The sequence below is a fragment of the Lepus europaeus genome, chromosome 1 (assembly GCF_033115175.1).
Source record: "Lepus europaeus isolate LE1 chromosome 1, mLepTim1.pri, whole genome shotgun sequence".
Classification (NCBI taxonomy): Eukaryota; Metazoa; Chordata; class Mammalia; order Lagomorpha; family Leporidae; genus Lepus; species Lepus europaeus.
In genome coordinates this window covers 39851193-40139550 of record NC_084827.1, presented here as the reverse complement: position 1 = coordinate 40139550, position 288358 = coordinate 39851193, and the positions used below count along the sequence as shown (strand labels likewise).

Genomic DNA, 288358 nt, shown 5'->3' with positions numbered 1-288358 from the left:
AGTACAGAGTCACACTTCTATATTAACTTGAAATGATAAATTCCATGATATTAATTTTTCAATGTTTATTGCCATAAAATCAGATTTATGTCTTTTTAACTAGAAGACAGTTACTTCCCTTAGCTTATCATTGCTTATATACTGCATCACATACTATGTAAACTAATAGTCTTCAGTTAGGAGATAATAGAGTTTCATACTTCATGTTTATCCAAAAAAAAAAAAAAATCCCGAAAACAACTAAGTAACATAGAAATTTAGGAACAATTTTGAAATAATATTAATAGCTCATATTTTTAGGTCTATTTAGTTCAACAAATTCACTCAATCGGGCATTTCTAATATATATCCCCTTATCTTCAGGATATTGAAAATATGAAGTGATTTTTACAAAGACTGAGTTAGCATGAAGCAGAAAAATATATACTCTGAAGTTAAAACTCAAGTTCTTAATCACTCATTATTCTGCTTCTGCTATTAATATTTATCACATTAATCAGGATAGCATATCTGCTGAGCCAATACTTTCATTTCAGCTTAAGACAGTTACAGCTTACTCTGCACTCTCATGGTTGGCTGGGACCGAGAAGAGCCCTTCCCTTGAGTTCTTCCCAAGCATTCTTCCCAGAATTCTGCCATAAAACGTCACCATCATCTTCAACATGGGGCTTCCAGGTTTGTTATGGAAGAAGATTAAAGAATTTCCACGGGATATTTTTGCTGCCAAGTCTAGAACTCATACATAATTTCATGCCCACAAAGCATCTGGCTGAGTTTGGTAACACATTTCCTAACCAGAGGGACTTAGGAATACAGTTGAGCTGATTCCATAGGAAGAAAATGAAATGGGCTTCTTAAACTTACATCTTTTCTCTGCCACAACTCTGCTGAAAAATTTATAGGTGATTCAAAATTAATCCACGTCCACTGTTAAGTTTACTTTCACATTACCTAATTCACCTAGAATAATCTAATTTGCTTCAAATTATGTTTACTATGTTACTTAGTTCATTTTCAATTAATTTTACTATTTTAATAAATTATCATGCTGCACCTGTCTAAACCTATCAACCTATAAAATTCTGAGTGCTTTTTTTGAGTGCATACAATTTGATATCAGTAAAGTCACTTTTAAAAGTAGAAACAAAGCAATAAATAATAAAAGCACAAAAATTTCTTCTAATATTTAGCAAGCAAGCAATGATACTGATATGGGCAAATAGGCAGTGTTAGCAGCAGGAGCTGAACCCTGACAGCCCTAGCTGACCCATGGTGTATAGCTGCTGTTGACTTGCCTTGTGATAGCTCTAGCTGCCTTACCTGGCCCTTTGGCCCCTCGTGGGATGGCTCTGGCCAGCCTGCACAGAAGCCCTGGCCACCTGACACAGCATCTATGGTCAACTCAGGCATAACAACCTAGCCTGGCTTGCATGACAGCTCAGATGGTACCATTCAAACTTGTTCCCATGCACCACCCAACATCCCTTTCTGTACACCCATCCTCTCATCCATGCACTGCCAAGCCCTTCACTCCCCAGACTGTTTTCTGTGTATTGGAAGCAAAAGGAGAGACAGGACATGGGAACACTTCGTCTGAAGAATGCAGCTGGACAATCCCAACATGACTCTTTTATTGACAAGGATTACATCAGCCATTTGTATAGCATATGCATGTGCTCACAGAACTGTAAGATTACTTGTAACATTACTTGAAAATCTTCAGAGCATGCCTGTCAAGACATTGGCGGGGCACCTTGTTACTTGGTTTACTAGACAAGCAAGTCTGGGCAAGTAGCTGCGTGTCCTCATGGGACCCAATGCTCTTCTTGATAATAGGTCATTTACCATCCTGAATCAGTTTCTGTGGCCACACCCTGTGTCCAGGAGGATGTGTCTTCACTGAGAGTGCTTTAGCAGAAGCCACGTTCCCTACGCTGCAAGATGTGTGTCCCTGTGATGAAATTTAGGTTATAATAAAATCACCATGCTCCCATTAGGCACCCACTCCCAACATGCAACTGACACCATGACATTTCTGATATTTGTATGGAAATGGTGTCCCTCAAGCTGTTATCCAAACTCCACCCATTTTGAATATTCAGTTAAGCCCCACCCCTATGCCTCCTAATAGTGAAAAAGAATGACTCGAACCTTGTTGAGGTTTTTTTGTTGCTGTTGTTATTGCTTTGTTGTAGGGCATTTCTTGTGTTTTGGCTTGCTTGTTCCTTGTGTGTCTTGTTCAATCTCCCAACAACACCCCACCACTTTCCTGCACTTAGTTCTTGAATGTGCACTCTTGCTTTGCTTTAAATAAATCCTGCTTCCCTGCACACCTTTATGACTCCACCTTGACATCTTTTACATGTGGAGGGAAGAGCCCTGAAACAAGCCCAGTCACAATGGCACCGAATGAGTAGACACAATAATGAATAAGTGAACTTATATTAACTTCTGAAACAAATGAGAATCAACAGTATAAAGCTTATATTCAGAAACACTTCACGACAGGAAAATACCCCTTTCAGAATGTGTGGCATTGGTGAAATTTCTCTTCAAAGCTTTGTGTAGGGCAGGTGTTTGGCTCAGAGGTTAAGACACAACTTTGGATGTCAGCATCTCATATCCAAGAACCTTGTCTGAGTACTGTTTCCACTATTGATTCAGCTTCCTGCCAATACACACCCTGGGAAGGCAGAAAATGATGGCTCATGGACTTGAGGTCCTACCACCCATGCTAGAAACAGTCTAAATTCCTGGCCCAGTCCTGGCTATTCTGGGCTTTTGGAGAGAGAACAGTAAATGAAAGATCTCTCTCTCTCTCTCTCTCTCTCTCTCTCTCTCTCTCTCTCTACCATCCCCCCATTCAATTAAAGTGAAAATAAGTAAAAAAATATTTAATGTTTTCTCCAAACCCACAAATTTTACTTTGCAAATCCTGGTAAAAAGAACTGGTTGGGGAAAATGTAGAGAAATTGAGAGGTAAAGAAATTTTAATACAAATGTTCAATAGACTTATGTGTCACAGTTTGGAAATATTCAATTGAAAAATGGATTAAAATGGAATTAAAATTACAAAGATGTAACTATATAATGTGACCAGGTATTCTCATAGTCCCTAAAGAATAAAAAAATTAGGGAAGAAAATAAGAAAATAAAGCACATTACATCTTTAAAACATTGGCAGTGCTTTAACATACAAAGAAAATCACTGGAAAAAGATGAGCTTATCTATAGTAAAAAAATTTAAATTTTAAAAAAATTTTTGAGAGGTGGAGAGAAAAAAAGAAAGAGAGATCTTATCCATAGGTTCACTCCCAAAGGCAACCACAAAGATTTAGGCAGGGCCAAGGATGGAGCAAGGAACTTATTGCAGTTCTCCCACTTGGAGGTAGGAACCTAACTACTTGAGCTATCATCACTGTCTTACAGAGTTTTCTTTGAGGGCAAGCTGGAGTCAGAGCTGGGAATTGAACCCAGACACATCAACATGGGATGTGGGCATCTTAACCACTAAGCTGAATACCTGCTCCAAAAATTTCAAAGCACAACCACCGAAGGTTATACATAAGCCATTTACAAAGGAATTTGTGTAAATGAGTGAACCCACTCAGTTATTCCAACAATAAACATTGTGTGAGAGATATAAGCCAGTAGTATGCACCTAACTTTGGAGTAAGAATCAGAGATAAAAAAGAGGATAGGGGCCAGGGCTGTGGTGTAGCGGGTAAAGCCGCCACCTGAGGCTCCTCTTCCAATCCAGCTCTCTGCTGTGGCCTGGGAAAGCAGTAGAAGATGGCCCAAGTCCTTGGGCCCCTGCATTCGCATGGGAGACCTGGAAGAAGCTCCTGGCTCCTGGCTTTGGATTGGCACAGCTCTGGCCATTGTAGCCAACTGGGGAGTGAACCAACAGATGGAAGACTTTCTCTCTCTCACTCTTCCTCTCTCTCTCTGCTGCTCCTTCTCTCTCTGTGTAACACTGACTTTCAAGTAAATAAATAAACCTTAGAAAGAGAAAGAAAGAAAGAAAGAAAGAAAGAAAGAAAGAAAGAAAGAAAGAAAGAAAGAAAGGAAGGAAGGAAGGAAGGAAGGAAGGAAGGAAGGAAGGAAGGAAGGAAGGAAGAAGTAGATGTGGTGCCTGCTCTAGCAGAAGGACTCGGGCAGCTAAGGAAATCATTATTATACTGCACTGTAACTGCTGGTACTGAAGAAAAAACAAAACAACAACAACAACAAAAACTTTAAACACAAAGGATTGTACCTGGGAGTTCAGGAAAGGCCACCTAGAGGTGAGGTGGTGGATTACTTTGCTTAGGATTTAGATTAGAAACCACTTCATTGGAATAGTTTTTAAAATAAGATTAGGTACAAAAAGGAAATAGTGCATTCCTGAGAGATTTTAATTCCAATGAGTTTAGAAACACCACTTTAAAAATTATAATCCTAATAGTCTAATATTCAAATTTTTGTTTTTTCTATATCTGAAGTTTCTAAATGCACTGGAAATTATTGATATTTAATTACTGTATTAGTTGTGATTAGAACAGGTCATTTATTATTTCAGCACCAAGCAATGATCTCTCCCATGATTAAGGGACATGTGCTTCTGATCCGAACTTTATTTCATCGTGTGAAGACCAGCTAACAATGATGTACTGAACACAGTTAACTTTGATTCATTGAGCCCAGGGATGATATCTGCTGAGTTGCACACGCATGCTCTATTTTTCTTTTCCTTGCTTTATGCTTATGAGATTTGTAATTTCCATTTCAAATGCAACTTTGAGTTATTTTGGTTATTTTGTATTTTTAGGAAACTATACTATCCTTGGTATGCTTTTTAATTTCGGGACATATTTAAATTGTGGGGCTGTTGTGTGTATGCGTTTTTTACAAGTCTGGAGGCAGTAGAATGTTATATTCAGGATTTTTCAGTTCATCTCCTCTACCTGTGAATATGAGAAACTACAGTAAATAACAAGAGTAGATTTTCACCAACTTTGAGCTAAAACTGGATGTATTTCAATCTTCTCCAAAAATGTTATGCAGTTTTTAGAAAACTGACCTTGTAATGTAAACCAGTTTCCTGAAAGTTCACTTTAAACTAGCTTTGGGATATTACAAATACAAATGTGTACATATCCATTTTTTAAAATTAAATTTTTGCTTTGGAGATATCCTAGGCTGATTAAGGAAACAATCTATTGGAAAATAGGGCAGTACAAACAATATTGTCAGTTTTGCATTCCACAGGTTTTAGGGCAAATGCCTTCAAAACAGTACACATACAAATAACATAACCATTCTTCAACCTGTTTTCTCTGCAAAAAACAAATAGTGTATCTGCCTGAAAGTTAAGGAAGCATATTAATATGAAACCTGAGATAAGTAACATTGGCATGGGCATATAGCATAAAGTAGATCAGATAATGATACTTTTTGGATTGTATAATGATACTTTTTGGATTTTGAAATTCCACAGTCACATTAACTTGTAAGATGAAAGAAATGGTATCTCTGGGCACTGGTTCAAGTCCTGGCTGCTCCTCTTCCAATCCAGCTCTTTGCTAATGGCCTGGGAAAGGAGTGGAAGACAGCCCAAGATCTTGGGCCCCTGCACCTATGTGGAAAACCCAGAAGCTCCTGGCTCCTGGCTTCAGATCTACCCAGCTCCAGCCGTTGTATTTGGGAAGTGACCCAGTGGATGGAAGAGCTCTCTACCTCTTCCTCTGTCTCTGCCTCTCTCTAACTCTGTCTTTCAAATAAATAATCAAATCTTTAAAAAATAAAAATAAAAATAGTGTCTATTCATTGTGTTTGTGACAGAGATCTACGTTTTTTTGCAAAGCTACTAGCTTAAATATTGTATAGCTTAAAATATATAGAAAATAAATGCAACAATTAAATGACTATTAAAATGAGTAAAATAATGAAGAGAATCAAAGTTGTATCAGGATAATAGTAACTTGTTATCATAATGAAAGCAGATGAACACAGCTGAACTTTAATGATAAGCATCTTATATAATTTCCTTGAATTCTACTAACAAATCTCTGGAGTATTCAGTGTTATTAATCAATCCTATCTATTTAGCAGATACAGAGATTAAGGGTCAGAAAGTTACACTTGTATAATTTTTATAGCTGAGTAGATTATGTCTATAATTTATATTGTATTTTAACTGAGAAAGCATTGACTCCATACACTTTCAATATACAATATATGTAGAAGATTCATGTCAAAGATAGGTGGTACTGAGACAGATAGATACATGTATATAGATAGATGGTTTAAAAATTGATAAAACCAAAACTGCATTGTAAAGTGAATAGGCAATTTAAAGAAAAGCAAATCAGAATTGTCAATGAGTATATTTTTAAAAGAATCTGATCAATGATTAGGGAAATAAAAGTGAAAAATAAAAACAGGGTGAGCGATTATTTCTCATATTTTAAAAGAATAATAACCAGGAATGTACAAGAATGGTAATCATACACATTGTGAATAGAAAGTAAATTGTTTCAGATTTTTAAGAATATAAACAGACAATAGAAATCAAACGTCAAGTTGTACAGATTCTGTGACCCTGAAATCCCAGCAGAGTATAAGGATATATGAGGATACTTCAAAACCATTGTAGATGTGCGGATGTTTGGCTCAGGACTTAAATGAATTGGGACACCCACACCCCACATCATTGTGCCTGGACTGGATTACTACCTCCAGCTCCTGATTCCAGCTTCCTGCTAAGTCAGACCCTGGGGGGCAGCAGATGATATAGCTCAGGTACTTGGATCCCTGCCACCCATAAAAGAGACCTGGATTGAGTTCCCAACTACAGACTTCAGCCTCCATCAGGGCCCATTGTGGGCTTTTGTAAAATGCTCCCAGCTGTGTAAGACTGTGTGTACTTGTATGTATGTGCATATATATTTAAAGAGATGTTTGAAAGTCTGGTGACCATAATATTGGGAGAGATAATTTTCTGTGTGGTTTGAAATTTTATAATTAACCTATATTAATTGCACAAAAATAAAACCTGTTTTCCGCTTATAAAACAAATCAAATTCATCCATTATTCACCCTTTTAGGCAACTATGACAGCTATTTTACAAATGTGAAAGGAAGAATCAATAACTCAGGATCCAGGCATGGGCATCATTTTCTGAAAACCCTAAACTTGGGCAAAATCCTCATAATCACACCCAAAAACTTTGATTGGGATATCACATTTAAATCACTTACCTTGCAATATGCAATTACACTTTGATCTACATATAAAGTAGAAATAGTCCTGATTTCAGATTCTGTTTTCAATCAAGATCATCAAATCATGTTTGTGTTTTCATAAAATATCTCGTTAGAATTTGTTATTTAAAATTAACCAAGTTGGATCAGACCTGTCCAGGCAGGGTTCTGGTGCAGGGGCCTGTGTTGAGAAGGCTGAGCTGCATTTGGAAGTGTAACCCCAGAGCTGATACATGGACTCTTAAATGTGTTAAGGCAGGAGCAGGAGATGTGTTAAGTTCTTTTGCCTCCCGTGCCAACACAAAAGCTGTCGCATAGATGAGCTCTGCAGCACTGGGCATGTGTTTCATTAAGTACTGCTCAGTGATCAGATGTTCTCATCACTCATCCTTTATGCTTGTGTCAGCCCAAGTAATCATGCTTAGTATTAATTTACAGACAGTAATTTTTCAAAATGTTTTGGTCGAATATTTTTCTCTATACAGTATTTTAATGAGGAAACCACATAATTCATTCTTTTAAAGTGAGCTCCTAGTAAAACACATGCTCTTTGGGAATTGTATCTTACCATGAACTTTGAATTTATGAAAATTGCAAGACCATGTGGTGTCATTCTCCAAAAATAAAACGAACAGTTTTCATATATACAATTCTCCTAGGTACATAAAATCTTCTTATATTGTTCACTGCTTCTACCAAAATATTATGCAAGCACAAATTGTTAAAAGTTAGCCAAAGCTTATGTTGCCCACTTCATGTTCCTTTCCTCTTTATTACTCCCCAGTCTGAGAACAGCACCATAAATGTATGCCCTTCTGTGGGCACAGAGGAAATAGTGCATGCACTTACCTGACACCTGTGACACCTGTTTCCTAAGGCAAATAGGCAGAGTATTATATTAGGCCTTTAGAGCTATTATGCTTGTTCCTTTTCTAATAAAGTTAAGAACAATTTGGAGGTATTTAAAAACTGTAAAAGCAGATTAAGATCGAACCTTATATACCTTTAACCACCCTTTAGACAAAAAGATTTGCCCAGATGCACAATTATGTTTCAAATGATAAGGGCCCTGAACCAAGGACACATTATGGATTAAGACTCTTTGATAACTACTTTTAACTAGCTGCAGCACAGCTGTGTATAAGGATGATGATGGGGTTGGGATGTCAGGCACAGTGCCGTGAACCAGGTATCCCCACTGAACTATGGCCAGTCTTTTTAGCCTTTAGTTTCCAAATAGAGACAGGGGTCAGTTCATGAGCTCAGTCATATTTCCACACACTTCTAAATTACACATCTTTAACATCTAACTATAAATGTTAATTTTGCAGTTACTTAACCTATTTGTAACTTGATTTTGTATATTTATAAGGCAAGCATTCAATTGCTTCTTTCTTTCTGGTGGGTGTCAGCCAATTGCACCAGCTTAACTTATTGTGATATTTTCTTTCCACTCAGCTTAAACACGAGCTTTCACACACACTAAATATCTGCAAATGGTGTGAGCTGCTGCTGCTGCTCCACTGACAATTGGCCCACTTAAGTTACATTACTAAACTGTCTGATTACAGCACTTTTGAGCTGGGTTTTAATAGCTAGTTAGACAAGATTCCTCACAAATAAGAAAAAACAGTGATCAGCATTGTTGTAAGACTTAAAGCCAAAGAACTCTACAGACACTTTACCCAGACTTGGGAAAATGTAAAACCTTTCTTGACTATCACAGGCTACTCTGCATGTTTCCAAAGATAATAGAAGCAAAAAATGTCAACAGTGCCTCTGAGTCAGGTTCTGCAGGTGCAGAGTCTATGGAAGAAATGTATTTATACCTGCTAAATATTATTACAAAAAAGTATGTATCTGAAGGAATGGGCTTTCAATGCTAATGAGACTTGGTTTTTTGCTGTAAATACAGTTTTGTAAAATTTTGTTTTGGGTCTGGCGCTGTGAAATAGCAGGAAAAGCCTTTGCCTGCAATGCTGGCATTCCACATGTGCACCAGTTCAAGTCTTGGCTGCTGCACTTCCAGTCCAGCTCTCTGCTATGGCCTAGGAAAGCAGTGGAAGATGGCCCAAGCCCTTGGCCCCTACGCTCTTGAGGGAGACCTGGAAGAAGCTCTAGGCTCCTTGCTTCAGATAAGCCCAGTTCTGGTCATTGCGGCCATTTGGGAAGTGAACCAGCTGATAGAAGACCTATTCCCACCACCACCTCTCTGTAACTCTGCCTTTCAAACAAAATTAATAAAACTTTAAAAAAAATTTTCTATACCTTTGTCAAATGAATGGTTAACACTGTTATGCTCATATAGTTTTGACAATCTGTGATTATTTTAAAATTTATCGTATATGGGTGAAATGGTCATTTTTACATTCAATTACTGTTTATTGCTGATGACTACATTCCTACTACACTACGGTCTTTTTGCTTTTTACTTAATAAACTTCTTATCTGGAAAAGTATTAAGCCTCTTTATGGTAATGTAAATTTAAAATACTATCTCAAAAACTAAAAGAAAGAGGGAGAAGGAGAGAGGTGGGAAGGAGAGAGGGAGAGGGAGGAAGGAATGGAATACCATTATGTCCTTAAAACTGTATATACGACACACACCACATCTGTTAAAAACTAATTAAAAAGGGGCTGGTGCTGTGGTGCAGTGAGCCAGCAGATGCTAGATCTCTCTCTCTCTCTCAATCTCTCTCTCTCTTTCTCTCTCTTTCTTTCTACCTTTCAAATAAATACATAAATCATTTGAAAAATTAACAAAACAACAACAACAAAAGAATGTTGGCAAATTAATTGTATATAACACAATTGGCCACCAAAGCTTATAATTTTAAATCCTTTTAAAACCATTCAGTTAACTCTTAAATAAGTTTTTATATATTTACTTATTTATAATAGGGCAACTTATTGTGACCAAAGGCTTGCAGGAAACTCCCATGTGTTTCCCCTAGGAAGCACTGTTCCTATTTGCTAATTCAGTATTCACAGCAACTTTATAAAACTCCAGATAATAAACTTATAATAAATAAAATGAATAGTAATTCGTCTTCATTTCTGATTGGATATAAAGTGTTTTTTTTTTTCTTATTCTGTAGATTCACTAGATACGTATAGGCATAGAATTTTGTTTATTCAACTTGAGATTCAATGTGTCCCTTAATCTAAGAATTCTCATCTTTAATTAATTCTGGAAAACTCTTAGGCATGATATCATAAAGTAGTCCCTTTCTGTTCCTCTGTTTCTAAGATCCCAGTTAGATGTATCTTGGACTCTCTAATTCTATGTCTCTTCTTTTAACTTTCTTTTCACATTTTTTCTCTTTTCCCCTTCCTGTTACAATCTGGGTAATTTCTATTAGGCAGTTTTCTAATTCATCTCTCCTTCTTTATCTGTGTCTAATCTGTTATTTTTCCAAGTTACTGAGTTTTCCCCTTGGTTCATATATGTATAATGACTGGACTGTAGTTTAATTTATATTTTTAACTTTCCTATGCTTTTATTTCATTATTTACATAGTTAATAGGTTTAAGAATATTTATGGTACATATTTGATCTGTCTGAAACACTACTGGCACATTCAGTCTAGTCATCACTTTTAATATGTCTAGTCCGAATTGCAATGAATTAAAGTGCAAAATACAAATTAATATCAAAGACTTACTATGAAGAAATAATAAGATAATATCATTCTGATCGTATTTTAAAATAATATTCTGAATATTTGGAAGTAAAATATATTAATACAATTAATATTTTTAAATTTTAGTTTTTGCATACAAAGCCACTAACAAAATTAAACAAATGTAGAGACATAAGATGGCAATGAACAGAAAACCTTCTACATAGCAAAAGAAACAGTAGAGTGAAGAGACAGCCCACAGACTAGAAAAAAAAGTTATAACCCATACATCAGGTAAGTAATTAGTATCCAAAATATATATGGAACACAAACAACTCAACAAGAATAAAATAAACAGTCAAATTTAAAAATGGGCAAAGAATATGACACACATTTTCCAAAGAAAAGAGGTGATTACCAACAGATATATGGAAAAATATCCAGGATTTCTGATCATCAAAAAAATAGAAATTAAAACCATAGTGAAACATCACCTCACACCTGTTAGAACAACTATTATCAAAAAGATGAACGATCAAAAAGTACTGGCCAGAATGTGGAGAAAAGGAATTATTTGCACAATGTTGGTAGGAATGCAAATTCATCGAGCCATTGTAGAAAACAGTACAAAATTTGCTCAGAAAACTAAAAATAAAATTACCATATGATCCAACAATGTCAGTTTAGTGTTTATTCAGCCAAAGGAACTGATATCTACTCTCTCATATTCATTTCAGCATCATTCACAATAGCCAAGATATAGGATAGAAGTGTCTATCAATAAAGTCTGTAATATGTGTACACAATGGAATGTTACGACCATTAGGATAAAACTGGAGAATGACATTATGCCAGATGAAATAAGCCAGGCATAGAAAGACAAAATTCCATGTGATCTCACTTATAAGTAGAATCTAGGAAAGTCATCTCATAGAAACAGAGTAGAACTGTGGTCAGCAGAGGCTGAGGTGAGAAGAAGGATGAGGAAAGGGGAACTATTAATCATAAGTTACACAATTTCAGTTAGGAGGAATAAGGTTTAGTGGCCATTAGCATTGGGACCACAGGCAATAAAAATAGGTTGCACGCTTCAGAATTGTTGAAAGAATAGACTTTAACATCCTCACCAGAAAAACATGATAGTTGGCAAGGTAATAGGAGTGTTATTTAGCTTGAGTGGACTTTTCAACAAAGCAAAAAATAGATTAAAACATCAATTTGTGTGGCAATTAAGTTAATTTTTTAAAGTTAAAGATATGACTTTCATGATATTTTTATTGGACAGTGCTGGCCTCCAGGATTCCATTAGCTTGAATGCTTATGGTACTTACTCTGTAATCATTTCTGCTAATACCTACTAATAATGACTTCTTTGGTAAGATCTTTTGTACTTTCATGCTTTGTATTCTTAGGCTGTTTTTATATTGCCTGCACCTAAGTGTGTTACCTATAACATTTAATGCTGATTTCTCAGTTTGGGACATTATAGCCAGTGTAGATAATGCAAATTTTTTCCTAATCCTTGTAATGACAAAATTGTGTTTAAAACTCTCACAGATGGTATTTATTCCACTTATATGGTAGGTTTAGGCAAGTAAGTTCCCTTTTAGGCTCTCATTTCTTCTAGTTACTTTTTCTTTTTTTTTTTTTTCTTTTTTCTTTTATTTTTGACAGGCAGAGTGGACAGTGAGAGAGAGACAGAGAGAAAGGTCTTCCTTTTGCCGTTGGTTCACCCTCTAATGGCCGCCGCGGTAGGCGCACTGCGGCCGGCGCACCGTGATGATCCGATGGCAGGAGCCAGGTGCTTATCCTGGTCTCCCATGGGGTGCAGGGCCCAAGGACTTGGGCCATCCTCCACTGCACTCCCTGGCCACAGCAGAGAGCTGGCCTGGAAGAGGGGGAACCGGGACAGGATCGGTGCCCCGACCGGGACTAGAACCTGGTGTGCCAGTGCTGCAAGGTGGAGGATTAGCCTAGTGAGCCGCGGCGCCGGCTCTAGTTACTTTTTCTTAATCCAAACTTTCATTCTGTAGTTCTTGGTGGGTCCCTACTTCATCCAGGATTTTCCATACAAACAGCAGAATCCATTGTAAGCCACATGTTTTGACTCTTCCCTCCTCCTGGACATCAAACCAAAACTCTTTCTCACCCAAGATGAGCAAATGCGTACCGAGCAGGAAGATCACTGGTTTACCATTCTGGTCTTCAGTTTTCTCTTTGGATCTGACTCCCAGATAGTTTTGTTTCTTCCCTTTCAAGCGTCTATTCATTGACAATGATATTTTATAATTTATCCAGCATTTTAAGTGCTTTCCACTGGAAATGTTTTCATATAACCTCAAGTATGACATTACTAGAAGTAGAAGACCTTGTCATTATTTATCTGTCATATACTTTTTATTTTGCTCCATTAGATTCAAATTTGATAGAAATATATTAAAATCACCCATGTAAATTTGCTTGTTATGAGTTCTTTCATTTATTATGGATTTGCTGTGTGTGTGTTGTATTATGCACAAAAGATTAATGCTCCTAACTTCTCCAAACCTTGTGCTTTTTGTCATTATCTATCTTGAAATCTTAAATTCTAGCATGTTTATGTTGTCTTGGTAATCATTCCTTATTTTGTGTATATTTTCGTTGTTTCATTATCTTGTTTCTCTTTTCCCATATTACATGACTTTAAATGTGATTCTTACAAATTATGCTTTGGTATGTAGAGTTTTCATGAAACAGAAAACTTTGAAGCCATTTAGATGGAGATTTGAATCATATTCAATGCAAAAGAATCACCACTTCAGTGGTGAGATACAGTTATAAATGCCTCATTATTATTATTTAGATGATACAGTTAAGATTAAGCACAGCATCTAAGGAATAAGTGACTAAAACAAAATGAATCACCATTACCTTCAACTAAAACAGTATCACATCATCTCCTTCAAGCTGAGAAATATTTCTACTTAGGATGAAAATTCAGGGACATAATCTGGATCCATAATCAATGGGTTGGGTCAAGTGTTTACTTGATGGATTATTGAATTCAGGATGTACTCTTTTTTTTTTGACAGATAGAGTTAGACAGTGAGAGAGAGAGAGAGACAGAGAGAAAGGTCTTCCTTCCTTTGGTTCACCCCCCGGTGGCTGCTACGGTCAGCATGCTGCGCCGATCAAAGCCAGGAGCCAGGTGCTTCTCCTGGTTTCCCATGCAGGTGCAGGGCCCAAGCACTTGGGCCATCCTCCACTGCACTCCCGGGCCGCAGCAGAGAGCTGGCCTGGAAGAGGAGCAACTGGGACAGAATCCAGCGCCCTGACCAGGACCAGACCCGGGGTGCCGGCGCCGCAGGCTGAGGATTAGCCAAGTGAGCGGTGCCAGCCAGGATGCACTCTTATAGATGACTAACAGACACATACCCTCCTTTCATCCAAAATAGTATGTAATTTTGTTATGGAAACTTAGCTTCTTTTTTCATTCATGCTTGGAAACCTTTAAAAGAGAGTGAGCTGGATGGAAAATCTTTCTCATTGTCTCTCCCTCTCTCTCTGTCACTTTGCCTTTCAAATAAAAATATATAACTAAACAAATATTCTTTTAAGAAGTGTCACTGGTCATCTTAATTTGATTTGGAATCTTCTTTCCTTAGGGTCTACTGTTTAATGTTTGGTTTCCCAATATCTTTATTTTTGTTTTTAATTTTTATTTATTTTACTTTCAATTGTTTAAAAGGCAGAGAGACAGAGATAGATACACAGAGAGATCTTCCGTCTTTGGTTCCTTCCCCAGACGCCTGCAACAGCCATGGCTGTGTAGGGCTGAAACCAGGAGCTGGGAAGATGTCCCACTTGGCTTCCAGGGACTCAAGTATTTGATCTGTCATCTGTCACCAGCTGCCTCCCAGAGTGTGCACTAGCAAGAAGCTGGAATCTGAAGGAAGCCAAGACTGGAGCTCAGACACTGCCCTAGGGGATGCACGTGTCCCCAGGGATATCTTAGTCACTGTGTCAAATGCTCACCCCTCCTGCTTTGATTTGTTGTGTTCCCTCCAGCAAGTGTTTTGATTGGGTGCTTTCTTGAGTGGGAGACCTTATCACATTAATCTAATGTCTGACATATTTATCATTTATATATATATATGTATATATATATATATATATATATATATATACACACACAAACTTATTAGAGTCCTTTAACATTCAGATATTGGACATCTTCCTTTTTTTTTTCCTATGTTCTACTACCCCTTGCTCCTCAAGCAAATGCGAAAGATTAAAGAAGGAAAAATTACACGTTCTGATTAGAGTCCAAGAGGGTCCAAGCTAAGTTGGTTCCTTACTCAGATTGGACATTCCTGCAATGACTTCCATGCAGAATTGATATGCACTGCACCCTCATATTTTACCTCTGCTGTAACTATCAATGCTGTAACTACCAATTGTCATGTGTCCAACATTCAACCAAATGGAAATATTTGTCAAGGTAGTGTTGTGAGTGGTTTTCACCTAAAAGTGAAGACAGACATATCAAGTAAAAAAAAAAAAATTCCATACAATTAGTTCTGAATCAAAGCACCAAGTCTTTCTTAGGATTAGGCTGAAAAAAATTATAAGAAAAGAATGACATTAAAATTCAGCAACACTAACCTAAAGGCTCAGAGAGTCATGGTTAAACCTTCTCCCCAGGCATTGTGGCAAACATGCATTAATTTATGCAGAAATTGAGTAAAAATGTATCAATTTTATTCTCTGCATATTGGAAATAATCTTTTCTACATCAGAGTTCCTAAGATTTATAGCAGACTTTTAAAGGTGTAAATGAATGTGCTTCATTCATGAATAATCCCCCAAATGCCAAGCATGGAGCCTGAAATATGAGGCATTGCATAAAATTTTGAAATTAGTAGAGACATGAATATTTTTAAGTTCCTCTTTTATCACCAAAGGGAAATGGCTTCTAGGACAGCTGGTCTGCATAGCAGTAAAGTCCCTGGTAAAAGGAATTGTTTCTCTGCAGAGTAATAACTTCCTTGCATGGTTATTTATATACACTTAGGACTAGGAGTGATGACTCCTGGAGTAAGTATCCTGTTCTGTCCCACAAAGTATTATATTCTGTTCAACTTTTTGTTTTAACCTCCAAATCTAACATAACATTACATTTGGCATTCTGCACCCAAATCAATGTTTTTAAATAAGTGAAAAATTAATTTGAGTGTAAGAAAGACAATGATCAAATCAGCTAGTACTTAGAATATCTATGACCAAAGTCAGTGCCTGTTAATGAAAAAAATGTAGGCATAGCTTGAATGATTTTAAGGAAGGTGTCAAAAAATGGTGATGCCTCATAACTACTACACATGCCAAGACAGCCCTTGTTTGGGAATGGACCTTTCTAAGGAAGGTCTGAATGTGCACCAGGGTCACAACCATGTTATAAAATTTATCAGAAACCAACAGACAGGTGTCTATTGGCAAAGAAGTAGCAAGAATGATGATAAAAATACTAGGAAGACAATAAGAGAGCTACACCCATTTTCTGGCTTCCTTCTCTTCTTTGTTCCTTCCTATTTTTTTCCCCACTGACTTTTATAGACTCTCTACAAAGAGCTTAGTACAGTGTTAGGTTATGAAAAGGAAAAGATTAATCTCATTTATTCCTTCACCTCAAGGAGGTCCCAGCCAGAAGAGTTTTATATGAAACCTATTTATTGCCAAGGGATGATTTTGAGACTTTTGCATTGCTTCCCACTCCCACAAATGATATTATAATTAGCAAGGTCATTCATCCTGGAGGAATGATCTATGAAGAAGAATAGTCCTTGTGTCTATGTGTGTGCATTTCAGAAAACCCAGAAACCAGGAGCTAGCCAGCTGTGATCTTCAGAAGTGTTCACACTTTCTTTTTTTTTTCTTTTTTTTTTTTAGTGTCTTTTTTTTTTCTTTTTTTTTTAACTTTTATTTAATGAATATAAATTTCCAGTGTACACCTTATGGATTACAATGGCTTCCCCCTCCCATAACTTCCCTCCCACCCGCAGCCCTCCCCTCTCCCGCTCCCTCTCCCCTTCCTTTCACATCAAGATTCATTTTCAATTCTCTTTATATACAGAAGATCAATTTAGTATAAAGATTTCAACAGTTTGCACCCACATAGAAACACAAAGTGAAACATACTGTTTGAGTACTAGTTATAGCATTAAATCACAATGTACAGCACATTAAGGACAGAGATCCCACATGAGGAGCAAGTGCACAGTGGCTCCTGTTGTTGACCCAACAAATGGACACTCTAGTTTATGGCGCCAGTAACCATCCTAGGCTGTCGTCATGAGTTGCCAAGGCTATGGAAGCCTTCCAAGTTTGCCGACTCTGATCATATTTAGATAAGGTCATAAAAGATAGAGTGAGGATAGTAACCAATGATCCTAAGAGTGGCATTTACCAGGTTTGAACAATTATACAGCATTAAGTGGGGAAGAGGACCATCAGTACACACAGGTTGGGGGTAGAGCCATTGGTGGTAGTGTTCACACTTTCTAAGGACCAACCTCACCCTCGCAGAAACAGATGTGCAGGATTGCCCTTCTGAGTCAGCCTCCACTGAGAGTTTCTCTGAGTATCAAAAATTTTGATTCACATCGAAAGTAAAGTATTGGCTCCGCAAGGATGCCAGTATCAATTCTATTTATCTCTATGTCTTTACTTGGATACTATTTCCAAGCTTACCACGTCTCACCTCTACTGGTTTATGGCCTCAGTATGTAGGACAGAGACAATAACAATTTTAAGAAACTAAAAAATGCAAGTTAGAATATGAAAATATGGCTAGAAAGTGTGTTTTGCATATGTGATCTCATTAAAGTAGTTTTATCTTTTTATCCTTTTTTTCTTTTCTGTACAAAGAATCTTAAGAATGGGGTACACAGGATTGATCATAAGTCTGTATGACTGGCACATAAACTTCCTGCAATCTCATTTATTCCTGCTCTCCAGTTTGTTCTCCTCCACAACCACTGTCTTATATTCAATGTGTCCTTCCAATAAGGACTTCACACTTGTCCTTTGAATATGGTTTTGAGTTTATGTTTATAAAGGTGCACAAATGATTGTAAGTCTATAAATAGCTTTTTCAATCAGTATTATGCTTTTGTGAGAGATAATAGTCATAATATTGCTTACATTTTCCATTTATAATTGGATAATAGCTTGTACACCCATTCATTTTCCAATGTTCATGAAGGTTACTTTGAAATGCTTTCATTTTTTGACTAATCCATCAGTGGATATTACAGCATTTCTTTGTTCTCCTTTAAAGGAGTAAAAATATTCTCTAAGATTTATATCTAGAACAGAATAGTTAGGTCATAAAGCATAAGCCATTTTAACATTTTACTACCAAAATTCTCTCCATAATCACTGTGCTAGTTATTGTTTCATACTCCATTCAAAAGAAATCATATTTAATCTCATTCTTGCCAAGCTGTGATGATATCTGAGTTTTTAATGTTTAGCAATCTGGCAGATGAGGAGCTTTATTTCAATGTGTTTATTTTTCTAGGTTTGGACATTAACTCCATTTTTATCTAGTTTTCTATTCATATCACTTATGATATTTAAAGACTTAAGATTGATTTGTGGATTATATTAATATAGTTAAATGATATTCCTTTGTCTTCTATGTATTATACAAACATTTTTCTAATGCACTGCTTGACTTCAAACTACCATATTTCATTATCTAATTTAATCAAAATGTACTTCTTTTTCTAATATGATTAGTGTGGTTCTTCATTTATATTTTATTAAACCCCTACCAATTCTAGATCATAAAGCTGTTCTTCTATATTTTCTTCTAATAGTTTTTGTAGTTTCCTTTGCTTCCTTTGCTTCCTTTACTATAAACACAGTACTCTAAGATGAATGCTATTATTGTGCTAGTACCCAGATAAGCTGAAATACAGGACAACATTAAAATTATAATTGCACTGGGTAAGTGTGTGCATTTCAAGATTCTAATTAACATAGGCTGGCACTGCAGCTTAATAGGCTAATCCTCCACCTGCGGCGCTGGAACCCCGGGTTCTAGTCCCTGTCGGGGTGCCGGATTCTGTCCCGGTTGCTCCTCTTCCAGGCCAGCTCTCTGCTGTGGCCCCTGGAGTGCAGTGGAGGATGACCCAAGTGCTTGGGCCCTGCACCTGCATGGGAGCCCAGGAGAAGCACCTGGCTCCTGGCTTCGGATCAGTGCTGTGCGCCAGCTGCAGCGCACTGGCTGCAGCGGCCATTGTGGGGTGAACCAACGAAAAGGAAGACCTTTCTCTCTGTCTCTCTCTCACTGTCCTCTCTGCCTGTCAAAAAAAAAAGATTCTAATTAACATAGACAGGAATGTGTTTTAGGGAACCACACACCAGAGCTATGTGATATATAATTGGCTAGTATTGTCTTCAAAATCCATATATTTACAAAGCAATAAAAACAAATAACACGTTCCTGCAGGTACATACACCAGAGTTTGCAGTTTAATTGTATGCCTTTAATCACTAGGTGCAGCTCCACAGCGCAGAGCTCCTTGGTGCCTGGGCTGGGTCATGGCAGTGGGAACTGTGCTCAGAGTGATGACTATGCAGATCATTTGTGTGGTTCATATGGCAGCATGGATGAATGTTGAACGCACTGGGGGCTAACACCCGGGCATCGCTCAGCTTGGAGGAGAGGAAGTGAAGGGGTGATCACAACAAAAGTGAACATGCCCCACTACTGTTAACGAGACCAGCCATGCCCAACTTGGGTGTTACCCTGGATACTCACCACACACTGCAACACTGACCAGAGCTCTCTGACCATACCCACCACACACCTCTTGGTAGTCACTGAAAGTGCATGCAATCCACTAAGCCACAGAGACATAGTTCAAAGATAAAAGCCAACAGAAGGAAAAATTAACAAGTAACTCCACAAATGCCTAAAAATAAATCAAGAAATTCAACAAACAAGAATAAAGAAGGCACCATAACTCCTCCAAAAGGAGAGAGATTGATGAATTTCCAGAAATGGAATTCAAAAGACTAATAATAAGAATACCAAGAAGCAAATCCATGAACTAAAGAAAACCATATATAATATAACATTAATTAAAATTTTCCCATGAAATTAAGATTTTAAAGAGAAATCAAAATGAAATATTGGAAATGAAGGATTCATTAGATCAAATGAAAAATGTGCTGGAAAGCCTTACTAACAGACTTGGTAAGGCAGAAGAAAGAATATCCAAGTTATATTTATGGGATAATATCCAATGACCCAACATATGGATCTTAGGAATGCCTGAAGGTGCAGGAAGAGAAAATGAACTAGAATGCCTATTTAGTGAAATAATTAAAAAAAATGAACCCAATATGGAGAAAGAAAAGCCTTTCCATAGAACATAGAACTCCTAACCGACATGACCAGAAAAGATCTTCAACACTACACATTGTAGTCAAACTCATCACAGTCAAAAATAAAGAAAATATTCTAAAATGTGCAGGAGAGAAATGACAGATTACTTTGAGAGTATCTCCAATTAGAATCATAGATGTCTTCTCATCATAAACCCTATAGGCTAGGAGAGAATGATGACATATATTCCCAGTTTTTTTGTCTGTTTGTTTGTTTTTGTTTTCTAAGATTTTATTTATTTGTTTGAGGGGTAAAAAGGAGAGACAGAGAGAAAGGTCTTCTATCCACTGTTTCACTCCCCAAATTGCTGCAACAGCCAGAGCTGGGAGGATCTGAAGCCAGGAGCCAGGAGTTTCTTCCAGGTCTCCCATGTGGGTACAGGGGCCCAAGTGTTTGGGCCATCTTCCACTGCTTTCCCAAGCCACAGCAGTGAGCTTATTGGAAGAGGAACAGCTGGGACTAGAATGGGTGTTCATATAGGATGTCAGTGCTGCAGGCAGAGGATTAACCTACTGCACCAATGCGCTGGCCCCTATTCCAAGTTTTAAGAGAAAAAAACAGTCGTCCCAGAATACTGTACCCTGCAAAGCTCTCATTTATGACTGAAGGTGAAACAAAGACCTTCCATAACAAACAGAAATTGAAAGAATTTGTCACCACTTGCCTAGCCTTACCAAAGTTGCTTAAGGATGTGCTACACACAGAGACACATTATGAAAGAATGAGAAGGCAAAATATCCTCCAGTAAAAGTACAAAGGAAATCCAAAGTAAACAATCAAAATATTTATGAAAAAATGGTAGGGTCAAGTTGTTACTTATTAATAGTCATCTTGAATGTAAATGGCCACAACTCTCCAGTTAAAAGATGTAGACTGGCTGAATAGATTAAAAAACAAGACCATCTATTTGCTGCCTACAAGAAACATATCTCACTAACAAAGATGCATGCAGACTGAAATTGAAAGGCTAAGAAAAGATTTTCCATCATAATTAAAAGCAAAAGAGGGCAGGTATAGCAATCTTAATATCAGACAAAATAGACTTTAACACAAAAACTGTTAAAAGAGATGAAGAAGGGCACTATGTAATGACTAAGGTATCAAATCAACAGAAATACGTGACTTAAGAAATGTATATACATCTAATTATAGGATACATGGTTATTTAAAAGAAATGCTAATGAATTTAAAGGAAGACATAGATTCTAATACAATGGTAACAGGGGCCTTCAATACCCCACTTCCATCAATGGACAGATTAACTAGAGAGAAAATCAACAAAGAAACAACAGAGCTAATCAACACTATGTACAAAATGGACCTGATATCTACACAACTTTTCATTCCCACAGTTGCAGAAAACATTCTTCTCATCAGTGCATAGAACTTTCTCTAGGAAAGACCATATGCTAGGCCATAAAGCAAGTCTCAGCAAATTAACAAAAAAAATTGAAATCATACCATACATTTTCTCTGACCTCAATAGAATGAAGCTGGAAATCAACAAATCAAGAATCTCTACATCATATGCAAGCACATGGAGACTGAACAACATGTTCCTTTATGGAAAATGAGTCATAGAAGAAATCAAAAGAGAAATCAAAAAATTTCTGGAAATGATTGAAGACAATACATCATTTAACACATATGGGATACAAAAAAAGCAGTGTTAAGAGGGAAGTTTATAGCAGTTGGTGCTTACATCAAGAAATTGGAAAAGTACCAAATAAATGAATTATCACTGCATCCAGACCTAGAAAAACAACAACAAATCAAAATTAGTAGGAGGAAAGAAATAATTAAATTAGGGAAGAAATAAAGAAGATTGAAACAAAAACAATACAAAAGAGTGAAATTAAAAGCTACTTTTTTTGAAAAAATAAACAAAAATGATACCTTTTTTTATCCAACTAACCAAAAAAAGAAGAAGAACCAAATTAATAAAATCAAAGATGAAAAAGGAAATGTAACAAATGATACCACAGAAATAAAAAAGAGTCATCAGGAATTACTACAAAGAGCTGCATGCCAACAAATTGGGAAACCTAGAAGAAATGGATAGATTCCTGGACACATACAAGCTCCAAAAATTGAGTCATGATGACATAGAAAACCTCAACAAACCAATAACCAAGACAGAAATTCAATCAGCAATAAAGACCCTCCCAAGAAAGAAAAGCCCAAGTCCCCACGGCTTCACTGCTGAATTCTGCCAGATATTTAAAGAAGTCTTTCCAATTTTCACTCTATTCAAAACAATTGAAATGGAGGGAGTCCTCTCAAATTACTTCTATGAAGTCTGCATCACCTTAATATCTAAACCAGGAAAATATATAGCACAGAAGAGAACTATAGACTAGTATCCCTGTTGAACATAGATGCAGAAATCCTCAACAAAATATTAGCTAATGAAATCCAATAACACATGAGAAAGATCATTCTCCTGGATCAAGTGGGATTTATTTCTGGCATGCAAATGTTTCAACATTCACAAATCAATAAATGTTGATATATGACATTAAAAGCTGAAGAAAGAGCCATATGGTTATCTCCATAGACCCAGAGAAAACATTTGATAAAATATAATATCCTTTCCTGATTTAAAAAAAAAACCCTTTAGCACATTTAGAAGGTATAAATGGAACATATCTCAACACAAGCAAGGCAATATACATGACCAGTATCATACTAAATGGAGAAAAGCTGGAAGAATATCCACTAAGAAAAAAAAGCAGATATCATATGTTTTCCCTCATCTGAGATAACTAATAGAGTACCTAAAATGTAATTCATTGGGATGAAATGGACATTTTTAGATTCAGTGATTTTTTTTAGCATTTTACTTATTTATTTGAAGTCACAATTATATAAAGAAAGGAAGATAGAGAGTGAGTTTGTTCTTCCATCCACTGGTTCACTACCGAGCAGGCTGCAAAGGCCTGGATTGGGCACACCAAAGCCAGGAGCCAGGAGCTTCATCTGGTCTCCCACACAGAATGGCAAGGGCCCAAACATCTGTGCCATCTTCTGCTTTTTTCCAGGTGATTATCAGGGAGCAGGATTGGAAATGTAACAGCCAGGACACAATCGGTTACCCATATGGGTTGCAGGCCACAGGGATACTCACTGTATCACAACGCTAGCCCCAAAGCACTACTTTTTTTTCTTAAAGATCAGAAAACTAATTTATAGAGATACAGTATAATTTTCTCAAAGTCAAGCAGCTGGGACACAGTGAAGACAAGCACTGGGCCCAAAGTAGCAACCAGCCTTATTTTTTTCCTGACTCATCAGTTAAATGCTCTAAGCAGAGGGGCCTGCATTGTGGCACAGTAAGTTAATCTTCCGCCTGCAGCACCAGCATCTCATATGGGCACCGGTTTTAGTCCCAGCTGCTCCTCTTCCAATCCAGCTCTCTGCTATGGCCGGGGAAAGCAGTAGAAGATGGCTCATGTCCTTAGGCCCCTGCACCCACGTAGGAGACCTGGAGGAGGCTCCTAGCTCCTGGCTTCAGATCGGTGCAGCTCTAGGCTTTGTGGTCATCTGGGGAGTGAACCAGTGGATGGAAGACTTCTCTCTTTGTCTCTGCCTCTGCCTCTCTGTAACTCTACCTTTCAAATAAATAAATAAATCTTTTTAAAAAATACTCTAAGCAGAGAAGCAAATGAAGAGTTCAATTTTTATGGTTAAGGTGTGCCATTCTACAAAATAAGACTAAAAAGTATCCAAAGAGGCAAAATAATTAAGTTTCTCTTAGAATACAGCGACTAACACAAGGAAGATTAAGAAGAAAATTTGTGATAGGATTTAATAATGAACTGAAAAACAAGAAAACAACATTTTTGTCTTGAAGTGTATAAATGTGCATGCATTGTTGCAATTTATATATGGGGATGCTGAGTTTTGGGGAATAGAGTTTTTCTATTTAGCTTTGTTTTCTATTTAGTTTTCCATTTATTCTATAAATAGGAAAGAATGTTCAGGGCATATATTTAACATTTAAGGAGAGAAGAATGCCAATTACTTCATTCTTTCTTAATGTCACTTGAAGGAGCCAAATTAGAGGCTGGGATAGTCTGAGACTAAGTGGTGTATCTAAATCACAATGTTGCCTGCTGCTTACCTCATTCATTATGGTTCCTTTGTTCATTCGTTGGGACCATACACGTTTCTTCCCCCCATGGTGGAGAGTGGGTGGCACTCTTTACGTGAACTAGCTTGTCTGTAACCAAATACTATTTAGGTATTAGTTGATAAAATACAGTAACAAGGATTTTTTTTCCCAACTGTCTTGATTCAGGCCATCACCTTCTTCATATCTGCTGAAAACAATTTCTGCTATATTCATTTATTATTTCCAAATATATATATATATATATATATATATATATAACTAAAAAGATGCTAGTTGATTTTAATGTGTGTCCATTCATTACTTTGAATCATTTTACCTGTAATCAGAACAACACAAGCTACATTTTGGGAACCCTATAGTTACGGATGGGGAAAGGGCAAGACAGAAAGAAAAGAGAAACTGCAGGTTCTCGTTGAATCATCACATTTCTTTCAGCTCTGTCCATTACTCACAGGCAAACCTCTACCCCAGCAGCAGCAAGACTTGGTGAAGTTTTTATATCTAGTCCTTCAATATTCAGTACTGATATTTAATAATGAAAACAAGATGAGTTATTCCTTGTTGCATTCGACAGGCGTGGTGAACTAGAAATTATCACGGCTATTTACTACTTTTAAAAGAAGAAATGTGATGGGAAATGAAATCGCTCAATGTGGTACTTTGAAACTTTGATCAACAGTTTCCCATAAAAGTGTCCATTGGAAATGACTAAAATAATTCTTCCCAAACACATTTACTTTAATGTTTCTTGTAGGATATAAAACTTTTATTCTTTCACTGTGTGCAAAATTTCGCAGTATTTTATTGAAAGTGATGCTACAATCTACTGGACTTTGTAACAGAAGTCATATTCTGTTGACTTTCCTGAAGCTGGCATGCATAATCAATAAGGGTTGAGAAAAGTGGTAATCAATGACCTAATTTGTGAAGTCTCACAAATTCAACTTTCATAGGAAATGCAATTATCTTATTGAAAGTGTATAATAAAAGCAATATTCAGCTAATTTGTACATTTTTAGAAAGGAGACCAAAAGCAATGAACAGAATAAAAATGTTTGAAAATTTACTTTGTAAAAAAAGTACCTAACAGCCTAATAAGGATAGTTTTTTAAAACATTATTTTCCATATGTTTATTCATTCAGGAAATATTAACTGAAAACTTACTATAGGTTAGGCAATATTCTAGACTGTGAAGACAGAACAGTGAACAACAAAATCAGAAAACAAAAAACTTACTCCAGTGGAGGTTACAGTCTAACTCATGGAAACATATAACAAAGTAAATAAATAAAAATAAAGCAAGGGAAAAAGAGATAGGGGTGCAGAGATGAGGTAAGTGCTGTGTTTTTCAACAAGATGGTCAGGAAAGACTGTGTTAAACACAGATTTGAATGGAGTGAGACAATGAGCCTTGACTATCTGGAAGAAGAAATCCCTAGCAATGGGAACAGCCCAGGCAGACTTTCTGAAGTAAGCATGTCTGAGGAACACCAAGAGATCTCCGATGACTAAAACACAGTGAGCAGTAGAGAGAGCAGAAGGAGGTCAAATCAGAGCATGAAGGGAGGAAGATGGCATAGACCTCAGAAAGTTTCACAAGGGTTTTGCTTTTGTACTGGGTGTGATGGGCACACATGGAGAGAGCAGAGGAACAATCCAACACTGCTGTGTCTGTAGTACTCTGGCTGCTCTGTTGAGGTGACTATTGGATAGCAGTGGCAGCAGGAAAGTCAGGCATATTTTGGCAACCTAGACATGAGACCCTTTGATTTAGACTACAGTGGGAGCAACCAAGTAGCCAGATTGTGGATGTACTTTGAAGATAAACCCAAGAGAATCTGCTAATTGGCATACAGCAGAAAAATGACAAAAGTTAATTATTACTTCAAGGCCTTTGGCCTGAGAAATTGAAGTTGCCGTTGACTGAAATGACAACTCTGAGAGAAGCATCTTTGGTTGGGGAAGAGGAGCAGGACAGCTTTGAATGTCCTAAACTTAAGATGCCTGTTGGATATCAAGTAAGAAGGTCCAGCCAGCAGTTAGATGGGGGAATCTGGAGCATGGAGAAGGTACCAGCTGATGACATAAATTTGGTAATCGTCAATTTCAGATGACATTTAGAGCCATGAACCCTGACAAGATCATCAGACATTCAGATGTCCTGTCCAGGGATAGGAAAAACAGACAGAAAAAGCATCCAGGAAAGAAGGGAGGAAATCAGGAGGATGTGTTGCCCTGCAAGATAAATTTAAAATACATTTCCAAGAGTGGGAGAGAATGCAACTGGCTGATAAAGTGAAGGTTAAACATAAAACCCTGGGTTTGACAACACGAAGAAGTTTAGCAGTGCTGAATTTAAGAATGCAATTGGAGAGTGTTTAAGAAAGAATAAGGGGCTGGCACTGTGGCGTAGCAGGTGCTCCACTTCCCATCCAGCTCTTTACTGTGGCCTGTGAAAGCAGTAGAAGATTTCCGAAGTCCTTGGGCCCCTGCACCCACATGCGAGACCAGGAGGACACTCCTGGCTCCTGGTTTTGGATCAGTGCAACTCTGGCCGTCGGGCCTTCTGGGGAGTGAGCCAGCAGATGGAAGAGCTCTCTCTCTGCCACTGCATCTGCCTCTCTCTAACTCTGCCTTTCAAATAAAATAAATAAATATTCAAAACAAAGAGAAGAGCTTTACTATAGTGATTTGGAAAGTTCATTATGAAGAAAGTGCAGAAGAAAGCCTTATAAAGCCTTTTTTTTTTCTTTATAGTAAGTGACATCACACAGTCCTTAAATTTTGAGAATGAAATTCATGGATGATTGTTTACCTTAGCTGGTTTTGGAAATACCTGGTTGCCAGAGCATTTTTAATTTTTTAAATTATTTGTGAGCATTCATATAAAAGAGCAATGTTCTTCACTGCTGACAAAGGCTCAGTTTAATGGTATGGGACAACCGATCATTAAAAATCCCAACAAGAGAATGTTGGATAATAATACTTCTCTCCCTTCTATCCACTTTGTCTTAAATCTTGATCTATACTAAGTTTTGTTTGGTTTATAAGACACTTTCCATGTTTAAAATACAGTCCCTAGTATTTAAATTAACAGTAAATTCAGATATGCTCCAAATGTTGAAGTGAAGTTTGAAACTGGGAACATCTATCTTCTCCTGTAAAATGAAGATACTCTTGCCAGGAATGTGCATAGTATCTAAAGAGCCGACAGTTTGCCTCACCCACTTGTTCTCTCTATGATAGTTCTGTCCTAAAATGCAGTGAGCTCTGCTTCAATAATTTTCACTCTGCAAAGGAAATGAAAGTTCTCAGTGCAATGGGCAGGGATCTTGCCACCAATCACCTATTTGTATTAATTGGATTTGTGGAACTAAATGCCTTCATTGTCTAATGAGAATAATATGCTAAAACCTCCATTGAACTCTTTTCCAACAGACAGCCTTGGCCAAAAAACCTTTATAACATCTCTGCTTAAGATTTTAAGAATATTATAGCAAAAGTTAAAGCATACATTTCTAAAACATTAATACAGCTGAGGGATAAGTGAATTTGTACCTATCTGTTATACATTGTTTTAGTAGCCATATTGTATCACTTATTGAAATCACTGAAATTAACCATATCAGGCAAGTGTGTAGCCCAGTGGTTAAAACACAAGATGCTCATGTCTCACATCAGAGTACCTGTGTCCAGTTTCTGCTTAGCTCCTAACATTGGTTTCCAACTAATGCAGACAGTGGGAGCAGTAGTAATGGCTCAGGTAATCAGGTTCCTCTCACCCACATGGGAGACCTGGATTCAGTTCTAGACTGCTGGCTTAAGCCCCTACCTAGTCCTGGCCATGGCAGACACTGGGAATGGACCAGCAAAATGTAGCCCCCAATCTGTCTGTCTCTCAAATAAATAAATGTTTAATAAGTTACAGAAATTATCCACTATGGAGTCCTGAGGAAAACTTCTCAGAACACTTACTTTGAAATTACTAAACTAAATAAGCAAGGAAGAAACTTAGTGTCTAGTATTAACTGCCCAAAGTTTGTTGAGTGATGTAGACACGTGAAGCAAACATTCACAATGTAATAAAGCACTTACAAAGTTGTATTGTAAGAGGGGATCGGGGACTGCTTTCATGAATGAAATTCTAGATGCTTTATACTGTACAGAGGGGAACATCCAATCACAAATGGAAAAAAAAGCATGCATCATAAAGACAGTAAAGACATTTTAACATTGAGTGATAGACATGGGTCACCTCCATCATGTCTTAGCAGTTTGTGAAACTCTTTCCTGGCAATAGAAGCAGTGTTTCCAGATTAGTTAAGCCAATGGGATAAATACTGTATCATTTGAAGATAATAAATTTAGAAAGTCAATATTTTTTGGCACACAGTAGCAGATATTAGCAATCCATAAATATTTGTTGAATAAATGCATAAATATTTTACATATTTTTTCACATAAAATGGATCATTTGATATTAGGAAGCAGCCTACAAAACAGGCACTGTAGGATTTATGACCCCCCATTTCAGTTAATGAAATCTCAACTAAGAGACTTTAAAGGCATCACCAAGGTCAGCCAGGTGGTAAGTGACTCAGTTTAGTCTCAAACATGTCGTAATTTCAAAAGTAGGCACTTTCTGCCACATTGCTCTTCATCTAGGCATACCTTTCTTGTGCACTCTGATTTCAAGATATCTGGAGAAGGAAGAAATGTGCTTATGGCAAAGATGGATGAGGAGTGGAAACCCTACTTGCTGTGAAATTCATTGCAAAACCACTCTTAAAATCAAGGATGAGTGTGAATGGAGATGATATGGGAGCGTATATGGACTGTGACTCAAGATCAACATGAGTCCCTGAAGTTGGCCATGGAATAACCTATTATATTACTTCTTTCTAAGCAATGAACTGTTAAGTTAGAAACTCATGATGATAAAACTGAGAAAGTAAATCCTTGGATGTCTTTCTCCAGTGAACAAATTTACTTATCAAGTTAGTATTGCTAACATTCTCTTAGCAGAGTCAGAAAGGCTGGCAATGGCAGAAAGCAGACATACAAGGTGTTGGGTTCATTCAGGATCTCACTGAGTGTGAACTAGGGATGAGTGCTGGGAGACCTATTCGTTGGCCTAGACTGGAGGGGGACAATTAAGCAGAGCACTGTATGTATCCAGGGCATTGTCAGTAACAGGAGCAGGTGAAAGGCAGGTTAGATAGAACAGGAAAAAGGGTCAAGATGAAGAAACATTTCACTTACACTCAGTCATAGTAAGCCATGGAAGCGCAGTTCAGGCAGCAGATTATTATGTTCTGTGATAGCTGCCTCATTTGCTCTGTAAGGAAGATATAACATAGTGAGATAATAGCTTAAATCACACAGTTAATTGTGAAATTTCCCCACTGTCATGGCCACAGTTCCTCACGTCAGACCAGAACCAAAGTTAGCAAGAGTCAACCAATGAATTTTTAAATATACTGCAAAAGTTGTATTAAAAATGAAATAATGATAAACTCCTAAATGATAGCCAAGAGAAGGTTGCATTCAGAAGCAAGAACCAATGAAGACGACTTCCAGAATGATGGATTGCAGGAAGTGTAGACCCATGTGAGAGACTGGAGTTGATTTTCCATAGCCTTCCATGTCAGTTTCTCAATTGAGACACCAGGGTAGGTGGAAAAGCTGTCTAAGGGCTTCAACTTGCTGAGAAAAAGCAAATGCTTTCATCCACTTATTCATTCATTTACAAAACCAATATTTATGGACTCTTTACTAAGTAACCAACCACGTGCCAGGTTCTGTGAATATGTAGACAAATAAAACACTGTTTTTGTCTTCAGTGAGTTCACAGTGCAGTGAGAAAACAAGCACATTCACCATCATGAAGCTACCCAGGTAGGTATGATAATGGAGTCTCCACTAATCTTTATAATTATATGACGTTCAAGAGCACAGGCGAGGGCACCTTATCCAACCTGATTGGTCAGAGTAGGCTTCCCAAGCAATATACTGAAATTAAGCCCTGTGGAATAAGCAGATATTTCTACAATGGAGAGGAAGGAGCTGGAAGTTTTTGTCACACAGATGCCACATAGGAGTAAATACTTCCAGCAGGCAATGGTCCTGACCATTAATGTCTGTTACTGGTTCACTAAAGGGTTTCTGAATTTGCAAAGGATGGACCATAGCCCACAGTTGAAACTGTTGCTTTGAGAACAAGATGCAAACAAGAAAATGTTGACCATAATCATCTATATCCACCTTTCAACGATTATTCTGATTTTAGGCTAACTTAAAATGGACATCACTGAAAAAATGACTTTGGAATTTGTGGCAGAAGGGAATTTCAATTAAATGGTCATTATGCTTATTATGCTTTTTTGTTCAAATGCAGTGTATCCGGGAAACCAAAATCTAAAATCATTGTTAGCTAAAAATTAAAATCAAAGGTTAAAATATTCTTGTAAGAGGGGCCAGCATTGTGGCGCAACTGCTGCTTGTATACCACCATCCCTTATCTGAGTCCCAGTTGTATATAATCCAGCTCCCTGTTAATGCTCCAGAGAAAGCGGTGGATGATGGCCCAAGTATTTGGGCCTCTGCCACTCACAAAGGTGACCAGGATGGAGTTCCTGGATCCTGTCTTTGGCCTGACCCAGCACCATACATTGTGGACATCTGGGGAGTAAACTAGCCCATGAAAGATTTCTCCCTTTCCCTCTGCATCTCTCCTTCTCTTCTCTGCTTTTAAAGTAAATAAATATTTTTAAAAATAACCTTGTAATATAATTTGACAGTAAAATAATTATGAAAGATTATTTTATTTTCTACTCAATTCATTTAATGTATGTTTTTGAGATAGTGTACTTCTAATAAGTATACATTCTACACTTCCCCTTGGAGTAACAAGCCTTCTCAAAATAAAGAGAATTATGTGGCAAAATGCCCAGAGCAAAAGCTAACAAGTACTTTAAAAATTAATGCAACCCTCATCACCACTTCATCTCCTGCCATTGCCACTGAACATCACATATGGGGACCTGGATCTGTTATATCCCACATGTGATCCACAGTGCCTACCTCCCAAACCTGCACATGCCTCTGCACCTGTTAAGCGACCTGACCTTTTCCCACTCCCTCAGACACCCAGTATAAATGTAGTGAAACCTTAGTTTATTTTTTTCACATGTGATCCTGTATATCACCATCACTAGTTTATTTAAATGCTTTTGGGGTTGAAATATTGAGTTGTTACATTTGTATTAAAGCTGGAAATTCCAAAAGCATTAATATTCAAACAACTTGGCTGCCACTTTAAAAATAATTTTGCAACTTTAATGAACCTTTAAAATCCAGCACATCAGAAATCATTAAATTATGGTTTCTCCTCAGGGTTATTGAGATTCTGTGAAATCATGGGACTCTCTTAAGAAGGTATTTCAGGGCGAATGTTTGCAACAGCAGTTATGACACCACTTGGGATTCCAGCATCGCATATGGGAGTGCCTAGGTTTGAGTCCCAGATCCACTCTGATTTCAGCTTCATGGACGCAGGGAGGCAGCAGATGTTGGCTCGAGTGCTTATGTCCCTACCATCATGTGGAAGACTTGGACTGAGCCTGTGGCTCCTGGCTTTGACCTGGTCCAGCCCTAGCAGGTACGACATTTGGGGAGTGAACCAGTGAATGGAAGGTCTACCTCTCTTTGTCTCTTTCTGTTTGCTTTTCATATCAATAGACAAGTAAAATAGGCCGGAGCCACGGCTCAATAGGCTAATTCTCCACCTGCAGCGCCAGCACCCCGTGTTCTAGTCCCTGTCGGGGCACCAGATTCTGTCCCGGTTGCTCCTCTTCCAATCCAGCTCTCTGCTGTGGCCCGGGGAGGCAGTGGAGGATGGCCCAAGTGCTTGGGCCCTGCACCTGCATGGGAGACCAGGAGAAGCACCTGACTCCTGGCTTCAGATCAGCGCGGTGCGCCGGCCACAGCGGCCATTGGAGGCTGAACCAATGAAAAAGGAAGACCTTTCTCTCTGTCTCTCTCTCTCACTGTCCACTCTGCCCATAAAAAAAAAAAAAAAAGAAAAAGAAAAAGAAAGAAAGAGAGAAAAAAAGTAAAATAAACAAATAAGAAAACATCTCTTTGGCAACTTGTGGAAAATTGAATGGACTAACTTGTCCAAGTGTAAAGTTATAAACACATTACCAGCCATATAACAGCAAACATTTTCATCTGTCCGACAATCTCTTGGCTAGTAATAATACAAGTCTATTGTATTATTGTATGTAGGGCATTAAGCACATCTGAGATAATGTGACGCTACACTAAAATGTTTAAACAGATTAGTTCCACAATCATTTAAAGCAATATGAAGAACAATGACCATAAAACATCAACCCAACTTATAGTTTCCCACCTTCATTTTTCTTTATGAATGCTCTAAATTTTCCCCTACTACATTATGCCTGGGAAAATCGAGCTGTATCCTAAATATTCAAAAGCCATTGTTCAAACAAGCTAGAAGCCAAAAAGTCAAGAAGGCCTAATCATGCAGCAGGAGCACAGGCAAAGGGGGAAAAGAGAAGTGGACATGGAGTTCCACCAAAAGGATGCTGCTGACCACTGGAATCAGAAAAAATGACTGTGGCATCTGGCTAATTTCACGTTTGGTTGTATACAGGATGTTATAGCTTCTTCCTTCCTTCCTTTTTTCTATTCCTTTCTTTTTTCTTTTCCCTTTCCTTCCTTCCTTCCTTCCTTTCTCTTGCCTTCTCTCTCTCTCTCTCTCTCCTGAAAACTGAATTTTCATAACAGAAGTTATTAAAAACTCAAGTTATCTTAAGATTAAGCTAACCTTGCTTTAAAACAACACTAAGGTTTTCTTCTGCTGCATAATTATAGATTGCAAGCTTAATTTTTACTTGATACAGTATGTCTGCATAGATTAAAATGATTTTTGATACTTTATCAGGATATATGAAAGTACTTATAGAAATTCTAGTCTTAAAGGGTATTAGAGTGAGTGTTCAGCCTACCATTAAAATGCTTGCATTCCACATCAGAGTGCATGGGTTCAGCTGGCTCCTGATGTCAGCTTCCTATTCAAGGCAGGTCTTGGAGGGCAGCAGTGATGGCTCAAGTAATTGAGTCCCTAATATCCACATGGGAGACCTGTATTGGGCCATTGTAGACATCTAGGAAATAAACAAGCAGATGGAAGTCCTTCTCACTCTCCATTCCACATCTCAAATAAATAAATAATTTTTAAAAAAACTAAGAATGAAATAAAAGGATATTGTTCTGTAGTAGTGTGTAAATTCTATCAAATGCCATCCTTGTCTTCCATAGTTCAATATCATTACCTGATAGTATTTATTTTACTTGAAATTTAGAGTTACACAGAGAGAGAAGGAGAGGCAGAGAGAGAGAGAGAGAGAGAGAGAGATCTTCCATCTGCTGGTTTACTCCCCAGATGGCTGCAATAGCCAGAGCTGCGCCGATCTGGAGCCAGGAGACAGGAGTTTCTTTCAGGTCTCCCACAGGGGTACAGGGGCCCCAAGACTTGGGCCATTTTCCACTACTTTCCCAGACCACAGCAGAGAGCTGGATCGGAAGTGGAGCAGCCAGGTCTTGAACCGGCGCCCATATGGGATGCCGGCACTTCAGGCCACAGCGTTAACCTGCTGCGTCACAGCGTCAGCTCCTCAAGTCTTTAATTTTCATTAAAGAATTTAGCAACTCAGAATTCTTTGTAACAGAAAATGATAATTGTTCTAAATAAACACTTTAATTCATATGTGTGATCAAATTGACTTGCAAGTTCCCAGATGCACATATTGATGACATAGATGTAACATGATAAGTTTCTGTGTTATTGTTAAAGGCCCATATAATCCAATGGATTTGAAATTTTCATATCCTGCCTGTTTTTAATAGTCCCTTCAAATTTAAAAAGGGGAAAATAAATAAAACATAACTACAGATGACAGAAGCATCTAGATGTCACTTTTTGAACATTAATCATTTATACAACTTGCTGAATCAAAATAAGCATTAAAATTATTTCCATTTTTAGGCCGGCACCGTGGCTTAACAGGCTAATCCTCCACCTTGCGGCGCCGGCACACCGGGTTCTCGTCCCGGTTGGGGCGCCGGATTCTATCCCGGTTGCTCCTCTTCCAATCCAGCTCTCTGCTGTGGCCCGGGGAGGCAGTGGAGGATGGCCCAAGTCCTTGGGCCCTGCACCTGCATGGGAGACCAGGAGAAGCACCTGGCTCCTGGCTTCGGATCAGCGAGATGCGCCGGCCGCAGTGGCCATTGGAGGGTGAACCAACGGCAAAGGAAGACCTTTCTCTCTCTCTCTCTCTCTCTCACTATCCACTCTGCCTGTCAAAAAAAAAAAAAAAGAACTTACAAAAAAAAATTATTTCCATTTTTATATCTTCTTGGTTCCCCCTTTGATACAAATTCTACTAATCATGATAAACAGTAAAACAGTAATTCATATTCCACATATGCCACAGAGAGAGGGAGAGGGAGAGAAATGTTCCTCAAAAGAATTCATGGAAAATGCACATACATACAACTTACAGAAGTTGTACATACAACCTACAGAAGTTATTGTTAAGCAAAGCAGATGGTAGACATCACATTGAGAAGTTGATTTCCTAAGTTTGTTGCCTCTTCTAGTTGAGACAGCACTTCATTAATACTGCATTTATTTAATTTACATCGTGTATACTCTTTAAATGATTCTATCCTGGGAACTTAACCAACCAAAATACAAAAACAGAAACTGTAAGAAATTCAATACATAAAGATGCAATTAGAGGATCTTTATACCACACTGTTTTCATTAATAATAACATGAAATTAAGCTATCAAAAAGTATCAATAAGAGAACTTTTATAAATTATGGAGTAGGCATTGTGTTGGTCTGGTTCTTCTGACACACAGATGGCCAGACAGAATCACATATGCAAAGATCGGCAGAAATGCATGCTGGGGAGAAAATCAGGAGGGAGCCAGTGGTGGTGAATATCGTGAGTCAGCACAGAAAGACCGGCATTAGCAAGGAGAGAGAGTATCAGCACAGCCCACAGCGCACAGCACACAGTGACACGGTGCAAGGAAATGTGGCTCAGCAAAGCCATCAGGGAATCCCAAACCAAAACCAACCTACAGAGAAGCTCACAGCTGTCAGAAACAGGCACTGTCCCTAGCACACTCAACCACTGGCTGTAAGTAGCTTATGGGAGACATGACATCGTTGCAAATGGCAAGCCATGGTGACGAATATTGGAGTAGCTAGAGCCCTTACCACCTAGCTGCATCTGTAGCTGGTAAATGGTGCCAGGACATGACCTGGACACCACCTCACACATACTTTGGACTTATACGGCAAATGAATTTATTTAAAAGGGGTTTTGCAATATACTGTTAAATAAAAGTACCTTTACAGAGCAGTATGTTATGACTTTATTACACATGGAATCAAAGCCTGTACTTTGGCAAAAAAAAAAAAAAAAAACCACACCTAAATGAAAGATCTCTGCAAGTGAGATCCCAGTAGAAAGAACGGGCCATCGGGCCGGCACCGTGGCTTAACAGGCTAATCCTCCACCTTGCGGCGCCGGCACACCAGGTTCTAGTCCCGGTTGGGGCGCTGGATTCTATCCCGGTTGCCCCTCTTCCAGGCCAGCTCTCTGCTATGGCCCAAGAAGGCAGTGGAGGATGGCCCAAGTGCTTGGGTCCTGCACCCGCATGGGAGACCAGGAGAAACACCTGGCTCCTGGCTTTGGATCAGCACGATGCGCAGGCCGCAGTGGCCATTGGAGGGTGAACCAACCGCAAAAAAGGAAGACCTTTCTCTCTGTCTCTCTCTCTCACTATCCACTCTGCCTGTCAAAAAAAAAAAAAAAAAAAAAAAAGAACGGGCCATCAAAGAAGGAGGTACCTTTCTCTGAAGGGAGGAGAGAACTTCCACTTTGACTATGACCTAGTCTAAATAAGATCGGAGTTGGCAAACTCAAAAGACTTCCATAGCCTTGGCAACTCATGACAAGAGCCTAGGGAGATTACTGACACCATAAACAAGAGTGTCAAATTGTTAAGTCAACAACAGGAGTCACTGTGTACTTACGCCTCATGTGGGATCTCTGTCCTTAATGTGTTGTCCAATGTGAATTAATGCTATAACTAGTACTGAAACAATATTTTACACTTTATGTTCTGTGTGGGTGCAAACTGATGATATCTTTATTTAATATATACTAAATTGATCTTCTGTATATAAAGAGAATTGAAAATGAATCTTGATGTGAATGGGATGGGAGAAGGAGTGGGAGATGGGAGGGTTGCAGGTGGGTAGGAAGTTATGGGGGGAAAAATCCATTGTAATCCATAAGCTGTACTTTGGAAATTTATATTTATTAAATAAAAGTTAAAAAAAACAAAGCCTGTAATAGAGTAGAAATATGTAAGAATTTGAAATAATTACTAAATGTCTGTTTTAACTAAAATGTGAAATAGTACTAAAATTAATTCTGAAGGTGAGTATTTGGTGTGGCAGGTAAGCCAGCAATAAGGATACCCACATCCCATGTTGAGTTGTCTAGGCCTGAGTCCTGGCTCCCCTCCCAATTCCAGCTTCTTGCTAATGTGCACTCTGGGAGGCAGCAGTGATGGCTCAAATAGTTGGGTACCCGTCACCCACATGGGAGACCAGTTCTAGTTCCTGGTTCCTGACTTCAGCCTAGCCCATACCTGGCTATTACAGGCATTTGGAGAAAGAACCAGTGAATGGAAGCATTCTCTCTCTCTCTCTCTCTTCCTGCTTCCATCCCTCCCTCCCCTCTTTCTTTCACGTGTGTGTGTGTGCTGTGCTTCTGTCTATTTTTCTGCCTCTCAAATAAATACATTTTAAGAAATGCTAGTAGAAAAGATTTTGAATGCTTTCACCATAAAGAAATGTGACATGTTTTAAGCAATAGATATGTATACCCTAATTTGGCATTACACAATTATACATGTATTGGAACATCACATAGTACCCTATAAATGTGTACAAACTTTATGTGTCAGTAAAAAATAAATTTTAGGAAAATCAGGCCTACACTTGTAAATGAGGGGAATTCTCATCTCAAGTTGGACTGTAGATTTCTCTAGAGAAGTAGGACTGCCCAGGAACCTGGAGAAAGTAGTGGTCTGGGGACAGACCCCAGTAGCCAGGCTTGTGGTTTCCACTGTACCACAGTCTATACCACAGCATGCACCCTTCTTGGTTGGCTGCCTCACTCGTTCCTATTCCTGTCTGCAGCTACTACATTGAAGTAGACTTGGAAAAGCATGTGCTTGTCATGTTTGATGTCTTTGTTACAGCAAATATTCAGTAAAGCTCCCCCAACCTTAAATCAGTATTACTGTTATGTGGACATTTTTAAAGGTGAGATGAAATAGCACCTGACCACAAGAAATGTACAGCTTGGTTGTGATTCTAATACAATATTTGATACCATATGCTGGTAAGAATACAGAGAATCTGGTTCCTCATACATTGATGGTGGAACTATAAAAGGATTGACCATTTGAAAATAATTTAGCAGTTTTTCCAATATTTGAAAAGAAGAGTTACAGAGAAAGAAGGAGACACAGAAAGAGTTCTTCCATCTTCTGGTTCACTACCCAAATGGCTGCAACAGCCAAAGTTGAGCCAAGCTGGATCCAGGATCCCAGAACTCCATTAGGTCTCCCTTGTGGTGGCAGATGTCCAAGTACTTTGTCCATCTTTTGTTGCTTTCCCAGGTGCCTTAGCAGGAATATGGATTGTAAGTGGAGCAGCCAGGACTTGGACTGATGCCCATGTGGGATGCCAGCACTGTAGGTGGTAGCTTAACCTGCTATGCCACAGCTCCAGCCTCATAATTTGGCAGTTTCATGGAAAACCAAGCACACACCAGTACTATGCTGCTGAGAAATTGCACTGTTGTGCATTTATCCCCCAAGGATGAAAACTTAAATTTACATAAAAGCTATATTCACAAGAGCCTCAACCTAGAAACAACTCAAATGTTCTTCATCTGATGAACAGATAAACAAGCTGTGGAATAGCCACACCATAAAGTACCCTGTAAAAATAAAAATTAACAATATATTGACTTTTGTAGCAACTTGGAAAACCATCAAGAGAATTACACAGTGTGAGGGAAAAAAAAAACAGTCATAAAAAGTGACATAGTGTGATTCCATTTATATGCTATTCTTGAATTAGCAACTTTATAGGGATGGAGAACAGATTAGTGATTGTCAGGGGCCAGGGACAGGGAAGGTACAGTTATAAAGAGATAGCACAATGGATCCTTGTGCTGATGGAAATGATGGAATTGTTTTTGGGTTTTTTTTTTTTGGGGGGGGGGAGGTTCTTTAGATTGATTTATTTGGACGGCACAATGACAAACAGGGAAAGACAAAGACAGAGATCTTCCATCCACTGATTCACTTCCCAAATGCCCACAACAGCCAAGACAGGTCCAGGGCTAAGCCAGTAGCCAGGAACTCCATCCTTGTGTCTCACATGGGCAGCAGAGGCCCGCATCCTTGGACCATCATCTGCGGCCTTCCAGAGCACATTAGCGGAGCAGCCAGAACTCTAACCAGTGCTCATATAGGATTCTGGGATCCTGTGAAGAGGCTTCATTGGCGGCACCACAACACCCTCCCATTGTTCTGTATCCTGACTGTGATAGTGGCAACATTAATCTACACACAGGATAAAATTGCACACAACTACATACATATACTAACGACTTGCCATGGAAACCTGATGAAATCTAAACAAACTGAGATTCACTAAAGCAAGTTTCCGGGTTTTACTGTTATATTAGAGATAGCATTAGGGAAAACTGCACAAAATATACATAGGATTGTCCTGTACATTTGTACCTCAACCTCCTATGAATTTATGTTTACTTAAATACAAAATTATTTACAAAATTATTTGCAGATAAAAAAACTACATTAGGGTTGGGCTTTTGGTGCATTGGTTAAAATGCTGGTTGTGATGCCTGTAGGCCACCTTTAGTGCCTGGATTGGAGTTCCAGCTCTGCCCCAAATTCCAGCTTCCTGCTAATGTAGACACTAGGATGCAGCAATGCTGGCTCCAGTCCTTGGGTCTCTGCTACCCATGGTGGAGACCTGGATCCATAACCTGACCCACTTCTGGCTGTTGCAGGCATTTGGGGAGTGAATCATCAGATGACAGTTTGCTCTCTCTGTCTCTTCAATCAGTAATCAATCAATAAATAAATGAGGGAAAAAAACCCGCATTGGAGAACATGAAAATTTGAGGTGACTTTTTAAAAAATCAGTTTCTCTTCTTGCTACAGAAAGTAAACACTGAGAAAGTTATATTTAGTTTTTAAATGGTGGCCTGATAATCCAAAGAATGTAAGAAAAATAATAAAAAAAAATTCCTACATGCTTGTGTATCTAGCCTGTGACATTTATGTATCCAGTTATTAAGACTTACACTGGACTTTGATAAATTACTACAGAAGTAGCAATGGTTTCTGGGAAGTGCCCTCTGGGTCAATTGCAGCCAGATGTTTATTAGCACATATGAACATCACCTGTGATTCCTGTGATTTGAGAACTGTTGAGGCAACCCAGCTTTCTCAGGTGAGGCAAAACAATGTGGTTTAATTACATCCTACATATTAGCTGGTAACAAAGTCAACACAAGGGGTAGTTTACTGTGTTTCATTTCTCTTTTCCTAGCCAATGCACTGTGATTGGCTTATTATAAGTGTGTGCTTAGCCAGACAGTTTATAGCTATAATAGCAGCACAGTGTATAAAGTAGTGTGCAAGAGATCCTTATGACTGAATTTTTTCTGTTTACAAAAATAAAAGCATAAAAACTCTAGAGACCTGCCTCTGGCTGAAACAGAAAAGAGAGTTTACTACAATATAAATCTCAGCTCCACAACAGAGTCATGTGATGAGTGCTTGAGCATCTCTCTGAGGTATGGCTGTCTTTCACCATGATTGCTTCTTGAGCATTCACACTCAGAAACAAAACAGGGGGGAAAGAGCATTAAACTGAGAATCCAAATATTAATATTTGTTTATCTTGTGGATGGAAGAAGAAAATTAAGCATATGCAGACAAAAGCACAAAAGGCAACGTTCATGCTGGTAACAGAATCAGATATTCAGATGTTTACAGCCAGTTTTATTATCTTTATTTTTTAGTCATTTGTAAGTCTCTCTACCTCCTTTGTCCTCTATGTTCTTCTAGCAATTTAAACTCACTTTGCAATGTTATTTTAGCACAGACATCTTCTCCTCTATTATCATTTCCTGTATCAAGTCACCATGACCTTGGCCGGGAGCATTTCAGTAGTTTCTCAACTTTCCTACCTATTATTGCTTCAGCTTGTAGGAGCATGGAAGGGCTTTTTTTTTTTAATTTGAAAGGCACAGAGAGAGAGGCGGTGCTGTTTCACTCCCCCAAATGCCTGCAACAGCCAGAATTGTGCCAGACTGATGTGGGGAGTCTGGCACTGAAAGCAGGTCTTTCACCTGTGTGGCAGGGACATAAGCAGTTAAGCTATCACTACTGCCTTCTATGTTGCACATTAACAGGAAGCTGTCATGAGGAGTAAAACCTGGACTCGAACCCAAGCACTCTGAAATAGGATGCATTGTGTCTCAAGTGACATCTTCACTTCTGTGCCACACCTCTGCTGTAGGAGCTTCTTGAAATGTACATCTTAAATAGTTTCTACACCAAAGCATCTTTCCCTTACCGCTACCTTCATTTCAAAGTCTTTAATGTACCTCACATGGTCACTTCTCATCTTTCCAGACTGCTCTCTGTCCTATCAGCATCCTGGATTGAAGGCACTGTGGACTGACTTTTCAGTAACTCAAGTCTCTCTCCCATCACCCTACCGAATTATGACTGCATAACTCAGACTTTCTAGGCTAGTTCGGTACCATTGCATCTTTAACATTCTATATCATCCATGTAAAGATTGGATCCAACATGCCAGAATAGAGAGGGAGCTTACTACTCTAGTTTTAGGAGAAGATAGTTCTAAAAAAGTGGAGAGAATATAGTCTAAGGGAAAAAGCACAGAGGAAATGCCACACAAATTAGAGGGACACTGTGGACCTATGTGGAAGGTATGGACACACACAACTCAGGACTCCAGCAGCCAAGAACCTCAGCACCCCCTCTGGAGAATGAGGTGAGACCAGACTGCAGCAGCCCAAGCCACTGGTGATAAAGCTGCAGGAAGTGCCTGAGGGGAATCTGGCTTGGAGCCCTGTGGGGGACAATGTACCTGCCAACCTAGAGGAGAAAAAAAAAGGGGGGGGGCATGTTTCTATCTCTCCAACCACCCTGTGCCAGTGTCCTGTAAGAAGCCAAGAGAGGGCAGGTGCCATTTTGGACATAAGTAACAGCTGGGCCAGTTCATGTCCAAGTGCCAGCAGCTAGCCAAGTAGAGATGCCTGATTCTGGCTGGGAGAACGGACAGGGGGCTGGGGACTCATGACTGTGGGAAGCTTGTGTGCCAGGACTGTGAAAACACTGTGGCTGCATGGGAGGGCTCAGGGTGTGGGTAGGACTTTGGGCAGTCACTGTGGAAGGCTATACATGCTCAGGGCTCCCTGATTGTCTGGTGAGGGTCATTGCTGCAGAATCCATGCTTACACCGAGAACTGTACAGAATCTTTGTGTGGTTCTTGTGGTAGCATGGACAAATATTGTACCTGATGGGACTAACACCCAGGAATTGGTCTCCTTTGAGGAGAGGAGGAGAGCTTGAGACTATAGCAGCAGAAAAGAATAAACCTACTATCTGATTGACAAAAAAAAAAAGAAGAGATTTACCATGCCCAAACTGGGTGTCAACTTGGACACTGATCAGAGCCCTGGCCACACCCACCACATGCTTCTGGGTATTCACTGAGAGAGCAGACCCTCCAATAATCCACAGAGGGATAATCCAAAGACAAAAACCATCACAGGGAAAAGAACAAAACAAAAAAGAAACCAATGAGTATCTCTGCAAATGCCAAATACTAAATGCAACAAATCAAGAAACAAGAATAAAGAAGATAACATGATAACCACAAAAAATTGATTGCAGGATTAATTAGAAGTAGTTAGAAGCAAATCCATGAACTAATGAAATCTGTACATGACATGAAAGGAAATTTTTCCTCTCCCATGAAATTCAGATCTTAAAGAGAAATCAAAATGAAATAGTAGAAATGAAGAATTCAATAGAACAAATTAAAAATTTGAAAAAAAGACAAAATAAAGGAAAGCCTTAAGAACAGATGCACTGAAGTAGAAGAAAGAATATCTGTGTTAGAAGAAAAATTTCTGGAATTTTACAGTCCAACCAAAGAAAAGAAGAAAAAATTAGAAAACTAAAAAACACTGTTGGAGATCTATGAGATACTATCAAATGACCCAATATATAGGTCTTAGGAGTTCCTGAAGGTGTAGAAAGATAATAGATTAGAAGGCCTTTTTAGTGAAATAATTACAGAAAACTGCCCTAATTTAGAGAAAGAAAGGGACATACAAGTACAGGAAGCACATAGAACTCTAAATAGACATGGCCAGAGTAAATCTTCACCATGACACATTGTAGTCAAACTCTCCACAGTAAAATATAAGAAAAGATCCTAAAATGTGCATGACAGAAATGCCAGATTACTTTCAAAAGATCTCAAATTAAACTCACAGGTAACTTCTCATCAGAAACCCTATAGGTTAGGAGAGGATGGCAAAGATATATTCCAAGTCTTAAGAAAAAAAACTGTCAACCCAGAATACTGTACCCTGTAAAGCAGTCATTTATGAGCTAAGGTGAAATAAGGGTCTTCCATAACAAAAAGAAATTGAAAGAATTTGTCACTACCCATCCAGACTTAAAAAGTTGCTTAAGGATGTGCTACACACAGAAACACAGAAACATGGTCTTCACTATGAAAGAAAATGAAGGCAGAAAATCTCCCAGTAAAAGTACAAAGGAAATCTTAAGTAAAGAATAGGAATATTTATGGAAAAATGGCAGGACAAAGCCGTTACTTATCAAAAGTCACATTAAATGTAAATGGCCTCAACTCTCCAGTTAAAAGATCCAGACTGGCTGAATGGATTAAAAAACAAAAAACATTTATTTGCTGCATACAAGAAACATATCTCATCAACAAAGAAACACCAACAGAAAATGGAAGAATGGCAAAAGATATTCCATGCTAACTGAAACCAAAAAAGAGGTGGTGTAGTTATCCTAATAGCAGAAAAAATAGATTTTAACACAAAAACTGTTAAAAGAGACAAAGAATGGAACTATGTAATGATTAAGGGACGAGGGCCAGCGCTGTGGCACAGCTGATAAAGCCACCACCTGCATTGCCAGCATCCCACATAAGTGCCAGTTTGAGACCCAACTACTCTACTTCTGATCCAGCTCTCTGCTATGGCCTGGGAAAACAGTGGAAGATTGCCCAAGTCCTTGGGTCCCTACAGCTACATCAGAGACCCAGAAGAAGCTCCTGTTTCCTGATTCGGATCAGTGCAGCTCCGGACATTGCAGCCATCTGGGGAGTGAACTCACAGATGGAAGACTTCTCTCTCTGTCTCTCTGCCTCTGCCTCTCTGTAACTCTGTCTTTCAAATAAATAAATAAACCTTAAAAAATGATTAAGGGATCAATTCAATAGGAATATGTGATATGTGACTACAATAAATGTATACACACCTAATTACAGGGAACCTGGCTATTGAAAAGAAATGTTAATGAATCTAAATGGAGACATAGACTCCAATACAATAGTAATGGGGGAGTGAATACCCCACTTTCAGCAAAGGACAGATCAACCAGACAGCATAGCAGCAAGGAAACAACAGAGTTAATCAACACTATAGACCAAATGGACCTAAGAGATATCTAGGGAGATGTCCATCCTACAGTCGCACATAACATTCTCACCAGTGCATGAAACTTTCTCTAGGATTTATCACATGCTAGGCCATAAAGCAAGTCTAAAAAAATTCAAAAATATCAAAATAATACCATTCATCTTCTCTGACAACACTGGAATGAAGCTGGAAACCAACAACTCAGGAATCTCTAGGACATATGCAAACACATGGAGACTAAACAACATGCTCCTGAAGGAACAGTGGGTCACTGAAGGAATCAAAAGAGAAATCAAAAAATTTTTGGAAACAAATTAAGACAATACAACATATCCAAACTTCTGGAATACAGCAAAGGGAGTGTTAAGAGGAAGTTTATAGCAATGGGTGCCTACATCAAGAAATTGGAAAGGCACCAAATAAATGCATCTCAATGACCTAGAAAAACAACAACAAACCAAACCCAAAACTAGTGGGAGAAAATGAAGAGCTGACATTTTGGAAAATAAATAAATAAAATAAAATTGACCATCTGCCAAACTGATAAATAAAAAAGGAGGGAGAAGATTCAGATCAATAAAATTAGAGATAAAAAGGGAAATGTAATAAGAGATACCACAGAAATAAAGACTCATCAGAAATTATTACAAAGAGCTACATGCCATGTGAAAACTAGAAGAAATAGATAGATTCCTGGTTATATACAGCCTACCTAAATTGAGCCATGAAGACATAGAAAACCTAAACGGACCCATAACCGAGTCAGAAACTGAATCAGCATTAAAGCCCTCCCAACAAAGAAAAGCCCAGGACCAGATGGCTTCACTGCTGAATTCTATTAGACATTTAAAGAACTAACTCCAATTCCTCTCAACTATTCAAAACAGTTGAAAGGAAAGGAATCCTCCCAAATTCTTTCTATCAAGCAAGCATCACCTTATTTCCTAAATCTGAAAAAAAAATACAACAGAGAAAGAGAACCTCAGACCAATTTGCCTGATGAACATTGATGCAAAAATCCTCAACAAATTACTCACCAATCAAATCCAACAGCACATCAGAAAGATCATTCACCTGGACCAAGTGGGATTTATCCCTGGTATGCAGGGATGATTCAACATTCACATCACATTAATTTGAAAAACAAAAACCATATGATTATCTCAATAGATGCAGAGAAAGCATTTGATAAATAAAAATATCCTTTCATGACAAAAACCTTAAGGAAAATGGGGATAGAGGGAACATTCCTCAATACAATAAAAATAATATATGACAAACCCACAGCCAGCATCCATTTGAATGGAGAAAATATGGAAGCATTCTCACTGAGACCTGGAACCAGACAAAGATGCTCAGTCTCACCATTGCTATTCAATATGGTCCTGGAAGTTCTAGCCAGAGCCATTAGGCTAGAAAAATAAATCAAAGGGATACAATTTGGGAAGGAGGAAGTCAAATTATCCATGCTTGCAGATGACATGATTCTATATGTAAATGATCCAAAATACTCCACTGAGAGACTATTGAAACTCAAAGAAGAGTTTAGTAAAGTGGCAGGATATAAAATCAACATTGAAAAATCAATAGCCTTTGTATACACAGACAATTCCATGGCTGAGAAAGAACTTCTAAGATCAATCCCATTCACAACAGCTAAAAAAAAAATCAAATACCTTGGAATAAATTTAACCAAGGATGGCAAAATCTCTATGATGAGAATTACAAAACATTAAAGAAAGAAATAGAAAAAGACAGAAAAAATGAAAAATTCTACCATGCTCATGGATTGGAAGAATCAGTATCATCAAAATATCCATACTATCAAAAGCAATTAAAGACTCAGTACGATACTGAAGACATTCTTCTCGGATTTAGAAAAAAAAAATGATGCTGAAATTCTTGTGGAAACACAGGAGAGCTTGAATAGCTAAAGCAACTTTATACAACAAAAAACAAACCCAGAGGCATCACAATACCAGATTTTAAAACATTCTACAGGGCAGTTATAATCAAAACATCCTGGTATTGGTACAAAAACAAATGGATAGACCAATGGAACAGAACAGAAACACCAGAAATCAATCCAAGCATCTACAATCAACTTATCTTTGACAAAGGAGCTAAAATCAATCCCTTGAGCAAGGACAGTCTTTTCAACAAACAGTGCTGGGGAAACTGGATCCCCACATGCAAAAATCAAGAGCCCTGCTTTACAACTTACACAAAAATCCATTCAAAATGCCATAAAGACCTAAATCTATGACCCTATACCATCAAATTATTACAGGACATTGGGGAAACCCTGCAATACACTGGAATAGACAAAGGCTTCTTGGAAAAGACCTCAGAGGCACAGGCAATCAAACCCAAAATTCACAAATTGGATGACATCAAATTGAGAAGTTTCTATACTACAGAAGAAACACTCAGCATGGTGAAGAGGCAACCAACAGAATGGGTAAAATTATTTGCAAACTATGTAACTGATAAATAAATAATCAGAATACACAAAGAGATCAAATAATTCAACAACAACAACAACAAAATGAACAATCCAGTTTGAAATGAGTACAGGAATTAAACAGATATTTTTCAAAAGAGGAAATCAAATGGCCAACAGACACATTAAAAAAACATGCTTAGGGAAATGCAACTCAAAATCACAAAGAGGTTTCACCTCACCCCTGCCAGAATGGCTTTCATACAGAAATCAACAAGCAAACAACAAATGCTGATGATAATGTAAGGGGGAAGGTACCCCAATCCACATGTAAACTAGTGTAGCCACTATGGAAGACAGTATGGAGATACCTTGGATATCTTAATATAGACCCTCCACATGACCCAGCCATCCCAATCTTGGGATTTTACCCAAAAGAAATGAAATCAACAAATGAAAGAGTTACCTGTACCCCAGTGTTTATTGCAGCTCAATTCACCATAGCTAAGACATGAAATTAACCCTAATACCCATCAAAAGGAGACTGGTTAAAAAAAATTATGGGATATGTACACCATGGAATACTACACAGCAGTAAAAAAAAAAATGAAATCCTGCTGTTTGCAACAAAATGGATGATACTGTAAGACATAATTCTTAGTGAAATAAGCCAGTCCCAAAGAGACAAATGTCACATGTTCTTCCTGACCTGTGATAACTAATAGAGCATCTAAAAGGCAATCTGTAGAAGTGGAACTGACACTTCGAGGAAGAAGGACTTTGAACAGCCCTTGTCCCAACTGTTGAGGAATTAATTTTCTTTTAAAAAAAAAACTATTTGTTGAACTCTTTACTTAGCATAGTTAATTATTTGTGTATAAAGTTAATTGAAAATAGTTCTTAGTGAAAAGTAAGAGTGGGAATAGGAGAGAGAGGAGGAAGAAGGATGGAAGAGTTGGTGGTGGGAGGGTGGGTACAGTGGGAAGAATCACCATGTTCCTAAAGTTGTAATTATGAAATGTATGAAGTTTGTATTCCTTAAATAAAAGTTTTCTAGGGAAAAAACATTCTATATCCTCCTTCAAAAGAAATACATATGTATTGGTATAGACTTTATCTCTTCAACCTGACCATTTCTATTCTATTTTGTGTCTGTTTATTGTGTCTTACCTGGTGTGTATGCCAATATATTTAAGTAATAAGTGTACCAATTAATAATTGTTTAAGAATTTTCTGCCTATATGGCATTTAGGGCCTGAATTGAGTAATTCTAGTTTTCAACAGCATGTACAAGATAGGAGGTTCAATAAATACCCCATCCCAGACCCCAGAATCCTGAACTGCATGTTAACAAGGTACTCAGGTGATTCACAAGCACATGGAAACATTGAGAAGCCCTGATCTACAGTATCTTCCTGTTTATGCTGTTAACATTTTTAAATCACTATTTATCCTTTTCAATATAATGGGTGTAATGGAGCAAGCAATCGCGGTAGAAAATAAACAGCACAGCTGATGCTGGCTTTCTATCACACTTCAATGAATGTTCCTTACAAGGAAATGCCCAGACCAGCTTTGGGTACCCTAATGAGGAGAGAAGTTTACTTGACCAAAAAGCAAACAAACAAACAAAAATCTTCAAAGTCAAATCAACAGTGAAAGCAGGTGGCAAATAATCCCGCTGTTTAAGATTCAGTCTGGAAGCCCACTGTGCATGAAGATGTATAATACAAAGAGCAAGTTTGCAGACTATCATTTGGTATACACCTGCAAAACACGCATTTCTGCAAACCATTCCTTTTCAGTGGTGGAGTAGCTATGTGCAACTCTCGTTATTGAGACTGATTTCTAATTATTGTGGCTTCCTTCTGGTACATTACCAGAGAGAAGTCTAATTTACCATATGGTTTGCCGATATGCTAATATTCACAAGCCATCATTAGGTGCAGTTAATCCACCGTCAGGTGCTCCATTTGTTCAAGCGTAGTGAAACAACCGCTGATTATATCACAGAGGAGAGTTGTGGCTTTCTATTAGCCACTAACAATTCTGTGTGGCTTGTGTGAAGATTCATCCCAGAATGTGTGTCACTGCAAAATCCATACAACACTGGCAATGGAGTTTCTCTAACAGGAATGGGGCTTTGTTCAGAATTGTTGAGCTCATATTGAAGGGTTATATTTCCCATGTTCTTACTGCTGTTTTATTAAGTGTTGTAGTGTTTTCTGTCAGTCTCACATGGAAAGACATCAATCCCTTTCCCCACAGAGCTTAGCATCTAAGCCAGTCTGACAACACCACTCAGACGTGTTTCTAATAAGCATTTAGGAGCTCTGTGACAGAATTCTTCTTCCATTTGTCAAGAACTATACACAGGTATTTGGATCATTGTCACAGTTTAGAGAGTAAATAACAAGGAATGTGCTGAGAATACCCCTCTTAGAGTCACAGGTAGATTCTGTCTGAGGTGTAGCATCTAATGAAAACAGAAGATTTTGAACACGGAATGCATTTTTCCCCTTCCCTTGCTCACCTATTAGCATCACTCACCCATTACTCTCCCATCCCTGTGATCCTTGTTGGCATCTATTTTTCATTTTCCCAAAAGGAATAGCACAGATTTGCCCAAACAGAATTTGAATATGTTTTGGAGTAGATAACCTTCCAAACAACTGCTCTGTTTCTCTAGAAATATCTTCACTTTCAAGAGTGCAATCAGGTTTTTTTCCCCCACAATGTTATTACAATGTGAACTGATTTTAGAAGAAAAGAGATTGCATGATTTGGGGGGAGAGTTGAGTACTTTTCCAATCCCCAATTATCCCAAGTTTCACCCCATCTTCCATGTTTCTTGTTATCATAAAAATTCTTTGAGCTCTTTGAAAATATTCCCAATAGATGTCATGGATTTGAGAGATTTCATATACGTCTATCGCAAGTATACAACATGTCACTATAAAATAATGGGGATGGTTTCAAAAACCTACAAAAATAATTCTGTCTTTCAATATGGCCTGCCTGGGCTTATGCCTGGAGATAGTACTTTTATGTGTCCACTGCATTGGCAGTAGGTTTGTAATAAGATACAAATGCCAAAGAACATGTGCCTTGGAGTCTCCCAGGAAGGAAAATGAATTCTATTCTCTTGCCACTGTGACCTTGGACAAATCATTTAATCTTTAGAAACCCCAATTTCCCTGTATTCTGCAGGGGTTAGATCTCCCTTACAAAGCTTTTCCCAGCATTAAATTACAAAATGGATCTATAAAACTGTTAATGCCATGTCTGCTTGGAAACATAAATACTCAATAAAATGTATGATTTGGTATGATTTGTCTAGATATGTTTTGAAATAGAGATTAGCTTATATACTGATATTCAAAAGAGCTGAGCCCATCTCTCTGGGTGTTTATTAGTCATTGGATTCATTTGGTGATGTTGGGGTTGGGAAGACAAGTTCTTTATGAAAATAACAAAATCACCCACAGGTATAATCTTGAGGTTCTATGATCCACACAAAACCATTTCATGTTTCAGTTGAATCACACAAAGGGAATATAAAAAGAGCTAATAACAAGTTGCACTGTGCCTTTGTATATACAGGTTTTATTCCTGATAATAAAAGAATAGTAAGTTGAATAAGTAGCTTTTTAATATTTTGTAATTTTTTCTATAAAAATGAAAAAAATGAATAGAAGTCAACAGGACAAAAGACTAAAAACTGAATCATTTTATCATTTTTATTTGGAAAGGAGTTTTCTGCCAGAAGACAAACTGCTACAAACTTTGATAAAATGCACATTCACTGTCATGTGTAACAATGCTGGAGAGAGAAATAACTGCAGCCCCTCTGTCTTCATATTATCTTGTATCCATTTCTGAAATGTGCATCTTTTTCCATCACTATTTGCATGCTACTAGTCTTTTTTAAATGATGGCAAAAGCAATTTTTTAAAAATAAATGTTAAAACTATTTAAATCATTAAACATGTGTTTTTATTATTTATTTATTTAATTGAAGGGGAGGAGAAAGAGAGAATCTTCCATTTGCTATTTCACTCCCCAAATGGTCAATAACAGCTGGGGCTGGGACAAGCCAAAGCCAGGAGCCAGGAACTCCACTCAGGTCCCCTACAAGGACTGCAGAAATCTAAGCATCTGAGCCATCACTGCCTGTTTTCCCAGGCACCTTAGCAGGAGACTGGATCAGAAGAAAAGCCAAGACTCTAACTAGTACTCCAATATGAGATGTTGGTGTTGCAAGGGGTCAAGGGATTCCATAAAATGCTGGGCCACACACTAACTTCACGAATTAGTTTTTTACATCACATAACAAAATTTAATGTTATTCCTGATGTTTGCATGAGAGAGATTCCCAAATGTAGCGACTCTAAAAGAATATGAAAGTTTCTGATTTCTGTGTGTGTATTCTTGTGGCCATTCAAAGGTAACATAAATATGAAACATTAATACTCACCACCTGCAAAAATTACCATGAAGGCTTGGCTTATCATTCTGGTAATTACTGAAAGCTACAAAATAAAACTACAATTGTGTGTGCCTGCTAGGAAATTTGAGTAGTGTTTGCTGCATAAAATGGACTCTTGAGTGACAATGGCAGGGATGGATACAATTCTCATGAAAAGAAATATTTAGGGACTAGGAGACCAGATTCGTGTGTTAATTTTTTTCATTTTCAATCTTATCAGATTGAATAATTTAAATTTTCTTGTATCACAGCTTTACTGAAAACCATGTACTTAAAATAATTTCCATTATGGCTGGCGCCACGGCTCAGCAGGCTAATCCTCCGCCTTGCGGCGCTGGCACACCGGGTTCTAGTCCCGGTCGGGGCGCCGGATTCTGTCCCGGTTGCCCCTCTTCCAGGCCAGCTCTCTGCTGTGGCCAGGGAGTGCAGTGGAGGGTAGCCCAAGTGCTTGGGCTCTGCACCCCATGGGAGACCAGGAGAAGCACCTGGCTCCTGCCATCGGATCAGCGCGGTGCGCTGGCCCCAGCGCGCCAGCCACGGCAGCCATTGGAGGGTGAACCAACGGCAAAAAGGCAGACCTTTCTCTCTGTCTCTCTCTCTCACTGTCCACTCTGCCTGTCAAAAAAATTTTAAAAAAAATAATAATTTCCATTATTTATATTTAGTTAAATTTGCTAAGGTACAACAGGATAAAAGAAGTGACAATAGTTGAGACAATTACAGAGTTCAACCAATAGTACTAGAACAAAAAAAAATACTAAAATGGATAAAGTATTACATTTTATATCAACAGTCAGGACAAGGGCTGATCAAGTCACTGTTTTTCATAGTGTCCATTTCACTTCAACAGGTTTCCCCTTTGGTGCTCAGTTAGTTGTTGCCGATCAGGGAGAACATATGATATTTGTCCCTCTGGGACTGGCTTAATTCACTCAGCATAATGTTTTCCAGATTCCTCCATCTTGTTGCAAATGACCGGATTTCATTGCTTTTGACTGCTGTATAGTATTCTATAGAATGTAAGAGTGGGAATAATAGAGGGAGGAGATATACAATTTGGGACATGCTTAATAGGACTTGCCCCAAATGGTGGAGTTAGAAACGTGCCAGGAGATTCCAATACAATCCCATCAAGGTGGCATGTACCAATGCCATCTCACTAGTCCAAGTGATCAATTTCAGTTCACAATTGATCACACTGATAGGTCTAAGAGTCAAAGGGATCACACAAACAAGACTAGTGTCTGCTAATACTAACTGATAGAATCAAAAAGGGAGAGAATGATCCATCATCATGGGAAGCGGGATACACAGCAGACTCATAGAATGGCAGATGTCCTAAACAGCACTCTGGCCTCAGAATCAGCTCTTAAGGCATTCAGATATGGCTTAAGAGCCCATGAGAGTATTTTAGGCATGGAAAGCCAAGACACTCTGGCAAAAAAAAAAAAAAGACCTAAATGAAAGATCTCTGCGAGTGAGATCCCAGTGGAAAGAACGGGGCCATCAAGGTAAGAGGTACCTTTCTCTGAAGGGAGGAGAGAACTTCCACTTTGACTATGACCGTCAGAATAAGATCGAAGTCAGAGAACTCAAAAGGCTTCCATAGCCTTGGCAACTCATGACTAGAGCCTAGGGAGAATACTGACACCATAAACAAGAGTGTCAAATTGTTAAATCAACAACAGGAGTCACTGTGTACTTACTTCTCATGTGGGATCTGTCCTTAATGTGTTGTCCAATGTGAAGTAATGCTATAACTAGTACTGAAACAGTATTTTACACTTTGTGTTTCTGTGTGGGTGCAAAATGATGAAATCTTTACTTAATATATACTAAATCAATCTTCTGAATATAAAGATAATTGAAAATGAATCTTGATGTGAATGGAATGGGAGAGAGAGCGAGAGATGGGAGGGGTGCGAGTGGGAGGGAAATTATGGGGGGCAGGAAGCCATTGTAATCCATAAACTGTACTTTGGAAATTTATATTTACTAAATAAAAAATTAAAAAAAAATAAGTTGAGACAAGTAAAATGGATCTATTTTCACTGTAGTTAAATAAGCTATAATTTAAATTATGCTTGTTGTGAATAAAATAGTGTTCAGTTATATTTGGGGGGAGTTTGAATTTAGTAGGTTTGTGGGTTTTGTGTTGTTATTTCTGAGGTCAAGCTATTTAGCTGTACCTTGGCAAAGACACCGACCATATGTCACTCAGTAGGAATAGGGGAGGGAGATGACTGAAGTTTGGTCACAGCACTCTGGCTGGCAAAGTGACAAATGTCTGTGCTTTGAAATGTGTTCAGGTCCATAGAACCTGCAACTTCTATGTACTGATTGAGCTGAACATTTTAATTTTCGTTTGGTCAGCATACATGTTAGCTATTAGAATGCCGAAATAAAAACTGCACTTGCAAACTGTCATATTCCTACACTAAAGTTATTCCACCTGTCAATCTTTTCTTAAAAAAGATGTATTTATTTATTTGAAAGACATAGTAACAAAGAAGCAAAGGGAGAGAGAGAGAGAGAGAGAGAGAGAGGTCTTCCATCCACTGGTTCATGCACCAAATGGTCGCAATGGCTGGAAATGTGACAATCTGAAGCCGGGAGCCTGGAGTTTCTTCCAGGTCTCCCCTGTGGATGTAGGGTCCAAAGGACTTGGGCCATCTTCTATAGCTTCCCCAGGCCATAGCAGAGAGCTGGATCTGAAGTAGAGCAGCCAGGACTCGAACCAGTGCCCATCTGGGATGCCAGCACTTCAGGCGGCAGTCTTACTCACTACATCACAGTGCTGGCCCCTCCATCTGTCAATCTTGATACTTAAATGGCAATGGCTATAAGGATGTTTCAAGTGGAATATTCTGAGGTCAGCGTTGTGGTGTAGTGGGTTAAGCCACAGCTTCCAACACTAGCATCCCATATCAGAATGCTGGGTCCACACCCAGGTGCTCCACTTCTGATCCAGCTTCCTGCTAATATGCCTGGGAAGGCAGCAGCTGATGGATCAAGTACTTGGGCCCTCGACCCAAAGAGGGAGGCTTGGCTCCTGGCTTTGGTCTGGTCCAGATCTGGTTGTTTCAGGTATCTGGGGAGTGAACCAGTGGATGGAAGATCAATCTCTGTCTCTCCCTCTCACTCTTTACTCTGTCTTTCAAATAAATAAATATATTTTTTTTAAATAATAGAGACAGAGGTTGGTTGTCTTCCAAAAGATTCAAAGGATCACATATTCTTTGGTCTTTGGTTTGCTCTTCCATTTTGCAGAGTCAAAAGTAATTTTTCTCATCACTGGACAGGTGATTCCAAGAAATTGTTAGAAATCCACTCACAGGCAATTAACTATAACTTCATTAATTTAACATTTATGAATACATCTGCCAGCAGGACAGAAGCTGAAGATGTGCATCCTCTAGCCAGAACAGGCTCTCTCTAACAGAAATGTTGTAGGAAGCCAAATCATAATCAAAATATCACTTTATGATGATGTAATCAGAACAAGAAAAGTTATGTGTATGATTTGCATGTTTATGAGCATGAAACTATAACTAGAGATAGTCATCTCACCGATGTCCTTGATATCTGTTCCTGAGAGGGATTCTCTCACTGATCCAGTCATCCTTTTGCTTTAGTCTCTGGCTATGTTCAGGTGAATCTCTGCATCTTACTTCCATAGCTTTTTATATCTCAAATCAGGCTCATGACATAATTCTAGAGTGCAAGGCTCTTCCCTTTCCCTTTCCTCAGGTTCCTGGGAGAAATGTACTTACACACGGCAAGAGATTTCTTGAATAGACTAAAAATCTGCACCATGGCCTCAAATTAGTCTGTCTGCAAAGTGATAAAATTACAAATTTCAGCAGCCCTGGACATTAAATTCATTCTTTTCAGTGTGTTATTTCATATAGCAATACTAGTTTCTCAACTAAGGGGAGTCTAGAGAGAACAAAAAATGCATGAATTGTAGTCAATGTAATGGCAAAACTTAAGGAAGGAAATCAGATTGGTTTTGCTGTTTCTGTATTAGCTGTACACTCACAGGAACTAAATTTAAGCAAAGGTACATTGTAAGTCAATGTAAAAACTCTTAGATACATTCTTTTTAGCATAAAAATATGGGTATATTCATTTCAGGTTTTTGCCTTAGAACTTAATTTTATTTTTTATTATTTTTCAATGCAGTCACCATGGACAAAGCAATCACTTGATAAAGGATATTAACATCAGAATTCTCTGCGAGGCAATTACAGTGCCAGGCAGGAGACATAGCACTGTGAAGAATTATTATGTAAGATGTGCCATCCATATAAGGGGCAGTTTTCCTTAGTTTGGAGAAATTATGGCAGCACTGCTAGGGAGCATGTGAGGAAAAGCCTTGCTTGCAGAATCAGTAACAGCAGAGATAGGTGTGAGCAGAAATGAAACCATTCCCACACAACACTGCAAGGCAAAGTGGACTGATGACCACTCAATGTACCATGGGGTTGCTGTCTTCCCTGCAAAAACACAATTAAGAAAGATGGTGTTAAAGTTCCCAACTGGGATCTTCCTGATTGTCATTTTTCTCACACAGGTAGAAGTTAGGATCTTCAGGGGTCCTCTTATTTTTTAAGATTTATTTATTTATCTGAAAGTCAGAGTTACACAGAGAGAGGAGAGTCAGAGAGAGAGAGAGATCTTCCATCCAATGGTTCACTCCTCAATTGGCTGCAATGGCCAGAGTTGCGCCAATCTGAAGCCAGGAGCCAGGGGTTTCTTCCAGGTCTCCCACACAGGTGCAGGGGCCCACATCAGAAAGCTGGATCGGAAGTGGAACAGCCAGGTCTTGAACCGGCACCCATATGGGATGCCGGCACTTCAGGCCAGGGCATTAACCTGCTGCGCTACAGCGCCGGCCCCCAGGGTTCCTCTTATGTTGCTCCATAACATCTCTTTGGGTGTCAGCTTGTGGTTTTGTACCTGTGGACTCTGTTGATGGCACTTCCCCAAAAAAACTGTATTTCGTGCGCTATGCTAAGCTGCAGGTATGTGGCTTCGTTTTTTCACTGGGCATTTCCAATCAGATGTCCTGCAGAAACCACTGACTTCCTGAAAATGGTTTGAACAGGATTCGTCCACAACTCATGTGGGAGGTGATCCTCACTATGAAGAAAGCAGAAGAGGGTGGTGAGAAGTGGGGTATTTGGATAAGGTCAGCAAGCGGGACTCTCAGGACTGAATGTTGGTAGCTTCAAATGAAGAGAGCAAGAGACTGAAGACACACACATGAGCCTCCTGTTTCTGGGCATGTGATGCCCTCTGTAGCTCAGGACTCTACCATGCAGGAGGCCATCACTAGATGCACTCCTTGACTTTAGCCAAAGTAAACTTCTTTTCTTCCCAGTCTTCTTTGTCTGTGAATTTTGGACTCTTAGCACCAGTAAATGGACTAAGATATCTGTCAATTCCAGAACTGCACTTCTCTTTTACATTGATTTGACATTCTTGATTTAAGTCAATGGTAGCCCCATCAACACATTCTGTCCCTTAAATGCGCATTGTTTTCCACTCTTTTCTATACCCCAGCTCAGCATGCAGCCACTCACCAAATCTATATCAGAAACTTGTTCTACCCTATTCTCCAATGAGGCTGCCACTGCCTTTGTATTCTAACACCAGCTCCTGGGAGATAGCTTCCCCTCAGTAGTCTTAGCCCACACTAGGATACCCTTTATGCTGTATCCAAATGGTCATTTCATCATTGGAAAGTCATCAGTCTCCATTATAATAGCATGTCAGGCCTGTGGCACAGATAGGCCTGCTGTTTTTCATTTTTCTTCCCTCACAGCGAGACTACTATGCCTAGTCTTCCTTACAATTAGAACTGGTCACAGGAGTGAATGAATTTTAGTTAACATGTTGTGAGAATAAGTAATGCAGACTAATTCTAGTCTATAATGCCAGCTGTATTTGGAGGCTTGGGGCTACCTGAGAAGTTCTAGCTTAAAAATGAGTGAGGGTTGGTCAGCAAGGATCTCTGTAAAATAAGGTTTAGCAACCCCCCAGCAAATCACAACTAGGAACATGCATTTTGGACTACAACTAAAAGAGAAGTCACCTTGTGTTTATTCAGCTATTGAGATCCTGGAGTGTGTCCATGGCAGCCATTATTGTTGATGGATACAAAGCTCAATAATCCTTCCTAACCCCACAATTATGTGCACCCTTGTGCTCCACACCGATACCTCAGTGAACCCATTGTTCATGATACTGTGCATCTTCTCTCCCTTTACCTTAAAACGCTTAGGGAATTACAAATAATGCTTCAGATCTAAGCTGCAATATTGCCATTGTGGTGATTTCTCAATACTATAAGCTTCTATTAATACACACATCTCAGCCTTCATCATATGAATTGTAACAATGTGTGTGATCTTTGAAGGGAAAGACCATGTGATAAATCAACACATAACCGAAGTCCCACACTTGTCTTCCAGTGAAGTTTGTTAACTGTATAAATTAGGTTGTATATTTTAGAAGTTTATGTCAAAGTAAAAACAACTGGGAATTAGAGTTTCTGTATGGAAATCATTCTTTATTTGCATAGGAATGATTGATGAATTACCTTTTGCAAATCTACTCCAGCATCCTATGTAAAGGCTATCTTTTGTTTGTTTTGTTTTCTAGAGATGACTGAGGTTAGAATACATTTTCTTTGCCTGTTTCTACCATTTTCAAATTTTCAAAACTATTGAGATTTATCTTTAACAAAAAGCTCTGCAATGCACTGTTAAGCAGAAAGATGAAGAAAGTAGGTCAGCTTTCTGACCTGATAGTCTTGCTTTCCTTATGTTCTTACACAAAGGCACTGGCAGGCATTTTAAATGCAGATATATGAACAGGAAGCATGACACCAAGAGCAAAAGCTCTCTCTCCATTTATATCTTTTCATTGTTCTCACAGCAGGATGATTTTGGCAATGTGTTGTACACAAGAGAAAATAGTTTAAAACGCTGCTACTGGCTAGAGTTTCATATAAAATAGACACATGACTCCAGTCTAAGATATTTCAGTTTTCTTTCCCATTGAGCATTGATTAAATGGTCACATGAAGTACCATTTCTATTCAGAAGCCGTGATTCTTTTATTCTAAGTAATAGGAAATATGTAGGAAGCATAACATAATTAATCTTTTTTTTTTCAGTCCCTTTATGAACTATCTGTGGAACTAAACCATTAAACCTTAAATTGCTGATTCTACCAGGACAGAAAGTATTTATCACTCAATGAATCAATATAACTTCTTATACACAGTCAAATATTTACACAGCAGCAGCTTACTAACTACCTTTAATGATGATACTTGTCTGAGAATCTAATGATACAAATTTGACTCAGAATAAAAAGTATATAGTATATGAATTTTTTGCCTGAGTTATTCTATACTTAAATATGTATCAGATGCCTTAAAATACTGAATCATCTTTATTTCTTTTATTCAACTTCTCAAGAATAACATTACGGGGGTTAAAACATCTGCTTGTAGAGAGTTCTTGCTTACAGTATTCTTCGAAAAAAAAAAGAGGGGTGGAGAGGGGATCACAACTTTACAATATTTTGTCCACATTCAACTTGTCTAACTCCTTTCATTACTGTTCCCCGAAATCTTTATATATTCTTCCAAGGTTTGTTACCCATTCCCTAGTAAATGTCTTCTACTTCTTTCTTAAGAATCTAATTAGATTTTTAAATATTTAACCAGCTACTTCATCTAAGTCTACTGTCTAACATGAGCAAGGCTGTTCCATTGGAACTTAGTTATCCTTTGAATATCATACCCCAAACATAACACATGTATTCTCTAAATACTGCTGAGTCAGAGACAATGCCCTCTAAAGCTCCACTGAGATCACTGGGTAAGATCAAGATGTTGGCAGAAGACACTGTGGCCAAAAAAATGTCCTACATGAAGGATCTCTGTGAGATCCCAGTGGAAAGGAGGGGCCATCAAAGAAGGATGTACTTTTCTCTGAAGGGAAGAAGTAAATTCCACCTTGCTTATGGCCTTGTCTAAATACTGATGGAAATTGTGGATTCAAACGGCTTGCATAGCCCTAGCAGCGCATGTCAAGAGCCTCAGGTGTTAATTGTTAACATACATAAGCATTAATTGTTAACAACAGGAATCACTGTGCACTTATTCCTCATGCAGAACCTCTGTCCTTAATGCATTGTACTATGAGAATGAACTATAAAACTTGTTCTCAAACAGTATTTTTATATTGTGTGTGTGTGTGCAAATTGTTGCAATCTTTACTAGTATAGAATTGGTCTTCTGTGTATAAAGTTAATTGAAAATGATCTTAATGGAGAATGGGACTGGGAAAGGGATAGGGAGGAGGAGGGAGGGTGGGAATGGGGGTGGGAGGGCGGGTATGGTGAGAAGAATCACTATATTCCTAAAGTTGAACTTGTGAAATTTTTACTCACTAAATAAAAGGTTTCTTTGAAAAAAAACAAAAAAAAGGTGTTGGCAGGACTGTGTTCTCTCTCTGGAGACTCTGTTTCTGTGCCTCTTCCAACTTCTACAGGTCTCCCATATTCCTTGGCTCTTGGCCCCTTCCTCTGCCTTCAAAGCCAGAAATAATGGGAAGAGACTTTCCAATGCTACCACCTCTCTGGTTCCTCTCTTTCCCTCTTTTTAAGGAGCCCTCTAATTACATTGAGCTCACATGGAATGTCCAAGATACTCTCTTTTAAAGTCAGTTAATCAGTAACCTTAATCCCATCTGCTATCTTAATTTCTCTTTGCCCTGTAATGGGATACAGTCATGGGTTCAGAGAACTAGCACATAGATGGGGAGAGGATATTCTGTCTACCAAAAATAACACACCCATGGATTGGGATATTGACATGGCTGGATTAAAAATCTGCATGAATGTTTGCCTTTTAATGTAGACTTCTTACGAAGATAGTAATGCCTACATCATTGCTACTCTCCTCCCAGAACTCAAAGTATTTGACAAAGTGATTGAGCAAACATCTTTCTCGTAATAGTGAGCACTTAAGCTAGTAACTCAAAGTCTGAAACATTTTTGGCAAAAAGGAAGGATTCAATTGTATATTTTTAATAATAAATCTATTTTAAAATATAACAGTTTTAATGAAGAATATTCTTTTGCTGAATATTATAATATTATTAAGAACTTACTTTCACTTAATTCCATTGAACTTTTAAGGAAACTCATGTCCGTATAGTATTGTCACACATATAAGTACAAACCTCAGTGTTAAATTCTGGCATTTTTCCTTCCTACTACAAAAATAATTTCATTTCATAAACACTTTGTGGTAGTCTCAAAATGCTTTATAGTCAGTCTCTTTCATGCCCCAGTACCCAAGTAAGGTCTTTGAAAGTATATGATGCACTTAATGTCAAGAGCATTTTTGCCATCATTTTTCCATCTCTGGTCTGGAAATAAATACTGCACACAGCTGTTCTCACTATACAAAGCTGTGCATCAATACAGGAACTGTGTTCCATGAGTAGTCATATTACCCATTGCTGCTCCCAAACCCAACTTTCTCTAGCATTGTTGGGAAAAATGGCCAAATCACTTTCTGCAGCCCTGCTTCTTTGCCTATGTTGGACCTCTCAGAGCTCTCTTTTGTTCTGCTTTCAATTGTTTTCCATTGAAATCCATCTCCTTTCTATTCCTGAATAGTAACAAATGCTTCTATCACACTAATTACATATTTTTATGTGGAATGATGTGATCCATTCTTATTTTTGTTTCTTTTAGACTCTATGAGATTTGAAGAAGTGGGTCAAAAGCCTAAACCACTACATTTATTTTCTATATTTGCATAAGTCAGAAGTTTATTTGCAACATGCATACGTGTTTAAATTAGCAATGCATTTTCATTGCCATAACAACAGCATTGAAAATACAATGCATATTAATTAAACAATGACATCAACTGTTATTAACATTATAGTTGAATATCACACTTAGTAACAAATACATACTGTTTTATATTTAATGAGTAATAAAGTCAATATAGGTAATTATCAATAGTTAAAATTTACTTCCAGACTATTATTTAAATAGGAGAGGAAAATACAAAACCAAAGTAGGATGTGATACAGAAATATGTTATATTAGTACAACAACGTTTTGCTTCAGATTTTCCCTTTTGGTAAAGCTTAGTGAAAGCTATTATCAAACATATACTTTTAAAATTATTTAGGTTGTTTTTCATATTAGAGTCCAAAGACTTACACTGCTATCTAGTGGCCACATGGTGTCACTTAAAATTATTAACCAGTCAATGCTCACTCAAAATGCATACTACTACAGCACTGTCAGTGTACTATTTTTAATATTACTAGAATTGTCTTACTGTAGATCTCCTAGGAACACCATTTCTAAAAACTATGCTCTATTTGCTTATAGAGCACACAGAAGGGATTGCTTTATTGTGAATGCGATATACTTCATGAATAAGCTATATGTTATTTTAACAATTAGTAGAATAATGTTTAATAATAGGACACTGAAAAATTATCCTTGATTTCAGATGACATAATTCTATACGTGGGGAAAACAAAAGAAGACACTAAGAGACTATTGGAAATTATAGGAGAGTTTGGTAAAGTTGCAGGATATAAAATCAACACACAAAAATCAGTAGGCTTTGTATACAAAATGTCATGTCTGAAAAAGAACCTGCAAGGTCATTCACAACAGCTACAAATATATTAAATGCCTTGGAGTAATTGTAATTAAGGAGGTGAAAGACCTCTACAGTGGAATTTATAAAACTTAAAGAACGGTCCAGCGCTGTGGCGCAGTAGGTTAATCTTCCACCTGCCATGCTGGTATCCCAAATGGACACTGGTTCGAGTCCCAGCTGCTCTTCTTCTGATCCAGCTCTCTGGTATGGCCTGGGATAGCAGTAGAAGATGGCCCAAGTCCTTGGGCCCCTGCACCGCGTGGGAGACCCAGAAGAAGCTCCTGGCTCCTGGCTTTGGATTGGCATAGCTCTGGCTGTTGTGGCCATTTGGAGAGTGAATCAGCAGATGGAAGACCTTTCTCTCTGTCTCTCCCTCTCACTGTCTGTAACTCTACCTCTCAAATAAATAAATAAAATCTTAAAAAAAAAAAAACCTAAAGAAATAGAAGACACACAAAAATGGAAAAATCCTCCATGTTTGTGGATTGGAAAAATTAACACAATCAAAATGTCCCTACTACCCAAAGCAATATACAAATTCAATGTGACCCAAATCAAAACACCAAGACATTCTTCTCAGATCTAGGAAAAATGATGTGAAAATTCATATGGAAACATAAGAGACCCCAAATAGCTAAAGCAATGTTCAGCAACAAAATCAAAGCTGGAGGCATCACAATATCAGATTTCAAGACATACTATAGTTATAATCAAAACAGCCTGGTACCAGTACAAAAATATACACGTGGAACAATGGAACAGATTAGAAACCCAGAAATTAATCCTCCCATCTACAACCAATTAATCTTTGACAAACGAGCTAAAATCAGTCCCTGGAGCAAGGAGAGTCTCTTCAACAAATAGTGCTGGGAAAATTAGATCTTCATATGCAGAAGTATGAAACAAGACCCCCACCTTACACCTTACACAAAAATCAACTCTAGGGACCAGCACTGTGGCGCAACTGGTTAAAGTCCTGGCCTGAAGCACCGGCATCCCATATGGGCGCCGGTTCGAGTCCTGGCTGCTCCTCTTCCCATCCAGCTCTCTGCTATGGCCTGGGAAAGCAGTAGTAGATGGCCCAAGTCCTTGGGCCCCTGCACCCACATGGGAGACCTGGAAGAAGCTCATGGCTCCTGCTTTTGGATCAGCACAGCTCTGGCCATTGCTGCCATCTAGGGAGTGAACCAGTGGATTCATTATTTGTCTCTATTTATTTGAAAGACAGAGTTACACAAAGAGAGGAAAGGCAATGGGGGGGGGGTCTTCCATCCACTGGTTCACTCCCCAGATGGCCGCGACAGCTGGAGCTGCGCTGATCTGAAGCCAGGAGCCAGGAGCTTCTTCCATGTCTCCCACGTGGGTGCAGGGGCCCAAGGACTTGGGCCGTCTTCTACTGCTATCCCAGGCCATAGCAGACAGCTGGGTCGGAAGAAGAGCAGCCGGGACTCAAACTGGCGCCCATATGGGATGCCGGTGCTTCAGGTCAGGGCATTAACCCGCTGCACCACAGTACTGACCCTGATGTTTATATATATATATATATATATATATATATATATATATATATAGACAGGCAGAGTGGACAGTGAGAGAGAGAGACAGAGAGAAAGGTCTTCCTTTACCGTTGGTTCATCTCCCAATGGCCGCCGCGGCCGGCACACCACGCTGATCCGAAGTCAGGAGCCAGGTGCTTCTCCTGGGCTCCCATGCTTGTGCAGGACCCAAGGACTTGGGCCATCCTCCACTGCATTCCCGGGCCACAGCAGAGAGCTGGCCTGGAAGAGGGGCAACCAGGACAGAATCTGGTGCCCCGACAGGGACTAGAACCTGGTGTGCTGGCGCCACAGGCGGAGGATTAGCCTATTGAGCCGTGGCACCAGCCTGATGTTTATATTTTAAATGGTATATAAATTACAAATTGCTCTACAAATATTAGAGTCTGTATTTTAATAATAATTTTAAATCTAAATGCTAAAATGTGTAATACTGAATATAGTCTTTATCTTAGAGTCCAAAAATTCAGTCAACAAATTTAAATAAAATTATGATGTGAACTTTGTATATTTTTATGCCTCCAAAGCATTAAGGCATTATGGCTTAGCATTCTTCAACTGTAAGGCAATGGCACAGTACCACAAATTATTCTTCTAAAATTGTCAGTAGGACCAAAATCATGCTGGTGTGGCAAAGAGTATCATGATGCTGTTAACTCAATTGCTGTAAAGAGACCGGAAAACATCCCAAGTCATATGCCATCAATGACATATATGTCATATATGAGAATAAGTATTCCAAACCACTGAATTATGATGGAAAAACTACTTAAATTGCTAAGTAAAGCCTTGTCAAAAAAAGATTTGCTGGACCACTTGATGTAAATTTTGACAGACTGTGTGCTAATAAGATATGTTAGCATGTGGCTGCATCAGTTAAAGGCTCACTGCCTTGGCCACATTCTTCGTGACCATCTAACCAACACACAGAATAAGTGTGAATACCACACAGCATGAGGAGGCAGAGGCAGGCTTCCAATCATTTCCTACATGCATGTTGTTTTACACTGATACGAATTAATAAATTACCTTAAAGTGGGTAAAAATACATATATACATATGTATATATGTGTGTATGTGTATACTCCAAATAATATGTATCACCTGGCAATAATTGTCCTCTACAGCTCAATACAATTTTTCAACAATGTATACATAGATCAAAACATCACATATCCCATAAATATGCATAATTGTAGTCTGTAAATATATGGAATGATTGTCCATTAAAAATAAAAATTCCTGGGGCCAGCGCTGTGGCACAGCGGGTTAATGCCCTAGCCTAAAGCTCTGGCATCCCATATGGGCGCCAGTTCGAGTCCCAGCTGCTCCACTTCCAATCCAACTCTCTGTTATGGCCTGGGAAAGCAGTAAGATGTCCCAAGTACTTGGTCCCCTGTACCCTCATGGGAGACCTGGAAGAAGCTCCTGGCTCCTGGCTTCGGATTGGCACAGCTCCAGCCATTGCGGCCAATTGGGGAGTGAACCATTAGTTAGAAGACTTCTCTCTCTCTCTCTCTCTCTCTCTCTCTCTCTCTCTCTCTCTCCCCTTCTCCTCTCTCTGTGTAACTCTGACTTTCAAATAAATAAATAAATCTTAAAAAATAATTCCTTTAAAACAATGTCCAAAGTCAATACATAAGAATTTCAGGATTAATATTAGTATCTTCATTTTCCTATTCACCTATTTCAAATATTTTTAAGTCACAAATGAATTGAAAAACAGTAAGAACTGAATTACATTCAGAGGAAACTTTAGATGCTTCAGAAACTAATGAACATATATGTTTATAGATTTATACATCATAGATATGACCTAATACACTAATCACCATACTTTAACACAGTTGGCTTATAAAGAAGACACATTGTCCAGCTGTCTTCTAATGTGAATTGAAGTAGTGATCTATGTGAGATCTGATTCTGATTGTAAAGATGATTTCTGCTCTTATCTCCCACTGCAGCTTCCATCCACCAAGCTTCAGAGGATTGTGTGAAAAAAGGAAGTCAAAAAGTCCCCATTGATATCAGAAATACAAAGTGAAAGTGCAAAACCATGCATGTGGATGAGAAAGCATAATTATCATATTAAAATTCATGCCCTTCTGCATGTTCTAATCTCTTCCCTTTGGGAATGAGAGGCTGGTCTTTGAACCTCACCTTCTCCAACAGAACATGAAGCAATTACACATGGGCATTGTGTCTGCAGAAATTCTATTCCTCCCATCAGTTAATGCAACAGAAAATATTTATCATAATATTTTTGTTTTTAAATCTTTGAGGTACAAGTTACAAATTTTTATACATCCATGTGAAGCTTAACCTTTTTAGTTCATGCTAATGTTATAAAAATTTTGTCATTCAACTGCCATTACTACGAAACAAAATCCATGTTCAGATTAAAGGCTGATTAGAATTTTTCAAGTGAAAAGCAACATATAAAATTTATGTTGTGTTTGTTATGTTTTATTGATAAGTCTCACTTGGTAATTGTGGGAGACAGGATTGACTACCAACTTTTGAGATTGGTTGGCAGCAAATGAGCAAACAGCCAATTTGGTTTTAGTCAATGTCATTCTCCTTTATCTACCAGTAGTCTGACTATCATAATATGGTAATAATGTCAAAGTGATTGTGTTAATTTTCTTTATTAAGCTAATATTTTAAATTTATTTTCATTGATTAAATATTATAAATAAATCTTAATATGCATTTTGAAAATTGAGGCTGCTTATCTGGTAAAATTATGATTTCTTTGCTATCTTTTCAGAAAATAATTTTTTTTTTATTTTTTATTTTTCTTTACATCCTAAGAGTGGTGTGAACCTCCTTGGGGAAGGCACCCTGTTGACTTCCATTACCTACCTGGCCTGGGAGGAGAGCTGACTAGGTAAAGGCAGGTGTCATCTCTAACAGGAAATACAGTTCTGCCTGCAGTGTTGCTGGCCCTACTTGGCCGTCTCCTCTCAGCGGTGGTGGTCATTATGGAAACTGGACTGAGTGAGGGGCTCTTCAGCTTAGAGCCAGTAAGATCTGTGGCTCTGACCTGAAGTCCTTCGACTCCAGGGCAGGTCCATTTCCAGTGATCCAACTCTTGGCTGGCAGAGCTGCCAGGGCTCTTCACAAGCTGATTTCTGCTGAAGCCCAGGCTTACCACACTGAAAGCCACTGCAGTGGACTGGCCTGTTTGGTCTCCTTGAGGGCAGATCGCTGTACAGAACAGCCATTAATATTCTTACATAGTAAGCAATGGGCTTGTTTAGAATGTACTTCCCAAAGCAAGAATCTTGTGTGTTAAGTGCTGTTTTGAACTTTATATTTAAAAATCATTTTATAAAAAAAAAAAGAGGGAGGTGCCTCTCTCTGAAGGGAGGAGAGAACTTTCTCTTTGACTATGACCTTGTCTAAATAAGATCAGAGTCGGCGAACTTGGAAGGCTTCCATAGCCTTGGCAACTCATGACAAGAGCCTAGGGTGGTTACTGGCGCCATAAACTAGAGTGTCAATTTGTTGGGTCAACAACAGGAGTCACTGCACACTTGCTCCTCATGTGGGATCTCTGTCCTTAATGTGCTATACATTGTGATTTGCTGCTATAACTAGTACTCCAACAGTATTTTTTCACTTTGTGTTGCTATGTGGGTGCAAACTGTTGAAATCTTTACTTAATTATATGCTAAACTGATCTTCTGTATATAAAGAGAATTGAAAATGAATCTTGATGTGAATGGAAGGGGAGAGGGAGTGGGAAAGGGGAGGGTTGTGGGTGGGAGGGAAGTTATGGGGGGGGAGCCATTGTAATCCATAAGCTGTACATTGGAAATTTATATTCATTAAATAAAAGTTTAAAAAATAATTTTATAAATACAAAATAATTACAGCAGTTTCTCTCTTCAATTAATATTTTTAAAATAACTGCAAGTCAATATTTACAATTATTTGGAAAAACAAAAACAGAACAAGATATGTGTGTTATTTTTAGATATCTTTCTTTAAAAAGATTTATTTGTAAGGCAGTTACAGAGAAGCAGAGGTAGAGAGAGAAAGAGAGAGAGAGAGAGAGAGAGAGAGAGAGAGAGAATCAGTCTTCCATCCGCTGGTTCACTCCCCCAATGGCGGCAACAGCTGAAGCTGTGTCAATCCGAAGCCAGGAGCCAGGAGCTTCTTCCAGGTCTCCTACATTGGTGCAGTGGCCGTCCCACTTGAGCCATCTTCTGCTGCTTTCTCAGGCATATTAGCAGAGAGCTGGATGGGAAGTAGAGCAGCCAGGACTCCAACCCATGCCCAGATGGGACGCCAGCACTGCAGGCTGCAGCTTTACCCATCACAGCGCCTACCCCTATTTTTAGATATCTTAATCCAGGTAAAGAAAAGAATTATTTTGAAGCAAAGTACCTGATACATGCTCACACTAAAATTGATTAATTAATTCTGGGAAACAGAAATTACACGTTTTAGTCCTTTTCCCTGTGATCACCTCACACCACATTTGGGATCATTTTCCTCAGACCCTGCTCTACTCACTCCATGAATTTCATGAAAACTTGATACTCCACACCAGCCTGTTCACAGAAACCCAATAAAGTTCACACCAAACCCTATGTTCAGCTCTCAAAAAAACAAACAAACAAACAAACAAAAAAAAAAAAACTCAACACACCAGCAAGTCAGCCATGAAGGCCACCTCACTGTCTCTGCCTCACCAGCACCCTGAGCCTCCAGGAGCACAGTAGAGCAGAGGGTGGTTGTTAGGGAGGAAAAGCAGCTGGCTGCCCTTAATGTTCTCTGACTCTGCCCGAGAGCAAGGTTCAACCAGGAAAATATTTTCTGAAGAGAAAGAAAATATATAAGATACAGTCTTCCTTTTCCTTTGTATTCCAAACTGCTATGTTAGTGTTTCTTATGTGAATGACCAAACTGATGTAATATATTCAGGTATAGGTGTGTGTGAATATACATCTGTTTGTTCCTTATAGATCCTATCATGCAGAGTCTGTAATAATGTGACAAATGAAGAAAGTGAAAATTATTCTCAGTGTTGACCTGCCTACCACTAGGCTAGAGATTTTCATGAATGTGACTTACTAAATATTCACAAAAATCATTTTTTTATTTTATATGTTGGGAAGTTCCAGAGATGTTAAGAAAATGTATCAGAATTTCTTCAGCTAAAAAGAACAGAGTGGAATTTTGAACTAAGTTCTATCAAATAGTGTGCCTTAGACAACTAGTAGTCAAAGTTCTATCCACACAGATTTGCCTGTTCTACATGTTTCATGTAAATAAAACCAAACAATATATGGTACTTTGTGGCTGGCTTCTTTCACGTAGCATGATACTTTTAAGTTTTTTCTATTCTGCTGCATGAATCAATGCTTCTAATAAGTGCCTGGGAAAGCATCAGAAAAAGGCCCAGGTGCTTCGGTCCCTGCACCCATTTGGGAGACCTGGAAGAGACTCCTGGCTCCTGGCTTTGGTCTGCTCCAGCCTTAGCTTTTGCAGCCATTTGAGAAGTGAACCAGCAGATGGAAGATCTCTATACATCTCTTCCTTTCACTCAAGTGGTGACCCTGGAGTGCAGCAACGACATTCATAAACACATCCTTGCGGTGGGCTTCAAGAAATGTGTCCCACGGGCACTCAGAGAGATCTGAGAACTTGCAATGGAGGAGATGGGGACTTGAGATGTGTGCATTGACACAAGATTTGACAAAGCTGTCTGGGCAAAAGGAATAAGGAGTGTCCCACACTGCATCCATGTGTGATTGTCGGTAATACTGACTCACCAAACAAGCTCTGTACTTTGGATACCTCTGTACCTGTCAGCACCTTCAAAAATCTACCACCAGGGGCCAGTGTTGTTGCGCAGAAGGTTAAGCTGCCACCTGCAATACCAGCCCCATCCCATATGATAGCAATAGTTTGAGTTCCGGCTGCTCCACTTGCAGGCCACCTCCCCGTTAATGCTCCTGGGAAAGCAGCAGATGATGGCGTGAATCCTTGGTCCCCTTTCACCCATATGGGAGATGTGGATGGTGTTCTAGACTTCTGGATTCAGTCTGGCCCACCCCTGGCCATTGCAGCCATTTGAGGAGTGAAAGGAGTGAACCAGCACATCTCTCCCTCTTTGTCTCTAACTCTGCCTTTGAAATAAATAAACCTTAAACAGAAAAAAAAAATCTAAAATCAATGTGGACTAGAACCAACTGCTGGTGGTCAAATAAAGTTATAAAACTGTGAAATGGGGCCTGTGCTGTGGCACAGTGGGTAAAACTCCCACCTGTAACATTAGCATCCCATATGGGCACCAGTTCGATTCCTAGCTGCTCCACTTCCAATTCAGCTCCCTGCTAATGTCCTGGGAAAAGCAGAAGATGGCCAAAGTATTTGGGCCCCTGCCACCCACATTAACAACCTGGATGAACAACCATCTCCTCGTTTCTGATTTTCAAATAAATACATCAATCAAAAGAAAATAAAAATAAAAAAACTGAGGAAAGAAGGAAGGAAGAGAAGGAGGGAAGAGACCATTTAACCACAGGTTATTCAACCAGCTAGTTAATACATTACAGCTTAATTAGTTAATTGCTTACAACAAACAACAATCAAAGCTCTCTTTCTGTGATTAAACTTTACAATAGTTAGGTCTGCTGGGTCTAGGGCAAGTGCCTAATCTAGATTTGTTGCCACCCACAGATTTTATTTAATGCCAGAAAGATGGATTTAACCAGTAATAATGTTATTGACTCTAACTTGCTTAGCATAACAAGTTTTTACACCCATTAACATTCTTAGGAAAGCTCATTGAAAAGATAAGTAGACTCATTTGTGCTAAGATTTGTCTCCTTGTGGTTCATTGGGTGCAAATTCCCAGATATTTTCTCTATTTTAGCAAAACATTTTCGAAAAATAACATCCCACTGTCTTGTGTTCTCAAGTTATCTATAGTTTTTAATATTAGAAAAGATTTATAAAAAATTTGTAACTTATTTTTATATTTAGAAAAGAATATACCTGCACATACAAATATATGCATTTGTTCCTCTGGGAAGAATCAAAGAATCTGGTAAGTTCTATGCTATATGTAGCTCACCACACTTTTTTTAAGATGTATTTATTTAATTGAAAGGTGGAGTTACAGAGGGGCAGAGGCAGAGAGAGAGAGAGGTCTTCCATCTGCTGGTTCACTCCCCAAATGGCTGCAATAGCAGGAGCTGGACCCATCCAAAGACAGGAGCCAAAAGCTTCTTCCGGGTCTACCATGCTGGTACAGGAGCCCAAAGACTTGAGCCATCTTCTACTGCTTTCCAAAGCCATAGCAGAGAGCTGGATTGGAAGTGGCGCAGCTGGGTCATGAACCAGCACCAATATGGGATTCTGGCACTCCAGGCAACGGTTTTACCTGCTACAACACAGCACTAGCCCCTCACCACACTTTTTAAAAAGTAATTTTAGCTTGCTTGAAAGCTCAAAGAAATAGGTTGTAGAAGGAAAGTCAAAGAAGACACTAGCAATGTAGGGATCACTAGTTCTCAGAGTAGGGTTCCTGGGCCAGCAACAAGCAAGCAACAGCATTATTACAGAGAACCTGGTAAAATTGCATTTTCAGCAAGTTGTGTTCCATTGAGTCCTTTGGGTGTTTCTGTTGCAGGCTATGAGAATTTCTGATCTAATACCAGGCCATGGTTGAGAACTTGCATCCCTATGACACACGGATATCACCTGGAGAAATTTTAACAAATGCTGACATCTGGGGCCTACCACAAATAAACTCACTCAGAGTCTCCAGAGGTAGAATCCGGTTATCAGTGCTTTTTAAAAATTCCCCAGGTAAAATGCAAATCAGAACCATATGTGATATAACCTTGCACCTGTTAAGATGGCTATTACTTTTAAAAAAAAATAGTGTTTTGTCAAGAATATAGGAAAACTGGGGCTGGCACTGTGGCATAGTGGGTTAAGCATCTGCCTGTGGCACTGGCACCTCATTTGAGTCCTGGCTGCTCCTCTTCTGATCCAGCTCCCTGCTAATGTGCCTGGGAAAGCAGCAGAGGATGGCCCAAGTCCTTCGGCCCCTATACCCTAGTGGAAGACCTGAAAGAAGCTCCTGGCTTCTGGCTCCTGGCTTCGGGTCAGCTCAGCTCCGGCCATTGTGACCATTTGGGGAGTGGACCAGCGGATGGAAGACCTCTCTCTCTGTCTCTCCCTCTCTGTCTGTAACTCTACCCTTCAAGTAAGTAAATAAATCTTTTAAAAAGAAGAATATAAGAAAATTGAAACTTACCCACTCTTGCTAGGAATACAAAATGGCACACCTGCTTTGGAAAAGAGTATGGAAGCTCTTGAAAATATCAAAAATAGAATGAACTCATGACCCAGAAATCACACTTCTTAGAAAAATGCATTGGGACTGGTGCTGTAGTATAGGGGATAAAGCTATCACCTGCAGTGCCAGCATCCCATATGGGTGCTGGTTTGAATCTCAGCTGCTCCACTCCCAATCCAGCTCTCTGCTGTGGCCTGGGAAAGCATAGAAGATGGCCCAAGTCCTTGGGCCCTTACACCTGTGTGGGAGACCTGGCGAAAGCTCCAGGCTCAGTCCAGCTCTGGCCATTGCAGCTATTTGGGGAGTGAATCTCATATGGAAAACCTCTCTCTCTCTCTGCCTCTGCCTCTCAGTAATGCATCTTTCAAATAAATGAACCTTTAAAAATTATTTAAGAGGCAAAGAAAGATAAACCAACATAGTGTTTCCATTCCAAAGGCCTATAACTGCCAGGGCCAGCTCAAGTCGAAGCCAGACTAAAATTCAATCCAGATTTTTCATATGGGTAACACAGACTCAAATACTTGAGCCATCACCTGCTGTCCCCTAGTGTATGCAATAACAGAAAGTCAGAATTAGGAGTGGAGTCAGGATTCAAACCCGGGCACTCCAATGTGGGATGCAGGTATCCCTAGTGGTATCTTAACTGCCAGCCCAAACACCCACTCCCCTACTTTAAGAATATTTAGCTGAAAGAACTGAAATTGGAATTTTGAGATATCTGCACTCTGTTACTTATTGCAGTATTACTATCAACAGCTAAAACATGAAAGCAACCCAAGTATTGTCTCAATAATATCAACAAACAAGCAAAAGCAAAAATAACTCCCTAGATGACTTTAACATTCAACCAGGTTTGAGAAACACTGCCCTGGTGGCCATTGATGATATAGCCATAGCCCTTAAGGACCTTAAGCCCTGGAAATACCTTGGCTGTTTAGAACAGTGAAGTTCAAGCCATTAGCAAATTACCATTATTGGGATATGTGACTTGATATTAAATGTTCAATTAACCTGAGTCTGTATTCTTTAAGGAAACCACTGATTATCATTGATTTCTTAGGTACCATGTCTGGAGTTAAGAAAATACTTTGATCATGCTGTATGAAAGCAAATCTAATCCTCTTGGGAAAACATTCCATCTTAGACAATAAATTGTCTGGGGGGGGGGAGGGTGGCTGACACTATGGTGTAGTGTGTAAAGCCACTTCCTGCAGGGCTGACATTCCATACAGGCTCTGGTTCGAGTCTCTGCTATTTCACTTCCAATCCAGCACCCTGCTAATGTGCCTGGGAAAGCAGCAGAAGATGGCCCAAGCACCTGGGCCACTGCATCGATGTGGGAGACCAGGATGAAGTGGTAGCTCTTGGCTTCAGCCTGGCCCAGCACTGTCCATTGTGGCCATTTGGGGAATGAACCAGAGGATGGAAGATCTCTCTTTGTCTCACTTTCTCTCTCTCTCTCTGTCACTCTGCTTTTCAAATAAATAAATACATTTTTAAAGTTTTTTTTTAAAGATGCATTTATTTATTTGAAAGGCATAATGACAGAGAGGCAGAGGCAGAAAGAGAGAGAGATCTTCCATTTGCTGGTTCACTCCCCAAATGGTCGCACTGGCCAGAGCTGAGCCGATCCAAAGCCAGGAGAGGAGCCAGGAACTTCCTCCAGGTCTCCCACGTGGGTGCAGAGGCCCAAGGACTTGGGCCATCTTCCACTGATTTCTCAGACCTTAGCAGAGAGCTGGATCAGAAGTGGAGCAGCTGGGACTTGAACTGGTGCCCATATGGGATGTCGGCACTGCAGGTGGCAGCTTTACCCACTATGCCAAGTACCGGCCCAAAGTAAATCTTTTTAAATAGCTGGCTTTGGGTTTATTTTATATCAGTTTCATGAACTTGATTAATATGAATATGACTAGAGATGGAGCCCAAAAGTCCTATATCCCTAGAGATGATGCCCTACATGACCCTGTGCATGCATATTTTGTCGTCTAAGCCTACTATTTGTGGTTTGATGATGATAGAGAAACAAAATCTTTCCCAAGTGCACACAAACAGTCGATATATTTTAATTGCTGCTTGGGAAATGGTGTTACTATTTTCCCTGTTCCTTCCTCCAAACAAGTTCTTTCACTGGAGGGCTCCCATTTAGTTCAAGTGTTTCCAATTTAGTGTTGTCAATCCTCCAGGCCCTACCCTGCGGCACCACACCCAACTGAGCTCTGCCAGGCAATGCCCCACAATCTAAGCTTTGCTTGTCTGCTGCTTCTTTCATGCGCTAAGCTTCTGACATTTATTTTATTTTCCACCTGCTATGAGAAGCAGAGCTAACTCTAAAGATCTGTGTCTATTAATCCATCTATAGACTGGGTAGTGTTATAGGCAAGTGATCTTCAAAAAGTCCATGGAGATGCATATTATGAAGATAAGCAAGGATTTCAAAAATTTTACAACAAAATAAACATTTTTCTGATGTTTTTAAATGTATTTGTTTGAGAGACAGAGAATGAGTTAGAGCTCTCATCCGCTGATTCACTCCTGAAATGCTCATGATGGCCAGGCCAGGACGAAGCCAAAACCCAGAGCCAGAAACTCAATTCAAGTCCCCCATGTGAATGGTAAGAACCCAGTTGCTTGAGCCATCACTGCTGCCTTCCAGGGTCTATGTGAGCAGGAAGCTTGATTCAGGAGCCAGACGTGGGTACTGAACCCAGGGACTCTGATGCCACACGCAGATGCCTTCACCACTAAACGAAACGTTTGCCCTGATATGAACTTTCTGAAGAGCTGTCATATATGCCTTGTGGCGTATTCTCTTAAGTATATTTTAAAGGTTTCCTTTTAAACTCAGACATCTCTCTTTTTGGTTTAGTTTTGAGAAGCAAAGAACCAAAAGCCTTTTGAAAAGAAGCAATGTCAAGTCCAGTTGACATCATCATTTATTAAAGATGTCTCCAGATGATTCTATCACCTCTCAGGGTCTATGGTTCTCTGGCTGTATGTGAGAAGTATTTAGGACAGCTCCCCACTGATCAAATTCCACTGAGTTCAGCTGTGTAGGTGATTTCAGTGCACGATGGGGATGGGTAGTCACTGCTGTAGACACTGGGGGTATCTTTAACACATAGGCATTGTGTAGGGAGAAACTGGCTGTAGACTTGCATGTTCCTGGTTGCAGACTCTAGATTGGAATAAGATGAAAAATACATTGTCCTATAGCCTCATAAATGAGGAGATTTGCAAAATAGAAAGAAGACTTAGAAGGGTGGGTATAATTTAGTGGCTAACATTCCTGGATCCTACACCAGAGTACCTGTGTTCAATTCCTGGCTCCAACTTCTGACTCCAGCTTCCCAGTAGTGCAGGTCCTGGAGGCAGAGGTAATGGCTCAAGTGGTTGGGTTCCTTTACCCTTGGCTGCTGCAGCCATTAGAAAAGTGAAACAGTGTGTGTGAGCTCTCTCTTTCTCTCTTTCCCTCTCCCTCCGTGTGTGTGTGTATGTATGTGTGTGTGTCTATGCTTTTCAAGTAAACAAACAGAATGTAGTACAAAGGAACTTGTGCGAGGTAGAGTGAAGAGTTTGTTTTTCAGTGGAAAACCATGCATGTCTATAGTTCATCCTTCTGAGTATTGTGGAAACTATTCTATGGAAATGATTTTATAACTGTAAATAGAACACCACTGGTAGCAATGCAAAATTATTAACTGCAAACATGCAAATTCTGTCTATCTGAAAGATTCTATTGACCTCTTTCCTCTACTGTTCCTGTACTGTAGACACTAATTTCCCCTCCATTTACACATTCATTTAACTGTAATATGTCTGTTTCTTTGTTCCTCCCATTGAATCAGTTTTGACCTCACCAGTTTCATCATCAATAAGTTAAGTAAAATAAACATGTTTGTTTTTGTATCTCTATGGGAGATATGATTTTACTCCTTTTGTAAATTTTTAAATGCTATTACAGTTTCAAGTGTTTTAATCCTTTAAGTAAGGATTGGCTGATATGTTTTTCAAAATAACAGTTGAGCTAAGAATTCTAAATTTCACCAATCTGATTATGTTGAATAAAACTAATATTGTATATATCATGTTCTTACTTAGATACAGCAAAAAAAGTGTAAACTGAATTATTCACCATATTATTTCATCCAAAGCATGACTATAGTAAAATACCAGGGTACTACTAAAATGTCATGGAAAAATGGAATTAAAAGATGAGTTTATTTTACTGTGAAATTTTTTGAAAATCTATGCATAGTTTTTTCATAATACACATTTTCCATAAACTTTTTAATATTCCTCACTTTATCATTTTAATAGTGTCTAATTCATACATTGCACAAAGAAAAATATTAATTTTATTTTCCTAAGCAACTTATCAGGATAAACCACTAGGTGGCAAAATAACATTTCTGATGTCAAATTTGAAGCAAGGCCTAAACTATGTTCAATATTATAATTAAAATAGAGATAATCATTGGATTCTAACTTGATAACATTTTCTAAGGAAATCCAATTTTTATAATAAACTTTTTAAAACACCAGAATTCAAATATATGGAATTAAGCCATCTATCCTGAAGTCAGAGATAAACTTGAATTAAAAATTATTCTGGGAAGACAGTTGCCTGGTTCAGTGGTTGTGACACTGCTTGGGCATCCCATTTGGATCCAAGTCCCAGATCCACTTCAGATTTCAGCTTCCTAGTAACGTACACCTGGGGGCAGCAGGTGATGACTCAAGTTGCTGGGTCCTTGCCAAACATGTGGGAGACCTGAGTTAAGTTCTGGGCTCCCAGCGTGGGCTCCCAGGTGGCACCAGGGGAGTGAACCAGTGGATCTCTCTCTCTCCCTCCCTCTCTCTCTTTCTCTCAAATAGAATGAAAATAAATAAAACTAAAATTAAAAGAAAATAAAAGTAAAATTATTTTGTACTGTGTAATAGAGCAAAATACTCCAGTATGAAGAGACTTATGATATCATCTAAACTAGGTTTCTCCTTTATGCTGACACTGGCTTTATGATATTTTCCCCAGAGATTTATTTATTAATTTGAAAGGAAGAGCAACAGGGAGAGGGAAGAGACACACAGAGAGAGAAGTGTTCCATCTGCTGGATAACTTCCCAAATGGCCACAATGGAAAGGGCTGGGCCTAGCCAAGGCCAGGAGTCTGGAATTCCATCCACATCTCCAATGTGTGTGAGAGGGGATCAGCGTTGTGGCATAGCAGGTAAAGCCTCTACTTGAGAGGCCAGAATTCCATATGGGAGCTGGTTCATGTCCTGGCTGCTCCACTTCTGAGCCAGCTCCCTTCTAGTGGCCTGGGAAAGCAGCAGAAGATGGTCCAAGTGCTATGACTCCTACAACTCACACAGGAGACCTGGAAGAAGCTCCTGGCCCCTGGCTTTGGCCTGGCCCAGACCCAACCATTGTGACCATCTGGGGAGTAAACCAACAGATGAAAGCTCACTCTCCCATCTCTCTCCCCACCCCTCCACTGTATAACTCTGACTTTCAAATACAAATAAATCTTAAAAAAAAATTTTCCACATGGGTGACAGAGGCTCAAACACTTGGACCATCTTCTGCTACTTTTCCCAGACCATTAACAGGGAGAGTGATTCGAAGTGGAGCAGCTGGGACATGAACCACCACATGGGATGCCAGTGTTGCAGGCATTTGCTTTGCTTACTATACCACAATGCTAGCCCCATTATATGTTCACTTATTTGAAAAGCAGAGAGACAGAGACAGACAGAGGGAAGTCTTTCATCCCATTGGTTCACTCCCCAAATGCCTGCAACATCTGGGACTGTGACGGGCTAAAGTTGGAAGCCAAGAAGTTAATCTGGGCTCAGGTACTTTAGCCAGCACCAGTTGTCTCCCACAGTATGTGTGGGCAGGAAACTGAATTGGAAGCTGATCCAGGACTTGAACCCAGGCCATCAGATGTTGGATGCAAGCATCCTAAGCAGTATTTTAACTGCTGTGCCAATCACCCACTCCTCTTTTACTTTAAACAGATAGGGGAATTGTTTCAGGGAAGATGGAACAAAAAGTTGACAATATGAAAATAAAAACAGAGCCGGCGCCGTGGCTCAACAGGCTAATCCTCCACCTTGCGGTGCCGGCACACCGGGTTCTAGTCCCGGTCGGGGCACTGATCCTGTCCCAGTTGCCCCTCTTCCAGGCCAGCTCTCTGCTGTGGCCAGGGAGTGCAGTGGAGGATGGCCCAGGTGCTTGGGCCCTGCACCCCATGGGAGACCAGGAGAAGCACCTGGCTCCTGCCATCGGATCAGCGCGGTGCTCCGGCCGCAGCGCGCTACCGCGGCGGCCATTGGAGGGTGAACCAACGGCAAAGGAAGACCTTTCTCTCTGTCTCTCTCTCTCACTGTCCACTCTGCCTGTCAAAAATAAAAAAATAAAAAAAAAAGAAAATAAAAACAGAATTCTTCTTAGCATATACATTAAAATACAAGTGGACAAAATTGGTTATATTGTACCACAATTTTCCAAAAAGATAGTACTCTCCTAAAAGTTTTGGTAATTAAAATTTTACATTAACGGGTGAGAATTGTCATACAGAAGATAAGCCACCAATTGGGATGCCCGTGTCCCATATCAGAATGCTGGAGTTTAAGTCTCACTTCTACTTCTTTCATATATATATATATATATATATAGAGAGAGAGAGAGAGAGAGAGAGAGAGAGAGAGAGAGCTTTTATTTAATAAATATAAATATTGTAACTACAACTTTTGGATTATACCTGTTCTTCCCCCCATACTCGCCCTCCCACCCCCAAACCATCCCATCTCCTACTCCCTCTCCCATCTCATTCTTCATTAAGATTTGTTATTAATTATATTTATGTACAGAAGATCAACTCTATACTAAGTAAAGATTTTAACAGTTTGCACCCACACAGACATACAAAGTATAAAGTGTTGTTTGAAGACTAGCTCTACTGTTAATTCTCATAGTACAATACATTAAGGACTTCTGATCCTTTTGTTTGTTGCTAATATGTAGCCGGGGAGGCAGCAGGTCATAGCTCAAGTACTCAGGTCCCTGCTTCTCACTTGGGAGACCCGGATGGAGTCCTCACTTCGACTTGGCTCAGCCTTTGCTGTCACGGCCATTTGGGGAGTGAACTAGTAGATGGAAAATCTCTTTTTCTCTTTCTCTCCCTCTGTCACTCTGCCTTTTTAATAAATTAAAATTAGTAACTTTTTAAAAATTTTAAATCAAGGAATTTATAGCAAGGAAAAGCGGGAATTCTGGTAGTGACAGCATGAAGGAATCTGATGATTTTTTTCTCGCACAGGGAACTAAACACTGGACAAAACTGTGACAAGCAAGTCTTCGAAGGCACTGAAAAAGACCAAAGACAGGCAAAAATTGAAAGGGTTTACTCACTGAAAACAGCCATTGGATGATTTTCTTTCTAGAGCATTCTTCTGTCACTACCATACCCTAGATCAGGAAGCAGAAAACAATAGTCCTGCACCCCTAATGGCAGATGATGGATTTCTGATAAATGGAGTAGCTAGAAATTTAACAGAAAACGTTTGAAAGTGATATTACTGCAAAATATGACTACAAACCAAGTCCTAGTCTGTGGTTGTATATATATTATATATACACATATATTGTATATATATTGTATATAATATGTATATATTGTATATAATATGTATATATAATATGTATATATGTATAAGTTATATATATAGGGAAGATCCTGGGAGCTTGGTGAAAAGGCAGGCAGAAACCAGAGAGGAAAGACTTCTCTGAAAAGCAGAATTAATCCTAACGAGATCCAAGCTTCTTGTGCCTCCAACTAAACATACCCCTCAGCCTGTACACAGCTTAGAAAGTGGACACCTTTTAACATGTCAGGGAACAGAAGCTGGAACAGGCAGAGTAATTTCTAGTAACTCAGGGAGACATGCTAGAAGCAAAGGAACCCACAAAAGGATAGGCCCCCAAACCTAAATCTTTGATGCATCATTAAACTGCACAGATCCAGGGGAGATATCTGAAAAAACAGAATCTAGAAAGTGAAAGAACAGAGTAGAGATCCTGGCTGCCGTCTGATTCTAAGAAAGATAACTCCTGTTTTAATAAACAAGCAAAAGTCCTCACAAGAACAAAAGAGATTTCATAACCTCTACAAAGTAATACCTAAAAATGTTATTGGTTCAACAAAAATCTGATGCACAAAAACACAGAAATAGAAATTTCTGAAAGATTCCATTTGTTGGATTTAAAACACAAAGATTTCAAAGTAGCTGCTATGCATATGTTCAAGTAATTAAATGAAAATGTAATTTTATGGTTGAACAAATAAGAAATTTTAAGAGAAACAAAAGCTGTATACCAGAAGTTAAGAAATGCAGTAACTGAAATGAAAGATTAACTAGATGTACAGAGCAGCAGATTTCAGGTAGCAGAAGAAAGAATCTAAACGTGAAGGTAACTCATTAAAAAGATTCAAGTCAAAGAACTGAAAGATTGGAGAAAACAAAGCATCAAAGATTCATAGTTCAATATCAAGCAGTCCACCATATGGGAATTTCAAATCTTAAAAAAAGAGAAGATGAACAAAAAAGGGGAAAGCAATTTTAGAATATATAACAGATGAAAACTCTCCAAATTTCACAGAAAACGTGTAGTTCCCCAAACCTCAATAAGCCCCAAGTAGTATAGACACAACAGAAACCTCACCTAAACACACCTAGATGAAAGCCAAGCATGCAGGAAAAATTTTCAAAGTAAAATGTGTTTGTAGCAGCACTATTTATAATAGCCAAAAACTAGAAAGAATCTACATGCCTGTTATCTATCTCAGACCTGGATACATGAATTATGATGTTTACATTATGGATCGGTTGCTACTGAAAAAAATAACATTGACTGAACTACTAACGTGCACAACATAAAGGAATTACAAAAATGCCATGACAGCTGACATAATTACATACTGAGTGATCTATTTACTAAAAGTTACAGAAAAGGAAAACTCACACAAAATATAAAAACAGTGATTGACTGGGAATAGGGGTCATAGGAGGGTCTGATTATAAAAGAGGCTGGGAGGGGCTGACATTGTTTCACAGCAGGTTAAGCCTCCATCCCATATGCCTGCTTCCCATATGAGCACCGGCTCCAGTTCTGACTGCTCCACTTCTGATCCAACTCCCTGCTAATGTGCCTGGGAAAGCAGTGGATTGTGGCTCAGCTACTGGGCCACTGCCATCCACGTAGGAGAGTAGGAGACACGGATGGAGTTCCCGGTGCCTGGTTTTAGCCTGGCCCTGCCCTAACCATTGTGGCCATTTGGGAAGTGAACCAGTGGATGGAAGAACTTTCTCTCTCCACTCTCTCTCTCTCCCTCTCTGTAACTTTTTTTAAAAGTGAAAGGGAGGCCCGCGCTGCGGCTCACTTGGCTAATCCTCCGCCTGCGGCGCCTGCACCCCGAGTTCTAGTCCCGGTTGGGGTGCCAGATTCTGTCGCGGTTGCTCCTCTTCCAGGCCAGCTCTCTGCTGTGGCCCAGGAAGGCAGTGGAGGATGGCCCAAGTTCCTGGGCCCTGCACCCGCATGGGAGACCAGGAGAAGCACCTAGCTCCTGGCTTTGGATCGGTGTAGTACCGGCCGTAGTGGCCATTTTGGGGGGTGAACCAACGGAAGGAAGACCTTTCTCTCTGTCTCTCTCTCTCTCACTAACTCTTCCTGTCAAAAAAAAAAAAAAGTGAAAGGGAAATTTGGGGACGATTAAAGTATTTTATGATTTGATTTTATGGGTAGTGATAATACAGTATTCATTCATGTAAGTGTAATAAAGTTAATATTTAAAGTAGCTGAGGGCAGCAGCACTGTGGCAAAGTGGGTAAAGCTGCCACCAGTGCTGGCATCCCATGTGGGCGCCAGTTCTAGTCGCGGCTGCTCCTCTTCCAATCCAGCTCTCTGCTATGGCCTGGGAAAGCAGTAGAAGATGGCCCAAGTCCTTGGGCCCCTATACCCACAAGGGAGACCCAGAAGACACTCCTGGCTCTTGGCTGCGGATCAGCCCAAGTCTGATCATTGTGGCCATCTGGGGAGGATGGATGACCTCTCTCTCTCTCTGTCTCTGCCTCTCTCTTTCTGCACCTCTACCTGTCAAGTAAATAAATTTTAAAAAATCTTAAAAAAAAGAAAAAAACAGCTGAATTTTCTTGTTTGTAAATTCTACCTCAATTCATTTGTTTAAAAGAAAGTAACAGCTACACAAAGATACACAGAGGCCTTGAAAACAAAAGGACTTGAACTTAACAGTAGATTTCAGCAGGTCAAGAAGGTGAAAGTAAGCAAGGATGTAGAGCAAGAGTTGGAAAATCATGCACTGTGAGTTACCATCTGGCCTGTGGCGTGTTTCAGTTGTTTTTGTTTTGAGACACAGCTATGTTGATTTACTTCCATGACTATGGACACTTTTGCACTGCAATAGCAGAGTTCAGTGGTAGTGAACTGAAAAAACCTAACTTCAATTCTCTGCCTCTGTAGAAAAGACTTCCCTATCCTGATAGAAAAGACCAAAATAATATAATACATAAGATTGATTTAATTAGTGATATCAGAATGAGTAGGCTATCAACAACAAAAAAGACTACGTCTATTTAACCAAAACTCTTCTTATATTTATTTAAAATAATTATGTGTAGCATACATAAACACACACACACACTTGAATTATGACAAGTTCTTTATAGACCACATTCTTTAACTCACAGTACAAATACACTGGAAAGAAATAAACTTCAAACAAAACCCTAAAGAACAGCTGAAGTTTTTTAAACTTTATTTATTTTCAATTTATTTGAAAGGCAGAGGAAGAGACAGAGATCAATCAATCTCCCATCTGTTGGTTCACTACTCAAATGCCTCCAAGTTGGGCCAAGCTGAAGCAAGAAGTCAGGAAATCCATCTGGATCTCCCAGAATAGCTGGGCTCGAATAGGCTCTGCGATAGTGATTTGCACAGCCCAAGCAGTGGCTTAACCCACTGTGCTACAATACACCACTGCCCCCAGGAGTGCTAACACTTAAACAATCTTCTGCATAACACCTGAATCAAAACTGAAGTTATAAGCAGGTTTCATTAGATGAGCCAGTAGCCAAAACTTCACATAGGATCAATATGTATGTGTGTCTTGATTGTCTTTTTTTTTTTTTAATGGTCTTTTTGTTAAACAACACTAACAGTGACATAACCAAATGGGGCATTTACTTCAAGAAATTAGAAATGTGGCAGGCATGGCCCAGCAGTTAACTCACTGCATGGGACACCCCCATCCCATATCAGAGCAACAATTCAAGTCCTGGTGACTCCACTGCCAATGAAGCTCCCTGCTAATGTGCATAGGAAGCAGCAGATGATGGCTTGAGTACATGTATATCTCATCCTCTGGATCTCTATCAAATCTCTTCTCCTGTTTTTCATCTTTTTATTCTTTTCCTTTGAGTTCTATGCACATTTCTCATTATTCCTTATTTTTTTATTTATTTATTTTTATTTTTTAACAGGCAGAGTGGACAGTGAGAGAGAGACAGAGAGAAAGGTCTTCCTTTGCCGTTGGTTCACCCTCCAATGGCTGCTGCAACCAGTGCGCTGTGGCTGGCACACCACACTGATCTGAAGGCAGGAGCCAGGTGCTTCTCCTGGTCTCCCATGGGGTGCAGGGCCCAAGCACTTGGGCCATCCTCCACTGCATTCCCTGACCACAGCAGAGAGCTGGCCTGGAAGAGGGGCAGCCAGGACAGAATTTGGGACCCCGACCTGGACTAGAACCTGGTGTGCTGGCGCCGCAAGGTGGAGGATTAGCCTGTTAAGCCACGGCGCCGGCCCTTATATACTTCTATAATATTCAACATGGTGTGAATTATCTCCTTTGCACTTCCAAAATGTTCTGCAGCATTCTGATCCATTCACACAACCTACCTTTGGGTTAACTTCATTTTAGACTGACAAATTCACTGTTAATTCATTACCTAATTCTGTCATGAATGATAATAACCTTTTTGGTGTCTGTCAACAGGGTTTACTTTTTGTCAATCAATAGCAAGAAATCTACCCTTGCTTTGTCTTAGGACTGGAGTTCCACAAGAGACTGGACTGGCTCCATTCAAATCTTCGAGAACCCTCTATGGGAAAATGCGAAGAAGTCTTTAACTATCCCTATTAAAGGAAAATATTTGATATAATCAGAAACGATGAATTTTTTTATGTTTCTTCCACGAGTCTAGTAAAAGAGGCTAAAATTAGTCAGCGAGATGATTTCAGTATTTTTCTGACACAATCATCCTTATTCACAACCACAGTCACCATCCTCCCACTTTTGCCTGCCATATGGTGTCCTGCATCAGAGAAAGTGTCCCCTGGATTGACATGTCTGCTATACTGCTGGTCAAGAGTATCTTACCTCAAGAACAAAGGTGGCGAGGAAAGGAAGACGAAAGTCCCTTCTTATGTCCTATTTGACCAGAGCACCACAAATAAATAGGTGCCTCAGTTTTAGACCAAGCGTTCAGAATGCTTAAGTGAGATGCCTATCCTACAGTTAAAGAAACACCATGTAAGTTCTCCTTTATATTGGGAGGGTTAGGCCCTCTGTTTCACTTCATAAGGACATGGGTTGAAGTTATGAATAAATGTTTGAGAAAAATCAGAGCAAAAGAATGTTGGAGGCCAGCCAAAAGCCAATGGCTACACAGACAGCCTAACGTCCTGACACCTGAAGAACCAGGCTTGGGTTAGAGCACATCTGTAGCCTGTGCACATGGACTTCATGTGGCTTCTCAGTGGTCCTCTGGAGGAGTCTCCCTTATTATTGTAAACCAAGTACAGCAGGAGTTATTCTCTTAATGTTTATGTTCATCTACTTGAAAAGCAGAATGACATGGACAAACACGCACACATACACACACAGAAGAGAGAGACAGAGAGAATCTTCCTTCCACTGAATCACTCCTCCAAATGGCTGCAATAACCAGAGTTGGGCTATGATGAAGCCAGGAACCAGGAACTTCTGCATCTCCCACATGTATGGTCAGGGCCAAGTACTTGGGCCATCTTCTGCTGCCTTCCCAGGTGCATTAGCAGGGAGCTGGATCAGAAGCAGAGAGGCTGGAACTCACACTGGCACTTCCATATGGGATGTGGGCCTATTGCATTACAGGGCCCACCCCAGTAGAAATCATAATGAAAAATTGAAAGGTGGAATCAGATAGATAACTGTGTCCCTGAAACAAATAAGGTTGTACAGATAATAAGTGGCTTTGTATGCTTGAAAGCCTTTGGAACAATGTTAATGTTGTATCGATGAAGAATCAAATTCATCATGATACCAATGACTAAATGATTCTGTATACTTAGGAAAAAATAAATGGGTGAGCTAGATCACCTGCATCACTCCAACATCAATGTACTTCCAGTCTCCAGTTCTGTTTTTCTTTTCATTGTTATTATTGTTTTGGTCCTAGGATAGGCATCTCAGTTTTAGGGACTGTCTTGGTCATTATCCTCTTTAAAAAAAACTGTGCCATTTACAGCCAAGACCCATGTAAACCAGCAACATCCCCTCTGGCCACAGATGGGTGTGGGAGTGATAGGGCACTTCCTCTGATGGCTGAGGCGATTGTGTTCTCTGTCAGATGTGAATTGGAGAGCTGGGGGTAAAATGAAGTGATTATTAGTGGGAACCAGAGGTGAACTGGTGCCAGGAAGTAGGTCCAGGGTCTTAAGAGGCATGCTATATTGAGTACATTAAGTAGAACAAGAAATTGAGACTATGGATTAGGAGGAGCTAAGACGTGGAGAAATATAGTCAGAGGGGAGTTTTGTTTCCAGCATTTCTCTAATCCAGCACACTTGAAGTCACAAAAAAACTTTAAATGGGAATCTCTAAGTCCCTCAAGGAAGAAGCCTTGGGGAGATCTATACATTATGTATTTCTGGGTGGCCCATATCCTACAAAAGCTTTCTCAAAGTGCATTTGATATTTGGTCCCACTTTCATCATCATTGCCATTTTCAACTATTTCCCCTAACGTGACAGCATTTTCAGTCAATGTATTATGTTCATTAAACTGAAACAGCATTTTCCTTATTTGATTGCTATTTTTAAACATCATTTGCACCCTACATTGCCACCAAGTCATTAACTCGCTAATCAAGATTTGAAAAACTCTCATTGCATACGAGGCACACTGTTACTTGTGGTCATAGAAGCTGAACACTGCGAGGATCCCCAGGAGGGCACTCAGTGAGAGACTGACTCTCAGAGAACGAGATCACTTTGCCAGCTAATTTGAGGCGCCACACACCAAACACAGACAGGAAGTAAGGCAAATTTCCTATTTAAATACCGACTCTTCAGAGAATTGAGACTTGAACAACCAGAGGACACACATGCAACAACCTGGAACAGGGTGAAGCAGGTAGAAGGAACAAACCAGCATCAAATCCCTCATGAGAAAGTAAATTCAACATCCTCATTTCAAGAGGAGAATCCAAAGTCTTAGGATGGAAGAGCAGACAATAAAATTGTGATTCAAACTAAAATATCTTCATTCAAAGTACATTTCTCTTTTTGAAGGAATTAAAAAAAAATGACCGTTAAATGCATGGGTTACATGGCCTACATAAAATCAAAATTTTTATACTCAAATAACCTTAATTACCCCCATCACCTCAAAACCCACACTGTCCTATACAAATACGAGCATGGATAAAATGGAATAGCCAAAGAGTCATGCAGTAGACAGTTGTGTAAAGGTGTAGGAGATGATAATGATATCTGATAAATAATTACAAAGAGTAGGTAATTTGGGTCTCTACTACCATTCTGGCCAAAAGCTACTGGATAAGTCTGATCTATGTAGCTTTTGGCAGAGAGGAAGTGGGAGCCCCAGTGACTTGTAGAGGTCACATGTCAAGTGGGCATGTAAACCAGTGAGAGGCACCCTAACCCTAAAGGAGAGAGCCTGGCAGGGAGAGTGGGAGGTGGCCTGACACTGGGTATGGGACCATGAGCAGAGTGAGGAGGGCTCTAGAATAGGATGGTGATCTGGCTCCAAGTAGCAGGAGTAAGAATCAGGAGGGTTCCCACGTAGAAATCCACCAGTGAAGAGAATCATATCCAGAGTAGGGAAAGAAAGTCATTTGTACAAGGGAAAATGGTGACAGTGGAACAAAATTTGTTGCACCGGGGATATTGATATTAAATTAACCAGTATATTAAGAACAATGATAGCCAGGGCTGGATGTTGTGGCACAGAGTTAAGCCACAGCTTGAGATGCCCACATCCCATATCAGAGTGCCTAGTTTGAGTCCCGACTATTGTGTTTCTGAGCCAGCTTCCTGTTAATGCACTTGGGAATGGTCCAGGTACTTGAGTTCCTGCCACCCACATGGGAGGCTTGGAAGAAGTTCTTTAAAAAAAAAAAAAAAAAAAAAAGATGTATTTATTGTATTTGAAAGGCAGAGATACAGAGAGATAAGGAGAGAGAGATAAAGAGACACAGAGAGAGAGAGAGAGAGACAGAGAGCACATGCCTCCATCCACTGATTGACTCTATGAATGGCCTCAATGGCCATGGCTGGGTCAGGCCGAAGCCAGGATCCAGGAGCGTCCTCCAGGTCTCTCACATGGGTTCAGGGGCCCAAGCACCTGGGCCATCCTCTGTTGCTTTTCCCAGGACATTAGCAGGGAACTGAATAGGAAGTGGAATAGCTGGGACTCAAACTGATGCCATATGTTATGCCAGCACTGCAAGTGGAGGCTCAACCTTCTACACCACAGTGCTAGCCCCATTGGATGGAGTTCTTGACTCCTGGCTTCAGTCTGTCCCAGCCGCAGTCGTTGTGCCCATTTGGGATGTGAACAAGCAAATGGAAGATATCTCCTTCTCTCTCTCTCTCGCTCTCACTCTCGCTCTCACACTCGCTCTCTCTGTCACTTTGTCTTTCAATGAAGTATTTTTTTCTTTTTTAAAAAATAAAGAATCATGGTTAAGAGTTAGATGATAGACAGATAGATGATAGAAAAATACAAATGTAGGGCTGACACCATGGCTCAACAGGCTAACCCTCCACCTAGCGGCGCCGGCCACCGGGTTCTAGTCCGGCTCGGGGCACTGGATTCTGTCCTGGCTGCCCCTCTTTCAGGCCAGCTCTCTGCTGTGGTCTGGGAGTGCAGTGGGGGATGGCCCAAGTGCTTGGGCCCTGCACCCCATGGGAGACCAGGAGAAGCACCTGGCTCCTGCCTTCGGATCAGCGCGGTGCGCTGGCCACCACACGCTGCCGCGGCGGCCATTGGAGGGTGAACCAACGGCAAAGGAAGACCTTTCTCTCTCTGTCTCTCTCTCTCACTGTCCACTCTGCCTGTCAAAAATTAAAAAAAAAAAAAAAAAGAAAGAAAAATACAACTTGGAAGGCTTCCATAGCCTTGGCAACTCATGACGAGAGCCTAGGGTGGTTACTGGTACCATAAACTAGAGTGTCAATTTGTTGGGTCAACAACAGGAGTCACTGTGCACTTGCTCCTCATGTGGGATCTCTGTCCTTAATGTGCTGTACATTTTGATTTAATGCTATAACTAGTACTCAAACAGTATGTTTCACTTTGTGTTTCTATGTGGGTGCAAACTGTTGAAATCTTTACTTAATATATACTAAATTGATCTTCTGTATATAAAGAGAATTGAAAACGAATCTTGATGTGAATGGAAGGAGAGAGGGAGCGGGAGAGGGGAGGGTTGCGGGTGGGAGGGAAGTTATGGGAGGGGGAAGCCATTGTAATCCATAAGCTGTACTTTGGAAATTTATATTCATTAAATAAAAGTTTTAAAAAAAAGAAAAATATAAATGTAAATGTATGTATACATATACACAATACTAGACCTTTATCTAGGTTTAGCCTTCTGGGGTTTTAGTTATCCTCAGTCAACAGTGATTCAAAAATAAGAGTACAGTACAATGCAATAGATATTTTGATCTAAAGAGAGCTCACATTTACATAATTTTTATTATAATTATTGTTACAATTAGTATTTTATATTAGTTATTATTGTTAATAGCTTACTGTGCCTAATTTGTCAATTGAGCTTTTTCATAGGCATATATGAGTAAGAAAAAACAGTATATATAGGATTTGGTATTATCCATGGTTTCACACATCCACTAAGGTTTTGGAACAAAGACTGGGTGCCTAAAACAATAGAAGTTTATTGCTCACAGCTCTGAGGTTGGCAAGCCCAAGATTTAAGTGTCTGCAGATTCAGTCTGGTTAGGACTCTCTTCCCGGCTTGTAGACAGCTGCCTTCTTGTTGTGTCATCATTCAGCCTTTTCTCAGTATGCTTACAGGGAGATTACATAGAGACATTCTCTTTCTTCCTTTTCATTTTAGGCCACCAATTCAATCAGATTAGTATCCCCACACTTAATGACCTCAGTTAACCTTTATTACCTCCTAAAAGCCCTAGCCGGCACCCTGGGTTCTAGTCCCGGTTGGGGTGCTGGATTCTGTCCCGGTTGCTCCTCTTCCAGTCCAGCTCTCTGCTGTGACCCGGGAGTGCAGTGGAGGATGGCCCAAGTGCTTGGGCCCTGCACCCGCATGGGAGACCAGGAGGAAGCACCTGGCTCCTGGCTTCTGATCGGCGCAGCGTGCCAGCCGCAATGCGCTGGCCGTAGTGGCCACTTTGGGGGTGAACCAACGGAAAAAGAAAGACCTTTCTCTCTGTCTCTCTCTCACTGTCTAACTCTGCCTGTCAAAAAAAATTTAAAAAAAAAAAGTCCTTCTCCAAATACAGGCACACTGGAGCTTACGGCTTCAGCATGTGACATTGGGTGAGGGGGTGAGGTACAATGCAGGACACATATTGTATACAAGGGTATTTCAAACAATTCATGTAAAATTAGATTAAATTATAAGTTCATTTTGCTACAACAAATTATTATTAAAGTTCTTGTATAAGAGAGGTCTTCAAAAAAGTTCATGGAAAGTGCGCAGTATAAAAAACGTTTATGGATGAATTTCAAAAAATGTTTGCACCAGACTTTCCATTTACTCTTTTCTTAAAAAAAAAAAAATGTATTTATTTATTTGAAAGTCAGAGTTACACAGAGAGAGGAGAGGCAGAGAAAGAGAAAGAGATCTTCCATCCACTGGTTCACTCCCCAGTTGGCTGCAACGGCCAGACCTACGCCAATCCTAAGCCATGAGCTAAGAGCTTCTTCTGGGTCTCCCACGTGGGTGCAGGGGCCCAAGGACTTGGGCCATCCTCCACTGCCTTTCCAGGCCATAACAGAGAGCTGGATTGGAAGTGGAGCAGCCGGGACTCGAACCAGCGCCCATATGGGATGCCAGCGCTTCAGGCCAGGGTGTTAATCCACTGTGCCACAGTGCCCGCCCCTCCATTTACTCTTATTTCACACTAATTCTTTGAAGTGTCCTCCCATGTGCCTATAGATTAGGAGATCTTGGGTTATCTAAAATTAATATGATCAAGTATTTTAAGTCCGATGACTATAAACTTTGTCAGAGCTTTCGATTCTCTCAGTCAGGCTGGTCCACTATGATGCTTGTGTGAGTATACATACACCCAGTGCCCAGATCATCATTTCTAATATCATCCTATATTACAGGAAAAGCCAGAACTTTCATGTTTAAAAACAAGTGGCTGATTTCAAGGCTAGAATAAAAAAATGTATAAGGTATAAGCTGAGCCTTAAATATATTTGTGGTCAGGAGTAACGAAATGCTCAGTGATGGGCACATGACAAAAGGTCACTGAAGCTGGATTGAAAGGGCTCCCTCGGGCCAAATTCTGGATCATTTGAGCCTCAAAATATATAATGACATTCATCCATGATAACCATTGACTAAAATCAAGCTCCATGAATCCATAACAACTAGTTTACCAATTACATAGATTGGAATTTAAAAAAATATTATATTTGTGAAAGAAAGAGAAAGCTCATCTACTGGTTTTCTCTCCAAATGCTGTGGACTCAGGAACTCAGTCTAGATTTCCCACGAGGGTGACAGGAATGTAACTACTTGAGCCATCACCTGCTGCATTCCAAGGTGTGCATCAGCAGGAAGGTAGAATTCAGAATAGAGACAGTCCTGAAGTGTAGGCACTTTGATATGTGACACAGGCATCCCAAGTGGCATGTTTGCTGCTGGGCCAAACACCCACCCCTACACTGGAATTTTTATAAGGAGTAGTATATTTTTATCATTTACTACAAAAACTTTCATTTCTCCCAGGCTTTTCTTATTGATTCTCCTCTGCTGCTGCCCCAAATCGCTCTGTGTTGCTATTCCTTAATCTATAGTCTTAGCTTTGAGCATTTCTCACACTAAATAGCCAGTGAACAAACTCAGCTAATGTTTAAACTTGGGGGGTCCTCCTGGATTCTCATCTTCCCTAAGACACCTACAGCCAAACAGTAAATGTGTTTTATCAATTTTATTTTCTTACCATATCTCAAAATTTTCCCATCTATTTTGACCTAACTACTTCTGTGCTACTACAAGCTTAGATTACTGATGCCTTTCCAACCTTCCTGCTTCCATTTCATTTATTAAGGTATTCTGCCATTCATATAGCAAATAGATATTTACGTTCAATTAAGCATTGGCACAAGACAGAGAATTCCTGCCCTCAGCTAATTCATGAGCTAATTTAATGAATGATTACAAAATTGACCCTGTAAGTACAATTGGGATGACTGATATGAACACTATAGGACTTATGAGAAGATATAACTAATAAAAAAGATCTAATGGGGAGGATTATCAAACTCATTACCAATCACAGCATTTGAGCTGTGATCTGAAAATAGGTATGGGATAGAAAATCCAAAATGATGTATATTGTGCACTCAAACTCACCAAGGCAGGGAAGAGCAGGGTACATTCTAGAAACCAAAACAAGCAAATATAGCTGAAGAACATTGAGGAAGGCAGAGAGATTCTTGGGAAGAAAAATTTACTTGAGTTTTGATGTACTAGACCTGGTGTTGTCAGGGAGCAGGGTGGGGGAATATCCAGGATGACCTCTGAAGTTCTGGTTTTAGCTACTAGTTAGAGGAACGCACTGTTTGCTTTGAAAAGGAACATCAGAGAGATCCCAGCCATACATTGCAGTAGAATGCATAACAAAGAACATCAGTTTACTTTCATTTGCCTATAGAGAGCCTGGCAGTGGTGACATATGGAGCTCAGAGAATGCATGTGATAGAAAAAGGAATTGGAGAGCAGTTACGAAAATAAGAATGTGCAGAGACTGGGAAGTCAAAGAAGCTAAAGGAAGGAAGCTTTTCTGAATGCAGGAAATGATGAATAATCCCAATTTCCACTGACATATCAGAGAATAGTAACTGAAATATGTCCATTGGAATTAACCACATGAAGGTCATTGGGCTTGTACAATAAATTATTTCAAACTCTCAGACGATAGTAGGTGACACACCTGACTATCTCACCTCCACCCCAAGGTACTTCATCACATCACTTTCTCACTGCACTGCTACCAAGGCCCCTTCAGAAAGAGTGTCCTTTATTTAAGCCCCAGCTCAAATTTCTTCCATTGATGATCCATTCAACTTTGTGTTTTGATTTACATGCATTGTGATTTTTGCACATCCTCATCTCTCCCTGTTAAAAATATTAGCTCTTTGGGGGCGAGGATTATATTTTGTTCATCTTTGCTTCAGTAGTGGCTTGCACATGGGAAGTAAACATGTGTTTAGCTGTATTTTTCATATTTTCTGTTACTCATGAGATGCTTTGCAATGGATTTTTCATTATCCTGTTTCTCTTTTCATGTGCATTTCTGAAAGAGGCTGACAAGATGTTTCCGAGTGAGCTTTGCCAGGTGTCAGCACATTCGTGGAGTCACCATGGATACACATTCTGCTTTTCAATTTTGTAAATCAAGAATTTTAATCTCACCAGTTAATCTAGTGATGGACAGGTTCTGTAAAGAATTCACTAAAATTAAGTTACCAAAATATATACATACATAAACACACACACACACACACATTCATGCTTTGAAGATGACATACGTCCACATGTTAAATATTCTGAATTAAAGAGTGGTCTGGGGGCCAGCGCTGTGGCACAGCGTGTTAAAGCCCTGACCTGAAGTGCCGGCATTCCATATGGGTGCCGGTTCTAGTCCTGGCTGCTCCTCTTCCAATCCAGCTCTCTGTTATGGCAGAGAGGATATGGCAGTGGAATACGGACCAAGTCCTTGGGCCCCTGCACCTACGTAGGAGACCTGGAAGAGGCTCCTGGCTCCTGGCTTTGGATTGGCACAGCTCAGGCCATTGCGGCCATCTGGGGAGTGAACCAGCGGATGGAAGACCTCTCTTTCTGTCTCTACCTCTCTCTGTAACTCTGGCTTTCAAGTAAATAAAATAAATCTTAAAAAAAAAAAAAATGGTCTGAATGAGCATGAAACATAGATGAAGTAATAAACACATGAAAATATTCAGCTCTTACATGATTTCCATACTTTATACTTAGAAAAAAAGGGAAAAGGAGTGAGAAGGATTGAATCTGTAGATACAGTGATACTATATGATGAGGTGGGAAGAAAATAGTGTACTCAAAATAAAAAAGATCAAGGTACCAATTCCAAGTATGGTTTGATGAGTTTCTTTATCAATTAATGAGGAATCACAAAGGCTACCAAATAAGGGGTTATTATGAGAATTCAATGATTCAACTTGTGATAAGTTTCTGGATACCCTGTATCCAGATCTGAAGCCAGGAGCCAGGAGGTTCTTCTGGGTATCCTACGTGGGTGCAGGGGCCCAAGGACTTGGGCCATCTTCTACTGCTTTCCCAGGCCATAGCAGAGAGCTGGATTGGAAGTGGAGCAGCCGGGACTCGAACCAGCGCCCATATGGGATGCCAACGATTCAGGCCAGGGCATTAACCCGCTGAGCCACAGTGCCAGCCCCATGTTATAGAACATTTGTAACAGTAACACACTCTTTCAGGCTCTGAGCCTTGCTAATCCACCATGATGCTTAATTTTCTGTTCCTGAGTCATGCAGCATGCAGACATTTAGTTAACCATTATTTCTGGGTGCACTGTGAGGATGTTTCCAGATGAGATTAGCTTTGGAATCAGTAGATTGGCCGAAGGGAATTGCTCTCACTAATATGAGTGGGCTTCAGTCAGGTGAGGGAATAAGGAGAACATAAAGGCTGACCCCTCTTTGAGGAAGAAGAAATTCTTCCTGTCTGGTTGTGTTGAGCTGGGATGTCAGTTCTTTCCTGCATTTGCAGTCCAACTAGCCATGAGTTCTTCCTAGATCTTCAGCCTTAGGGCTTTCTGTTGGGAACTATACCATCACTGATCCTGTGTCTCTCTAGCTTGCCAACAATAGATCTTGGGACTTAGTAGCCTCCACAGTAGTAGCAGTCAATTGCATACTTCCTGTTGGTTTTATTTCTGTAGAGAATCCTGATTAGTGCCTACCTTGGAGAAACTTGGAGAATGACAGCTTTGTGTGGGTCTTGGCAATGGCATAGTGACTGAGCAAACTCATTGTACATTATCCTCAACACTTGCTACCTCAATCCATGCATCCAGCTATCTTGATGGATGTAGCATGATCAGTATACATATTTAGAAGCCTTGGTTGGCCTTTGCATATTTTCCAAGATACACAGATATACAAATTTCTGAACTGTTTCTGCAACAACAGGTACTGCAAATTTTCTCCCTGTCTGCCAAATCCAGTAGTAACATGATTCTTTTTTCATATTTGCAGCATTACATTTATAAGAAAATGCTTAATCTATCTCATAAGTACTTATTAAAGACACTGTAGAAGCTAAAGCATGCATTTTGAAATTCAATCATTTCAAAATGTCTCCCCATGCATTTTGGGGCTTTGTTTTGGATACATGTGCATATATTGCGATATCTTCTTGATGAATTGACATTTTTATTATTATAAGGTGCTCTTTATCTCTAAATTTTGTCTTAAAGACCATTTTGTATGATGTTGGTATATCAGCTCCAATTAACTTTTGGTTATTGTTATTTTTAATCTTTTCAACCTTTTTGAGTCTTTGAATTTAAAGTGTGTTTCCTGTACATTACATATAATTAGATTATTTAAAAGTCTGCCCAGACAATCTGTCTTTAAAGTGATATTTAATATATTTAAAATTAATGCAATTCTGAAAAGGTAGGATTTATGTCAGCCATCTAGATATTTGTTTTCTTTGTGTCATGTCTTTTTTGGTTTTTACTAACTTCATTATTTCATTGCTTTTTAATGCATTTCTCTCTCTCTCTCTCTCCACACATGGCAATCACATTCTAGTGGCATCCACAAACATTTAAATGAGAAGAAGAGTGTCAAATTTTATTTAAAATTAAAATATATTAATCTTATTGTATGGGAGATAGTTTGAATTTTAGTTAGCTAGCTATTGTCAAAATCTGTACTACACTTTATTTCCTAGTAACTTATTTGCAGTGGAAATTTTCTTCTGAGAAAAACTAATATATTATCAATGGTTCATTTTGCATTATCTTTCAGAAGTTAGTTAACAAACTATCTACAGTATGAATTTTCAACTAAATAAAGTTTTCAAAGACAACACATTGGAAAATATTAGCATTTTACATATTAGCATGCTTTAGTCAATGATACAATATTGATCACAGATAGAAATTTTGATGAGAATTTCCTCCTACCTGTGAAACAGGCCTGGGTAAATGACAGATTGATAAATTGACTCTTTGTCTCTCCCTTATGTCTAAAGGAAAATAAATAAGTCTTTCTAGTCTTTGGGATCATAATTTTCACAAAAGGGAAAATCAGGATTCTAATGCAGATAAAAGAATGAATAGATGTTAACGTTGTTATTTAACTCATAGTGAGGGAACCAGGCAGACATTACAACTGGTTCAAAAAATAATCCAAAAATCAGAAATATGCATAGGCCGGGAATACTGAAGTCAATGTGCAGATGGATGCAAAACTCTTTCCACAAGGATGGGAGGGACAATGAAGTCCACTAAGCCTCTCCTCAGACAGGAAACAATTTTATGCCTACGGACAAGAACAGTTTGCATTCTTATCAGCTATCTACATTTTACAGAATCATAAAATAGCTTCCATAAAATCAGAAACAGAAAACCCAAAGGGATATAATAATGTAGAGTCTAGTCAATCTCTAATTTCCCACCAAAGCACAAGTTTTTCTTTTTTTTTTTTTTTTAAGGAGGTAGAGGGAGGGAGAGGGAGAGAGAAAGACAGAGAGAGAGAGAGAGAGAGAGAGAGAGAGAGAGGTCTTCCAGCCACTAGTTCACTCCCCAATTGGCTTCAACAGCCAGAGCTGTGCCAATCCAAAGCCAGGAGCTTCTTCTGGGTCTCCCACGAGGTGCTGGGGCCCAAGGACTTAGGCCATCTTCCACTGCTTTCCCAGGCCATAGCAAAGAGCTGGATCAGAAGTGGAGCAGCCATGACTTGAACTGGCGCCCATATGGGATGCAGGCTCTGCAGGCAGTGGCTTTACCTGCCACAGTGCCAGCCCCAAGTTTTTCTTTACATTCAAAAATGTAAGCACTAACCTGCTCCCTAAACCCGTCAATGAGTAAAATTATCAGTAGCAAATTGGATTTGATGTTTGGGCATATTCCAAGCAAAGATTACATAGAGCTCCAAAGGAATAAGTTAACACGTCACTCCTTACTCCAGCACAGAGCTCCTCCAAGACTCACATTAATTCTAAGTTAAAAATAACCAACTGTCCAGATTTTTGAGAGATTTGATTCATTGCAGTAGGCACAGGTAGCTGATGAGAGATGATTGGAGAGAAAGGGAAAGCAGAATTAAGTACATCACCATTGCTGTCTAACCGCCCCATCATCTGTGATTTATTCTCAATGTTTCCAGGACATTTCCCAGAGGAAGGTGAAAGCTGGAACGAGGCAGGAAGAGAGGGAGCAAATGATCATAGGTTTGGCCTAAATGAAGTTTCTCCTTGTCAACTAGTGTTCTTGTTTAATATTATCAATAACAGATTCTTATCAATGATATTTCAGACATTAATTAACATTAATGGGGATATTGTGGTGCACTAGATTAAACCACTGCTTGGGACACCCACTTACCATATTGAAGTGCCTAGTTCAAGTCTAGGCTCCTCTGTTTCTGGTCCAGATACTCAATTAATGTGCCTGGGAAGGCAATGGATGAAGCATCCATAATTGGGTCCCTTCTATCCATGTAGAAGACTGGATGGAGTTCCCAACTCCTGGCTTCTGTCTGCAGCACCAACATCCCATATGGACGCCGGGGAGTGCCTGCTGCTCCACTTCCTATCCAGCTCTCTGCTTAATGGTCTGGGAAATCAGCAGAAGATGGCCCAAGTGGTTGGGCCCCTGCACCCACATGGGAGACCAGGAAGAAGCTCCTGGATCCTGGATCCTGGCTTTGACTTGGCCCAACACCAGCTTCTGTGTGGTGAGAATTTGAAAACTAAGTCAGCAAAAAGAAGATCTCTCTCTGTTTCTCTCTCTCCTCTTTCTCTGCCTTTCAAATAAATAAATTTTTTAAATGACCAAAGATTTTGAAAATTGTTAACAAACCTAGGATCTGAGGCTCATTTGCGAGTGAAACAGTTTATTTTTTAAGATTTTATTTGAAAGGTAGAGTTTTTGAGAGGTAGAGTTACAGACAGAGAGAGGGAGAGACACAGAGAAAGGTCTTCCATCAGCCGGTTCACTCCCAAATAGCCCCAACAACCGGAGCTGGGCAGATTGGAAGCCAGGAGCCAGGAGCTTCTTCTGGATCTCCCATGTGAGTGCAGGGGCCCAAACATTTGGGCCATCTTCTGCTGCTTTCCCAGGACATTAGTAGGGAGCTGGATAGGAAGTGGAGCAGCCTGGACTCCCTAGTGCCCCTATGGGATGCTGCAGGCAGAAGCTTAACTTACTATGCCATAGTGCTGGTCCCCAAAGTCTATTTCTTTATAGCCACATTTCAGATCACCTCCAGCATGTCTTTTGCTGCTCTTAGAAAAGGAAGGACCCATGGCTAGCCAATAATAATAATAACAGAAAGGCTAAGAATTCGTATGAAAGAGTAAGTGTGTGGATATCTTTGGTCATAATAATGTTTCCTGCTTACCTCACTGATTCACATTTAGACTCTACCATTGTGCCTATAGGATTTCCTGTCTATGATTTCTTTACTTTGAGTGAATCATGTTATTGAGTCCTAGAATCTTTTCCCACCTCGACTGTTTCCTGGTTGGATTCCACTGCTTCTGAATATGCTAATGAGAGCAACATCCTTCATTAAAAACAACAATAGGAGTGGGTGTTGTGGCACAGTGGGTTAAACAACCCCTTGAGACACCTCAGTGCCAGTTAAGAGTCCTGGCTACTCTACTTCTGATCCAGCTTCCTGCTAATGTGCCTGAGAAGGCAGTAAAAGATGGTCCAACTACATGCCTCCTGACCACCCACATGGGAGACTCAGATGGAGTTTCTGGCTCCTAGCCTCTGCCTGGCCCCGATCCAGCTGTTGCAGCCATCTGGGGAGTGAGTCAGAGGAAAGAATATCTCTCTTTCTCATTCTGCCATTCAAATAAATAATTTTTAAAAAACTAAAATATAGGGGCTGGCACTGTGGCATAGCAGGTTAAGCCACTACTCTGAAGGGCGGCATCAGTTCTGAAGGTGGAATCTACCAGTTCAAGTCCCAGCTGCTCCATTTCTGATCAAGCTCCCTGCTAATGCACATGGGAAAGCAATGGAAGATAGCCCAAGTGCTTGGGCCCCTGTGTGTGGGAGACCTTCATGAAGCTCCTAGCTCCTGTTTTAACCTGGCCAGTCCCAGCCATTGCCTCTGCCTTTCCCTCTCTGTAAATCTGTCTTTCAAACAAATAAGTAAATCTTTAAGAAAGCTAAAATATAAAAAATAACAATATCATTAACTAGCATTTATGATGTGCTAAACATTTAATTTTCACAGCAGTTGTATCAGGGAAGGAGTAACACACTACAGTTATAGATAACCAAAATGGAAACTTCTGGCCGGCACCGCGGCTCACTTGGCTAATCCTCCACCTGCAGTGCTGGCACCCCGGGTTCTAGTCCCAGTTGGGGTGCCAGATTCTGTCCCGGTTGCTCCTCTTCCAGTCCAGCTCTCTGCTGTGGTCCGGGAAGGCAGTGGAAGATGGCCCAAGTGCTTGGGCCCTGCACCTGCATGGGAACCAGGAGGAAGCATCTGGCTCCTGGCTTCAGATCAGTGCAGTCCACCGGCCGCAACGTGCCAGCCATAGCGGCCATTTAGGGGGTGAACCAACGGAAAAGGAAGAACTTTCTCTCTCTCTCTCTCACTCTGCCTGTCAAAAAAAAAAGAAGAGAAAAGAAACTTTTCTCAATTAAGTAATTAGTCCATTCATGAAGCTGCCAGGTGGTTGCACTTTCATTGACAAATAACTTTTTCATTCTTTCACTCAGGTTTTTATGAAATATCGCTTGCCTCGCTGAATTACATCTAGAAATCATCATGCCTATAGGGTTTCCTCCCCATGATTGCTTCAATAAGAGCAAATTATTTTACTGAATCCTTGAATCTAGTCCTAGGCAATGACTAGATTCTAGAGCAAAAAGACAAAAAAAAAAAAAAAAAAAATTTGACCCTTAAGTGGCACAGTTGTGAATAGGGTCAAGCACAATTAGACAAGTACCCAGTGACACTAAACTAGAAAAAACATACTTCAGAGAAAATTATGAGCAGTTTTAGCTTTTGATGAAATGTCTTTAGGGAAGTTCTTTACTCTGTCCTTAAAGGTGATGTCTTAATGATATCTTGTAGATGGGATTCAATATAGTAACCCTGTATTCATGCTTCTGGCAAGTCCTGACCATTAGTGAGCTGACTGAAAATCAGATACTTCAAATTCACATGTAAATCAAGTGAAACATTTTCTACTGAAGTATGGGGTTAAGCTGACTTGTATCTCAAGAAGTATGTGCTCACATTTTAAAGATTTATTTACTTATTTATTTATTTGAAAGGCAGAGTTACAGAGAGAAACAGAGAGAGAGAGAGAGAGAGAGAGAGAGAGAGAGAGAATCTTCCATCTGTTGGTTCACTCCTCAAATGGTCACAACAGCCAGAGCAGGGCAGATCCAAAGCCAGGAGCCAGGAGCTTCTTTTGGTTCTCCCACACACTTGGACCATCTTATGCTGCTTTTCCCAGGTGCATTAGCAGGGAGCTGGATCAGAAGTGGAACAGGGATTCAAACTAGATGCCAGCATTGCAGGTGGTGGCTTTACCCTCTATGCCACAGTGCCAGCCCTGAAGTATGTGTTCTTGAGATATCTATGTTTGTTTTTCCAAGAATTTTCCTGAAGGATATAACAGGATGGGACACACAAAACTGATATTCTCTTCTGTTTGTAACACTATGAAGTTTTCGACAAGGAATTGGACTGAATTTAGAGAAAGGTTACCCAGAGTAAGTGGGGTTCATCCTAGGAATACTGTTATTAAAGGCTGAATAATGTGGGTTTTGGATGCTTAATGTGAACTGCTGAGCATCTCTTGGTCTGTTCCTGATGCTGAGAGCAAACTCCCTTGTTAGTCCACAAGGAGGTAGGCCTAGGTTATAAGCTGTAGAAATGCCTGCAGATCACTCTATAGAAGCCTACCAGGAAAAAGTACATGCTTTGCAAAAAGGGTTTGTCCAGCAGCTCCTGAAACTTGCTATAGAAAGTTGTTTGCTCCATCTGCTCGATTCAAGCTGTTCTCAAGCCTTCAGTAAAACCTGGTTAAATTCCAACAACCCAGCATTTGGTATAACTCCGAATACTGCTTCTTCCACGTGGATGAAATAGGCATATCTGCAGAGATAGCATCAGATTTTTGCTGTCCCTGCAGAGAAATCAATCCCAGCTTTTTACATGTTTGTTTCATTTTTGTATTTCATGAAAATTATTTTTTGTTTGTTTAAACATTTGCTATCTTTTTCCCATAAACAGACTGCAGACTATTTCAAAGAAAGGACCATGGGACCAGCATTGTGGAACAGCGAGTAAAGCTACCGCCTGCAAGCAAGCATCTTATTTAAATACCAGTTCAAGTCCTGGCTGCTCCACTTTCAATCCAGCTCCCTCCAATAACCTGGTAAAAGTAGTGGAAGATGACTTAACTGTTTGGGCCCCTGCCACTCAGTTGGGAGACCTGGATGTAGCTCTTGGCTCCAGCCTTCATCCTGGTTCAGCACTGGCTGCTGCGCCCATCTGGGGAGTAAACCAGAAGATGGAAGATCTCTTTCTGTGCCTCTCCCTTTCTGCTACTCTGACTTTCAAAATAGATAAATATATATTTTTAAAAAGGACTATGGATTCCTGATTTGCTGTTGAACATCCTTGACCTAGAATAGTGGCCAGGACAGAAGAGATGCTCATAAAAATTCTTTGAACAAGTAAGTGGTGTTATTGACAGTGGAAGCAGCAGAATAATGATAAAGCTAATAAAAGAAAGAGTCAAAATCTTAACTGAAAATCAAGTTCATTTAATTTTGGAATTGAAATGAGAAATTGTGATCACCCAAAACAACCAGAAAAGTCAAGCCAAATTTCAGTATAAGTGTGCATCCATATGTAAGAATGGGCATAGTCCCAATTAAAGGGGCAGTGGAAGTCTCAATAGTAAAGTTTCTGTAAGTTTATATCCAATGAAATGGGGCAATCACATGCTTGTGGTAGATATGGATATATACAGACCTAATAAATCCCTCAGTCCTCATATCCTTATTCTTAAGTCATGGACATGTTCATAATCGAAATTTTTAGGTGGGGTGGATTAGCTGGTTTAAGGTAATGCATGCTTCTTCCTTTTAAAAGGAAGGGAGGGACTTCTCAAGAGGTCTTCCACCTCTTGTGTGGGACAGTAACTAGATTTATTACTTGGTCCACTGATCTAATGAGAGGGATGAAGTTACAGCAGTATTTATGCTTGAGACCAAGCCAGAAATCCTTTGATCTTGTCAAAAATAGGAGGGTTGGGAAAATAGAAAGAATTGGGAAAATTTGCAATAGTCACAAAGTTTTACAAACTAGTCCCCTTGACATTTTCAACAGTAGTAATCAATCACCAATGTAAGGGCATTTCAGATGGCAGCAAGTCACCCCTGACTCCCAAGCTCTGATTATAAATTCTGATATGATTGTCCAGTCATTGCCACTATTGATTAAAAGTGTTAATCTGGAATAATGGTTCCTTCTTTGTTCCTATTTTATTCTTTCAAAATCTAGCACTTTGAGTTCTGACATTTTGGATTCAGTTGTCAGTATCTGAGAAGCAGCAGGCAGAAATTCATTTTCAAGTTTTGCAAAAACATGAGTAAGATTAGGTTTCATCTATGCAATCTCCAAGCAGTTTCAAAGAGAATAATGGTCAGCGAAGTTACCCATATTCTAGCTCACATGTTTGATTGCCTTTTGTGCTCTTTGAGAAAGAACAATACAGCCTGTTTTGCCTTAGTGTTCTCCAAGAGCAATTTTGTATCGTTAGACCAGGCTCCCAAATATCTTCTTGAATACAAAGGACTCTATTCTTCCATTCAATGTGAAGAATTGTACAAATAACAACTCATACACATCACTCGATTTTGAGGAATAAATAACACTCCTAAAATATCAAACACATCATTTAAAATTACTTAAATCAAACATTTAAAATCTATTGTCACACCTCAAACATTTGAATTGGAAAATTTAAGCATTAACATTACAGAATATTAATACAGTACATACCATGGACCATTTCCAACTTCATAAAATTTAATTTTAAAAGTCCACAAATTTCCAGAAGAACCTACATATTTTCCTAAAGTTTCAATCGTGGCAGGACTTATACTTTTGAAACCGGACTTGAAAATCTACTAAATTAGACCTCAATCCTGTTTGTGAAATTCTAACTCTGCTCCCAGAAACAAATGGATTGTACCTTAAAGAAATGTCTGGTCAGATATAATTTTATGCATTTCCAAACCCTTTCTTTCACTCACCACATGGTGAAAATATTATTGCACATTATCATGCAGCCATCTGTATTCCAGATATTTCTGTTTTAGCCCACATGCAACTCAATACTTTTATTTAAAAGATGCTAAATTTGATCATAATATTTTCTACTTAATTGTTTGAGAGAGTTGCTTACATTTCTGTTTAGTAGAAATGTTGTATTTGGGCCAGCGCCGTGGCTCAACAGGCTAATCCTCCGCCTAGCGGCGCCGGCACACCGGGTTCTAGTCCCAGTCGGGGTGCCGGATTCTGTCCCAGTTGCCCCTCTTCCAGGCCAGCTCTCTGCTATGGCCCAGAAGTGCAGTGGAGTATGGCCCAAGTCCTTGGGCTCTGCACCCCATGGGAGACCAAGAGAAGCACCTGGCTCCTGCATTTTGGATCTGCGCGGTGCGCCAGCTGCAGCGCGTCGGCTGTGGCAGCCATTGAAGGGTGAACCAACGGCAAAAATAAGACCTTTCTCTCTGTCTCTCTCTCTCACTGTCCACTCTGCCTGTCAAAAAATAAAAAAAATTAAAAATTAAAAAATTTAAAAAAAAGAAATGTTGTACTTGAGTGATAAGGTAAATATGAGAGTGAATATTGATTATTTTGGTGACAAAGAGTCATTTATAGCTACTTATGCTTGTTGGATTTTTTTTATTATTTAATTTATAACTGTTTGCAAGTCTTTCAAAAAGTCCTTTTGTCTGTCTGCATGTCTATCTATCATGTATCTATTATCTGTCATCTCTGTCCTGAAAACCCAACAGAATTTGCAGACTAAACTTCATCCATCCTTTCTTTTGAAAGTAAAAGTGTAGTAGTTCAAAAAGTACTAAATGTATCCCCAAAATGTATGTTTCAATGGAAAACTATGCATCTTCTATAGTATACACTTCCCAGTGGTCACCCTCTAGCCCTCTTTGTTAGCTTTGAGAAATTTTACAATGCTGTGAGTTGTAGGTAACTGATTCCAGATTTTTCTTCTGCCTAGGTTATTTAATTGGCTTCGTCCACCATGTGGAAAAGTGACTTCTGATTCCATTTGCAATTCCTTTCAATATATGTATTAACTTATGCTGCTTTAACATTTCCTTTGAATTGGTTATAATATCTGCCTGGCTCACTCATTCCACAAGTGAAATAAACCTCTTTAACATGTGTTCACTTTTAGGGACATAGGAGAGTCATGATTTTACATTTACTCTGAAAATCATTTTTCCAAACTAAGACAATTGCCAAATATTGGACTATCCAGTAGCACATGCCAAGACAGAGACTGGGGTATAAGACATTGATTAGAGAGCAATAACTGTGAAAGGGAAAGTGAGGAGTCAGCATTGGGCGGTGGAAAAGTGAAATTGCAAAGCAGGTCTGGGACTGCTCATGCCAACCCAGTGGGCAGCCCGCAATCGTATTTCATATTTGCCACTTACCTTTTAGGCTTCAGTCACACTTTTTGGCTGCCGCCAAGTCTGTGACCACAGCCACCAGGGTTCCTGCCACAGAAGCAGAATCTGCTTCTTTCTTCTTTCTCTTTTCACATGCTTTGACATGCCCTTAGAACACCTACCTGCCACCACATAACTTGTGAGCTGCACTTTCAGGAACCAGCTCAGGGTTAGCAGGAGTCCTGGAGAATGTTTCTGCCTGGAGCTGCTGGGCCGGTCGCAATGCAACTGCACTTGGAAGTGACAGTGAGGCACACAGATACAGCCCACTAACTGCCACACGTTCCTTCTCAGATCTTTGAAAGGTCGACAGCCTTAGCAAGACAATGGTCACAAGGGAGGTGGTCAGCAGGAAAAGATGGGAGTGCAACAGGATGTGAGGAACCCGAGCTGCAATCTTAAAAAATTCCACTTGCCAATTTCATGAAAACATATAACCATGTGGACATGTGGCTAGCTTTCTCCCTGGGGCTCATCCTGAAAAGCAAGCTTCCTTCTCTTCACAGCAAATATGCTTTTAAGTACAGGCAGCCCCTCTGTAGCTGCAGATTGCACAGATTCAACCCACCACAGGGAGAAAATATTTGGGGGAAAAAAATGTGTCTGTACTGAACACATAGACTGTTTTCTTGCCATTATTCTCTAAACAATACAGTACAGCAGCTGTTTACATATTTAAACATTTACATATTTATATTGCATTGGGCATTATAAGTCATCTAGAGACGATCTGGTGTATATGAAATATAGGCACAGGTTATATGCAGACTCTAGAGTGTTGTACAGAAGGGACTGGAGGCTTTGTGGGTTTGGGTATCTGCAGAAGGCCCTGGAACAAATCAGCGATGGCAATGACATCTGTATGTATATAAATGTGGGGTCATGGGGCAGGGGGAGCACAGAAGACAGAGTGACTAATCCTGCCTGCACCAATAAGAGGTTAGTCTTGCTAGGCAGAGAAGAGGCAGCAGGTAAAGAGAAAATACTGGGTTTACGAATCAACAGGAAATACTTTAAATGACTATAACTTTCAAGATCTAGTTTGGACAAACATTCTGAGTTCAAATGTTTATCTCAGTCTCAGCTGTTTTCTGAAAACCAACTGCATTTAGAAAACAGGAATGTAAATATTCTGAGAATAGACCCTTTCATTGGATTATTACTTCCTCTGTAAACTTTGGCCTTCATAGAATACTTGCCTTGCTTCCCAATAGGGACAAAGCTAGCATTTGAGCTAGAATGGTTTTTAAAGGAGACATGACCAGCCATCAGGAATATTCTGTTTGGAATACATATCAAGAAATCAGTGTATTTTTAATTCTTCTCCTAGGCTCTGAGGATATGCCTAGGTCTGAGGATTATCCACAAAGAATAACCAAACAATACACCAAGGACATATTAGATACTCAGTATTTGTTTCATGAATGAAATAAAATGCAAAGTAAAACCACAATCACTAACAGAGCTTAGTATTACGTATGAATAAGCTGATAAGTTGAATCACTTTCAGTGGTTAATTTATATAAATAATTATATAGCTAATATAAATAATATATTACACAAACACAACACAGTCTAGAAAAGAAAATGATAGCTTATAAAACCAATCTTTGGAAAGAGCTCTGTATTTACATTAAATCTCTTGTATGAAAAGCAAGGTTCTGGTCAGCTGGGAAGCCCCACTTGACAAAGTTCAACTGCCTCATGCTCCCTTCCCTGAACTGCCCTTGGGGTGGGTCGGCTCTCACTGCACCCATTAAGGCTTTTCCTGCAAGGGCCTTCCATCTGCTCCCCTCTGAACACCTCCTCAGGAGGCAGTGGTTACACAGGATGGCTCCTGAGTCAAACTGATCAGAGGTAAATCATGGCTCTTCCTCTTTGCAACAAGCTGATCTTGTGCAAATTTTGGTGACCTTTTTGTGCTTCCCTTGCTTGTATTTGAAAGGACAGTTGGTGCAGTAAACATGCCACTTGGCATGCCCACATCCTATACTGTAGTGCCTGGTTCGAGTCCAGGCTCTTCCACTTCTGATCCAGTTCCCTACTAATGTGCAGCCTGGGAGGCAGCAGGTGATGGCCCAAGAACTTGGACACCTGCCACCCATGAGGGAAACCTGACTGAGTTCCAGGCTCCTGCTTTTGATCTGGCCCAGCACTGCTTGTTGGTAACATTCAGGGATAGAACTAGTGGACGTTAGATCTCTCTTTCTTTTTCTGCCTTTCTCTGTCTCTCTGTCTTTTAAATTAAGTAAATAAGTAAGTAAGTAAGCAAAGAAGTAAATGAGGCTGGTGCCGCCGAAGCTCAATAGGCTAATCCTCCGCCTGTGGCGCCGGCACACCGGGTTCTAGTCCCGGTCAGGGCACCAGATTCTGTCCTGGTTGCTCCTCTTCCAGGCCAGCTCTCTGCTGTGGCCCGGGAAGGCAGTGGAGGATGGCCCAAGTGCTTGGGCCCTGCACCCGCATGGGAGACCAGGAGAAGCACCTGGCTCCTGGCTTCGGATTGGCGTGGTGCGCCGGCTGTAGCACACCACCCACAGCGGCCATTGGGGGGTGAACCAACGGAAAAGGAAGACCTTTCTCTCTGTCTCTCTAACTGCCCGCTCTGCCTGTCAAAAAAAAAAAAAAAAAAAAAGAAGAAGTAAATGAAACAATTCAGGCAAAGTGTAAGCAACGTTTAATGTTTAACACATAGTAAGTGCATTCTAAAATAATCACACATAAAATAAATAAAAGTATATTTAAAGCTAACACATCCTAAAAAGTTCAAATGTCCCATGTCTGTACATTCCTGTTCATATACCTTTCCCTTCACAAATAAGTTTTTTGCTGCATTTTATTTCTTTATTTCATTTATTTGGAAGGCATAGAAACATAGAGAGAGACAGAGAGACAGCAGACTGATAGATCTCCATCAACAAGTGCATTCTTCAAATGCGTGCAATAGCTGGGGCTGAGCCAGGCTCAAGCCAGAAACTCAATCCTGGTCTCCCATGTGTATGACAGGATCCAACTCCATGAGCTATCACCTGCAGCCTCTAGGTTTAAAGGAAGCTGGTACTGGGAACAGAGCCAGGACTTAAATCCACACACTCTGAAATTGAATGCTGTCTTCGGAAGTAGCCCCTTAACCTCAGGGCCACACCCCACAGCCCAGCTTTTTGAAAGCATTGTGCTAATAAGCAGAAAAACCCTTCTTTTGCCTCTGCCATTCCAATGAACTGCCTTTTTCACCAGCTCCGCTGACCCAATTTCTGACAGTATGGAAAATGTTTGAATGTGCGTGCCTTGAATATAATGCTGCATTTTCCCCTGTGAACCACCAGAGATGCTTTAAAATTCTCTCCTTTCTCACAGTCTGGGAAATCTTGTTGGTGCTCTTGCTGTCTGATTAGTTTTGGTCTCCTTTGTAGACTCGTTTTGTCTCTGTTAAAAGATTGCTGATCTTCAAATTTCTGTCTAGGCTCTCTTTTCTTATCCTTCTATTACTTATCTCTCTAAGCCTGATAAATTTCTGTAACTATAAATCTACATCCAGAGGGTACATCTTTTGGCTATAGAGTTGCATGTGCAAAAGCCTTCTATATATATCTAAATGGATCACTCACAGATAACTCACACTGTCATATCCAAAACTGCATGCATGCTCTTTTCCTGCATCCAGTATTGCACACTTTAATTAACAGGCCTAATACTCACTGATCAAGCAAAAACTCTGATATTCCTATAGCTCCTTTTGTAAATCTAAAAATATATATATATATAATGGGGAGAGCATGTATTTTGAAACCAAAGCAACCTGACTTAATTCCAGCTTTTGCAGTACCTAACTGGCCATCATTGGGATGTCAAAAGAAAAATCTTTTGTTCTTCAAATTCCTCTTCTTTAAAAATGAGGCAACATTAATTTCTCAGGGTAGGGGAGAGTAAATGGTAATATACACAAAATTATCCTTGCTGAAACGTGCAGTAGAAGTTCAAAAAAGAACAAACTTTCCTGCTTCTATTTTAAGAAAGAGAGAAAGGAAGAAGGGGATAGACGACAGATAGATTAAGAGAGATCTTCAATCCATTGATTCATTCTCCAAATGGTCACAACAGCAGGGGCTGGGCCAGCCTGAAACTGGCCTCTCATGTTTGTTCCAGAGCTCAAACACTTGGGTCACCTTCTGCTGCCTTCCAAGTCACATTATCAAGAAGCTAGAGTAGAAATGGAGCAGCCAGGACTCAGACTGGCACTCCAATATGGAAAGCAGGTGATCCACATGACATTTTAACCTACTGCACTGCAATGCCAGCACCTGCTTCTGTTGTTATTGACCACACATTCAATTCAGCACTTACTCAATATTTTTTTAAAATATTTATTTTATTTATTTGAAAGACAGAGTTACAGAGAGAGGTAGATACAGAGAAAGAGGTCATCCATCCACTGGTTCACTCCCTAGATGGCCACAACAGCCGGAGCTGCACTGATCCAAAGCCAGGAGCCAGGAGCTTCTTCTGGGTCTCCCAAGAGGTGCAGGGGCCCAAGGACTTGGGCCATCTTCTACTGCTTTCCAAGGCCATAGCAGAGAGCTGCTCGGAAGCGGAGCAGCCGGGACTAGAACTGGTGCCCATGTGGGATGCTGGTGCTTCAGGCCAGGGCTTTAACCCACTGTGCCACAGCACCAGCCCCAGCACTTCCTCAATCTTCAGCCTGTATGATTTTCTTTTCCATTCCTATCAACACTACCTTAGATTAGTCCTTCCTTGTTGCTCACTTGAATTAGTGACTTCTTCAGTTGGTCTCCAAATCTGCAGACTAACATCCCACAATCATCCTTTATCACTAGAAAGCACTTTGAAATATTATGAGTGAGTATGAGTATATCATGTCTCCAGTAACCTCCAGAAAATTAAATCCAGCCTTGTCATCCTACAATTAAACACATACTAGATTCTGGTCTCTATTCCACCTCACCCTTGCCACAACCATTTCTGACCCATGCCCTATCTCCAACTTTCTGTGTGTGTGTGTGTATGGGGGGAGGAGGGACTTATAAGCTATTCCCTTGAAATGCACTCTTCTCAATACTAGCAATAAAAAATAATTATCTTACATAGCCAAATTCTCACAGAGAACATTCATCTAAGGGTGCAATGCTTTTCCAACTTCCATGTACCCTCCCTACTTGGAGATTCTGATTCATGTCTACAGGATGAGCTGTCATCACACATACTTAAGTAAAAAAGTTACTGAGATTGAGAGAAGTTGCAACCTTCAAATGAATGAGAGAAGAAATAATATGAGAATCATTGTTATAAAGATTAAAATGGGGCCAGCATTGTGGAGCAGCAAGTTAAGCTGCTGCCTTAGACATGGGCCCCGGTTCAAGTCCTGGCTGCTCCACTTCTGATCCAGCACCCTGCTAATATGCCTTGGAAAGCAGCAGAAGATGGCCCAAGTCCTTGGGCCCCTGCATCCACGTAAGAAACCCAGATGAAGACCAGGCTCCTGGCTTCCTCAGGGCCCAGCCCTGGCCACTGTGGACAATTGAAGAATGAACCAGTGGATGGAAGATCTCTCAATGTCTCTCCTCTCTCTCTCTGAAATTCTGCCTTTAAGATAAATAAAACTCTTCAAAAAATATCCAAATTAAACAAGAAAAAATGAATTACCTATCCCATCTCTCCATTCCCATAGATGCTTATACATACCTCCATTATAGGAAGATTAAAATGATTTTTAAAGTTTAATCTCTCTCATCAGATTGTAAGTTTCCTGAGTGTATCTCAGCTTGTGGCCTGGTGACCAGCATACAGTTATGTATGTAATATCAATTTCAAACATGAAAATTGACTCTTATAAGCACTTTTATTAAAAGTTCTGTTAGAGTAAGTGCTCAACATGGTAGTTAAGATGTTGCTTGGGATGCCTGCATTCAAGTTCCAACTCCACTTCTAAATCCAAATTCTTGGTAATGCCCACCCCGGGAGGTAGTAGGTGGTGTTTCAAGTAGTTGTTTTCCTATCACCCATATGGGAGAACTGGCTGGAGTTGCAGGTTCCTTGAATTTTTTTTTAAGATTTTATTTATTTGTTTAAAGATAGAGTTACAAACAGTGAGAAGAAGAGACAGAAAGTTCTTCCATCTGTTGGAATGGCCAAATGGCTGAAATCCCCAAATGGCCGCAATGGCTGGAGCTGAGCTAATCCAAAGACAAGAGCCAGGAGTTTCTTCTGGGTCTCCCATGCAAGTGCAGCGGCCCAGGCACTTGAGTCATCTTCTACTGCTTTCCCAGGCCTTAGCAAAGAGCTGGATCAGAAGAGGAGCAGCCAGGGCTATAACTGGTACCCAAATGGGATGCCAGCACTGCAGGCAGAGGATTAACCTACTGCCCTACAGCACCAGCCCCAAGGTTCCTGGCTTTAGCCTGGCCAAAGCTGGACTTGATGGGCATTTGGGAAATAAACCAGCAGATGGAAGATCACTATTTGTCTATCTCTGTGTTTCCTTCTCTCTCTGTCTCTCCCTCTTTCTCTCTGACTTTCAAAAACAAATTTAAAAAAAGATTTTTTTAAATCAAAACTTCTGTCACAGCAATCATAGAGGAGATGGAAATGCTAATTACTGTGATTTTATCAGTACTCACCATAAAATCATCTTTAAAATCACACTAAACACCATAAATATATACACTCATTACATGTTAATAAAAAGTGTATAAAATTTCTGTGAAATATAAAAAATAAATTACAATAAAAATATAATTAAAATTATAATAAATCCTAACATAAAAGATTCTAAAAGAAATGCTGAATTTTCACTAAATCACAATTTCACTGTAGTACTCATTTCTACAACCATAATGAAGATCTTTGGGGAAGGGTTGGCATTATGGCAAAGTGGGTTAAGTCACTGCCTGCAACTCTGAAGTCCCCTATGGGATTTTTCAGTAATTCCCTTTCAATCCATACTCTCAGCTAATGACCTCTATCACATTAAGTTAAAAGAAATAATCAGAAACTACTGATCATGGACCCACAACACTAATGTATACCCTATCTGAATCTCCGTATTTTTTCTTATTACTGAGGGTGAACTGTCCATAGTTCCCAGTGGCCATGAGAGTCTATCCTGCTCCCACCCTAAAGAATATTGCCCCACTGATTCTTCTCTTGCTAGCTGTCTTAAAGCATCCACTTTTTCTTTCTCTTCTGGGTCATTTCCCTCAATATATGCTAGTTTTTAAATAAATATCTTTCCTCTTCCTTCTTACATCTTTTTTCTTTCCTTCTACACTCAAATTCCTTGAATGAGGTGTCTGTCTACACAACTGCCTCTCCTTCTCTCATTCGCCCTTGAATTCTTCTAATTAATTTTTCATTCCTTCTACTCAACAAAATATGCTCCAATGAAATTCACATTATGCTTCACTCTGAAATGTCCATTCTTGGATTCTCAGTCTTATTTGTTTATACTTGACCAGTCATTATCACTGAATTCATTAACCGACTTTCTGTCCCTCAATACATTCTTTTTTTCTTCTTGAAATCCAAAACTTCACACTCTCTGTGTTTGTTTTTTCTACCTCTCTGAACACTTTGCCAGTCTGCTTGATATTCTATTGTAATTTCTTTTTTAAAAAAAGGATTTATTTCTTTATGTGAAAAGCAAGTGACAGAGAGGGGGAGAGAGAGACATCTTGCATCCACTGGTTCACTCCCCAAATGGCCACAATAGTCAAGGCTGAAGCCAGAAACTCCATCCGAGTCTCCTACCTGGGTGTCAGAGGTCCAAGTACTTGCACCATATTCCACTGTTTTCCCAAAGCATGTTAGCATGGAGCAAGACCAGAAGCAAAACAGTCAGGATACAAACCAGCACTCCAATATGAGATAACAGCATCACAGTTGTTGGCTTAACCTGCTGTGCCACAATGCTGGGCCTGTATCATTTCTTAACCTATAAATCTAGAAATCTCCTAGCTATTTGTCATTCAGGGTCCCTTGCTATGTCAACATTCAGTCCTTAGTAAATCTCATCCAAACTCAGTATGATTGACCATCTGGATTCTAAAGGTCTCACATTGGCATCTCCATCTTGAATACTTTTTTCCAAAATCCAGACTCATAATCAACTACCTTCATTATATCTATACTTAATTGTTTAGTAGTCACCTCAAGTTTAAATATCCAAAAATGAATTCCTAGTATCTCTCCATCACCACCAAAACAAAACTATTCTCCAGCTTTCACGTCTCAGTAAATGCAACTCTAGGATGGTAAATTTAAAGGGAACAGAGGTTATTAAGTGGATAAAGTTATATATTAAATCTATAGCAATTCCAGTTCAAGATTTTATATTTTAATGGATTACATTAGTAGTATACAATTGTCCTTGTATAACTTGAACTCAAAAAAATATTTATGTTTAGCTTGGTATGAGGGTAGAGTGAACGTGTTAATTTGTAGTACAATCCCAGAACACAAAGAGTGAGAGAAAAAGAAAGTGAAGCAAACAAGTTTGGAAAGAAAATGCTGACTAAGTATTCCACAGCTTTAAGGTGACAGGTATGGAAAAGGTGCCTTCATTGGGAAGAACAGAGAGGAAATTTAACTGGTCTCTTGTGTCTCTTACCAGCCACTGGCCAACATTTTGCCCTGAGAAACATTGCCCCTGCACTTCTGTGTTGTATTACCTGGTCCCATGGTGGCAGGGGAGCCTATGGTGGACCTGATCCCACATTCTGTAGTGGCACTGGTGTTTCTGGTGGGAAAGGACCTAGAAGGTAAGTATAGCCAGGAAGTTCTGAGGAGGCAAGTGAACAGCGTTTGACAACCACCCCCTCCAAAACTGCTCCAGCAGATGTGATGGCTAACACCTCCAAAACACCCATCGAATTCACATCTCTCAGCAAGGAGTCAGCCAGGACTGCCACCTCTGTGTCCATATTTCAGAGTATTTTTTTTTTAATTAGAAGAGGAAAATGTCATTTAGAAGGGTTATCTGTTAGTAGGTATTAGAATGAATGTCAACTTGATATGTGGCTTAAATGGCAGAAAATGTTTAAAAGACATGGGCATTTTGGACCATCAGCTTATCATTTCATGAATATTTACAGTGAGGACTTCTGAATCATTTCCTGAAATAGTTCCCAAATTAGCAACTACCTGATACTATATTTTGTTCTAATTGTACCTTTCAGTCTGTTTGATGTCTTGAAAGTTGATGACTAAAGGGAATTACACGACATTCTTGCTGCCTAATCATAAAGTGTTATTTTTCTGCATAAAATTTCAATTTGAACTCCTCCCTCAGTGATCCTTTTCCATTTCTATATCTACTATTTTGGGTACCATCGAATAGAATAATATTTTTATGTGAATTAGTTGTGAAATCTATACAGTTAGAAAAGTCACTTTGGCATTAAATTTTACCGCAGGCTTCTACTGAGTGATAATGCTGCCTATTTTAAAGTTACCTCAGGAATAGATGAGTCTACTTAAGTTATTTAAAATTCCAAACTTTAATTACAATGTCGTGTTAACTAAATGACTAATGCTAAATTTGAGGGATAGATCAGTGTTAAAAAGGCTATGTTTTACAAACTATTAATTGAGCTATTATTTATAAATGGGATAAGAAATGTCCAGGCAGTGGGCCATATCACCCCACAAAATCATTTGGTCTGTCCCTGCCAGGCAACTTCTGTTTGGGACCAGAAATTCAATAAATCTATAGTAGTCTAGTTTTTTTTTTTATTATTTATTTTCATTTATTTGACAGGCAGAGTGGATAGTGAGAGACAGAGAGGAAGGTCTTCCTTTGCCGTTGGTTCACCCTCCAGTGGCCGCTGCGGACGGCACATCTCGCTGATCCGAAGCCAGGAGCCAGGTGCTTCTTCTGGTCTCCCTTGCGGGTGCAGGGCCCAAGCGCTTGGGCCATCCTCCACTGCCTTCCCGGGCCATAGCAGAGAGCTGGCCTGGAAGAGGGGCAACCGGGATAGAGTCCGGCGCCCCGACCGGGACTAGAACCCGGTGTGCCGGTGCCGCAAGGTGGAGGATTAGCCTGTTGAGCCACGGCGCCGGCCTATAGTAGTCTAGTTTTTAAGCTGATAATGTTGTATGGTCTGTGAACAATGTTATAAATATCCAAATAGCCCTTGGCAAAAAAAAAAAAATAAAAAGGTTCTCCACCCCTGATCTATAAGGAAATTACAAAAGTAAATATTAATATGGAATTAAATTATATTGATAAGGAAATTTTTGGTATTAAATTTTAAAGGAATTATAATAATTATTTCATTAAAAAGTACCCTCCATTAATCTTGAAAGATTCAAACAGTGCTTATAATATCAAGGCTGTCGCAAAAAAAAATCTTAATTTTTGCCTCTTCCTGTTTTTTTGAAGATTTATTTATTTATTTGAAAGGCAGAAAATTTCATCTATTTATTTATTTATATATTTGAAAGGCAGAAAGTTTGGAAAGAAGAAAGTTTCTTCAGAGAGAAAGAGAGCTCCTCCATCCACTGGTTCACGTCCCCAAATGGCCACAATGGCCAGGACTGGTCCAGGCTGAAGCCAGGAACCAGGAACTCTATCCTCGTTTCTCACATGGGTGGCAGGGATGCAAATACTTGGACCATCTTCCACTGCCTGCCCGGGCACATAGCAAGAAACTGGATTGGAAGCAGAGTAGCTGTGACTTAAACCAGCACTCCGATATGGGATGATGGCATCCTAAGCAGTGGCTGCTCCACAAAGCTAGCCCTTCTTCCAGTTTTTGAACATAAATATTTAGCATACAATAAGTATTTTATAATATATATATATACATAACAAGTTATGTAGTTCAATTAATTTACACAAAATATAAGCAGTCTTCAGATAAAGAAAGAGTAGGACAGAAACTACTGCTTGCCCTTGTTTTATAACAGTTAATGTGGAACTAGGTGTGAACATGAATTTAAGTTAGTAACTGCCATTCCACGTAGTTTGGAGGTGATTTCCATGAGAATTATTTAAAATCATTTCAGAGTTAAGAATACAGTGAGAGTGAGATCCTATCCCTGCATGTAATGTTCAAGATAAGTGAGCAAAATGTACTGAACACAGAGTAAAGCCTTGAGTTTGAAATCAGTCTCACATTGTCTTATTGATTGTATCATGCAGATCTTGGCAAAGGGATTTTGACAGAAAAGTATATTCAATTACTACTAATTTCTTTGCAGATAAAAGACAGTATTTAAATTGTTTTTTTAATCAAACTGGTGCACACCATAATTATTCATCATAAATAAAAGATAATGTCAGGAACTTTCTTCAAATAAGCAGTATTTAAGAAAATTCAAAGTATGAATACATTATAGTCAGGATGTTGGCTTATCAAGCAATAAGTTTAAAGAATATTCATATACTATTAAGCCAATCAGTGATAAAAATAGCTTACATTAATCTGTTCTGCTATTTCTGCTATAAAAACTGAAAAGGCAAATTTTAATTACTTTCAAAGACAAATTTCTTTTTATAGCCCTTTGTTCAAAGATAGTCTTTAGTTTGACTTTTCAAAAGTAATTTATCTATTTTAGTCACAGAAACTCACTGGCACTGTCTACATACAAGGGACTATACTAGATAACTTTAAAATAGTAGGAAAAATAGCACTATGGACATTAGGCTAAAAACACAACTGAAAATTAAAAGCTCAAGGGCAGGCATTTGGCCCAGCAGTTAAGATGCTGCTTAGAGTACTAGACTGCCTGTGTTCAGGTCACCACTCCTCTTCACATTTCTCCTTCTTGCTAAGGTACATCCTGGGAGCCAGCAGGTGATGGCCAGAGTACTGAGTCCCTGACACCCACATAGGAGAACTGAATTGAGTTCCCAGATTCCAACTTCAGTATGGCTATTGCTGGCATTTGAGGAGTGCTGTGGGCATATCTAAAAGCTCTGTCTGTCCTGTCTCTGTCCCTCAAATAAATAAATAAATAAATTTGTGTGGGGGGGGGGTGGGCAGATCGATTTACTTTCACAAAAAACTGAACCTGTAAAGCAAGAGATTCTGGTAATCTGGCTGTCAGCTGAAATCACTGTGACAACGAATGCCAGATTGAAACTGAAGAGCAAAGATACACCAGAAACACCTGATGGAGACTCTTTATAGGTCACTAGATGCCGCTGTTTTGTGAAAAACTTATTAAATGCCGGCGCCACAGCTCGTTAGGCTAATCCTCCGCCTGCGGCGCTGGCACACGGGGTTCTAGTCCCGGTTGGGGCACCGGATTCTGTCCTGGTTGCCCCTCTTCCAGTACAACTCTCTGCTGTGCCCCGGGAGTGCAGTGGAGGATGGCCCAAGTGCTTGGGTCCTGCACCCGCATGGGAGACCAGGAGAAGCACCTGGCTCCTGGCTTTGGATCAGCGCAGCGCTGGCCGTGGTGGCCATTTGGGGGGTGAACCAACGGAAGGAAGACCTTTCTCTCTGTCTCTCTCTCTTTCATTGTCTACTCTGCCTGTCCAAAAAAAAAAAAAAAAAAGCTTATTAAATGACATAATTTTGTGGGATTTTTTGGTTTTGTTTGTTTGTTTGGGTTTTTTTTTTTTTTTTTTTTTTTTGGACAAGCAGAGTTATGCAGTGAGAGAGAGAGACAGAGAGAAAGGTCTTCCTTCCGTTGGTTCACCCCCCAAATGGCCACCACGGCCAGCGCTGCGCTGATCCAAAGCCAGGAGCCAGGTGCTTCTCCTGGTCTCCCATGCGGGTGCAGGGCCCAAGCACTTGGGCCATCCTCCACTGCCTTCCTGGGCCACAGCAGAGAGCTGGACTGGAAGAGGAGCAATCGGGACTAGAACCCGGCGCCCATATGGGATGCCGGTGCTGCAGGCAGAGGATTAACCAAGTGAGCCACGGCGCCGGCCCTAAATGACAAAATTTATATTTAATTTATATCCCTTTTTTTTCATGGTTGATTGATTGATTTGAAAGGCAAAGTGATGAGAGAGAGAGAGAGAGAGAGAGAGAATATCTTCCATCTGCCTGTTCACTCTCCAAATGCCACAACAGCTGAGGCTGAGCTATGTCAAAGCCAAGAGCTGGAACTCCATCGAGGTCTCCCATGGGCAGCAGGGACTCAAGTACCTGGGCCACCACTCACTGTTGAATTGAAAGTGGAGGATCCAGGATTTGAAAAGGCACTATAATATGGGATGCAGCTGTCACCAAGTGTCAGCTTATCTTGCTGTACCCCAACATTTGCCTCTCCTTTCTCTTTTTTAAGTCACATATTGAATTGGGATGTTGCCATATAATAATTCTATAGTCAGTATATTTCTTGGCCTGGGTTTAGTTAAACCTACCCCAAAAGTAAAGTAATACACTATTTGATAGATGTAATAAAGCACAAAATTTATCATTATCAACATAAAATTTTGGCTGTCAAAGCTAAACCAACACTGATCAATAACCAGCAGATTTATAAGCTGAGAATTTAACAGACATGAATATAGATAATAGGATGACTGCATAAGCATTTTAAAGTGGCATACAACTTAAGTCCAAAATCCTTTCTTTTCCTACATGATTTATATAGAAAATTAGGAATAGGGTTACACATAAGGTAGTGTAAGAAAGTTTCTTGGAAGCAACTGTCTTTATTTCATCATTGGCATTTATCTTAATTGGATATAAACAGGTTGCTATAAAAACTAAAGAGAGTGTGATTACCTTCAGAAGTAAGCAACTCATGAGAGCCAAAACCAAAAGATGTTTTTCTTATGAATGTGCTAAATTGCTTAAAATCTTTTGCATGTGTAGCATCACACACACTTTTTGCTTAAAAATGTATTTATTTACTTGTTTGCAAGGCAGAATGACAGAGAAGGAGGGAGAGACAGAGATCATCCATCTGCTGGTTCATTCCCCCAAATGACTGCAATAACCAGATCTGGGCCAGGCTGAAATCAGAAGTCAGGAACTCAATGGTAGTTTCCCACATGAGTGTCAGGGGCCTAATTACTTGGGCCATCCTCAACTATATTCCAAGGTCCATTAATAGAAAGCTGGATCACAAGTCAAACAACCAATAGGCACTCAAATTTGGGATGCTGGAATTGCAAGCAGTGCCTTAACCTGCTACATCACAGTGCCAGCCCCTAAATATGCTGAATGCTAAGGGCTGATTCTCTTTATTCCTCAAAAGGAACCTAAACAAAAATCACTAATACAGTTCTTTAATGTAAGACACATATTATAAAAAATCCAATATATATGGATTTGACAGAAAGTTGAAAGCAAGTAAGGTTTTATGCTTTCCAACTAATATTAAACATCTAGTATATATAAAGTGTTCTTTCAAATAGACTTTCTAAATCTAATGAAAGTAATTAAAGCAACTAGGGTAAACTGATAAGCAATCATCTTAATAATCAAATGAGGTCTCATAATCTGTCATCTGTGTTTTAAAAACATTCAAGGTAGTATGCTGTCACAGCTCACATACCCTATTGATTAGGTATTGGCACATAACACATTATTTCAAATTTGGCGACAGAAAAAGACAACAATTATTATCTCACAGTTTCTGATGGTCAGGAATCTAGGAATGGCTTAGCTGACTGGTTCTGGCTCAGGTCTCCTCAGAGCTGTGGTTGGGCTATCAGGTAATACTGCCATAATCTCAGAACTCAACTGGATGGAAGGATTCATTTACAAGTTCATTCACATGTTGCTTTCAAGGTTATAAAGTTCTCTTTGATGGCCTAACACTCCAGATTTTTACCATGTAGGCTTCTCCATAGGATTCTCACTATAGGGTAGCTTGTTGAACTGAAAGTAATGAGAGAGAGAGAGAGAGAGAGAGAGAATTAATGAGCATGTAAGACAGAAGCCACAGTTTTTACAATCCAGTTTCAGAAGTAATTTCCCTCCCCTCCCCTCCCCTTCCCTCCCTTCCCCCTCCCCTCCCCTTCCCTTTCCCTCTTCACCCCTCCCTTCCCTTCCCTTCCCTTTTCAATTTATTCAAGAGAGAGAGACAGACAGAACTCGGATGTAATGTAACTCCTTATACCTGGGCTGGGCTGAAGCCAGAAACTGGAAACTCAGTCTGGGTCTCCCATGTGAACTGCAGGTACTCAACTACTTGAAACATTACCTGTTGCCTCCTAGGGTTTTCATTAGAAAGAAGCTGGAGTCAGATGCCAGAGCTGCCCCTCAAATGCAGGCATTCTGGTATGTACATGGCTGTTGCCTACCCCCATTTCTTTCACATTACATTCATTTTAGTGCACTGCTAAGTCCAGGCCACACAAGGATCCCACAATGGCACCAACATCAAGAGGTACTGATCACTGGCAAATATCACAGGAGCTGCGTAGTAAACTGCACCAAAGTCTAAGCACCAAAGTCCATCCTTCAAATGTCTCCTTCAGTGATTAAAGTTTTTCAAAAGCTGATGTTGACCAATAATATTTCAGCTGATATTAGACAACTAATTTAATTTTTTGAAGATTCAAGTTAATATTGTCATAGCAAAAGGGTATGATTCCATGGAGTCTGTAAAAAGAAACAGTGAATAGAATCTGTCATTATGGATTTATGCTAGCCAGGTAGTTTTCTTAATTAACTGAAGTAAATCCCTGAATTAAGATGTAATGTTGGAGAGAATCAAGATGGCAGAATAGAGAGGGAGCTTACTGCTCTAGTCTAGGGGAATACAGTTAAAAACAATGTAGAGAAAATGCAAACTCAGGGAAGAGTTAGGGAGAAAATAGCAGAGGAAACTTCACACAAATCAGAGAGACACTGTGGATCTACATGGAGAGTGTGGATGCACACAACTCAGGACCCTGGCAGCCGAAAGCCTCAGCACCAGCTCTGGAGAGTGAGGTGAGACCAGACTTCAGCAGCCCAAGACACTGGTGATAAAGCTGCAGAAAGAACCTGGCTTTGGAGCCACAGTCTTGGAGCCCTGTGGGGATAGTATACCGGCCAACCTAGAGGGATTAAAAAAAAGGAGGCACATTTCTCTTTTCCTGACCACCCAGCATCAGTGTCCTATAACTGGCTGAAAGTGGGTAAGCACCATTTTTAACATATGTAACAGTGTGTCTGCAAGCCCAGCTACCAGCTAAGAGGAGATACACGAGTCCGGCTGGGAGAACTGACAGCGGGCTGGGTGTTCGAGACTCTGGGAGCCTTGTGTATTGGGACTGTGAAAACACTGTGGCTGTGTATGGTGGTGCAGGGTGTGGCTGGGTCTTTGAGCAGTCACTGCAGGGGCTGCAAACACCCAAGGCTCCCTGATTGCCTGGTGAGGGTCATTGCTGCAGGATCCGTGCTCACACTGAAGACTGCACAGATCCTTTGTGTGGTTCTTATGGTAGTGCAAATGGATATTATACCCACTGGGGCTGGCAAACAGGCATTAGTATACTTGGAGGAGAGGAGCGGAGCATGAGACTATGCCAAAAAGCACATTCAACCTCTCCTCTGATTAAAAAAAAAGAGGAGATTTGCCACACCCAATTTGGGTGTCACCTTGGACACTCCCCTCAAACTGGAACACTGAACAGAGCTCCCTGGCCACTCCCAGCACACACGTCTGGGTATTCACTAAAAGAGCCGACACTACCCAAATCCAGCAATAGGTGCCTACATCAAGAAATTGGAAAGGCACCAAATAAATGAGCTATCAAAGCATCTCAAGGATCTAGAAAAACTACAGTAAACCAAACCCAAAGCTAGTAGGAGAAGAGAAATAATTAAAATTAGAGAAGAAATGAACAAAATTGAATCAAAAAACATTACAAAAGATCAGCAAAATGAAGAGCTGGTTTTCTGAAAAAATTAACAAAATTGACACACCATTGGCACAACTAACCAAAAAAAGGAGAGAAAAGATCCAAATCAATAAAATTAGAGATGAAAAAGGGAAAACAACAACAGACACCACAGAAATAAAAAGAGTCATCAGAAATTATTTCAAAGAGTTATATGCTAACAAACTGGAAAATCTAGCAGAAATGGATAGATTCCTGGACACACACTACCTACCTAAATTGAACCATGAAGACATAGAAAACCTAAACAGACCCATAACCAAGTCAGAAATTGAATCAGTAATAAAGGCCCTCCCAACAAAGAAAAGCCCAGGACCAGATGGATTCACTGCTGAATTCTACCAGACATTTTAAAGAAGCACTAACTCCAATTCTTCTCAAACTATTCAAAACAATTGAAAGAGAGGGAATTCCTGCAAATTCTTTCTATGAAGCCAGCATCACCTTAATTCCTAAGCCAGAAAGAGATGCAACATTGAAAGAGAATTACAGACCAATTTCCCTGATGAGCATAGATGCAAAAATCCTCAATAAAATTCTGGCCAATAGAATGCAACAACACATCAGAAAGATCATCCACCCAGACCAAGTGGGATTTATCCCTGATATGTAGGGATGGTTCAACATTTGCAAATTAATCAATGTGATACACCACATTAACAAACGGCAGAAGAAAAACAATACAATTATCTCAATAGATGCAGAAAAATCATTTGATAAAAGACAACACCCTTTCATGATGAAAACTCTAAGCAAATTGGGTATGGAAGGAACATTCTCAGCACAATCAAGGCAATTTATGACAAACCCATGGCCAGCATCCTATTGAATGGGGAAAAGTTGGAAACATTTCCACTGAGATATGGTACCAGACAGAGATGCCCACTTTCACCATTGCTATTTAGTATAGTCCTGGAAGTTTTAGCCAGAGCCATTAGGCAAGAAAATGAAATCAAAGGGATACAATTGGGAAGGAAGAAGTCAAACTATCCGTCTTTGCAGATGATATGATTCTTTATTTAGGGGATCCAAAGAAATCCACTAAGAGACTATTAGAACTCATAGAAGAGTTTGACAAAGTAGCAGGATATAAAATCAATGCACAAAAATCAACAGCCTTTGTATACACAACAATGCCGTGGCTGAGAAAGAACTTCTAACATCTATCCCATTCACAACAGCTACAAAAACAATCAAATACCTTGGAATAAACTTAACCAAGGATGTCAAAGATCTCTATGATGAGAATTACAAAATCTTAAAGAAAGAAATAGATAGAAGACAGTACCAAAAAAAATGGAAAAGTCTTCCATGTTCATGGATTGGAAGAATCAATATCATCAAAATGTCCATTCGCCCAATAGCAATTTACAGATTAAATGTGATACCAATCAAAATACCAAAGACATTCTTTACAGATCTGGAAAAAATGATGCTGAAATTCATATGGAGGCACAGGAGACATTGAATAGCTAAAGAAATCTTGAGGGGCCACACTGTGGCTCACTTGGCTAATCCCTCGCCTGTGGCACCGGGATCCCATATGGGTGCTGGGTTCTAGTCCTGGTGTCCCTCTTCTGGTCCAGAGCTCTGCTGTGGCCCGGGAAGGCAGTAAAGGATGGCCCAAGTACTTGGGCCCCTGCACCTGCATGGGAGACCAAGAAGAAGCACCTGGCTCCTGGCTTTGGATCAGCACAGCACCGGCCGTAGCCGGCCATTTGGGGAGTGAACCAACGGAAGGAAGATCTTTCCCTTTGTCTCTCTCTCTCACTGTCTATAACTCTACCTGTCAAATAAAAAACAAAAAGAAATCTTGAACAACAAAAACAGAGCCAGAGGCATCACAATACTAGATTTCAAGACATACTACAATGCAGTTATAATCAAAACAGCATGGTGCTGGTACAGAAACAAATGTATAGACCAATGGAACAGAATAGAAACACCAGAAATCAATCCAAACATCTACAACCAACTTATATTTGATCAAGGAACTAAAACCAATTCCCGAAGCAAGGCCTATCTATTCAACAAATGGTGCTGGGAAAACTGGATTTCCACATGCAGAAGTATGAAGCAAGAAGCCTACCTTACACCTTACACAAAAATCTACTCAACTTGGATTAAAAATCTAAATCTATGACCCGACACAATCAAATTATTAGAGAACATAGGAGAAACCCTGAAAGATATAGGCACAGGCAAAGACTTCTTGGAAAAAAACCCAGAGACACAGGCAGTCAAAGCCAAAATTAACAATTGGGATTACATCAAATTGAGAAGTGTCTGCACTGCAAAAGAAACAGTCAGGAAAGTGCAGAGGCAACCAATAGAATGGGAGAGAATATTTGCATATTATTTAACTGATAAAGTACTAATAACCAGAATCTACAAAGAGATCAAAAAACTCCACAACAACAAAACAAACAACTGCTTAAGAGGTGTGCCAAGGACCTAAATAGACATTTTTCAAAAGAGGAAATCCAAACGGCCAACAGACACATGAAAAAATGTTCAGGATTACTAGCAATCAGGGAAATGCAAATCAAAACCACGAAGAGCTTTCACCTCACCCCAGTTAGAACGGCTCACATACAGAAATCAACTAACAACAGATGCTGGCGAGGATGTGGGGAAACAGGAACACTAATCCACTGTTGGTGGGAATGTAAACTGGTAAAGCCACTATGGAAGATAGTTTGGAGATTTCTCAGAAACCTGAATATAGCCCTACCACCCGACCCAGCTATCCCACTCTTTGGAATTTACCCAAGGGAAATTAAATTGGCAAATAAAAGAGCTATCTACACTTCAAAGTTTATTGCAGCTCGATTCACAATATTTAAACATGGAATCAACCTAAATGCCCATCAACAGAAGACTGGATAAAGAAATTATGGGACATGTACTCTATAGAATACTACACAGCAGTACAAAAAAAAAAAAATGAAATCTGGTCATTTGCAACAAAATGGAAGAATCTGAGAAACATCATGCTGAGTGAAATAAGCCAGTTCCAAAGGGACAAACAAATATCATATGTTCTCCCTGATCTGTGACAACTAACTGAGCACCTAAAAGGAAACCTGCTGAAAAAACTGACACTATGAGAAGCAATGACTTGGTCAGCCCTTGTCCTGACTGTTCAGGAACAGCTTACAATTTTATTCTTTTTAGCATTTTCTTTTTCTACTTAATAGTAGTGGTTGAACTCTTTAATTAACACACAATTATTCTTAGGTGTTTAAACCCACCTGAAAATTGATCCCTGTTAAAAATAAAAGTAAGAATAAGAGAGGGAGGAGGTGTACAGTTTGGCACACGCTCCCTCAGACTTACCCCTAAGTGTAAAGCTAAAAACTTGCCATGGGAATCCAAATCCCATTAAGTTGGCAGGTACCTTGCCACCTTACTAGTTAAAGTGATCAGTTTAAGTTAATAACTGATCATAAAGATAGGATTAAGTTTCAAAGGGATCACATAAATAAGACCAGTGTCTGTTAATAATGACTGATAGAATTAAAAAGGAGGGAATGGTCCAACATGGGGAGCAGGACACACTGCAGACTCATAGAATGACAAATGCCCTAAACAGAACTCTGGCCTCAGAATCAGCCCTTAAGGAATTTGGATTTGGCTAAAAAGCCCATGAGAGTATTTCAGACGTGGAAAGCCAAGACGCTGTGGCAAAAAATGACCTAAATAAAAGACCTTTATGAGCGAGATCTCAGTGGAAACAACGCGCCATCAACGAAGGAGGTACCTTTCTCTGAAGGGAGGAGAGAACTTCCAGTTTGACTGCGACCTTGTCTAAATAAGGTCGGAGTTTCTGAACTCAAGAGGTTTCCATAGCCTTGGCAGTTCATGACAAGAGCCTTGGGTGATTACTGACATCATAAATAAGAGTGTCAATTGTTAAATCAACAACAGGAGTCACTGTGCAGTTGCTCCCCATATAGGACCTTTGTCCTTAATTTGCTGTGCTATGAGAATTAATGGTAAAACCAATCTTCAAACAGTACTTTATACTTTGTGTGTCTTTGTGGGTGCAAACTGCTGAAATCTTTACTCTGTAGAGTTGATCTTCTGTATATGGGGATAGTTGAGAGTGAATCTCAATGAAGAATGGGATGGGAAAGAGAGTAGGAGATGGGATGGTTTGCGGGTGGGAGGGGAGGTATGGGGGGAAGAATGCTATAATCCAGAAGTTGTACTTTTGAAATTTATATTTATTAAATAAAAATTTTCTATTAAGAAAAATAAATGATAATGGACCTAAAGGGAGACAATAGTAATGGGGGACTTCTATACCCACTTTCAGCAATGGACAATCAACTAGACAGAAAATCAGCAAAGAAACAACAGTTAATTGACACTATAGACCCAATGGACCTAATGGATATCTACAGAACTTTTCATTCTACAGTTGCAGAATTCTCATTCTTCTCACCAGTGCATGGAACTTTCTCTAGGAAAGACCACAGGCTAGGCCATAAATCAAGTCCCAGCAAATTCAAAATAATCAAAATCATATAATGCATCTTCTTGGACCACAATGCAATGAAATTGGAACTCAACTCAAGAATCTCTAGAAATATGCAAACACATGAAGACTGAACAACATGCTTCTGAATGAACATTGGGTCAGAGAAGAAATCAAAAGAAAAATCGAAACACTGCTGAGGAACTTTTTTTTCCATACTATTTGTTACACTCTTTACTCAGTATAATCTTCTGTGTATGAAGTTAATTGAAAATAGATTTTATTAAAAAAATAAGAATGGGAATAGGAGAGGGAAGAAGGGTAGGAGAGTGAGTGGGAGGGCAGGTATTGTGGGAGGAATCACTATGTTTCTAAAGTTGTATTTATGAAATTCATGAAGCTTGTATACCTTAAATAAACGTTTTTTTGGGGAAAAAGATGTAGTGGTTTAGCAGCATTATTTCCTGAAATCACCCCACTCTATTTGCCAGGATTCTATATATTACATTCCAGCAATAATTTTGACAAAGGTGTGATCTATTGCAAACCAAAGTATTTGTCTTTATCTGAGTAATACCCACATTCCTGATGATTCTCTTGAAATATGAGTGTTCAACAGTTTATTTCTTAGTATAAAGTAAAATGTGAAGGAAATCTGGCTGTGTTCACTAATCAGACTAGTTTGGTTATCTCGCTATGCCAAGTGACCACTTCCTCAGGCTGTGATCTCAACTAAAGGAAAGAGTTCCACAGCATCAATAAAATATTTATTTAAAAATCTTTTTTTGTAATTTTATTTGAAAGGCAGAGAGAGAGAGAGAGAGAGTATCAGAGATCTCTCATCAGCTCACTCGTTTCCCAAATGCCCACAACAGCCAGGACTGGCCCAAGTTGAAGCCAGGAGCCTGGTTCTGCCTAGATCTCACATGTGGGTGGCAGGGACCCAAGCATTTGAGTCATCATCATCTGCTGTCTTCTAGGGGGTACATTAAGAAGAAGCTGGAATCTGAAGTTGAACCAAGACTCAAATCCAGGTACTCTAATATAGGATGTGGGTGTCCCAGGCAATATCTTAACTGCTGTGCCAAATGCCTGCCCCTTTAGATTAATTAACCTTTGGTATCCCATGTGAAGTAAGTTTCCAAGATCCTAATAATCCCTGAGTAACCTGATAAAATTATGACTCTGGTGTATAATAGTTACACAACAAGTCTGTGAAATTCCTGAACACCAATGTGACCCACATATGCTCCCCTCCCCATTCTTTTAAAGAGCTTCTGATGTCTGTTAAAATACATTCTCAAAGTTTTTTGTTGATTTTATAGTTCTTACATTTTGAAAGCATTTCAGAATAAGCATTTGGTAATCCCAATAGCTCCCACAGTACACAGTACTAATATGGTGGAGTTTCTGTAGCTTCCTGGGGAGTATGGGGCTGGGAAATGAATGCCTTGTGACCTACAGGGTATCGTAGGTGTTTTCTGGTAGCCAGGAGCCAGTACACTAAGCTGACCAAGGGTGAAGAGAAATCAGCACTGCTCCCCTGGTCTGTGACCTCTACTGATGGTTCAGACCACAGAAGGATGGAAGACCCAAGCCAGGGAGGAGGAAGAATTCACAAAGGCAGAAACAACAGAGGGGAAACATGAATGGCGTGCAGGTAATTATACAAGGGAAAGAACATTTAGCAAGGTCACCATTCTTTTGGGAAGAAGTCAGAAGGAAGGCGTCATTTCATTGCCACTTCAAGGTCTAACAGACACTTGTGCTCCTCCCATAGCTGTCCGGAATTAGTCTCCCTTTCCAGGAAGTACCTAAAAAAAAAAATCACAGTATTTGCCATAGGTAAAGACCCTGAAAAACAGAATTGTTTTACTTTGGATCGTGGGTGGTGAAGTGACAGTATCAATTTTGAAAAAAACATGGGAAGCCACAGAACAAAGTAAAAAAAAAAAAAAGTTAATATAAAGGATCAAGATGATCCATGAAAACTTACACTCATGCACAAACTCACACACACACCTATACATACTCAAACACTCATACACCCATACATACTCACAAATTCACACTCACATTCACACACAGAATCACATACCCATACACTCACACACACCCAGCCATACACACTTATAAGCACCCACATACAAAGTCACACACTCACTTATACACACACAAACTCACACAGCTACCTAGTACACACATTCACATCCATACATACAAATTCACACATATACATCCACACACATTCATACATGAACCCATACACACCCACATGCAAACTCACACATTCACATACCCACACACACAAATTTGCATTACTGATTGTGCCTTGGCTAGTCACAAGAATATAAACAAGTTTAAAAAAGAGAATATAAGCAAGTTATGCAATTCATGTTGAAGCTTCAGTTTTTTCCTCCACAAAGGACTGCCTATTTCACAGTTACCCTACACACTGTAATAATTTTTTGTGTATCAATGGAAACTCTGCAGCTCCGACTGTATCCCCTCTGGGATGTTAGAACATAGCTCTGTCCATTTAATTTAATTAAATTAATGATTCTGTCCACTTAATTAATCCCTATGTTGCAACTCTTTGTAAATTGTAGGTACTGATGGATGAATAAATTCTACTGTGTCTGGTGGTGATTTAATTGACTTCCTCCTTTCTCTAGAAAACCTGCTTTGCCTCCATTTGCATTTTATCTGCATATCCCATAATAATCTGTTCTGCTCTGGCCTCAGAATCAGCCCTTAAGGCATTCAGATCTGGCTGAAGAGTCCATGAGAGTCTTTTAGACATGGAAAGCCAAGACACTCTGTCAAAAAAAAAAAAAGGACCTAAATGAAAGATCTCTGAGAATGAGATCCCAGAGGAAAGAACAGGCCATCAAAGAAGAAGGTACCTTTCTCTGAAGGGAGGAGAGAACTTCCACTTTGACTATGACCTTGTCTAAATAAGATCCGAGTTGGTGAACTCAAAAGGCTTCCATATCCTTGGAAACTCATGACTAGAGCCTAGGGAGATTATTGACGCCATAAACAAGAGAGTCAAATTGTTAAGTCAACAACAGGAGTCACCATGTACTTACTCATCATGTGGGATCTCTGTCCTTAACGTGTTGTCCAATGTGAATTAATGCTATAACTAGTACTGAAACAGTATTTTTACACTTTGTGTTTCTGTGTGGGTGCAAACTGTTGAAATCTTTACTTAGTATATACTAAATTGATCTTCTGTATATAAAGATAATTGAAAATGAATCTTGATGTGAATGGGATGGGAGAGGGAGTGGGAGATGGGAGGGTTGTGGGTGGGAGGGAAGTTATGGGGGAGGGCCATTGTAATCCATAAACTGTACTTTGGAAATTTATATTTACTAAATAAAAGTTTAAAAAAATATGTGAAAAAAAGTAATCTGTGCTGTTTTGGCTTTTCCTTTGAACCAGCTATAATATATTCCTGGTGGTCCATGTCACATAAGGAAAGAACATTATTTAGCATGTGTTTATATTTATATCTGTATGAGTCATAATGTTACCTTTTTCTGAAGACTATCTTCTAATAGATGTATGACACTCCTGAGCACAGTGGATGACATACATTAGAAATCCCAGGGATAGCTGTTGTTGTGCAATGAGTTGAGCTACCACTTGGAAAACTCTTGCCCACATCAGAGTGCTAGTTCAAGTCCTGGCTCCTCCAACTCCAATCCAGCTTCTCGCTAACATGCCTAAGAAGGCAGCAAACGATAGGCCAAATATTTGGATCCCTGTGACCTACATGGGAGACCTAGACAGAGTTCCTGGCTCCTGGTTTCCTCCTGGCCCAGACTCAGCAGTTGCAGGCATCTGGGGAGTAAATCGGCAGTTGCAAGCTGTTTGTCTTTCTTTCCCTCTTTCTTTGTCACTCTGCCTTTCAGATAGATAGACAGATGGATAGATAGATAGATAGATAGACTTAGGGAAAAATTCCAGAATAGAAATTCCATTTATATTTTTAACTTTTTTGCTTTGTATATACAATTATGATATTTTTAAGTTTCTTGAATTATATTTATTCTTCATAAAAATAATGTATGAGAATACTGAACAAATAATATCAAGGCTTATCATGTACATCAAGGAAGCACAACAATCTTCTCTCTATCTTTCAGGCTTTGACCATGTGCATCACAAATCACAACATGCATAACTCTTTTCTCTATTACTTACCTTTATATTCTTAAATAGTACACTTACAGAGCTACTTTGTAAGTTATCCATTATTGGTTTTTTTTTTTTTCTTTGCCATGGCAAATTAGAATTTAGCTCTCTCATACCATGAACCTCTAATTTTCCCATCCCTGCAATCGACATAAATGTATCAGAAGCTCTTCAGTTAAAACAAGTGTCCCTGTGTACTTACATTATGTATAAGATATATGAGCTGTACCTCTGAGGTCTCCAAAGAAGTATACAGATGAAATCATTATGTTCATGAAAATATTTTTTCAGTTTCATGCTAAGTAATGCCCTTTGATGAGTGATTCTTTCAAGTGCTACTGCGCTCATTATCTATCGTTATTTAACGAATAACCCCGAAACTTACCTACTTAGACCCATAAATATTGATGACCTCAGCCAATTTCTGTGAGTCAGGAATTCAGAAGCAGCTTATGTGGTGCTGTCTGGGAATTTCTCAGAAGATGTTGGCCAGGGTTCTAGCCATCTGAAGGCTTGCTAGAGTCTACAGAATCCTTTTCCAAATAGCCTTAGTTATGTGGGGCTGGTTACTGGCAGGAGACCTTACTTCCTCCTTACATGGGCCTCTCCCTGGACTGTTTCAGAGTCTTCCTAACGTAAAGACCAACTCCCCTCTAAGCAAGCATTCCAACAATAGCAGGGCAGAAGCACAGCACAGCATACTTCATGGCCCTGGCTAAGAAGCCACACATCACCATCACAGCAGAACAAAACAAAAGCTTGCCTGAGCTGTAACTCACATCTCACACACCTTGCCCATTTGAAATGTACCATGCAATAGTATATTCACAGGTAAGTGCAACTATCACCATGTCAATTTCTGAGCATCACTTCAAAAAAAATCCCTATACCCTTTGGCTGCCACCACCATAACTCTCCATCATTCACTGCTCTCTGTCTCCATAAATTTTCGTTATGGACTTTCATATAAATAGGATACATTTACATGTGGACTTTTTGTGATTTTGTTCACTTAGCATAATGTTTTCTCAGTCAATCCAAGTTGCGGCATGTATCATACTTTATCTCTCAAATAATATGCCATTGCAAGGGTAGACCACACTTTTTATCCTTTTATCCATTGACAAAAATTTGAGTTATGTTTCTTTTTTAGCTATTATGAATAATGCTGTTAGAAACAGGTATGTGCGACTTTTTTGTGTAGGTGTTTGTTTTCATTTCTCTTGGGTATATGCCTGGGAGTGAAATTGTTGGTAACCTATATTTAATTATGGGAGAAAATTCCAGATAGTTTCCCAAAATTGCTGTACAATTTCACATTCCAAAAAGCATATGTCAAGCTTCTGATTTTTGCACATCTTTACTAAACCTTGTTATTATCTAACGTTTTAACTAGCTATACCAGTGAGTGTGAGGTGGTATCTCATTGTGGTTTTAATCTGCATTTCTAATAAAGTTGTTCACCTTTTCATTTGCTTATTGGCTGTTGGCATATCTTCCTTTGAGGCATGTGTATTCAGATCTTTTGTTCATTTTAAATTTGGATTATTTATCTTTTATTATTATAATTTTAAAATAATTCCTTTTATACTCTAGTGTGAGCTGTTATTTAAAAAAAATTATTTGTTTACTTGAAAGACAGTTAAAGACAGAGAGAGGGAGAGACACAGAGAGAGGACTTCCATCCACTGGTTCACTCCCTAAATGGCCCCAATGGCCTAAGCTGCACTGATCTGAAGTCAGGATCCAATAGTTCTTCCTGGTCTCCTACATGGGTATAGGGGTTCAAGCACTTGGGACATCTTCTACTGCTTTCCTAGGCCATCAACAGGGAGCTGGATCGGAAGTGGAACAGTCGGGACTCGAACCTGTGCCCATAAGGTATGCTAGTGCTGCGGGTAGATGTTTAACCTACTACGCCACAGTGCCAGTCCCTGTCTTTTATTATTGATTTGGAAAATGTCTTTGCATATTCTTACCACAAGTTCCTTATTGCACAAATATTCCTTACTATTCTGTGAGCTGTATTTTCACTTTATTGATAATGTCCTCTGAAGTACAAAATTTCATTTACAGTGAAGTCCAATTTACTTTTCCTTTTGTTGTTCATGATTTTGGCCCATGTTTTAAAATTCTTTATCAAATCCCAAATCATGAAATCTACCCTTTTAAGAGTTATTACTTTTACCTTTAAGTTTATTATATATTTTTAATTAATTTTAACTTAATGTATGAAGTAAGGATCAACTTCATTCTTTTCCTTGTGGCTATTCAATTCTCCAAGCACCATTTGTGGAAAAGAATATTATTTTCCTCATTGAATGATTTTGTCATTTTAAAAAAATTTATTTGTTTGCAAGTTACAGAGAGAGAGGGAAAGACAGAAAGAGAAAGAGAGAGATCTTCTATCCACTGGCTCACTGCCCAAATGGCTGCAATAGCTACAGCTGAAGCCTGGAACCTGGAACTCCGACTCATGTGGGTGGCAGAAGCCTAAGCAATCAGGCCATCTTCCACTGCTTTCCCAGATGCATTCACAGGAAGCTGGATCAGAAGTGGAGCAGGCAGGACTTGAATTGGCATTCATATGGGATTTTGATTTTGCACAATACTGGCTGCAGGCTTCTCATTCTTGTAAAAAATTAAGTGATCATAGATGTATGCTTTTGTTCTGAATTCTAATTTCTATTCTTCTATATGTGTATCCTTGTGCCTGTATCACACTCTATTAACTATTTTTGCTTCATAGTGAGTGTTTAAATTAGAAAGTGTGAATCTTCCTAGTTTGCTTCTCATTTTCCACATTGTTTTCACTATTCTGGATCTCCTGCAGTTTGGTAACAGCCTGTCGGTTTCTACAAAATATGGTAGTTGGTATTCTGATTGTAATTGCACTGAATCTGTAGACCTGTTTGGGAAGTGTTGCTATCTTAATAGTAAGTGACAAATCTTTCAGTGCACGGAGTGAGGTTTTCTTCAAATTCTAACTATTTTATAGTTTTCAGGGTATAAGTTTAACAATTCTTTATCTTATTCCTGACAGTTTTATCCTTTTTGATACTAGAGTAAATGGAATTCTTTTCTCAATTGCATTTTCAGGTAGTTTATTACAGAACAGAAATAAAACTGGTCTTTTTTTTTCATTTCCAATTCTCTTTATATACAGAAGATCACTTCAGTATATAATTAGCAAAGACCTCATCAGTCTGCGCCCACACAGAAACGCAAAGTATAAAAATACTGTTTCAGTACCAGTCATAGCATCACTTGGCTTTAGACGACACATTAGGGACAGATCCCACATGGGGTGTAAGTACAAAAACAACCTGGTGTTAAAATGGAAATGGCATAGAAAATTAATTAATTTGAAAAAAAATTATGTAGGATCTCTGTCTTTAATGTGCTGTACATTGCTATTTAATGCTATAATTAGTAATCCAATGGTAGTTTTTTCACTTGATGTTGCTATATGGGCAAAATGTTGAAATCTTTACCTAATATATACTAAACTGATCTTCTGTATACAAAGAGAATTGAAAATGAATCTTTACATGAATGGAAGGGGAAAGGGAGCGGGAAAAGGGAGGGTTGCGGGCAGGAGGGAAGTTATGGGAGGGGGGAAGCCATTGTAACCCATAAGCTATACTTTGGAAATTTATATTCATTAAATAAAAGTTTAATAAAAAAAAACTGGTCTTTTCATATTGATATTGCAACCTTGTTGAACTTCTTTATGTGCTCTCTGTAAATTTGTGACAGTATTTAGAAGGTTCCTTAAAAATATTCTCTCTACTTAAGATTATGCTATCTGCAAAGATAGTTTCACTTTTTCCTTCTAATCTGATGCTTTTAATTTTTTCTTCTTGCTTAATTATGGTGACTAGAAACTCAAGTACAGTGCTAAATAAAAGTGGTGATAGCAAACATCTTTCTTTTTTCTGATCTTAGAGAGAAAGCATCCAGCCTTTTACCATTACACATGATGTTAGCTGAGGACTTTGCACAGGCCTTAAAAGGTGGAAGAAATTGCGTCTATCAAGAACCCTTGGGCCAGCGCCATGGCTTAACAGGCTAATCCTCCACCTTGCGGCACCGGCACACCGGGTTCTAGTCCCGGTTGGGGCGCCGGTTTCTATCCCGGTTGCCCCTTTTCCAGGCCAGCTCTCTGCTATGGCCCGGGAAGGCAGTGGAGGATGGCCCAGGTCCTTGGGCCCTGCACCCGCATGGGAGACCAGGAGAAGCACCTGGCTCCTGGCTTTGGATCAGCGCAGTGCGCCGGCCACAGCGGCCATTGGAGGGTGAACCAATGGCAAAAAGGAAGACCTTTCTGTCTCTCTCTCTCTCTCTCACTATCCACTCTGCCTGTTAAAAAAAAAAAAAAAAGAAAAAAAAGAAAGAAATAAAAGAACCCTTGGGCCGGCGCCGTGGCTCACTTGGTTAATCCTCCGCCTGCAGCACCGGCATCCCATATGGGTGCTGGGTTCTAGTCCTGGTTACTCCTCTTCCAGTCCAGCTCTCTGCTGTGGCCCGGGAAGGCAGTGGAGGATGGCCAGGTGCTTGGGCCCTGCATCCGCATGGGGGACCAGGAGGAAGCACCTGGCTCCTGGCTTCGGATCGGTGTAGTACCAGCCGTAGTGGCCATTTGGGAGGTGAACCAACGGAAGGAAGACCTTTCTCTCTGTCTCTCTCTCCCTAACTCTGTCAAATAAAAAAAAAAAAAAAGAAGAAGAAGAAGAAGAAGATGGGTTTCCCGTTTAAAAAAAAAAAAAAAAAAAAAAAAAAAGAACCCTTGACTGAAGCTCTTTATTCTCCTGATCCAGTGTAGGTTGGCTTCTCTCCAAGCCTGCCACACAATTATCATTCTGGTACTTCCTTACATTGTTGACCTCCAAAATTCTTCTGACAGTTTTCCAGTGATCATTTTCCACTGATCTGCTGTTTACTGGATACCTCATTTGCATCTTCTAACATCTACTTCTGGGGAAGGCATTGTGATGCAGTGGGTCAAGTTGCCATTTGGGATGCCCCCATCCATATCAGAGTGCCTGGGATGCAGTCCTGCCTCTACTTCCAATCAAGCTTCCTGCTGGGAGATAACAGGTGATGCCACAACTATATGAGTCTCTACCACCCACGTGGAAGAGCAGGATGGAGTTCCCAGCTCCTGGCTTCTGCCTGCTAGTATCAGTCTCTACAGGCATTTGAAGAGTGAAGCAATGAATGAAAGACATCTCTCTCTCTCTTTCTCTCCCCCTCCTTCTGCCTTTCAAATTAAAATAAATAAACTTTAAAAGTAAAAATGTATTTCCTCTAGGGCTTTGAATCAGTGATATATATCCTTCATTTCTATAAATACCTTTATTTTGTTTTTATTTTTGATAGTTTGGCTGAGTGTAAAATTATGCATGAAATATTTTCACTAACAATTTTGAAGAAATTTCTCCAAGATATTCTATCATTCCCCATTGCTTTTGAGAAGGCTAATACGATTCTGACTTCCTAGCTGTTGTAGCTGTCCTTTGTTATTTTCTCTGGAAGACTTAAGTTTTCTACTTTGTACTTGTTGTTTTGAAATTTCATATTTCATGTGCTTTGTGGGGTCTTCTTTGAATTTTATAAGTTGGATACCTTTAATTTTGAGATTCATGTTCTTCAATTCTAAAAAGTAAATTGCATTTCTTCATAGTTTATGTTCTTTTGCTTTCTATTTTCTCTAGATATTTTGTTAAATGGTTATTGAAACTTGTGAATTTATTCACTAATTTTCTTCTTTATATTTTTTATTTTTCCCCATTTGTACATATGTACATTTCAACTTTCAACCTTTAAATTTATCTGTCAATCATTTTGTAACATTACTCATTACTCTCATATTTTTGTTCTCTGGTTTTATTTACTTTTTATAGCATCCTAACTTTGGTTACATGTCAACCCAGCCATCCCACTCCTTGGAATTTACCCAAAGGAAATTAAATTGGCAAACAAAAAAGCCGTCTGCACATTAATGTTTATTGCAGCTCAATTCACAATAGCTAAGACCTGGAACCAACCCAAATGCCCATCAACAGTAGACTGGATAAAGAAATTATGGGACATGTACTCTATAGAATACTATACAGCAGTCAAAAACAATGAAACCCTGTCATTTGCAACAAGATGGAGCAATCTGGAAAACATGCTGAGTGAATTAAGCCAGTCCCAAAGAGACAAATATCATTTGTTTTCCCTGATCGGCGACAACTAACTGAGCACCAAAGGAGAAACCTGTGGAAGTCAAATGGACACTATGAGAAACAGTGACTTGATCAGCTCTTGTGCTGACTGTTGATGCACAATGTAATACTTTATCCTTTTTAGTATTTTTTTGTTCTAGTACTAGTGGTTGAACTCTGTAATTAATACACAATTATTCTTAGGTGTTTAAATTTTAACTGAAAAGTGATCCCTGTTAAATATAAGAATGAGAAAAAGAGAGGGAGGAGATGTACAATTGGGGACATGCTCAATCGGACTTGCCCCAAATGATGGAGTTAGAAACGTGCCAGGGGATTCCAATACAATCCCATCAAGGTGGCATGTACCAATGGCATCTCACTAGTCCAAGTGATCAATTTCAGTTCACAATTGATCACACTGATAGATCTAAGAGTAAAAGGGATCACACAAACAAGACTAATGACTGCTAATACTAACTGATAAAACCAAAAAGGGAGAGAATGATCCAACATGGGAAGGGGGAGACACAGCAGACTCATAGAAAGGCAGATGTCCTAAATAGCACTCTGGCCTCAGAATCAGCCCTTAAGGCATTTGGATCTGGCTGAAGAGCCTATGAGAGTATTGTAGGCATGGAAAGCCAAGACACTCTGGAAAAAAAAAAAAGAAGAAGACTTAAATGAAGGATCTCAGCGAGTGTGATCCCAGGGGAAAGAACGGGGCCATCAAGGTAGCAGGTACCTTTCTCTGAAGGGAGGAAAGAACTTCCACTTTGACTATGACCCTGTTGGAATAAGATTAAAGTCAGCGAACCCTAAAGGCTTCCATAGCCCTGGCAACTCATGACTAGAGCCTAGGGAGATTACTGACGCCATAAACAAGAGTGTCAAATTGTTAAATCAACAACAGGAGTTACTGTGTACTTACGTCTCATGTGGGATCTGTCCTTAATGGGTTGTCCAATGTGAAGTAATGCTATAGCTAGTACTGAAACAGTATTTTTATACTTTGTGTTTCTGTGTGGGTGCAAACTGATGAAATCTTTACTTAGTATATACTGAATCGATCTTCTGTATATAAAGATAATTGAAAATGAAAAAAAAAAACTTGGTGTTAAATTGGAAATTAATCAATTTTTTAAAAAAAATATCATGTGGGATCTCTGTCATTAATGTGCTGTACACTGTTATTTAATGCTATAACTAGTACTCCAACAGTATTTTTTCACTTTGTGTTGCTATGTGAGGGCAAACTGTTGAAATCTTTATATATACTAAACTGATTTTCTGTATATAAAGAGAATTGAAAATGAATCTTTTTTTTTTTTTTTTTTTTGGACAGGCAGAGTGGATAGTGAGAGAGAGAGAGAGACAGAGAGAAAGGTCTTCCTTTTTGCCGTTGGTTCACCCTCCAATGGCCGCTGTGGCCGGCGCACTGCGCTGATCCAAAGCCAGGAGCCAGGTGCTTCTCCTGGTCTCCCATGCGGGTGCAGGGCCCAAGGACCTGGGCCATCCTCCACTGCCCTCCTGGGCCATAGCAGAGAGCTGGCCTGGAAGAGGGGCAACCAGGATAGAATCCGGCACCCCAACCAGGACTAGAACCCGGTGTGCCGGTGCCGCAAGGTGGAGGATTAGCCTGTTGAGCCACGGCGCCAGCTGAAAATGAATCTTGATGTGAATGGAAGGGGAGAGCGAGTTGGAAAGGCAGGGTTGCGGGTGGGAGGAAAGTTATGGGGGGGGGAGCCATTGTAATCCATAAGCTGTACTTTGGAACTTTATATTCATTAAATAAAAGATTAAAAAAAAAGTATTTTCACATTAAAAAAAGAGTCTTTTTTATATTATCTGTTTCTAGTGCTGGTTAGTTTGCTACTATATTTTCTATGGCCTATCTTCTTATCCCTTTTAGTGTTGTTTTAGTGAGGTTTGAAGAGAAAAAATAAAATAATATGTGATCAGTAATTTTTTTATGAATAGAAGGAATTCTTTTCATAAAAAGAATTCATAGAAATGAAAAATTCTTTTCATTCTTTTTATCTATCTATCTGTCTATTTTGATGGCAGAGAGAGAGAAAGATTGGTCTTTCTGCTGGTTCATTCTCCAAATGCCCACAATGAAGCAGAGGCCAATCCAGGTCTCCCACATGGGCCGCAGGAACCCAATATTTGAATCATCATCACTGCCTCCTAGATACTGCATTGTCAGGATGCTGGAATCAGGAGTCAGAGCTGGGGATCAAAACCAGGTACTCCCATGTAGGACACAGGCATCCTAACAGGCATCTTAACCACTAAACCAAATGTCCTCCCACATTTCCCCTTTTTATGTTTCAAAGCACTCATTTTAGGTTTTTTCAATCTGTACTGAGTTGAATAGTGTCCTCTTATAATACACAGCTCCTCAAAACTGTAAATGTAATCAACTTAAGATGAGGTCATAAGAGGGGTCTTCCAGAAGTTCATGCAAAATGCATATTCTCCAGATCCAATATGATTGTGTCATTATGGTAAGAGGGAAATGTGGACACAGAGACATGCACATAAGGGAAAAGTGAAGTGAAGACAAACACAGACATTGGAGTGACACATCCCCACTCAGGACGGCTGGCAGAGAGTTGAAGCCTCTGAGATCAGGAAAGAGTCTTTCCTGGAGCTTCAGAGAGCAGCTTTGCTGACACCATGATGGCAGCCTTCCAGTTCTCCAGTTTTGGGGTACTTTGTTAAAACAACCTTAGGAAATGGATACGCCCTTCCTCACTAAAATGAATGCAGCATTTAGCAGAACCAGAAAGACTATCTTGCTTTTTAAAAATGTTGTCTCAGGAGTAGATGTTGTGGCTCAGAGGGTTGAACTAGTGTTTGAGAAGCCCCTGTCTCATACCATAGTGTCCATTTAAGTCTTGGCTGCCCCATTTCTGATCCAGCTTCTTCTCGGGCAGCAAATGATGGCCCATGTATTTAGGCCCATGCCACCCACATGGGAGCCCCAGGTGAAGCTCCAGGTTCCTGGCCCTGCCCTGGCTGTTGTGGGCATTTGAGGAAAGAAGCAGTGGATGTTGAATGGGGGCTGGCGCTGTGGCAAAGCAGGTAAAGCCACCGCCTGCAGTGCCAGCATCTCATATCGGCACCAGTTCCTGTCCCACCTGTTCCACTTCTGATTCAGCTCTCTGCTGTGGCCTGGGAAAGCAATAGAAAATGGCTCAAGTCTTGGGCCCCTGCACCCGTGTGGCAAACCCAGACGAAGCTCCTGGATCCTGGCTTAGGATCAGCCAAGCTCCAGCCATTGTGGCCATAAAGGGAGTGAACCAGAGGATTGAAGCCCTCTCTCTTTGTGTCTCTCTGATTCTGCCTCTCTGTAACTCTTCCTGTCGAAAAAAATAAATAAATCCTTAAAAACAAAGAGCCAGTGGATGGAAGATCAACCTCTCTCTCTCTCTCTTTCTCTCTCTCTCTTTCTCTCTCTCTCTCTGTCTCTCTCTCTCTCTCTCTCTCTCCCTCTCCCCCTGTCATTATGCTTTCAAGTAGATGAAATTAAATAAATAAACCTCTAAAAAAGTCATCTCAGACTGGTGCTTTTTAAACCTTCCTTTCTTAGCAGCAGAAAACCCAGTTGGGAAGCCAACACCTCATCCTTATAATCATACCAATGTCAAAAAGGTTAGGCCTGCCCCACCCTGTCCAGTGGTCTCTCTGGCAGGTCAGCTCAAGCCATCCTAGCAGTATTTTCCACCCAGCAATATGTGGGTAGAACAAAGCAGTTCTTCCCATGGTGACAACTGAAGATAAAATTATAGTTTTATATATTTAGCTAATTAGAAGTGTAGATAATTACTGCTTTTCATATATAATTTTGGGGTCTGGGCAGTTTGATGCCTTTCTCTCAACAATCAGACTGGCATTCATTTTTCTTTTATGCCTAAGAATTTGCTCAACTCTGCCCATAATTTGACTTAAATCTTTTTGTTTCAAGACTAGTGAGAGATAGAAGGAAATGGAGAAAACAAACAGACAAGCCCAGAAAGTGAGGAGTTCAAGAACTTAATAGTCTACTCTAGCAAAGGCGATAGATGGGAAGGTGAATAGTGTCTGGGAACCATGTTGTGTGAAGGGAGTTACTCCCATATCCAGCTCTTGTGGAGTTCTATGAGAGACCAAGTTAAAGGTGAGGAAATACATAAGTGCAGAGTGTCCTACTCTTTCTAGAAGTTTCTAGATGTTCATAGTACATTATTTAAGAATAAATGTCCCTAGGGGTATTTACATTCAGAGGGGAAAAGATCTGAAAGGGAAAAGCTAGGTGCACTGAAGAAATTGAAAGTATGGGAGATAGGGAATAACAGAGATGGGTAGAGGCAAGATGGCACAGAGTGATGGAGAGAGGCTAGCAAGATGACAGAAGAGAGAGAGAATTAGTGGAGATGTTTTCTTTAGCAGGAGGGGGTTCTAATATCCAAACAACAACAATTTCAGCATTAGCTTTGGACACAAGTAGAATTCTGATGGAGGCTGGCACTGTGGCAAAGTAGGTAAAGCCACCACCTGCAGTGCCAGCATCTAGTTGATTTAGATATGATACAGGATAGGCAGGCAGCTAGTTAGGTCTGTTGAGCTGGAAGTCACAAGACCCTATGTAACTCTATCCTTCTACTTGTCAGTCAAAACAGCTCCTATCCCAGGATGCATCTGCTTCATCCAGGACATAAGGAGAATGCCATGAAAATATGGAGATCGAGTTCCAGGTGGAATTTGTGGAGGTGCCATATCATTCCCTGGTGGCTTCATGTCTGGAGGCATCACCCCTAATCTCATTAAACAGACCAACTACTAGGAGTGTTTGAGTCTCTCTTCCACCACAGAACATGGCTGGAAGGGCTACCAGGAGTTCTTTCTGCCTCCCCTCCTCCACTCATCTCCTTTCCAGAAAATCTTCTGTCCACTCATGATGGGTATTTCTCTATGTGGGGCAACCCATGCTGACATGTGTGTGTATGTTCACTTTCTCACGTTTTAAACAAATGTCATAACTTTGTGTGCCTTATTTGTGTCAGCATTTAGTATGTTTGTCTTTGTACATGACAAGAACCTGAAGCAAAATAATTAAATTAAATTAATAACCCCTTACCCACATCAGATACAGTTTGGTTTTCAGAGTGACATGAGGACGGACAAGACATTGAGAATCCTTCTAATTTCTGTGGTTTTAGAAAGCAAAATCACGTGCTTAATGCATTTATAGAAAGGAATTAATCAGCTCAAATTATTATTTTACCTCCAAGTCAGAGTAGTCATCCAATAACCAAGTGTTGTAAGAGCTCTCTTTACCCCCAAATGGAAAGAGAATCATTGAGTAACATCCCAAACACATGGCTTCTTAGTAGGCCATTAACAGAAATGATGGATTTTACACAGCCCATCAGTCTTTTATTTTTAGTTCATTTACAAAGCAATAAATGACAGGTACAGACTGTGGTTTCAGAAGCTAAGAGTCTGGTAGGTTCTGCTATTTTATCTCTGAAGGATCTAAGTATCCTGTTTCGATTGAAAAAAAAAATAGCACTTCCTCTAAAAGACATCCATTGAGGATGTGGGTTTTTGAGGCAGAGTTTTGCTTTATTTGCCTAAAGTGCTTGCTCTTCACAGTGTAAGAAGTTGCATAGAAATTATATTTAACTTCTTCTGGTGACACTAAGTTCAGAAAAAAAAACTGGTAAAGAAATAAGTATGTAGCTCCTGTAGTGAAACAGAAGTTCTTGACATAAATTTCAAAAATCAATGAAATACAGACAAGTTACTTACTGAAGTATTTTATATAAAACTGCTAATTTAGAAAAGAAAGTGCTCTCATTAGGAAAGCATATAATTTATTCAATCCTTTCAATTAAATGAACACATTCATAATTGAAAGTTGGCTTGAATACCCAGAGACACACAAAATAAGATGCCTGTTCACCAAACAAAAATGTGTAAAGATATTTGTGAAACACAAAAATTCAAGAAAGCATTTTGGAAGTATTTTAGTATTTCTGTTTATATTTGTGGCTATTATCCCAGCTTTTATCCTGCTTATTAGAGTGTTCTAGATAAAGCCAGAGGGTAATGGCACAGACACCATTTTTTTATGGCACATAGTTACTTCTAGCTAGTTCCATTTTCAAGTGAAAGCACACAGTACTGGGTATCAGTCACTCCAAACTTAGATGAAAACAATGACTATTTCTAGCAATTTAATCAATCCTACCTGTATGATGAACTACTTCATGATATTTTTCTTCCTACCCATTGAGTTAGTGATAGAAAAGCAAACTTGCATTCAATGTGGTGTCTGTCTTCTTGGTTCTTCTTTTTTCTATCAAAGATTATTCTTGAATGGATTTTAGCTTTGCAAATGATAGCACAATGTCAGGTTCAAGAATGCCAAGGAAAGATTGAAAATACAAAATTATGGAAATGATCCTAGCCACACTTAAAAACGTTTATTGTACTCATGTTAATGAGACTGCTTTAATTCAAGAATCAGATAGAAATTGAGGGTTCTGATTACCATAGAAATAGAATAACTTTTTAAATGCCCGCTTTCTTAATATAGCAAGTTAATATCAAGGCTTTTCAAGGTTTATTGAGAGGTAGAAGAAGCAGTAAGTGAGCTGAAATACCTTGTATACTTCATTCTATACATAGTTAAGTCATGGTAAGACATTATAGTCGTGAATTTTATATTTTGCACTTTTATACTAGATTTTTCATTTTTCTCAGAACAAGAGGAAATATAATATTTTAGAAATATTTGTGTTACATAAAGTGGTTTTTTTTTTTTTTTTTTGACAGGCAGAGTGGATAGTGAGAGATAGAGAGAGACAGAGAGAAAGGTCTTCCTTTGCTGTTGGTTCACCCTCCAATGGTCGCTGTGGCCGGCGCATCTCGCTGATCTGAAGCCAGGAGCCAGGTGCTTCCTTCTGGTCTCCCATGCGGGTGCAGGGCCCAAGCACTTGGGCCATCCTCCACTGACTTCCTGGGCTATAGCAGCGAGCTGGCCTGGAAGAGGGGCAACCGGGATAGAATCCGGCGCCCCAACCGGGACTAGAACCCGGTGTGCTAGCACTGCAAGGCGGAGGATTAGCCCGTTAAGCCATGGCGCCGGCCATAAAGTGTTCTTAATATATACAAATTAAGCCAAGGAAAGAAGTAACAAGTATTTCTAGTAATATGTTAAATAGTTTATATCAGAACAAGAGCATATTTCTGATGCAGCTCTGTGCTATGGCCTGGGAAAGCAGTGGAAAATGGCCCAAATGCTTGGACCCCTGCACCTGAATGGGAAACCCAGAAGAAGCTCCTGGCTCCTGGCTTCAGATCGGCACAGCTCCGGCAGTAGCAGCCAATTGGAGAGTGAACCAGAGGATGGAAGACCTCTCTCTCTCTCTCTCTCTGCCTCTCCTTCTCTGTGTGACTCTTTCAAATAAATACATAAACAAATCTTCAAAAATATTTAAAAGTAAAGATTGATTTATTTATTTGAAAGTAAGAGCTATAGAGAGAAAAGGTGAGAGAGAGATGTTCCATCTGCTGATTCACTCCCCAGATGGCAGTAATGGCCAGGGCTTAATGAGGCCGAAGCCAGAAGCCAGGAGCTTTATCTGCATCTCTCATGTGGGTGGCAGAGGTCTAAACACTTGAGCCATCTTCCACTGCTTTTCCCTGGCCATTAGCAGGGCGCCAGGTCAGAAGTAGAGAAGCTGGGGCATGAAACTGGCACTCACATGGGATGCCAGCCTCACAAGTGGTGGCTCTACCTGCTATGCCACGGTGCCAACCCTATTTTTCTTGAGCTGATTACTTTCCATGTTAAAAAAATTTCACAAACACAATATGTAAACTGAGTTTTGTTTTTGCAGCTAAGAAAGCTAGATAAGCTGTAAATATATATCTTACATTGATTAACACAGTTGCATATACTTAAATATCTCAATGCATATAATTATTAACTGACACATTTGTAATAATTTGGGTAAACTCTCAGCTCTTAAGACAGAAAGCTCATTTTCATGATTCTTCATTGCTAGCCAATACTGTGCCCATTACACAGCTCCTGAGGACTCATCAATATATGTTAACAAGACTAAAACAACTTTACGCTTTTTGTCAGAAATCTCTTCATAAAATATTCCAAAATATTAGTATCTTGGCTTATTTTCTAGAACCTTATTACTCAATGTGGCCTGTGGATCAGCAGTATCTGCATCTTCCAAGAGCTTGTAAGAAATCCAGTTTCACAGGCTTCCCCCTCAGACCTTCTCAATTGTAATTTACCTTTCAACAAGAGCCCTGGGTGATTTTCATGCACAGCAGAGTTTGAGCAGAGATGCTCAATGAATTAAAAACCTAACATGTTGAGGGTTTAAAGATCTCAGGTGGTGTGAAAAGAAAATAAATTGCAAAGAAATACAACCCAAATCATACTTGTTTACTTTTTCACATCTCAGATTCTCTTTAGAGTCTACATTGCAATTCAAGCATTGAGTGAGTCAGTTAAATAAATGGGCATGGTTCAGATTTGGGTGAAAAGAAAAGATTTTATTTGTGTAACACTGCACATTGGAAAAGTGTTTTTAAAATAGAAAAATATGTCGTGATTATTAGTGATATGTTTTCTGCTTAACTTCATCATCTCAAATCACAATTTCAATGTCATTGAATCAAATGCAAAAATATTTAGATATGCAAATAGTTGAAAGCTCCTTTTTTTTTTTTTTTTTTTCTGCATGACTTGGAAGGATTTCCAAACCTAAAGAAGCTGTAATACAGTAGAAAATACACAGGATTAGATCTTCCTGTTTCAACAATTCACTAAATGTATGTGATATAAGTTTTCCTGCCTCCAAATAAAGTCCTGTATACACATTGGTTGAATGACTGAATTAGTAAGGAATCAGAAACAAAGACTTCTGTCCAGAATAGAATGTGATAGAAAAAAATAATAGGGCCAGATCCAAAAACACGATACATTCAAAATGTCTGTTTGACTGTTTATGAAACCAGAAAGCCAATTCATTGTTTTAAAATAAGAATTACATTATCAAGAAGAAAGCATCTCATGTTTGCTGATCAGCACATTCTCTTCCTGGGGAAAACAGGTATCGGAAGCAGTGTTATAATCAGAAAGTTGTGAGCCAAAGGCATTAGGTGGACGATTTATGGCTAGTGCCATCAAGCCTGAAAAATGGAATATGGCTTTTACCATAAGAATATACTGAGTCACAGAATAGAGCCTTGATTTTGTGTTTTTAGGGCACTTCTTTGATCAGTTCAGATGGTTTATTACTGTTGGCCCTCTGTGTTCTTTCCTCCATCTCCCAGTTCTTCCCCATCTGCCTCCCCTCCCTCTCTCCCTCAATCTATTCCTTCCTTCTGGAGAAATTCCTGGAAAGGAATTAATAGGTTGGGGGAGGGCAATTCAGAGCCTATCGCTACAGTGTGTGTGTGTGTGTGTGTGTGATCCCAGCTACCAGTTGGGCCTGAGCAGGCCTCATTTATGATGATTTAGCAATTGCCCAGGATTTTTCATTTTATCAGAATACTAATATTTGCATTAAAATAATCATGAGTGAGTTTGTTAGGTCTAGTGTTTGTATTTCTAGCTTCTGTTGTAATCTGTCAGACACATGACTTCATCTCCAAGGCAACCTTTAGAGGCAGGCATTTGACCCAGTAGTTCAGATGCTGCTGGACACCTGTGCCCCACACTGGAGGTTCAGGGTTCAATTCCCAGCTCCTGGTTAGCTGTCAGCAGTAAAGCCAACAAATAGATGAATGCAATAATCAAAAGTGAGATGATGGCTCAGCCTGGGATAATTGTGCAGCCTTGGGTGTCAATGAGAAGTGACTGATTTTGAAGATATGGGTCAGACTGGCAGCTCAGGGTCAACTGTTATGAGAGTCATTGAGCGAATGACTCAGTCTGTGTGTTTCTCCTCTGTCTCACTGGATCACTTCTCTGGGCAAACACTTGTTCTTCTGAGGGTGATGGCAACGTCTAGGAGGGAAAGCAGTTACTGATGGTCTTTAAAGCCTACTCCCCAAACCAGCACACTATCAAACCTATCCACATACAGCTGGCCAAAGTAAGCCAAGGGATGGGGATGTTCACTCTGCCCAGGATAACAGCGTGTAAATGCCAGGATTCCAGCCAATTGTTCAATCTAGAAATCCTGTGGCAGCTGTGAGCTCAAAAACAAACGTGTATTTGGAATTGGCAGTGCTGCACATATAAATAATTGCATTTCCCAAAGTGCAACATTCTCTCTGACATTAAAATGTACATATTTTTATTTGTTCATAGAGCAGATGAGCTACAGAATTTTTGTGATAAAACTGCTATTTCTAAATGAAAACATCCTTCAGCCTGGCAGTGTACATTTTGCTTTTTTGCTGCTCAGCATCAATAGAATTGTAAGAGATACTTGAGACTTAAAAGACTCAATTTGTAAATTAATTTCTCTTATAAAATATACACATAGTATTCATTTGAAAACCCTGAATGAAGTCATTTTAGATGTTTTGGAACAATATTAGGAAAAGCATAACATTTTCTATAGCTATCTTGGTATGAAAGCCTAGTAATAAGTAAACAAGAAAGAAAAGTAATACTCATTACATAATAATTTTGAGATACTAGGTAAATCAGTGAAGAATTCAGTAAGATAATATAAAGGTGTTTTATAATTCCAGTTGCCCCATGATTATAATGCATAATTCAACTAAAAAATCAATTGGAATTCAGTATACTGAGGAAATTGAAAATTCATTTGTATGTTAATTTATTACTTATTAAAATATTAGTTCATCATGTACAAACATACCCAATTGCATGTTTAGAAATCATAGTTCATATTGTGCCCCAGTTAAAAATGTAGAGATATAACATAAAATTGGGGAAATTTGAAAAATAGACTACATCGCATAGAAAGCCAAGACACCCTGGAAAAAAAAAAAAAAAGAATACCTAAATGAAAGATCTCTGCGAGTGAGATCCCAGTGGAAAGAACGGGGCCATCAAAGAAGGAGGTACCTTTCTCTGAAGGGAGGAGAGAACTTCCACTTTGACTATGACCCTGTTGGAATAAGATCGAAGTCGGCGAACCCTAAAGGCTTCCATAGCCTTGGCAACTCATGACTAGAGCCTAGGGAGATTACTGACACCATAAACAAGAGAGTCAAATTGTTAAGTCAACAACAGGAGTCACTGTGTACTTACATCTCATGTGGAACTGTCCTTAATGTGTTGTCTAATGTGAAGTGATACTAAAACTAGTACTGAAACAGTATTTTTACACTTTGTGTTTCTGTGTGGGTGCAAACTGATGAAATCTTTACTTAGTATATACTGAATTGATCTTCTGTATATAAAGATAATTGAAAATGAAAAAAAACCCCTGGTGTTAAATTGGAAATTGCATAGAAAATTAATTAATTTTTAAAAAATATCATGTAGGATCTCTGTCTTTAATGTGCTGTACACTGTTATTTAATGCTATAACTAGTACTCCAACAGTATTTTTCACTTGGTGTTGCTATGTGGGGGCAAACTGTTGAAATCTTTGCTTAATATATACTGAACTGATCTTCTGTATATAAAGAGAATTGAAAATGAATCTTGATGTGAATGGAAAGGGAGAGGGAGTGGGAAAGGGGAGGGTTGCGGATAGGAGGGAAGTTATGGGGGGGAAGCCATTGTAATCGATAAGCTGTACTTTGGAAAGTTATATTCATTAAATAAAAGTTAAAAAAAAGAAAAATAGACTACATCAAATTTTAACCAATGTTTTTAATTATTTTCCATATTTAGTAGGACCTTTGATATCACTTTCTTACAAATTATGTTCTTCATATGCATAATCTTATAGTTAGTAGAATCTATGTTTTTTATTTCCTCTTTCAAGAACTTAAATTGTTTCCAAGATCTGTTTATCTTATGCATTATTTAAATATATTTGAAAATAATTTTTCCATGTATGCATATGTATACATTTTAGAAAATTCTTGTGGAAAAATATGAAGTAGAATTCTATTAATATGGCATCTCAATTTATAGGACAGGAGTTGTAAGTTCTAAGAGTTCTAATTACATCCGAAGGACTCTGGATTATTTCATTCTTTTTTTTTTTTTTTTTTTGACAGGCAGAGTGGACAGTGAGAGAGAGAGACAGAGAGAAAGGTCTTCCTTTTGCCGTTGGTTCACCCTCCAATGGCCGCTGCAGTAGCGCGCTGCGGCCGGCGCACCGCGCTGTTCCGATGGCAGGAGCCAGGTGCTTCTCCTGGTCTCCCATGGGGTGCAGGGCCCAAGCACTTGGGCCATCCTCCACTGCACTCCCTGGCCACAGCAGAGAGCTGGCCTGGAAGAGGGGCAACCGGGACAGGATCGGTGCCCCAACCGGGACTAGAACCCGGTGTGCCGGCGCCGCAAGGCGGAGGATTAGCCTGTTGAGCCACGGCGCCGGCTATTTCATTCTTTAGTGAAGACACTTGGTATTTAGTCTGACTAGGTGTCAGTAAGTATAGAGAATCCAGTGGGTTCCAGTCAACTAAAATCAGAACAGAAAATAAACGAGCTAAATGGAGACAGAATCAACTAAATTCTAACAATTATTAGAAAGTTTCTCTAAAATTAGCATGAAACTTTATTTCCTGAACCTTTAAAAATATGTCAATCATACTACTTGACACACTCATCATTCATGCATTGAAAAGTAACTCATTCATGATAACTAGGACACAACTGAAACATCCTCTCCTTGCTTGCTTTCCCAATCTACTCCCAGTTACCCAGGTCTTCCTCTTTCCTTATACTTGCTTCCCTCACTCCCAACCTTTAGCTCTCAGCTGATGCCCATCCCAACTCACTGGTCACAGAGAACAGTTACTCCCAGCCACACATCTATTCATTTTCTCTGCCACACCTAATTCAAATGCCCCACTGTCCTCTCAAATTTGTTTCCACGAGCATATAGGTATTCTCTACTGTTTCCATTTTTAAAATGTCCCTGCCAATCCCATATTCCTCCAATTGCTGTTGCAGTTTTACTCCTCTTCCCAGCGCAAATGCTCTACTTTGAAGCCTTACTTATTTCCTCCAACTCCTTTTATCCAATTCATCCCTCAAACTATAAACGTGTCATGTCATGCCCTTTCCACTAATTCAATTTTTCCAAGGTCACCAGTTACCTCAGAGTTGCCAGTTCCATGGAGTTTTCTCTGAGTTGAGCCTGTTTTGACAGCAGTCCCCAGGTTGGCACTGGTGTTCTTCCAAACCACCCCACCACCACCACTTCTGGATTCCTTGACCAAAAGCTCACTATCTTTTCAGATTCAGCCTCAGAGTTGGGTCCTTCTGCTGCTTCAAATCCTAGATTTCATTTCCCCCACTCCTTCTTTACTACCCACATCTTCTGCTGGGGCCATCCCTGTCTTCCCTAAAGTTGCACATAGCGTTCCCATGCTCCCACATCCAGGATCTCTTTCTGAGGCCAGATTCATCCCTCAATCTGAATTCCAGACTCCTGTGTTCAGCTGCCTTTCTACCATCTTAACCTAGACACCTAACTGGGTTAAAATGTTAAAGAAGTAGTTGATGACTGTCTCTACTAACCCATTCCTCTCTATGATTTCCATGTTAGGAAACGGCTCTGTCAGTTACTCAATCAAAAGAAGAAGAAAAAAGTCTTCACATCATGCTTAATTTCTCTCTGTTCCATGCCACCGTCCACTACAACCAAGTGATCCACAGGTCCTGCTGCGTCTAATGCTGGAGTACACTGCCCTAGTCTATATGCTAACTTCCTGTACAGTTTCTGCTTTCACTAACAATTCAGCATTTCTCCATATCGTGGCAAGAGTGATCTTTCATGATACTCAGCTCACACCCCTTCTCTGTTAGTTCTCCTCTAATTGCTCCCATTGCATCTTTCCACCATCCAGATCCTGTTTACTACTTCAAATCCTGGCCCACCACATACTCACAGGACATCTCTGCCTTATCCTCCCTGCTCCTGCCAATGGCTCTTCCTGTAGATGTGCCAGCTTCCTCTGTTTGAAATGCTCTCACCATACCCTACACTTTAGTCAGTTCCGTCCTTCAGATTTCAGCTCAAAATCTCCTTTGTTTTGCTAAGTCTCCCCTTCCCCATCATTTAAAGTGGTCTCTGCCTACACTCCCTGATTGTTTTGCCCTGTTTCACACCATTTGAAAACATCATTTTGTTTTCTTGTTTACCATCTGCTACTTGAATGTCCATTTGAACAGAAGATAATGAAGAGCAGGGACAGTGTGTGTCTGGATCAGTTCTGTATTTTCTTAGGGCTAAAACAAAGCCTATCCTGTAGAGCACTTGATAGGTAATTCATCAATGATATATGATTCTTGAACACATTATCTATACAGCATATTTGCTATACAAAAAGAGGATAAGAACTATGAAATTGGATGACATCACAATCTAAACTAAACTAAGTGGTCCAACACCCTCTCTTGCCTAGAAAATTGAGTAAGCAAAAATAATTCAAGTAAATATGGAGCACCAACATGTGAAAAACAGAGAATAAAAATAAAATAAATATATTGAATGTGGAGGGATATTTTTCTCCATCTGAGGAGTGACATGGGAATGTACATGTACCTATAAAAACCTTATAAAATATACAAAGAAAAATAACCAGATCACATTAAATTTGTCTGATTAGAATCTCAGTATTTTACTACATAATTTATAATAAAATTTAATAAAATTAATATTGTTTTGGCAGGCAGAGTTACACAGTGAGAGAGAGAGAGACAGAGAGAAAGGTTTTCCTTCCATTGGTTCATCCCCCAAATGGCTGCTGCAGCTGGTGCGCTGCGCTGATCTGAAGCCAGAAGCCAGGTGCTTCCTCCTGGTCTCCCATGCGAGTGCAGGGCCCAAGCACTTGGGCCATCCTCCACTGCCTTCCCAGGCCACAACAGAGAGCTGGACTGGAAGAGGAGAAACCGGGACAGAATCCGGTGCTCCAATTGGCACTAGAATCTGGGGTGCCGGCGCTGCAGGAGGAGGATTAGCCAAGTGAGCCACGGCACCGGCCTCTACTTCAAGATTTTAACACTTCCAAAGTACCTAATGTTTTCCAAAGTCTTTTTTTCAGGTTTCCAGTTACAGGGAGGGTTGAAATCGTGACCCACTTTTTTTTTTTTTTATTAAACTTTTATTTAATGAATATAAATTTCCAAAGTACAGCTTATGGGTTACAATGGCTTCCCCCTCCCAAAGAAATTATGGGACATGTACTCCATAGAATACTATACAGCAGTAAGAAACAACGAAACCCAGTCATTTGCAACAAGATGGAGGAATCTGGAAAACATCATGCTGAGTGAATTAAGCCAGTCCCAAAGAGACAAATATCATTTGTTTTCCCTGATCGGTGACAACTGAGCACCAAAGGGGAAACCTGTTAAAGTGAAATGGACACTATAAGAAACAATGACCTGATCAGCTCTTGTCCTGACTCTAGATGTACAATGTAATACTTTATCCTTTTTAGTATTTGTTGCTGTTGTTGTTGTTCTAGTACTAGTGGTTGAACTCTGTAATTGACCCACTTTGGACTGGTTCAGACCCTACTTCAAGGGCAATGTCTGTGCAGATGGGTCAAAAAGTACCCTAAGGTCATCCTTCACTTCACTTTAATACAAAGATCTCCACCAGGAAGGAGGATAAGCATTCTGATTGGGACGTATGATATATGTCAGGACACGTTTCTGAATTGCATCTGTGTGAACCCCTCCTTACTCCTACACACAATGACAAGAACTTCCTCTCTTGCATGCTAATTTCCTTTAAAATAAAAGATAGCCATTACCCATCCTTTGGTTGTCAAGGTTTTGGAAACAATTCGCTGCGGTTTCCCTATTTGCTGCAATTAAACCGCCTTGTGTGACAACTCCTTCTGCTGCATTTCTTACCTGAACCCCCCAGGGAAGCATTCCACAATTCTGGGTGGGTGACACCATTTTATTCTTTGGTAGAGCTACATTTCATTGCAAGTCAGATCCACAAAAACAGATCACTTCACTCCAGTTGAATTGACTATTATCAAAAGGATAAAAGATAACAAGTGTTTTCCAGGATGTGGAGGGAAGGGAACCCACACTGTTGGTTCTATTGTACTATAGAGTAATTATGCTGTTAAGGAATTAAACATTTCTCTATAAAAACTCTACTGTATATTTCTCTGTAAAAATTCTCTATAAGCTATTGTATGCCTCTCTAGTTTTTCTATTAATAAACCAAAGAAACCAAGAATTATGACAGCATTTTGAATGTTTCACCATAATGAGAAGTTAAATGTTTGAGGTGGCTGGTGTTGTGGCACAGCAGGTTAAGCAGCTGCCTGCAATACCAGCATCCCATATGGGTGCTGATTTGAATACTGGCTTCTCCACTTCCCATGGAGCTCTGTGCTGATGTGCCCGGGAAAGCAGCAGAAGATGGTTCAAGTGCTTGGGTCCTTGCTACTCATGTTGGAGATCCTGGTTCTGGCTTCAGCTTCACCCAACCTCCAGCTGCTGTAGCCATTTGGGGAGTGAATCAGCTGATAAGTGATCTCTTTCTCTCTCTCTCTCTGTCGCTCTTTCAAATAAATGAATAAAAACTTTTTAAAATGTTTGAAGAGACTGATATATTTTCCATGATTGAACATTACATGGCATGTATATGAATTGAAACATCCCATGGTACTTCACAAGTATGTACAATTTTTATGTGTATATTAATTTTTTTAAATTAACTACTATATGAGAGAGTCTTCAAAATGTTCATGGAAAATGTATATTATGAAAAAAAGCTATTGTTGGATTTCAAAAAATTTTTGCATCAACATAAAATGATCTTTTAATTCTATTTTTCCACAAACTTTTTTAGTACCCTCATATGATCCAGCAATCTAACTCTAAGTTATATATCCAAAGGAAATGAAACAGTATTTAAATATATATATATGTGCATATATATATTTATATATAAATATAATGCAAGGCTTTGCATACAGGGATCTAACAGCTGAGACCTATTTCTGTCACTTTTGCCTGTCTGAGAGTATGTCTTGTGGACAACCTCAGCAGACCAGGAGCCTTAGTGAATGGGCATCTGGAGGAGCCCCCCTGAGAATGTGCATGTCATCAGTAAGCTGAGGTCACCCTCTGCACCCTGGCCAGGGGCTTGCAAAGATGCAGAGAGCAATTCTTCCCAGGCCAGTTTAGGGAGGCTGTTACATCCTGAGACCAAACCTGTTAGTTTGGATATCTAACAGGGTTGTCTCCAAAGAGTCACAGTACAATCCACATTAGAAGAAAGCCATATTAGAGGAAAGCCTTTCTTTGTGTCCATTTTCTAGGTGTTTTGAGTATACCATATGCTCAGTATCTCAGGACTGTGTTCTCAGGCCACTATTAGGCACTTAGTTCAACACAGAGAAAATTACAGATACAGATAAGGAAGTGATTTATGAAAAGACATTGAAATGAAAAGTAACACCATAATCGTATTGGTAGGAAGAGTCCTTCAGTGTTTGAATGGGTTCACTTTCTTACCCTGACAATAAAATCACATGGCTTTCTTGGATAAGAGTTTCTGTTTGTTTATTTGTCTCATCAATGAGAGTTTGCTTCCTATGTCTGACACGGGAATTTTACTATAATGGATAAGTGGGATCAAAATATTGTTCAATTTCTCTCAGTTGCTCCTTTTACATCACTGCATCATTGGGGGATGCAGTGAAATGGTGCTTCTTCCCAACATCATCTCTGTAGTGTGACAGAGGCTCCTGAAGCTCTGTCCTCCTTTTTGGCTCTGCCAGTTACAGGGCATGCCAGTTAATCTCTCTGAAAGTCAAGAGCCTCATCTATAATAATGGACAATAAATTATATGCTCTCTTTCACAGGATTGCCATGAGAATCAAATGAGGTAAGCATATAAACACATTTTTAAAAACAGAGATTCTGTTCCTGGAAACCACAGCAATGTTAATAGTAATAACAATAATAAGCCCTCATTTTTGTAGCTATTTATTATATTCAGAATCTTACTGTTCCAAGCCATAGAAATCAATTCAAGCTCACTTACAAGGAACAAAAGGTAGAGAGAGAACTATATGATTATACAAAAACATTTCCTGGTATCTGAAGCCAGGAGAATATCAAGGCCTCAGGAAAGGACTGGAACCAATGATTTCTCCTCTTTTCTCATCTGTTTGGTCTCTATTTTTTCTCAAGTAGTTTTTAAATATCTAAAGATATCCTCCTTCTGCTTTTTTGTTTTTATTATTAAAATATGGCTGCCTGCGCATCCAGAGCTTGCAAAGTACAGATCCAGGCTCTTGAAGATATTGATCTTTCATTCATTTCCAGGTACAAGTTCACTCAGAATTTGGTTAGGCTTGGATTGTACACCTGACTATGGCCCTATAAATTGTGATGAATGATCAACAATAAGGCAAATAAAATAGTTGCTGGGTGAATACTGTAATTTTCCAATATGTTGGAAAGAGGCGTCTCCTTCCTTGCCAGAAAAGGGGTTGTTGAATATAAAATCCCTTAGGTATCTACTATTCTCTTTGACTTTGCAAAGAACTTTCACATGTGAATAACATGAAAAAATGCATTATCTTAACAGAGAATTTCTCTGAGGGATGGAACTATTTTTGTTAAGAAAGGAAAGAAAAAGCTGCTTTGGCAAACCATTTGAAAGAGAAGTGAAATCTTGAGGGCATGGTACCAGCTGACGCTCAAGAACAAAAGCAGGCTCAGGGCGTTTCTCTTCAGAAAATGAAAGGCACTGGATTTTGCTCCTAAGAGGACTGAGAAGGAAACGGGTAGGAAAGAGGAGACCAGAAAGCAAAGACACCCAGAAATGGCATGTGTCAAAGCTTGAGTGGAGGCAAGAACTCAAAAAAATCTCCCTGGTGCTACGTGAGTAATCCTACCTCACCAAGCACTGACCCTCTCCCAGAATAACTTTTCAAGATTTAAAAAAGTGGGGCCAGTGCTCTGGCATAGTGAATTAAGCTGCTGCCTGCAGTACCAGCATCCAATATCGGTGCTGGTTTGTGTCCCAGCTGCTCCACTTCCGATTCAGCTCCCTGCTAATGTGCCTGGGAAAGCAGCAGAAGATGGCCCAAATTCCCAGGCCCCTGGCACCCATGTGGGAGACCTGCAAGAAGCTCCTGGCTCCTGACTTTGGCCTGGCCCTGCCCTAGCCATTACAGCCATTTGGGGAGTGAACCAGCAGATGGAGGACCTCTCTTCCTCTCTCTGCCCACCCTACTTCTCTCTCTCCTTCTGTCTCTGTCTCTCTCTTTCTCTCTGCCTTTCAAATAAATAAATCTTGAAGAAAAAAGGGAAGCCTGCAAAGGAAGGACTGGAAGGTCTCTGGACCCAGTCCAAGAGGTCAGTTTCTGACAATGAAGTTCAATTCAGCAGAAAAACCATGGACAGATGGCCAATACAGCAGGTTAAGGACCTGAGGGGCCCCATTAAAAAAGATTAAAGAAAATCCCTTACATACTTTTTAGCTGTTTCAGTACAATTTGGGTTACATGTCATCTGAACGAGGTAAGAGACAGTGTGTGCCTGTGCATGTGTCTGGATCAAATCATATTAAAGCAGAAATAGAGTCAGAGAATGCATCACCCAGGATGCCAAGGGCTGGAGGCAGCAGTTGATGCTGGGCTATAAATGAATTATTTCCTACGATCCACCCAATAACTTGTCAAGCAATTAAAGCAGATATCACTACCGCATGTCAGGTGTTGAAACTGAAGACAATCATTTACTCCAACAAGTTAATTAGCAAATTAGTCTCAGAGCAGAACTAAAGCCTATATGTCTCTTCATTCCTGGGCTCCTGTTGGTGCGCTGAACTCACTTCCTTAAAATGTTATGACAGCAATGGAAGAATGGCAGCATGCCTTAGTGGCAAGAATCAAAAAGACATTTCTTCAAAAGAAATAAAGGTTTTTAATGAAACCACTAAATTGCTGTTTATTCATTCTTCAGTTCATTTAATATCCATTTGTTGAATTCCCACTCGTAACTTAACCAACAGTGGGATGGATGACAGCCCTTAGCTTAAGAGCATGAATAAGTTGACCAAAGTGAACCTCAAATTATATTTTAAAAGAGACAATATAGTAATGGAGGGCCATGCAAGTCACAGCATTCTTGATTTCTTTGACGCTTTTTGAAATATTGGTGTCATCACAAAGTCCAACATAATTTCAGCAATAGAACCAAGAAGTGAGAACTAACCATATCAGCCCTAACATAGTGATTGTGGGAATGCAAGAGGGTAGCTTCTTTGCACAACAGCTTGGCAGCTCCTCAAAATAGAGAGTTGCCCCATGGCCTAGCAAGTATACTCCTAGGTATATGCTCCAGAGAAACGGAACCAGTTTTCAAGCCAATACTTGCGCATAAATATTCATATCAGCACTATTTGCAGGAGTGAAAATGTGAAAACCACCCAAATGTCCACTGATGAAGGATAAACAAAAAAACACATAGCAATGCAAAACAACTACAGAAAGAAATGAAGTACACACATTTGCCACAACATGTATGCAGGAGTACAGGATGAAGTTTGAAGCAGGGGCAAAGAAGATAAACACAAAAGGCTACAAATGGTATGATTACATTTCTATGAAAAGTCAAGAATAGCCAATGCACAAGGCAGAAAGCAGACGAGTAGTTACTAGGGGTCACAGTGAGTGGGGAATTGGGAGTGACTGCTGAAGTGGATGGATGGACTTTCTGAGATAACAAAAAAATGTTCCGGATTTAATGGTAAAGGCTGATAGTACTGTGCATAAATTAACAACCACTGAAATATACACTTTAAAATAGGAGACTTTACTTGTGAAGTGTAGGCCAAATGAAAAAAAACCCAGCACACAGTATTTACACTTGTGTTCTAATATTAGACAGAAAAACCAACAAACCATATTGAAATCACAGTATTTCCACTGTTACATTTTGCTTTTTGATGTTTTCCTGTGCTATACACCAATTCCTTTAGTTTGCCACCTTCTGTTTAAAAGCATTCTCCATAGGCTTAAGGAAGCTGAACTTCTGAAAAAGAGCCATGCCCCGCTTTGCCTTGCCCTTCTCAACGTTCTCGCTCTGTTTTATGATTCTTAGTGTCTACTCTCAGAACTCTGTTTTTGTTGTTGAAAAGGCAATTATTAGTGTAGATCAGTCATCCATTTCTGCTTGAAGAATTGTCAGAGTAAAACTTTTATGATTATTTTGACTTTTCCTTTCTAGATCAAGAAATTCTTTGAAAGTGCACAGACATCCAAACCCTCTTCCTGTCTGGGAGTCCCTAAAAAGCTGTTTAGAAAAGGGACAAGAGCAATTTGTTGAACAAAGCACCACTCTGTCAATAGCTGTGTGGTCCTAGATAGGCAAAAGCAGAACCTTGTTAAAGGAGGAGGGTGAATTTATGACTGAGGCATAAAGGCTAAGCATACTTCTAGTGAACACATTAAAAATTTGTCGCTCCATATGCGAAGGTTCATTGTGAAAAGCAAAGTTTTATGAAAAGGCAAACTCTGAGCCCATCTACCTACTCAGGTGCACCAAATGAAGAGAAGCTTCTGCTTGTGTCTCTATACCCCATGCAGATCAGAAACAGGATATGCAGGGGCAGGCATTTGGCCCAGAGGCTAAGATACCAGTAAAGATTCTCACATCCCATACTGGAATGCTTGGATTCAATACCTGTTTCCAGCACCTGACTCCAGCTTCCTGCTAATGCAGACCCTGGGAGGCAGCAGGTGATGGCTCAAGTGTTTTGGTCTCTGACATGGGAAACCTGAATTGAGTTCCTGGCTCCTGACTTTGGCCTGACCCAGCCCCTGGTTGTTGTGAACATTTGGGGGAGTGAACCAGCAGATAAGGGTTCTCTCTAAGTGCCTGTTTCTCTCTCTGTCTCTCTGTCTCTCTCTGGAAGGAAGGAAATAAAGAAGGAAGGAAGGAAGGAAGGAAGGAAGGAAGGAGGGAGGGAAGGAGGGAAGGAGGGAAGGAGGGAAGAAGGGAAGGGAGGGAGGGAGGGAGAAAAAGAGGAGGGGGAAAGGAGGGGAGGAGAGGGGAGGAATGGCAGCAGAGCATGGAGTCTGAGCCTGATTTTAAGAGGCCGATCAACATTCTGGGACCATTCCTTATCTATGGCTTTGCCCTATTGCACCATTTAATGCACTTTCTTGGGTGTTAGGATAACAGAGCTGGGAATAAAGGGGGCAAGAATAGGCCAGGCACAGGTGGTGACCAAAGATTTTCCTTTGACACACCTATGCTGCCCCCATCACTTTTCAGACCTTACTATCTGATCTTTGGTTTTTGGCTGATGGACTCTTCATGTCACATGCTGCTGCGGTGGACTCCATGGAAACTCTGCAAAATTTCATCTCCAACCCTCACCAGTAAACTCCTTAACACAGTTATTTGGAATAATATTGCCACTCACTGCCATTGGAACAGAAAAGCTCTCCATGCTTCCCTCAATCCCTTTGGCCTGGCTCCTACTTGCTGTCCTCCAAGAGCCCTTCTGTTGCAGTTCCTGCTGAGCTGAACAAGAGACACACATGTCAGCTTCACAGCTTAAACAGAGGGCTGCAGGGAAGGAAAAACAGCTGAGCCAGCAGGAAGCAGAAACAGAGGGGGAGGTGTCAAGATAGCTGCTTTGTCATGCAGTGTAGTAAATAAACACACAGCCTTTCCTAAAGCCAAGAGGCTCTTTCACAGGAGGAGCAGCCGGCCCCTGCTTCAAGCTTGGCCCAGGGTTTGCTTGATCCTTCATTTGTCAGGAATTTTTGAAATTTTGGGAAAGTCGAACACACCTGTTCTCATCCTTAGGCTCATTCTCAAAAAGAAAAAAAGCTGAGAATCATGAAAACACAATGCAGGGGCTGGCAAAGTGGCATAGTTGGTAAAGCCACCACCTGTGGCATCCCAATTTGGCACTGGTTCAAGTCCCAGTTGTTCTACTTCAGATCCAGCTCCCTGCTAATGGCCTGGGAAAAGCAGTGAAGATGGCCCAAGTGTTTACACTCCTGCCACTTATGTTGGAGACCCGGAAGAAGTTCCTTGTTCCTGGCTTCAGCTTGGCACAGCCCTGACCATTGTGGCCATTTTGGGAATCTGGGGGGTAAACCAAAGGATGGAAGATCCGTCTCTCTCCACTTCTCCTTCTCTCCATTTCTTCTTCTCTCTCTGTAATTCTGACTTTCAAATAAAAATATTTAAAACAAACACAATGCATGTAGGGATCACAAAAATATGTACAAAAGGTCACCATTGGCCAGCAAGATACAAACGGATACCAAATCACAATTTCAATTATAATTTCTCAGCTCAGTCCTATCTACACTGTTCATCTTGGCCCTGAAAGCCCCCACTTTCCCCTCCACCTTAATCTCTTTCTCTCCTGTCTTGCTCTTATTCTTTGATCTGACTGACTAGAAAAGAAAAAAAATATATTGAGCATGAGCACATGATATGCTTGCAACTGTGGTAGGCATTGATTGGTTTATTCATCACAATGCTCCTGAGAGCTCCAGTTTTTAAAAAGAAACTGAGGCTGACACATTTTAATTTGGAATAAATTCTGGCCATCTTAGCATGGGTCTGTACAGTGGCCAGTGCTGTGGCGTAGTAGGTTAAGCCTTGGCCTTTGGCACCAGCATCCCATATGGGCACGGGTTAGTGTTCTGGCTGCTCCTTTTCCTATCCAGCTCCTTGCTAATGGCCTAGGAAAGCAGTGGAAGATGGCCCAAGTGCTTGGGCCCCTGCACCACATGCGAGACTTGGAGGAAGCTCCTGGCTCCTGGCTCCTGGCTTCGGATCAGCCCAGATGGAGCTGTTGTGACCATTTGGGGAGTGAACCAGCTGATGGAAGACTCTCTCTCTCTCTCTCTCTCTCTCTCTCTCTCTTTCTCCCTTTCTCTGTTACTCTGAATCTGAAATAAATAAATAAAAACCTTTAAAAAATAAAGGGGTCTGGACAGCTCCATAGGCTCTGGTTACTGATTACCTTGCAGCCCTCGTTTCTGTCACCTCCTATGGCTCTTTTCTTCACTGCTGGACTTCAGTCAAATTAATTTGTGCTACCTTTGATGAGGCTAACCCTAGGGTGTTGGCATTTACACTTTGTCAATGAGAGATTGGCATTCACAGCTGGTTCCTTCTTGCCATCCATTTCTTGGCTTGAATCTGTCACCTCCTGAGAACGATCTCCTTGAACATCAACTCAATGTATGTAACGTCCCTCAGAGTGACTCCTGGCTGTGGCCATCCACGTGCATCAAGCAAATCACCATTAGGGAGTGTGGGACCGACTGCCTCCTACTGCCCCATTAGCTTCATTGCTGTGTTCACACCTAGGCCTGAGGCCTCCCTTGTCCAAGACTGCCCCCAGCCCAAGACTGCGCAATCATCTCTATTAGAACTAGACCGAGGTTGTTTCTCTACTTCTGCCCAATGCAGGACTCCTCCTTCAATGAACAATATCTACCTGGGAGGTGGGAGTGGGCAGCGGTCCCCACAGGCTTAGCCAAGACCTTCTTGGAGCTGCACCACAGTCTGAGGCTCTTTCTATATAAGACACCTTCTTCCCTTGTCTCCTTCCTCAGGTGTCAGAGTAGTCTCTCCTTTGAAGTCTCTCCTCATCTTCTCCCAGTCGCTTTCTTCTGGCTCCTTCACAGGCAGTTCCCCCCAGTAAATCAGAATCCTGTCTCATTCTGTCTTGACATCTGCTTCTCAGAAAATCTGAACTGGTGCACTCTGTCATAAAACTCACTGTTTCATTATATTCATTGCTCGTACAACTATTTTCTCTTTATCCCTCCTAATTGATCTACTTAACATATGTATTCAACATCTCCCTCCTACCACTGCTGCCAACTCCATCTCACTATAAGCTGTCTTATTCACTAGCTTATTCCCAGGACTAATCCTAGCACCAATTCGTGATAGGGCTTAATTAATATTGTTGAATGAATTAACCAATGAATTTAGAAAACTAGATTTATACTCTTACTGCAGCTCCTCCTCTTCACTCATGTACTATGCATATCACTGTTCTATGTATCATATATAAGACAGCAAAAGAGGCAAAGTCTCTGCTGTGTTGAATTTATTTTAAAGAGAGGAAAGATGAACAATAAACACAAAATGTAGCATATATGCTGCCTGATAAGAGTTACAGAGAAATTACAGGAATAAAAGATGATGAGTGAGTGGTTACAGTATATACAAATCTGATAAGGTGACATTTCAAACAGAGATCTGAGTGAAATGCAGGAGTGAGTCAAACAGTTATCTGGATGAAGAGTGTTCTAGGAAGGCAGAACGTAACTGCAGAAGCCCAATGACAGAGTGTGTCTCTCAATTTCAAGGAATAACCTAGATGTCAATGAGATTGAGCCACAGAAAGCATAAAAGATAGTGGTAAGAAATAATGTGGGAGAAAGAGGAGGACTTGATGAAGCAGGTAAATCCCTGTATGACAGACATCGCAAGAACTTCCCAGAGGATTTTTTTTCTAAGTAAGATGCAAAACGAATGGGTAGTTCTTACTTACATTTTAAAAGGATGAACCAGGTTACTAGTTTGAAAATACTAAGGGATAAAGGGAGAAGAAGAGGAATCAGAAAGCAGGGCATTAAAACATTCCACAGACATCTTGAAGTAGGCTATATAGTTGAGAAGGTGATGTTTTGACAAATTTTGGACACTTGGGAAGACAGAGTTAACGACACCTTTTGATAGACTGAGTATTCATATAAGGGGAAAGAAGGAATCAAGGATGACTCTAAGATTTTGATAATAAATAATAAATTATTAATAAATAGAAGGGTGGAGTTGGTGGTTACTAGGCTTTCTCTGGTTAAGCTCAGCTGTGCAGGTGCAGACACAGGTAGATTTTCAGGCTTTTCCTGTTGAATACAGGGTGAAGATATTTTGAGGTTATAGGCAAGGAGATGATTATCTTGATGAAAGATGGACTACAAGCTAATTGAGATAAATCAGCACCTGACAAGGTTAAAGGGATGGAAGAATGCAAGTAGTCAATAGATATAAGGTCTTGGTGGGATTTAAGAATTGATGGTGATGCAGTCACAGAAGGAGTGAGATAGAATCAGAAATTGAGTTATCTGTGATCTTTCCTTTGTACCAAAACAATCTCCTTTTCTCCTCCTGCATAATACTGGAAAAAACTCAAGACTAAAGGGAAACAACAAATCTCAAATACCTCTTCATCTACCCTCCGCTGTGTTTCCCACTCTCCATGGTTAAAATCCCCAAATCTGCTCACTCAGTGTCTGCATTCTCAGTGCTTACTTACCCCTCATCCCACATGGTAAAGCTTCCATCCCTGGTAGTATAGCAAAGCATTTTGCTACATTTCCCAACAGTCTCCTCCTGTTGAAACAATAGAGTCACAACAATTCAGAATGATTGTGATTTCCCAGATGATCTAATTGAACACATACATGTTTATACATAGGGATACTGTACTTAGAGGTTAAAGCCCTTTCAAAGACAGATACGCAGTTGAATGTAGAATTTTGTTCTTAGATTAGTACTAGCCTGGAGCTTCTTCCACTGTACCACTACCACTAGTTGCCTGGTGACCTTTGCTTGAGACATTTGAAATCACCTATCTCCCATTTTTTTCTTAATCCTCTCCCCTCCCTCTTCATTTTTTAAATTTATGTGCTAGTATAGTCTTCACTGTCCCCTGACCTCATCCAGAATGGTCTCAAAAGACACTTCAACAGGAAATTAGGTATTCCAATAGTGTTGCCCCAAATATTTCTGAGAGTCCTCCCAGGTGGGGTCACACTCACTTGTGCTCCCAGACCAGTCTGTTGGTTGAAGTCACTGCCTAAGCACTGCCCCTACCCCTGCCCCAGGCTCCTTCTCTTTCATTGCCATTGTCTTTTAAGGTACTGGAGGGAAACACAGTGTTGCCAAGGGTGCAGTGTCCACCAGGAGAACTTGTATCCATACTTGAAGAGCTTTCTCTAGATACCAGCAGTCCAACAATGCTCAGGTGCCTGAGGTGGTATAATCCATGCAAAGATGTTGCCTGTACCTGACCTCTGTGCCAAGACATCAAAACTCACATACTCAGAAAGTATTGCTTGTTTCAGAGTCTATCAGAAGTAACTAATGGGCTTTTGCTTTGCAATCTTTGACCAGAATCCTACAAATCTCCAAAAAAAGGGTTTTGGCTTGGCACCTTTATACACCTTACTATACAAATGCTATTCCCGCCTATGCTACTAAATTTTTCTAGCATCTACTCAAAAAAAACTCTATCCTTCTCATTTGGAAAGCAAAACCTTCAATGCAAATAATGGAGAGCTGTCCACATGCCACATCTACTACCAAATCAGCAAGCACGAACACACACTGCTCTTCTGATCTTTCTCTCTGTCTTATACTTCCACTACACATGCACACACACACACACACGTTTTTCCTGATTCTCTATTCTGCCATGCTCCTCCTAATTCTCACAGTAATCTATGAAAACCCCAAACCAACACATCTCATGTTAACTTTCCTTTCCCACTTTAGCTTGTGTAAATAGCTTGTCTGATGGGTGGCAGGATGAGTAGGCAAAGTGTTAGAGGCTAGAAGGAGTTCCTAAGTGTTAATCTCAATTCTGACAGTAATCTGCTTTGATGTCTGAATAATACAGAATGTGGTGGCTTAGAGAGATCCTAAAGATTCACAAAGAACTAAAATGTGCACAATATGTGACTACCCAGTCCACATGTCTACATTTTCATCAAGAATGAATTTTTGTGGTTGTCCATTTTCTTTTGAAGGAATTGTACATTGTTTTTTCCCTCACACCAAAGTGAAATTGTTCTTGCTGTCATGTTCTTTCAATACTTCTAAGTCTACCACCTTGGAGCCAGATAGAAAATGTCTATTCTTGGTGATTTATGACATCTCTTCAGTCATTTGGAAATAGTTATCATGTCACATTGTATCATCTCAGTCCTACATTAAATGTCTCCATTTTCCTTAACTATTCCTTATGGCACAACTGAAGTTGATTTAAGAAATGATGCTCTCAGTTGAAGGTGTTCCTATTTGTCTTACCAGATGTCTATGTTTTAACACATAATAGTCAATATTACTAAGCAACAAAAAGAAATGAAGTACTGATACATGCTACAACTTGGATAAAGCCTTGAAAACTTTATGCTACATGAAAAAAGCCTGTTACAAAAGACTGGACTAAATGATTCCCTTTATACAAAGTTTTAAAATAGGCCAATCTAAGAAAGCAGAAATGAGCTTAGTGGTTGTCTAGCACTAGAGGGTGGGACAGAATGGGGGATAATGGTTAAGGATGCGGGATTCCTTTTGGGAGTGATAAAAAATCTTCACAGTTGATTGTGGTCATGGCTCACAACTTTGTGAATATACTAAAAACCATTGAAATGTACTCTTTAAATGAGTAAATTCCATGGTATGTGATTAGCAGCCCAATAAATTTGTTAACACCAACACACAATGTTCACAAGGGAAAACAGTATTCTGAAGTGGAGTGCTTGAATCTCTGTAACTTCAACTTCACTCTCTCTAAAATACATGAATTATCAATATCTGCTCCACTTCCCTCACTAGGTTGTTGAATCATATTTTGCAACACCATAATTATGTAAGTTATTAGCATGAGTGATTCTCATCACCTCCTATCGGGATGACTAACAACATCCACTTGTTGGTAACTCATTTGTTTTACACATGAGGCAAGAGATTTTGTTCTCAAACCTCTCTTACCCAACTCAGGAAAATCTAAGTGATCCCTAGTGTCCTCTGTATGAAGTCCAACTCATTGTCTTAATATTTAACCCAATCTTCTTTGTTCCACATATCCTAAGTTCTTCACAGGCAAACTACATTTCAATTACAAAACAGTTGCTATCTCCTACATGGACTTTGCATACACCAATCCATAGCTTTTTAGTTCTTTCAAACAAAATAGATCCTAATATCAAAATTCACATGTTGAATCCTAACCCTTAATGTAGAGACGGGGTCTCTGGCAAGTTGTTAGGTGTAGATGAGGTCCTTCAAGTGAGGCCCTTATGATGAGATTGGTAATTTTGTAAGAGAGAGACCAGAGCACACACTCTACCCACTTTTCATCATGTGAAGACACTACAAGGAAGTGGCCACCCACAAGCCAGGAAAAGCAGGAAGAGAGCCCTGACTAAAAGAACTCTATCATCTGTCACCTTAATTGTAGCATTCTTGGCTTCCAGAAACGTAGGGTATATATTTCCACTGGTTAGCTCTCTAGTATATGGGATTTTGTTTTGGCAGCCATACTAATACATACTTCTTGCAACTCCCTACCAATACCCTGGCATCACTTCTGTCAAAAGACTTTTCAGAACCTGCTTCTCTTGAGACTCTCCCCCATATCCACTGATCACTCTGCTGCTCATTACATCACAGAAATTTTGCTTAATGTAAAGCTAATTTGTGGTTGTTTTTATTCTGTGTATTACATTTTCACTCTTTGCCTATTAGGCAAGCTTTGCAAACAAAAGGGATAAGGTGAACAATCCTATTATCCATTTCTCTCAAACATGTTTCCTAGTTGTTTCTACCAGTACTCAGCATCCTTTTTGGTGGAAACTGTGGCCCATATTCTGTGTGGCTTGAAAGCAGCTAATAGAAAAGACTCACAATGACAGGTAATCCAAAACGGCTAAAACACAAACACTGTGTTGAAAGGTGATTGTGTTATGTTGAAATCCAGAGTTCTTACTGAACATTACTATTTAGAGCAGCAAGAATCACAAAGCACAATTACAGATTGCTCCTTTTTGTCGATATATCATCAAAGGCCACAGGAGAAGTAGAGGCAGTTCTGGAAATTGCATCTCCTGAGCCCAAGGGTTGCACTATCAGGGAAGAGACGATCTCTGCCAGCTCACAGGTTTGGGTTAAATGACTCGCTCTAAAGACCCTGCTTGGATCATCAGCTCGGCCTCACCTTCCTGGACAGTTTCTCAAAGGGTTTTTGGGTAATAAGATTTCCACATGGAAACCAAAAAGCCAGTCCCTTAGTTTTAATACATAAAAGACATCTTTTTCCACGAGTTCCACCTTCTTCATTTTTAAAGATTTATTCAGAGAGAGAGAGAATATATCTTCCATCTGCTGGTTCACTTCCCAGCAGCAGCATTGGACCAGAATGAGGCCAGGAGCCAGGAGCCTCATTAGGGTTTTTCAAGCAGGAGCAGGGGCTCAAGCAGTTGGGCTGCTTTCGGCTGCTTTCCCAAGCACATTAGCGTGGAGCTGGATCGGAAGTGGAGTAGTCCTGATTCCAGCCGGCACCCATGTGGGGTGCCGCTGTCACAGGCATCCACTCTACCCTCCACACCAGCACTCCTAGACCCATCTTCCGTGCAGCCAACATTTGCCGTGGCCCTCTGCTGTTCGTTAGGGACAGTCGTGGAGCCACTGCCAAGGGACAACCAGGCCTCAAAGCTGTGCTGGGAGTCAGGCCCGGGCGCAGTTCACTTCCACCCCAGGGGCTCACCTCCACCCGCCCAGTTAGACCCTTGGCGTGGTCAACCATTCGGTTTTTTTTTTTTTTTTTTTTTTTGCTCTTGTCTAAAATACACTGATTTCCCAGGCTCCCTGTTCTCAGACTATGAAAGAATCTCTAGGCAATTGTAAACAGAACAAGGAGAAAGGAGTGGACGGAGGAGGACAATGACCTAACCGCCCCGTCCCACGCCCTTCCCCCACTCTTGCGTTTTCCCACCCCGGGCCTGGCACCCTCCTCAGTCCCCCGCGTTCCTGGGGTTGCGGGAACCCGGAACGCCGGCCCACAGATGGTTGCGTTCGGAAAGCCCTGGCTCTGTGGCCGCGTCGGCCCGGCTGCGGTCGCTCACCCGGAAAGGCAGGGACGTGAACAGCCCCCGGAGGGCGCCACGGCCAAGTCTCAGCGGCCCCACTCCCGGTGCGCGGGCCGGGCAGAGCGCGCGGGGCGGGGACGCCGCGGCGGCGGCGCGGGGCGCGCGCGCCCCAGCCGAGGGGGGCGCTGTCCGAGGGCTCGCGCGCGGGCGCGCGCTCTGGGAGTGGTCGCCGGGGGAGGTGGGCGGGGCGGCGGCGGCGCGCGGACGCCGAGCTCGGCGAGGCTGCGGCTCGGTCAGCTGCGCGAGAGCGGCAGCCGCGGTGTCCCCGGACCTCGGTCGCCGGCGACTACTCTGAGGCGTGAGAGCTGCGTGTCCCGCACCGCCTGCTGGTGTGGCGCGGCCGCCCGGAACGAGGCGGACTTCCCCCGGGGTTGCGCGACAGAGCTGCCGCTGTGCGGGCAATCATGGGCTGCACGCTGAGCGCCGAGGACAAGGCGGCGGTGGAGCGGAGCAAGATGATCGACCGCAACCTGCGTGAGGACGGCGAGAAGGCGGCGCGCGAGGTCAAGCTGCTGCTGCTCGGTGAGCGCGGCGGGCGCGCGGCGCGGGGCGCGGGGCGCGGGGCCCCCGCACGGGAGCGGCCGGAGGCGGCCGAGGGCGCGTCAGCTCTTTTCTGTGGAAGTTTCGCGCAGCCTGCCGGGGATGGAGGGCGCGTTCGTGATCCGAAAGCTCCGAAGCGTTGGCTTGCCGTTGTGGCGCGGCCCCGGAGGGCCCTGGTCAGGGGCCGGGCGGCGCGGTTGTTTCCGTGCGGGTCTTGCGAGTTTAACGTCCCGCGAGTTTAAAGGGAGCCACGGATCTCTCGCGGTCCCCTCGCGTGAATGGGGGGTAACGGGCAGCGCCGGAGGCTGGGGCTTTCTGCCCGAAACCAACAGAGTCGGGGCGTCCGGCGCTCCGGAGCGGCCGAGGCGGGTGCCTCAGTTTCCCAGGAGTGAGCCCCTGGCGGGTGCACGCAGGGGGCCAGTGTCTTCTCTCCAGGGCCCTGCCCCTGTGGCTCAGCGCTGCGCCGAGGTCTCTCCCAGTTGTTGGAAATGGGGAAAGGAAAATGCAAAGAGTAAAGGCAGGGTTTTGCCTGGGGGGTGCGCGAGGGAAGTGCCCACAGCCAGAGGTTGATTCCCACCCCCCACCCCCCCTGGAATCTGTGAGTTAGGGTTTCCTTTTGTTTGCTGCTTTTCCTTTCACACTCTATAGGGCGTTCTGGTGGCTGAATGATTTCTCAGGCTCTCCGTCTGCACGTTGGGCTGTGGCTTGTGTTTATTTTCCCAACAGTTATAATAAAAAGGAGATGCTGAGGAAGATTCGGCTTGGTGGGTTTCATGACTGCAGGAAAAATGGTGTGTGTGTGTGTGTGTGTGTGTCCGTGACTAGGAGGCTCAGAAGCAGAAGCAAACTTGGCATGACTGAAAGTAATGATGATCTGAGTCATTTTGCAAGCAAACTGTAACAACTTTGCGCTGTAAACGCTTGGGTGGCTTGATTCACCTTCCCTCCTCCGACGTCAATCTGTCTCGGCTAATACTGCCACCTAAGTTTTGCATTAATAAGAAATAACTGCATTTGGGTGAAGTCAGTGCCCTTTTTGTAGACGGTGGAAGACACAACTTGATACCGACCCAGGTGGATGGCCCTCCGGTAAACGGCATGTGTTTCAGACAACATGAAATACAAGGGTTACCAAAGTTCTTTGCCTGCCATTCCTGCCTTCCTGCCGTGATGTGCATTTCTGCGTGACTCCTCGCCGAGCCAGCCATCCACCATGTTTGAAGCCGTGGAAAAAGAAGTCCTCTGGAGGTGGTGTTTTATCCCTCTGATGAGATGACGGTTTGAGAGAGGCAGGGTGGGATGAAAGTGTGAGTCGTTTTGGCTTACACTTGCAGAGATGAGTGTTTCCTAACCTTTGCGCAAAGGGAGGTATTCTGGGCACGCGGGTTCTTTGTTGTACAGGCTGTGTTGTGCACTGTGGGATGATTAGCAGGGTCTTTGGCTCCTTCCGGGTCCATCTCCATCCCTGACCCCTCAAGTGTCTCCAGAGGCTGCCAGACCTCTCCTGGGGAAAACATTTAACCTGTAGGGAGCCAGGGTTCTAGACGAACAGTGTGATCTAGTTGAAAGTGTCATATGGAACTAAAAGTTAAATCTTTACAGCCATTTGTGTAGAGCTCAGAGAGAGGTGGAGCAGAATCTTGATTTTCAGAAGCAATGATGGAATTCTTCTCCATACCAGTAAACATTAGAAAGATTTGAATGATTTTTCAAAATCTTTAGGAAATGCCTTTTGAAGAATTCAGCTCTTTTCCTAGCTGTGCTCTTTTGCTTTTCCCCACATCTCTTCTTTTTGCAAAAATCCTGCTCCATTCCTATCTTGTCCTTCCTGTATTGTTGGCCCAGACTTTTCCTTGTCTGTCTTACCCCTACTGTATCTCCTCGCCCAGAGTTCCAACACCCTAGCTCCCATAGACAGTTCATAAATCTGATTTCTTGGAATGCTTGAATTTTTCCCCCTACTTTGGCTTTAGTTGTGAATTATGGCCTTTGATTCTTTTCTTGAATGTTTAAAGCACATGTGTAATGAAATCATCGTGTCTGAAACACAGCAACTGAATCAACTAGATATGGAGGATGGTTTCTAGGTAACTATAACCAGTGCTGCGTACGTTTACATCAGGTCTTCTTCAGCTATTCTGTTTTTCTCATCAAATGATTTTTTTAAAGAAATAAAGTACATTTAAGGCAGTGGATTATGACGTTTATTGTATTTATTTTTTCTTAAGCAATGCATTGCTTTTTTAGAAACCTGGGCTTGGAGATTCAGGCATGAGACTTGTCCATTATTGGTAAAGATTTTGGTCCTGCTTGTCTAATATTACAAATTTAAATAGAAAGTATTTCTCTGTGCTAACTGGGAGCAGGGGATTGGGTTTTTAAAAAGAGAGGACTTCATCTAATCACCCACCTGAAGGAAACGAGGTCAGGATTTGAGTGGTAAAAGTCTTTTAGGTATAATTCCCAGGCTTTAGTATTAGAATAATGATTTTAAGTGGATAAACTTACTTTAATGGATCCAATAGTAATGAAAGTTTTCTTTCCATTATATATGGCTAATTTTTCGGGGAGGAGGGAGGGAATGGAGAATATCTTTTATTGTTGCATCTTTGAGAATGTTACAATTTAGTATCTTTTAAGGTGGGATCATTAGGCCTGCAGTGTTTTTCAGCAGGACTATAGTGTCCTAATGGTACTTATTAGATATTATTTTATTGAAGATACAAGAAGTTAGACTATAAAAAATAGAATTTTCATGCAGTAAAGGTTTCTGAATCATTTCACTCCAAAGCTTTCAGCCTTACTCTCTCTTATTCCAGAACACTATTTTTCCTGCACTCTGCCTTCTCCCATTAAAAACAGATCAGCAAACAAAACTCCACACCCTTACCTCCTGCTTTAGTTTGATTGAAATATTGCAAGTGTGGATGAAAATGAGATGAGGGATTGGATCTCTTCTGTTTGTTGGATATTTTTCCATTGCTACCACCACCCAGCTATTTGGGATTCTTCCTCATTAATCTTTTTTACTTCCTTTGAACTTGACCTGTGACTTCCCCAGTTGAGAAATTCTGGTATCACAGAACTTTTAATTTTTGCATTGCTGTAGCTATTTCCTTGAATTGGCTCAGGATCTTGGATGTCAAAGAGCCCATTTCCTTGAATAAATGGTGCTAGTGTTGGAACACGTGTTGTGTGCTCCTCTCACAGGTCTACTTTATATTAGAAATCACAAAGTATGCTTTGAGAGTGCTGATTTTTCTGTATCTTCTGTTTTCTCCTTCTCACAGTCATAGTCAAGTCCTTTTGCCTCCAGTAACTTAAATCTAGTAGGCTTTCCTGCTTCTGGTCTTTCCTTCTACGCTGTCCTCCTTTCCAGAGGTACTTCCCTTGTTCAGAAACCTTTGTGGACTTCCCCATTGCCTGCAGAATAAAAACTTTGTTGTGGGCAAGGCTTTCCTCTGTCTTTCCAGACTGTTCCTCAGATGACTCCTTCCTCCACTCGGTGTATACCGCATCGTGTTGTGTTTGCACTTATTTCTAGTGTTGTTTAGCTTTGTGCCTGTTTCCCTACTACTGTGAGCTCCTTGGGAGGCAGAATCTTTGTAACTTCTCTTTGTGTTCCTAACAACCCTTCTCATTTGTTGTGTGTAAAATGAGTTCTTAATTATGCGGAATTATTGTCTTGCTGGGATGTAAACATTATGCCCTGCCATTTTCAGTATGGATGATAGTAAATAACTACCCAGGCAAATAATGTAAACAAGAAAGGGTCATGAAAGGAAGAGATGTACAAAATAAATGCATGCTATCTAAAATAAAATTATTTGGTATATATTTTTCACATGTTTAAGAGCTTTTCACAGTCATATTATTTAATAAATTATATCTAATTTCTAATTTTTGTCTTTGCCCTCTTTTAATCATACAAAAGAACCAGAATCCCATCATACAGAGTTAAGTAGATGCCATATTAACCTGGAAAAGAGGGCTGTAATTTCTTAAGCGAAAATAGAATATCCAACCACCAACTTAATTTTTATTTTGTTAGCATTTCTCAGCACCTTGAAAGATTTAAGATGGAACAGATTTCTGTGGGAGGACTTGAGTGTGTTGGGCACATTTCTAGGTCACGCATTCTGACACACAATTACCCAATGTGTGACTGCCCAGAGTATGACGTTGGTGAAGTTCACATCCCTGGTGGAGTTAAGCCTTAGGGACTAAAGTCAACTCTATCCCATCTTGTAGTACTTAGGCTGCTTTTTGGTTGTAGCTTGTTAAATGCTAATTAAAAACCTTAGCAGAAATAGGGCAAACATTGCTTTCAAATGAATGTTCATTGCCAGCAATTTCATGCCTTACCAACAACACAGTTTATTGTCAAACAGGTCTGCAGGCCAGAAGTCCAAAAAGCATCTCCATGAGGGTAAAATTAGGGTGTCAGCTGGGCTGTTCTGGAGATGACAGAAGGGAGTCCATTTCCTGTCTCTCCAGCCTCTGTCTGAGGATTGCCTGCGTTCCTTGGCTCATGGTGCTTTTCTCCATCTTCAGAGCCAGCAGTGGCTGCCGGAATGGTTCTCATGTGACAACACTGCTCTGCATCCCTCTCCCATTCTGAGCACCTTTGTGATGACCTCAGGCCCACTCACACAATCCAAGATGACTGCCCTGTCTCAGGACCCTTCACCTCATCACACCTGCTGAGTTTGTTTTGTCGTGGAAAGTGACACATCCCCAGCTTACAGAGGCTGTTATTCTGTCCATCCTGACCCCCAGTGATTTGTATCTAGCCTATCTATATGTAAAATGTGTTCACCTCTTCTTGACATCTCCAAACGTCTCAACCCATGACACCACTCACTTAGATTCTGGAATATCACCCAGAGGCCATGGTCTGACTTGGAAAGGGGTGAGCAGTCTACGGCCATACCAGATGCACCTGATCTCATCTGATCTCGGAAGGAAGGGGTGAGCTTCTGGGACATAGTTCTCCTGTGTTTGTGGACATGTGAAAGCAAGGATAAGTTGCACTTCCAGAATATTATGGTTCGGACTGGTGTAGGCCATCATTTATGGATGTTCCCATTCAAAACAGAGCAGATGGAAACAGCAAAGGAGTCTTCAGTCTGAAGCACTTCCAGAACTCCATTAGGTTTCAAGGCCTGGGAACGGGCCTTCTTGACTCCCTATTCCACCTTGTAGGCATTGGACCCCACCTTTGGTGTCCTCCTTCCCTTCTAATGCATGGTGGTACATATTGGCTTCTGAGGGATTTTCTCAGCCTGTTTGCTGTTGATAGTTTTGGTTGTTCAAGGCAGTGGTTTCATTTTGTATTCTCACAATTAATTTTCCCCCTTCCTTGTTTTACTGTAACCAGCAAGGGGTAAAAACAAAACAAAACCAAGAGGCCATACCTTCAGTACTTTGCTTGGAAATCTTGTAAATATCCAAACTCAGGGCTTATGAGATCTGCTTTCCCTGTAACTGCAGGACATGATTTGTCCAAGCACCCTGCCCCAGTACTACAAGTATCCCTTTTCCTGTGGTTTCCAACCACAGGGTCTTCCTTTCCATCCAGTCCTGCAAGCACACCTAGAGCCCGTGTATCTCTCAGTAGGCTGTTCATCATCTTCAGGTGTTTTCTAACAGGATTTATGCTTTCTCTACCATGTTCCTGATGTCCTTCTGAGCCCTCACTAGGAGGAGTGTTAACATGGTGCTTCCAATGGTGCATCAAGCAAGGCATTGTAGGCTTTTTCTGTTGTGCACCTGAGATTTCTGGTTTTTTTTTTTTTTTTTTAGATTATTTGTTTTTATTGACACATAATAATTATACATATTTGTGGAGTACAAGGTAATATTTTGATACATAGATTTATCTTAACAATCAAATTAGGATAATTGGCATCCATCACTTCATATATTCAAGACTTCTTGGTAGTGTGAACATTCAAAAGTCTTTCTTCTAGCTATTTAGAAATATACAGTATGTTACTGTTAACTGTTGCTAGATATCTGCCCATTACCCAACTCCCAAACTTTTTCTACAATTCCAGGTGTTTATCACAGGGATATCCCACTTCCAGATGCTACCTTTGATGTTGTAGATAGAACTTTAGATAATGCAGAATGGTTGTGATTTTATATTCTCTGCTTAATAGTTTATGTCACTGTCACAGAAACACTAAAAATCATGTTCCTGACACTTTTAGTAGCCTGTGGAATTTTACTGGAGTCATGATGTGAAAGAGTCAGGCTTTTCTTTTGGTCTCGTCTTCATGGAAGTTTTTCATGGGCATCCAGCGTGAATCAGTCCTCTTTCCTTTCCCTTTGTAATTATGCTGTGTTGAAATCATTTTGTGCATTTATTTCTGTATGGTCTGCTGCCTCTGTCTAGGGGGTTGGACTTGTTCATCATCTGATGGGGTGGTACAAAGTGCCATTCCATAAATGTTGTTAAATTAATGGATACATTATCGAACATTAGTTTCGAAAAGTAGCCCTTTAAAGGAAAAAATAGGTACATTTTCCTTGGGTCTTGGGTGTGTATTGCCATCTATTGTTTTTATATTTTGCTGGTTAGAGTAACTGAAATTTATTACATTATTACTGACACAATTCCAAAAGTTAATTTTGGGAGCCAAATCCTATTGCATGGTCAGAAAAATATAATGACTGATAAATAAGTGATAGAGTAAAATGCAGTTTTTGTATTTGTACATTTTGAATGCTTTGTTATCAGTAGTGTTGCACTGTTATTTCATGCATTACTTGACGACTTTCTTAAGGTGCATACTGTAACACGAGGTGGCCTTTAATGCATTCTCATTGCCATGGCCTTGTGTGTGATATAGGCTGCAGTGATTTGGGGTAAACTAGACTTTCAGAGCCAGTAGTGAACTGAAGCTCACCACCACTTTGTTGTTTACGCTTGCTTATCCTTTGTGGTGAGAATTATCACTGCTGACATTTATAAAGTGTGTTCTATGCTTTTGGTGTTGAGTTATACCTTAGGTTTACCAAATCCTTTAGAGAATTCACAGTCCGCTTAGGGAAATAAAATATGTACATGAAAATAATTCCTCAGAATGGCAAGGGGAGGGAATAGAATAAGGATAGGTCATAGACTGCTGAGCTTTCGTATGAGGAGACCTCAGAGTTGTAGTCTGGTTAATCTTGGGGGGCATGGTGGAGTGAGTGGATACTAGCACATCGTTCAGGAGTTGTTATCGGTCTGTTTCCTTAATGTATTTCTGAATGTTCTGTTAAATTCTAATTGACTGTAAGTTCTCTGTTGTATGAGAACTTGGAATTTAAAAGAGACTTTGCTATCTGTGAAGTTAGTTTTCTTTCATACTCCATGTGCAAGAAATTTTTGCTATCCAAGGTTTACATAGCTCCACAGGGAGACTGTGAAGAGGAAAAGGCAGTGTGGAGCCCTGGTGGTAAAGCATTTCCCTTAAGACTTCTGCGAAGTCATTCAGGTTCTTTAAGATTCAATTTTCTCTTCTGTAAATGCCACATAATAAATGTGTTCCCCTCATAGTATTGGGGGACAAAATGAGCTCATGCGTCTGGAATACTTAGAATGGTACAAGAATGGGGTGGGTGTTATGGTGCAGTGGGTTAAGCTGCTGCTTGGGATGCCAACATTCCATATCTGAGTCCCTGGTTTGAGTCCAGGATGTTCCTCTTCCAGTCGAGCTTCCTGTTAGTGCATCTGGGAGGCGGCAGATGATGGATCAAGTGTTTGGGCCTGTGCTGCTCACATGGGAGACTGGGATGGAGTTCCTGGCTCCTGGCTTCAGCCTTGCCCAACCCTGGCTGTTGCAGGCATTTGGGGAGTGAGCCAGCAGATGGAAAATCTGCCTCTCAAATAAATAAATAATCTTTTTTTAGAAGTACATAGCGTATATGTTCTTAATAAATATAAACTGTTATTAATTCTTTAAAGATTCTGGAGTCAGCACTTCCTTGCATTTTGGTCCAGTTATGGTCATAGATGATAACCCTTTTGTTGGCTTTCCTTAGCGAGGCTGTGTATATAGTGGCTTTAAAAAGTATAAAGTCAGTTTTAGTTGCTAGCTTCTGATCCCACTTTATGGAATTGGATTTCTGTTAATAGCTTGCTCACTGAGACTAGACCAGGTAAATATCTGTGCTATATTAAGAATTCTATAGAGAGTGAATTTTAAGTAAGTGGAAGACTTTACAAACGATTTAAAAGTAATTTTCTCTCCATTATTACTCAGTGTTAGAATAAATGCAGTGGCTCTGGCAAACTTTCTTTTTATCTTTTTTAAAAGAAAAACTAAGCTGTTAGTGTAAATTATGAAATATTATTTGGGTTGATTCAACAGAGTATCCATTCCTCAGGGGAGTTCATGATGACTTCCAATGAAATTTAAAATCTTTCTGAAACTTTTTGTACTGCTGACTCAGTGAGGTTCCTAATAAAACTCCAGAATTACCATGGAGTTACTTGTATGAGGAGAAGCACCTCTTGAAAAGGGGTGGTGGCTTGGATGTATAGACAAGGAGGCATCAAGCCTGTGGTGCCTTTTAATACATTGAGAAAGGAGCCCCTTATAGCAGCCTTGAATTCTTTGGAGCTGTTATTTGCTTTGCTTGTCTAAGAAAAAGTCCAGAATTATTTATTGCATTTTGCTTATCTAATCTATATGATATATTTTTCTTCTTTCTCCACTTGACTTTTATGTGATAGTCTTTTTTAAAAAAAAATTTATCTTATTTTTTATTTTATTTTATTTATTTGAAAAGCAGAGTTGTAGAAAGAGAGAGAGAGAGAGATATCTTCCATCCAGTAGTTCACTCCTCAAATGGCCACAATAGCCAGGGTACGGCCAGGCTGAAGCTAGGAGCCTGAAACTCCATCCAGGTCTTCTGCATGGGTGGCAGGGGCCCAAATGCTTGGGCCATCTTCTGCTGCTTTCCTAGGTGCATTAGCAGGGAGTTGGATCAGAAGTGGAGCAGCTGAGACTTCAGTGGGCACCTATATGAATGGCAAAGTTGCAGACACCTGCTTAACCCACTGCTCTGTGATGCCAGCCTTTCTTAAGCTCACTAATTTTTTCATGATATCAGAAAGGTATGGAATTTGTAAGTAATATTAAGATGAGTGTCATATAGGAGTTAGAAGAAAACTAACTCATATGGGAAAACTTATTATATGAACTGATGGTTAATTTCATCTGAAGTTAATTTCATTTCAAGAATTACTTTTACCGCTGGTGTTGCAGTATAGCGGGTAAAGAAAGCCCCTGCCTACCACACTGACATCCATTATGAGCACTGGTTTGAGTCTCAGCTGCTCCATATCCTATCCAGCTCCCTGATAATGCACCTAGGAAGGCAGTAGTAGATGGTCCAAGTGCTCAGGGCCCTGCACCCACATGGGAGACCTGGAATAAGTTCTTGGCTGCTGACTTCAGATCAGCCCAGATCGAGCTGTTGTGGCTATTTGGGGAGTGATCCAGTGGATGGAAGGTCTCGATCTCTCTATTTAATCTCTCTCTCTCTCTCTCTAACTCTGCCTTTCAAATAAATAAATAAATAAATCTTAGAAAATGAAAAAGAATCACATCTATTTCCATACCATTTAAAACCAGCGCATGCATAGGAACTCAACTGAATTTTCACAGACTGAATAAATCCTGCAGGCAGGTGTGCAGGGGGTGTGTCATGATTGTGCAGAGGCTCAGTGCTGGCCAGGGAAGTTCCTGGAGCTGGGGAGGTGGTGCTGCTCCTGTCAGTCGGGGGTCCTCTGCACCTGATCTTGCCTCCAGCACCTGTTCCCATCCCCCCTCGTTCTCTCTGGCAGATTTTCCCTGCCTGAAAGACTCCTGTGTCCTGATCCGTAAAGGTCGTCAAGTCATGCCTAGAATTACAAATATTAAATCCAGACAAAACCGCCCATGCACCCCGTACATGGCTTTTAATCTGTTTATGTAAACTTTGCAGAATATTAGGTTGCATTTCAAATTTTATCTTTCATTTTCCAATCACCCTTCCTCTTGGGTTTATGAAATTTTCCACTGTAATAGAAGTACTTCGAATTATGGACTTTTTCATATATGTAGAACTATTAAGAAATAGACTCTCATAACCACACCTGCCTGTGTTTTTTAAAAGAGATAATATCTTGTGCCTTTTCTGTCTTCCTCCCTTCTGGGGTCCCTTTTCTTAGGAAAAAATAATTAATTTATTTGAAAGGCAGAAAGGGAGAGACAAGACAGAAACAGAGATAGAAAAGAAATTTCCCATTCCATCGCTTCACTATCCAAATGCCCCCAACAGATGGGAATGGGCTAGGCTGAAGCCAGGAGCTGCAAACTCAATCCAGGTATCCCACCTAGGTGGCAGGGACCCAAGTGTTGGGCCACCACCTGCTGACTCCCAGAGTGTGTGTTAGGAGAAGTTAGAATCTGAAGCTGGAGCCAGGACTTAAACCCAAATAGTGCTGCGGGATGTGAGAGTCCCAAGTGACATCTTGACCACTGTGCCAAATATCCACCCCGGAGTTCCTTTTATATTAACTGGGGCTTCTCATTCTAACATCTGTTTCACATTTCTCCAGTTTTATCTCATTATCTTTTTGTACTACTTAAATATCTCTGGGTTCGTTCTCTCTATTCTGTAATAACATAATCTGCCTTTTTACCCGTTGAGTTTTTAACTCTTAATGTTGACATTTTCATTTATAGAATTTATTTTTAATCTTTCTCTTAAACACTGTTTATCCTGTTCCTTTATTTACTAACCTTTTAAGGTCATTTTCATTACACCTGTTTCATAGTCTGCAAAGTGTATTATTGGAAGTTCTTGGGGGTGGATGAATTTGTGGTGTCTTGCTGGTACCTCATGGCAGATTGTGTGCTCTTCTCATTTCTTGCTGTGAGCGTGTATTAAGCAGCAAGTAATTCATGTGCATCATGTGCACCTTTCAGTCCTGTGAGGTGGGAGTGAGCGCAGGTTTACTTCACTTTACCTTGACGCCATGTACTCCAAGCTGAAAGTGTCATCTCTTAACTCTCAGTCAACCATTTTCTCCTTCCTGTTTTTCTTTCTTAGTTGGTGGTGCCAGCTAAGATTAAACTTTAATGTGCATAAAAATGATTTGGAATCTTGTATAGATTCTTGATATCTCACCTGCCTTTGCACCCAATCAATTAAAATGCTCCATTCTCAATGTTTTCCTGCTTGTTGTCTGATCCATTGTGTGTGTGTGTGTGTGTGTGTGGTGGGAAAGGTCTCTTGATCCTGCTCCATGAATTGTCACTGGGTTCTACGGTGTCACTGTCCCTGGCAGCAGGCTAACTTCTTGTCTGTTGGCCTCCACTTCTGAAGTATGAGTAGACTTGCCAGTCACTTGCTGCTGTTTGTTTTGGTCTCAGCCAAGGTAATCTCTCTTACTGTCTTGGTCCTGCTCTGACCGCTGCTATGGCCCTCCTCATCTCTGTTTTCTCCCCACAGCTCCTGGCTGCAGTGCCAGGACAAGGTAGTCATGCTGCCTTGAGTGCTCTGCCTTTTCTGGTCATCAAGCAGGAGGCAAACAGCTTTGGTGCAGGGGAGAAGTGAGCTCAGGTGGCCTCTGCATGGGCCACAGCTCCACCAGGCGGCTCAGGTGTTTTACAAAGAAACTCCTTCACTTTAGCCATTCCCTGTCTTCTCACACAAGCCGGTCACTGCCAGAACTGTGGCCCAGAGAGGTTGAGAAGGAGTTCTAATGCCCTGCCTCCCACAGCCCCATCTACCTGTGCACTCTGGCTTGCAGGCTCTTCTGTGAGCTGCCTTGGAAAGTAAAACACTTACTTGTATTCTCCCACTTCTGTCTGGATGATACTGATGTCTGCATCTTCTCCCATTATTCATGTAAATGCAAAAGAGATAACTAAAAGCACATTGATAATTTTCAGAGTATTTTTTGCATTACATTCTCTAGTTTTTTTTCCCTCTGTGATTGTTCCTATTTTATGTCTTTGTTGCATGCCATACACTAAACCTTTTTTTTTTTTCTTTTTTTTTTTTCTAGAGCGGCTCTCAAGAAACTTTAAGTGGACATAGGAGTAATTTGGAGTCTTGTAAAGTATAGATCCTAATTCATTTGGTGTAGGGTGGGGCATAAGAGTGTGCCTTTGTCCCCAACTCCCAGGGGAAGTCCGTGCTGCTAATGCGCACTCCAGTCCATACATCCAGAAGCAAAGTCCTAGAGGAGGTGATCCTCTTGGCATTCATCCATTTATCAATTTTGTAAGCATTTTTCTGGTCTTTGGCACGTTCATGAGACCTCCTTAACCTTAACAATAAAGTGTTTAAAACAGTTCCTTGCTCAGTGAGCACCCACGACATCTTATACATTTATGAGAATGTGCAGCACACATTGTGTGTCGCACTTAGTATTGTTGTTCTATAATTAAACTTCTAATGTGAATCTGGGACCTGGTTTTAGTAGTGCTTTTTTGAGAAAAATAACTTAATATTACCTTGCCTGGAAACATGTACTTCCTGAGGAGTGACCCCAAATCATAATTAGTGATAATGAATCTTCTGTGTATTTAGCAAGACATTTTTAAGTGGACTTCTTTTGATGTTAAGATCATTCAGGTCAGGCTCAAAGTACCCCTTTGATATTTTTTTAACTATTTGTGTCTGGTAATGTTTGTGTTGAAATTCTGTTGTCAGAAGTAGACAAAAGGTAGTTACTGCTAGGGACTGAAGTTTTTGTCCCCTTCTCCCCAAATTTCTATGTTGATACCTGAATCACCAGTATGATAGTGTTTGGGAGGTAAATGGGGTCAGTTTAGGTTCTGACGGCTGGGCTTTCCTGCTGGCTTGGCGCTCTTACGCGAAGAGGAGACCCAAGAGCTCTCTGTGCACATGCACCAAATAACCACATGAGGACACAACCAACAAGGGGCCCTTCCCTGGGGCTGGACCATGCTGGTCTCCAGGCTTGATTTCCAGCCTGCAGAACTGTGAGCAATAAATGTTGTGTCAGGCATACAGTTTGTGGTCATCTTTTACAGCTGCTTGAAGTGACTGAGACAGTCACAAACTCTGATAAAGTTTATAGCCTTTGAACCTGAATAATTGATCATGCTATTTTTGTATAACCTCAGCTCTCCTAATCTATAGATGCATATAATATAGTTTCTGTTCCCTTTAAAAGAGACTTCTAATCTTAGAAAAATGATATTTCACACTAATATTTAGTGATAAGTAATTACAAAATATGAAATTTTGTGACTAAATATAGCATAAGCGTTCTATAGCTTCTGCTTTCATTATAGCCTCATTTGCTGGTCAGGCTTACTTGAAGTAAGATTGTCATGAAATACGTGTAATACTTTCAACACTTATTTATAGAGTGCCTGTATTTTCTAGGTATCTGGGAAAGGAACAGTCTTTGGGAAGCTGATATAAATAAATAGGGGAAAACATTCTTCAGCATTTTGTCATTAGGTCAAAACAGCATAGTTATTTTGGCTTGTTTAGTTATAATTTTAAGTATATAAATAATGGGTTCTGGATTTTTTCTGTCTTCCGTTTGTCTTGGTATACCTTTGTAATAGCTTATCTAAACATGGTTTTGAGTGACGGCAGTTTATTCGTCAAACTGAATTATATACCAGTTTGCTGAAAGCTCTTCTAGAACTTGTAGAGCAAAGACTACATAATGAGCTGCACAGTTTTTTTTTTTTTTTTAATACCAGGCACATGGTGATGCTTACAATTACAGAATTAATTTCCTGAAAAGTTATCAGCCAACAGATGTAGCCTCTTGTATAGTATAAGTCCCATTTCAAAAACTTAAATTACAAAGTAATGTAAAAACAATGATGCTAAAAAGTATAAAGCTCTAAATGAGATCTTAATAGTGGCTTCGTTTGGAGAATTAGCAAGACATACACTTTGTGATTCATAAACTTGTGTGGGTTTTGCATTGTATTTGAGTGTATGTGGAGGTCTTTGTCATCAATGAGAAAATGTTATTTTAAAAATTAAAATAAAAGCATAGGAATTTCAGACATCTGAATGAGTCTAGTAGATAAGTAACTTTTCTGATCATAAATAAAAAAAGCTATAAGAAAGTTCTCAAGTGGGTCAGTATTTATGGGGAAGTAAAGTGAGAACTGAGCTTTTAATGTTTCATAATTGTATGGTGGGAATGTGGAAATAATTTAGTATAAATGTTTGTATTTTTGAAAGTTAAGATTAAGTATTTTGATCAATGGTAGATTTAATCATTAAATATTATGTGGGTTAGTTTACAACTAATATAGTCAGCTTATTTGATAGAACTTTTGAAGTAAAATATACAGAAATATAACCTTTGTGTTAAATATTTTCCATATACATGGCCTATGATTTGGTTTTTAATTATGTATATACCATTTGCATTTGTGATATTTGCAAGGTTTTAATTTACCATTCTTTTCTCTTTTTTTAAAGATTTATTTTATTTTTTATTTATTATCTGAAAGAGTTACACAGAGAGAAGAGAGGCAGAGAGAGAGAAAGAGGTCTTCTATCTGCTGGCTCACTTCCCAATTGGCCGCAACAGCCGGAGCTGCACTGATCCGAAGCCAGGAGCCAGGAACTTCTTCCACGTCTCCCACGTGGGTGCAGGGGCCCAAGGACTTGGGCCATCTTCCACTGCTTTCCCAGGCCACCCATATGGGATGCTGGCACTTCAGGCCAGGGTGTTAACCCACTGTGCCACAGTGCTGGCCCTACCATTCTTTTCTAAAGCTTGATATATGAGTGCCTTTACATGAAGCATTTAACCAACATAATTTGTTATCAAAGGAATCCTCTGGATATGGTTCTTCCACTAATAATGAATTATGTGCTATAAATCCAAAATTGTTTCATACTTCAATGCAGTCTACTAACTTTAGTATAGAGATTTTTACTGAAGACACATTCTTCAGCTTTCTTGGACATAAAATATTTACAAAATGTTTTTCTTTTCTATATATATGTTCTGTAATTGCATATTTAATATATACATGTCATCCTTATAATAAAAATAAATTGACATCTGCACTGGTAGCTATAGTAAGTGCTTGGCATAATATGCAAAGAACACTTCTGATTTTAGGTAGAGTTCTTTATACACTAGAGCTGACTCTTGCAGAGTGGGTATCAGCATGCAGAAGTCTCAGGGGAAATCCCCTTCTGAAGCTCTGGCAAGTGGTTTGGTTAGGCACAGAGATGCTGCTGGTGGCAGTGGTGCTGTTTGGCACTGCCAGAGTAATCTCTCCGTCTGTCACTCTGGCTTCCTCACTTAGTGACCTCTTTTTTGTTTGTTTGTTTTTTGACAGAGTTAGAGAGAGAAACAGAGAGAAAGGTCTTCCTTCTGTTGGTATGGCCGCTATGGCTGGCACACTGTGCTGATCTGAAGCCAGGAGCCAGGTGCTTCCTCCTGGTCTCCCATGTGGGTGCAGGGCCCAAACACCTGGGCCATCCTCCACTGCCTTCCCGGGCCACAGTAGAGAGCTGGACTTGAAGAGGAGCAACTGGGACAGAATCTGGCGCCCAACCAGGACTAGAACCCAGTGTGCCGGCGCCGCAGGCGGAGGATTAGCCTAGTAAGCTGCGGTGCTGGCCTTAGTGAGCTCTTGACTCACTGCCTTAAGCTCTAGCTTTCCAAAAGCTGATGACTCTGATCTGTCCATCTCTCCTGATGCCTCAGACAGTGGAGTCCTAGGCCTTTGCCAACCTAAGACTAGGGGACCCATTATTTAAGTACTCCTTCCTGGCACAAGTTGTTAATGATTGGGGGTAGTGGTACAGAATTACTGATGTCACTTCTCAGTGAAGCCAAGGAAGGGGATGTCAGTGTGGTAGTACAGCAGATTAAGCTGCTACCTGCGATGCTGGCATCCATATGTTGCTGGTTTTGGTCCTGGCTGCTCCACTTCCAATCCAGCTCCCTGCTAATGTGCCTGGGAAAGCTGTGGAAGATGGCCCTACTGCTTGAGGCCCTGCAAACATGTAAGAAACCCTAATACAGTTCTTGGCTCTGGCTTCAGGTTGGCTCAGCCCTGGCAGTTGAAGCCATTTGGGGAATGAACCAGCAATGGAAGATCTCTCTGTCTCTCTTTCTTTCTCCCCTTAGCCCCCATAACTACCTTTGAAGTAAGTACTTAAATCTTAAAAAAAAAAAAAAAAAAAAATGGGAAGGGGCTGGCATTATGGTATAGCAGGTAAAAAGCCACTGCCTGCAATGCTGGCATCCCATATGGGTGCCAGTTCATGTCCTGGCTGCTCCATTTCTGACCCAGCTCCCTGCTAACAGTTTGGGAAAGCAGCAAAAGATAGCCCAAATATCTGGGTCCCTCCCACCCATGTGGGAGACAAGGAAGAAGCTCTTGGCTTTGGTCCAGCTCAGCACTGGCCACCGAAGCCATCTGGGATGGAAGATCTCTCTCTCTCTCTCTCTCTCTCTCTCTCTCTCTCTCTCTCTCTCTGTAACTCTGGCTTTCAAACTAACTAAATAAATCTTTTTAAGACATAGGAAAAAGATCTGGATACACATTTCTCAGATGAAGAAATACAAATGGGCAGCAAATATGGGAAAGAATACTTGCCATCACTTCTCATCAAGGGAATGCAAATAAAAACCACTGTGAGATGTTATCTAATTCCAGTTAGCATGCCTATATAAAAAAAAAATTACAAATACAAGTGAGGAGGTGGAGAGGAGAGAATCCTCCTGGGTTGATAGGAGTGCAAATTAGTACAGTCATTACAGAGAATGGTATGGACATTTCTCCACACATTTAAAATAAGTTTACCATATGACCCAGTTAAACCACGTGTGGGTGTGTATCTGATGGGAATGAAATCAATGTGTGAGAGAAATACCTATACTCCCCTGTTCAATGCAATACAATTCATTATAACCAAGATATGGAATGAGGCTAGGTGTACATCGGTGGATGAATGGATAAATAAAATGTGTCATTTGTGTTTTTATCTATATAGATAAAAAATGAAATACTATTTAGCTTTTACAAAGAATGTAATCATATCATTTGCTGCAACACAGGTGGAACTCAGGGTCATTATGTTAGGTGAAATAAGCCTGACACAGAAAGACAGATAATGTATGTTTTCCCTTATACTTGGAAGTCACAAAAATATTATTCAATCTGACCTTAGAATAGTGATTATAAAGGTTGGGAAGGGTCGGGGAAGGGGATGTAGAGGAAGGGAGATTGATAATAGGTTCCAGGAGCAAATTGCACAGCACAGTGGGGCAACTGTAGTACATGGCAATGCAATACACTTTATTAAAAACTGGAAGAGAGCAGCTGGCAGTTTCCCAATACCAATATCTTTGAGAGAATGCAAATGCTGGTTGCCTGCTGTGCTTGTTTTGTACCCTGTATGTGTGCTGAAATATTGTCTCCTGCCCCATAGGGATATGCAAGTATTACATGTCAATCAAAAATTTCAAAAAGTAAGATAATTTAAGAAAGAGTTTTGAGCTGTTCTGAGGCTTATGATATGTATAGGAGATCACTGTCCCTGAGCATTCCAGTTCTGCCCTTAGGAGCTGTGGTGTCTCCCCTGCCGTCATCAGCACTGAGTGCTGTCAGAAGTACCTGTTGGTAGGTAAAGGTGACTTCTCATGGTTACTTTAATGTGCAGTTTGGGGTTTTCTAAGGGATAGGAGAAGGACTCTGTATTCTAAAGAAGTCAGTGTCCATTTCCATGTCATCAATACTTGGACAATATTTTTTTTGCATATTTCTGTACTTTTCCTCACTTATGTACTTTGTATTTTGTTACTCTTTTAAATAAAGATTTTATTTTTTATTTGAGAGGTAGAGTTACAGAGAAAGGGAGAGACAGAGGGAGAGGTCTTCCATCCACTGGTTCTCTCCCCAAATGGCCACGATGTCTGGAGCTGGGCTGATCTGAAGCCAGGAGCCAGGAGCTTCCTCTAGGTCACCCGTGCGGGTGCAGGGGCCCAAGCACTTGGGCTGTCTTCTTATTTTGTTACTTTTTGACATAGATAACTTACTTTACTTCAGTTTAAATGAAATTATTTAGAATTGTTCTGATTGTTAGCTCCTGCAACTATGTCTTGAGTGGGTTTTACTTATTTTCATTTTATTGATAAGACAGAGAAACAGAGATCTTCCATCCACTGATTCATTCCCCAAGTCCTGCAATATCCAGGTCTGGGCAGGCCAGAGTCAGGAGCCCAGAACTCAGTCTGCATCTTCCATGTGGATGGCAGGGACCCAAGTATTTGGTCCAGCATCTGCTGCCTCCCAGGGTGCACTTAGCAGGAAGCTGGATGCGAAGCAGTGGAGCCAAGATTCCAGTCAGACACTCCAATATGTAATCTAGGAATTCCAAGTAGTATTTTAACTACCGTACTGCCCTCATGCTCCTCCTAGAGTGGTTTTAACAGTGAATTTTTAAATTCACTTTTTGTATTTTCTTTCAGAATGTAGTAACTAAAAATTTTTTCTTTAGAAGTAAAGAAGAGGGTCTGACATTGTGGCATAATGAGTAAAGCTGCTGCCAGTATCCCATATGGATGCCAGTTAAAGAGTTGGCTGCTCCACTTCCAATCCAGCTCTCTGCTATGGCCTGGGAAAGCAGTTGAAGCTGGCCCAAGTCTTTGGGCTCCTGCAGCCATGTGGGATACCCAGAAGAAGCTTCTGGCTTCGGATTGACTCAGCTTGGCCATTGCAGCCATCTGGGGAGTGAACCAGTGGATGGAAGATCTCTTTCTCTCTCTCTGCCTCTGTGTTTCTGTAACTCTACCTTTCAAATAAATAAATAAATCTTACCAAAAAAAAAAAAAAGTAAAGAAGAAAAATATAAACTGCAGTAACATTAAATACCTATGTCCCATAACAAAGTGAGACAGAAAGCATTATCATTTGAGTGCATTAAAATGAGATACCATTTCACACCCAGCAGAATCAGATGGTCCAGAATATTGACTTGGACAACTTAAGTATGCTGTTTGTAGGAGCATCGATTGGTAGAACCGTTTTGGATGAAGCTTTGTCAATACTTAGTAAACACTTAGTATTCAAAGAAAGTGTTGTACACATACTAAGATAAATATTTACTTCAACATTGCTAGTAAAATTAAAAATTGGAAATAAATAAATTATTCATCACTTGGAATGAATAAATACTTGGGCAGGAATGAATAAATAAATGAAGGCATGTATATAAAATGAAATAATGTGTTACAGCTATATAAATTCAATACTAAACATAAAGTGAATGTATAAATCCCAATGAGTTTTAAGTTAAATAGGCAGCTTGCAAAATTATATATCCTATGACACATTAGTATAGAGTTTTAAAGTCTCTAAAGCTTTATTCTGAAGTACACATGCATCATGTGTGGAAAAGAGGAAAAATTCGGGGAGGGGAGGAATGTCAGATTCAGAGTGCTGGCTACCTCTGAGACAGGAGTGTCCAGGTTCTTGTAATGTTTGAATTCTTAAGCAGGATGTTGGACACACATATGTGAATTCTCTTACCTTCTAAATGTTTTGTATGACAAATATTTTGTAAGAGAAATGTTGATATTGTAGGCTAAATCCATGTCAGATCTGTGGTCGTTATTCCCATGTTTTCACATCTGGTTGTTTGCCAAGCTTGGTTTATGCTTCACGTGCATTTCCTTGGCCAGTCGATTTTGCAGGAGTGTGTTGTAATATCCTCCCACCTGCTCTTCCTACCTACCTACTTACCACCCTTTGATCTGTATTAATCCTCCTGAATGACAGCCTTCACACTTGCTCGGAAGTCTTTACTAGTCATTATTTGCACAGTGCTGCCCTGTGTATTGGCATGCTATGTACAAGCCTCTGTACTTTGATTTCCACCCAGCCTGCCCACATTTCCCATGACTGTCCTTTGCTTCTCTCCGAGAATTTCCCGTGGTTCCCCATCTTTTTTTTTCAAGATTTATTTATTTATTTTGAAAGAGTTAAGGGGGGGGGGAGAGAAAAAGAGGGAGATCAATCTCCCATCCACTGGTTCACTCCCCAGATGGCTGTAGCAGCTGGTGCTGGGCCAGGCCGAAGTCAGGAGCCTGGAGATTCTTCCAGATCTCTCCTGTGGGTGGCAGGTACTCAGGCTGTCTTCCACTGCTTTCCCCAGGTGAGTAGCAGGGAGCTGGATTGAAAGTGGAGCAGCAGGTACATGACATGGTGCCTGGATGGCATATTCTGGTATCATAGGTGGCATCTTAACCTGCTATGCCACACGCTGGCTCCAGTTTCCTGTCTTGATTTCTTTGCTTGTGCTCTCCAGAAATGCCCACCCACTCGCATCTGTTTTCAGCCCTGCCCACGTGTGTTCATGAGCAGAGTTTGGGTCCATTTTTCTCAAAATTGAATAGTACCTGGATCCCTAATAAAACAGTTCTTGCATATTCCCAGTATTGATTTAAATATATTTGCAGTATCACGTCAATATGTTCTGTTTTGTTAACTTTTAATTAAGTATAAAAATCATGTTTCCACCTTTTAAGGCAGCCCCAAAGCCAAAAAAGTTACACCCAAAACTACAAACTAGTTGAATTCTCGTGAACATCATGTGTTTTCTGCAGGCTTGCCTACTCCCAGATACCAGAAGGTGTCTCAATTCTCCCCACCCTTTTCTCTAGTTACAAAACCCTCATTCCTGGGGTGGTCCCACCTTCTGTGGAACAAACGCCTCAGTGAATCATAAGGCTCAGCAGTGTGTCCTCCCAGTGGCCAATGTCTCTGGACCTAACTTGAAATTGCCTGAGTGCAGATAATTACTTTACAACTAGTAAATCGGCTGTATTTAGGATTTTATAAATTAATATAATTAATTTTTTATGATCATCAAATCAGCTACTGGCTGAGTCATGGAAGGCATTGATAAACACAGGTCCTGCCCTCAAGGAGTTGAGTGAGTGGCATGAAAGAAGACAAAAAGGAATATTATTTATGGTATGGATAAAAGCCAGGGAGTGAGTTGAACTTGTATAGAATTTCAAGTTGAGGGATGTCAGCTACTTACTTAGTGCTTCAGCTGTTAAAAGGCATGAGCAAGAATGTGAGTGCTATGTGTTTGTGTTGAGTTGATTCCCCTATTTTGGTGTTTGTATTCTTCTCCTTTCATTGCTGCTTGTCATTTCTTTTTCATGGACCTGGTTTCTTTCCATCTTCTAGAGCTAAGGTAGGCAGTGTTAATCTTGTGTTGCAAAGCAGGAAATTGAGACTTGGACTCTTAAGTAATTTGCCCCAATACATCCAGTTTGTATCCAGTTTGTATCATGGTATCCTTCCTGTCTCTCAGTGTTTTCTCATGATGATATTCCATAAATATATGCACTTAATTTGTATCAGTTAAAAATGCATATATATAATATATATATTTATAGCTTCTATTCTCACATTACTTCAAGTGGACATTTGTAGTTGTGAAATTAAAGGTTATTTTTCCCCTTTAGGGGGATAGGACCTGGTAGAGACTAGATGCTAAGTAAATATTTATTGAATTAATTAATTAACAATTATATCTTATATTGAAAGAATTGGTTATAACTTATAACATCAACAGGAACTGATAGATTTTATCAAGTGTCTCAACCACAGTTTTGTTTGTTTTTTTTTTTTTTTTTTTGACAGGCAGATTGGATAGTGAGAGAGAGACAGAGAAAGGTCTTCCTTTTTGCCGTTGGTTTACCCTCCAATGGCCGCTGCGGCTGGCGGATCGTGCTGACCCGAAGCCAGGAGCCAGGTGCTTCTCCTGGTCTCCCATGGGGTGCAGGGCCCAAGAACTTGGGCCATCTTCCACTGCCTTCCCAGGCCATAGCAGAGAGCTGGCCTGGAAGAGGGGCAACCGGGATAGAATCTGGCGCCCTGACCGGGACTAGAACCCGGTGTGCCGGCACCGCAAGGTGGAGGATTAGCCTGTTAAGCCATGGCGCTGGCCTCAACCACAGTTTTTTTAAAAGCAGGCACTAAATCATGTATACAGTTTGAAATAGTGCCAGTGACTGGTATATAAAAATATCTGAGTAAGAGGAACCAACTTCAGGACAGAAGCTGGGGTTAGTTTAGATTCAATCTCATCTGTTACACCTTCAGTATCTAATGAAAAGTGAAATTCATTTTAAAAAGTCTGAGGCAACTAGATATCTTGAATGTTTGAAGAGAGAGTTACAATTACATAAAAAGAAAGTGTGTTGTTTTGCTATAGAAAAAAATTTTTTAACATCAGTGATTTTTCTGTTTAGCCAAGGCATCTGGAGTATTCCATTTGTGAGGCTATCCCACAAGGTAGAAGCACCCGTGGCTTTCACAGCCGTGCATGGCATAGTGTTGGAGACTCCAGGAAAGCAGAGTAAATCCATCAGGCCTGACTGCAGAAGGTCTTCAGGAAGCATCACAGCAGTCATTGTAACTTTGCATTCTTCTCTTTCCTTTGATGTAGCCATAATGCAGTTTTATACCCTTGGTTTAAAGTTTCAATTATAAAGTATGTATCCTAAATATCAGCTATGGTTAAAGGTTGTGTTTTCCTAATAACTTTTTTTTTTAATTATTTTTATTTATTTGACAGAGTTACAGAGAGAGGTTGAGACAGAGACAAAGAGGTCCTCCATCCGCTGTTTCACTCCCCAAATGGCCTCAAGAGCTGGAGCTGAGCCAATCCGAAGCCAGGAGCCTAGAGCTCCTTCCATGTCTCCCGTGTGGATGCATGGGCCCAAGGACTTGAGCCATCTTCCACTGCCTTCCCAGGCACATTAGCAGGCAGCTGGATTGGAGGTAGAGCAGCAAGGACTCAAACTGGTGCTCATATGGGATGCTGGTGTTGTAGGCCACAGCTTTAACCCACTTGCACCACAGTGCCATCCCCTTCCTAATAACCTTTTTTTTAAAGATTTATTTGTTTATTTGAAAGTCAGAGTTATGCAGAGAGAGAAGGAGTGGCAGAGAGAGAGAGAGAGAGAGAGAGAGAGAGAGATAGATATCGAGATCTTCCATCCACTGGTTCCCGAGTAGTGCCGATCCAAAGCCAGGAGGCAGGAGCTTTTCTTCTGGGTCTCCCATGCAGGTGCAGGGGCCCAAGGACCTGGGCCGTCTTTTACTGCTTTCCCAGGCCATAGCAGAAAGCTGGATCAGAAGTGGAGCAGCTGGGACTTGAACTGGTGCCCATATGGGATGCCAGCACTGCAGGCAGTGGCTTTTTACCTGCTACGCCACAGTGCCAGCCCCCCCTAATAACTTTTAAAGTATGTTTGAACTCTGATTTGTCTCCTGATCAAATAGGAGCTCTACAGCTCTACAGGTCAACCACGTCTGTTGGGTGTATTTGTTTCCATGCTATGGAAAAGGAAAAATGAGTGATTAATAAATGGGTTGAAGATAGCTAGGACAGGATGCTTAGGCTAAAATAGTGTAAATTCACAAAAGAGTGTGTCTGGTCAGTTTATTTTGCATGATCTTCTTAGTGAATGGTCTTACTTTCTGAAACATGGCCCTAGGGACTTTTTTCTGTTGAAGGGAGACAGCCTGTGTAACTGTCAAGAAGGGGAGGAAGGCATTTTTGGTGATCAGAAAGCAAGACTGACTTTCTTGCCATTGGGAGCTTGCCTAGCTCTCCTCATCTTGATCTTGATCTTGTGTGACTTCTTTTTGTTTCCTTTTAGTGCAACTCCTAGAAGTATTTCTGGCAGTCAACTTACATAAGATTTACATAGTCACCAAATTGATTTTTCGGGAAACAATTAAAGGCAACAGCTTTATTTCTATGGGTATTTCTATGGTTATGATGTCCTGGGTTTAACTGAGTTCTGTGTGGTAAATGTGTTATTACTAGGGTATTTTTATATGTCATGTGATTTTGGTGAATGGTATTCGGTACACTTACAGAGAAGTAAGATTGAAGCTAACACTCAGGGACTTTACCAACAATGATCTAATTTTCCCCCAGTGCTTGAGTTTTACCCTGAAAAGTGTCCACGGTGAATAACAGCATGATTCTGTGGACGATATATATTCATTTACTTATCTGGGCCTTCCAGTTTGAATTTGCATGTTTCTGACATAATCAAGTCACTAGTATAATTTATATTCTCTACTAGAGTAACTTTATTTAGATTGATGGCTGACAATACAGTTTAGTTATTGTCATTTATTGAGTTAATTTCTTTTTCTATATTAAAGGAAATGATGAATGTTTTACCCTTAAGAGAAAGCTAAAATATCACTTGAAAATGAGATTTTCTCCCAGTTCCAAGAATTTTGAAAAGGTTTCAATTGTCATATATTATATTGGGCTCAGCAGTAACTTTCTGGGTTGTGTTCCAGGAATATATAAGGGGTATAGTTGCAAAGGGCTGGTATTTACACTTTACTAGGTTTGTAATTTGCTGGATTTTTAAAGGTGGGTTATTCTTATATAGAATACAGTTTCATCTTTAATGAGTTCTGTCACTGCAGGAAATGCCCTTCCCATTTATTAGAGAAAACAAAGAGTCCATTGGTTATTCTTTATTCCATGTTACCCTGTTTTTGAACTCATTTTTAAATGGATTGTTTGTTATGAATGTTGCATTTTGCACTAAGTGCAGAGATTTTTCAAAATTACTGACTCTGTGTGGGATTATACACTATTGAATTATTGAAGTCTTCTTGGTAAAAGGAAAAGTTTAATGCTTTTTATAAGGACAAACCATTCTAAGTTAATATTTATCAAACATGAAATATTTTGGCTTTTGGATATTTTAATCACAATGAATTGAATTTTCTTAATTAAAAAATAAAATCTTCATCATGTATTATCAATTTGGAACAATTTCTAATTCTGAATCTATATTAGGCAACATATGTGTAATGTCTGAAAATGACTTTTTCTTTCAACATGTACAAAGTCCATGAAAGTTAAAGCTTTCAGTGACTTCAGAGTTTGGTAGTTAGAGGTTTTGTTTCTGTTTATTCTGGGATCAGATGATTGCATCAAAATTAAATGAAAATTCCTATGTGCTTACCTCTGTTAACTGTATCTTAGGTAGTCTAGCTTCCAAGATTTGTACTCATAGTCATTAAGGCATCAAAGTCAATGAGTAGGCTGGTGTCTTTGTTATTAAAAATCAGTGATTATAATTGAGGTTTTGAAATTTTTAGGTAGCAGTGGTATTCCAAGAGGAGTGATAGCAGAGTTATGCAGTTAGATGTTTAAGGGAAAGAAAATCAGTGTCACTGAGCAGACTATTAGGGAGCTAATGTTCCTATCAGCTTCGAGGCTGCCTCTCTTCCTGGTGACATTAACCGTGAAGAACTGCTGGCTCAGGCCTTAGTTGTCTGTGGGGCTATATTCCTTTGCATAATCTTCCCAAACACTTTACCCTGTCTTCAAAAAAAAGTATGTTGTATTCATTAAGCACTTATGGTGCGCTTACCATGTGCCATATGCTGTGTGTCCTGTAAGGAGATGTGAAAGGAAACAAGGAAAGAAGATTCCTGCACGCTGGACTTACAATGAATAAGACCTTTTACATCTATCTCTTTGGAAGGTGCAACAAACTCTGTCTTTGTTATATGTACGCTTATAAAGGAGGGCTTTTGAGTACTGAAATGAAATCATTTCTAATTCCATGAAATTTTAAAAATAGACTTTATTTTTCAGTACAATGTTAGGCTCACAGCAATATTGAGCAGAAGGTACAGACTTCCCCATCTTCCCCCTCCTCCACACATGCATTGCCTCCCCCATGTCAGCATCCCCTTGAAGGGTGGTGCATTTGTTGCAGTGCATGAACCTGTGCTGACGCATCATCATCATCCAAAGTCCATGGCTTACATCAGGGCTCACCCTTGGCTGGGTACATTCTGTGGCTTGTCCAAATGCATCTTGACACCCGTTTGCCAGTGTAGAATCACACACAGTAGTGTCACCATCCTGAAAATCCTGTGTGCGCCTCCTGTTGCCCCACCCCCACCCCCAACTGGGCTAAAGCCTGGCAACCACTGATCTTTTTACTCTCTCCATTGTCTTTGCATTTTCTAGAATATCAGCTAAGCTAGAATAATACGGTATTTAGCCTTTTCAGAACGACTTCTTTGACATAATATGCATTTAAGAGTCTTTAGTGTCCTTTTCTTCAGTTTTTTAAAAAATTGGGTCTTGTTTTAAATTTTCTTTTTTAAAAGATTCTATTGATGAGAGAGAGAGGGAGAGAGAGAGAGAGATCCATTGGCTCATTCCCTAAATGGCCAATAGAGCAAGGGCTGGCCCAGGCCAGGGACTCCATCTGGGTCTCCCACTTAGATGGCAGGGGCCCAAGTACATGGGTCATCATCAGCTGCTTTCACAGGTTCACTAGCAGGAAGTTGGATCAGGAGCAGAGTAACTGGCACTAAAACCAGCACTTTAATATGGGACATAGGGGTCCCAAATGGAGGTTTAACCTACTGCCCCACAACAGCCATCCCCCTTCAATGCTTTTTCATGGCTTGGGAGCTCATTTCTTTGTAGCATCTGAATAATATTCCACTGTCTGATGTACCACCATTTATTTCTCTGTTCACCTACTGAAGAGCATTTTTGTAGCTTCCTAGTACTGACAATTATGAATAAAGTGGCTGTCACCATCCATGTGCAGGTTTTTGGGTGATTATGTTTTCAGCTCCTTTGAATAAATAACAGGGAGTGTAACTGCCAGATTACATGGTGAGAAAATTTTAAATTTTATAAGAGACTGTCTTCCAAAATGACCATACCATGTTGCATTCCCACCGGGAATGAATTAGAGTTCCCATTGTTGTATATCCTTTTCCGTGTTTGGTGTTGTCAGTGTTCAGGATTCTCTCCATTCTAATAGATGTGTAATGGTATCTCATTAGTGTTTCAATTTGCATTTCCCTGATAACCTATGATGGGAAGCATCTTTTCAGTGCTTATTTGCCATCTGTGTGTCTTTGGATGAGATGTCTGTTAACATCTCTAGATGTTAGGTTAAATTAGGGTAGTCTTTTTAATGTTGAGGTTTTTTTTAACTTAAAATTTTATTTATTTTCAAAATGTACTTGAAAGGCAGAGACACAGAGAAACAGACAGACGGATCTCCCATTCTCTGGTTCACTCCCAAGTGCCTGCAGCAGCCAGGGCTAGGCCAAGTTGAAGCCAGGGACCTGGAGGTCAATCTAGAGCTTCTCCCACATGGGTGACAGGAACCCACCTATGTGAGCCGTCATCTGATGCTTCTCAGAGGTCACATAAATAGGAAGCTGGAAATGGAAGCAGAATGCAGACTTGAACTCAGGCCTGACATGGGATGTACATGTCTCAAGTGGTGTCTTAACCACTGCACCAAATGCCAGCATCTAGTGTGGAGTTTTAAGTTACTTGTATATTTTGTGCTTTTAAAATTTTTGTTCTTTTAATGGACATATCCTTTGTATACTTTGGACAAGGGTCCTTTGTCAGTATGTCTTTTGCAAATGTTTTCTCCCAGTCTACAGTGTTGTTTCTGTTGACAGTGTTTATTACAAAGCAGATGTTTTTAATTTTAATGAAGTCCTTCCTTTTCAACTATTTCTTTAGTGTTGCATCTAAAAAACCATCACTAAGCCCCAGGACAATTGGATTTTTCTCCTGTGCTATCTTTTAGGAATTTTATAGTCATTTATTTTCATGCACTGAAAGGCAGGGCAACAGAGCCAGAGAGAGAGACTTTTTATCTGCTGGTTTACTCCCCAAGTGGCTGTGATGGCCAGGCTGGATCAGAGCCAAAGCAAGGAGCTAGAAACTCCCTTCCTGGTCTCCCACATGGTTTCCAAGTACTTGGGCCATCATGTACTCTATTCCCAGGTGCATTAGTGGGGAGCTAGATTGGGAGCAGAGCAGCTGGGATTAGAACTGGCACTCCAACATGGGATGCTTATCACAAGTGATGGCTTAACTTGCTGCAGAAGAATGCCCACCCCTTTAGAGTTATATTTTATATTTAGGTGTGTGATTCACTTTGAGTTAATTTTTGTGATGTCTATGTCTAGATTCCTTTCCTTTCCTTTCCTTTTCCTCTTCCTCTTTCTTTCCTTTCATCCCTCCCTTCCTTACTTTTCTTTCTTATTTTTTGTTTGTTTTGTGGCACATGGACAACCTGTTATTCCACCACTATTTGTTGAAAAGGCTATCTTTTCTCCATTGCATTGCACTTGCTCCTTTCTGGAAGATCAGTTGACTTATTTCTATGGCTATTTTTTCTGTAGCCCTGTCCATCCATCCATTCATCCACCAGTACCATACTGTCTTCATTACTGTTATTTTACATAAGTCTCCAGAATAGTTGTATTAGTTACTCAACACAAGCCTGCCACTCCATATAAACTTTGCAATAACTTTGTTGCTATTCATAAAATTTGACTAATTTCATAACTCTTAATGAGGTGTTTGTATGATTAACCAGTATGCTAATATTTAACAGTGTTTCTAGACATTTATTAAATTCTTCTTTTCCAGAGGGTGACCTTTTACAGCAGAAGTCACAGTGCAGAATGAAATGCTATTTCCTTAATTTGCTCAGAGCTACTCTTGCCAGCCTCATGGATGGCATCATCCCCTTTGAGATCCTCCCAGTGCCCCTGGAACTTGTCAGGGAGGATCTTGCACTTGTAATCCTTGAGCCAGGGCTCTTGGCTTCCATGTGGACTCCAGGAGTTCCCTTCTCTTGCTGTGGCTCAAAATGGTTATGTTGTCGAGGTGAGAGGCAGCCTAGCTTCTGCCACTGATACACTGAGACTGCTGGTGCCCCAACTTCACATTGCCTCTAAAGGCCTTGTGATGTTTCCCACGTGAAGCTGAGAGTCTGGGCCACATAATAAATAAATAAATCTTGTGCTGCTGGCACAAGTTCTAGTGCCCTGTGCTCTCACAGTCCCACAGAGACCTTTGAGAAACAGTTCTTTTTTTTGGGTTTCAGTCACGTGTTTATTGCAGTCCCCTGGTACCCTTTGCCAGTCCCAGTCCAGATGGTCTGGGTTGAATGACCCTCTGCTCTGAACAACAGGCTGCTGGTCCTTTAGTTTTTAGCCAGACTGTGTGGAAGCCTGGTCCCTCTGTACCTGCAGCTCAAGTTCAAGCGCACACTTGTTGGGGCCCATAACAGAAACTTTAGGCATTCCTGTCAGCTGTCATCTTTCTCTGCTGAATGTGAACATTTAAAAATAATTGGATGGTGGAGAATCTTTGGTTGCGATTATCTCCAAGTTGATTTGCCTCACTGTGTTGTTCTTAAGGAACCTACGGTGCTCAAGAAGGCAGGATTCAGTTTGAATCTCTGCTTCCTCTCTCTAACTGGTGGGTGCTCATGGCATGTGTTTAAACTTTGGGGAAACTGGATCTCCTCGCCTGTGCAGTTGGCAGAACACTCCCATCTCAGGGATTGTGTAAGGATTTGAGAGATGCGTCTGGTGCTGGCACGTGTTCAGCGCTCGTTATGTGCTGCTAATATTGACCTTTCCGAGTCAGCTGGGTCACTCATTAACCATCGATCAATACGCCAGCTGCTCCTGTTGCTTCACTCTGTAGATCTGTGCTCATGCACAGCTCTGCTGCACATCCCTGCACGTAAGCCTCTCTAGCAAGATGAGTGCTTCTCTTTTATTGATTGGTTTAGTTAAAGTTTTATTTATACATTTGAAAGGCAGAGTGAGTGAGTGAGAAGAGAGAGGAAGCTTTTATCTGCTGGTTCACTACCTAAATGCTCACAACAGCCAGGACCAGGCCAGGATGAAGCCAGAAGCCAGGAACTCCCTCTGCGTCTTCTACACAGGTGGAAGAAATTCAACTCTTTGGGCCATCATCTGCTGCCTCCCAGACAGAAAGCTGGATTGGAAGCACAGAGTAGTTAGGACTCAAACTAGGCTCTCCAGTATGGATGCAGGTGTCCCAAGCTGTTGCTTAACCTGTCATGCCAGAATATCTGTTTCTCTATCTTTTATTTTATTATTATTTTATTTTTATTTATTTGAATGACAGAGAGAGAGAGAATGAATCTTCCATTCACTGGTGCACTCTCCAAATACCTGCAACGGCCAGGACTGGGCCAGGCTGAAGCTGGGAGATCCATCCAGGTCTCCCAGTAGATGCCAGGGGCCCAAATAATTGGACCATCTTCCACTGCTTTCTCAGGCCATTAGCAGGGAGCTGGATCGGAGTTGGAGCAGCCAGGATACAAACCAGCACCTATATAGAATGCTGGCATCGCAGTCGATGGCTGAACCTGCTTTGCCACAAGACCAGCCTGTCTGCTTCTCTTTTAAATGATCATGCCACCCCACTGGGGACACTGGCACACCATAGGTGGCCTCTGGTCATTGCAGACAGTTCCCCCTTGAAAACTGAGAGGGAAGCAGAAGTATCTGCATGTGAACATGCGATTGTCAGCAGGGTGTAGATTAGAGAAGCAGTGTGCCATGGAGTCCAGCTGCTTTCCATGTTTTCTGGACTTCAGTTTGGTTATTAGGAAAAATAGGAGGAATGAACCTTTTGGTGTTAAAAAAAAATTGCTCATTCTAATAAAACAAGACTTGCTTTGCTTTACTTTCTAGTTTAGGGTTTATTTTTTTTTTTTAAGATTTATTTCTTCATTTATTAGAAAGAGAGAGATATCTTCCATCTGGTGGTTCACTCCACTCTCCACATGCTCAAAATAGCCAGGGCTGGGCCAGGCCTAAGTCAAGAGCCAGGGACTCCATCCAGATCTCCCATGTGAATGGCAGGGCAGGGACTCAAATACTTGGTCCAGCATCCACGGCCTTCCCAGGTACTTTGTCAGGGAGCTGGATCAGGAGTGGAGCAGTTGGGATTCTAACTAGATTTGGATGGGGGTGTCTCAGTTGGTGACTTAACCTGCTGTGCTACAGTGCTACCCCTGTAGTTTATAATGTAGAAAAGTGGTTTGCATATAAGTAGAATGTATTCTGGTATTCTCATGAAAGAATAAGTTAAGTGTCCAGGATAAATTCAGTTTAAGCTGAATTTGGAAATTGACCAGTTTCTGGTCTTTTTTGATTATAGCTTTCAAAGACATCCTTTACATTTTAGTTTCTCAATTTGTCTTCCTTTTCATTTTATTTGAAAGATGGAAAGACTGAGAGTGACAGACCTTGTATCTACTGGTTACTCCCTACTGGGCCAGGCTGAAGCCAGGAGCCCAGAATTCATTCCGGCTCTCCCATATGGGTGTCAGGGGCCCAAGTATCTGAGCCATCACTTGCTACACACTAGCAGGAGGCTGGAATCAGGAGCAGGAGGTAGACTTTGGCCAGTCACTCTGATATGGGATGCCTATGTCCCAAGTAGTATCTTGACCACTGTGTGAATGGCCATCCCTTTCCATTTTAAAAATGTATTCTTAGCAATTTGCAAATCAATCTTCATTTTAAGTTGTCTGCCAGTATATTATCTGATTTTTTTTAAAAGTTACATTTAAACAGTTAACATTTTAAAAATTTAAAATTAAGACGACTATTACCTTGAAGTTTTTTTTATTATTATTAAACTTTTATTTAATGAATATAAATTTCCAAAGTACAGCTTATGGGTTACAATAGCTTCCCCCCTCCCAAAACTTCCCTCCCACCCACAACCCTCCCCTTTCCCGCTCCCTCTCCCCTTCCAATCACATCAAGATTCATTTTCAATTCTCTTTATATACAGAAGATCAGTTTAGTATATATTAGGTAACGATTTCAACAGTTTGCCCCCATATAGCAACACAAAGTGAAAAAAAATACTGTTGGAGTACTAGTTATAGCATTAAATAAGAGTGTACAGCACATTAAAGACAGAGATCCTACATGATATTTTTTTAAAATTAATTAATTTTCTATGCCATTTCCAATTTAACACCAGGTTTTTTGTTTTTTTCCATTTCCAATTATCTTTATATACAGAAGATCGATTCAGTATATAATTAGTAAAGATCTCATCAGTTTGTACCCACGCAGAAACACAAAGTGTAAAAATACTGTTTCAGTACTAGTTATAGCATCACTGCACATTAGACAACACATTAAGGACAGATCCCACAGGAGACGTAAGTACACAGTGACTCCTGTTGCTGACTTAACAATTTGACACTCCTGTTTATGGCGTCAGTAATCTCCCTAGGCTCTAGTCATGAGTTGCCAGGGCTATGGAAGACTTTAGAGTTCGCTGACCTTGGTCTTATTCCGATAGGTTCATAGTCAAAGTGGAAGTTCTCTCCTCCCTTCAGAGAAAGGTACCTTTTTCTTTGATGGCCCCGTTCTTTCCACTGGGATCTCACTCACAGAGATCTTTCATTTAGGTCTTCTTCTTATTTTTTTTCTTTTCCATGGTGTCTTGGCTTTCCATGCCTACAATACTCTCATGGGCTCTTCAGCCAGATCCAAATGCCTTAAGGGCTGATTCTGAGGCCAGAGTGTTGTTTAGGACATCTGCATTTCTATGAGTCTGCTGTGTATCCCACTTCCCATGTTGGATCTTTCTCTCCCTTTTTGATTCTATCAGTTAGTATTAGCAGTCATTAGTCTTGTTTGTGTGATCCCTTTTACTCTTAGATCTATCAGTGTGACCAATTGTGAACTAAAATTGATCACTTGGACTAGTGAGATGGCATTGGTACATGCCACCTTGATGGGATTGTATTGGAATCCCCCGGCACATTTCTAACTCCACCATTTGGGGCAAGTCTGATTGAGCATGTCCCAAATTGTACATCTCCTCCCTCTCTTTTTCCACTCTTAAATTTAACAGGGATCACTTTTCAGTTAAAATTTAAACACCTCCCATTCGTTCCCGCGCTGGCGAGATTCTGCGGCTCGGCTCCCGCGGTTGGGTTTCCACGCGGTAGGCTCCCTGTAGGTCCTCTGTGTCACATCCTAGATCCGGAAGCGTTTCCTCTGCAGTTTTTTTCTTGAGTCTTTTCCTGCGGCTACAGTAATTCCACTTTCATGAAACTTTATTTTCCCAAACTATCGGCGCACATCCTCACTATCCGCCATCTTGGCTCCACCCTATTACCTTGAAGTTTTACAGCAGATTATGTTCAGAGCAATGTAAAAATATTTTATTAAAGAGAGTATTTTGGTAAAAGAGTGTATATCTCCTAAACAGGCAGGAAGTATATTTTAAATATTTTTTCCATTCAGTAATAATTGAAAAATTTGAAAAGAATAGTCTAATAACTAATGCAATAATTGATATTGTGTGGTATGGTGTCTTGAGGTCTTTTCCAGAACACTGAGCCACAAATCAAGGAAAGCAGCTTGTTATTTAATTAAATCTAAGAATTGAGTTAAAGAAAGTTTAATTTTAGGGGTCAGTGTTGGGTATAGCAGTTAAGACACTAATTGGAATGCCTACTTCCTGTGTTGGAATGCCTGTTTCCAGCGCCAGCTATGTCTGATTCCAGCTTCCTGGTAATGCACACTCTCAGAGGCAACAGGTGATGCCCCAATTAGTTGGATCCTTGCCGCCCCCCACCCCGCCCCCGCCATGATCTAGGAGACCTGGATTGAGTTCCTGGCTCTTGGTTTTGGTCTGGCCCAGCCGCAACTGTTGTGAGCATTTGGAGAATGAACCAGTGGATGGAAGATCTCTCTCTTTTTCTCTCTGTGTCTCTGTCTCCCTACCTCTCAAATAAACAAATGAGAAAGTTTTAAAAGAAAGCTTAAGTTTAAACCATTTAAAAAAATGGTACTCTTTTTGAATCATTCACCTGCTGATGTGAATTGTGAATCCTTAGAAAGAAAGTACAGGACATTACTTAGTACATTGTGTATTTTAGCACCCACAGAATGCCTATTGGCATTTTCCTCACATTGGTGTTCCAGGGATACAGTGTATGAGATGCTCGTCATGTAGTCTTTTGTAGCTTCTAGCGTCTTGTTGCATTATCACCTCTTTGGATTCCACTCACCCTGTTAGGTGTTGTTTTACCTGTCAGGTTCATCAGCATCTGAGCAGAAATTATGACTGCATTATGGAGGCATGTTCTTATTTACTTGCAGGTAGGAAATGAGATCTGTATTTGAGAAATTGATTGAGTCCAGCTTTGGTGATTAAAAGAACTGTATTGGAAGATGTTAATTTGGAGAGTGAGAGTTTAAGAATGCCAACTATTGACCACTGGGCATACTAGTGAAATTTTCCACTCCTTGATGGTATTTGTCAGCAAGAAAGAATTTCTTTGAATGTCATATATTTTTAGTAGTGCATAATGGCTCTGCAGCATAAATTTTCTGGGCTCTTATTAAGTTAACCTTAAATATATGCTAATCTATAAAGTGACTTTTCATCAAGGCTGTGTTTGATTTTGAAGTGGAGGCTGCACACTCCAGAAGACCTTGAGTCATGGACTGACAAAAAGTTGAGTCCAGAGAGATTTTTGCTATTTCTTGGTCCTTCCTCCTATTCAGAGAGCGTAAATAGTCCCTGCCTCTTCTGGACCACGGGATTCTATAGAATGAATGAAAAGTCACTGGAAAAGTGCTCAGTCACCTATTTATTAACAGTTCAACAGTGCTTACCACTTGTCTGAAGTAATCTTTAATTATCAGATTATTTAATAGTGTCTGTGCTGTGGACTGAATGTTTGTGTGCCTCCAAAATTCTGTGTTGAAACCCTGACAATTTGATGGTATCTGGGGAATGGGGTCTTTGGGAAGTGATTGCATCCAGAGGAGGTCATGGAATTGAGCCTCTGTGATGAGACTTTACAGGAGGTGAAGGGATGGGAGCAATCCCAATCTTGTGAGGATTCTGTAACCAGGGAGCTGTTTCCTCAGAACCCATCAGCACTGGCATTCTGATCTCAGACCCCCAGCTTCCAGAACAGTGAACCGTGAGTGTGTATAGTTTAAGCCCCTCAGTGTGTGGTGTTCTGATACCACAACCAAGCTGATTGAGACAGTCTGCTAACGTACGGGTGGATTTCCCAATTATTTATCTAAGGTATTTTATTAAGACCTACAGCAACTCACTGAGGAAGTTTGTATTGTTATATTCATTTTACAGATGAAGCAGGCACTTGTCTAATCTCATACTTGCCAAAGTGAAGCACACAGCTGTGTGCCAGGGTTGACTTAATCAGCAGAAAACGGGACTATCCTACATCTTCATAATTGAATTGTATTAATGCACAAGCAAAACCAGCTGAATTCTTTTCAGCTTCATGTTGGAGTCTTGGACTTTCCCCTTCACTAGCAATAGAGATCTCTCTCCCTAGAAGGAAGCCATTCTTGGGTTGAATGCATGCTTTGAACAGCTCTTGGAGGCTGAGGGAAGGTGTTTCAGGTACTTAGCTGGGAGAAATGATGAATGGTCTCATGCAGCCACACACCAGACTGGTGCAGCAGTGCGTGTGGGCAGGCTCTGAGACTCCATGCTGCAAGCAGTCCTGGAGACCTGAGGGGGCTCTCAGCGAAGAGAAACGAGGGAAGCAGAAGGGATGTGTGGGGTAACCCTGACAGTTTTCTGCTCCACATTGTACAAGGTAAACGTTGTTTTCTCCCTCCACAAAATCCCATAGGAGTCATTTAATGGTTTCTGAAGTTGGATTTTTTTTAGAGATTGTGGTCTAGTAGTGACCCCAGCCTCCAGGGAGGCCCATAAGACTCCCAGAGGTCACCCAAGGAAGGCCTAGGTGCCTGGGTCCCATGTGTCTTCCTTGGACTTGTGTTAGTTTCCTCTGGCCAAATGTATGTTATTTCGCCTTTGTACAGCATCTGAAAGGGCTACACTACATATTTGAAGTACAAAACAGTCCCTCCTCCAGAAGCCCCCAGTGTTCACAGAAACTAAATAATTGTACTTGTTAGTGCTCCTTGTCTCATGATTTCCAAGCAGCTCAGCATCCCACTTGGACTATTGGGTGGCTCCTCCCTTATTCAAAGCACAGTAGGGTGCTGAGCAGGAGCCAGCACTTGCACCTGGCCCTATCTCCTTGTAACCCTTAAGAACGTAGGCTGCTGGTAGCAGATTCTCCAAGACTCTGTTTTGTGTTCTGCAGACTCTTACACTGGAGACCCATTTAATTGTACTCAACTGAAGTTCAATTAAAGAACTGCTTAGCTCCAACCAGTAACATGTATTTGAGAAGGGGGACATTTTGAGTCTAAGTTCTGAATTTTACATTAATTTAATTCTGCATTTTACATCAGTTTTAACATTTGTGAAGATGTTTGCTTTAGCCCATTATTACTAAATTTTGAGATATTAAGGGATCTGTGTTTTCTTTCCATTTTTTTTTATGCACCTCCTAGTACATGGTATCAATTCTGTTGCATGGCATCCACTCACTGAAACTAATTCATTAAGCAACCTTCTTTTTTTTTTTTTAGATTTATTTTATTTATTTGAAAGACAGAGCTACAGAGAGAGGGAGAGGGAGAGGGAGAGAGAGAGGTCTTCCATACGCTGGTTCACGCCCCAGATGCCCGCAACGGCTGGAGCTGCATCGATCTGAAGCCAGGAGCCAGGATCGTCTTCCAGATCTCCCACATGTGTTCAAGGGCCCAAGGACTTCGGCCATCTTCCACTGCTATCCCAGGCCATGGCAGAGAGCTGGATCGGAATAGGAGCAGCCAGGGCTAGGACCAGCGCCCATATGGGATGCTGGCACTTCAGGCCAGGGCGTTAACCCCTTGTGCCACAGTGCTGGCCCCAAGCAACCTTCTTTACATAGAGTTTGTCCCACCTGATGAAATGTAGCATTGGTTTCTAGTATTGAACCCAAGAAAATCATGGGATGTATTATCAAAGCTTTGCTGAAATTAGGTTCCTTTGGATCTCAGATCCAAGCATGTCTTCTCTAATAATACCATTAAAACAGACTGGCCTTTTTGGCTACCCTGTAGTATTTCATGGTACCACTCCTGTCTTTTCTGAGTGCTCACAGTTTTAACAAATTGTCTTCAAAATTCTCTGAAATTGACTCTAGGCTTTTCCAGCTTCCACTCCCCCTTTTAATTTGGGACATTTATCTGTCTCTTCTCTAACATTCCGCACAATCTCAGATTCTGTTTGGTGAGTTTAGGAATGTAACAGTACGTGAAGAAGCAAGAATTATCACTTAACAGCTGTTGGACAATTTGAGGCATTAGGGCACCACCTTTTGTTCCACCTTTTAACAAATTAAGGCCAACAGAGGAGAGGTTGGGAGGGAAGGGGTGGAAGAGAGGGGAGATGAGAAGAAAGGAGGAAAAGGAACTCCCCTCTGTTGGTTCATTCTTCAAATGCCCACAGTGGCCAGGTCTGGGCCAGATTGAAACCAGGAGCCAGGACCTCCATCCTGGCCTCCTCTGTGGGTGGCTGGGGCCCAAGCACCTGTTGCTTCCCAGCAAGAAGGTAGAATTGGGAGCAGAGCTGAGATTTGAACCTATACACTTTAGTGTGAAGACCCAGGTGTCTTAACTGCTAGGCCAAATGCCTGCCCCTTTACTCTTCCTGCTAGTGTTAATGGAGAGGCACCCAGAGAAAAGGACTTATGAATGTTCAGGAAATAAAGCTCATGAGAAAAAAGCTAAAAATAGTCGATTTGTCCTCCCCAAAGAGAAAGCAAAAGCCTTCATATATGATGCTGCATTGTCATGCCCAGCTCTCTTGCACAGTCCACAGAAACCAAACCAAAGTAAAATGCATCTGCACTGTATTCTTTAAGGATTTATATTGAAAATAAGTGGAGTTTTATGATTCTAAATCTTGTTCATCTCTTTGGAGGAAGTTGAGATTGTTTTTCCCTGAAGTCTCTAAAAATAGCATACATTTTTCTCTCCGAGTAATGGTGGAGTCTTACAATGCTCCCAGAGGCTGCAGAAGATACGAGGTGACCTTTGAAAATCCTTTCTTGCTCATTGGGTCTGTCTTTGCACCAGTGTCACCACACATTTAGAGCTCTTTGCATTAGATTCGGCTTTGTTCCTGCTGTCATTTAAAGTACTGTTAACGTTCCACCACGAATCTGCTAATGGAAAGGTGACCACTCAATGTAGAATGCTTTTCTCAGCATAAAAATAAAACTCTGCTTCGTATGTGTAGATACATTATAAATACTTCATGCAATATTTCAATAATTGAAAAGCATGAAATACTTGATACATTATTCTTAAAGACAGTCTCTTCAGTTTACCTTCAGAATTTTGACAAATCATATTTTTCTTTCTGCTGTGAAATTGAACATGCCACACATTTATTTTTATTTTTTCCTTCAAACAATTCATTACTAGTTCTTTCAGCTAAAATATTCTATAGCTGTAGGTATTTTTCACTGTAAAATTTTTTTAAAAACTAGATTCCTGCTAAGTAGATTATATTTTCTGTCCCAAAAGAATAAATGCTGTTTGGAAATGTCATCCCTGAAATTATTGATTTGTGATTAAAATAAATCACAGTTTAAAGAAAATATTAAAATAAGTATATGAAATATTTTCTGTAGGTTACTGCTTCATTTGGACAGCATTATTCATTTGACATTTTTAATTTGCACTTCCATGAAAATTCAAGACAGAGCAGGTAAAATAGTGGAAACTCTTTGACTCCTGGATCTCTACTTTGGGACTCTGGGCACTTTGTGTAATCTTTGCTCAGCATCAGTTTTGCCATTTATAATATAGCATGGTAGTGACAGGGTGCTTTTTAAACTGGATGAAAAGATGAAAGCAAAATTCTTTGCATTGTGCTTGTCACATTGTAAGAACCACAAAAGTTGTTATTTTTGCGTATTAACTAAAACGGAGCTTGCTTATTGCTATTTACTAGGCGTCAGCTAGCGCTGCACTGAATGTGAGAGAATGCGCATGCTTACCTGGGAAATGTGGGTAGAAACAGTTGTGATAAGGGAGTGGTCATAGCAATACAGTCTTCCAGAAAATAGGGTTGGATGATATCTTCGGATGATCGCTGAAGGAAACAGAGCTTCCAGTTCTTTGTTTTTGTTTTTAAGGGAAGAGTACTTTTTCCTTAGATTGTTTTCCTTTATGCAAAACAGATTGGTACATTATTCTTATGAACAATCATTAGGTTAGTAGTGGAAATACAATTTTCATGTGCTTGTTTGTAAATGATTGTATATAAAGAACTGTTGAAGGAATGGAGAATCATAGTTTTGTGGTGAATATTTACGTATTCATGCTAAGTTAATACTCTAGGTTGAGACTAGGATTATTCATATTGAGTTTTATTCCAATTTTCTTTCTTTACATATTTTAAGTTAATTTTAGTCACTTCAGATCACACAGGAGTATTGACAATAATGTCTGTTAATAAAGTTATTTTCAGCTTCATTCCCCTCACTCCCAGTAATAGTAATGTCATAGGTTGTGGATGAGATGATATAGATGAATCTTCTTATATACATAGATAGATACAAAGACCTGTGGTTCTTCAAAGTGATTCACTCCAGGTCACTAAGCTGGTTCCAGATGCTCCTTACATTTTAGTCTTCAGATTTATGAGGTGTCAGGGTCTATAAGGTACTTTGTCATGACAAGTTTATTTGTCATCATAAGGGTATGTCATCTGGGTGTGGTGTTGGTCATGGGAGCTGACAAGGTAGATGGCAGCATTGTAAATAATAACCAGTGAGAGTGGATAGGTTAATGGATCGCTGCTTCCTGGTAGTGATCCATGATCATTGTTCACCTGAGAACCATTGGTTTCATAGCCTTAGAGTGGGTGGTTGACCCTGGTCTAGCCTTGCAACTAATGAGCTAATGAACATTGTTGTCCTGCACCTCCAACTGATGGGCATTCAATGTCTGAGCACTGTGCGTGGATGAGTAGAAGAAAGACAAAGTCATTGTACAGACATTCCAGTGTTTGCAACATACTCTGGGATATGGAGCCAATGTGACTTCTGTGTTCTTAAGGTGGTGGTCATTGTCACTGGAGTAAAACTGGAGTCAGATGTCTGGCCAAGGAAGAAACATCTGTGTCTTACTTGCCCTGGACCAGTGGTCCCCTCCTAATCAGATTTAGTGCCCCCTTTTAACAAATAATTTTAATGCCCTATAGAATATCATGAAAAAAATGTGTGGATAATAATCACTTTACTTTTGTACATATACTAAAAATCAATTAATATAACATATCTTAACAGTAATGTATTAGAGAAGTAAAATGAGGTCATTTAAAATGTTTTAGGATGTAATGCTCAGCAACAATACAAATGTTTTCAAAGTCAGATAGTTGTTACTATACATAAAATCATTTCTAGTTAGCTACACTTGCAACCTGCAGTACATTTGCTACTTTAATGTAACCTTCAATATCTTAACAGTTTTGGAAGGTGCAGTTCAGTGGCATTAAGTATAGTCACATTGTTCAACTGTATCCCTCTACAGAATTTTTACACCATCCCTAACTGAAATTCTGGACCCATTAAACGAGTAACTCCCCAGTTGGCCATCCTGAATGCTACTGTAAATATCTCTTTGAGATTCAACTTTTAATACTTTTGGGTGCATATCCAGAAGTAGAATTGCTGTTTTTTTGTTGTTGTTTGCTTTTGAGAATGAAAAGAATCTATATTTTATTTTAGACTGCTATACTGTTTTTCATAGCAGCTCTATCATTTCACATTCCTACCTGCAATCCAAGAGGTTTCTGCTTTCTTTTTTTTTTTTTTTTAATTTTTTTTGACAGACAGAATGGACAGTGAGAGAGAGAGAGAGAGAGAGAGAGAGAAAGGTCTTCCTTTTGCCGTTGGTTCACCCTCCAATGGCCACCGCGGTAGGCGTGCTGCGGCCGGCGCACCGCGCCGGTCCGATGGCAGGAGCCAGGTGTTTATCCTGGTCTCCCATGGGGTGCAGGGCCCAAGAACTTGGGCCATCCTCCACTGCACTCCCTGGCCACAGCAGAGAGCTGGCCTGGAAGAGGGGCAACCGGGATAGGATCGGTGCCCCGACCGGGACTAGAACCCAGTGTGCCGGCGCCGCAAGGCAGAGGATTAGCCTATTGAGCCGCGGCACCGGCCGGTTTCTGCTTTCTTTAGCTCCATGCCAACATTTGTTTGTTTTTAGTTGAAGCTATCCTGATAGGCATGAAATGGTTTCTCATGGTAGTTTTGATTTTAGTTTACCTAGTGATTAGTGGTATTGGATATATTTCATGTTGCTTTTATCGTTTTTGGAGAAATGACTATTCAAACCTTTGTCTATTGAGTTGGGTTTTGTTTTGTTATTGAGTTAAAGGAATTCCATATATATTCTGGATATTAATCTCTTAGCAGATATATGATTTGCAAATATTTTCTCTCATTCTGTAGGTAACATTCTCATGTTCTTCTTAACGTTTTTGGTTCATAAATTTTCAATTTGGATGCTCAGTTTAGTCTCTTTTGTTACTCATGTTTTCAGTGTCACATCTAAGAAATCATTGTCAAATCAAATGCCAGGAAACTTCACCCCTATGTTTTCTTCCCAAAGTTTTGTAGTATTATTTCTTTTTTAAAAAAGATTTATTTATTTATTTGAAAGAGTTACACAGAGAGAGAGGGAAAGGGGGAGGGAGAGAGAGAGAGAGAGGTCTTCCATCCACTGGTTCACTCCCCAGATGGCCACAACAGCCAGAGCTGGGCTGATACAAAGCCAAAAACCAGGAGCTTCTTCCAGGTCTCCCACATGGGTACAGGGGCCCAAGGACTTGGGCCATCTTCTACTGCTTTCCCAGATCATAGTAGAGAGCTGGAACAGAAGTGGAGCAGCCAGGACTCAAACCAGCACCCATATGGGTTGCTGGCACTGCAGGCAGCAGCTTTACCCACTATGCTACAGCACTGGCCCCTGTTACTTCTTATGTTAGGTCTATTTTTTGTTAAGTTTTGTATATGGTGTAAGGTAGGGGTCCAACTTCCATTTTTGTGTGTGGGGATTTCTGATCTCCTAAATCTTTAAATTCCATTTTGAAAATTATAATCTCTAGGATTAGGTATCTTACTGTTTTAATGTCTTAGTCCATTTGTCATATTTAACTTTTTTTACTTAATTTTTAAATTAGTCTACATTTTTCTAATTAGTATCATATATTTGTGCTTGCTTCGGCAGCACATATACTAATTAGTATCATGTATTTATCTTTTTTTCTCAAGATGTGCATTTTATTTTGAAGTTCTTCAGTTATGTTAGCTTTGTCTTCATTTTCAATCTTTCTTTAACCACCATATGTCATTCATCCATTATATGTATATCTATACATGTATTCAGTCTAACATTTTACAGCTTGCTTTTTTCACATAATGTGTCCTGTACAGTTTTCTATATCTTATCCCTTAACTTTTTTCACTCAGCTCCTAGATATATCATTGACTTTGCTATTTTTTCCTTGTAAAATGACTATTTTCATTACAAAGTAATACATGGTTATTATAAAAAGATTCTACCAGCAAAGATGTAAATTAGCAAATGGAAAAGATATAATCTGCTCTGGAACAACAGTTTGGTGATAGCCTTTCACCAAATATCCACTGGGTACCAGTGGATTGATTGTCTGTTGTATGCATATTCTTACATGTGCACATGTATTTGATCTATTTATACACTTCCATTGCCTGGTTTTCCCCCACATAATGTATCCTGTACATTTTCTATATTGATTCATGTAGTAATCACATTTTTAATGTTTATATAAAAATGCAGGGTTGGACATGTGCACAGTAGTTTGGAGTCCCTATTAGAGTCCCAGCTGCTCAGCTGCTGATCCAGCTTCCTGCAAATGTGCATCCTGGGAGGCAGCAGTGATAGGTAAAGTATTGGGTCCCTGCCAGCCACATGGGAGAACTGGATGGAGTTCCTAGCTCCTGGATTTTTGCTTGACCCAACTTTGGCTTTGCTAGCATTTGGGGAGCAAATCAGAGGATAGAAGATAACTTTCTCTCTCTCTCTCTCCCCCTCCCTCCCTCCCTCTCTCCCTCCCCTGACCCTCTCTCCCTCTCTCTCTTTCTCTCTCTCTCCCTGGCTTTCAAGTAGATGAAATTAAAAATTATTTAAAAGTACATTGTATATAGCTGCACTGTAATTTAATGACTCTTCTTTTTCTAAACATTTAGATTGGCTTTCCACTTGTTTGTATTGTTAAAATGCATAAATGTGCTTAGAATAAAATGCTAAAACTGACCCTTGTGTTTAGATTTTGGATATTTAAAGCTTAGAAATACATTGTCAGTTGCCCTCTGAAAAGTTATAAAAGTTACAGTCCAGGAACAGTATGTGAATGTACTTTCCCTTTCACTCCATGTCCAACAATTTGTCATCCTACTTGACTGAAATTATTTTATTATTGTTTTCCTACGACAAGTGAGGTTAGCCCTCTTTATGTTTATGGGCCTTGCATATTTCCTTCTGTCAGTTCTTGTGCTATGTTTTCTGTTTCTTTATTGTTTCTTGTGTCCTTTTTCTAGATTGGTTTATTTGTTCCATTGTATTTGTGTTAAGTATAAATGTTTTTCTCATTTTCCTCTTTCAGTACTTTTGTCCCTGATTCTTTTGATTTTATTCATGCCACTTCATGATTTCTCCTTTCTAAAATGTTCTTGGATTCAAAACCGGTTGCAAAAACCATAACTTGAGAGAAAACAGTAGGGAGAGGCTGCCACATCTGTACACACAGCTCCTGAGTGGCTTTCCATGCAATTGCCCCTGCAGCAGCCCTCCTAGCTCTCAAACCTTTCAACTTTTGTAAATCCGGAGACCTGGAGGCTAAAATTTCTTCCTGACAGAATGTTTTACGAGTCCTGGTATCACACTGCATTAGCAGAAATCACCATTCTCTCATACCCAACACCACCTAGCTGCTAGGTCTTTATATAGAGCACACTCTGCAGGCAGGAAAGCTACAAGGACAAGGGAAGGTAGAATGAGGAGGGCTCCATGTAAGGAAAGGTTTGGTCTTGACTGAGTAAGGAACCTAGTGTTGCGGGATGATTTGATGTCTGTCATCAAGCTTTAAAATAGCTTTCCTGAAGGGGAGGGTTGCAGGTAGGAGGGAAGTTATGGGGTGGGGGGGAGGGAGCCATTGTAATCCATAAGCTGTACTTTGGAAATTTATATTCATTAAATAAAAGTTTAAAAAAATAAATAAATAAATAAAAAGGAAAAAAAAAAGACACTAGTTGAGATACCCCGCCCCCCAAAAATAGCTTTCCTGGATTATTTTATTAATTAATTGATTACCAGCTTTTAATTAACTTTTAAAGACAGCTTTATTAAGATTATTGTATTTTACCAGCTGTACAATTTATTAATTTAAGGTATATAATTCCCTACTTTTTAAAAGAATATCTAAAACGTTGTACAGCCTTTAGCATTATCGATTTTAGAATATTTTGATTCTCAAGAGTCCTTGTGTCCATTAGTAGGGCTTCCTGCAAATCCCACCCCACCCTCAAGTAACCACTGATCTGCTTTCTGTTGCTCCAGATCTGACATTTCAAGGAAATGCAGTCATTTAACATGTGATGTTTGTGTTGGGCTTCGTTTACATAGCATGTCTGTGAGGCCCACCCCATGGTGATTTGTATCAGTTCAGATGGTTCCTGGCTTAGAATGTCATCCTAGAGTGTTTTCCAAAGAGGCTGCACCATTTTGCATTTCCTCTGACTTTGTATGTGGATTCCAGTTCCTACATAAGCTCAGCAACGCTGATTATTATCTAACTTTTTTTAGGAGCAACAATTAAAATTTTATTGTTATAAATTTAGGGATTTTGTTATTGTAGAATAACACCATAAAATCTAACATGGTGTATTTTATTCTAATTTTTTAACATAAATACAAGGATACTTCAAAAAGTTCCTGGAAAATGAATTGAAAGATAAGTTTGATAGAATTTTTTTTGAAATTTACACTGAGTTTTTTCAAAATTATTTTCCAAGAATGTTTAAAATATTTCTTATATACATAGAAGTCAAAAACTATTTGCACCAAATAAACTTTTTTTAAAGAAATCATTTTCATTTTATTTGAAAGGGAGGGGAAAGTAGGGAGAGCAAGCAGTCAGTCAGTCAGTCTTAAGTTCTTTAGTTTATATCCCAAATTCCTATATTAGCAAGGGCTGTGCCAAGAGCCTGAAACTCAGTCCAAGTCTCCCAAGTGGGTAGAAGGGACCTAAGTACTTAAGCTGTCATCTGCTGCCTTCCAGGGTGCATATTAGTAGGAAGCTGCAATACCAGGTGGAGCTTGGACTGAAACCAAGACCCTCTGATATGGGATGCAGGCATCTCAAGGAGCAGCTTAACCATTTCTCAGAACACATGCCCCTAAACTTATCTTTTAATTCCATTTTCTATCAACTTATAAAAGTAGCCTCCTATATGTACAGATGGTCCCCTACATACAGTGGTTGACTTTAATTTTTCCTCTGGGCAGTGGTGCTCAATTTTTTGTTTGTTTGTTTATACCCTTGATATTTTTAGAATTCAACATACAAATGTACATTTCTGTTTTATTACTTTTCAAAAATAACTATTTCTGTGAATTGAAAGTCATTACATTAAGTAAAATTTAATTTAGCTCTCAATAACAAAAGTGTAACTCCTTATCCAAGATTTACAGTTTCCTCAACTACTTTCAGAAATTTTGTAGATTGAAGAGCCTTGGTGAAGTACCTGACAATTTTAATAATAGTTTGGATTTCAAAGAGCAAATATTTAAGATGTTCCAGGCTTCAAATTAAATACCAAGTAAAGGAAATTTTTGTGGTGTTTGAAATTTTTAAAATTTTTTATTAATATGAAGAGAGCACATTTCATGTATTTCATAGAATTCTAAGAAGATAACCATACTTCCTTCCATCCCTCAACCCCCCTTCCTTCCTTCTTTCCTTTCTTTTTTTTATTTAATTTTTGTAATATAATTTCAGGCTTATTGCCCCACCAACCATAGAAAAACAACTGTTCCACAAGAATATAGACAAGGGTTCTAAGCAACAATCAAATCATGTCAGCTTCATTCTTCTACATTTTTTTGTATTCTATATTAACTAAGTACTACATAACAGAGAAAACATATGATATTTGTCTTTTGGGGACTGGCTTATTTCACTAAACATAATGGTCTCCAGTCGCATCCATTTTGTTGCTAAAGACAGGATTTCATTCGTTTTTATGGCTGAGCAATATTCCGTAGTGTATATATACCACATTTTCTTTAGCCAGTCATCAGTTGATGATGAACATCTGGGTTGATTCTAAATCTTAGCTCTTGTGAATTTAGCAGCCGTAAACATAGGGTAGCAAATAACTCTTTCATATGCTGACTTCATTTCTTTTGGGTAAATTCCCAGGAGTGGGATGGCTGGGTCATATAGTAGATCTATTTTCAGATTTCTGAGGAATCTCATACTGTCTTCCACGATGGCTGTAGTGGTTTACATTCTCACCAACAGTGGATTAGGATGTTTTTCCCTACATCTTCACCAACATTTATTGGTTTTTGATTTATCTTTTTATTCTAACTATCCTAGTGGATGTGAAATACTATCTTAGGTGATTTTCATTTGTATTTCCTTGACGACCCATGATGTTAAGTATCTTCTCATGTTTTTAATTATTTCTTAAAACTTAGGCATATGAATTTCCTAATGTAGAAGTCCTAACCTGGTGATCCATTAGTGAAGAAGCATCAAGAGAACATACCATGTCTCATTTATTCTGATATACTTTTTTTCATATTTACTCTCACTGCAGTCAGCACATCTTAGAGTAAATGTATTATGGTTTTAGTAAGGATGGTGTGAAAAAGAGATTGTTGACATTTGGTGTATTACCCTAAAGCTGCTGGTTCAACTGGAATTTTAAGTCTTCTTCAATACTTTCTTCTCCTACAGTTCACTAGAGTAATACTTTAAGTCGCGGTGTGAAACCTCTTCATCTAAGTACACATACATGTTTTGTTTTGTTTTGTTTTGGACAGGCAGAGTTAGACAGTGAGAGAGAGAAAAACAGAGAGAGAGGTCTTCCTTCCATTGGTTCATGCCCCAAATGTCCACTACTGCCTGCGTGCTGCACTGATCCAAAGCCAGAAGCCAGGTGCTTCCTCCTGGTCTCCCATGTGGGTGCAGGGGCCAAGCATTTGGGCCATCCTCCACTGCCTTCCCGGGCCACAGCAGAGAGCTGGACTGGAAGAGGAGCAACCACGACAGAATCTGGCACCCCAACTGGGACTAGAACTCAGGATGCAGGCACCGCAGGCAGAGGATTAGCCAAGTGAGCCGCGGCACTGGCCTACATGTTCTGACTAGTGTTGATATTGCGAACATATTTCATCATAGTCTAGTCAGTTGTGAAGGATTAAATGCATTATTTGTCCTCATATTTTTTTTTTTAGAAAAAAGGTTTATTGTCAGGTGGGGGAAGCCCAGCAGATGGGAGTGGGGACAGGGTGGCAAGAGAGTAAGACAGCATAACAGAGAGAGAGCACATGTTTGGGAACAGGTCCTATTAAACCTTTGCTGGGGGCCAGACAGGGAAGTAGGAGCAGTGAATCCCATTAGGGTAGGAATGGAGCTGACACCTGTGGTTGGGCCATCTGGTCACCTGGCTTCCAGCAATGGCGGTGAAGGCTGGAGCCTTGAATGATGTCTGGGGCATAGATGGTGTCACAGATAAGACTGCACAATTTTACTAACATTCCACCCTTTTTTCATAAAGCAAGTGTCTGTGGGATTACATCAGCCACCAAAGTCCAGGAGGGATGGAAGGATGATGATCTGTCTTTAGAGCTACTTCCTGCTGACAGTGGGGCAACCAGGTACTCTCTGCTGGCATGAGGTGATGTCTCAAGCCAGTGTCTCCTGGGTCAGGAGCTGAGTATATCCCTGTAGCAGCATTTGGCTGACTGCCTGTTTGGTGAAGGCTTTGGTTCGTTCCACTATCACCTCCTGTAAACGCTCAGGATTTGGAAGGCTGTTGTGTGGATGGAGATCACTGAGCATTCGGTGGCATGGAAGGAGTTCCTGGGGTGTGTTTGTGACTTGCAGAAATCCAGGACCTCAAAGCAGCTCAGATCTCAAAGGGAGAGCAAGGTCGATGGGAGAACCTGGATCTGAGTCACGGCACCAATGTAAGGCTGCCACAAAACACACCAAACACCGGAGTTAGAGGAAAGGCTTATTGTTGGGTGGAGGAAGCCTAACTGGCTGGGCGGAGAGGGCAAGAGAGCAAGAGATAGTAAGAGAGCATAAGAGAGAGAGAGAGCCTTTTTTTTTTTTTTAAAGCAATCTCTATTCCTGATAAAGAGAGACAGGATTTATTGGGTATTAAGAATCTGTGCTTATTCTCTTCTTTGTAAAATGTGAGTCTCTGTGTGCCTAGGCAGGAAGGAGTGCAGGTGCTGTCATCTGTCGTTCACTTGCTCGCTCTGTCTGGCATAGTGCGCTGAGGAGGAGAAGCAGGGGAGGCTTGCTTTTTATTGATCATTGATCTCCTTTGGACGTTGAGCTTCTGCTGAATGGGTGTGCCCATTGTCTGTGAGCTCAGCGTCATCTTTTATTACTAATGTTTATATGAAAGCCATATTTTAACACAACTGTGTGAATCAGTACAGTATAGTTAATGATTTCTAGTAGTGTCATCCCATTGTGTTTTGCTCCACTTCTTAACCTACCTCTTGATGTAAAATGAAAACTATGTACATCTATGCCTCCTTGTACTTGGAATTGGTAAGATGAATGGGCAGCACTCCTGTTGACAGATGAGACATCAGGTTGTTAATAGATTATTCCCTTCCGGAGCCAAACTTTCTTCTGCATAACTTCCATTATTGATCCTACTTCTTGTCTCCTGAGAGTCACGTGGCATAATTTCTCCTCCCATGTCAGGGCTCTTTATCTATTTCTCAGACAACTTATTATCCCCTAGTCTTTTTCTTTCTCCACACATTCCTCCTCCTCTTAGTCTTTCTTCAAGTGAACTGGTTTATAGTTCTCTCCACACCTTTCCAGACGTAAATCTATTTGGTTGTGTCCTTCTTAGAAGAATCATTTTTAAAAATGGTATTTGAAGTACTAGTGGATCAATGAGAAGCATAATAGGTTTGTAGATTCTGTACATTGGTATTGTATGTATTTGTACATATTTCATTTCTGTCAACATGTCTGTAATCTTTCATTGTCATTTCCTTTTTCATTAACTTAGTCTTTACAGCGAGTTACTAGATAACACTAAATTATTATTGAGATACATTAATAGCAGTTGTTGGTATTTTAAGTAAACTGTCCACATGCATTAATATCTCTTCCTTTCCTTAGTACACAATCTAAAGCATTTCCTGCCAACTGTGCCTCCCTCACATGTGAGCAGAAGCTCCAACTCTTTTTCCCACTGGCTCCATCCTGGTCTAATATTTTGCCTATTTTATAGTAGGTACTCAGTGCATATTGTTTTATTGAAAAGAAAGAGATTATGTCATTCTTCTTTTGCATAACTCTCTCCCTGTAGTCCGAACTTCCTAGAGGCAGGATCCATATTTCATTCAACTGTGACATGTTTAACATAGTCCCTGACGTAAGGTGCTAAATCCTGGCTGAATGTATTAGCTAGTTATCTATTCTTTAAAGATTTATTTATTTATTCAAAAGGTAGAGCAACAGAAAGCGGGGAGAGAACTAGAGAGAGTCTTCCATCTTCTGTTGATTCACTACCCAAATGGTTCCAACAGCTTAGGCTGGGCCAAGCTGAAGCTATGAGCATCTGGGACTTGAACTGGCTCCTCCATATGGGATTCTGATGTCACAAGCAGCAGTTTAACCTGCTACACCACAGCACTGACTTCTGGATAGATTTCTGTAAAGATTTATGTGCTAGAGCAAGGTTGGAGTTATATACCGAGGTGTGGCTGAAAGGCTTTTGTTATCTAATCCTAGAATGCTTGGAATGCCATGTTAAGACATTTGCATTAAATAGTTGATACAGACTTAAATAGTGACAGTAGTGGTTCTGAAAGGAGTAAACCTTGGGAGATGGAAGTAATTATGTGTCAAATTGATGTGCAGAGAGAAGTTCCCTCTGTACTGATGTGGTCAGAATTTATCTGTCAAAAACAACCAGTCTGCAGGAGAAATCCTAAAAGTAAGAAAATTGCAAACATACCTCAACCTTTCATTCCGTTAAAAACATAAACATGCTATTATTAAGCAGCCTTTTGATGTAGGATTGTGGCTTCTGGGGGAGAGAGGATGATTCACTGATAATAGTTCAGAGTTATCTTTTTTCCATATCCAAAATAGACCCCTTTTTTACTTTGTTTTTTTTTTTACATAAAACAATGCAAATGAAAAATCCTCCTAGATTTAAAAAATTGTTTTTCCTTCCTAGTTAACAGTTGTCTTACCCTTACTTAATTCAATGGCATTTTTTAGCAACTTGCCTTAATCCTGTCTTTCCAAAGCATTCAACATAGGTTTTAGCAGGAAAAGTAAAACAGCTAAATAAAAAACCAAGTGGGCCTTGCCACACCGCAGTTTAAGCCAATGCTTTGGAGGCTAGTATCCCATATAGGAGTGCCTGGGTTCAACTCCTGTCTCACTTTCAATCCAACTTTCTGCTCATACATCCTGGGTGGCAGTGGTTATGACTGCTTGGGTCTGTGCCACCCATCTGGGAAACCCTGGTGGAATTCTGGTTCCTTCCTGACTGGCCTGACCCAGTTCTAACTGTTGTGGGCATTTGAAGAGTGAACGAACAGATAGAAAATTCTCTCTCTCTCTGCCTTTCAAATAAATGAAAATAGATGAATAAACATTAAAAAAAAAAAAAACCCAACTCTTATTTTGCATGTGTTGATTTATACTTAATTTGAAAAATATCCAATGTAAAGGTGGAACAGAGCCAAAGGAGAGGAAAGAATCAGCTTGTGAGGTAGCAGAGCCTTCTGGCTGTCCCGTTGTCCCCAGTACTCCTTAACATGTGTTTTCTGGGCCCCCACAGCTAATGACTTTCTCCCAGCCTTCCTTGTAGCCAGGTGAAGCCAGAGACTCAGTTCTGGCCATGGAGATGTGAGTAGAAGTGAAGGGTACAGCTTTTGGGTTATGCTCTTATAGGGACAAGGCACTCCTCCTACTTCCCAGCTTGTCCTTTCACTCCCACTGACGTCATACACAGGTGATGTCACCAGCAGATATATCTCTTCTTAGAGATATATCTTAGAAACTCAGTCCTTACATATTAGTAGTGAGGGTTCTAAAAGTTAGTTCACACTGCAGTCTGGGTGTTGAGGCAGAACATTAATTTAACGTAGCCTAAGGTGAGCCCCAACCTGCTGATTAGTAGGGAGGAACTAAAAAATGTTCAAAATTTACGCAATGTTCAAACCTTAGTCCAGCCTGATAATGTAAACAGCCCACTGGCATAGTAGTGAGATAAAAATGCTTATCACTTGGAGTGTCCTCCTCCTGCTGTGCCCCTTAATAAGGGCAGGAGCAGAGGGAAGAGTGGCTCACTGGACCTCACTGTCCCAAGGACAGACTGGTCCCTTGGGTTAGGTGTGCTCTGCCTCCTCTGCTCTTGGAGATAATGGCCTTCAAATGTGTGCTGCTGGCGTTGCCACTGGAATCCCCAGTGCTGCAACTCAAGGCTTGCTTAGAGCCTGCCTGCTTGATCACTGCAGGTCTTCTTGGGCTGTGGTCTTGGTGGTTGTCCCTCCTGTTGCCATGGTGAGCCCTGGAACAGCCCTGTACTTGTCATCCCAGTTAGCACATTCTCTGCAAATCAGAAATGCTTGGGTTGAGAAAACCCAGCCGCAGAGGCCCCCTGCCTAGTTATGGATGGTGTGGTCCTTTTGAATCAGGCCCATGCTGATAAAGTGTTTGGCAGAGGTGGAGTAGAAGCCTGGATGATCATGACACTTTGGAGAGTAAAAGCAATTGGCTGTGGCTGCAATGTGAGATTTATGTGCATGGGTGATGAGGCAGGAAGGTGGGTAGATGCAAATGAGCTTAAAGAAGATGATTTTATTCAGCTTTCATCATGGGAGAGATACGATTTAACTCCTCCAAGTTGCATAATTTTGAATCAGTGTTATGTACAATCTAGAAATTCAGAAATTATAGAAGTTTTTGAGAAACAAAAATCACATAACCCAGATATAAACACTTTTCAGTATGTTTTTTCCCATGTACTCTTTGTGTTGGATGAATATAGGTACACTTATAAACACTTGTATATAACTTTAAATTCTCAACATGCTTGCTTCTGTTCCCTCTGTGAACTGTTTTTGGAATCTCTGCTATTCTTTAGAGCTTGTTATTTTTCGTGGCAATTAATGTTAGTTCATTATTTTTGTTTTTGTTTTTGTTTTTGAATCTATGCTTCGGGGCCAAAGTTACAGCTCAGTGGGCTCAACTACCACCTGTAATGCCGGCATCTGCTGCTTATCCAGTTCCCTGCTAATGCTCCTGGAAAGGCAGCAGAAAATGGCTCAAGTGCTGGGGTACCTGCCATCCATCTGGGAGACCCAGATGAAGCTCGTGGCTCCTGACTTCTGCTTAGCCCAGCTCCAGCCACTGTAGCCATTAAGAAGTGAATCCATAGATGGAAGATCTTTCTCTATCTCTGTCTCTCCCTTTGTAACACTGCCTTTCAAATAAATGAATAAATCTGTTTTAAAAAATCTCTGCTCTGACATTCATGAATATTTCTCCCTATTCTGTGGTTGGCCTTTCTGTTTTATTTATAGTTATTTTCTAAAATACATGAAGGTTTTGTGTTTTGTGTGTGTATGTGTGTGTGTGTTTAGTTACATGTTTGTATATTTAAATGTATTGAACTTCTTAAAAAAAAAATGTCTACATGAAGACCAGGCTCTTAAAGAAATTTAACCTGGACTTGGCCTAACGGAGATAGATGTTTATTTCTTTCATTTTTTAAGAGTTATGTATTTATTTGAAAGAATTTCAGAGAATAAGGGCAGAGGGAGAGAGAGAGCTGGTTCACTCCCTAAGTGGGTGCAATGTCCAGAGCTAGGCCAGGCCGAAACCAGGAGCCAGAAGCTTTATTTTGGTCTCCCACATGGGTGCAAGGGCCCAAGTACTTGGGCCATCCTCTACTGCTTTCCCAGGTACATTAGCAGAAAGCTGGATGGGACATAGAGCAGCTGGGACTTGAACCAGTAATGAATCTGAGGTTAGATAGTGCTGGGGTGTTCTGGCTCCAGGGACCCAGGTGCTTGCCCTCTCCCTGCTCCGCCATCTCTGGCTTTTAGGCATTGTCTTAACCTACATGATGAGAACAAAATACACACACCTGTTTCTCAGCCTCTACTTTGGGGCTGGAGAAGGAGGGTCATTTTCCTTTTACACACACATCCAGTGGGCATTGGTGAGGAATGTAGTGATGTGTTCCTATCCAGCAGGAGGGGAGGGTGAGCAATGGTGTCTTCCCTGACAGCTCTATTCCCAGCACTGTTAATACAGTGAAAGTGTGGTGATCGAGGCCCTGGCTAGGTTGGGGGAGAAGACCAGCTAGACTTTACTCCAAGTTCTTATCTCCCCACAGGTCAGAATATAACTGGGAGACACAGGTAGAGCTGAGCAGGAAAGCAGGATTTATTGAAAGGCTCAGGGATCCTACACATTCAGACGTGACTACAAACAACCTTGTGAGGGAGAATTGCCACTGCCCAGGCTGGGTTGTCCTTTTGTAGGATAAGGGGCAGTGCTCAGGGCAGGGCTTAATTGAATGTTCAGAGGAGGCAGAGTTGGGGTCTTCAGCCAAGGTGTCATGATGTCTGATGCATGATGGGGAGTGGACATGTGGAACCTTTATCCATGCTGAATCTGAATGGAAGGTGACGGGATTTGGACAGCGCATATGCCTTCAGTGTTGGCAGTCCTCAGCTCCTTGCTGCTCACAAGGACTCTCTTCCCTCATTGTCCAGTGACTGAGATAAGCATTAAACCATTGTTGTTTTGAAGTGACTCATGGATCTGTCCATGAAGGCGTGGGTATAACTGCTATCCTCCCTTGAGAGCTACGGTTCTACCTGTTTTTTTTTAATCTATTAAGCAGATTCATTTGAGCTGCCATTTGAGGGAGAAAGAAAAAGGTTAGACTGTTAGCAAAAGGTAAGTAGTACAGGCTAGAAGCAGTGACTGGGAGTTGTCAGAAATGTGGGGGTTAAATTGCATTAAGCAGTACACTTTCTCAGGACTGTTCAGTGTCTGAGACTTTACCCCACTTACAAACTACTGCAGTTTTCTGGATATTGAAAGAAGACATGAGATTGCTGGAGCAGAGACAAAGAGGACTTTATTACAGCAATGGCAGCGTCCATTGCTGTAATCAGCATTTCTGGAGATTTTCCAGGCCCCAGTTCCCTAGTGCCATCCTGAGAGAGATCCTGGAGATGGCTGCATGAGCAATGGACTGTGTTATAGCAGAGGAACCCTGAACATAAGGTCCCCAGTTTTTGTGTGTGCGCTTTTTAAAATGATACAAAATAAGCCTGCCTGACCTTGATCCCAGAGGAGGTGTTAACATTATTATACCGGACAATAAACAAACCTTCCCTCTGCTCCAGAGGGAGACATTGTCTCTCTCTTCCACAGCTGTTTTCTGTAAAAATCCTTGAAATGATCATTGGGAACAAAGTCAGTTCCTGCTTCTACTCACAGATGTCCACAAATGTGAGAGAGGCCCATGAGGAAGTGCACCTTGACTGCAGAAGTTGAGAAAATGTGTAATATGTTAATTATTTACCAGTTCTTAATAGTAAGCAGCTTAGCAAAGCAAGAGAAGGTGGACTTGAGCTTCAGAAAGAGCATTGTTTGGTGCCCTGATGAAGGAAGATGTTGTTCCCTCCAGTGGTTGTAACTTATTTTTATGGATGTGTATAACTGTCTTAGGGGGTGAAATTCCTTATGCTCAAACATGTATTGATTTGGTATGACAGTGATATATTATCCACAGTCAGTTGCAATACAACTGTTTTAATTTGGCAACGTTCTTCTGAGGTGGGCTTTGAAATGACTAGTTCCTGCATCTTCCCTCTAACTTCTGTAACTTTCTTTGGTAAAGCACATGGTGATACATGGTGATCTTATCCGCACTTGATGTGAGGGTGTCTTTAAACTCTGTTTTTCCCTCATTAGCTCAAGTTATCTGAGATAATGCTGCTTAACACTGGATTGGTCCAAACTCTTTGGGGTCCACATGAGAGAAGTCAAACTCATAACTGCTCTCATCTCTGGGAAGTCAAAGTGGACTAAGTTATGGCTAGGTCAGTCCTTGTTAACTTGGGCCCCGTTCACCTCTGAATGGGAAGTTACATCTTCTCCCCAACTGGTACTGCAGGCTTTCCTTGTCGCAGCTTTCTCCTAGTCTCTCTACTCTGCTTTCTCTTGTTTTGGCGCTGTCCTCTTGCCATGTCTTCTGTGAGGTTGTCTTGGGAAATGGCCTTTGTGGCCAGATTTCCCATCTTGCTTTTAGTGTTGTGATCTTTCTTGACAGCTGTCACAGAATTGGTTGGGGAACCAGTCTGATTGGTATCCAGATCTTACTCCTTTCTTGGTGGGTGGTAGGAGGTTGTGATCATCATACCCAAAGTGATTTTTATCTTGTGTGTTGTACATAAATGCTTACATCTATTAGTTTTTAAAATATTTGATGATTGGTATAAGACCCATCAGCATAAGGAATTTTTCTCCCAATTTTGCTCTGATTGGTCACCTGGAAATATGTGATGCCTTCTTTGGTAGTAAGGAGTCAGTGACTGACATCCAGACCAGATAGACTGGTGGATGGAAAGGTCCCCAAGGCACAGTGTTTGATGCTTGTGTAAGCATCTTAGCAACCTATAAATACAAACCCAAATGTTGACCTAGGAATTGTAGGGCTCTGTTGAGAGATATGAAGTCATCCAAAAGACTCAGAATTGTGTTTTTAAAATCATTATACAAGTAAAAACACCAAATTAAAAAATTGTTGCAGAAAACTGTTGGACTCCTGAGAATATTCCTGTAAACTCCAATCTACTACCCTTACATTTTGGTCTTTCAGATCAGCTAGCTAAATCATGGAGTCTGGCTGGGCTGCCAGGAAAGCACTTCAAGTGCTCTGCACAGTTCTCCTTGCTTCGGACCTGCCTTTCTAGGATAGCCTTATGTGTATACTTACTCTCTTTTCTTTTTAATTTTTTTTTTTAAGATTTATATACTTATTTTAAAGTCAGAGTTACAGGGACAGGGAGAGATGGGGAGGGGGAGAGAGAGAGAGAGAGAGAGAGAGAGATCGATCTTCCAATTTCTGGTTCACTCCCCAAATGGCCATAACAGCTGGGCCTGGGCCAGGCTGAAGCCAGGATCCAGGAGCTTCTTCCAGGTCTCCCATGTGGGTACAGGGGCCCAGGGACTTTGGCCATCCTCCGCTACTTTCCCGGGTACATTAGCAGGAGCTGGATTGAAGTGGAGCAGCCAGGACCCAAACTGGTACACATATGGGATGCCAGCATTGCAGGTGGAGGCTTTACCTGCTAAACCACAGTGCCGACCCCATCTCTGTTATTTTTTAACCACAGAAATTAATTTTACACAGTTCTGGAAGCTAGAGGTTCAGTTTTAAGGTGTAAGCAGGGTTGATTTTTTTACAAGTAAAAATTATATATATTTACACCATATACAATGTCATGTTTTAGTGTATGCATACCTAAATGATTAAATCAAGCTAATTAATGTGCCCATTGCCTCATTTGCTGTTTTGGGGTTTTGTTTTGTTTTTGTTTTTTTGTTTGTTTTCTTTTTTGATGATGAGAACATTTAAGATACACTCTCTTAGCAAATTTCAAGTACAGAAGTACAATATTGGTGTACTTGGCATAGTATCCCATAGATCTCCTCTCTCACACTTTGTACCCTTTGACTGACATCTCCTCATTGTAAGGCCACCACAAAACACACCAAACACTGGAGTAAGGGAAAGGGATTAGTGGAGGAAACCCAACAGACCGGAGGGTAGGGGCGAAGAAGGAGAGAAAGACAGAGAGAGAGAGACAGAGATCAGGAGATGGAGAGAAAGAGAGAGAGAGAGCCACGTGTTCAGGAACAGGTCCTTTTAAAACTTTGCTAAGGGGTGGGCAGGGAAGTAGGAGCCGAGAATCCCATTAGGATGGGAGTGGGGCTGACACTGGTGGTTGGGCCATGTGGTCACCTGGCTTCCAGCAATGGCAGCGGTTGGGAGGGGGGAACTAGAGCCTGGAATGGTGTTACAGTGTAGATTGTTCCATAGATAAGACTGCACCATTTTACTAACACTCATTTTCCACCCACCTCTACCCAGCCCCTGGGAACCTTGGCTATACTCTGTGTTCCGAATTGAATGTTCTAAGTTCCACATGTAAATGCATTCATTCAGTATTGTCTTTCTCTGCGTGGCTTATTTTATTTACCATAAATGTCCAGTAAGTTCACTGATATTCCATGTCCATACCAAACTTTCTGTATCCATCCATTCCTACAGACATAGGTGGATTCCATGGCTTGGCTCCTGTGGACAATGCTTCACTGATGCCTCAACAAGCATGAGAATACAGAGAGAGGTCCCTTCTACAAACTGTTGTCATTTGTCTTGTGCGCACTCCCTCTTGCTCAAGATAATAGTATGATACCTATACAAGCATGAATGGTTTGGAAAATTGTTTTATGTGGGGTTAAGTTTGGGGCAAATGATCATTTTGAGGATCTAGATTTTGGTGTTTTACTGTCATTGTCAGTGTACTCTTACATTCTCGAATGTCAGATACATCCCATATAGCAAGGTACTTAACACACTTCATGGGAAATGCATGGTATGAAAAAACTGCATGTATATCAGAACTTGTTTTCATCAAAATATACCTATATTTTAATATCATCTTTTCACAAGTTGAAAAGTATCCTTATATATGTATTTATTTTAATATAAACTTAGAGTTCTCACAGATAAATAGAGTGTGCACCCCCACTGGGGAATTGCAGTTAAAACCAGATTCTCCTCCCAACCCAGAAGCAGGGATAGTATTTTCTCTATTGGGTAAGTATTAAAACAGGGGTTGGCACCACTGGCCAATGGTAAAAGGACTGTGATCAAGAAAGGAACTTCACCCTTTACACAGCCATACTTACCTCCCCTAGCATTCAAGCTCTCAGGTGGGAGGACTTGTGGGGCCCCTTCCTCACTCACTTTCACTTGCTAACTGGGAAGACCCTGTGTGTTGGCTCCTCGCCTTATGCAAAGGAGAAAAAAACTTCCCTCTTCTACTGAGAACAGTTTTGCTGCTGGGAGAAAGGTGCCTTTGGAAGCTAGCTCCTCCCCTCCCCAGAGACCAGAGCCTGGGGGGGGGGGGTGTTGTCTCCTTTGATATTTGCATTTCAAAGAATGATTCTCTGGTCTTAAAGCTGGCCAGAGGCCCTTTTCCTTCACAGGAGGTATTCATTTCAATAAGGAGAAAAAGTACTTCTAATTACAGTTTTTGTAAAGTAAATGCTCTCAGGAAAAGGAGGGAGGGAAATCTTTCCCCTTTCTTCATGAGGGGGGCGATCAATCCTTGTGTTTTTAACTTATATTTGCCATTTAACCCCTTTGGTTCTTTGCAAGGATTTTGTTCTTGTTAATCTCACAGTCCTGTGATAAGCAGGAGTGAGTTTGAGTGCAGTAGTGATTTGCGTGTGTTCTGTTTTAAACTAAATTTTAATTGAATTTTCCTCAGTGTAGACATGTTAAATTGTGAAATTCTCCATCAGCAGTTGGAATTTCCCAACAGGAGAGTAGTGCTGTCAGTAATGCAGCTCTGACTGACCAAATCACCATGTTCATGGCTGCACAGTCTGTGATGCTGGGCTGCTTTCTCCCTGCAGCCAGGGAGAAATGTGACCTTAAACAGAGAGCTGGACAAAGATTTTTCTTTAATGTTTGTTTGCTTTTAGAAAACCTTTGCCAGTTGTGAACAAAACCAGGGTTGGAGACACTGATTATCATTCCTGCAGGGGTAACTTACTGAATTCTGTAAGGCAGGATTAGAACTAGATCTTAATTTGGTCTCTGTGTCCCACTCCCCAAATCCCTTTCCTCCGTCAGTGTCGTGCCTTTCCCTTTCTCGGGTCCCATTTGCAGGCTGCTACCCTCTGTCTGCAGAAGAGCTCCTTCTCAGTGTGTCTGCCCATGCCCCCAGTGCAGTGGAGTTGCTGAGCTCCACTTCACTCACACACCTGCTGGGCTCTGTGTTGGATCTGAGAGAGGCAGTTTTCCATAGCACTTCCTTCCTAAAGGAGACCTGGGGGCAAGCCCCTCAGTGCTTCCTCTTTCCTGTTTGTAGCCTCACACCCACCCTGAGGATTCATTTTGCACCACGCATTGTCCTCTCCTGTCAGTCCCAAGTCTCACCCACATGCATAGTGAGTAACCAGCATGTTGAAAGTAACTTTACAGGCCACTTAGTGACCTTGACCCAGGAGGCCTTGTGACTGAAGTGGCCACACACGTCCTTCCTGACTGATCCCTCTTTTAGGTATTCTTTCTGCTGGCAGTTGCTCTTGATGGGATGGGAACACATGTTTCATCTCAAGGACCACTGGGAAAAATTGACCCTTTACTCCTGCCCCTGCCCCTCCACTGCCCCTGTGTGTTTCTTGGCAGTTTTCTTTGTTTGTACCCTGCTGATCTCTGAGACCTGAATGTGCTGAGATTTGTAGGGAATAGCCTTTAACCCTTTCCTGCACGCTAGCTGTAGAGGATATCACTACTTAGAATGCCAAAACCTTAATTATGAGGCATCCGTAGTTTCCTCTTAGGAATCTGTCTGCATGGAAGTGAATGTTGAAAACCGATAACATGAATTGCTACGCCTTCAGGAGTTTTTGCAGTGCTTCTCTGGGTAGTTTTTCCACAAAAAGTATCTTGTGATTGGAAGGATGGTGGAAATACAATTAATAATACTGATGGCCCTACTCTTCGATGTTAAATGGATTTCAGGATTTTTTGAACCACAAAGCCACTGTCCAGATACCCATTCCAAAATCAGCTAAAATGTCTCACCTCACCATTCACTTTAAGAGAGTGGGGGCCAGCCTTATGGTGTAGCAAGTGAAGCTACCACCTTGGATGATGACATCCCATATGGGCACCACTTGTTCAAGTCTGAGCTGCTCCACTTCCAATCCAGCTCCCTGCTAATGGCTTGGGAAAGCAAAGAAAGATGGCCCAATTGTTTGGGAAGCTCCTGGCTACTGACTTGACCTTGCACAGCACTGGCTGTTGGGATCATCTGGGGAGTAAACCAGATGATGGAATGATGGAAGAGTCTCTCTTTCTCTCTCTCTTTCCTGCTCTTCCTCCTCCTCTTCCTTCTTTCTCTACCCTCCCTCTCTCCCTCTCTTTCTGTAACTCTTGCAAATAAATAAATAAATCTTTTAAGAGAGACATGAAGTGAAATCAAGATAAAGACAATGTCTAACATCTGAAAAAGTTGGTTCTTTTCTTGTTAAGGTTTGAAAGTTCTCTGTTCACACCCAGCTCACCCAGAAGCCATCTTGTTCTTGGCTGTTTCTTGAGTTTTCCCTATGTGTGACCCTGGCCCCTCACACAATTATGTCATCCAGCTTCTCTCTGGTCTTTGAGTTGTTGCCCTAACAGGATGGACTGTGGGCTGCTGCTCATGGATATTCAGGATTCCAGTGGTGTTACCACCACCGTGTGGATTCTGGACCTCGGATGCCCCATCCCTGCAGCATGGCAACTGTGGACACAGGCCCAGCCCTGGAAACCACAGGGACCTCCTGGAGACAGCACTGCTGGAAATTGCCTGGGGTGTGGTTACCTGGGTGGGCTGCCCCTGCACCCTGCCTTCAGTGGTGCCTGTCAGGGAGCCCAGTGCACTGCTGCTAATATCTTGCAGTTGTTTTGATTGGCAGATGCCCTGAAAGTGTCAAATGCTCTCTGTAAAGGAAGAAGGCCCTCTTTGTTTATTCAGTGCCTCCGTTTCTATTGAGTGTGAGGGGATCTTGGGAACATTTCTGGCCTGTCAAACCACAAGGAAAATTCAGGCAGCTTTCTCCCTGGATTTTAAAATAGACCATTAACCATGACCTGTTGTCAGATGCCAGTGATGATGGTGGTGATGATATGATGATGATGATGATGATGATGATGATGGTGATGGTGATAATGGAGGAAAAAGGGGCATAGGGAGAGAGAAAGCCTAGCCCTTACCATCAAATTGTATCAATCACATGCATTTAAGTACATTTCTGGTTGATTGCTTGGGTGTTCAGCACAGACTTGGCTGCTGAAACTGGAGTAGAAAGTTGTTACAGTGAGAGATGGCAGGCCAGAGTCATGTGTGGAGTGGGGAAGGGAAGGCTAATGAGGAGAGAAGTTTGATGATTGATGGATGGTCACCATGGTGGCAGGAGAAGTGGAGCAAAGTGCCTTTTTGCAGGAGCACAACATAAGTGAAGGTCTGTGGCATGGACAGCAGTGGGTGTTGTGGGAGCTCTAAGATGGTCGGTGATGCTGAGCTTAAAGCACTTTGGGAATGCCTGTGGGAAAATGGGAATATGCAGCCATGCTAATAAAATCCCTGAGCTCTGTCTCTCCGACAGTAACAGATTACTGCAGGAGCTATAGCCTTGGCCAAAGAGAGTGGGCATCCAAATGATAGACCTGTCACATCTTACTGATCCCATGTCCCATGCTCAAATGTTCCAGTGTCCAGGAATAGAGAGGAGCCTGACATGTATTTGATCCAGGGTACTGCAAAGGTAGCAGCTACTGTTGAGTGGGAAAGGAATTTACAAGGCTCCTAAGTGATTCTTTCATTAGTTGTACATTCCTCTTGAGAGGGTTTGATGCTGAGGACTCAGACCTTGCAAAGATCTCACACATGTAGAGAGAAAGAGAGCTTGGAGAATGGCTCCTGGCTTTATGGCTTGTGTGAAAAGAAGAAAGGTCTCAAGAGGAGCTGTCTTGGTTCAGTGCATTATTGATTGCATCCCTGTGCTGGCTCTTTGTCGGGTATTTAGTCTCAGTGATTGCACATACAGTGCAGGACACATAGCTGTTTTCTTTTAAAGATTTATTTTTTTGAAAGGCAGCATCAGAGAGAGGTGGGAGGGAGAGTGGGCAGAGAGAGAGAAAGAAAAAGATCTCCCATCTATTGGTTTATTTCCCGAATGCCCATAACAGCCAGAATTGGGCCAGACTGAAGCCAGGAGCCAGGAGCTCCATCCAGGGCTCCCAAATGGGTGGCAGGGACCCAAATGCTTGAAGCATCTTCTGCTGTTTTCCCAGGTGCATTAATAGGGAGCTGGGTTGCAAGCAGAGCAGCTGGGACTCAAGCGCTGTGATATGGGATGCCAGTGTCAAGCAGCAGCTTAACCCTCTGTGCCAGAACACTGGCCCCAAGATGTAACTTTTTTACATATAATACTTTAAATACATTTATTCACATACATTCTTTGCAGCACTGCTATCTACTCGCAGGAAACAAAGGTTAAAATTAAATAACTGGCCCACTAAATTAAAAGCATCTTCCAGTGGGGAGCAAAATTTTGAATAAAACTAATTTATGGCACTTCAGTTTAAGTTGCAGAATATTGAGTTTTTAATGCTTGAGTGAATGCACACCAACAACAATGAAAGCTGAATTTACTAAGAAGTGCTAGACAGATGAGACAATTCCTGAGAACTTTCCTATGTATTTGGAAACCAGTAAATTTATTTTTAAATACATTTTATTGTGTGTATTTAAGGTAGAGCATGAGGCTATAAGATAGATATGTATATATATATATATATATTTATTGTATATATATAAATGATTATTAAAACAAATTAGCATATTTGTCATCTCATATAATTAGCCATTTTCCCCATGAGGCAAGAACAGCTGTAAGATAGTCATTTAGTAAAAATCTTAATACAACACAATATTTAAAAAAAATTTTTTTTATTTGACAGATAGAGAGAGAGACAGAGAGAAAGCTTCTTCTCTCCGTTGGTTCACCCCCTAAATGGCCGCCACGGACGGAGCTACACCGATCTGAAGCCAGGAGCCAGGTGCTTCCCCCTGGTCTCCCATGGCGCAGGGGCCCAAGCACCTGGGTCATCCTCCACTGCCTTCCCAGGCCACAGCAGAGAGCTGGGCTGGAAGAGGAGCAATCGGGACTAGAACCCGGCACCCACATGGGATGCCGGTGTAACCAAGTGAACCACGGCACCGGCCCCAACAACACAGTATTTTAAAAAATATTTATTTATTCGAAAGTCAGAGTCACACAGAGAAAGGTAGAAACGAGAGAGAGAGAGGATCTTTCATCCGCTGGTTCACTCCCCAGATGGCTACAACGGCCAGTTCTAGGACAGGCTGAAGCCAGGAGCCAGGAGCTTCTTCCAGGTCTCCTACATTGGCGCAGGGGTCCAAGCACTTGCTCCATCTTCTGCTGCTTTCCCGGGTCATTAGCAGGAAGCTGGATCTCAAGTGGAGCAGCTGGAACACAAAATGGTGCCCATATGGGATGCTGGCACTGCAGACAGGTGCTTTACCCACTATGCCACAAGGCCAGCCCCATACAGCACAGTATTATTAACTGCAGTCCTCATTTTATACATTAGATCTTTAGATTTGCTCATCCCACATTTTTACTGCTTTTATCTCAGTTTAATAGAAACAAGAGCGTGTGTGTGTGTGTGTGTGTGTGTTGGAAGTCAGATACATGTGATAATCCTGAAGTCAGAATTCCCTGATTTGATTTGATTTGGTCTTTTTTTAGGTGCTGGTGAATCCGGGAAAAGCACAATTGTGAAGCAGATGAAGTAAGTAAATTGAAAATATTAAATTTGTTCAAGTGTCATCTCTTGTCAAAGAAAGTCAGTGTCTTGTTTTCCTTGTCCACTGGTTAGAATCATCCATGAAGCTGGGTACTCGGAAGAGGAGTGTAAACAGTACAAAGCCGTGGTCTACAGCAACACCATCCAGTCCATTATCGCTATCATCAGGGCCATGGGGAGGCTGAAGGTAGACTTTGGCGACTCAGCTCGGGCGGTAAGAGATGGAATTTATTGGAGCAGGCCTGATGAGTAATGAGTAACTTGCGTGATTGCACAATACCATGTGACAAAGGCTTGTCAGGACTCATCACAGGAGTCAGGATGGCAGGAGTGAGAGAAGTGAGCGAGAGCTCTAGAAGTGAGCAGAAGAAGAGTATACAGAGCTGTGTAATCTCCCTTTGTAGCTATACTCTCCTCATCCATCCATGGCATAGACAACTGAACAGTAACTGCAGTTGTGTAAACAGTGGGTATCTCTCTATGACAGTTTTTAGTAGTGAATGGGGTAAATGGCTTACACCAGCAATTCTCAACATTTTTTTTTAATTTGGAATACTGACATGATCTAATTATTTGTAATCATGCCAGAATAATGTTTTTGAAAAAAGCAGTCTAATTGCAAATGATAGACACAGTGTAAAAGTTTGCTGATCATCAGAGAAGGGACATGCTGACTGTTAGAAAGCATTTGTCAGTTTTAGAGCTGAAGAGGACTGTTGGAGACAAGCTGGTCCCATTCCTTTATTTTAACAGGGAAGAAAATGGGAACCAAGGAAATTAGGTGACAGAGAGTGCCATGCAGCTGGTGTGATCCAGGCGCTCCAGCTGGGCTTCCTTGTTTGGCTCGGAGACTTGGTTCCAGTTTCACTGGAAATGGCCCTAGTCCTTGCCTATGACAGTTTTTCTTCTTTCCCCACCCCACCTGCTTTTGCTTGCTTAATCTGTTAGCTTCAAGTCTGTTATCAGTGTATGGTTCATTTTCCCTTGATTTTTTGTTAAAATAACTGTCATAAATTTTTTTAAACTTTTATTTAACAAATATAAATTTGCAAAGTACAGCTTATGGGTTACAATGGCTTCCCCCCCCCATAACCTCCCTCCCATCTGCAGCCCTCCCATCTCCCACTCCCTCTCCCATCCCATTCGCATCAAGATTCATTTTCAATTATCTTTGTATACAGAAGATCAATTTAGTATATACTAAGTAAAGATTTCAACAGTTTGCACCCACAAAGAAACACAAAGTGTAAAGTACTGTTTGAGTACTAGTTATAGCATAAATTCACATTGTAGAACACATTACACATTAGGGACAGAGATCCTACATTAGGAGTAAGTGCACAGTGACTCCTGTTATTGACTTAACAAATTGACACTCTTCTTTATGGTATCAGTAATCACCCTAGGCTCTTGTCCTGAGTTGCCCAGGCTATGGAAGCCTTTTGAGTTTCTCGACTCTGATCTTAGTTAGACAAGGTCATAGTCAAAGTGGAAGTTCTCTCCTCCCTTCAGAGAAAGGTACCTCCTTCTTTGATGGCCCATTCTTTCCACTGGGATCTCACTCGCAGAGATCTTTCAGTTAGGTTTTTTTTTTTTCTTTTCTTTTTTTTTTTTTTTTTTTTTTTTGCCAGAGTGTCTTGGCTTTCCATGCCTAAAATACTCTCATGGGCTCTTCAGCCAGATCTGAATGCCTTAGAGGCTGATTTGAGGCCAAAGTGCTGTTTAGGACATCTGTCCTTCTATGAGCCTGCTGTGTATCCTGTTTCCCATCTTGGATCCTTCTCTCCTTTTTAATTCTGTCAGTTAGTATTAGCAGACACTAGTCTTGTTTATGTGATCCCTTTGACTCTTAGTCCTGTCATTATGATCAATTGTGAACAGAAATTGATCACTTGGACTAGTGAGATGCCATTGATACATGCCAACTTGATGGGATTGTATTGGAATACCCTGGCATGTTTCTAACTCTACCATTTGGGGCAAGTCAGATTGAACATATCCCAAATTGTACATCTCCTCCCTCTCTTATTCCCACTCTTACATTTAACAGGGATCAATTTTTAGTTAAATTTAAACACCTAAGAATAATTGTGTATTAATTAAAGAGTTCAACCAATACTATTAAGTAGAACCAAAAAAATACTAAAAAGACAAGGCTGCTCAAGTCTCTGTTTCTTATAGTGTCCATTTCATTTCAACAGGTTTCCTTTTTAGTGCTCTGTTAGTTGTCACCGATCAGGGAGAACATATGATATTTGTCCCTTTGGGACTGGCTTATTTTACTCAGCATGATGTGTTCCAGATTCCTCCATTTTGTTGCAAATGACAGGATTTCATTTTTTTTTTTTACTGCTGTATAGTATTCTATAGAGTACATGTCCCATAATTTCTTTACCTAGCCTACTGTTGATGGGCATTTAGGTTGATTCCAGGTCTTAGCTATTGTGAATTGAGCTGCAATAAACATTAAGGTGCAGATAGCTTTTCTATTTGCCAATTTAATTTTCTGTGGGTAAATTCCAAGGAGTGGATGGCTTGGTTTTATGGTAGGTTTATATTCAGGTTCCTGAGGAATCTCCAAACTGAGTTCCATAGTGGCTTTACTAGTTTACATTCCCACCAACAGTGGGTTAGTGTCCCTTATTCCCCATATCCTCACCAGCATCTGTTGTTGATAGATTTCTGAATGTGAGCCATTCTAACCGGGGTGAGGTGAAACCACCTTGTGGTATTGATTTGCATTTCCCTGATGGCTAGTAATCCTGAACGTTTTTTCATGTGTCTGTTGGCCATTTGGATTTCCTCTTTTAAAAATGTCTATTAAGGTCCTTGGCACACCTCTTAAGTGAGTTGTTTGTTTTGTTGTTGTGGAGGTTCTTGATCTCTTTGTAGATTCTGGTTATTAATCCTTTATCTGTTGCATAGTTTGCAAATATTTTTCCCATTCTGTTGGTTGCCTCTGCACTTCCCTGACTGTTTATTTTGCAATATAGAAACTTCTCAATTTGATGCAATTCCAATTGTTAATTTTTCTTTGACTGCCTGTTCTTCAGGGTCTTTTCCAAGAAGTCTTTGCCGGTGCCTATATCTTGCAGGGTTTCTCCAATGTTCTCTAATAATTTGATGGTGTTGGGTTGTAGATTTAGATCTTTAATCCATGTTGAGTGAATTTTGTGTAAAGTGTAAGGTAGGGGTCTTGCTTCATGCTTCTGCATGTGGAAATCCAATTTTCCTAGCACCATTTATTAAATAGACTGTCCTTTTCCAGGAATTGGTTTTAGATCCTTGATTAAATATAAGTTGGTTATAGATATTTGGATTGATTTCTGGTGTTTCTATTCTGTTCCATTGGTCTATCCAGCTGTTTCTGTACCAGTACCATGCTGTTTTGATTATAGCTGCCCTGTAGTATGTGCTGAAATCTGGTATTGTGATGCCTCTGGCTTTGTTTTTGTTGTACAATATTGCTTTAGCTATTCGAGGTCTCCTGTGTCTCCATATGAATTTCAGCATCATTTTTTCCAGATCTGAGAAGAATGTCTTTGGTATTTTGATTGGTATCACATTTAATCTGTAAATTGCTTTTGGGAGAATGGACATTTTGATGATATTGATTCTTCCAATCCATGAGCATGGAAGATTTTTCCATTTTTTGGTATCCTCTTCTATTTCTCTCTTTAATGTTTTGTAATTCTCATTGTAGAGATCTTTAACGTTCTTGGTTAAGTTTATTCCAAGGTATTTGTTTTTGTGGCTATTGTGAATGGGAATTGATCTTAGAAGTTCTTTCTCAGCCGTGGCATTGCCTGTGTAGACAAAGGCTCTTGATTTTTGTGCATTGATTTTATATCCTGCTACTTTGCCAAACCCTTCTATGAGTTCCAATTGTCTCTTAGTAGAGTTCTTTGGATCCCCTAAATAAAGAATCATATCATCTGCAAAGAGGGGTAGTTTGAGTTCTTCCTTCCCAATTTGTATCCCTTCAATTTGTTTTTCTTGCCTAATAGCTCTGGCTAAAACTTCCAGAACTATATTGAATAGCAGTGGTGAGTATGGGTATCCCTGTTTGGTACCAGATCTCAGTGGAAATGCTTCCAACTTTTCCCCATTCAATAGGATGCTGGCCATGAGTTTTTCATAAATTGCTTAGATTGTATTGAGGAATGTTCCTTTCATACCCAGTTTGCTTAGGGTTTTCATAATGAAAGGGTGTTGTAATTTGTTGAATGCTTTCTCTGCATCTATTGAGATAATCATGTGGTTTTCTTCTGTAGTCTGTTAATGTGGTGTATCACATTGATTGTTTTGTGAACATTGAACTACCCCTGCATACCAGGGATAAATCCCACTTGGTCTGGGTGGATGATCTTTCTGATGTATTGTTGCATTCTATTGGCCAGAATTTTATTGAGGATTTTTGCATCTATGTTCATCAGGGATATTGGTCTGTAATTGTCTTTCAATGCTGCATCTTTTTCAGGCTTAGGGATTTTGGTGGTGCTGACTTTATAGAAAGATTTGGGAGGATTCCCTCTTTTTCGATTGTTCTGAACAGTTTGAGAAGGATTGGAGTTAGTTCTTCTTTAAATGTCTGGTAGAACTCAGCAGTGAATCCATCTGGCCCTGGGCTTTTCTTTGTTGGGAGGGCCTTTATTTCTGTTTCAATTTCTGTCTCAGTTACAGGTCTGTTTAGACTTTCTTTGTCTTCATGGTTCAATTTAAGTAGGTTGCATGTGTCCAGGAATCTCTCCATTTCTTGTAGTTTTCCCAGTTTGTAGGCTTAATGCTCTTTGTAGTGGTTTCTGATGATACTTTTTATTTCTGTGGAGTCTGTTATGTTTCTTTTTCATCTCTGATTTTATTGATTTGAGTCTTTTCTTTTTTTAGTTAGTTGAGCCAATGGGGTGTCAATCTTATTTATTTCTTCAAAAAACCAGCTCCTCGTTTGGCTGATTTTTAAAATTTTTTTTTGGATTCAATCCTATTGATTTCTTCTCTGATTTTAATTATTTCTCATCTCCTACTAGATTTGGGTCTAGTTTGCTGCAGTTTTTCTAGATCCTTGAGATGCATTGAAAGCTCATTTTTTTGGTGCCTTTCCAATTTCTTGATGTAGGCACCTATTGCTATAAACTTTCCTCAAAACACTGCTTTTGCCATATCCCATAAGTTTTGATATGTTGTGTTTTTATCCTCATTTACTTCCAGAAAACTTTTGATTTCTCTTTTGATTTCTTCTTTTTTTTTTTTGTTGATGAGTTTATAATTTTATTTATTTATTTATTTATTTTTTAACTTTTATTTAATGAATATAAATTTCCAGTATACAGCTTATGGATTACAATGGCTTCCCCTTCCCATAATTTCCCTCCCACCCGCAACCCTCCCCTCTCCCGCTCCCTCTCCCTTTCCATTCACATCAAGATTCATTTTCAATTCTATTTATATACAGAAGATCAATTTAGTATAAATACTTCAACAGTTTGCACCCACATAGAAACACAAAGTGAAACATACTGTTTGAGTACTAGTTATAGCATTAAATCAAAATGTACAGTACATTAAGGACAGAGATCCCACATCAGGAGCAAGCGCACAGTGGCTCCTGTTGTTGACCCAACAAATTGACACTCTAGTTTATGGCGCTAGTAACCACCCTAGGCTGTCGTCATGAGTTGCCAAGGCTATGGAAGCCTTCCAAGTTCCCCGACTCTGATCATATTTAGACAAGGTCATAAAAGACAGGTTGAGGATAGTAACCAATGATCCTAAGAGTGGCCTTAACCAGGTCTGAACAATTATACAGCATTAAGTGGGGAAGAGGACCATCAGTACACACAGGTTGGGAGTAGAGCCATTGGTGGTAGAGTAGAGGTTATGATTACAAAGGAATGAGGCCCAAGTGCACTAGACAGGGTCTAGTTGTTTAGTCTTGATGTGTTTGCATACATGCTAGGGATTCCTGAGTTGCTAATTTCCAACTTCATTCCATTGTGGTCTGAGAAGCTGCATGGTATGAGTTTGCTGAGACTTGAATTTGCTGAGACTTGCTTTATGGGCTAGTATGTGGTCAATCCTAGAGAAGGTTCCATGCACTGCTGAGAAAATGTAAAATCTTTAAATGTAGGATTGAAAGTTCTGTAGATATCTGTTAGATCCATTTGGGCTATAGTGTCAATTAAATCTGCTGTTTCCTTGTTGATCTTATGTCCTGTTGATCTGTCTGTTTCTGAGAGTGGAGTATTGAAGTCCCCCAGTAATATTGTATTGGAGTCTAAGTCTCCCTTTAATATATCTTTTAAATAAACCAGTGCCCTGTGACTAGGTGCATATGCATTTATAATAGTTACATCTTCCTATTGAATTGAATCTTTTTTTTTAAATTTTTTGACAGGCAGAGTGGACAGTGAGAGAGAGAGAGACAGAGAGAAAGGTCTTCCTTTGATGTTGGTTCACCCTCCAATGGGTGCTGTGGCCGGCACGCTGCGGCCGGCGCACCGTGCTGATCCCAAGGCAGGACCCAGGTGCTTCTCCTGGTGTCCCATGGGGTGCTGGGCCCAAGGACTTGGCCCATCCTCCACTGCACTCCCAGGCCATAGCAGAGATCTGGCCTGGAAGAGGGGCAACTGGGACCTAATCCATTGCCCCGACCGGGACTAGAACCCGGTGTGCCAGCACCGCAAGGTGGAGGATTATCTTGTTGAGCCACAGCGTGAATTTAATCTTAATCATTATGTAGTACCCTCTTTGTCTCTCTTAAATGTTTTTGTGTTAAAGTTTATTTTATCTGATATTAATATGGCTACACCAGCTCTTTTTTGGTTTCTGTAGGCATGGAATATCTTTTTCCAACCTTTCACTTTTAGTCTGCATGCATCTTTATTTGAAAGATGTGTTTCTTGTAAGCAGCAAATTGAAGGGTTTTGTTCCTTAATCCATTCAGCCAGTCTGTGTCTTTTAATTGGAGAGTTGAGGCCATTAACGTTCAGTGTGACTATTGATAAGTAGTAACTTTGCCCTGCCATTTTTCCAAAGATATTTCTAATATATGCTTTGAGCTTTCTGTGATCTTTTCCTGGGAAGTTTTCTTCCTTTACCTTCTTTCATATTGATGGCAGTGTTTCTGTATTTGTGTGTGTAACACATCTGTAAGCATCTTTTGCAGGGCAGGACGAGTGGCGACAAATTCTTTCAATTTCCGTTTACTATGAAAGGTCTTTATTTCACCTTCATTTTCAAATGAGAGCTTTGCAGGATATAATATTCTGGGCTGGCAGTTTTTCTCTCTTAGTACCTGGGCTATATCTTGCCGTTCCCTCCTAGCCTGTAGGGTTTCTGATGAGAAGTCTGCTGTGAGTCTAATTGGAGATCCTCTGAGAGTAATCTGATATTTCTCTCTTGCACATTTTAGAATCTTTTCTTTATGTTTCACTGTGGTGAGTTTGATTACAAAGTGTTGTGGTGAGGATCTCTTTTGGTCATTATTGGGGGTTCTATGAGCTTCCTGTACTAGGATGTCTCTGTCCTTCTCCAAACCCGGGAAGTTCTCTCCAAGTATCTCACTAAAAAGGCCTTCTAATCCTTTCTCTTTCTCCATGCCTTCAGGAACTCCTAGAACTTGAATGTTGGTTTTTTTTAATAGTATCCTGTAGATTCCCAAAAATATTTTTTAGATTTCTAATTTCCTCTTCTTTTCTTTGATTTGACTGTTTCCTTTCCTGTGCTCTGTCTTCTAAGTCCGATATTCTCTCTTCTGTTTCACTGACTCTGTTTTTAAGGCTCTCTAATGCATTTATCATTTGATCTCTTGAACTCTTTATTTCATTTTGATTTCTCTGCAATATCACACTTTACTGTTCTATTAGTTTCTTCATTTCATTTTGATTCCTCCTTAAGATTTCATTTTCATGAGAGAGATTTTCTATCCTGTCCATTAAGTATTTCTGTAGTTCAAGAATTTGTTTTTTGAGAACTTCTAAATGTTCTTATCATAAATTTTTTGAAATCCATATATTGCATTTCTTCTATCTCATGATCTTTATAATCTTGAATTGGGATGTCTTGTTCATTTGGGACATCATAATGTCTTCCTTGTTCTTGTTTCCTTGGTTTCTGTGTTTGTTGTTTGGCATTGTGGAGATATTCTGTGGTTTCTTCTTTTTTTTTTTTTCCCCTCGCTGTGGTGGTTTTTCTCATTATACTATGACTCTAGATTAAGTGGACTGTTTGCTTTTGATGGATCTTTAGAGGCTTGTGATGGGTGTGGCCAGAGAGCTCTGTTTGGTTCTTCAGGGTTAAGGGTGTGCCAAAGGTGACACACCCAGGTTAGGCATGGTAAATCTTGTTTTTTTTTCTCTCTCTTTCTTTCTTTCTTTCTTTTTTTTTTTTTTTTAAATTCAGAAGGGAAGTAATTCCGCACAGTTGAGCAGAATTGAAGGCTGTCAGTGTCTGAGTTCCGGCCCCGGAGGGTATAATATTTGTCTGCTCTATCCCAAGGACCACACAAAGAATCTGTGCAGTCCTCAATGTAAGCTCAAATTCCCCTGCAATCTCCCACCGGGTTGCCAAGGTTGCTGAGTTTGTGGTATCTCAGGCACTCCGTGAGTTCTCTCACACACTTTTTTTTTTTTTTTCTCACAGTCTCATTTCATTAGCTCCACACATTTACTAGGTCTTAACCTGCTGTTATTTTTCCTCACCAGAGTCAGATTTTTCTGCTTGGCTGAGGGCGGGTACAGCCCAGAGTTGGCACAGCTTTTACATATGTCCAAAATGGCACCTGCTCTTTGTCTTACTTGCCTTTGTAAGATGAGTGGAGAGAGAGAATCGTGTCTGTACTGATCCCTTTTATTTTTTTTTCCCTCCTCTAGTTAGCCTGGTGAATTTTCTCCCATGGGGCTTCAAGCCTCATTCCCTCTAGACTCTTCCTGCCACTTCCCCGCCAGTTTCTCAGGCTACTGAGGCTTTGCCTCACCCCCCTTTCCAGTGCTGGTGCGTAGACTTGGTGGCTGGGGTCCTGAGCCGTGGTTGCCCATACCCTCCTCATAGGTCCACCGTGTCCCACTAGTTCCAGAAGAGTTTCCTCTGCAGTTTTTTCCCTAACTCTTCCCTGAAACTACAGGATCTCCACTTTTATTAAACTATCTTTTCCCAGATTTTCAGTGTGCTCCCTCCCTATTCCGCCATCTTGGAGGAAGCCCCCTGACATAAAATTTAATGTGACCAGGAGCCTTTACTTGAATCCTTAGTTTAATTTTTTATATTTGGCACAGATTAAAGGTATTATATGTGTACTACTATTCATCTTTATAGTTCCTTTATGTTTTTATATATTTAACATGTATTTTGTGCTATCTTGACTATTAATACTATGAAATTTTCAGTTATAGAGGCAAACTATTTGTCTTGCTGTCTGCTAGGGATTTTTTTTTTTAAATATACAGACTCAATTCATGCTTAATAGGAAAGAAAAAATAATGCAAACAACATCAGAGAATACACATTGGTCAATCTGTGGAATAAGTCTTTTTTCTTTTGTAAATTTTCATTTATATTTTATTTATTACAGTGACAGAGAGAGCTCCTGTCTAATGGTTCATTCTCCAAATGCTAGCAAAAACCAAGACTAAGCCTGGCCAAAGCCAGGAACCCAATGCAGGTGTCCCAAGTGGGTGGCGGCAACTGGACTAGTTACCTCTCAGGGTATGCACTAGCAGGAAGCTGGAATTAAGAGCAGGGCTAGGACTCAAATGTAGGCTCTCTGATATGAGATGTGGGCATCCTGAGCAATACTTTCAGCTCTGTGCTATATTTTCACTCCTGGTTGTTCTTTTTATGTTACTGAAAATTTTTTGTTGGGGCCAATGCTGTGGCATAGCAAGTTAAACCCCCATCTGCAGAGCCAGTATCCCATATGGGTATAGGTTGGAGTCCCAGCTACTTCACTTTCAATCCAGCTTCCTGCTAATGCACCTGAGAAAGCAGCAGAAGATGATCCAAGTGCTTGGGCCCCTGCACACATGTGGGAAACTCAGATGAGATTCCTGGCCCCTGGCTTCGGATCCACACAGCTCCAGCCATTACAGCCATTTGGGCAGTGAACCAGCAGATGGAAGATTTCCCTCTCTCTCTCTCTCTCTCTCTGTCTCTATCTCTGCCTTTCAAATAAGTAAATAAATTTTAAAAAATTGTTAAAATTTACTGAGCCTTTTTTTCAGAGTTTTTCCTTTCAAAAAGAGATTTAAAAGTTTACTGTGATGAATTAAAAATTGTAAGTGGATTTCAAGTTCATTTGGATGTTATTGTGTATATTTGAAGTTTTCAAAGCTGTTATAGGAGATATATAGAAAGTAAAATGGTTTGTACAGTGAAACAAACTGATCTGTGTTATCACAGTTATTTTTCTTGTGACAAGAACAGCTAAAATATACTTATTTTACCGAAATCCTTAGTATACTGCAGTTTTATTAACTATATTCCTCACATTGTCAACAGGACAAGTTAACAAATGTTGATGAGGGTGTGAGAAGAAGGAACCCTAGTGTATTATTGATGTAAATGTAGATTGGAATAGCTGTTACAGAAAACAGTAGGGAGATTCCTCCAGAAACTAAAGATTGGACTAGTGTGTGACACAGCAGCCCCTCTTCTGGGTGTGTCCACAGAGATGGAACCACTGCCTCAGGAAGGTATCCACACTTTCATGTTCATTGCATTTTTTTGCCCTCAATGACTAAAACATGGGAACAACCTATAGGTCTATCAGTGGGTAAATGAGTCAAGATGATGGTATACACCCAGAAATATTGGAAATATTACTTGGCTTTAAAAAGGAGGTCCTGCTATCTTCACAACATTAATGGACCTGGAGGACATGATGCTGAGTGAAATATGCCAGGCCAGGAAAAGCACTGCCTATTCTCATTGGTATGTGGAATTTTTATGTAAAAATAGAAGAGGTCAAATATAAGTGAAGAAAATCGTGGATACAGGGTCCAAGTAGCAAATGTGTAGGATGAACAAATCTAGAGATATAATGTACAACATGAGGGCCATAGGCAAGATCATTTTAATAATTTACTCATTTAATGATTCATTCATTTGTTAAAAAAGCATTTGTTGAAAGAGCATTTGAAAAATTCATGAATTACATATTAAGCAGATAGTAGTTAAAAATATTCTGGATATGATCAAATCTTATTTCAGAAAAGATGATTCAGAAGAAAGTCACAAATTATTAAGAATAGTCTTGAAATTTACTTGGCAGTGTTAGTCGCCCTAAGCTTTTTAATCTTTATCTACAAGGACTCTGCAGAAGGGAACTACCCTGAGAAGAGGAGCAGGGGTTGATGTAAATTGTACTTTATGTCAATTCCAGTTGCAGTGATTTAAGCCACTTATCAAAGTCACATAGATGGTGTTCTGTGCTCAGACCAAACATAGTTGCAGGAGAACGGTTTAGTGTCCTCTATTTAGGAGATAGTGAAAGGTAAATGCAAGCAGCATTTTACAGAACAGGAACATTTTCTGGGCCTACTATTTTCTCAAAGAGTGTTGTTTTTCTGTCCCCTTATTTTTTGAAAAGGTAATTTATGCTTGGTTTCCAGACTGCTTGGGAATGTTGGCTCTCTCAGGACATGCTTTCTTTTTTCCAGCTGGTTTTCTACTGCTTTGCTTCTGTGTTTGGGCCTGCTTTGCTTCTCTTGGTTCTTTGTAGTGCTCCTTAGTCCTGGTCCTTTCAGACTCTCTGGATATACCCTCCAACATGCTGCCATCCTGCCTGCAGGTTGTTGCTTCTGTTGGCTTCTACCATCATCATGGACACATTGACACAAAGGTTTTCATGTTTCCACCTGTCTTCCCAGTGGTCCACTCCATGCGTGTGTCTGCTTGCCTGTGTACATGCTTGAAAACCCCCAGCCAGCCCTTGGAACTGTGCTTAGCAATGCAAAGATGAACTAAACATGGCCTGGACAGGAAGAAGAGGCATTTAGCCAAGTACACTGTCAGTAAGAGTTTTCTAGACAAAAACAAGGAAAAAGCATTCTTGAATAAGAACCTATGTTGAAAGGCAGCTGAATATATTTCTTTTTCTACAGCATCAACTCTTGGAAGTATTAACACTGAGTTGAAAAGATAACCAGATGTTTAACTTTGGTAAATAATATGATGGACTTCCCAAAGACAAGCAGTATGACCAATCTTTTTTAAAGATTTATTTACTTAGTTAGTTATGTGAAGGGGGAGAGATATCTATTATTTCACCATCCAAATGGCTACAACAGCCAGGTCTGGTCCAAGTCGAAGCCAGGATCCAGGACCTCCGCCTTGATCTCCAGGTGGGTGGCACCAGGGAGCTGGATCCAAAGCGTACAGTAGCTGGCACGTGAACCTGGTACTCCAGTATGGGATGCAAGCTTCCAAAAGGTGACTTAATCCAGTGCACCACAATACACATCCCCTGGACAATCATTTTTAGGACCATGGATCAGTATCTATCTTCCCTGAGTCCCACCAACTTAGACATAATAAACATGTTAATGCTTAACAACTGATAAATAAGAATTGTGCCTTTTTTGGTGTTTGGTTCTCTGGTTTTTTGAATCAGTTTGAAACATTTTGCCCGTTTGTATTTTGTGAACTCCTCTTGGTGTTCTTTAGCAATTTCTGTTAAATTATGTGCCCTTCTCACATTGAGATAGTAGCTCTTCATTATATATTGCAAATATTTCTTTGCTCAGTGTATTTCTTTTGCTTTTTTTGAAGTAGTACTTTCTTATTAAATAACTGGATTTTTGAAATTGATTCTGACATCTGTGCTTGATCTTGTTTCAAAGGCATTTTTCACCTACGGTTATATTTTAAAATACTCCTATTTTTTTGTTTATCTCTTCACCTACTTGGAAATGTTATTTTTGTTTGTTACTAGATAGAATGGAAGTATGTTTTATACTCCAGTTGTCTCTTGCCTTAAAGCTGTGCATTAAATAATCAGTCTGTTTCTCAGTGACGTGAAAATGCTTCCTTTAGTATTAAATTTGGTGTGTTTTTAGATTCCATCTTTTCTGTTGACATACTCTTTTTCTCTCCCAGATCAGTTACGTACTAAATTAAATTCTCTAAAAATGTTTCATCATAATAAAATAAGAATAATATCTCTTTTCCAGGATTGTGAGTAATAATGACAGAATGAATATCTAACATTTGCCAAATTCTTTGGTCATAAGTGCCCAGTAAAATGCTGCTGCTATTGTTATTTATATTTATTATTGTTTTTGTCAGAATCATGTTAATTTCTATTGCTTCATAGTATTAATTTGTATCTGTTAGGTTAATGTTACCCCATCTTAATATATCAAGGCTGTCATGAATTTTTCTTCCAGGTGAACTTGAAAATCAACTTACTTCCCTCAAGTTTGTTGAAACAAAGCAGGCAAAAACAGGCTTGTTGATATTTCAATTGGGAATATATCTTTATATGTAGGTTGATTTGGGGAGAATTGGTTCCAAGGTATAAAACGCTGAGAAAGTGACTGTTATGCTGTGATTTGCTGCAAGTTTGGCAGTCGGCAGGCTTGCAAAGCAGCTTACACATTAGACACTTGATAGAGGGAAATGGGATTCCTTTTAAGGCTGACCTAGAACAACCCTATTTTATGCTTATTCTCTTTTTAAAAGTTTCTCAGAATGAAGTAAGTCCTCCCATAGATGGTAATACATTGATAATTTGAACTCTGTTTCCAGTAAGTGAAGTTAGGGAAGCATCGCCTAGGGGCCTCTATCAGCATGTCTTAAGTACTGGAGACTTTAGAACAGTGCTGCTGAAATGAGACCCCTGGACCAGTGCAGGTCCACAAACAAGAATGTGTGAGATGAGGATGGAAATTTAGGGTATTGCCTTTAGGCAGGCTTATAGCAGTTGACACGGTACTTCATGTGGGTACTTCATGTTATCGCTGATCATTTATAAATATGAATTTGTTTTATATGATGTTCAGTTTTAATTTTTTACTACTATTAGTTCGGAAATAAACTGGAAGCAAATAAGAATAAAACAAAAGACTTGTCCTTCATCACACAGAGTTTGAAAAGCGCTTACTTAGAGTACCTTGGGCTCTGAAGAACAGGAAACCTTGCCTGGATGGACTTAAACATCCTCTCCTGCTCCCTGCACAAGGGTCACTTTTCTTTTCCAATGCTTTGGTAATTTGTTTTCATTATTTGTTCTTCCACAGCTGTCTGCCAGACTAGCCAGATTGCTTTTGAGAACGGTTGCATTGCTTACCTGGCTAGCAGCAATTTATGAGAGTGCCTTCTCTTAGCGCTTTGGGCAGCCAACATTTAGGATTTTTACATTAATACAAACTTTGCTAACTTGTAAATAGCAAATCTTCACTCAATTTCAATTGAATTTTCAACTATGAATGTTGTGGCACAGTTTTCAGTATCTTTATTAATGATACCTTTATTTCTGCCTTTGTGGTTTGTTCCCTTTATTCATGGTTCCAGTTGGAGTCTTGCTGTTTTGAATATCTGCTTATTTGTATGTATATATAATTCACCCTTTGCCTAATGACACAAATGCATTTCACACATTTTGTTCATTGCCTTTAAGTCCTATGGCAATATATGTATTTTAAACCCCCTTTATTATTCTATTATTAGAACATCATCTCAATTAAAGATTTACCAAATGTTAGTGCTACTTTTAAAATTTTGTAGGAGAGCATTTTAACCTTAACTTCTATGTGTGTTCTTTAATCTCTTTGAAAGCCTGGAGTCAGGATCTACATGACATTTTACTCTTCAGATGGCTGTTACCACCAGTGCTTTTTGAATAATCTCATCTGTTCTTACTGTTTTCTGGTGTCCCTTTTGCTGTCTTTGAAGGTTGGAGTCTTTTCTCTTATTGCCCTTCGTTCATACCATACCATATTCCATGCATTTAGTATCTGATAAGTTCAGCCCTACTTTCCCAGTATTCTTTTTCAAACTATTCTTGGATATTTTTACTTGATTTTTTTTTCCCAAATGAATATTTGAATCATTTATCGAAGTAGTATCTTGGTTTATGTTTGAGAGTAAGATGTGGAAGCATGATATTAAATTCTTTTGGTTCTGACACACACTGATAGATGTGCATATGTAGTAAAATGATATTAACTATTTGAAATGTAATGTGTGGCTGGCGCCGCGGCTCACTAAGCTAATCCTTTGCCCGCAGCACCGGTACTCCGGATTCCAGTCCTGGTTGGGGTGCCGGATTCTGTCCCGGTTGCTCCTCTTCCAGTCCAGCTCTCTGCTGTGGCCAAGAAGGCAGTGGAGGATGGCCCAAGCGCTTGGGCCCTGCACCTGCATGGGAGACCAGGAGGAGGCACCTGGCTCCTGGCTTTGGACCAGTGCAGCACGCCGGCCGTAGCGGCCATTTAGGGGGTGAACCAACAGAAGGAAGACCTTTTTCTCTGTCTCTCTCTCTCACTGTCTAACTCTGCCTGTTAAAAAACAAAGTAATGTGTGCTTCTAGCAGAGTTTATTTTTACTTCTTCCATTCACTCATCAATTATTATACATTTCTATATCTGTTTTTACAGTAGGTTCTATGGTCCATACAGAGAACACATACCCGTCAATATTGCTTGATTTTATTAATTTGAAAATACCTACATGCACATTTATTAAATTTATAAATATGCATAAAAGTCACATTTTTGTAATTCATTTACCAGTAATTTCCCTTTTTGACATAAGGAAGCTTATGCTCCATTCTAAATTTACAGCAATCTAGTCAAAAATTCTGCTCTCTGCAATTTAGTTAAAATTAACTGAGATTATTTTATTTTTGGGCTCTTTCACCCTTTTACACAATCCTATGGGAAAAGAGAAAAACGACTTCCTGTCTTCTTGCCTGAAGTAATTTCTCCTTTGATTACATGTGAGTTTTATGAGAAAATGTGTTTTGTATTTGTGAACTCTTAATCAAAGAGAGGCCTTCATGTCTGAGGGTGGCCCTCTGAGTCATGAAGTGATGAACCCACTCACGTTCCTAGGATCTCCTTAAGGGTGTGCCAGCTTTGATAAGATGTGGTAGATTAAATACGTGAGAAGTTACTGTGTGGGATAGTCAAGATCATTGGCTAATTTTAATAATGACGTAAGCCAAACCACTGAAACAAGACTTTATACTTCTATCGTGATATTCCTGTGTTATTCCTATGGCCCCAAATTCAAAGATATCAACATGTTTTTAATATTCCTTTTTCCATATTTCTTAGCGTCTATTTTAGATCGGCTTTTTGACATGTTCAATCATTCATAAAGTCTGTCTATCTATCACAGTAGAGAGTCCACTAGCCTTTGGTTAAAAACTACACCCCCTCTTTTGTTTTTTTAGGTTGCTTTGACAGAAAACGTTCTGTTATCCAACTGAAATCTGGTGTCTTTTGCCCCAAGAATGCTCTTCTTTCTGCATTGTGTCTAAACAGGAAGCTACTCTTTCTTACCTTGTAATTTATGAGATATCAGCCATGATAATCCTTCAGATTCTTCTCTCCCCATCCTGGACAGATGGTCGTGAATTCTCATAGAATGGGTGACAGCTTCAAATCAAGTGTGAGTGCACCAGAGGAGAAGACTTGTACATATCTCTTTCCACATGAGTGCCTCAGACTCCTTTTTGAGTTCCTGAAGCACTCAATTCTATGAATTGGAGTTTGCATCCTCTAAGTCATTTTTGTTTAATTCTTAGTAATTTGAAAACAGTTTAATAGGTTATATCTAAGTATTTTTCCTTTCTATTCTCAAATAATTAAATAATTGCCTGGAAAAAAATTTCTTTTTTTTTTTTCCCCCTTTTCTTTTCTTTTCTTGATGCCTTGGAAGAATTTCTGTAAACTGCATCATTCATCTGTAGGCCTCCTGACTGAGTTCCAGTCTTGTCCTCAGTAATCCCTCTCCTTTCTCTACCACATGTCACGCTGTTTGGTACTCTCAGGTTTAGGTCTGTAAATGTTCGAATGTTCGTAAGCAACTTTATTTTACACAAATCTTTGCAGAAACTCCATCCCATAACAAGATAAGAAGATCACAACCATAATTTGCAGTTTTGAACTTTGTGTGGTTTTAGACAGTGACTGTGCTAATTGTTGACTTACTGTTGTTGCATAATATCTTTGTATCTCGGAGTTTTTTAACTATGTAAAACAAATGATTAAGTAAAATAACTTCTGCAGTGCCTTCCTGTTCAGACATATGACCTGAAAGCTGTAGGTAGACATCTGAGTGGCCTGGGTCATAATGTGGAGTTGTGTATTCCAATTAGCTTCTCAAGAAGAGGCGAGTTTACATTTTGTGAAGAAGTAGCTTTAAAAAAAATAAATTTTATTGTGTATACTTGAGGCTTATAGCATTTTACAAGATAAAAACGTAAAATGGTAACTATAGTGATGCAAGTTAACATACCCATCATCTCACAGTGTACTTTCTGTGTGGTAATCAGAGCAGCTGAAAATCTACTTATTTAGCAAAAATCCTTACTGTAATACAGTGTTCTTAACTATAGTCTTCATACTGCATATGGCGATCTCTCAACTGGTTCATCCTGCACACCTGATGCAAGCCTCAGGTCCTATGACACGTATGCTCCACTTCCTCTCCTTCCCTGACTCTGGGCACCACTGTTTTATTCTCTGTGTGTGTGTGTGTGTGTGTATTTGACCTGCTTTTGTTTTTAACCTAGAGGACATATGCAAAGTGATATAAACAAACATAGAAAGAAAATACTGCATGAGGACGTAGACAAATATTGCATGATCTCACTTACATATGGAACCTTAAAAAAAAAAAGTCATTTTTGAATGCCTCAGAGAAAGTGCATTTTATAAACACAGTTTCCAAAGCTCCAAGAAACTTTTATTAAAGCTCATTTAAAAACCTGCCAAAGTGACAAGTAGGGAAATTACGCTTGATATAGTTTAATGCATAAAAATGGCCAAATGTAGAAGTTTCTCATGTATGGTTATCTGTACTACTAGATAACTGTTTACTAGAACTGTTAATGGTGCTAAAGGTGACTCAAAACCCTGCTTTGAGAGGTTGACTGAGGAGATGATCCACATGTTCCTTTCTTGCTTGCATTTCTCTTGTGATTTACTAAAAAGGGAAGCACATGTTTGAATAATATCTTCCCATGCTGAGAGATTTAATTATTTTTCATGATGAATTCCCACTGGAAAGAAAATGTCTGATGTATTGGCAAGAGGTTGAATTTATATTGTCAGCTAGTACAGCCTGCTGGCCCATGTCACCAAAGGCTATCCTCTGTCCATGTGACCACAGTGCCTTTCCATCACTCAATAGGCATCTGCCACAGTGCTTCAGAAGAATGGCCCTTGGGTTGTCCACCTGGTTAACACACACAGTTGTGTGTCTTAGGCTGTGAAGAATCTCCTGGAATGGATGAAAGGAGCTGCTTCACATTTCTCCCTCCCTCCTTCACCTCTCTCCTTTTTTCTGTGTCTTTTTTTTTTAATTAACTGTGCTATTACTTGGAAATTAAGGAGTGGTGGCTGCTCTCCAAGTGGCTATTGAATATATTTACATCTAATCTGAATTGAGCTGTGATGTGTTGTATGTATATAGTACATACCAGATTTCAGAGACTTACTAGGTATTATAAATGTGATGTCGTATCTCATTTTATATTGGTTATATGTGGAAATGATATCTTTATGTATAGGTTAAAATATATTGTTTAATTTCACCTCTTTTTCTGTGCTTATTTTGTCTATTTTGCTTTTTGTAATGCAACTATTAGAAAATTTAGAATATGTTAGTGGCTCATACTGTATTTCTTTTGGACAATGCTGATCTAGAGGGGTTGTCACTTGTTGTTCTGAATAGCTATAAATATTAGTAGCTGTGGGGCTGGCATTTGGCCTCATAGTTAAGACTCGGGGCATCTCGTACCTGAGTGTTTGGGTTCAATAGTTCCAGTTCCTAACTCCACCTTCCTGCTAATGCAAACCCTGGGAGGCAATGGTGATGGGTCAAGTAATTGGATTCCTACCATGTATGTGGGAAACCTGCATTGAGTTCCTGCCTCAGCCTATGCCAGCCTTGGGTATTGTGGGCATTTGGGGAGTGAACTAGCAGGTGGGAAGTGTGTGTTTGTGTGTGTGTGCACATGCACGTACAAGTGCACCTCTCAATTGACTACATTTTTTAAAAAATAGAAAATAAATTAGTAGCCTCCAAACTTTTTACCCAATAGACTTTCACTTGGAAATTTTTACATGATGTCTTTTTGTTTACATCATGAATATTTCTACTCCAAATCTGATTATTTTTTTTTTCTGTGTGTGGATTAACAAACATCTCCCAACTGCCACCCCACTGATATTAAATACATACTCTGTGGGATCCCAGATCCCATTCTGTGAAAGTAATCCTTCCTCCTCCACATATATTTCTCCTTTCTCTGTACTTACATTGAATGTATAAAGTATATTCTATCTTAAAGTAATTTCTAAAAGTGTTATCAGTTTCTTATTAGAACCATTTTGAAAGGGAGGAACAAGACACACAAGTTCTTTTGTCTTTTTCCAAAAAAATGATCATTTTCAGTTCACAACAGTCATTGGGCAATTGGCTAACGTCTCCTTGATGAAGTGTCATTTTAGTCATTCTTCCCACTTCTTGATGCCTTGAGAGATATCACTAATGCCACAGAACAGAGACTTAGGATTTGTGATTACATTCTTTCGGTTAAGTCAGTTTTATTTTATTTTTTTTAATTGGTACTTTGGAGGGAAAAAATGTTAGAACCTTTCAGTGAAAAAAAGCATAAAGGAAGGTCACTGTTGTATAGTTTTTATCTATAGTGCTCCCCCTGCTACTTTATGTCTCTAATGCCTCCTTTTTTACCCTCTAAAACAATGGCCTTTGGATATGCAGGATGATGCCCGCCAACTCTTTGTGCTTGCTGGAGCTGCTGAGGAAGGCTTTATGACTGCAGAACTCGCCGGAGTGATAAAGAGATTGTGGAAGGATAGCGGTGTGCAAGCCTGTTTCAACAGATCCCGCGAGTACCAGCTTAATGACTCGGCAGCGTAGTAAGTAATCATAACTTCAGAGCTCAACGATCATGAATAATTACTTGCAAACCAAATTTACCTCCAAGGCAGTTTTACTGCAGAATTGGCTGACACATTCTTGTGCAACTCAGGATATGCAGCATGACAATATCTGAGAACTGTCTCTGCCTCTTTGGTGTGTATTTGTAGCCAGCAGTGCGGTTGTTGCCTGGGTGTGCAGTGGTGTCTCCAGAGATTTGTACTTATGTAACTCTATTGGAAGCATGCAGAACGGGACTGGTCCCAGTATATTTCCAGGAAGGTAACTAGAACTTCCCAAAATTCACTTGGAATTTGGGTATATCTCTGGTTTACTTGGAGCTAGCCAGATAGGGGTTAACTGATTTAGGTTGTTTTCATGACATTCATGGTGCCTGCGAAAAGCTGCTTGTCTGTGACAGAAAGCTTAAGCAGGAATACTTTAAAGGGGTGCATGGTGGTCACAAGATAATTCCTCACTAAGAAAAGTAGCTGCTGCACATTTGGAAATTTTCATTTGTGTTTGCCCTGTGCGCTGTTCTCAGACATTTAACTACCGTTTTTTGGGAAGAGAAAACTCGCCCAGATAATCCAGGTGGTGGCCCCAGAAAATTAGCAGAGCAAGTTGTGATAAAACCTAATTGGAAAGCTTTCTGTTTGTTATCTATAGAGAATTTAAAAAAAAAAAAAAAACCCCAAGTGGTGGCTTCCCTGGTTGAGTGCGCACACACACACACACACACAGAGTCAGTAATATCAGCTGTGGTGTGTCCAGTGTTCCTCAGTCTTGAAGATGCATGTTGTGCACTCTACTTCCCCAGGTCGTTCGGTGTTCTGTCGACTTCTAGGGACATAAATCAGGATTAGACAGAAGATGACAGGTATTGACAGTTTTAGGTCGATGCATGCACTTTGCCACGGTGAAAAGCAAACAAATAGGGTACAGCTCCTGAGGACCTCATTATTTTATGTCAGAGCACATACCAGGTGTGAGCAAATAAATAATATAAAACCACTACATCACCCTTAGCAGTCTTTACTCTGATTTCCTTAGCCTATATGTTAAATATTCTAACATATGAATTATATATGTGGTTTCTATATGTGTGACTTACTCTTCTGTAATCATCTCTGCAAGTGGTATCTCCCTTCCACATGAAATACACGTTGGCCACTGGGCAGGTCCTTGCTTCCATGTTTTAGGAAGTTTTTTCCGAGTTTTAGGAACTCATAATACCATTTTCTTTTGCCTCAGGTTTACATTAGTTTTCAATTTATTTGACTTATATTTACATTGTGACTATTTGATTATTTTCTGCCCTGCCAATACACTGTAGATCCAGTGTCTGTTTTTGCATACACCCTGGCACACCGTTGTCAATTCGATATTATCTTGTTTAATAATGGATGAATTAATAAACTAGACTTCACAGACTTTAGAAGACAAATTGGAAAAATCACCTAGAGGGAGAACAGAACTCTCCTGTCAACCATAGTGTTTGCTTTGCCACCACCAGCACCTGCAAAAAGATTGAAGTGGAAATCACTGTTTTAGCGAGACAATGCTCTGGTTGCACCCAGCAAAATGAGCTACTTCAAAAATTAAGGAGTGCTATGAGGGGATGATAGATTGAAGACCCCTTCCTTGTCAAATGGGGGGACTGCCAGACCCCCTCAGTCTCTTGGCCAAGACCCTTCTCCTTTGCAAGCTGCTAGTACATGCAGTGAGAAACGTGTTGCTTTGGTTCCCTCTTATATCATGCCTAGCACTTCTGACCTTAAAATGGCAATAATGGAGCCAATTTTCAAGAACAAAGGAAGTTGTGGAAGCCTTTTTCTCCCTGGTGGTTAAAGGATATCTTGCCTGGAGGTGGAGAGATACATCCTCACCCCCTCAGGCCTGTCTGACGACTTAGAGTTTCTCAAAATACTACTTGTTCTTTTTTTACCTTTTTGAAATATAAATGTACATTATTTTTAGAGACCATAGAACTTTTATGTAAAAAAGTCTGTGAGTGACTAGAGTACATTTTAAATAACACCTCACTATTTTAGTGAAATCTTGCCATGGCTTCTTTTGTTTGTTTATCAAATCATATTTTCCTAATAGTAAAGTACAACATTATAAAAGGGGTCTTCAGAAAGTTCCTGGGAAGTATACATGATGAAAAAATGATGGATAGATTTCAAAAGTTTTATTATACCAAATAAAGTTGTCTTGGAATTACATTTTCCACAAAGTTTCTGAAGTCCCTATATGTATACAGAATTGAAGCAGAAACTGGGTGTAGTGGTAAAGCTGCCACCTCTGACACCAGTATCGCATATGTTTTGTCTTTTGGCTGCTCCACTTCCCATCCAGCTCCCTGCTAATAGCCTAGGAAAAGCAGCAGAAGATGGCCCAAGTGTTTGGGACCCTGCACCCACATGGGAGACACAGATGAAGCTCCTGGCTCCTGATTCCTGGCTTTGGCCTGGCTTAGCCTTGGCCATTATTGACCATCTTGGGAGTGAGCCAACTAATGGAAGATCTCTCTCTGTAACTTTATGACTTTCAAAATAAATAAATCTTATTAAAAAAAAACAAATCAGAGACTATACTGGGGGACTGTCATCAGTCAGTATGATGATAGAATTCTCTTCTGTATGTGCAGCAACTCAAGCTGTCGTCTCTGTGTGTTCAAATATATATATATATATACATGTATATTATATGCTAGAATGCTTTTGTTACTACTAAAGTGTTTATATAGTATTCCAGCCATATATCTGATAAATCAAATATTGAGCAAGCTCCTTTCTTTTCATAAGACCACATTCTAAATGGCTAAGCAATGGTTTCTCAGGGTACTGCCAATTTAAAGCTGCCATAGTTGGAGCCCCTCTATACCTGGCCTTATGTTGCTTGGAGTGATGCTCCACACTCGGCTTACCCTAGGACTCATTCCTGACTTCTAGTTTAAGGTTATGCATAGCCTAGTAGTGGCCTTACCCTCCAAAAAAACACAAGACTGTTCCTCTCTCCATTCTGATTGCAGCCTTTCCTGATGGAAATGACCTTCTATTTTATGTTCCACTACTCTCTTCTTTCCTTTCTATGAATTATTAACTGCACCATTTAATTTGACACTACGAAATTTACTGTCTTACATTGCATGGTGTTATCCACTACATTTAAACATTTTTTAAAACTGTATTCACTTGAGAGAAACAGACAGACAGAGATCCTGTCTCCACAATACCCACAAAGGTCCGAGCTGCACGTGGGTAAAATGTGGAGTCAGAAGCAAAGTGCAGGTCCCTCACATGGGTGGCAGGGGTCCAACCACTTGAGTCATCACCCACTGCCTCCCAGGGTTTCACCAACCAGGAAGCTGCAGTCAGCAGTGGAGACTCTGATAAGGGACGTTGGTGTTACAGCAAGCGTCTTAACTGCTACACCAAGTGCCTGCCCCATCTACTACATTTGTCTGTCTTAACATGCTTTGTATCCCTGATGAGAAGACTTATGAGTGACTCACACTAAGAGGTACAGTACTGATACTTAGCAGTAAAACTACCAGATAAGGCAGCGTGCCTCGTGTTTCCCTGGGTGTAACAGCAGGTAGAAAAGAGACAGCATCTCATCCAGGCTGGGGTCACAGGTTTCCTCAGTCCTTTCTCCAAAAAGACTTTGACACTTTCTACAAAAATGTCTGAAATGTCAGCCCAGAGTTACATCCAGAAAGTATAATGAATTTTAAGAAAGAGATTCATGGTTGCAGTCCTGCATTTAAAAAAAAAAAAAAATTGTCTTCTTTCCTTTGATTGCTAGTCACTGTCCTTAAGTATAGTTTTTAAAAATAGTGAAAGACCTTTGTGGCCAGAGAAGTATAAATATTTTCATTTCAGTGGGAGTTACGTAAGATCTAAGCTTAAATTGGTTGTTTTACCTCATTACATAGAAACTTTAAACCTCCCAGCAACTGCAGAGAATTGCCTGTGTTTTTCTCTCCCTGTTAGATGATCTTTATTGGCTGTATTTACTGTTAGCATGTTGTTTTGCTGTTTGTTTTTTCAGCTATTTGAATGACTTGGACAGAATAGCACAACCCAATTATATCCCAACTCAGCAAGACGTTCTCAGAACTAGAGTGAAAACTACAGGAATTGTTGAAACCCATTTTACTTTCAAAGATCTTCATTTTAAGTGAGTAGAATCAAAATATGATTTATAAATTTAGAAATATAAAGTTGTTTTGGAAATAAAAGGTATGATGGTAGACTTTTGTAACATAGGAATTACAGTCAGAAAACTCAGATGATTGAACAAAAGAATTTTGGGGTGAAAGAAGACAAAACAGAAGCATCTTCAGGAATAATATTTTTATTTAAGAAAAATAGCCTGGCAAATTCCCTTTGTCTATAGTTTTTTGCAATGATGCCAGTAAAGGTAGTTTTTGGCTTCTATTTCTAGATAGAAAATACTATAATACACTGTAGTGTATTTTGGAGGCATTGCCATTCATCTTTAGATAAAAAGGAGAGTTTTATTGTTAGAATATATGCTTGTTTTTGGAAATGTTTAAAAAGAAGGGTGCCTTTTAAAACTTTTTCATGAAAAATTTTACTTGAAACAAACTTATGGTTGCACTGTTTCATGTTACAAAGTGTTTGTTTAATTTGAAGTGTTCTTACTATGGACTTACTGAGGTCTGAGCAGAGAAGTACTGAGTTGTATCTTTCCAACATGGGAGTGGTCTTGGAGTTCATTTTGTCCAGTCTCCTCATTTTGTAATGAATGAAGCAGGCTGAAGATTGTATTTCATGCAAATTTCCAGAACTGCATAGAGAAAGAAGTGACAATTTTCAAGGTGTGAGGAAAACTGTTGGATTAGACACAAATATAGTATTTTATTTCCAGATTCTTGTATTATCTATACAACCCTTGCAGTCAGTTTAGTTTAATCCGTTTTTCCCTTTCAGGTCAACTGCATCTGGGTTTAGGTAGCATGACTTTTCTTCTGCTAAATGCTCTACTTATTTGATAAGTTTTCACCAATCAAAATTGCCATTCAGTATGCATTGTTATCCATCTGTTGACCAGTTAACTCTAGTTAGCAACAGCAAAATCATGCAAAAAGAGGTTCTATATTTCATATAAAGACATAGCAGTTGGGACTTGTGTTGTGGTACAGCAAGTTAAGTTGCCGTCTGCTGTACCGGCATACCATATGAGCATTGGTTCAAGTCCCAGCTGCTCCACTTCTGATCCAGCTCTCTGCTGATGCACCTGGGAAAGCAGCAGAAGATGACCCAAGTGCTTGGGCCAGTCACCCACATGGGAGACGTGAATGGAGTTTCAGGCTCCTAGGTTCCACTTGGGATTTGGGGAGTGATCCAGTGGATGGATATCTCTCTCCCTGGCTCTCCCTGTCTGTAACTCAGCCTTTCAAATAAATATATCTTTGAAAAAGAGGCAGTAGTATACATAAAGAAGATAATTAACATCACAGGACTTTCTACCAGAACAAAACTTCAGTGTCTCCATAGAAATCCCAGACCATTGTGGTGTGACTTGATCTTAAAAGATGCAGGTTAAAAGCACTTTACAGGTGTTATTCCAACTCATACCCGTCCTTAGCATTATTGTTTCTGCTCACTGAAACTAAGTAAAGGGGCCTGTGGAAGTTGTGTTTTTAAAAACCAGTAGCTTCTCATAACTTAAATTCATTTAAAATGCCTTTTTTCTTAAATGCTGGTCCAGCATCCAGCAGAAAGGACCCTGGTCACAAAGCCCTTGAACGGTCCTGAGGCCCTACTAAGAGGCAGCCCCTGCTTCAGGTAAACAGGCTCTTCACCCTGCATTAAAACCCACACAGTACCTAAGCCGTATAAAGATTCTTGGAAATAAAAATATATAAAAGAAAAATGCTAGAATTAAGTGAGTTGTAGTATTGTAGTTTTTTTTTTTAAACTTTTATTTAATAAATATAAATTTCCAAAGTACAACTTTTGGACAATAGCTGCTTTTTCCCCCATAACCTCCCACCCAAAACCATCCCATCTCCCATTCCCTCTCCCATCCCATTCTCCATCAAGATCCATTTTCAATTATGTTTATATACAGAAGATCTACTTAGTATTTACTAAGTAAAGATTTCAACAGTTTAGCTGGCGCCGTGGCTCAACAGGCTAATCCTCCACCTTGCGGCGCTGGCACACCAGGTTCTAGTCCCAGTCAGGGCGCCGGATTCTGTCCCGGTTGCCCCTATTCCAGGCCAGCTCTCTGTGGCCCGGGAGTGCAGTGGAGGATGGCCCAAGTCCTTGGGCCCTGCACCCCATGGGAGACCAGGAGAAGCTGGCTCCTGCCATCGGATCAGCGCAGTGCACCAGCCGCAGCGCGCCAGCCGCGGCGGCCATTGGAGGGTGAACCAATGGCAAAGGAAGACCTTTCTCTCTGTCTCTCTCTCTCTCACTGTCCACTCTGCCTGTCAAAAAAAAAAAAAAAAAAGATTTCAACAGTTTGCCCCCACACAGAAACACAAAATAGAGTACTGTTTTAGTAGTAGTTTTATGTTTAATTCACATAGTACAACACATTAAGGACAGAGATCCTACATGAGGAGTAAGTGTACAGTGACTCCTGTCATTGCTTTAAAAATTAACACTCTTATTTATGACGTCAGTAATCAGTGATCTAAGGTTCTTGTCATGAACTGCCAAGGCTATGGAAGCCTCTTGAGTTCACCACTATGATCTTATTTAGACAAGGCCATAGTCAAAGTGGAAGTTCTCTCCTCCCTTCAGAGAAGGGTACCTCCTTCTTTGATGGCCCGTTCTTTCCTCTGGGATCTCACTCACAGAGATCTTTCATTTAGGTCTTTTTTTTTTTTTTCCATGATATCTTGGCTTTCCATGCCTGCTATACTCTCATGGGCTCTTCAGCCAGATCTGAATGCCTTAAAGGCTGATTCTGAGGCCAGAGTGCTGTTTAGGACATCTGTCCTTCTATGAGTCTGCTGTGTATCCCACTTCCCATGTTGGATCCTTCTCTCTTTTTTAATTCTATCAGTTAGTATTAGCAGACAGTAGTCTTGTTTATGTGATCCCTTTGACACTTAATCTTATCATTATGATCAATTATGAACTGAAACTGTTCATTTTGACTAGTGAGATGGCATTGGTACATGCCATTTTGATGGGATTGAATTGGAATCCCCTGGCATGTTTCTAACTCTACCATTTGGGGCAAGTCCAACTGAGCATGTGCTGAACTATACATCTCTTCCCTCTCTTATTCCCACTCTTATATTTAACAGGGGTCACCTTTCAGTTAAATTTAAATGCCTAAGAATAATTGTGTGTTAATTAAAGAGTTCAACCAATGGTATTAAGTAGAACAAAATTATACTAAAAGGAATAAAATAGTAAATTGTTCCTTGACAGTCAATTTTTTTTTTTTTTTGACAGGCAGAGTGGACAGTGAGAGAGAGAGAGACAGAGAGAAAGGTCTTCCTTTGCTGTTGGTTCACCCCCCAATGGCCGCCACGGCTGGCGCGCTGTGGCCAGCGCACTGCCCTGATCCGAAGGCAGGAGCCAGGTGCTTCTCCTGGTTTCCCATGGGGTGCAGGGCCCAAGGACTTGGCCATCCTCCACTGCACTCCCAGGCTACAGCAGAGAGCTGGCCTGGAAGAGGAGCAACCGGGACAGAATCCGATGCCCCGACTGGGACTAGAACCCTGTGTGCCAGCGCCACAGGTGAAGGATTAGCCTATTGAGCCACGGTGCCAGCCCCTTGACAGTCAATTTTAAAGTTTTAAAGCTTTTTTTTTTAAAATAGGTATTTTAAAAATTTCTAACTGTACAAGATTGGAATTGATTTTAAGCAAGGTTGCATTCGCAGTTGTGCATGGGAAGGCATCAAAAGCCTTCTTGCACCTGCAGAACTTTGTAAGGTGGCTCCAGCTGAGCACACCCTAGTTGGCACTACAGGAATTCATTTTAGAAAAGGCACTGAGGGTCTCTTTTATTCTTTATAAAAATGTTCATGCTTTCTTATATTTTTCTAAGATTTCATTTTTAATAGCATGAGGAATCAGATCATTCTTTTTTTTTTTGTTTCTGATATATCTTTTCAATTATGTTTAGTGCTGGTTCTTAATTTCTCTGTAGAAATTCAGACTTCACAAAACTGTATATAACCCATTGGCTTATACTCTGCTGCATCCCTGCAGTACCAAAAATATTATAAATTAAGATTAAAAGCAAAACCAAAAAACTGTTAAATCATTCTGATTTGTCAAGAAAAGTAATTTATCTGCTTCTGCTTTGCAAGTAGAGGATGCTATGTTGCTACTGAAATTATTTTCTCTTTTCTCTCTTACTCTGATGAAAAGCTTTATAATTTGGGATAATCCTTCTAAGTAAGGCTTCAGTGTGAATTATGGATGAGACTTTGTTTCAGTTGACACCAATGCTCTGAAACAGTGATGATAATAAAGCAGAATTTCTAAACACATCTTGGAAAAAGGTTCCTAGTCAGAGATTAAAAGCAAACAATTATTAGCTCATCTCAGCAAGAAAGCCTACAGTTAAATAGATGCAATTCTTTTTGCTTCCATGCACATTTTAAGTATTATACATCTGTTACTACCGTTTGTCATTCATTTATCGATGATTCATATGATTGGATTTTTTTCAGAGAAATAAAATTTAGTTTCAATTTTCCATGGCTATTCTCCCCTATTCCCACTCCATCCCTCCAAAACTAAACCCAGCCCTGCTATCTTAAGTGAATATATGAGTAGTGGTCATGAATGGTGTACCTGGCAATATTTTCTTCATGCTTTCATGCATGGTACAGTTTTACAATGCTTTTAATTCTTTTTCCATTTTCATTCTCTTGTAAGCCCTGGTGAACTTTTTTTTCTGCTAATACTACATTTATTGAAATCATCTACCTCCTTTTATTTTGTTTATTACTGCTTCTAGAATATTAAATAACCAAACTTAGTATTCTGATTTCACATATAATATACTGTATCTGACCTGGGGATACTTGTTTATCTTAAAACTATAAAGTGATTTTACTTACAAGAAACTTCACTGTTGCAATGAGGCTTTAAAACATATTTCTTTTATAAGCCTACTGAACCTTAGTTTCTTGTGTTTTGTTTGCTTTGTTTTTCAAGACCGTGTTCTCAAAGCAAATGTAAAGGGTGAGTAATGCTCAGATAAGGGCTTACCTCTAACCAGTATTGTCAAAGAAGAAAATGCATGGAATTGAGGTTAGCAAGTGAGGATATAGGTTCCTGTATCACATAGCTGGGCAAACACATTATGATCCTTCAAAAGAGACTACTACAGTGTTGCTTGAAGAAACTTCAAGTGAATTATTGCCTATAAAATGCCATAAAGGTGAGAACTCTAAGTGCTGAAAAATAACAGTGCAAATGTTAAGTCAGTTATACGGGACTTCAGGCAGTCTGACTGTAAAGTTCACAGTTCATCATGGCTAGATGCACTCTTGAACATTTACTTCCAAACCATACTTTTTTTTTTTTAAGATTTATTTTTATTTTTTATTTGAAAGGTAGAGTTACGCAGAGGCAGAGGCAGAGGCAGAGAGAGAGGTCTTAACATCCACTGGTTCACTCCCCAAGTAGCTGCAACAGCCGGAGCTGTGCCTATCTGAATCCAGGAGCCAGGAGCTTCTTCTGGGTCTCCCACATGAGTTCACGGGCCCAAGCAGTTGGCAAGTAAAGCTGCTGCCTGCAGTGCTGGCATCCCATGTGGCGCCGGTTCGAGTCCTAGCTGCTCTACTTCCAATCCAGCTTTCTGCTATGGCCTGGGAAAGCAGTGGAAGATGACCTAAGTCCTTGGGCCTCTGCACCCTTGTGGGAGACCTGGATGGAGATCCAGACTCCTGATTTCAGACGGGCCATCTTTCACTGCTTTCCCAGGCCATTACAGAGAGCTGAATTGGAGGTGGAGCAGCCGGAGCTTGAACCTGCGCCCATATGGGATGCTGGCACTGGCAGCAGCTTTACCTGCTCCATAGCACCGGCCTCTAAACTCTACTTTTCACTTCCAGCCTCGACTTTTCACAGTTGTAGTTTTGCCATCCAGCAAATACTGAGATTCTGTCAACTTTCAACATGATCCTTCAGGAAGTTCATTAATCTTATTCAGTTTGGGTTCCTGGGTGAGGCCAAATTTTATAAGCCTCTGTGTATAGTTACTGTTCTGATTCCCTAAACTAAAGATAAACAGATTTCTCTGCAACTTCAGATAAACTTTCTCTTATTTTGTATTTGAATTCTGCTAAATTACTGTCATTGCTAATGCATGGTTCCAACCTTGCATTGATTTCTCTGCAACTTCAGATAACTAGCAGAAACACTGATTGGTATCACTGCTTTCATTTTCAATGACAAGGCAGATAAAGCACAGAGCATCACTTATTCTTCCACAGATACCTTAGAAACACCTCCATTACTTCAACTGGTATTTAAAATTTCAAACTTTTTTTAATAAACAAAAATATAGAATGTTCTCCTTCATATGAAAAGGTAGCACTTTTGATGAGCATCATTAGGAATGAATGTGAGTTTCCCTAAGGTTTTTTAGAGGGTACAGTGGACTGTGAGGGACGTCCTAAGGTATGCTAACTTAAACTGTTATCTGTCAGCACTGTGATCAAGACCAACTAGTACAAAGCTGGGTAGCCATATCTGGATGTTAAACTCATGCATTGCATATTGTGTTCTCATTATAATGCTACAGAAAAGGAAATTTCTCCTGTATTATAATAATTTCATATCAGAAAGAATGTTTTATCTCTGTATCCAGCAACAGTAAAGTTAGGAGAAGCACCTGGCTCCTGGCTTCGGATCAGCACAGTGCACTGGCCGCAGCACGCTGGCCACAGCGGCCATTGGGGGGTGAACCAATGGAAATGGAAGACCTTTCTCTCTCTCTCTCTCTCACTGTCCACTCTGCCTGTCAAAAAAAAAAAAAAAGTTAAACTGTGATTCTTTAACTACAATTAAATAACCCAAACAGAAACTACCCATAAACAGTTTTTTTTTTCATGCAAATTGTTGAATTCTTTAGTATAGAGTTGGTCTTCTGTGTATAAAGTTAACTGAAAATGAATCTTAGTGGAAAATGGGACTGGGAATGGGAGAGGGAGGAAAAAGAGGGGTGGGAATGTGTGTGGAAGGGTGGGTATGGGGGGAAGAATCACTATATTCCTAAAGTTGTACTTGTGAAATGCATGAAGTTTAATACAAACCTTAAGTAAAAGGTTTCTTTGGAAAAAAAAAAAACCTACTCATAAATGCCAAGTCACAGCTGATAATATGAATTCTTAAATTATAATAATATACTATTCCTTCATTTTGAACTTAATACCCATCATACAAACAATAAGTGAAATTATTCTCAGAAGTTAAATGAGACAAAAAGTTACAATGAGATGCACACAACCCAATCCATTACTTAAAAATTCTCCCTTCCACCCCACACTAGAACACAAGTCAGCCAGCTGTTTGCCATTTTATAACAAGGATTATCTTTTCTGTAGAGTGCAACAACTTGTTTTTCATGTCTGAAACCTCATTAAAAGTACCTGTAGCATTTACATACCTCCCAACACTGTTGGTGATGATACTTGCGTGGTCCAAGATAGTAGCTTTTCTTCTCCTCTCTCTTCTTCCTTCTGAGCTCTTAGCAGAATGGCCTGTAATGTCCACAATTCTACCAACTGTCTCTTCAGAACAATTGCCAGGTACTTCAGTATTCTTCCAGCTATTTTCCATGACCCAGTTGCAAAGCCACTTTCACATTTTTAGGCATATGTTGAAGTAGCACCTCTCTCTTGGCTCTCACATTTGTTTCTCTGCATTCTCCAGAGAAAAAGAACCGGTCAATTATGTTTGTTTCAAGGAATTGGCTCGTGTAACTGTGGAAGCCCTAGTTTGTAGGACAGGCTGGACGCCTTACACATGAGTGCTAGAAGGAATTTTGTTTCTGCCCTGGAAACCTCAGGTTTTACTCTTAAGGCCCTTTAGCTGATGGCATGTGGCCTATCCACAGGTACTGAGGACCAACTCATGACTTAAAGTAGGCTTATTGTAGATTTTTTTTTAAAAAGACTTACTTATTTACTTGAAAGAGTTACACAGAGAGAGAGGAAAGGCAGAGAGAGAGAGAAAGAGGTCTTCCATCCGCTGGTTCACTCCCCAGTTGGCCACAATGGCCGGAGCTGTGCCAATCCGAAGCCAGGAGCTTCTTCCAGGTCTCCCACGTGGGTGCAGGGGCCCAAGGACTTGGGCCATCTTCTACTGCTTTCCCAGGCCATAGCAGAGAGATGGATCAGAAGTGGAGCAGCCAGGTCTCGAACCGGAGCCCATATGGGATGCCGGCACTGCAGGCTGTAGCCCTAACTGCCACGCCACAGTGCTAACCCCTTATTGTAGATGTTAATCACATTCATGAAATACCTTCATGGCAGTACCTGGAGATTAAATAATGGCATGGTCAGCCAGCCAAGACAACACAAAATCAACCATCACAGAGAAAATGTCAAGTGGTCAGGTGGGATTGTTATTTTATATTGGGTAGACAGAGAGTAGATGACATTTGGTTGGAAAAGTTTCCTAAGATTAAGATATGTTATTTTTTTGGTAAAGTTACTTTTTCCCCCAAGTTTTGTTCCTAGGCAATTTAATAAATTGTTATCTAGTTAAAATAGTTTATTATCTTTTCTTCTTCTTTGGTCTGTGTTACTGACTGTCCTTTATGTATGCTATCCATTTTTACTTATCATGCAGTAGAATAATATAGCATACTTGAATGTACTGGTAAAGCTAAAATAAAGGCCACTTAAATGATGGAAAAAGTAACAGTAGTAGTTGATGTGCCTAGATTCGGTTTGTAGGCCAATAGTGCTCCGTAGGGAAAATTCTTTTTTGCCTGGGAATTAAATAGGGACTGTTTTAATTAGTGCACCATCTAGATAAATGGAGCCTTTAAAAATGTACCAGTTTGCATAGTGCTTCTGTTACATAAGCGATTATTTCTAGGTTGCACAATGTAATCTTTGTGGATTTTAACTTTTGCTTATCTTTATAATTCTTGTAAGAAAAAAACCCGTTGTTTTTATATTGTATGATTGTGTTATTACGTCATTCACTAACACAGAATGATTTACTATTGTATATTGTACAAAAACTGAATTTTTCATTCTCAGTTGCTAGGCTATTTATTTACTTCTTTATGTTTCAAATGTGCCATTTTTTTTTCTGTACCATGGGTTTACTTTTTTTGTGTTTTTTAAGATTTAATTCTTCATTTGAAAGGCAGAGTTACAGCAAGAGAATGAGAGAGAGAGAGAGAAAGAGGAGGAAAGAGAGAGAGAGAGGTCTTCCATCTACTGGGTCACTCCCCAAATGGCCATAATGACCAGGGCTGGGCCACCCTGAAGTCAGGAGCCTGGAATTCCATCCAGGTCTCCCACATGGATGACAGGACCCTAGATACTTGGGCCATTGCCTGCTTTCCCAGACGCAGGGAGCTGGATGGGAAGTGGAGCAGCCAGAACTCAAACTGGTGCTCTCATGGGGATGCTGGTGTCACAAGCAGTGGCTTTACCCACTGTGGCACGACGCAGTCTCCCCACAATTGTCCTTTTGTAACAAAACCCTTTGCCACTACGTGGATGTAATTTAGTTGTCCTGTACTTTCTTACCTGGAATGGGCTGTCCTTTATCTCCAAGTCCTCTGAGAGAAAACGTTTTGTAATAGGAAGAGGGGAGCCCCTCCTCTGCCTGCAGTGCTCCCTGACTTTGAATGTGCACTCTTCGGTGTTTGCGATGCCCACTGGCTTCTTGTGACGCCTCTGTGTGTACACACAGTGCAGTCCATTCATTTGCATGTGCTTTCATGTTCTGTTAACGTTCTCATGTTAACGAATGTCTTGTGTTTCCAGGATGTTTCTGTTTAGAGGTATCCTCCCTTCAATCAAAAAATTTCCCCACTTGAGAAAACCAATCTGTGACATTCTTTTCTTCCTAAAAAGTCTTTTTCTCCTTTTTTTTTTTTTTTCTTTCTTCCCATCTAGCTATTTGGAGCTTCTGTTGTGGCCTCACTGCACTCCTTGGGCCTTCAGAATGTATGACTCACGTCAGCTCCTTGTGTTTCCCCTTCCAGAATGTTTGATGTGGGAGGACAGAGGTCTGAACGGAAGAAGTGGATCCACTGCTTCGAGGGAGTGACTGCTATCATCTTCTGTGTGGCGCTGAGTGACTACGACCTGGTCCTGGCTGAAGACGAAGAGATGGCAAGTAGAGCCCCTCACCGGGGTGGGGCATGAAACCAGTGAGAGGGACGTGCTTCGAGAATTTTTTCTGAGAAATTCTTGTTGCGTGCCTGAATTATTTGAAGTTCCCATCGCTTTCCACTGACTTTTCTGCTTGCATCATTCAAGAGAAATCTGGTAAAGAAGCACAGATGGGGCTTGAAAAAGAGGAGACGATGGAGAGTCCATCTCATCCTGCCCTCTGCCAACTGTGCCTTTCCTGCATCTGCCGTCTGCATCCCGAGTGAAAATAAAGCCAGCCCACAGTCGTCCAGGGCTCATTTTTCATCATGTTTCCCTTCCACCATTGTAGTGATTTTTGTTACACATAGGTTATGCTATACTGCTGCCATGTCATTTTCTTGTATGTTTGAATGCAGAAAAAAATTTTTAAATATAAATTTAAAATTCTCAATCGTTTTTAATTAGCTTCAGTACAAAATGGGAACAGGGATAGATAGAAATGTGAATTTTATATTTTAAAAATCAGGCTGTGCAGTCAGTGAAATGCAACACTACACATTTGTTTTTCTTATATAAAAGCTATTAAATATATCAGTGCCCTGTAAAAAACACTGTTTCTTTATTTGGGAGACACAGACAGAGAGCAAGCTCTCATCCATTGCTTTGCTCCTCAAAGGCTCGCAACAGCCAGGATTGGTCCAGGGCAAAGCTGGAGCTGAAAACTCAATCCCACGTTCCCATATGGCAGGCAGGGACCCACCTGCTTGAACCATCACCCCTGCTTCCCAGGGTGTGCGTTAGCAGGAAGCTGGAACTGGAACAGAGCTGGGGCTTGAGCTCAGACTCTCCCATATGGAAAGTGGGTGTGTCTTTCCCGCTAGGCCAAATGCCTACCCCTTAGTGCTCTTGTTTTGGGAAACAAACAAACAAAAATAACCTATTTTATTTTATTTGAGAGAGAGAGACATCTATCTTTTGGATCACTCTCAAAATGCATGCAACAGCCAGGGCTGGGCCAGGCCAAAGCAGGTGCCTGAAGCTCAATCCAGGTCTCCCATGTGGGTGGTAGGGTCCCAAGTACTTGACCCATCACCAGCTGCCTCCAAGAGTACGCAACAGCAGAAGCTGGATTGTAGGCAGAGGAGCCAGGCTTCAAACTAGGCCCCATGGTATGGGATGGTAGTATCCAAGGCATCATCTTAACCACAGTATCAGTTGCCCACCCTCCTTGGTTTCCTTTTCAGCACAGGTCCTTTAAGAGCAGGAAACTGGAACTAGAAGTCTTCTTTGCTAATATTTAATGTGGTGGGCTCATTGGGTTTCAAAGTATACTTGTCTTAAAATGGCAGAAATGTATTTTTGTGGTCCATGACCTATTATTCATCTGAATAAGCTTTTATTATATTTGTTATTTTTTTAAATAGTCCTCTAAATCTTTGCTATTAGGGATGATGTGACTTCATTTTGTATTACAGAATCGAATGCATGAAAGCATGAAATTGTTCGACAGCATATGTAACAACAAATGGTTTACAGATACGTCCATCATACTTTTTCTAAACAAGAAGGACCTCTTCGAAGAAAAAATAAAAAAGAGCCCTCTCACTATTTGCTATCCAGAATATGCAGGTATTTTACTTTTTGGTAAATAACTTAGCAAGTCATATATTTCATAGTGAAGCATCCCCTAAGGCAAAATTGGGTTGTTGATTTGAGTCTCTTGGCTTGGTAATTCTTCATATTCCTTCTGGGTAATTATTTATCAAACTCTGAGTTACTTAAGATGTGAAAGTGATTATTGAAAATAACATCCCTTTTAAGGAAAAGCTGTCAAAAGTGCTTTTCCGTGGCAACTCCAAGTCTTCAAAAATTTAAACATTGTTGACCAGCTTAACAGAGCTCATATCAGGTAATGTGTGACACACAAGGCCTGCTCACTGTCTAATCTCCAAGGCATTCACACTATTAAAGGAACCATGGCCCTGCCACACACTACTACAAAGGAGCACACACATGATTGTGAGGGGAGAAATGAGGCAGGACTCAGTGAAACCACAGATTTCTCCAGATATTCAGGAAAGATTTCACAAAAGATCTCAACTTTGGGAACCAGACTATTCATGGCCCTTAAGTTTACTGCCCTGGAAGATTCCCTTGAGTGAGGAAAGTTGTTCTGAAGTACATTCCTGGGTTGGCCATAATTAACTCTTGGTCTTGAATATAGCAGTGAACTTGCCCTGTTCTTAATAATACCCCGGCTCTGAAATCAAGAACTTGGCTGCAACATTGGTTTTAGTGTAGGTTAGCCCCTTGGAGCCCCACATGGGCTGCTGCTGAATGCGGGTACCTGGAATTGAAGGACTCACTACCCTTCATGCCTTTCCACTCGTCTCTCACTACAACAGAGTCATTCTACTTTTGTGGGTTTGACATACTAGATTTCTCAATAAGATTTTATTTTAGAAAAGTGAACTCTGCCTTAAAAGGAGAACAACATATTGCTCCTCAGCCTTTTGGCTAAGATCAAGTGTAAAAGGAGAACAAACAGGAACCAGCACTGTGGTGTAGTGGGCTAAGGCTCCGCCTATGGTGCCAGCATTCCATATGGGTGCTGGTTTTATACTGGCTGCTCCTCTTCCAATCCAGTTCTCTGCTGTGGCCAGCTTCTTGATGATGTCCTGGGAAAGAAGTAGAATATGGCCCAAGTGCTTGGGCCCCTGCACCCGCATGGGAGACCCAGAAAAAGCTCTTGACTTCTGGCTTTGGATTAGGCCAGCTCCAGCTGTTTGTGCCATTTGGAGAACGAACCAGCAGATGGATTATCCTTCTCTCTCCCTCCCTCTGTAACTCTACCTCTCAAATGAATGAATAAAACCTTAAAAAAAGAAAAAAAAAGCAGTGATGCTGTTTCTAGTTTGAAAAAACAACCACCACTTTAATTTCTCTCTGGAGCCCCATGCTTGCATTATCAACTCATTCTTGAGCATAGATGTGTCTTTTTAGCAATTGAAACTCAAACTGACCTCTTATTATTTTCCCCACCTCAAGTCTCTCTTCTTTCTCCTCTCACCTTTTTAATGACACCATGAACCTCCTAGTTCTCAATTCCTTTCCTTTTTTTTTTTTTTTAAAGATTTATTTATTTACCTGAGAGGCAATGTTATAAAGAGAGAGAGATAGAGGTCTTCCAGCTGCTGGTTCACTCCCCAAATGGCCAAAAAAGGCCAGAGCTGGGCTGATCTGAAGCCAGGAGCCAGGAGCTTCTTCTGAGTCTCCCACACAGGTGCAGGGGCCCAGGCATTTGGGCCATCTTCTGCTGCTTTCCCAGACCATCAGCAGGGAGCTAGATCTGAAGTAGAGCAGCTAGGACTCGAACTGGTGCCCCTATGTTATGCCAGCACCACATGCAGATGCTTAACCTACAGTGCCATCACCCCCCCAATTTCCATTCTTAAGCCTGTGTCTCTTCTAAACTGTTCTTGATTCCAAACAACTTCACCATACACATACTTTGCTCTTTGTAAGACTTAATATCAGGTTAAGGGATGCACTTATTACTTCTTCACAGATGTCCCTTGTAGCTCTTGGGGTTAAAGAGTTTAGCACCTACCCAGAATATATTCATAAAATTGTGCTAGGCACTCAGGGCAAGCTGTTCCTGCAAACATCTGTCAATGTAGCAGTCACATTAATTTCTGTGGCCAACAAGTCACTGTGGATTGCTGTAGAATTTATGAGCACCAACCTTATGACTTAATAATGTAAAATAAACCATGATTGATGAAAGTATATAGCAACATAAAACAGTGAAAAATGTATACTCATTCAAGGACTATAGTTCTACTATTTACATCTTCTATCCTGGGCTTCACAGGTAATGTTGTGATAGTATTTTAAATACAACATTTTTACGGTTGTTTGTCACATTATATTGTACAGGGTGTTATATAAGGTGTGGGGTCTCTAAGATATGATGCTTATTCTTTTTTTTAAAGCTTTTATTTAATGAATGCAAATTTCATAGGTACAACTTTAGGAATATAGTGGTTCTTCCCCCCATACCCATCCTTCCACCCCCTCTCCCATTGCACCTCCTACACCTCTCTTATCCCGTTCTTCATTAAGGTTCATTTTTAGTTTAACTTTATATACAGAAGACCAACTCTATACTAAGTAAAGATTTCAACAGTTTGCACCCACCCACCCACACACACACACACACAGTATAAAGTACTGTTTGAGAACAAGATTTGCAGTTAATTCTCATAGTACAACTCATTAAGGACAGAGGTCCTACATGGGGAGTAAGTGCATAGTGACTTCTGTTGTTAATTTAACAATTAACACTCTTTTTTATGACATCAGTGATCACCCAAGGCTCTTGCCATGAGCTGCCAAAGCTATGGAAGCCTTTTGTGACCACAAACTCTGTCAGTATTTGGACAAGACCTTAAGCAAAAGTGGAAGTTCTATCTTCCTTTCAGAGAAAAATCCATCCTTCTTTAATGGCTTCTTTCCACTGGGGTTTCATTTACAGAGATCCTTCATGTAGGCCATGGGTTTGTTAAAAATTGCTTTGATTGTGTTGAGGAATATTTCTTCTAAACCCAATTTGCTTAGAGTTTTCATCATGAAAGGGTATTGTATTTTGTCAAATGCTTTCTCTGCATCTATTGAGATAATCATATGATTTTTGTTCTTCGGTTTGTTAATGTGATGTATCACATTGAGTGATTTATGAATGTTGAACCATCCCTGCATACCAGGGATAAATCCCACTTGGACTGGGTGAATGATTTTTCTGATGTGTAGTTGGATTCGATTGGCCAGAATTTTAGCATCTATGTTCCTTAGGGAGATTGGTCTATAGTTCTTTTTCTCTGTTGAATCTTTTCTGGATTGAGGAATTAAGGTGATATTGGCTTTATAGAAAGAATTTAGGAGGATTCCCTCCCCTTCAATTGTTTTGAATATTTTGAGAAGAATTGGAGATAGTTCTTCTTTAAATGTCTGGTAGAATTCAGAAGTGAAGCGGTCTGGTCCAGGGCTTTTCTTTGTTGGGAGGGCCTTTATTACTGATTCAATTTCTGTCTTTTCTTTTTTAAAAGATTTATTTATTTGAAATTCAGAGGTACACATAGAAGGAGATGCAGAGAGACAGAGAGACTGGTCTTCCATCTGCTGGTTCACTCCCCAATTTGCTGCAACGGCTTTGGCTTGTGCCAATCTGAAGCCAGGAGCCAGGAGCTTCCTCCAGGTCTCCCACGTGAGTGCAGGGGTGCAAGGACCTGGGCCATCTTCTGCTGCTCTCCCAGCCATTGCAGAGAGCTGGATTGGAAGTAGAGCAGCCTGGTCTTGAACTGGCACGCATATGGGATGCCAGCACTGCTGGTGGCGGCTTTTCCCACCATGCCACAGTGCCGGCCCCTCAATTTCTGTCTTGGTTATGGATCTGTTTAGGTTTTCTGTGTCTTCATGGCTCAGTTTAGTTAGGTTGTATGTGTCCAGGAATCTCTCCATTTCTTCTAGTTTTCCCAGTTTGTCAGCTTAAAGCTCTTTGTAGTGGTTTCTGATGATTCTTTTTATTTCTCTGGTATCTGTGTTACATTTCCTTTTTCATCTCTAATTTTATTGATTTGGGTCTTCTCTCTCCTTTATTTGCTTAGTTGGGCCAATTTTGTTTATTTTTTCAAAAAACCAGCTCTTCGTTTTGCTGATGTTTTATATATATATATATATATATATATATATATATATATATATATTTGGTTTTAATTTTGTTGTCTAATTTTAATTACTTCTTTTCTTCTACTAGTTTTGTGTTTGGTTTGCTGTTTCTTTTCTAAATCCTTGAGATGGATAGATACTTGATTTATTTGGTGCCTTTCCAGTTTCTTGATATAGGCACCAATTGCTATAAACTTTCTTCTTATCATTGCTTTTGCAGCACCCCACAAATTTTGGTATTTTGTATTATCATCATTTGTTTCCAGAAATTTTTTTATTTCTCTTTTGATTTCTTCTATGACCCACTGCTCATTCAGAAACATGTTGTTCATTCTCCATGTGTTTGCGTATGACGTAGAGATTCTTGAGTTGTTGATTTCCAGCTTCATTGCATTGTGGTCTGAGAAGATGCATGATATGATTTTGATTTTTTTGAATTTCTGAGGCTCACTTTATGGCCTAGCATATGGTCAGTCCTAGAAAAATTTCCATGCACTGGAGAATAAAAAAAAATGTGTACTCTGTGGCTATAGGGTGGAATGCTCTGTAAATATCTGCTAGGTCTATTTGGTCTGTGGTGTTGATTGACTCTGTTGTTTCCTTGTTGATTTTCTGTCTGGTTATTCTGTCTGTTGCTGAAAGAGGTATTGAAGTCCCCTGTTAATATTGTATTTGAGTCTATATCTCCCTTTAAATACTTTAACAATTCTTTTACATAGCCAGGTGCCCTTGACTTAGGTGCATATACATTTATAATAGTCACGTCTTCCTGTAGAATTGGTCCTTTAATCATTATATAGTGTCCTTCTTTGTCTCTTAATAGTTTTTGTGTTAAAGTCTATTTTGTCTGATATTAGCATGGCCACACCAGCTCTTTTTTGGTCTCTGTTAGCATAGATTATCTTTTTCTATCGTTTCACTTTCAGTCTCCATGCATCTTTGTTGGAGACATGCTGTTGGAGACAGCAGAAAGATGGGTTTTCTTTTTTATCCATTCAGCCAGTCTGTGTCTTTTAACTGGGGAGATGAGACCATTTACATTCAGTGTAACTATTGTTAAATCTGTCTTTTCTCTGCTTTGTTTCCTTAAATAGTCCTGTTTATATATTTTGAATTTCATTTGTACTTTTACTGAGTCATTTTCTGCATGCATCTTCTATTGTAGTGATGTTCCTGCTTCTGGGTTTCTGTGTGTAGCACATCCTTGAGCATCTTTTGTAGGGCTGTGCAAGTAGTTACAAATTCTTTCAATTTCTGTTGGTTGTGGAAGATCCTTATTTCTCCTTCAGATCATAAATGTGTTGACAGTTTTTTTCTCTTAGGACTTGGAATGTCTTGCCATTGTCTCCTTGCCTGTATGGTGTGTTGCTTATTCTTGAAGTGTTTGTATTGCTAGTGTAGGAGACCTAATGCTGACAAATGATTTGAGATGAGACTGTGAGCAATTTTCATATAATAAAATCTGAAATAAAGGTTATCTTTAGTGTTTAGGAGGAGAACAAAGTTGTTAAGTTCTTGAGAGCCCATCTGGATTTGATGAATTAGAAAGAGCTGTGTGGAGTGCCAGTTTTGAGCAAATGTGAGTGGTCAGGAATACCTGCTGGTGCAGTACAGTGGAGGGAAAGGACTGTGATAATGCTGGTGGTAGCTTGTGTCTTGGATCTTTGAGGGATGGAGCTCCTCAGAGTGGCATCACAGCACAGGCTGAGAATTTTAGATTGTTACTGCAAGAAAAAAATTGTATAGTTTTGTTCAAAATGAACATTGCATAGTAGTTTATAGATATATGTTATTATATTATGCATATGAGTATATTATTAAAATAATGTTTTATGGATACATGCATAGATACATACACAAAGTACACACTCACACACATATCTACAAACAACCCCAGGGTGAAGCTCATTGAAATTTCAAAAGTGAACGTCCCAGGGTGGGCATTTTGTGCAGTAGTTAAGTCACCGCTTGTGATGCCTACAACCCATAACAAGAGTGCCAGGTAAGGCTCTGAGTATACCACTACCAGCCCAGCTTCTTGGTAATGTGCACCCTGGTGAAGATCCAAGTATTTGGGTCACTGCTACCCACTTGGGGGTCCCAGATGGACATCCAGGCTCCTGGCTTCAGCCTGGCCGCATCCTGGCTATTGGAGGCATGTGGGAAGTGAACCAGTAGACGGAAGATCTCTCTGTCTCTCTGCTTTTCAAATAAACTGAACTTAATTAACTAATTAGAAAAAAGAGAACACATGGATTTCCACCACTCAGGTCAAGAAACACAATGTTTCTGGGACTCCAGAAGCTCTGCCATGCCACCTCTCAGTCTTGAATCAACCCCCCCTGCCCTCCTCTGCATGCAGATCATCCAGCAGATACTCTTTTTACACTTGTTTTGTTGTTGTTGTTGTTAAGTCGTGTGTGCGAGTGATCCCTGTCCTTGTGTGCAGCAGTGGTGCTTCCACCCTTATTTTGCTGTCCTGCATCGCAGCCCATTGTCTGAACATGCTGAGCTTTGTGCTGTTCACATGCTTTGTATGCCCTTGGGTGAACACAGGAGCATGGGTCTATCTACTCTACACCTAGATACAGAACTCCTGGATGCGAGCATGTGTGTGAATATCTGTGGATACTTCCCAGCAGTCTCCAGAGTGTTTGTACTCAGAGCAAGTCTAGTCAGTAACCGGTTGCAAGGCGGGAAGTGTCATTCACTTTTTTGTAACCTCATAGCCCAAGCCACATTATAGACCCTTGTTCAAGTTTTGAATAAAGAAAAATGAGGGAGCAATGCTAATTAACTTCTATGTGGGAAAGAGAAGAAAAAACATCTATCAGCGTTCAGCCAACATTATTGATCCGCCTCTGGGTTAGACTGAAGTAATATACACCATCAAGCAAGCAAGTGGTTTAGTGTGCATATGAAGAGAGTGGGCAGGAGAGAAAGGACATCCAACATTTGGGGGTTAGGGCAGGAACAAAGACCATGGTAATCATGGAAGGCCAAATGAAGGGGTTTTTTATTTTCTTTTTTTTAATTTTAGGGGTGACTTCCAGTCATTAAAAAGTCATCTGCAGGTGTTGTTTTCCAGTGAGACTTCATTTGTCCTGTTGTACAAGGGGAAAATGCAGTTAAAGAGTCCACATATTTTGTATGAATAAAGCTGACTTCAATATTTTAAGGTCTATTTTGCTTTATTTTAACTTCCCGTGTTCTATTTGTTTCCTTTTCTGGCTCAGGATCAAACACATACGAAGAGGCAGCCGCGTATATTCAGTGTCAGTTTGAAGACCTCAATAAAAGAAAGGACACAAAGGAAATATACACCCACTTCACATGTGCCACAGATACTAAGAATGTGCAGTTTGTTTTTGATGCTGTAACAGATGTCATCATAAAAAATAATCTAAAAGATTGTGGTCTCTTCTAAGTTTTGCAGTGAATGGTAAATTGCATTTTCAAACCAAATGAGTACTTATACGGATCTCTCTAGACTAGAGTCTTGCAGCAACAGAGAATGTAGGGTATGGCAGATGCATCCGGTACCTCACCAAAGTTACTCTGTTTTTTTTGTTTTGTTTTGTTTTGTTTTGTTTTTACCTGAAAGTAACAGAAGGACCTTTTTTAAGTGTGTAAGATGGTCCTGCAGTGCAAAGCTGAAGGGCAGCGTTAAAGCTGGGCTCTAGAATATCGGTGACTTCTATGTCTAAGTGTAAATATGCAAATGTATGTACACATGTATTTATAACTTTAATTTTCCACATAACTATTAGGTTTTAAGAGTGGTAACTTGCAATTCTAGTGTGATGGCTTTGAAAATACCATAAATATCAAGTACCTTGTACTGAATGACAGACTATTACTGTGTTTGCCAGTTTTGAAGAGCTTTATTTATGTTCATGTCTTACAGATTTTTAAGTACAGCAATTAATATTAGGAAACATTGCAGCCCTTACCCTGATTATATGTATACTTGTATTCATATAAATGTTATTTGTACAAACATTGCACAGACTATTTTAATAACATGATTTGTTCTTTAAATTTACTGTGTTTTATTGAAATGTTCTTAAAGAGGATGAATATACCTGCTTTTGGATCACTTATTTAAACACTGTATGGATTGTCTTTTTTTTTTTTCTTAATTTGAAGAGTGCATGCTACTCTGATTCTACATTAGATCTGGTTCAAATAACTAAAATTTTAAGTTTTTGAGGATTTACAATCTTAAGCATATTCTAAACACCTAGTTTTTATTCGTTAGTTTGCTTTCACTTTGAATTTTAATATTTGGATGGTGTTCAATGCATTGCCTTAAAGGTGATGCCTGATTAATTTTTATACTCTTGAAATAACTACACTTTTATTTATAACTAAGTTTAGGTGGAGATGTTGAGAGCATTTTTGTGGGTTAAAAAAAAGTCAGCAAAATGAATTTTGAAGCATTCATTTGTGTATTTCCTTTGGGAAATCCTTCATACCTAGCATTCATGATAGTTCCTCCTTAGAGGTTAGCAAGAAAGATCTTTGTTTATCCTGCTGCTTCAAATTCACTTATGTAACAGGTTTCAAATTCAGTTATCACACTACATTAAAGCTACTTTTTGCTTTTTGGATACTCAAATTTCCCCCACTTGCTTGAGTTCATATTATTTCTTTTTAAATTATGCTCTTATTTCTGAAGAAGAAATGGACAATGGCACTTGGAAAATGAGTAATCGTATTTAAACGTCAGTGATTATGTGTATGCTCAAATTAAGTGTTGCTTATCAGCTAGATCGTGAACTTGATGGGATCCTTTTCTAGGGTTCCTGTTAGTGTGTCTCTGTGACCTTGTTTCAGTGAAATGAAAAGCCTTCCTCATCCCACCTCCCTCTTTTTTATTCATCTTGGGAAAAACTAGTCTTTCTGCAAGCTTCGTTGGTAAGTGGCTTCTCGGTTTGGTTATGTGTTGTCGTTTTGTTGAAGTTCAGTTTTGTGTTGTCATTTTCCTGAAGAATAGTTGTTGAAGTGTGTGTGTATGTGTATGTCTGGGTAGCCACAAACGATGTATCTGTTTTCATTTTAGGGATTCTGTTTTTCTTCTTTGTAATGTAAAGAATTTCAGAGTTATTGAAATTTCTTACATGTGTTAGTTTAGATTCTTTATGTGCCTTTCATGAAAAATGTTTTCATTACTTTTATTGATGGGAGACCTGTAATGTCCGCATTGTGAAGCTATGTAACTAAAATTTAACTAAAACATGAATAAATTTGAATAATAAGAAATATGGTTTAAAAAGCCACCAAGAAGCACATATTGTTGAACATCATTGATGAATTCCTAAACTTTATTCTGTGTAATTGTGTTACTAATAAATCCTAATAAATTTAAATTTTTAAAATTTTACAAACTGTTGACTAAGCGCATTTTGCATTAGAATTAAGTATTCATCTATCGTATATCGTCATTTTGTTTTTCTCTGTGTTTGTGGGTTTTTTTTGTTTTTGTTTTTGTTTTTTTTTTTTTTTTTTTGCAGCTTCATCTACTCCAGAAGCTTGAGTTTCCCCCCAAGTTTTATCATTAGGTGGATGCCCTGTTTGGAATTACCTGCTTCATATCCCCTTCTGAAAATTCATCATATGTTCTGACTCCTCATGCCCAAAACCAAATCCATGCTCATCCCCCCTGGAAGCCTGTTCTCATCTCTGACTCTGCCCTTTTAGCTGCTAAGGACCGACCATCCCCATTTGGTACTCAGTGGGGAATACTTCAGCCACACAGAACCCTTCCTATTCCTCTTCTCTGTCTCTGCTGGTACTTGGGCTTTTCCCATACTTTACATCTGTGTTTTGGTTTTGTTTCATCTTCCATTCTATCCCCACCACCACCTACTGAATTGGGGTCTTTGCTGAACTTCCATCTGAAATGCTTGAGTCATTGAATCCCCACCTCCCGTTTCTCCTGCCTCTCATCTAGGTTGATTGTCTTAATATAGATCTGTGGCTGTGTTGCCTTCCTTTCTTTGACCTTCTCTGAAGCTGTCAATACAATTAAATATAACTCAGCCTCCCTCCCATTCAAGGCTCTTTGTCACCTGAGCCCAGTGCCCCTGCACTCCTTTCTGCTGCTGCATGCATATAGTCTGTTGTGTACACAACGTGGCCTTTCCTTCAAGCATGAGCTACATACTACATGTAATATGTTTACAGTAGAGTCTGGAGCCAGGGAAATGGTTGTTTGTAGCTGATGTCTTTATTTATTGTTGGTTTTATTGGTGACAACCTTTTAAAAATAATTTTTGGAAGCAAAAATAAGAAATCTTCCATCCACTGGCTCACTCTTCAGCTTCCCAGGAAATGGGCCAGGTCAAAGCCAGGAACCAGAAAGTAAATCCAGGTCTTTCATATGGGTGGCAGGGAACCAACTGCTAGAGCCATCACCACTTGCTTCCTCCTAGGATGCACATTAGCAGGAAACTGGAAATCAAAAGCAGAGCTGGGATTTAAACCCAGGTACTCATATGGGATGTAGGTATACAAAGCAGCATCTGGACCATTGTGCCCAATGCCGACCTCTGTTAAAATATTTGATTGATTTGAAACGCATGAAACAAACAAGGCAGACAGATCTGCCATCCAGTGGTTCACTTTCCAAATGCTGTATGCCCTCAGGTTGGCTAGACAAAGCTGGGAGCTGGGAAGTCAGTCCAGATCCATGTGGGTCCCCACCACCTCCCACTATCTGTACTAGTAGGAGGCTGTACTAGAAAGCTGAGCTAGGACCAGAACCCAGGCTCTCTTGTATAAGATGCAGGTTTCTAAACTGGTAGCCTAACTGCCAAGTGCCTGCTCTGTGGTATCTTTCTTAGATTCCACTGGTATCTGTTATTCAGCCTGCTCTTTTAGAGACTGCATGGTTCTGGCAGGGCTGCCGGTCAAATCACTCCATTTCCTCTCTGTCGGCTCAGGCCTGGTGAGACCTAGTTCACCATCATAGGGCAAATGACTGAAATGCAGCCAGTCCTAGTCCCAGGTCCCATTCCCGAAGTTCTAGAACTCTTGTGGTTTCTAAAGTGCCCTTCCTTCATTTCGGTACCCTTTGAGAAAACTACTTTTATGCCTGAGTTAATTCAGTCATGTTCAGTCTCTTACTAAAACAGTACTGACTAAAATGCCTGCATTCCTATTGAGTGCAGACCATTGCTGTGAGATGGAAAGTTTCAGAGGTTAGTTAACTTGAGTGAGGCCAGTCAAGGTTTCAAGCTAAGGACTTGTGACTCCATGTCTGTTAAACTTCTAAAAATACTACATTAGCACTTCTAAAAATGCTACATTAGCAGAAAAAAACATAAGTAGTCTTTCACCCGTGCTTCCTCCACCCTCTGAAGGAAGCATACTTTTTTTAAAAAATTAAAAAAAAAAAATGGTGCTGGCATTTGGGTGCAGTGGTTAAGTCTCTGCTTGGGAGGACTGATCTGCTATTGAAGTGTCTGGTTCAAGTCTTCTAATTCCAGCTTCCTACTCTTGAATACCCAGGGAGGTAGCAAGTGATAGCTCAAGTATTTGCATTCCTGCCCCCTATATGGGGGACCCAGATTGAACTCTGAGCTCTGACTTCAGCCTGGCCCAGCCCTGGCTGTTGTGGACATTTGATGAGTGAACCAGCAGGTGGAAAGTGACTATGAAGATCCAAGACTGTGTTCCCCAATTTGGATTCAAATCCCATCTCTCTCTCTCTCTCTCTCTCTCTCTCTCTCTCAAAGATTTATTTATTCAAAAGGCAGAGAGAGGGAGAGATCTTCCATTCACTGGTACACTCTCCAAATTCCCACAACAGCAAGGGCTGGACCAGGCTGAAGACAGGAGCCCAGAACTCCATTCCCATCTCCCACATGAGCAGCAGGGGCTCAGGCACTGTGGGCGTGCTCTGCTACCTCCCAGGCACATTAGCAGGGAGCTGAATCAGAAGTGGAGCAACTGGGATTTTGAACCCAAGCTTGCAGGGGATGGCGGTATTGCAGACAAGGCTTAATCCACCGTGCCGCAATGCTGGCCTTTTTCGCTCTCATTCAATAGGTGACCTACAGCAAATTATTTAATCTTGCTTTTCTTCCTTGCTGTCATCTGGATAAATTAGAGATTAAATGACCAGATCATTAATCTGATTATTGTTGGCAGCATTAAGTAAATTGACAATGTACATTAAACACTTAGAAGTGAGGGTGGTATGTTGTAAGCCTTCAATAAATTTTGCTGTTATTACCTCTAAAGAATGTTCTAGGATGCCTTTAAAATCACAGTCAGCAATTAACAAATGTTTGTTGATATACTTTGTCTTTAGAGTTAAAACTTCTGAGTGTCTCATATTGATGTTAATACTGGATGATGTGAATGAGAGAAAAAATGTACCTTTAATTAATTTCAGGACACTTCTCTATTTTAATAAAACCAAAAATGTGGGAGCTTTTTTTTTTTTTAAGTTAGTTTTGAAAGTGGGCCGGTACTGTGATGTAGCTGGTAAAGCTACCGCCTCTGATACCGGCATCCCGTATGGGTGCCAGTTCATGTCCTGGCTTCCTCACTTCTGACCCAGCTCACTACTAATGTGCCTAGGAAAGCAGCAGAGGATGGCCCAAGTGTTTGGGCCCCTGCATCCATGTGGGAGACCTACATGAAGTTCCTGGCTCTTGGCTTTGACCTGGCCCAATGCTGGCCATCTAGGGAGTAAACCAGCAGGTGGAAGATCTCTCTCTTTCTCTCTCCCTTCCCCTCTGCTATTCTTTCAAATAAGTAAATCTTTTTAAAAATTTTTTTTTAAATAAAGTGAGTTTGGGGAATTTTCTCTGTTGCTTTCAGAACACTATCCTGGCAGTTGAAATGCATTTCCATCAAGAGTTTTATATTTCACAACTCCACTGGCCTGTTTCCCAGGCATTTTTCCCAAACCAGTAACTTCTTGATTTGGTTTTGGTTGTGATTTTATTTTATTTACTTAGATTTTTTTAATGACTTTAAAAGTTATGAAATACATTTCATCAAGTCCAGAGACACCCAAATAGGTACAGACAAAAAAAGGCTGTGGTTGTCCAGGCCAGAGATGTTGAGCTCTGAATGAGTACAGACACACTATGTAAGACATTTGTCTCGAGCACCATGTTTAAGGCCATGTATTTCCAGCTGCTTTGATTGCTCTGTCCACCTTAGGAAGAGCCAGAGGGTTCACAAAATTCCTTTCCCAGCTGCCAGGCTGTGGTTTGAAAGTGCCCACCCAAAGTCCATGTTTTAGAAGCTGAATCCCCAGATTCATATGCTAGTGATATTTGGAGGTAGGGCCTCTGGGAGGGAGGTGGATGAGGTCATGAGGATAGTGCCCCTCCATGATGAGATTAGTGGCCTTGCTGGAAGTGGACAAGAGACTTGAGCTGTAAGCCTGCTCTCTGACTGTGTGATACCTCTTGCTGGGTCAAGAAGACCCTCATTAGCGGCCAGCACTGTGGCATAGTAGGTTAAGCCTGTGGTGCCGGCATCCCACATGAGCGCTGGTTCTAGTCCCAGCTGCTCCTCTTCTGATCCAGCTCTCTACTATGGCTTGGGAAGGCAGTGGAGGATGGCCCAAGTGCTTGGGCCCTGGCACATCCGTAAGAGACCCAGAAGAAGCTTCTGGCTCCTGGCTTAGGATCGGCCCTGCTCTGGCCAAAGAGGTCATTTGGGGAGTGAATCAACAGATGGAAGACCTCTCTCTCTTTAATTCTACCTCTCAAATAAATAAAATAAAATCTTTATTAAAAAAAAAAAGGCAGCCCTCATCAGATGCCAGCACCTCTGTCAGTACAGAGGTGCTGTATTGACTGCTCAGCCTCCCAAGTTGTAATACCAAGTCTGTTCTTTATCAATTAGCAGTCTTGGGTTCTGTCACACCAGATGAAAATAGACTAAGACAAAGGAATTCTTTAAATTAGTTTTATTCTGTGCAAATATGCTGTATGTTTATTTTCTATCTGACTAAGATTTTCTGCTTGTGCAGCTAATGTTTGCTAGACTGACAAAGACCTGCACAATTTCATTGTAAAATTAATCTTTGTAGTAAAACATGGTTATGACTAGATGTTGCCTGGAAATTTCTCTTATGCACTCTTAAATTTGAATTATTTTCTGAGAAAAATTCACAGAATTTCAGGGTTGATCCTTTCATTATTTTTAAAAATTTTTTATTTATATAAGGAGAACAAATTTCATGTATTTTTTATGATCAGATTTAAGATCATAATGATGCTTCCCACTCCCTTCCTTTCTTAATCTTTTAATTTTTACAATTACATACTTTGGATTTATTTTATAATCACAAACTTAACCCTCTGCTAAATAAAAAATTCAACAAATAGTAAGTAGAAAAAACACTGTTCTTCATTCTTAATATCAGAAATGGGTGATAGTGTTGTGATGTAGCAGGTGATATTGTCACCTGTGATACCAGCATTCTCTATGGGTGCTAGTTCATGTCCCAGTTACTCCACTTTCTGATCCAGCTTCTTAATAATTGAAAAGCAGCAGAATATGTCCTGATGCCTGTGCCCCTGCACCCATGTGGTAAACCCCGATGCTCATGGCTCCTGGCTTCAGCTTCGGCCTGGCCCAGCCCTGGACATTGGCAACCATTTGGGGAGTGAGTAAACCAGCAAATGGAGGACTCTCTCTCCCTCTATCTCCCCCCCCCTCGCCCCCTCTCTCTCTCCCTCCCTCCTTTCCTCCCTCCCTCCCTCTCTCCCTCTCTCACTCTCTCTCCTTCCCTCCCTCCCTCTCCCTCTCTCTCTCTCTCCCTGTGTGTGTCTGTCTAACTCTGAAATAAATAAATATTTAAAGAATAATGACAACTCAAAGCTACTTCCAGACAACCCTGTCTTTTTTATTATATTATTAAAATGAATGGAACTGAATTGTCAATTTTGGAGCTCGTGGGATACAGACTGTCCCAGCAGCATATCCATTAGTAGAGTTTGTGCAGTACTCTTTGCAGCACTCACTATAGTATAGCATGCTTCCTTTCTTCACAGACATAAGCAATGACCTTCCCGGGTACGTGATCAGTTCTAGTAACCTACTTCACTGGGTGACTTAACTCTTAAACTTGGGTATACATTTACTCCATTCTTTAAGTGCCTACTATAGCAGATTACAAATTAATTTTAATTGCAGCTGTTTTTCTTCAGAGAGGAAGCTTATCTAAAAATCTAGTATAAAAATGTTTTTTGGCTTAAGCTGGAGTGGAAAGCTTGCAGCAAGAATAAAGTGCCTTTTCTTTGCTCTGAGGGCACAGCTGTGTTTTCTTGCACCTGAGACTCCTGGATGCAGATTGGAAACCATACAGTTCTAAATCAAGTCCCTTGAAAAATTTACTGGTGTGGTAGGATTCATTGAAAACCATGAGCCCACATATAGTCTCTAATATGTTATGGATATGCAGCCCCTCCTAATATAAATCTATAGAGAAAATGCATACATTATATACATTTATCAAGTGTCTACCTTGTGCCAGGCACCTTTTTTTTGGGTGCCTCGTTTAGTCAGCAGACTGGTCCAACAAAATTTGGTAGAATTTCCATTTTCCAGGGAAGGAGACAAATGTAGGGTTAGTATTTTGTGCAGTGCTGGCTACCTATTAAGTGGCAGAACTGAGAGTTAAATATAGGAATATAGGTAACTTATCAACTGTATCTGTAAATCCAGTGGCAGAGCATTTTCCTTAATGATGTCATGTGCTGCAAGTCTACATGTCAGATGGTGTTGGCAGAGTCAGTCTTAATAAGCCCTCAGTAGGCACATTAGTGTGTCAAGGGCTATGAAACGTCCTGTAGGAAAGAAGTCTGTATGTGTTAAGCCTATGTTGTTGTTGTTTTTTTTTTTTCACAAATGCACGAGCTGTGCTAACATAGCAGGCACTACCCATACATGGCTATAGCACAGTTGAATTGTAGCTAGTCCAAGTTGAAGTTTGCTACTATAAAATACATCAGAGCTCAGACTCATAGAAAAAAAATGTCAATTTGGAACCGATAATATTTTATTTATTGGGTTAGATGTACTTTTGAAGTTCCAGCTCTTTTTTTTTTTTTACATTGAGTCTACTAGAACATATATAATAACTTGTATTTTGCATTGTGTTTCTATTTGGAAAACAGAATACTTTATGGTTTCTTCCACATAATTCAATTTGCATTCCACAGACAAAATTCTAAGCTTTGAAGAAGCAAATAGGATGGATAAGAAGCTAAAATTTGGGGCCGGTGTAGTGGATGAAGTTGCCACCAGCTACTGGCATCCTATGTGGGAATCGGTTCAAGTCCCAGCTGCCCCAGTTCCAATCCAGCTCTCTACTAATGCAACCTGGGAAAACAACACAGGCTGGCGCAAGTGCTTGGGCCCCTGCACCCACATGGGAGACCTGGAAAAAGTTCTTGGCTCCCAACTTTGGTCTGTTCCAACCCTAGCCATTGCAGCCATTGGAGAGTAAACCAGCAGATGGAAGAACTCTCTCCTTTCGTGTCTCTACCCCTCTCTCTGTAATTCTGCCTTTAAAATAAATAAACGTGTTTTGTTGTTTTTTAAAAAAAGAAGCTAAAATTTGAACGTCGTAGAACTGGGCATTGTCGCTTCAAATGAACCAGTATCTGAGTGACTTCAGTGGAAAGTGGTGGGTGAGATTATATCAGCTTCATTGTGCCACACTCTGCTTTGATGTCACACGACTTTTCCTTTGGTTACAAAAACCCATCTCATTTTCATTTCATATATGCTGGCTATCAGAGATGAAAGAAGGACAAAATTTAAATGCCATTATTTGCAAACAGTTTTGGAATTAGCAATATGTTTATTTTTAGTGCCAGAATTCATGGTCAGAGTGGACACATCAGGATCCTGGAAGATCCTGAAGCCTTGGTTTACAAACCCACCTCTTTATTGTTCTTTAGCCAAATCACAAGCTTGGTTTTTCAGTGTTGTTGTTGTATTGTGTATATGTGTGTTTGTGTGTTTTAATATGCTTCAATACCCCCAGCCAAATTCTTTATTCCTCCACACCTCCCACAGGATCAGGCTGAGCACAGTCATGCATGAAAAAAGCTTCCCAACTTTTTTTCCGGAAAGAGTAGCTCCCTGGGGCTGTGGAGGAGGACAGGAACTTGATATTCTGCAGGACTAAAGTCAGGAGAGCTGATCAAATATTCCAGAGCCTTTGGTGCACACTTTGTGGTTTTTTTTTTTTGTTTGTTTGTTTGTTTTTGACAGGCAGAGTGGATAGTGAGAGAGAGAGACAGAGAGAAAGGTCTTCCTTTTTGCCATTGGTTCACCCTCCAATGGCCGCTGCGGCCAGCGCATCGTGCTGATCTGATCCGAAGCCAGGAGCCAGGTGCTTCTCCTGGTCTCCCATGCGGGTGCAGGGCCCAAGCACTTGGGCCATCCTCCACTGCCTTCCCGGGCCACAGCAGAGAGCTGGACTGGAAGAGGGGCAACTGGGACAGAATCCAGCACCCCAACCGGGACTAGAACCCGGTGTGCCGGCGCCGCAAGGTGGAGGATTAGCCTGTTAAGCCACGGCGCCGGCTAACACACACACTTTGTGTTTTGATAGACATGTGACTGCAAATGGTTTGCTCTTTAAGGGTCAATAATAGCATACTTCCTGAACTGCATAATCGAAGCCTCCTAGATTCTCAGATGTCCCACATGATTTGACTTCATCAGTTTAATAAAATAGTCTGAGAAAGCATATTACACATATGTGCATATTTTAGCGATACTTGTCCTTAGTGTGTGTGTGTGTGTGTGTGTGAGAGAGAGAGAGAGAGAGAGAAAGGAGGTTGTTCCACAAGAACTATGATGATTTTCTACTTGTCACAATGTGCATCAAATAAAAGCTAAATATCTTGGAATATGTGAATAACTCCAGTTGTAGTTAGTTGAAAGTGTCAAAGACATACTGGAGAAAAAATGTTCGATCTTTTTAATTTGAGAAGTGCCTAGATAATCTAACCTGTTAACTTCTCTAGCAATTGTGAACAGGGAAAAGACTAGGTCTTATAGTAACTTAACTGTCATACGATTAAACAATTATGTATCCAGTGATGATGTTGAGATTCTAGTAAATGTTATATCCACATGATTTTATATAAAAAAACTAATGTTTTTTTCAGAAAACATTCTTTATCAAATTGAGCTTATTATTTACACCATCATTCAAATAATTGTACCTATTTTTATCCCTCTTGTCATTATTAGAATGTACTTACCTTTATTTGATACAGCAAGGTTCACATAGGAAGCAGAGTTTTACGTGGTAAAGAAGCAGTATCAGTCCCACTGGCTAATTCCCAGAGCCTGACTTTATGCCTGTGAGTGTTCTCAGCATGGTTTGTGTTTATTCTGTTTGCTAAGTAGCAGAAGATTTCCCACACTTGGCCGGCAGTCCAAGTCCAGGGCTGTTTTTCAACAGGACTTGTCTCAAATTCAGCAAGAGAATTCATTTAAGAAGCCATATAAATGCTCCATCTTTTCTAATTAACTGTTATCTCTCTTGCCCACAAACCTTTGGAAAAAATGCCCTTGCTGTTTAGCTGCTGTCAAGGACAGTCAGGGAAGCATCTGACCTGTTAAGGAAAATACAGCTGCCAGCTCCACTTATTGATGTTGTGGTGAAGCTCTAATCAAAAATCTGCTTCAAAGATGAGTATGTTCCCTCCAATAACTCTCATTTCCCCAAATCAATTCTAATCATTTTAATTTAGCTCTGCGAAGGCCAAGGACAATATTTGGTGTGCATAGTTGTTTTGTTCTTTTAGTTGGCCGCAGAAGTTTGGCTAGAACACAAACTATTACCTTGACATTATTTGTGTCCTACTAAACTCTTTTTTTCCCACCAATATTTAAGATTAGGCATGTGGACCCAACTATCCATTTCTTTTCACACGGCTACTTAGCACCTTCTCTGGGAGAAGTCCATTTGGGAGAAGCCAGATAGGTAGTGATGAAGAAGCCAGAACATCTGAAACTGCATGCCACCTCCTGATGTATGACCTTGGTAGATACTTAGCCTCTCCATACCTCTAACTTCTGTAGAAAATGTGAATAATATTGTCATTGCACTGTCATCATTTCAAGGACAAAATCATTAATAATATGCCATGGTGGATTGATGGAAATGCTGTTATAATTTTCATCATAATGATGATGATGCTGATGAATATATCATGAAAAGTAGAGAGAAAAAAGGGAAGAGATAAGAAAGACAGACATGCAATCGACTCATTGTAATTCAAGACAAATCAAATAGGTTTGGAAATATAAGTGCAGGGACCATCTGCTCCAGCACAATTCTACCTTACTCCAGTTGTCCCAGCATAATTATTAATTTCATGGTCATCACAAATAAAAGCAACCTGAGAGACAAGAGGATGGCCTTAGGGCCTCATGGAGGGAGAGACTTTGATACGGACCTGGAAAAGAAAGATGGGTTAAGAGGAAAGCCATTTCTCTGCCTTTGCCTCACACCACTTAAATAAGGAACCTGAAGAATAAAAACTAAGCCGTCCTTCTTGTTTCAAAAATTGTTAAGATGTGTTTATGTTCACTTTATTTGAAAGGCAGAGAGACAGATGGAGAGAGAATTTGTGCCCCCAGTTTACTCCCCAAATTCCCACAACTACCAGGAATGAGCCAGGCTACAGCCTAGAACTCAGTCCAGATCTCCCTCATGCATGGCAGGGGCCCAACTACTGGAATCATCATCTGCTGCCTCCCAGGAAGTGCATTAGCAGGAAGCTGGAATCAAAAGCAGAGTAGCCGGGACTCAAACCCAGCACTGCAACACATTGTGCAGGTGTCCCAAGCAATGACTTAACTGCTGCATCAAGTGCCCATCCCACCGTGAGTTTTCAAAAACTCTGAACAAGACTGTACATTAGTTTCCTGTTATGACTGTAACACATGGCCACAAAATTAATGACTGAATGGTGATGCAAATCTAGTCTCTTAAATTCTGAAGGCCAGGGTTCTAAAATGGGTCAAGTTTGTGCATCATCTGGAGGTTTTGGCGGGGAGCCTAATTCCTTACATTTACCTGCTTCTAAAGCTGTCCACCTTGCTTGGCTCATGGTCATATCTTTTATCTTTAAAACCCACAGCCTCACCTCTTCTCTCAGAGGCTTGCCTCTGTCCTAACATTTTTTACAACTGTTCCAACACTCTTGCGATGACATTGGGTCCACCTGAGTAATCCAGGATAATCTCCTCATTGGAAGTCCCTTCATGCAGTAACATCTGCCAAGTCCCTTTTGCCATCTAAAATAACATACCCAGGGACCAGCAATGAGGACATGGGCATCTTTGGTGGGCGTTACTGAGCCTACCACAGAGACGCATTGCTTTCTTTGCTCCAGTATTAAGAACATAGTACTTAGAGCCAAATGTCATCCTATTAACAGTGCAATGTCCACTATTTCCGCAGTCTCAGGCGCATGGGTGAATCATAGCTGACTCCAGTTTCCAAAACCAGAATTAGGAGCTCCCTGAGAAAACTGGACACAAAACTGAAGTGACTTCTTAGATCTATGTTTAAGCTAGAAGAC

The 288358-nt window shown here is 40.2% G+C and overlaps 1 protein-coding gene and 1 long non-coding RNA gene across 2 annotated transcripts; one reads left to right on the top strand and one right to left on the bottom strand.

Moving 5' to 3' along the window:
* Positions 1-119555: 119555 nt before the first annotated feature.
* LOC133765172 (uncharacterized) lies at positions 119556-167296 on the bottom strand. Its single transcript, XR_009866581.1, has 4 exons — positions 167225-167296; positions 162631-162707; positions 127483-127599; positions 119556-120016 (listed from the first exon to the last, which is right to left on the bottom strand). It is a non-coding gene; the product is annotated as an uncharacterized LOC133765172 (long non-coding RNA).
* Positions 167297-167466: 170 nt separating this feature from the next.
* Positions 167467-277118, top strand: GNAI1 (G protein subunit alpha i1). The gene is made up of 8 exons (XM_062210778.1): positions 167467-167770; positions 231563-231605; positions 231693-231834; positions 251571-251728; positions 255789-255917; positions 265925-266054; positions 267512-267665; positions 275000-277118. Exons 1-8 carry the CDS (start codon positions 167653-167655, stop codon positions 275188-275190), a joined length of 1065 nt encoding a protein of 354 aa, XP_062066762.1. The 5' UTR covers positions 167467-167652; the 3' UTR covers positions 275191-277118.
* The last annotated feature ends 11240 nt before the right edge of the window (positions 277119-288358 follow it).

What these genes read in the sequence shown, in the direction of transcription:
- GNAI1 (XM_062210778.1), top strand. Translation starts at nt 167,653, where the DNA reads ATGGGCTGCACGCTGAGCGCCGAGGACAAGGCGGCGGTGGAGCGGAGC. An exon ending in TTCAAAGATCTTCATTTTAA is followed by an intron (nt 255,918 to 265,924) that starts GTGAGTAGAATC and finishes TTCCCCTTCCAG; the next exon opens with AATGTTTGATGTGGGAGGAC. An exon ending in TGGCTGAAGACGAAGAGATG is followed by an intron (nt 266,055 to 267,511) that starts GCAAGTAGAGCC and finishes TTTGTATTACAG; the next exon opens with AATCGAATGCATGAAAGCAT.